The 251,876-nt window shown below is 41.8% G+C and overlaps 2 protein-coding genes across 4 annotated transcripts; one reads left to right on the forward strand and one right to left on the reverse strand.

Annotated features, from left to right (window-relative positions):
- Positions 1–1,084: 1,084 nt before the first annotated feature.
- On the forward strand, positions 1,085–151,506 carry BMPER (BMP binding endothelial regulator). Of its 3 annotated transcripts, XM_010226532.2 has the most exons (15): positions 1,085–1,389; positions 2,128–2,213; positions 26,540–26,639; positions 39,476–39,558; positions 40,978–41,068; positions 41,824–41,906; positions 82,049–82,148; positions 85,453–85,562; positions 86,181–86,321; positions 88,562–88,666; positions 94,021–94,066; positions 102,579–102,908; positions 108,642–108,978; positions 145,027–145,157; positions 151,316–151,506. In XM_010226532.2, the coding sequence occupies exons 1-15, from the start codon at positions 1,296–1,298 to the stop codon at positions 151,495–151,497; spliced, it is 2,019 nt and encodes a 672-aa protein (XP_010224834.2). In that variant the 5' UTR covers positions 1,085–1,295; the 3' UTR covers positions 151,498–151,506. The 3 variants fall into 3 exon arrangements, with proteins under 3 accessions (XP_010224834.2, XP_088377496.1, XP_088377495.1); XM_088521370.1 differs by lacking the exons at positions 1,085–1,389; positions 26,540–26,639 and having other exon boundaries at positions 2,136–2,213; XM_088521369.1 differs by lacking the exons at positions 1,085–1,389; positions 2,128–2,213; positions 26,540–26,639 and adding an exon at positions 9,231–9,333.
- Positions 151,507–165,460: 13,954 nt separating this feature from the next.
- On the reverse strand, positions 165,461–165,892 carry FANCD2OS (FANCD2 opposite strand). The gene has a single exon (XM_088521348.1). The coding sequence runs from the start codon at positions 165,890–165,892 to the stop codon at positions 165,461–165,463; it is 432 nt and encodes a 143-aa protein (XP_088377474.1).
- Between the last annotated feature and the right edge of the window lie 85,984 nt (positions 165,893–251,876).

The following is a 251,876-nucleotide window of genomic DNA, read 5'->3' on the forward strand; positions in this document are numbered from 1 at the left end:
TGGATTTTGATTTTGGTCTTAAAATGAACCTGAAAATCTAATTGCCTTGAATCTTATTGGGAAGTAAAACATACTTGAAGTAGTGCTGCACATACTGGCCTATGTCACATACCTGCCTTGCTATCGCTTTAAGCCTTTTTGAAAGAGTAAGTCAGATCCATCCTTTTCCCCCTGAAAAAAAAAATTAAAAAAAGGATAAAAAAAGAAATGAAACTGGGTGTAAATCTGAAGACGTTTTTACAGCTTGTCAACAGCGTAGTTTTATTTCTGAGTGTTCATTTCCCGGAGCGAGGCGTCGCAGCTGAGGGAAGGCGGCCCGTGAAGCAGCCGTGCGAGGATGCGCCGTGTCCAACGCGCTTCCCCCGCCGCATCCCGCCGGTGCCGGCGAGCGCGGCGTGCCCGGACCTACCGCGCCGAGGAGCCGGGACCTGCGCGGGGGAAGCGCCGCGCACGAAAAGGCTGAAACCCCCCCGGGCGCGCGGAGGCGGCAGGTCAGGCTCAGGGAGCCGCCGGTACCCCCTGCCCGGGGGGCAGAGAGCGCCCGGCCCCGCGGCGGGAAGAGGCGGCCCCCCGCACACCTCGGGCAGTCCCCGGGGAAGCGGGAAGGAGCGAGGGGGCGCCCCGAGCCCCCAGCAGCAGCGGCGAGTGGAGCCGCCGCGGCGTTTGGCGGCGTTTGCGGGCGTCCGCGCAGCTGCCGCGCCGTCCCGCTGCTGCTCCGCCCGCCGCTGCCCCACGGCGCTGACACGGGCCGGGCCGGAGCCCTTCGAGGATCCGCGTTTCCTTCGTCGCCGCCTTCCACCTCCTCCCGCAGCCGCTGCCCGCTCCCCGCCGTGCCGGTGCGCAGCCCCCCGACGCCGGGCGCCGCGGCGGGGCCCGGGCGCTGCTCGGTGGGGCCGGGGGCGGGCAGGGGGGCTGGGGGAGGAGCGGCCGGGTCCCCCCCGCCTCGGCGGGGAGCCGGGCTCTGGGGCTGGCAGCCGGCGTGGCGGGGAGGGAGGCACGGGCCGGGGGGTGCCGGAGGAGGGACTATGGGGAGAGGAAGGTATAAGAAGGGATGCGGGCAGGGGCGGGGGGCGATGCGAAGGAGGGGGCGCGGGGCCGGCGCTGACAGGCAGCGGCTCTCCCCGCACCGGCACCTCCCCTCCCCCGGTGCCGCCGTGGGCTGGGACTCCCCGGCGGGGCAGCGTCTCCCTTCCTCCCACCCCACCCCTCCTCCTCCTCCTCCTGCTGCTGCTGCTGCCGCCGCCGGTAGGTGCCGGGGGCTGCCGGGCTCCGCCACCCGACGGCGCGTCCCGGCGATGCCGCGACTCGTCCCGGCCACGGCCACGGCCACCGCGGTCCTGCTGGGCGCCCTGTGCCTGCCCGCCGCGCTGGCCTCCTCCCTGCTCACAGGTAACGCGGGGCTCCGCGGCGCCCACCTGCCGCCGGCCGTGCCGCCGAGCGGGGCTTTCTCGGTGGGTTTTTATTTGGGAAAACAGGGATGGAGCCTCTCTGTCCCCCCGGCACCGAGTGTACGTGTTAGCGGCACCTGGATGTGCAGGGCAGTGCCGGGTGGGTTTCCAGCGCCAGCAAAAGGGTGATGGGTTTCACGGCATGTGCCCGGCGTGACACGGCACAGGCTGCCCCGGGATGTGGCCATAAAGGGATTCTCAGGGTGATTCGTTTTGACAGCCAGACTGCTAATTTTGACTCGTCTGCCCATGGGCTGTCGTGTGCTGGAAAGGATGCTCAGCTTTGCACTCACGCTGTGTGGGTGGTTCTGGTCCAAACCCTCCCACGTAGTTGACAGTTTCCTACTGACTCCTGTGAGCTCTGGGTCTATCGTTACGGACGTGCCCTGCTTTGCATGCGGTGCTCACTGTTCTCCACACGTCACCCGAGAAGAGCAAAGGGTCTTTCCTGGCAGTAGCGGGGGCACAAAGAAAGTCTAGGTTTGTGCCCCGGTGAAAGGCCGGTCGTTCACCTGCTCCCTTTGGTAGGTTGTGCAAGCGCCCAGCATCCTCCATGGCTTAAGACATGCAACGTAAGGCAGAAGTTAAAACTGAAGGCTAGGAATGGAGCCGCTAGGCTGGCTTCCAAAACCAGACAGGGGAATTGAAATACGTCAATATATTAAAATTTTTATTTCAGGTTCCATCGCAAAATGTGAAAATGAAGGGGAAGTTCTGCAGATACCGTTTATCACAGACAACCCTTGTATAATGTGCATTTGCCTGGTAAGTCTGGATTGCAGATAACAGGGACATTTGGGCCTGTTCTAAGAGTAACCGCACAAAGCAGGGGGACCGTTTTACCTAATCAAATCTTGGGTCCCTCTGTTGCCTTTATGTAGCACGGGGTTATCTCCGTGCTGAGGTAATGGAAAGTAATCCAATCCATGATCTGGCAGTCATTTCTTTGACTTTAAAACTCGGCACAAAGTTGTACACGACTTTAAGTGTGACATTGAGAAACTGCATTTATCATGTGAATTCGGGGGGAGAACGTCAGAGGTGCTCTGGCGCTCGAGAGCCTTTGCACTTTGCCTAGCAAAGAGGGTGAAAGGGAGAGGTTTGGAAACGCTGCAGCTTCCAGCTTGGACCTGCTTCGTGCCAAGTGCTGGCAACGGAAGGACGGGCATGAGGGGCCATGGTCCAGGCTGCGACGGGACGGTCCGGGCTGCAGTGAGAAGGCAGCGGGAGCACAAGTGATGCTTGTATCAAAGTGCTTCATTCCGAGGATGACACTGCCTCTTGTGCTGGGAACTCAGCAGTTAATAATGTCACTAGTGTTGATACACATTTCTGGGAGAAATATTCTGCCAGAATGCTTCAGAGTAAAACGTTTTGGAAGCAATTCAGCTCGGGAAGCCAAGGCTTAGGAGTTATTGAAAAATAGTTGTTCTAAATAAATTTTTTCACAATATATTTAAGAGAAAGCCATAAACCTTAATTTGCTGTTGAATGAGAAGTAAAACCTAGACAGAAATCACTAGTTCTCTAACTACAAGTTAGAGAATAACTGAATCCACAGAGTGTTTTCTGCATTAGGACCAAAATGTTATCGAGAACCCCAATTCCATTACTGCTATTGAGATTATTAACAGTTCTAGAAACCCATCGCTATTTTAACTCTACCAAAGAGTTAAAGGATTGTTTCACGCTGCCTTTAGAAGGCAATTTTGACAACTGTAGGAACAAATGACAGTGAACCTGATCTTATGCTCTTGGAAGTTGATGGATGTCACCTCGATGAATTCAGTAGATTTTAAGTGAGACTCGGTGATAACTTTTTAGCTAATAGTGATAAAGAATAAGTTATTGATTCTTCTGAGGAGAGAGGGATGGGAAAAGGAGGGGAATGGGATGTGGTGAGTAAAGAAATCAAGCGGAACACAAGAAAAGAAATGAAGCTGTGTTTTATCATGGATCGCCTTCCTAAATATGTCTGCCACCACTCTTGCTAATGGAAGCTGGTGTTAACCAGCGAGGAAGCAATTTATCTGTGAAGGAGCAGAAGTTTAGTCTCGGGCATCAGGGCAATAATGCATCAGGGTAAAATACTTACATTTATAGATCTCTCTAGACTTTGGCTTATTAAATCAATGAGCACCCTTTTAGTGTATGAACATGAAGAACTGCAGAAAACATGGGATGTAAGAAATCTGTGTGGTTTGAAGGGCTCACTTGAGGGAACCAGCAAATGAGGACATTTGGTTCCCTTCTATGCTCATAGAATACTACATGCCATTAAAAATACGGATGCCTAGGGAGCAACTATAGCTACCTGTGCTGGATATGCTCTGGTTTTGTTGTTGTTACTGCTTTTGTTTTTTTCCTGACAAAGGATAAAAGTGGTCTCTTTTTCTTGAGATGGAAGCTGGAAGACTTGGTAGAGGAGAAGGAAACACATCTGGAGATACTGACTTTAACACTGTGCAGCATCCAAAGCAATGACTTATTGAACAGCCAGTTTCTGAAATCCTTGTCAGGCCTGCCACAAGCGAAAAGGTCAATTATCAGAGGTCTGGGGAGAGCAGAAAGCAGTGCAGTGATTTGTGACCAGGAGGGGAAAAAGAACCAGGTTTCCTTCTACCCAACTAGAAATATTGATTGTTTAATAGCCATGCAGTGAGAAACTTTCTCTGGAAGGCTCTTCATCCTCTACAAGGGCAAACCTGATGGATGTTCATATGGTAAGGGGTGAGCAGTGGACTCGCAAGAGAGCTTAATCAGCTGTTGCAGGAAGGAAGCACTTGCTGTCCAAGCATGAACAGAAAATTCAACAACGGGCACTTGTGTTAGAAACAACTGTAAAACAAGTAACTGAATTATTGCATTGGATTGGGACAGACCTCCTCTAGCAGTAATACATTTAGCACAAATGCAAACTGTCAGGTAGCACAAGCTACAAAATTCTGAATGGCCCTGGGAAGAAGAGGAGTATCTAAATAACATCCTTCCAGGTCTTTTGTTGTCAAAATTTGAGAGAGCTGATGCTGGAGGCTGTGCCCTGTGGGGCATGGGGATGCATCCCCCAAGGGAGGGAGCAGGAGTGAAGCCATCTCCAACTCCCTTCTCTTCCCTGGATATATCAGTTGGGAGGGCAAAGCAAGAGGTGGTGCTCATCCAGGAGGAGATGCGCTAAAAAGGAGCAAGTTGCAGGCCATGAGCAAGCTGCAATAACACAGCAAAGGCTGCAAATATTAATGTAAGTTCTTATACATCAGTGAGAAATCCTTGTAGAAAGACCAAACCCCAAAGTTGCTTATTCTTATTGATTGATAGGGTAGACTGATTTTCATGTTAATGATTAAAAGCAAAGCAGAAAACAGAAAATAAAACAAACAAAAAACCCCCAAAACACAGAACCTGGGTTTTGGGATGCTTTACATGAAAGGTTCTGTTTTGTCTTTTTGAGTTATCGATAACACAAAACTCTGAATCTTGAGCATAGAAGTGATACTGGTGGAGATCTTCTAGGGACAACCAAGTCTAACCAGCAGAAAAGATGAACTCATCTGTTGCAAGGTGTGGAAAGAGAAGTCATGATAGGGGAATTCAGGCTGGGGACGTGCTGGAGTTTCCTGTAGCACATAGTAAATCATTCACTTCTAGTGTATAGGTAATGCTTTTCTAATAAAAAAAGGCACTGCACCTGCTATGAAATACGTCTGTTTTGGACCTTCCTACTCGTTAAACTGAAATTTGTTGGAGTATGGAGATCAACACTGGTATTTGCTGTTAGTATAAGGATGCAGAGGTAAGGCTCAGTGAGCGTATGCATCTATGTGTAAATATACACTGCAGATCTGTGTGTGAGAGCTGCAGCAGGGCAAGTCACTGTGGATCGCGCTGGGTTTTGCATTGTGTGACAGCTTCGAGTGATGTGGTATGATGCTTTAGTGAGAAGTATGTTTTAGTTTCGAATATGTGAGTTGCACTGACGTAATCGGCTGAAAGTCTGTGGCCAGTGGTGCAAAGGCAGGTAGACGAGAGGGTCCAGTGAAGTCTCTGGTGTTAAACTTTTATGAATCTACTAGCTAACAAAGAGCTAACAAAGTGTCTACAAGATTTTACCTTTTATTTAGGACTGATAAAGCTCCTTTTGCCTTTGCGTTTTGGATGGGATTACTCATTGTTATAAGTTCTGACAGGTCAAAATTTAGAGATCCGTAATTTCTATTTTACATGCCTCAAATTTAAGGTCATAATGATGACCATAAAAGTGGTAATTTTAAGCATCTATAAGCACATAGTTTTGATGCGAACTATTATAACATTTAAGTAATTCTGTATTGCTTTTCACCTAATATTCTCTAAGCACTTGATAAACATGGATAAACTCAGTCTCCAAAGAAATGATCATTAATTGCAGCTGACCGCAAGAAATGACCACTTTTATTGCAGGGGAAAACATCAAAGTCACAGAGAGACTGTGGTTTATCCACAAGGAATTTCTTGTAGGACTACGATGAAAGCTCAGGCCTCCTAACTCCTGGTCTAATGATTTGATGACAAAACCATCCCTTTTCACTTCACTAACATTTGCTTTATGAGTGGCTCTATGTAGGATAGTCACAGCATTAACACATTTGTTTTCTTTTTGCATCTCTGACAGCAGGCAGGCTGCACCGATAGCAGGCTTTTGAAGTGGCTGCTCAGCTAAACTTTTTTTTTTTCTAAGACATAGATGAGCAAAGGCAGATTACGCTGACTTTATGATCCAGAAGTTTTGAGAACTACAATGATGATTTGCTGGTGCTATCTGAGAAATAATGTTAGGGCTCCTGTGCTTGTGTCTTCTGGCCACTTCCTCTTTGGATGTCTGTTGTTCTGCATCTCCAAGGACTTGATATCTCTGAAACACATCTGGGTTTCCACAGGACTTGGGGTACGGGCATAGCGCAAAGCAGGCTGAAGGTAATTGGAAGTACCTGTTTCCTTGTGCAAATACATGGTATGCTGTTAAACATAAAAACTGGAGAATGCTGTGATGGACTGGCCCATTTCAACCATGGTTGTAGCCAAGGACTTCTCCAACTAAGAGGTCAGAAGGACTCCATCTAAAAGGCAGTGGTGCCCAACTGAACAGGAATGCCAGCTATGGAAAGCAGTAGCAATGAGGGTTAAATACCCCAAATCTGTGAATAAAAATATAGTTATCAAGGAAAGGCAAGTGTTATAATAAGAGTAAGAAGTTAGTTGTACCAAAAAAATTGTAAAACATATTACTGAACACAATTGTAAAATTATTTTGTTAATTTAGTGTTGATAATAAGAAAAATCTAATGTCCTGTTGAGCTGTGAAAAAGCAGTGAAACTGTGTGGGTTATGAAGTTAAATGAAAAATGTTTGTGTTTTAAAGATCTTTTCTGGCTGGCATGGTGATTATAGATAAAGATGCATAATCTTCACAGCATTCGTAAGGGAATTATATTGGTTCAGTCTGAGAAACTGATTCTTTTGTTCCTGTTATTAAATGCTTTAAGATCACTAGGGATTATAACTGTACCTAGCTAATGCAAAAAATCCCTTCTAAAAATATTCTCACTTGTCTGTGAAAAGCAAGTTTATTTCCATCTTTAGAAGCACTTTATGCACCTTTGCAGTTCGAGAAGATTTGAAACATGTCATGTCTAACAGATTAAGATTTTATATATTTCATATGTGAAAGAGTTAGGCTGAAAGTAATGGAGGCATGAGTGAATTTGTATTAGTTCATAAACACAAAGATGTACCACAAACAGCACTATCTGTAGCACAGATGTATATTGAGCATTTTGACATGTTAAGAAAATGCTTTTAGCAGCATATTGGGGGAACCTTTGATTAGATGTCAGCATATGAAATGGGCATGGAATATTTCAAGTTCAAATGGGCATGGAATATTTTAAGTTCAACTTTGGTACAGTGCAGTAAATGGCCAAGTGCAGCAGAGTTTTTGTTGGTACAGCTTTTTGGCTGGAAGGTATCTAAAACTCAAAATAGAAATAGACTCACACCTGATATTATGGCGTTTGCTTTCAAGAAATATATACACCACATAAGGATGGAAAAGACATAAAAATGCTATAGTCCGTCAGAAATAGGTGAAATGAGAACCTGTGCATAATTATAGGTCAAAAGCATTAAAACTGCATGGAATTAGCTTAGCCCAATTTAAACTTCTGAGTGCTGAGTTTTTTGAAGGTGAGATGAGTTCAGCAGTGACAATGATGATGGGTGGTAGTGCTGGTAATGCTGAGGAGAACAATATAAATTTCATCCTCCTTTATCACCATCCACATGAACCCTGAATATCTTGCCGGAATCAAGCGGGGATCCAAGAATAACCCATTCATTGGCTAGGAGCGGATATAGTTTTAAAATGAATGGTCCAAAAATGTTAGCTGAAAGGGATAGGTGAGAAGCAAGTCTGTTGCCCTGTTGCACCTACACTGATATAGGTAACTACACCTTAGGTAAGAATGAGCTTTACATTGCAAGAGCCTTCCTTATTAGGCAGAAAATTATCTTACTTTTGCAGGGCAGTATTTTTGGCGTGATCTTTGTGGGAAAGAAGTTTTTTTGTTTGTTTGTTTTTATTTATTTTTAAATACGTAGGAACAAGTGAGTTGCGTTAAGAAACAGCTGATAAAAGCCAGTGGTGATCTTAACAAAACCACATCTAAGTCAGGGCTATTTCCCCCTCTATTCCTTCCCCCACCCTGCCCTCATGTCCCTGCCTCAAACTTGCCAACTGAACCTGAGGAGTGGTAATCATATGTCTCAACCTTTTATCACCAAATCCAGAACAGAAGGAAACAAATGTGAGCCAGAAAGTATAACCAAGTGTTGGAAACCTGAGAAAAGTTTGGAGACAAGAGCTTGGGAAACTAGAAATCAGAGCTTTGCTTGGCATACGTTTTATTCGGCATGAAACATCATTCTGTAGTTTAAATTTCCGCTTTTAAATCGAAATGTGCAATGTAGAGTTTGACCTTTGCTCATAAAAAACTTATGTTAAATTTAGAATTATAAGATCTTGTGTTCCACCTAGCTTGAACCAAATGAGTAGGGAAACCAAGGGCAAGCAGAACAGAAAATGGGAGAAAAGACCTCTATCCTTTGTCCTCCATGTACCGCTTCAACAACCCCACTCCTCGTTGAAAGCTAAAGCAAGAAAGCCACTGGGTTTTCAGGGATTCTTTACTATATAGCATACATACATCACAAAGCTGATTCTTGTGGCACAGTAGACAAGCTGAAATTGTATAGCTAGCCTGACAGCAAGTGTTTGACACATGTTCAGTGGAGATGGCAATGTTTTAGTGCATCAGGATTCAATTGTTGTTGCGTCAAGGTATAATATGGCCCAGATGACTTTTAGAGGACTAGTGCATATTAAAAAAAAGAACCATCAAACAATTCTTTCATACCTATTTTATTTAATATAATTTCAATAGATTGCATACATCAACTACAGAACCTACCAAGACTGCATCTTCTTTCAATTTAAATATTCTTGGTCTTTATGACTGTGTAATATAATCAGCTTTCTCTTCACCCACAAAAATAACAAACAAAGAGACAAAAAAGCCAAAGATACAGTAGTGTACTGGTAATTTTCACCCCTATATTACTGCAAAAGGGAACATTGTTTTGATCAGTGTTTGAAGGGATCCTGGAACACAAACATGCCCCTACATGATGAAAGGTTTTATTAGTTTTTATCCATTTTTTTAAAGTACAGATGTACATGCCATCTCTTAAATGAAGAAAAAAATATCCAACGCCAGACACAGAAAACAAAACAGTCGAAACTCTGTGTCTGGTGCAGCTGACTGTCCCATGTGTGCTTTGTCAGAGAGACCAAGTATCTGTGTGTGTGTATACAAAGATCGTTTTGTAACTGAGAATTGAATCAAATCAAGAGCTGGAGGTGGTTAGTTTTGCCTGTTCTGCAGCTGATCTGCCTTGGTAGTCTCTCCTGAAGGATGAGCGGAATGTTCATTTGGTTGCACTTTTTCTTAATTGCGGTAAAAATGCAGTACTTGTGTGCAAGTCAAGGCTCTAGTCTTTCTGACCTAAATTACTGATGGCAGAAGGTGGTTATTCTAGATTGATCCTCTAAGTTTCCATCAGCAACACTGAGGTAATGTTCTGGTCAGTCTAGTCCCATATGCAGACATGGCCAGCCTGGTCTCAGATCAGACAGGCTGCATTTCTCCCAGATCAAAGTGTTGTATTGGCATCAGTCCCACTTCAAGCAGTAGGCTTGCCCATTGGTCCTTTCCATCCAACTTTTCCATGATTTCTATTGAATTGAACTGGAAGAGGGGCTCCTGCTCCTACTGGGTGTTCAGGCTGAGAAACAGGCTGGATCTACTCCAAAGTAAACCTTTCCAAAATGCACACTGGGCCTGTACTAGAGCGTCAGTACTATTGTACTACAAAACAGCGCCAGCACACCAAACCTCCATAAGGACTTTGACTGCCAGGTCAGCTCTCCTGGCTTCCCTTGTGCCCAACTCTCTGCAGCTCAGTCTGCTTCAGACAAGCTTTGTGCTCTGCGTTGTGGGTGAGATTGGCATGGCAGATTGCATTGGGTTTGCTGTGCTTTCTGTGCTTCATAACATGTGTTTCAGAGACGTGTAGCACAGTCATATGTGACAGCTTGTGATTAAACCATTCGGGAAATCTGCAGACTTGAAGAAGCTATTTCATGTTCTTCTCAGACCACATGGGATAGTGAAGGTTCACCACTTGCACATTTCTAACATAGAGGCAGCTGCACTGAGCAAACATAAATATGCACGCCGTGCTGAATTGATTATAGGTCTTGGCAAAATGCTACTGGAAGAGAGCTGGTGATAGGACACTGTAGTGATGATGAGGATCCAGTGCATCAAGTAAGGAAATGAGGTCCTCTTTCGCATAATTAAAGGATCAGAAAGCTCAAGTACAAAAGAACATGTTTAAAATGTATAAATAATACATGGAAAAAATACCAAGGGCACAGAAATGCCATGAACTAAATGGAAAAATGTAATATAAGTTGTCAATGTCTTTGGAATGTATCTACAATAAGTGCAAAATGGATCAGTCTAAGTTAAAGCACCTTTTTATTGCCAATAAGAAAAACATTATTAAAGAGCTGGTCCAATATCAAAATGGCATTTTAAAAGCATACGGTTACCTGTATATAGTTTTTATTAGCTTTCAAGTTTCTTCCATTGAGTTGTTAACAGTCTTTTTAAGAATTATGGTCCTGCAAGTGAGTGGTTCACCATGTCAGTATTTCTAGTGTTCTGCTTTGTGTTGCTATATAAAAATAGATATTTTTTTCCCCCACAAAATATCTGGTTTTATTTCCCAATCATGTTTTAATAGAAATTTTTGAGGGAAGAAAAATATTAAGCAGCAACCAAAAAATCAAATGAAAATGCAACCTTTTTATATTAAGCTTATGGTCAAATAAAAGGCTATTGTGAAGAAAAAACAATATTGTATAAAAGCTTTTACCTGTATTACTACTATTAAAATGACTATCGTACTGGTACTTTTTCATATTGTACCTAATAACTGCTGTAATTACTTCCTCTGAGGCCTCTTGGCCTCTTCATCTTATGCATTAAGCTGCAGCTAAAACATTCCTGGTCTGACCATTTGTCAGATTTAGCCCCATGCCACATTTTGCATCCGGCTGAATCAACTGCTGAGCTCCGTGTCAGAGAACAGTGAGGACCTCAGCCCTTCTTGTCCTTTTTGTTAAGAGCTGACCTTCTCTGCCTCTCTGAAACATCTTGATTTCCTTTGTGGTTTTCTTTTCTGCCTCTCAGATTTGTTTCTCGGAGTTCTTTTCCCTGTTTCTTTCCATCTGCTCCCCTCTGTGTCTGAAATCCTCTTAGTGCACCCAGTTAAACTAGGACTGTGCACTTTCCCACTACCTCACTGAAAAAATAACGTCTGCACGCACCATTTATCATTTGCATCCTCTTCATTTATTGTTACATACATTTCCTCACCAATTCTCTACAATGCCCTGTCTGTAGTTCTCGTTTTCTCTATTGTAGTTTAGTCGTTTCAGAGAGGGAAGCATTATATCTTTGTGCGGCAGCAACAGGCAGTGCTATTAAATAGCATTGGGGCTGGAGATCTGTTTGTTTTTGCAGGCACAAAGCAAGGGCATGTGTTCAAATGGCAATCAGGGAAAGGAAACAGAAAAAACGAGATTTTCACTGACCATTCGAGACACCAATTTCTTGTCCTGGTTTTAAACAAACGTCTTCACCTGGGTTCAAAGCTAAAGTGGACCAAGTCCACTTTAAATCTTATCAAGTGTTAATATGGAGTCTGATATGGTATAGAGCTGTACTGACACGTCTATATGTCCGTTTGCTTGGGAGCAGGGTTGGCTCAATTAGGCAACCGTTGGCCTTTCTACAGGGGTGACATTGTGCTCAACAGCCGTGCAGGTGCATAAACCCAACCGGCAATGCTGAAACTTCTCACATATTGGATACTTGATGCAAGTCCTCAACTCCCTAAACCCTTTCCTTTCAGCTTTAAAATTCTCTGTGCACCACATTGACCTGAATGTCCCTAACTACCCCAGAACTGAAAAGCTGAATGGCATCATTTCTACTGTACACCAAAACCAAGAAACCAAGTAGGGTTTGTTCAGCACTGGGGTGCCACAATGTGTGATCCTGGTGTGTGCCTAGGAAGCAGGTTGCCTCTTTAGTGCTGCTTTTGCTTTTTCTGCCATGCATGGTTGGGCTCAATGTCTCCTTCTTACCCAAAGGACTTGCTTCAAGTATGGAAGAAGCAGCTTCACATTTCTCCTCACCCAAAAGGATACGAACCCATGTTTCCTAGAGCACTGGTGAGACAGATCAGGTTTCCAATGACCTGTAGTCTAAAAATGTTGCGTTTTTTTTTTTTTTTTTTTAATGGTCCCTGGCATATTTTAATTCATTACATTAAGTAGCCTCAATTGGAATTGGATCTATCACAAGGTTTTTGAACTGCTGAAATTTATTTTGATGGGCATCTGTTTTTCTGGTTGCAACATTTGCATCTGTTTTCATGGTTTGTCTTATGATTTATTAGTGACTGAAGAATTACAGACCTTGATTGTCCTGAGGTTGTCTCCTCCTCCTTTTTTCTGTCTGAGTGGTTATGTGTAATTGAGGCATGGTTTGGGAAAGAGGGAGAAGAGCTGCTGTGAGGCTACATAATGGCTATGATTTGATTTTGCCACTTAGTGAAACACCTCCAGATTGTGCTGCTTGGGAATCATTGGTGAGGGAAAGAACTGGATAGTACAGTCTCAGATAAGGCTATTAGCTAGAGGGTTGCCTGTGTGACCCAAAGCACTGATAGGGCAGCTAGCCCTCTTCATACCACAGGGAGACTGGTGGTTATTTGCTGTTGATCATATTTTCTTTTCTGTGTGGCAGTGCACAGTAGATCATTTTCATATTTGGCACCCCTCCTCCCCAGATACTCAGTAAGAGATAACAGCCAGGGCAGTTAACCAGGTTAGGTGGATCGATTCTTTGATCTGACATACGCTTTTGATTAAAATAAATGAAGAAAATTATGTCAATGAATAATAAATGAAGAAAATATGTCAACAGGCAAAAAAGCGACAAGCTTTTTAGTCCAGAAACTAAGACTTGGTTGATGTCTTGTCATTACAAGCACTGGATAAAGACTGCTAGACAATTAAAATTGTTACACTTTAAAATGCTCACAATGGAACAATGTAAAAAAATGCCACTTTTTTCTTTTTTTAACAGAAGCCTGCTTTCTCTATGATCTAAGCTCATCAGGCATTTCTGGATAAACTTGCTGATGCGGCCATATAGCAAGGAGCATTGTGCACCTACGCTGAATCACAGCCTTTTAAACATGAAAATGCTGAGGAGATTGAAGAAGCCTGCAATTTATATGGCTTCTGGAAAAATATCTGTATATGTCCAATTCAAACTTGGCAAGGTTTCTAATCCTCAAGCAAAGACTGTTTGACCCAAAATCAATCTGGAGTGGAAATTTTTAAAAATATCCAGAACTCTAGGCCATGATAGTAAGAAATTGGACTGGCTTTATGTACTTGTTGTTACAAGTAGTGGACATATTTAGTACCTAAAACTGTATATAATTATTTTAGTATAAAAAGAATATCTATGATATCATCAGGTTTCTTGGCATAATTAACCAGCCCACATATGGAAGCATACAAACGTTGCAGCCAAAAGGGGAAAAGAAAGCAAATCATCTACAACAAAAGGGAGGTTCGTTGGAGCTCAGCCATCTGTACAGATGCGGCGGTAGCTTCAATCTGTTTGCTGGGCATTACCTCTTATGTGCAGGACAGCATAAAAAATACTGAGATGGGGCTTTAATTGACAGGGCACAGATGTGACTTGACTCTAGGAAAGCCAAGTATGAGTTTGAAACCAGAGGTTTGAAAGGATTTTAAGCATCTCCTAGAGGCTTATTATTGGTCTTGTGTGTTTGTGGACAGCCTGTGACTATGGCCCTAAGGTACTGTTACCCTCAAGGGATTTCAGTTAACTCACTAGGTAGTGTTCAGCTTGGACTGTTTTCCCAAGCAGTCCATGTTAACTCTTTTGTCTCCTCAATTCAGGATGGGGATTTCATACCGCTAATATGATAAGCAGAGAGCTGACAGGAGTTGCTGAATACTGGGCTTTACCCTAAAATTTTCTCTGCTTTGGGGCCAAGTACTTTACCCTGTACTGCTCAGAGTTTGCTGCTTTGACCTGCGTTTGGAATTCAGTGTCTAAATCTTGTCTTTCAAAACCCAAGCAGCAGTCACTTGTGGATGAGCCTAGTGTCTCCTCTTTTATCATGCTGCTTAATACTTTGAGAGCATGAGAGAAAATCAGGTCATTGTACAGTATGTCAAAAGTCATGGATGCAAAGATGAAATCTCTTCTTTCTCAGGAAAGATCCTGGTTTTCTCTAGGCTAGTGAACAGTGTTGAAATAGTCCATGCAAAACGCAGCAGCCTTGACAAGACAGATAAGGTGTTCCTCTTCGAGTCGTGAAGAGGCTTGGTCATGAAGGCATTCCAGTGTAATGGCAATGAAGACCTCTCGACAAGGATGCCCATGTGGGACAGAATGCCCTATATTGTGCAGAGAAGGGTGATTTTCATGGTAGCTCCGTCTCCAGTCATGCTTCAGTAGAGACTAAATGCCCCAAACATGAAGTCCTTCACCTCAGGTGGGGTTTTGTACAAGGGATGAGTCAGGGAGGAGCTGGCTGTCAGACTGGTCAGGAGCTGAAGCAAAGGCTGGTGCCTGCAGACATGAAATGCTAAGGGTCTCAGTCGCATCCAGGACATAGTAACCATCTCCTGGTAGGGGCTGCCCTCAGTTATAGCTTATTATTATGGAATGAGGTGCAGTTAACCAAAACTTAATTTTCTAAGTCCTTTGATGGATGTTTCTTAGTTTTCTTCAACTGAGAGTGTCATATTTGCATGGCATTTAGCGCCCTCAACATAAAGTCCTAGAGCCCTTCTTATGCTAATGGTATGAAGACCTTGGCTTTCAGATCACCTTTCCTCAGGGTTTCCCACCTGGTTACAGAGGTGGCATTGCTGCCCAAGTCCTTGCTCTTCAAAGACGACAGGGTTGTCCCATACAGCAAAATCATCTGTGGCTGCTTTTCTAGCGCTGTGCGCTTCCAAGCAGGCACAATCCCCTTTCTGACATCGGAGTCTTATTAATTGGGTTAACAAGATGCTATCTCTGCACCACACTTAGGTAAATATAATCTGCTAGCAAAGATCTTAAAGGCACCTGATATATCATGCTCCCTTTGCATCTATCAAGAGGTACCACCGCAGGAGTCATTTCCAAAAGCAGGTTGTGTGCTCAGTCCCCCAGGGCCCCTTATAAGCTGTGAGAAATGCTGGTGGTCAAGGCCAACCTTTCAGATGTCTTTAAGGTGTCCCAGTGGTGACTGAAAATCACTTTGTCAAGATGACAAATGGTTTGTGCATACCCCATTCACCTTATAGCTTTGCTCTAATGTCAGCTCCATTTACTTGTCAGAAACAGGTATTTTTTTTTACTTCCAGCAGTGCAAGCAGGGCAGGGGAAAGGAAGGCGCGAAGGGAACACAGGCTGTGAGAAATCTTTTTGAGTTGCCTCTATTCAATGCATTATTATAGCGGAGATTCATAAGCTTTGGACGCTCCAGGATCTGTTTGTTTGTACATGTGCAAAACAGAAAGACGGGAATTCGCTCTGCAGAAGTGAGAACTGTCCCTGCAGGGCTGAGATTATGCAAAAGCATGTTTTTAACCACTGGATTTTTCAAGCAGAAAGTGGTTGTGCAATATTAGTTGCTTATTTGGGACAGCAAGCTTCTTTCCAGAGCGACATTTAAAAATAAAATGCTTAATTAACCCGTCCTACCCAGCACCCAGGGCACTGCGCATGTGCCCGCCTAGCTGCAAAGCTCAGCGCGAAGCTCCGCGCTCCCGTGGGTGGTTTCATTGACTGCAGGGGCAGTGTCATGTGGCGAAGCAATCGCTGCTGTGAACGAGGCCTGCTACATCTCACCCAAAAGCAGCAAGGGCCAGGCCGCAAAATGTGGTCAGAGTCAGCCAGAGCCTTGCGAAAGTGCCTTTGACAGCCTTAGCTTTCCCTTTCCTTGCAAGGACTTTCATATCGCTTTTGCTTAGTTCATCAGTCAAAATGCGCTTTTTCTCCCCAAGAGCCAAAGCTTTCAAAAGTCAAAATCTAAACCTAATTTGGCAACACCATTGATCACAGCAAAGGGGAATTTATTCCCCCTCCCTTTCTCACAACCATGAAGCTTTGTATCCATCAGGAGCCTGAGTGGATGTGAAATAGAAACACACAGAAATGAGATGTGTCAAATAAAGCGTCATTTGGTTGTAATTTTTTCTGACTAAGTTTTCCTGTGGCTGGAGCCTCCTCCCGTTGGCACTGACTGCAGCACTGGGGTTACCAGCTGCCTCCCTGAGATGCCACCAGCGCAGAGCAGGAGCAGAGCAGTGAGATCCTGCGCGCTCAGTGAGACCCCGGAGCTCCTGCTTCCTTCACGAGTCCTGTCTGAGGTGCCGGTGCTCCTCGTCCCGTGCTGCCCACAGGCTCCTCTAGGCAGACAGACCCACAGACACGCTAGTGATGCCTCTTCTCACGGCAGACTGCAGTGAACAGCCTTCACCTTTACTTTTTTTTTTTACAATACACGAGACAAGATCACTTAAGAAAACAAAAGCAGGGTCAGGGCTCAGCCTCATACTTGCAAGTACATTGAAACAACAGTGCCTAGAAGCCTCTTGCCGAAATAGAAATAGAATTTTTTCTAATAGAAAACAGACTTGTGTTACTTTCTTTCGGGCTACTATTTTTATTTGGTTGCTGTTCCTCGAGCATTTTGGTTCTGTTTCAAAACCTGCTTCAATTAAATGAAGAGGGGTTTTGTTTGTTTGTTTGCTTTCTGGTCCTTTCCAGTTTTAAAACAATGCTATTTCTGTGAAACTTCTAGGAGTCCTTTGGATTATGAAGTTGGGATTGATATGGATTTTCCAGACAAAATAACATTAAAAAATAAATTGTAGATTAAAAAAAAAAGGGGGAAGAAAATAAAAAGACGACTCTCTACCCCCCACCAAGATCCCCTGTTGCTGCTTCTGGCATGCATCACATCTTTGAGGATACAGTATCATGAGAAAACTGTCACTCAGTGATGTATTAGGGTAATATATCATCAGAGCATCGTTTCTTTAGAGGATATGGGCAGTAAAAGACATGATTCTGGCCAGACAGAGCAGCAGGGGGGCTTGCTTTTTTTCTTTCCTTTTCTTTAATCTAACCCTGTTTTTGTGTTGTACAGAAGTGAATTTCTTCATGGGATATGACTTGTTGCAGAGCAAGTTAGGAGGCCCATTGGGCTTTTTAAACGCTTTAGAAACTACATGGCCTCAAGGGCTGCTTTGTTCAAAGTTTTTAGTACAGGCTCAAGCCCCAAAATGGACCATTTGCCACTACCTAAATCTCCAGTGTAAAGCTCGAGTAAGCAGATTTCAGGCAGGGAGAGCAATAAAGAGGTCTCTTAGATACAGTGAGAGGTAACATATTGTTTGGATAATGAATTTATAGATTTATCACATCAAAATGTGATGAGATGATTTTTATAAAAACACAGTTAATGAAGCTCATTTAAATAAATGCCAAATGACATTTTCATTTACATAAGTAGAAGAGAAATGACTACCTGTTGGTATTTAGTCTGTAGTAGAAGATGGGGTGGTCTCATCTGGATATTCGGAATTTTGGTCAGTTTTCGATGCGCATTTTAAAGATTTCATGGTTTTGCATGTCTCTTATTGGCAATAAGTCCACAGGGAAAAAGGCTGAATACAGCCTATTGAACCAGGATGGCAATAGTTATAAAACTAAAGGGAGCATTGTAAAGAGGCTTTTTTGATGAGACAATCTTTTGATGAAAAACTGTTGATAATTTTTGAGACAGGAAAATGTGAGATCATGGTTTGATAGAAAATTAGTTGAATTCAACTGATTTTTATCAACTATTTTAAACCTTGAGCACAACCTGCTTTATTCTTTCAGAAATCAGTTTGATAATTCATCAGTGCTAAAAGTTCAACATTTTACTAGGCTGCCATTTCCTTAGAGTATTTTCACGCCAGTACTACTAAGGAAGTATGTGGGTTAGATAAGAAAGCTCATCTTCCTCAGCCCATAGCAGTACACTGAGCTCAAGTCAGCAAAGCAGCATGCTCCAAAAGCTAATACACCTGGGGAAGCAGCAATATTTCACATTCATTTGCTTAGGCTGTGTAGATCTGGATCTAACTAAGGTAGTGGGAAATTTACCGCCCTCAGCTGCCTTTCCCTTTCCTTTTCTAGGAAATTCCTATCTCCTGTCAGAATTGCATGCATGGATTCTTCATATCTGCTTCAGTCTGGATAAAACAGATTAGGCTGGACCAGACTTTCCACATCATTCCTTTTGCTCACCATGAGTTGGACAGTGACCAGCCAAAAAGTTTGACTGGCTGAGCTGGATGACTGGCAATGTCTAGCAAACTGTTAAGCTATTAGGGTCTGCTCTGGGGGCCATCACCTCTTCCAGCAGCACTGGTACATGCTGGTGCTCTGAACTTCAAACCGACAGTTTTTGCTTTTTGAAACTACCATTTTCTTTGTCAGAAATGGTAGTTTGCTTATCATCATTAGATTTAGCTGGCTATTTGGTAAGTAATGTGAGTTCTTTTCTTAAAAAAAAAAAAAGCCCATTAATTTGGGGGGCTAAAACTTGAAAGAAAAAAAATGGAAAATTTAAATGCATGCACGTCATGAAATATAGGGATGTATTCTCCCACAAAAACCCTGATGCGTGTCCTTTCTCTGAAACACAACTCCTGTTTTTTTTTTAATGAAATATTTTGGTCTACAGTGTGAACTGCAGGGGACTTCTGAAGACCAGGCCTGTTATTGTTAGGAGATTGTCATATGCTACTCTCTTGAAAGGTAAAGAGCTTTGTCTTTATTAGGGTCAAATTCTAGTCCTAAATCACACTTAAAGGGTGAGATGGAGGCAGCAAGATTGCAAGCTAAGAGGTCTGGATCCTGTTCTGGCTTTCTCACTGACTTAGTGTGCAATTATGGTCATTTTTTCTGTCTGTGTCTGCTTGGACGGTAAGCTCATTGGAATAGGGGATCTACTCTTAGCATGTGCTTATGTGATGTCTGATGTAATGAGACCCTGATGCCAGCTGCAGTCGTAGCAGTTGCCTTAATGCAAACAAATATGAGAGGGAAGTGCTTTCTTTTCACTATGTAGTACTGCAGCAGGCTGCTGTCAGGGAAAATCAGGCCCGAAGCTGGCCACAGAGGTCACTTTCCTCATGCTGGTGAACATCATTAAGCACACTGAAAAAAAAAAAAAAGAAAAAAGGCTATAAAGGTTTGTGAGTGATGTGTCCTGAGCGACTTACACACGCTAATGTGTTCCTCTCAGTGGTGGCAAATCCCTGCTTGTGGTGAAATTTGGTGTCATCTTTCAGCAAGCAAGACTTTTGTTTTAGTTGTATTTCCCAGGGCGCGGGGATAGCCTCGGCTGAAGGGCAGTCGTTGATGTTGGCTGAGGATGGCTGCAGCGAGCGGAGCTTTAGCCTCATCCCTGCCTGGTGTCAGCGACGGGCTGCTGCTTTGAGCAGAGGGGGCAGATAAACTAAAGAGATTATGAGGACAAGGGAGTGAATCAGAGGCTACCGTGTGTGCTCTTTTCAAAAAAGGGAAAAGAGAGAAACTTTGTGGACTGAACCAGCATATTTTATTCATGATGAAATACTGTCATTTGCACGTGTCTAATGCAACTCATGCTGAAATCATCGTCATGTTGTGTGATGGGCAAGATCCTAATCCTGCAAGTATTTAAGCATCTGTTTGACTTCGCTCATGTGAGTTGTCCCACTAAAATTAAAGACACATTTAAAATTAATAGGGCTTCTCTCTCGGCATGGTGAAGCATATTCATCAATGTTTGTGGCTTTGTGTAGGTGAACAAAGAGAACTTTATCATTTTGCAGAAAACAGCTATTGTTTCAAAGGAAAACATTTTTCTAGTTTGAATTTAAAACTCCATGCAGTGTGCTAAATCATTTTTGTCATTGAACCCACAAAGTTTGTTTCTGCAAGGGGAAACTTGGGAAACAAGTGGAAACAAGGGAACTGTGACCTTTTTCTTCTTGTTAGTGGTTTGAAGGGCCTTCATACTCGTGCCTTTGTAAGTGGTGTCTCCTCCCTAAGGCCAAATTGTACAGCTCTTACTCAGACAGGGGAATATGCACTGGAGACAGCAGTCCCACAGTACTTACTAGGGCCTGCTTGCTTGCATCAGCTCTATTAATTAAAGTGAAGTTTGGAGGTCGGGCCGAAACAGTAAGTTCCAAGCAAGAGTGCCAAAGGAGTAAGGGTAGTATTTTGAGCAAGCGCCTCAGGATTTGTCTAGACCACGAGTTACGCACGTGTCTCAGCCTGTCCTCGAGGTGGAGTTGGCCCAGTGTCTTGGTTGCGTGCACGTAAGCAGCTCTGCGCTCCCAAGCTGTGCTAAGGGGCAGAGCATGGATGCCAGCACAGGCCCGAACCCTCACTCCTGAGGCCTGGCTGGACTCAGCACAACTCCGTGAGCGCTGGGGGGATGCTCTGGCCATGATGGATATCTGGGCCAGCAGCACGGCTGGGAGACAGGCAGGGTCGTGGTGCTCAGCGTGCTTTAACTTGCGCTTGAGCCTTCCCCACACCTTGCGGCGAGGAGGTTGCCTAAGTGACTTGAGTGCATTTGCCTCATTAATTTCAAATGGCTCTTTTTTTTCCTCCCAAGGTCATATGTGCACACTGGAAAGCGCCATCCCAAATTCCCCAGGGGCAACTTTCACCATCATTTGAAAATTGTTACTCTTTCATGGGCTGATCCCACAGGGCTTCTCCTTGCAGAGACACTCTGAACTCTTGAGGAGTTCTGTCAGTCAGTTACTAATGAGCTTAATAGTAGGACTGCAATGAATAATGGTCGAAAATGAGTGTTGTCAGGATTAGCCATTAATGGTAGTTCATATTCCTACTTAACCTGCCGCTGTTGCTTTTAGTATTTCTCTCTCTACAGCCTTTTTTCAGTTAAATGAAAGTTTAGGCAACATTTTTTCCTATTCCACATAAATATTTAATATCTTCAGGATACCAGAAAAGCAGTGTGAGTCTCCTGACAGCATTCTCAATCCATAAAAAAGAACAGAATTTCCCAGTGGAAATTTCCGCCGCCGAGAGCCCACATCTGCAGCATCTTCCCAGCCAGGTCTATCCTGCAGCTGACGGTGAAACACTGGGCTCAGAGCAGTGTTTGCTGGGGTCCTTGCTGATGGAGCCCTGATGAAACCAAGCGGGCTTCTGATTTTTCTCTCCTGCAAGCCACATCCAGGTTGAGAAGCGCCATCCTCCTAGCGGCTGATGTGTGAGATGGCAGAAGCCCAGTGGGGAGCCCTCTAGAAAGTTGGCTGTGGCTTCCAAGCTGTGGTTTGGCTCACGTCCTCTCTGAGATCTCTGCCAAATATTCAGATTTCTTTTCTATTTTTTTCTCTCTCTCTCTCTTTTTCTTTTTATGTTGGCATTTTATTTAACTGTACCACATGAGCTTAAGACGGTTAGTCTTGATATATTTTGTCACTGCAATGGGCTATTTTGTGTGGAATTCTTTGATGGAAGGTAAAAATACAAGGTGTGTGTGGAGGATGAACAAACTGTGTTGAGAAAAGGTTATAATAAAGGTAACGTGAAGCAGTAACACCAGTAATAGCTCTGGTTAATGTATCTCTCCTGTACAGGAATTTGACATCGCGCTGTGTTAAAGACGGGAGCGCTGGTTCCCGCTGGCAAAGTGTGGGAGAGGTGAGAAAAGAGGGCACCAAACAAAATAGTCTGTTTTTTCCCCAAGCCTGCTAAAAAGCAGTCAGACTCAGTGAGGAGTCCAGGGTGATTATCTAGCACTTCCCTAAATTTTTCTTTCCAAGGGAGTCTGAAATTCCAGCCTGAACCCTTTACTGTGTGTCCGCTGGGGAGTTGCGTCAGATGTGGCAGCATCGTTCTGGATCAGCTCGACCTCTTAAAATCTATGTATTTTTCCAACATTAACAAAAAACTTAGCTGAGGTCTTGCGATGTTCTCTCACTTTCTGTGTGTGTGCCTGAGCACTAAATTAAAAAAAAAAAAAAAAGGAAAGAAAATCCCAGATGTGAATCTATAAACCATCTGTTTAAAATAACTATTGTGCAGGACTATAATTAAAAGTTATTTATTATGAATCTTGGGATTCTATTATGGATTTTGACTGACTCGCAGGTTTCTGATTTAGCAAATGGTTTATGTATTTATGAGCCATGTGTCTCTTCTGCACTTCTCAGTGCCAGAGTGCATGTCCTTTAAACAAAAGGAAAAAATCCCCTACCCTCCCATAACAGTTGGCTTCTGAATGTTGCCGTCTAAGAAGTTTTCTCTTAAGAACAGCAAAAATCAAAGTATCCAAGAGCTTTCAGCAACTCCTGAGACACTGTTGTCAACACAGATGGAGGTTTGGTAATACAGCTCTCCTGCATGCAGCTACTTAACAACTTTTTAAATGTATGGTTAGGACAAGTAATGAAATGTTATGCTTGCAGGGGGGTAGGAGGGGACGTTTTTGGAAGGAAAGGATTTGTTGTTAAAAGTCCGTTTGCTCTCACTTTGCCTTGTGAAATGGGAGGGAAGGAGGCAGCAAAACTGGAACAGGCAGATTGACAGTGCATGTTAAAAGCAGTGCTTTGGACTGCAGGGTGGAAAAAAAGTTCCTGGTGACAATTGCTCCTTGTTTTATCTTAGTACTTTTACACCCTATGGGCCTAGGAAATCTGCACTGGATAATGCCTGACTGCAATAGACTAAACAATGATTTACCAGCCCTGCTTTATCTGCTCCTGCCATATGATTGATTGCGTGGTATTAACCCTTTCCTCCACATCTTCTGGCCTAATTTTCCACAACGGGCAGAGCTGAGCTAAAGAAAGAGCATTCCTAGAAAGAATTTCAAGATTAAATTCAGTCTTAGAAGAAACAAGGGGAACCTCACTGCACTTGCAGGGAGTTGCCCTCGTCTGTGTTTAATTCAATAGAGATTCTGGCATTAACACAATACTGAGAGGGTTTGAATTGATTGTGGCTCTACTGTATGTCTGGTGAGCAAAAAGACCCCCAAAAGAGCCATAGGGGCCATACCTCTGAGCATCGCAGTAAGTCATGTCTAGAAGAGCATCTTAGCCTCTCTATTAGGCCCCATGACTCACATGCACAGGGAACTAGGCACATCAAGGTCTGTCTTCAGGGGCTCACCTATAAGACCATGTAGGACATTGGCTCTATAAATCCCACCTCTCATCAAGACTGAGGCAGTCTAGTCATGATGTCAAAGAACTGCTTCTACTACCCTGCACCTGTGGGTGTCTCCTTCAAAGGACAGAGCTGCTGGTGCTCCCTGCTTTCTTTTCTTTTCTTTTCTTTTCTTTTCTTTTCTTTTCTTTTCTTTTCTTTTCTTTTCTTTTCTTTTCTTTTCTTTTCTTTTCTTTTCTTTTCTTTTCTTTTCTTTTCTTTTCTTTTCTTTTCTTTTCTTTTCTTTTCTTTTCTTTTCTTTTCCTTGCTTTTTTTTTTTTTTAATAAAAATGTAGTGTAAGTGTGGCATCTCCTCCCACACCTTTTAGCACCATGCTGTAGCAACTGGTGCACTCACCTCTGAGAAGGAGATCTTTGCCCGGTGCCCTCCACCTCCAGAGGCAAATCCAAGATCCATCTCCCACTTTCCCACAAAAGTCCTCTTGATCAAGACCGGTGGGTTTGGGAACTGTGAGGAACAAGCCCCTCCAGTGGCTGCAGGTCCACTGAGCAGCAAGTAGTTGAAGGTCTGCTGGGATAAAGAAAGGAAATGTGAGTCCGTAGCCTGCTGCTTGAGATACTCTCCAAAGGGGAGGACTCTTCAGCTCTAGCCACTGCACCGAGACCCGTTATTGTACTTTAAATGGAGCAGCTGCTTAATGTAAAATAGCCCTTGGCACTGGGGCGTGAACTCCAAAATCTTCCTTCCCAGGAAAACTTCCCAGCCACTAGGCTACAGAGCCATGCTCAGCTTTGATTTTTCTTTCCTGTTGCTTCCATCCTCACCTGTAATGAAGGTCCTGAGACTGAGATGTGGCCACCAAGCTTGCTGGTGATACATGGAGAAGAATAAGATCTGAATTTGGCTCCCTCCCCTGTCTTCTGAGTTGCTTCAGTCATTTCTGATATAAGTGGTCTGGGCCAAATAAGAGATGTTTAGTCTGAAGCCAGATACCTCTTGTTTGAAATACACGTCAGGGTCATAATTAGGATTATTTTGTACTGCTGACATGGGACAACCAGCTGAGACAGCCCTTTCTAAAGAGCCAGATGATGGCTGGGAAGTATTTGAGGGCGGGGGAGGCAGCCAGTACTTGGGAGAAAGGGGGAAAAGGCTGCTAAGAAATAGGACTGTTTTTGACATACACTACAGGTGCTCTGGTGCATCAGGGTGAATCAGGGTGCAAGAGGAAATACAGAGCTGCCTTTTACCTATATCTCCCCTCTCCCTGCCATCTCCTGTAATGATTTCTTCCTTTGATGAGGGAGTCTAAAGGGTAGGTGCTCAGTGAGCCTGCCGTAATGGATCCTACATGGATAGGTTACCATGGAAGGTCACTGTGTGCCACAAATCCCCTTGAGGTAAATCATGTGCTCCAAAGGAAAACACAAGTGGATTTTGCCTTTCCTTCAAACCCATTTCAACATGCAAAAGAGTTTTCCCACCATTGTGGGCCAGTAGATATTTTTCAGTCTTTCATTAAACAAACTGCCATTGAAAAGAATCAGAACTTAGCAGAATCCTTTGAAATGTAGACTTGTATTTTTGGGAGGTTTGATAAACTTGTTTTTTGCTGCCTTTTAACACATCTAACTGAGGCTGAAGTGAGGCAAAGTCAGGGGCACGATGTTCACATAAAGGAAATCAGAATTTCATTCGGAGCTCTAGAAAGAAGTTGTTGAGCCAGTTTCACTGCTATACTCTGGCTTCTTTGTGCTAATCCAGAACTTCGGAACTGTCATAAATTCAGCTTAACTAGCCAGTAAAATTGCATTTATGGTTGCTTTGCAAGGCTGGAATGATGAAAAGCAGCCAGCACGTATATCAGTAACTAGTAGTGGCCTTTTTACAGTAGCTGCAGTTTAGCTGAGAGCTTTAGGACACGATCCTCATTTACTGATTTCACACTGACTTGGCTAGAGTTATTCCTCATTTATGCTGATAAGATTGAAGTGCCTTTATAGCTCCCATCAGATCAGACAGTGACTTTGAAAAAAAAAAAACTCTCATTTTAGACAAAGAGGCTGGAGTGTAATAAAACCTGTGTGTTATCCTTCACAGGCACCTTGAATAAGGCCACAGGGAGCAAAAGAAAAAGACTGAAAAGCATGGTTTCTTTTCCTTTAGTTTTATGATTTACATTTCTCTAGCCCTGTGATTTTTTTTAGTCTCTAATTAAGTCATAAGACTGGATGAGGTGGGTGCTTAAATCTAGTAAATGGCCCCCTGTGTCACTTAATGAACTGAGCTACTAATTATAGGTGGAGCTCACTTCAGAAAGCTACTTCAGTCAGGAATTTAAAGTACCAAAACTTTACTTAAAGAGAAAAAAAAGTATTTGTTTTCTTCTCTATACACAGATAGGGTTAACCAGAATGGTTGATATGACAGGGGAATGTCAGGCTATAAATGAAATATTTCTTCTGTCCATTTTCACACTCTTGCATTGACATTCCTTAACATGATCAATGCGATCTTTGGCCTGGACAGTCACTGCAAGATGATACTATAATGTACAACAACTCTACCTGTTTGTATTGCTTTGCAGATCCTGAGCATTCTGGGGAAAAAGAGATCAGTTATAGTTGTCCCTTCTGAGGGACCCCTGCATAGTTAGTTAGTCAGAATGGTTTTCTGCGCTGCAGGAGAGTACTGTTTTCTTTGAGATTGTTGTCTTTTCCTCTGCTGTCTGCTCTTCATCGCTATGAGAAGTGATTTCTGAACTGTGGTTCAGGAGGCAACACTTCAAGACACTGAGGATGTTTTAACAGGCACATCGTGTAACTAGCTTTCCATATAACTGGATTTCTGCAGTGGAACACATTTGCTATGCTGTTATATGTGGCGGTTATGAATTACTGTCTACCATTTAAATACCATTTATTTGGACTCCTGCATAATTTAGGGACTGTCCTCTACTACAGTCCTCCAAGGGGAGAAAATTGTTTTGAATCCCAAGGACCTCTTCTCAAGCAAGAGAGAAGCTTGCTAGCCTCACATTTGATTTATTGAATTGCAAGAAACTGAGATCTGGATTTGGTTTACTTACAGTAGCTCTTGTCTATTCTTTTTTTTTTTTCCAGAATAAGGAAGTGACATGCAAAAGAGAGAAGTGCCCAGTGCTTTCCAAGGACTGTGCTCTCGTCATTAAGCAGAGAGGAGCTTGCTGTGAGCGTTGCAAAGGTGCAGTTCCTTTCCTGTAGTTTCTCTCTTTAAAAAATGTTGTCAGTTCTCTCTGGCAAATTTATTTTGGGGGCAGAGTTAGGGTCTTCATCAACTGACACTTGGCTGTCACCAGAGTCTTCAAAAAGACAGCAATCACAATTAAAATTAACGTTTTTCCAAAACTGATGGACATGAATAAAATGACACATCCACCCTGTAATTAGCTTTTCAGCAATCTCAGTCCTTTAGAAATATATATTTATTCTGCTTCACTGATGATAGACTTTTGAGTGATTTCTCTTGTTCTAGGTTTATCTACTATGAATATTTTAGGTCAAAATCAGTCTGCTACTAGTAACCGGTCATTAAGCTTCTTCAGTAGTTCGACAAAATAGGAATAATACTTTCTATTAATAGAGGGCATAGTAATTGTTCATGACTATTTTTTCTTCTCTCCATGTTAAATACAAACAAATAAGAACGTGTCCATTTTACTAAATATTTCCTGATTCAAATGATAATGTATTAGAATTTTTCCTTAAAACCCAAATGGGCAATGATCTGAACACTATACATTTATTAGTTCACCAACATGGTATCTTCTAAATTCTTTAGAATTCTTTAGAATTTTGAGTTAAGTATAATTAAAAATGAATTGTGTAAACATACTTGTTATGTAATTACCATGTTTATCCATATGAGAAATGTGCAAGGAGATTAAGTTGAAAACAAGTCTTTTTATACTCAAACAGTAAATAAGAAGTTGTAAAACATTGTAATTTTGCTGAGAAATTACTGACATAGTCAATTAAGTGGAGAATGTCAAATTCAGAAAACTTTATTTTTCTTTTTTCTTTTTTTTCCCTGTTGTTTAATTACCCATTGGAGATATAATGGCTTTGGGAAGTAGATAGGGTAGGATGAATTGTTGGTAAATAGAAGTATTTATTGCCCTCTCAAAGAAAACACAAGTGCAAGAAAACAGATTGCACTGAAATTCAGATGAAAGACATGACAGAAGTGTATTTTTTCTGGATGGTTGCAGAGATGTGTTATCTATCTGGTCTACTCATTTTGCTTCTACGGGGCAACTTCAGAATAGGCTTGGCAAGCCCAAACAGAAAGTCTTTTCTAGAAGGCTGACACAAAAAAAAGAAAAAAAAAAGAAAGCAAGTAATACCTACAGTAAGAATGAATCTGTAGTTACAGCTTTCACATAAATTAAACATAATTTATTCTATTTGTCGAGTTTCTTTTTAGTGTCAACTTTATAGTAAGAGATTCCTAAGCATTAGTGTGATGTGTGATTAGGTTGGAGGTTGAGTCTCCACTGTGATAGAGGGTGTATTAGTTGCCTGAGAATTTTAAATATATTTTAAACGTAAAATTTAAAATGTTTACACATGTATACACACATGCACACAGAATTCTATATAGAAGGAAAATTAATGCTTTAAAACTGAGGATACAGAATTCAGGCTTTAAGGGCTATCATCAACTTGATTCAACTCCTTCTAAGGCTTTCAGGTAATCCTGAAGTGTGGTGAGCATCTTCAGAATGCTGATCTGAGTCTGCGATCTCCAGATCTGTATGCCTGACATCTCTAACAGAAAAAATAACAGAAGGTATTAAAAACAGAATTAGGGAGCACGTGGATAATTGTGATATACAGGGGAAGAATTAAATCTTATTAGAGTCTTTAAGATATCTTTACTTATTAAAATGTTAATAAGATATTATCTTGGATTTCTAATAGGCATCCAACAAGATCTTGTGCTAAAAATCCCAGAGAAACTAAGCAGCTCTGAGTTTATAGAGAAACTCTTCTCATCAATGAATAACTGACAGAAGGTAGCGATGAATGGTTATGTTTCTAATACAAGAAGTTACTCGGTGGATTCTTGCAAGGATCTTAACCTGTCAGCTTGCTCAAAAGTGATCTAGAAAAGGGAGAAAGTGTGACACAAAATTTCCTGGTAATGACTTCTCCAGGGTATTAAAATAAGAAGATTGTGAAGAGTTGCAGAATGTTCTTATGACACTGAATAGCTGCTGATAAAATAGCAAATTAGTGTAGATGCACATGTAAAGAGTTACACACAGGACAAAATAGTCCTAAATTTTCAAACATAATGTTGGGCTCTGAGCTGATGATTACCAGTTCACAACTCATTCCCAATGTAGTAACAATTCTATGGCTCAACACTCAGTGGGTCTCAAAAGTGAAAACCAAATGCTGGATTTTTTAGGAAAGGAGTAGAGTACAAAATGAAACTCCCCAGTTCTACTATCTCACTGTGTTGTGCACCCACCTCAGAAATACTGCATATAGTTCTGCTTTCTCCCTCGCTGGAAGCTCATGTAGATCTACAGAGCAGAGAAGAGCCATAGGAATGATAAAGAAATGGCATAACTTCCCTTCAAAAAATACCTATGACTCATCAGTTGAAAAGGATGTTCTAGACCTTTATAAAATAATGAATTATGGAAGAGATGAAGAGCAAATGATTGCTCAACTTCTCCTTCAGAATATTAACTAGGTCACATGATTCAAAAATAGCTGGTGGCAGGTTCAACATCAATAGTAAGAGATGCACACAACTTATTAGACTTATGCTTAAATATATAAACAAGGTCAGCTTTAAACTTTAGCATTGCCGGGTCTTGAAGCTTAATTTTGCCAAGTAAATGCTAAACTTCTGAATAAATGTTTCTGCTATTTCTCAAAGTTAAAGCTAAATACGTGTCTGTATAATTACAGCAGCCCCCTACACCACACATTGTCACCAGGCTATTCTGGAGACATGGGAAGAGGTTGACCTTCACCTCACAGGGAAGCTGCTTTTTTTCCTGGTGTCTTGTATGTTGTAGAAGATCCTATTCTATGCAGAAGTCATCTGTGTACAGTTACAGGGCTGCAGTCTTACTGGGATCATGAAGATGAGGTGGGGTAGCTCACATGACTAAAGTGTTGCAATGGATGCACAGAGACTGGACAGGAAGGTGAGCATTTGGAGTTACCCTTTACATGAGAGAGCAATGGGATCAGGGCGGTCTGCCCTGGGAGCAGCTGAGGACTTGTGGGTCTGGATTGGAACCTTTGTGTTTGCAGACCCTGTCCTCAAGGAGGACCTTGATATCTGCTGGACACAAGCAATCTGAAAGGTTTGTGGAGGGAGTGCATTGATGATCAACTTCTTAACAAGAAGTGATCAAGAAACCAATGAGACGAGATTGGACTTCTTCCCTACATACAAGCAAGAACTGGTTGGGGATGTTGGAAGCGGCCTTGGATCCCTCCAAGACATCTGTTTGACAATGTGCTCCAAGCTTCAAGAATGGTCTATCCCAACAGGAAATGAGTGGGCAAGAGGCCTACATGGAGGAACAAGGAGCTCCTGACATGTCTCAGAATTCAGACATAAAAAGGAAGTGTACGAGAGGTGGAAGTGGCAACAGACAACCCAGGAGGAGTATAGATACACTATCTGAGCATGCAAGAATAGGGTTAGGAGAGGTGAAACCCCGTTAATCAACCTGAAGCTTTCTATGGTGAGACAACTGTCTTGGTGGATGAGGGGAGGAAACAGTGGATTTTGTCTGCCTTGACTTCAGTAAGGGTTTGACACTGTCTCCAGTAACATCCTCGTAGACAAGCTGATGCAGCTGGGCTAAGAAGTGAACAGTGAGAGGGACTGAAAGCTGAGTGAACAGCCAGATTTAGATGGCTATGATCAGAGGCATGAAGTCCAGCCGGAAGCCAGATACGAGTGGTATCCTCCAGGCATAAAGACTAGTGCCAAAACCATTTAACATCTTCAGTAATCACCTGGATGTTGGAGCCAAATGCATTCATGAAGTTTGGAGATGATACAAAATGGTAGGAGTGGCTGATACATCAGACACTGGCGGTGCTTTTCAGAAGAACCTGGTAAAATGGACAGAGAGGAATCTCATCAAGTTCAACAAAGAGAAGTACAAAGATCTGCACCTGGGGAGGAATAACTCCGTGCATCAGTACAGTCTGGGAACCAACCAGTTCAAGAGCAGGTTTCCAGAGAAGGATGTGAAGGTCCTGGTGAACAAGTTGAACATTGTGCTCTTGGGCCAAAGGCCTGCATTAGGAAGAGAGTTGCCAGCAGGTTGAGATACTGACCCTTCCCCTGTACTCAGCACTGGTGAGACCATATCTAGAGTTCTGCATTCAGGTCTGGGCTCCGCAGCACGAGAAACACATGGGGCTCCTGAAGCAAGTGCAGCGAAAGACCTGTAAGATGATTAGGGGATTAGAGCCCCTCTCATAGGAGCAGAGGCTGAGAGAGTTGGGACTACTCAGCCTGGAAGAGTGAAGACTCAAGGAGTCTTGTCAATGAACATAAATATCTAATGGTACAGTATAAAGAAGATGGAGACAGACTCTTCTTCCTGGAGCCCACTGACAGGACAAGAGACACCAGCACAAACTGAAACAACGGAAATTCATCCAAACACAAGAAAACACGTTTTTTACTGTGTGGGTGACAGAGCTCTAGACCAGGTTGCCCAGATTTTGGAGTCTTCATCTGTGGAAATATGAGAAACCAAAGTGGACAACCTGCTCTAGATGACCCTGCTTGAGCAGAGCGGTTGGTATAGGTGAACTGGAGTCCCTTCCAACCCCAAAATGGGTGCCTTGTGGGAAGTACTTGGGGATCAAGGTTGAAAGTGCCAATGCAAGGCAGATACAGTCAGCTAGGTACCAGTTCAGCTCCCTTTGCTGTCCCAGCAGCTCTCCGGCACTTTCAGTTCAGCTGCAGCTGAGACTTGGCCCTGCAACGTTTGTTCTCAGTTACTATTTTGTCAAGCTGCCAGAATGCTCATAGGAAACACAAGCAGGAAAAGGGAAACAGTGATTTTTACTGGTTATATTTCATCTAAACCTGAACAAAGTGTTATGAAGAAAAGACACCAGAATCTGATGGATATTTTTTCTTGGCCTAATTCCCGAACCCTGAAAAGACTTAATCAGGCCATAAGGGCTATTGCAAGCTCTCTTTGATAATGTCAGGTCTTCCCACCTTGTGAAGGAATAAATGTCATTTGAGCACAGTATCAGGAGGATAACATCAACACCAAAGTGTACATTTCCAGAACTGGCTTGTGTAGGGAGAAAACCACCACTCTGAGTCAGTTGTGACATTGCTGCCGGGATACTTTATTCTATTATAAGGAAGGCATGCTGACCAGCTGTGCAGGTCCGATATGAAATAAAGCATTTTGAACTAAGAAATTCTATGCATACAACAGCGCATCCTGCTAAGCTCTCTTGTTCAGTGTTACATACAGGAAAACTTGGATTGTCTGCAGAAAGTTTTCCTGTAAACGGTTGCAGGAACGGAGCATATGTCCACTGCTCCTGTTTGGGCATTTGCATGCTACCTAGATGACTCAGCACTTCTTTCCCTTCCCCCCACCTCTCCCCTACCCATCATTTTCATAATAAATGGAAAGGTAAAGAAGAGCTTTTGCAATCAGAAATGAAAAACAGAATGATATTCACTGTGATGGAAATGTTGTCTTATCCCTTTCATACAAGGAGATTTTTGCTTTACTTAATATTTTAAGTCCTCATAGAAGTAACATGTTTTAACAGTATTCCTTACTTTAAGCACATAGGACCTTCCATAGTAAAGTTGGTGGGTAAGGCACTCTTTTTATACTCCTCTCCTTTTTTTTTTTTGTTCTGTGTTTGTGCAAAGTCTGGAATAGATGAATGTGGGCCCATGATTATGGCTCCCTGCTGCAAGGAAAGTGCAAAAAAATAAGCATAATGGTGGGGACTTTTTATGAGACTATTCTGACAGATACTTTTTGTGTTTTATAAAATATATACCATTCATTCTGAAAGAATTAAAAAATTAAGCCCTCTTATTACTTTAGCATAGGAAAAATATGCCACTTTTCATCTCTCATTATATTTAATATGTTTAATGAAAACATATGAGATCACTGAGATTATAGAAATAGATTTGGCAGCATTTTCTTACTTAGTTGGATGGAGACATGTCACTCAGATATAGAACTCTCTGCACCTCTAATAATAAGTTATTCCTCCCTGAAGAAGTGAAATTACTGGCTCAAGGTTATATAAAGTGGGCTTTTTTTTGTCACAGCAAGTATAATTTGCAATCATATGCAATTTCCCACATGCAATTTTGCTTTTGGTGTTCTTGTTAACTTTTGAGAATTACTTTCTTGTTTGCTTTTAGTTAATGAACTTAGAGGTTTATAAGCTCTGCTCTGTTGTGAAGAAAATCCTAGAGTTTCCCAGAGAAGGGAATCAGAGCCCAGGCATCAGCAGGACTAGTTCCCCTGCATACTGGATATCCAAAGCAGTCGGAGTTAATTCTGCATTTCTTGGGAAGGATATCAACTATTATGCTTGAGGACTGCAGCCAATTTCAACTATTAGGGCTGGCTTGCGGAGGAAGTCAGAGGGAGGTTACGAGTTTATCAGTGCTCGGGCGGATCTCCCAGCACCCTGCAGAGCCGCAGGCTTGGCGCTCTGCTTGCCGGGTGACACAGGCGATGTGACTCTGGTGCCTTGCTGCAAGGGGGACCAGGCGGCCGCTTTGCTTGGGGTGCTGAGGGGGCACCATCACTATACCTTGCGGCACGTCTTTGGGTGCCCAAGGACCATGAGACCTAATGTGTGTGAAGGGACAGGAAGGCAATTACATATTTTTCTACTAAAATCTCCTTCACCTGAATAATATAGTCTTGGCCTCCATCAGAGACAGGTTGTGGGAAGAGATGATTCAGGAAGAAAATCAAGTCTAACTTTTTGTTTGGTCTTTTCTCCCTGCCTCTCAGTAATATGCTCCAGCTCTGAAGGAGGAGACTCTCTTTGAGGCTGGATGTTATGTTCATTTTGACATTCACTCACTTTGTAGCTCTCTATTTCCAGTAGACGTAAGGATTTTCAATCAGTGACATGCAGCCACTAAAGGCAGTATCATCACTTTATGGTATCGGTTTTGGTCACTACTGCTTATGCTTAGGGGTGAAAATGTCTTTCCCTCACCACTACATATATTTTACACACCTTCAATATCTGATGTATACTGTCTACAATTGTTATATCCTACTGTGCCTCAAATTTTAGATTCCCTTCCCTGACTACTTCCCTTCCCTTCCCTTGATTACTATGATTCTCCATTTATGTGAGAAGCTTTCAGGAACGACAGTCATGTCATGTTGCCCTGAATAGGCAAGCCATTCTGCAGCCAAACATCAGTTACCCAGACTTCTGCGATCACACAGTAGTTCTTCCTGCTCTTACATTAGAAAACAGCATGATGCATTTGTGCATCGAATTTGTGCACCACCTGCATTTGTGGTAATGTGCAGATGTACTGACAGCTTGTGTGTGGACACTGCATCCAGTAAAAGGAAATCAAGGACCAAGATGGAGGTCTTGCCAAATAGCTTTCATGTGTTACATTTGCCCGGAACCACAGAATAAACAAGTTTAGTACACGTATGACTGGAATAAGAAGTTATTTTACTGTTTAACTCTGAACCTGGAAGATGCACTGTCATTACTGCGAATGAGTTTGCTGCTGTGAGGAGATTGGGTATGATGGCAAATAGTTGTGTTCACAGAGTCACACAGCGTCATGGAATAGTTGAGGTTGGAAGGGACCTCTAGAGATCATCTAGTCCAACTCCCCTGCTCCAGCAGGGACACCCACAGCACGTGGCACAGGGCGGCATCCAGGTGGGTTTGGATCAAGCAACGTCATTCACAACATCCCTCACAGCCATGAGAGGTCACAGCTCTCCAATTGCTGATCTTGGCAAGCACACAAGGTGTCAGATCAGGAATTAATAGCAACTCTAGCTACATATATTTTTGCATTGCAAAGCTCTTATGGATCTGGCAGGGTGACATATATGTATATAAGTGAGAGTGAAATTCATTTTGGGGAGATTGCAGGGGGCAATAAGGAACCACTGGGAGGAGACAATGTCTTGATCTCTGCTGCTGTTTGCTCCATGAACACAAGCTGAATACCATCGTATGCTACAAATGCTGCAATCAAGGCATAGCCCACTTGCAAGGCTTTGCTTTAATGTGCTGTACACACATTGCATGGCCTCTGCACCTCACATTCCATGGGCGGTGGAATTGCCATGGTGCAGCCACAAGTAGGTTTGATTACACTTGGCTACAGAGAAAAAGCTGAATTTTCAACCTTTTAGAGACAGTCTTGGCGTGAGGGATTTTGCATATATATTTTATCCTTCTGCGTTGACAAAGGAATATCTGGGTTACCTGATATGAAAATTACACAAAAGTTGATTTGCATCTATGGAACTTTAGTTTTTTTAGGAACTGTCAGTGACTCTAACATTGCTAAAACATTTGGAAATATATTTAAAAATAGGTGCACAAGTGATTCACAGTTCTTTTATTTTGGCCAACAGATTTAGTGTCAGGGAAATACTGCAAAATTTGCAAGTTGCTTTTTTTTTGTTTTGTTTTCTTTTCTTTGCTTTTTGGCTAGAACTGGTATTTAGTGTTAACATGCCTGAATTCCTCCCCGAGGATTAATTTATCAAATACTAAATAAAACATGTCTTATGACTGTTTTCTTTTTCCTGATGTTTATTTTCCATGCCAATAGAGAGGTTCCTTTTTAAATAGAAAGTGGAGGGAAAGCAAGAGAAAGACAAACAGGAGAAAAAAGATGCTGAAGAAATGAGGGATGGGGAGCCAGTCTATTGTGCACCAATCTATTACTTTCTCTTGGGAGAATACGGAAATGACTTGTCTATAAAATTCTCATTAGCCTAAAATAAGCAAAAATTTCTTCTGGAGTCTTATTAGGCAATGTCAAGTTGAGTAATAAAGGCTTGTTTCTAATGAACTCCTGAGGACACTGGTTGAGCTTTAGCACTATTAAACTGTCTTTTCCAGTCAATTTCCCCCTTTTCATGATATTGCTCTGTGCTGGGGTGGCTGAGGAAAAAAAAAAATTCATTTAAAACTGTTACTGCTTTTGGAATGACAAATTACTTCCTGATTGTCAGCTTGCCCACACGCCAATAACTAAATCTGCTATAATTTGCATCTATTGTTATTTCAGTCCAAGTCTGTGTAAGAATGCTTATTTTGGAATTAAATTGCTCTTTTTCAAATTAAATCCACTAAAAGTTGGTTTATGCTGTTTGAAACTAGGGCACTCAAATAAAGCATCACAGCATTGAATTAAAAGAGCTAAATGAGTAAATTAGAAGTGATATAACAATTTTACCTTCATTTATTGTGCAAGAGTGATTCAAGTCTGGAGGATCATTTTGCCTTTATGAGTGGCCAGAAGTTAATGAGCAGTTTCGACTGTATATACAATAACTGACCAACTTCAAAGTATTTGGTGATTTGGTTTGATTCAGATAAGTGACTTTAAGCTTGCATGTTTATCCAGGACTTATCTGAACTATTTGGGTTGAGGTAGATTATAGGAACAAAACCTACAACTAACTGAAAGTTAATATTTTACATTAATAAAACACCAGCTGTCCTTAAAGACAGAAGCAGGAAGGCCTAAAATATTAGGCACACTCCTTAGCTGATATGAATCAAGCTAGCTCTATTAAAACTAGTTTTATACAACTTTCCGTATGTGGAATCCCGAAGATTTTCATGATGGGTGTATATCGTGGAATCAAGTTTGCCTGCTAGTGTTAGGCTGACTCATTGCTGTTACCTTTCATGAACTCCTTAGAAAAACTATTTGGGAATTTGCCCCTTGATAACCACCCCTCTAGCCTTTTCCTTTATGCTTTAAGTATGTATTCAGGCAGAAATTAGTGCTTGGCATTTATATACTTAAGTGATTGTGCTAAGCTCTGATCTTTCTTGATTTATTGTTTTCCCCTGCTCCCCCTTTCCAATGGCGGATGGAGACAGTAAGTTAATATACTGCTATTTCCAAAGGGAACTAAAATGTCTTTTAGGAACATAAAGTATGTTCAGCCATAGTCCGTTGCAGCAACAGGCACCAAGGTCTTTTATGATGGACATGAGATATACAGTGAGGGCTGCTTTACAAGCCAGGCATGGTGGACCTTTAACCATGAGCTCCTTAGAAAAGCTTGACCATGCAAGCATGCTACAGCAGGAGGGCTTTACTCGGCTGGGTTTATGTGAGGCCCATGAACTTCCACACTATGATTAGGTGGGTTAGGAAAGTCCTGGTCTATGTTTGCATGTGTCAGCTGAGAGATTTGTGCATTGAAAGTGAGGTTCAGAAAAACTGACTGGTATGTGGGCTTTGTTTTCTTTTCATTTTGAAGAATGAGTAGTAGGTGTAGCTTTGGGGGTGTGCAAGGGGCAGGCAGAGCAGTAGGGCACACCTTTGGTCAAGGACAGGTTAAAATATCACCCAGAGGTTTGAAGATCACTTGCTTTCTTGCCTTCTCTTCAATCTGTCAGACACTCAGTCCTTCCCCAGCTCTGGCCAAGCCTGTCCATGTTATTGGCTAAATCTCCCCTTCATTCGTACTGTTCTCAGCAGAGCATCTACTGACATCCAGCTCCTCACACTTCAGCTGGTGCTTGTATGATGCTGCTTCTCTTCACTCATTCTACCTACTGGTCTGTGCCAGTGCTCTAGAGTGGTATTTCTGTCTTGAACTCTTCTACACACTTTCTCATCCTGGCTTTTATATATTGAACTTTCATTGCCCACGTCTCCCTGACATAGTTTCTCCTGTTGTGCTGTCCCCCAGTGCTGACAGCACCAGGCTTGCAGGCAGGTGGAAATCGGTTACCCCTTTGCTGCAAACCATGGTGAGATGCTAACCATGGTGACAATAGACAGTGCTGCAGGCACAAGGATTTCATAGTGCAGCTTGGGTTCATGCATCAAGTGACAGTGAGGTGGCTGCACTGCCTTCGTGCTTTCTCAACCAGGCTAAACCTTGTACTGAAAACTTCAGTCCAAAATGCACATCCTGTACATGAAGATTTGCCTGGGGCTCATTATCTTTCTTGCAGAGAAAATCCTTCAAATTAAAGCACACAATTGGTGGGCAAATATGTAAGGTATTTTACAACCGATACTAGGTTCCAACTGGAGCCTTGATTCTGCAAGGTTGCTGAAGACTTCAAACCTCTCCAGTAAAAAAATACACGCATGTATATTTAACAGCACAGATGGTTGTTCTGCTTTGAGTGCTTAAAAGTTAAGCAGATGCTTAACGTCACTTTCAGACTGGGACCAGAGTCCTGGTATGACCTGATTTCTGCAACCTGAGCAAGCGGAAACTCTTTGAACAGGCTGCTGTTTTGTTAGGGCTTGCAGCGTGCAGAAAGTGAGACTCTGCTACGAGATTATCTCAGTATTTCTCAGAATGGGATTTTAAAATGCTTGAGAGGAACCAAGGACCTCAGATTCCTCTCTAGAAGTGACAGCCTGTGTGTGTAAGAGCTCAAACAGAATTTTATTAGCATAGTGAGAATCTAAACACTTTTTTAATGCTCAAAACCCCATCATAGCTGTGCTACTTGAAAAAAAGTGAGGTTCAGATGTGACTTGGCAACTTTGAATCTCTGTCAAAGATTAAATTATCATAACCAGCTCTTACACTATTGATCAACTATTTTTAAAAAAATATCTATTTCAGCTTAAGTGGGGGAAATTGTCTAAGCATCTGCAGAACTCTCTTGTATTGCTATTGCTCTTTACTTGGCCTGGAAAAAAATCTGAATACTGCAAATACTGAAGGAAAGTCTTCATTTTTTTTTGAGCTCTTAACCAAAGGCAGTTAATAAATTTGTAAATGATCTTCATACACCATGTTCCTGTTACATTTGGTGTTGAATACAAAATTATTTTGTTGCAGTTTGAAGTACCTCAGCAGTTCAGAGTTGTGACTTAAAACATATCTTTTCCACTGGGGTTGAAGATTTACTGGTGCAGTACTTCAAACTTGCAATATATTAACATTTTTTAAAAAAGTCTGTATTTTCAGAAGGGTGCAGAAGGTATCCAAAAGCAGTTCAGAACAGTGCACTCTGAACACTAAAGAACGCGTATTAGAGTAGCTGCTAAGGTAGGATTTGGAAAGAGAATGGCTCTGTGGCATGTGATTGATTTTACAATTTTGTGCTGTGTGACTGGATGTAGATGACTGTCATTCAAAGTCTCTGGCAGGTCTCCTGTTGATTTCATGGGCTCTTGGATCAAGCCCATTTTGAGTAAAATAGGTTAGGAAAAAATCCTCTGAAGCGGTAAATGGAAAATGGGCATTTTTCCCGCAGAATATATTGCTTTAAATTTTCTTGTTCAGAAACATTCTGGCTTTCCAAATAATTAATTTTTAGTTTTAATTGAAATGATTTTTCATTTAGAAGCAAACTCTCTCTAAACAAATATTTTGTTTTTTATTTTATGTCTTCTACTTTTGCTTTTCTGGTGAAACATTTATTTCTTTTCTTGGTGCTCCCTTTTGGCTCTCTCTCTTCTGCAAAAATTTAAGAAAAAGTAAAAAAAAAAGGGGGAAGGAAACTTGTAGAAAGAGCTTATAAAAATGTGAAATCACTTTTTTTTTTTTCTACTAAAATACTTGGATGAAACTTCATTTAACAAAGGAAAAAGCCTGCATTTGAGGAATATATTTCAGCTCTAGTACTGATCGTGTGCATGAATGAACCAACCTTTCCTATTTTCTGGTAACAAAGTTATTGCATAATACATGAAGAAGCACAAAGCTAAGCACCCAAATGCAACACATTTGAGAGTGCTCTTCTGCAAGCGTCCCCAGTAGCAGACTGACTTGCTTCTGTCTGTCTGTCTCTCTCCAGACTGCAGTTTTGGGGGAATTACATACAACAGCTCGATGAAGTGGCACCTCCCGACCAATCCCTGCATTACATATCAGTGCCAGGTAAGGATGTTGTAAGTGCCACAGAAATTGAATCAGGATCTTTTCCTCTGAAATTCTGAGCATATTTTACCCAGACCAAATAACCTTAAACATTATATGTCTACAACACATAGGAGCTTTGCATTTAAAGTAGCTTAAACCCCTTCAGATGTGGCTGGCTACTACCAGCACATTCAGAAAGACAGGTTTTGTGTGTCTTGAGTACTGCCATACCCAAACATTTGTGAAGGAGTGGTACAGAGTAGAGTCATTTCCTGCTACCTTGACCTTGGAAATAATTCCAATTTTTCTCAGCATGCTAGACCTTTCATGAGATGCAAATTATTATTTTAGTTGTTAGACATTTTTTTTGTATGTGTTTGTGTATGGGTTTTACACAGGACTCTCCTTAAGAGAAACCCGCAAGCAAACTTTTCTTTTCCTGTGCTCCTTCCCTGTTAACAAAGTGGATCAGGACTTTTTGTGGGCTACCTATCTGCAACCAGACCATTTACAGGCACAAAATATTACGTAAGGACCTTCTAAGCATCACATCCATTAGAAATAGGAGACTTGCCTGTGTTTAAAGAGCTTCTGCAAATACAGGAAAAGGAGTCTGAAATGTATTATTTCCTTTTCTGTGATACTTCTCTATGCAATGCACCCACATTTTTAAAGACAAGAAGAGAATTAAGTTGCAGCAGCAGCACTCTGTATCCTTGCACTTAATGGAAATATAATTAAAGTTTGAATACTCTGATCACTGCTAGCTACCTAAAAGTAGCATTTCTTTACTGTCTGTTTCGGTGTCCAAATGCAAACCTCTTTACCCTAAATGCATGCATTTAAAGAAACAGATTTTCCCTGCCTCCAAATGCAAAGGCGCGAGGAGCAAAAGAATAATAGCCCTTTGTGCACAGGTCCTCGCATTCAGATTTGTTCAGGAGGACTTCTTGAACAAGAAGTACAGGAAATGTTAATTTGCTAATACTTATCAGGAGCAGCATCAAAGATAAGAGGCTCCCCTATACAGAACAAGATGTTTTTATCTCCTTTCTAAGTCTTTTTCCTCCAAGGGGAGAGGGAAGAGATTGCTTTGTGTTTGGTCCATTTCCACCAAAGCTGCATGGCAGATTACTAAGGCTAAGGATCCCTGATAAAAGCAGGATTCCTTTTCCTAACAAGGTGCTTGGTTTCTTACCTGATGCATTTGAAGGCAAATCCTATGTCTGGAGTCATGGAGGCTCAAGTGGATCTTTTGACTGTGGATTAACCTGAACCCTGATACCAAGCGGCAGCAACTGCTGGGAGAAAAGAGGCTTTGAAACCCAGTGCTCCAGAGCATGTTGTGTTATAATTGTGTCTCTCTTGTAATTGTGGATTTTTGCTTCTGAAAGCAGCCACAACAGTAACGAACATGCCTGATCTGCTCTTTTCCAGGAAGGAGTGATAATAGAGTCAGAGGTACAGTGTGTTGTTCATTGCAAAAACCCTTCCAAGCTTGCAGGAATGTGTTGCCCTGTGTGTCCAGGTAAGATTTCATGGCAGGATGCTGCTCCGTGTCAACAACTGTATCAACAATATTTCTAATGATAACCCTCATTTCCAGAGAGGTTGCATCTAATTCCACTATCTAATTCCACCTGACAAGTTATTGCAGTACGGGCCAGTGGCACATAATGTACTGAATGTCAGTGAGCTTTTTAGTAGAGGATATGCAGAGTGGGGATGCATGGGGGAAACATTATTTCTTACTTTAAAAGTACATTGACATCATTTTTCAGAGGATCTGTTAGCTGTATTTTCTTGGATTTTGTTGAGAATTGAAATATGTTGGGAAATGAGGTATGAAACGAGCAGTAAAGGCTGCTTGTTTTTATAGGCTAATTTGTATTTAACATAGTAAGTAACATTTGTAAGTAAGCACTGTTTCCATTGTGATATAATTGATTTACTATATTTAATTTGTTACATTTTCTACCAACATCTAATATAGACTCGGAGTACACGAACTGTTAAAAAAGAGAAAATAGATGATAAAAATGTTTCAAAACCACTTTTAATGGGAGACCTGACTTGGTACATATTTACCTGCTTTAGAAGTATGCTTGCTTTCTCCCAAAAGTTAGTTGGGGGTCCTCAAGGCCTTTATGCAGGCTTTTGAATTGCTGTGTATCAGAGAAGATGGTATGATTTATTTTTTCCCATTGTCCTATTGTGAAGTGTGTTGTAGTGAAAAGGTAGTGTGCTATCTTGAGCTAAATTTATTCAAACTCTGTTTTCCAGGCTGTATATTTGAAGGGAAACATTACAATGAAGGACAAGAATTTCAGCCTGAAGGAAACAAATGCACCAAGTGTTCCTGCATTGTAAGTATTTGCCTTTTGGCATTGTATCTCCCTGCATGGACTTCAAAAGGCAAATTTTTATTGTCATATCAAAACAAAGAATATAAGGAATTCAACATTATTATGTATTCTTCTTTCCTCTTGGAGTTCAGATTACTAGTGAAGATTTTACTGTGATAATACATTATATCACTCGTTCTCAGTTTATCATCTGTTTTTGTGGCTTCACGCTATGTGCAGATAGAACACTATGCTTGAGAGACGCTTGATGTGTTGAGTTAGTGATGCTTTTTTCATGTGATGGGATCATGCTGGTGACCAAAATTTATTCAGGTTTCATCTATCGATCAACATGTATTAGCTGTTTCCTAAAACTGATCTGTCTTAAGGATTCCTTTGAGATGTGTGCAGCAAGGGCCTTTGCTCTGATTTACTAAGTGAAAGGGTGAGGGTAGCCTCCTTAGGCTATCCCAGGTGAATTTTGGCTTGACGCTTAATGACAAAGTCATACCCTGGATTTTAACCTTGACTAGCAACAATATAGAGAGGAAGGAATAATTACATCCTTTGGGTAAGGAGCACAGGCTTCTCTTTCGCTTTTACTAAGTTAAGGGAGATAATGTTATAATGCTATATGAGTTTGGGCAGATAACTCTGACTTCATTGGTGTGATCTGAGAGACTGGTGAAATGTGAGGTTCAAATCACTGCTTACATTGCTATTGATGGGCTGACTAGCAGTAGAGAATGCAAACTCTGAGAAATGCACTTTTCAGTAAACTGCCACACAGCTTTGTTGATACTAGACACAGTTGTCCTGTATCTTAAAATAAAAATGATGTGGAGAGAAGAAAGGATAAAATTGAAGAATAAATATGTATTTATACACATACACAGGTACATTCAGTGAAGTTGCTGCAGAGAACTTGAGCTGTTTTGAGGCAGAAAATCCTGCTAATCTGAAAAAAATAACATATTAAATCATTACTGCTCCTGTGGTGAGTTAGGCTGCTCAGGTTTTTTTTTTTTTTTTAAGTTTTAATCCTGTAATAATGAGAATATGCAGGCCCACATGTCGTGGTGATATATGCCACAGGCCCTTGTTCTCCTGAACACCTTCTATACTATGCCGAGGAGGGCCGCTCTGTATTTGCTCCATGCGTCCCCCCTCTCACCACAATTAATTTTGCTCTCAACTCCAGCTTGATGTTCCTGAGGGAAAGGCTGGTCTCAATGGTTAAGACAGGCGGGAGCATTTTTAGGCTGTACTATGCTCATTGGTAAATGCTATGCAGCTATTACCTATTGCCCAGTGGCTGGTGTACTAGTATCTCCTTGATTGACCTTCTTTTGTTCCCTAAATAGCAAAAGCAACTGTGCCTGAAAGAGCAGAGTGGGGAGGGATATCTAGGGGGAGAAAAGATAAAGAAATACAGGAAAATGCGTTCAGACCTGAGGGCTTTTTTTTGACAGTAACCAGTCCCTGGTATGTCAGAGAAGGAAATGCACCAGCTGCTGATGGTAAGAGATTTAAAGCCTCAAGCAAGAGGCTTAATGATCCTTTCCAAGAAAGGGAATATGACAGTTCTGGATATTAATGACATCTGTATAGAGCCCAGCTCAAGTTCTGAATCTCACAGATAGCAAAAGGAAGCCCATCTCTATGCAAGTCACATCTGACTTTACTTCCTCTTCTCTGCAGCTCCTCTTTTGAGGAGGATTGTTGACGACTTCTTCAAAGCTTGGGCCCATGTTATTTCCCACGTGATTTGCTTTGGAAATGAGCAGTGGGGTTATCTTAAAGGCTGCGATAGCAGTTTACCACCTGCTCTACATCCATTCCCTTTTGGGAATGGGTTTCCAGTGATCTAAGCAATTAGAGGATATCTTATTTAAAGATACCTATCTGGTCATGTGGTTTGATAGGAACAGGCTTGTGTGTGATGTACTGTAACATGTGCAGACTTTAGGAGATGAGGGGTAGCTAAATCTATTTCTTCTGTGTCTTGAAGTTGTAACTGTTAAGTTAGTCTTTTATAGAAACAGGGCAGAGGAAGGGACCAAAATTATTATCAGGATGTTTTGGGGGTGGCAGCATAAGGATTCAAAACGATCTCATTTTGGTGTGAATTCTGGATTTTAGTTAGGAGCCAACGTTTCTAATAATGGATTATCCTGGACTCCACAGGCCATCACTGTCGTCAGGGTAATCGGGCAGGGAGCTTTTAAACAGGAAGAAAGTTAAGAGTTTCATTACTTTCTTTACTTGCGGTTTCTTTTCCCGGAGAAATGCTGGGCTGTGCTGTACTTGCTAAATCCATTAAAATGAGTTACCTACAAAAGGGAATTTTATGCTTGCAAAATCATGCACTCAGAACTCAGTACATGTCAGAAAGCTGAATTGCCGGGCCCAGTCTTTGAGAAGCTCTTTAGTTGTTCAAGTCCATTGTATTTTCAGCTCGAAGCAGTGCCGACTACATGCTGCTGAGCTCCCAAAGCATGTGAAGTGGGCACTAAGGTGACTTGTTGCTGCCGTTCCTGGTGTGCACGGTTTTTGCAAATGGGGCTACAGTAGGCATCTTAGGGACTGGGGGAGCGTAGTGCCGTGTACTGGGGCAGTATTTTCCTGGCATTCCTCACTTCGGTGCCATAAAACGAGTGGAGACCTCGGTACACATGGGTAATTCGTTTAGTCCCTACCCTCCGCACAGGGAACTTGCTAATGTGGTTTCTCTTTAGCACCGCTTGTGGTTCTAGTGTCTGTCTACTGTGAACTGGACCAAACCCCCCAAACTCATTTCACACAGGTTGCTGAAGCAGCCATTAGCTAATAGAATGGGGGCTGCTGCCGTGTCAGGCTGCTCCCAAAGTGGTGACACCAAGATGAAAGGCTCCGTATCCCATTACCGCTTTCCTGAGCAACCCGCTCCTCAGGGTAACTAAGATTTCGTGCTGAAAATGAAAATGTATCGCCCCTCACTCAATGCACATTGCCTGTCAGGAATGAATGAGCTGCCTTTTAATGACTCCGTCTCCCTGGGGAGAGGCGTTTGTGTAGGAAAGGTGGACAGGATAACAAGGATCTCCTCTCACCTCAGCCCAAGCCCAGCTGTCTTGTAGCAATTCATCTGCCGAGCCTGTTCCTGCTGTTCTCCATAGGCTAGCAGAGTGCTCTAGAGAAACCTTGGATATTTTCCCTGCCATAAGCACCTACTTAAGTGAAGGGCTGGATGCTTTAATCAAGTGTTATTTCTCAGATACTACTTTTATGAGGGTCGAGAGTGTGTTTCTGCTTGCACAGTGTGAACACTTGGCTTGCATGTCTCCTTTCCTCCAGTCTGCATTAAAAGAGCCAGACTGCGATTATCCTGAATGTTTTCATTTTACTCTTTTGATGTAGCATGTTTGGAAAAAAAATTAAAAAAAAAAAAAGTCAGGAGGGGAAGGAGGGAGAGCGGGAAAGGGAGGGAGGGCGGAGAGGAGGCTTGGCAGGGAAGTGACCTTGTGTGAGGGGTAACCATGGAGAAGCTTATCTTTAAGCAGTAGTATCCAGGCTCATGAGGAGCACCCCACTGCTGTTACCCAGGCCGTGGCCACAGGGTGCTCTGGCACGCGAGGCCTGCGGCGCTGCCGCCATGCCGGGAGGACACAGCGGCATGGAGACTGTCCGGCCGAGGGCCGCTGTGCCGGCAGCAGCGCAGCCGGAGCGGTGGTCTCACTGTGAAGGACACAGTGGGAGCCTGGGTTGCCCCATCTCGCTACCGGCAGGGTGGCCCTGGGAATGGCACCTCACACATGGGCCTGCCGTGGCTTCCCAAGCTGCTCACCAGGGAGACGGCGGCCTCTCATAGCTGGTCTTTCAAAATGATTAAAGACAAATGAAATTCAAACATCTGAAAGCAAAATGCAGGGATTCAGAAGCCTTTAGGAAGAGATTGGCCTCAAACCAGTTTCGTCCCTTCTGACACCAGAGGCTTTCATGTCCTGCTGGAGGGATATGCGCGTGGCGAGCTGGCCTCCTGGTTTGCAGGTGCAAACTCGGACCTGTGCCAGAAATGTCTTGTCATTTATTTTCCCAAGTGTTGGGATGCAAAAAAAGCAGTATAATGGAAGTTTTGCACAAGGAAAAGGAAATCACACCAACAAAATCTGTTTCCAAAATGATGAGTAACAGACGCTGCAGTAGTGATAAGTAATGAGAAGATACATGTGCAAGCGTTTGGGGCACTGAGAGTGGAATTCATCTTGTCTAACTTTAGCCACGTAACAATAATGCGTCTCCTCTAAGCTACTTATCTGGGCTGTTCTTTAGTTAATGGAGAGAGATAGGTGGGATGGATTACTCTGCAGATGCCTATCTTCCCCCACTAACCATAGGCAGAGCCTATGCGGCTCCCTCGGCTTGGAGATGGCTGCAGATACTGGGATGAATCCCGCCCCCGCTGGCAGCTCAGTGATGAAGCACTACTCTTTTAAAAGTTTGCCTTCAGCAGATATTGGGAGCTGCTGAAATATGTTCCCACAACAGCTGACGGTGGGGGAGGTTCTCCAGCTGGGGGGACTCCGGTCTGCTGGAGCATGTAACTAAACGTGTCTTTGGTTCAGGCTGGTAGCAGAAATTGAGTCCAGACATAGTTTTCCGTCCTTGGTGGAGGGCCAAATGCGGACCTTCCTGAATTTCCGTGTCCTCGATGTACTTTGATGCAGCTCCAGATTCCAGCAGACGTTGTCACCTTTGGGGCTGAGAAATAAAGACTGAGAGTTTTAGTTGGGAGCAGAAAAGCAATGGGTTAGTCTGTTGGGAAGAGTAGTATTCAGTTTCTTAAAGTTAATAACATAAGTAGAAACTATTGACTTCTAGGTGAATGAAGATGGAGAGCAGGAAGCATTAAAAAATGTGGTATGGAGGGATACTTATTGGGTCTTTCTGGGAACACACCCAGAAAGTTTTCTGCAGACATTTTGCAAATCTTGTAAATTTGGTCTAGTAAAATCCACTCTTCCAGACAGGTGAAGAAGTGTGGCTGTGCAGACAAGTGTGGGGGGACAGGGACCTGGTGTGAATAGAACATCCATAAGAAAAATAAAGTGACACAGACATAGCCAGGGTCTTGTTATTTAGTAGTTCTTTGTTTGATTTTCTTCAGTCCTACAAAAGCACACCTACTTTCATGGAGATTGTCCATTACCTGTGCCATGTCCAAAATATTAAATCCACCTAATTTTGGTGCAACTTTTGTGTGTGAACAACTTTTAAAAATTTATTTTTAAATTTAAAATTATATTTTTTTAAAAAATGGAAAACACTCAAGGGTTTTTGTTTTCTTTTTCTTATGTTGAAATATCCATTCTAACATATTAAGCTTTCTTTTGATTTCTCTCAAAGAAACATTGTTGACCAGAGAGTATATCTGATGACCTTTTCTCAAAAATTGTTTATTCGAATAGTTAAAAATAGTTTTAATAGAGGTCATGGAGAATCACAGAATCACAGAATCATAAAGGTTGGAAGGGACCTTTAGAGATCATCTAGTCCAATCCCCCTGCAAAATTACAACTTTACAGTTATAGTAAACAGGAAAGTTTTTTTTTTTTTCTGAAATACAAGTAGACTCCGGAGTAGGGAGGTGAGTGTACATAATTCAGCATAAATATTCAGAGTAAATGATTCCTATTTATAAGCACTTGAGATCTCTGACCATAGAAAGCCTTTTTTTTTGTGTGTGTGTGTGTGTGTGTGTGTGTGTGTATGGCAGGAACTCCTTCCCTCCCTCTGCAGATATTTGAATTTTGTTATACAGCTTCTCTGAAACCAAATCTTTGAGCTCTCCTAGACCATGTGCATTCCTAGCTCAGTCTGTTCCTGTACGGAAACCCTGGGTCATACTTTTAATTTTGGCGAGGAGTAAGGCTGGTGCTGAGAGGGACCATGCTTGAGCATGTTTCTACGGGGTTTTGGATCTTGCACAGAAAAGTCTCATCTTTGGAGGGGGCAGCTTTGAGGAGCATTAACCATGCTCCTCCTCCTGAAGGTCCTGAGGACTCCTTAAGGAGTCCTAAGCCCAGACCATGCAGCACCTTTTCACACTGCTTCCTTCTTCAAAGTCCTGGGCTTGCCCCTCAGGATTCAATTCAAGCTTCCAAGTTTCAGACTGTGCAACCATGTGCATCTACCTCTGTTATTTTTATTTGTATATTGTTTTGTATCCCTTCTTCTCTGTCATTTCATATAGGTAGGACTATCCAGTTACTGTTTCTGAGATGGCATCTAGGAAAAGCAGTTAGGGGTCTGTGCTCATTGTGCTTCATGTTGTATGGCCACCCATTTCCCAGCCCCATGAGACAAGAGTTTGGAAGGAGAATGTGAAGAAACATGAAAGGGTCTTTTTATAGATTTCTGCGGGGAATTTTTCCTGACTGGAAAGGAGAGGATAGCTGGAAGCATTGAGGAGCTGGAGGAAGGGGCCCTGCACTCGTAAGTCTTGTTTAGACAAAAACTGCCTTTGCAGTTTTATGTTCCACCACGGTAATGTGATAATTGATGAATTAGGTGATACTAGAAGACCTGAAAGATTAGTAAAACTTCCTGGGTACCTGAAGAGCTCAAGTAAATTCTGATTAACAGCCCCTCCTGGCTGTGCATTGCATGAACAACCCTTGTTGCAGCAGAAAGTGGCCAGTGCTTCTTGTCATTTAAAGAAAACAAACACACAGAGCAGGATGTATTTTACATTCCTTAAGCATTTAAATAAATAAAGGAAGTTGAACATTTTAAAATCATGATAATAAAGGCGTATTCTTCCAGGGCAGGTTGTGGTAGCTCTTGATAGCAAAGAAGTGGAGAGCCTATGCTGTGAGTTGTCTGTCCCCTCTCTCCTTAAACTTTTCCATTAACAGGGTGCAATTGATCATTCCTATTGACACAGTAGAATTAAGTACACAGAGCTTGAACAATAAAGGAGGGCTGTTAACAGGCAGCCTCTGATGAAGAGGCTGTATTTTATTGCCGCTGGGCTGCAATGAAGACTGCAAACATCTATGCTATAACTCACTCTGTGGAAAGGCAAGAAGCTCTCTTGGAGGGAAAGCAAAGCGGAAAGCAAAGAAACTGGTTAAAATAAGCAAACAAACAAACAGAAAAACCTGCGGGACAGCAGGGCTTGCGAGAGCTGCCCCGGGGCTTTAGAAGTGCCCGGGAAGCACGAGGTTTTATGTTAGGCGGCTGCAGCACTTATAAGTGGCTTTGAAAGGAATGCGTGTGGCATCTCATGGGAACGCTTGTGTGCAAAATTGATTTCGGTCTAAAAGATTCCCACAAGTTGTGGTAGGAAGCAGTAAAAGCAATAGCTTGTCAATTAGCAAGGGCCTCCTCTTGCAAAACATTTTCTGAGGAGCCCAAGCACCTTCTGGCGGTGTTGCAAGGACGGGAGGCTGAGACCTGCAGGAGTGTTTGGCTCTTATGCTTGTCACCTTTGCAGTTTGAATAAGCTTGGATGCCACAGGTTTGGGCCTTACAGTCTAGCGATAGTTAATGATTTGAAACTTGCCTGCATCCCTCTGTGTCTTGAGACAAGATGTTTCATCATGCAGCATACTATTAGGTGAATTTACACAATAAGGCTTAACAACTTTCTAACACCTACTTGTTTTCCTTTATCTGATTTTGAACGCTACAAAAAATGCAGAGATTGGAGGCAGTATGTGTGGAGCTTTGGTTTTCCCCACCTCCCTCTCCCTTCAGCTTGACCTCAGTTTGGGTACCGTATGCTGTAGCCTTTGATTATGTTTGTGTTTAATGACTTTTGTAGAAGACATATAGTAAAACTTGGGATCATTAAGTCTGAACCACTGCTGAGCTCTAGTGTGAAGGCCAAATTCCACCTTGACTTGTTATCAGCCTGCTTAAACTCTCCTTGCTGTTCCCACTGCACCCTCAGCTCGCTTTTGTCTTGTGCCCTGGCAGCACTGCAGGTTGTTAAGGCAGCAATAATTTCCAACCGCCTGATATAACTAGCCTCCAGCTGGGAGATGTGATAGTTTAACATTTCTGACAAAAGGCAGTGATATAGAAAGACGAGTCAAAGCACCAAAATATTAATTAGCATGCTATTACTTTTGTATATTGCTTCACTTAATGATGAAAGACAAACACTGACAGGGCATGAAAAGTTATTTATCCAGCAAGTGTCACTTTGAAGGCTGTGACAGGTTGTAACTTTTCTGTGCAATTCATCCTTAGTAAAGCTGAGGGTGGGTTAGGAATAATTCAGTGACCTCAGATAGGCGTGGGAAACAGAAAAGAAAAACTCTAAAGCACAACAGTGATTTACTTGGTCCACCTTTAATCTGTCAGAAATAAAATCTGGCTGGTAGTCAGGCTATCATAACATCTTTGGCATATGCTGCCAGTACCTGAATTTGGAGGAAAGATGCAGGAATCCTTGAGGGCAGCTCAGGGTAAGAGTCAGAAGCAGGACTTGCCACTGCAGTAGGTGAGGGCACACGAAGGTGAGTCCTTGAAAATGGTGTCTAGCCCAAGAGATGGAAATTGTATGTATGTCTAACTCTCTTCCAGGCAGTCTTATGGCACCTAGACTTCTGTCCCAAACATGATTACAACACTATAAAACTTGACAGCCCTAAGCTTCAATGAAAAACCAAGAGGTTTTCAGTTTTCTGCCAGAAGCTTTGTAATGAAGCATTGACATTTTCCACAGAAAGCAGATGTGTGTGTTTGCTAAACTGCAATTTAGTAACATTACTCAATATTTTTGCTAACATCATTTAGATGGAAATCTCGCTATCGCCCCTTCTTGGGTGTCAGAGCCAAGGCAATTCAAAGTGCAAAGTTCAGCTTTCCAGCAGGTTTGGATCTGATGCTTGAGGCATCCGTGTCCAGAGAGATTTTGGTGGCTTGCATGTCCTGTGTGGTTTCTTTCTTCTCGTCTTTCTCCAGAACACAGCACCAGGAGCATTCTGAGAGTAGGACAGAAGCTAATGTCCCCTTGCCAGTAGTATCTTTTTATCATGGAAAAAAAAAAAAAGTGGAGCTGGCCTCAGCTCTGAAAGCACAGCAATGAGGATATTACCAGTCCTTTTACCATCATCTGCCTTGCACCCAAATATTCAGCATCCTGCGCAAAAGCTTCAAAATGAAACAATACATGTCAGAATATGTAATTCTTAGTAGTGGCAGGACTTGGTTCTTTCCAGTGCCCTCTCCCCTAGCTGCAGCAATAGCTCTTGTGCATGAATGCAACTGGGATCAGTGGTTTTGCTAGCAGCCTTCTTTGCTGATGCACCACTTAGGCTTTCAGCAGCCAGCTGAACTGTGCAGCTCGGTTATTTTAATTCCCCAAGGTACCTGCAATTACCACTCCTTCCCTGTCTAGGGTTTGGAGTGCTGCACTTAAGGATGTTTGCACGTGCACGTGTGGGAGCACGCGGGGAGGGGAGCCCTGCGCCCATTACCTCCCCTTCCACCAGCTGCACTTCGCAGTTGAGGTGCGTGTGTAGCATCTCGTGTCTGTAACTCCCAAACCGCATCCGCTGCTGTGACAATTTTCTTTTTTTTTTTAAAGCGCAAACCTGATTCTGATGCAGAGTTTTGTGAAGCAGCTAACATGGGAATAGAGACCAAGCACAGCAACAGAAATGTGGTGAACCCTGGCCAACCTGAGCAGCTTGTTTGCTGCTCTTCCCGGAGGCTGTTTTGCGGGATGGCTCCGGGTCGGGCGAGAGGCTAACGAGGACACGATTAGCAGAGCTAATGAGCAAAAGGACATTGCGCCGTTCTTGTAATGGGTGCCTCGCGTTTCTGTTTCTAAACATCTTATCAGGCTGCCAGTCTCTGGGAAATGCTTTATTTCAGTCTTTCCTCAAAGCATACTTACGGAAAGATGAGATGACAAACTAGATGTGGACATGGCTTGCTTATCTCCTGATACTGTTCTGAAGACTCTTCAAGACCAGCCCAGTAAACACTTGGTTATTATTTTTGGTTCCTTCATGATTTTTCAAGCAAGGGCTTTTCACCTGCAGAGGATGGTCCCTTTTTGGGAAGTGATGAGGTTTCGCAGGAAGGTGCTAACTCATGCTTAGGGAAAAAAAAAAAAAAGTTTATTTTGGGGCATGGTGGTTGTAAAAGGCACGTGTAAAGCACAGAGTGCTCCAAGAGGAGCATCCTGCTCAGCTCATACTTGGTGAGCCGCTATCCCAAGGTCGGGTGCCAGCTTGTCCCTCTGAAAAACTAGGGGCTCCAGACAACACAGAGATAAAAATCTGCAAATTCCAGCTCCCTGCAGATCCTCCCCTCCCTCTCTTTTGTGCTCTATCATTTTCTAAATACTACCTTGCTTGTTAAAGTGCAGAAGAACACATAGGATGTGTCCTAGAAGAGAGCAGCTGGCAATTTTTGGTGTACAGGATTTCCACCTTACTTATGCTCTTGTGAATTAAGTAAACCAGTAGTACTGGTGTTGGGGCCTTAGTAAGAATATATAGGAAAGTGGAGTTTGTGGGGAACTGGACTGACGCCTAGCAACCGAACACCTGGAGGAGAACCAATCAGCTGGGAACCTGTAGCCAATGAGTGCTGCTCCTCAGCGCATGCCCACCTGCATGGGTATAAAGCCCTGCTACAGACAACAGCAGAGGGGAGTTGACCTCACTTTGTGTGGAGTTGTTGTTTGCTCTGGCTTGTGGGGAGGGCCCTGGCACTTGGCGTGAGAGTGACCCTTGACATCTGGTGACCCCGACGTGATCGTGCGAGAACGCGAGGGATCTTACTGGAGAAAAGCAGATTGTGATCACGACCTGGTGAGTCAGAATGGGAATTGGCGCATCTCGAGTGGAAGTTGCTGCAACAGCAATGGAACATGATACTGTTGAACGCTTTGTAAGGCTTGCTCAAAAAACTAAGATAGAGGTCTCGAAAACCGAGTTAACCGATTTGTTGCTATTTTGTAAAAAGAGAAAAATCATAGAAGAAGCTTCCCAAGCATATAAATTTGAATCATGGGAGCGAGTAGGAAGAGAACTATGGGACGGTGTACAATTAGGCTCAGAGGAAGCGTGGCGCCTCACCAAAACATATCGTCTAATATGGCCTATGTTTGAGCGGTTAGTTGCTATTGCGTTTTGGGAAGCGCTCCATGGAGAAGAAAAGGAAAATGGGTCTGAAAGTTCTGAATGTACCAACAATACTGAGCCAATTCAGTGTAAGAAAATAGATAATAAGAGAAAGGTAACCTCACCTAAACAGGCATGTCCGGTAACTTTGGCCGAACAAGAAGTATGGGGGGGAGTGGATGAGTATCTCCCCCCATGGGAGGGGGAGGAGCGACCACCCCCCACAGCACCTGAATGGGAAAAGCGACCACCTCCCACAGCGCCCGAATGGGAGGGGGAAAAGCGACCAACCCCCACAGCGCCCGAAATGGAAGTGGACCCAGTTACAGTACCGATCCCAGATGGGTCGGACGATGATAATGCCGTGGTTCAAAAAATGCGACAAGAACTTCGGGGACAGGCAGAGAGAATGACAGAATTATTAGAACAAATGCGGCGACTAGACGGTGGGTCCAAGGCCAGAGATGTGAAGGCAGCCTATAAGGCTGCCCATAGGGCTATAGTCGAAGGGTTGGAAAATGTAGACAAACAATTAGAGCAGTGGGAGGCACGAAAAGATGCTCCTAAGATTCAAAAGAAAGCAGCTGGAGGAAGTGGCCCAGCTGAAGAAGGATTGTTGCCGGAGCTCCCAGCCACTTCCACTGCAGGTGGAAGTAATGATGAGGAAATGCCACCTGTTAATCCAACATTTAATGCGGGAGCACGGTATAAAGGGCTCATAGAGAATGCTCAGTTACAAGGAGAATTTGTATTAACACCACTAGCAGCTCCTGTAGTAACGGGAGCCCAGGGCCCCAGGTGGGAACCTCTCGATTGGAAACTGATTCAAGGCATACAAAAAACAGTAATGCAGTATGGGCACGACAATAAGTTGGTGAGAAATCAGGTCTCTGCTCTGTTTAAATATTCCCATATGGTACCTGCGGATAGCAGAGCGATAATGGAGCTCTTGCTTTCCTCTACCGCTTACATGCTTTGGTTAGCAAAATGGCAGGAAAGATTAGAGGAAAAACAGTTGGAGAATCTAAATCGCAGTATGGACGATCCATTAAGGGTTGCCACCCTTGATCAACTGATGGGCAATGGGCGTTACCGGGCAACCGAGGCCCAGGCAGCGCTCCACCCCAGGATACTACAGCAATCGAAAAATGCAGCGCTAGCCACTTTTCTTGCACTACCACAAATAGGAACGCCACAGTTGCCATACACCAAAATAACGCAAAAGCCGAATGAGTCTTTTTTCAACTTTGTTGATCGACTGAAGGAAGCCTTGGATATGGCACCTAATGTGCCTGCGGAAATGAAAGCAATATTGGCAAAGGATCTAGCAGTTCAGAACGCAAACCAAACTTGCAAGCAACTGTTAGCTACTTTGCCACCAGGAGCTTCAATTGTCCAAATGATAGAGACCTGTGCCCGAGCGCCATTGATGGAGGAAGAACAAAAAGCAAAAATACATGGTGCGGCTTTGGCCGCAGCAATTAAAGGAGAAAGAATGTCTAGAAAGGAAGACAGGAGATTTCATGGGACATGTTTCCTATGTGGTCGATTAGGACACATGAGGAGGAAGTGTCCCAACAGATTCAGGATGGAGGATATGGGCCCGAGAGGATTTAATGGGACCTGTACGAGATGTCAAAGGTTCGGGCATAAGGCAGCGGAGTGCCGATCACGGTTCCGCAAAAACGGCACGCCAATACAGGGAAACGGGAGCCGCCGCGTTGTGAGGGACGCGGCGAACAAGTATCCCCAGACAATGGCTGCCTCCACGAACTCTCTGCCGCAACCCGAGGAAGTGCAGGAGTCGACCTCTATGTGGCAAAATCCACAGTGATTAGAGACTGACGTGCACATATTAGAATTGATGTGCACTGGTCCCCTGGGGAGGAGCTGAGAGCCAGCAACCCCCCCCCCCCCCCCCCCCCCCCCAACCACCACCCTCTCCTTCTTCTCCCGCCCCCTGAGCCGTGGTGTCACTGGGAGCAGGCCAGGGCGGGCGGACGAACCGGACAGAGTAATGAGCAGCGGATGGAAGGGCAGATTTGTGGTCCTCTCGGAGGTGGCAGTGAGGTGCAGCTTAGCATGGGAAAATGGGTGAGCTTGACCAGTTACTTCAGGAGGCCGAGCAACTGAAAAACCAAATCAGGGATGCTAGGAAAGCATGTGCTAACGCCACCTTGGCTCAGATCACAGCCAACATTGACCCCGTGGGGAGAATTCAAATGCGTACTAAAAGAACACTCCGGGGACACTTGGCTAAAATTTACGCAATGCACTGGGGGACTGATTCCAGGCTTCTAGTCAGTGCCTCCCAGAATGGCAAGCTTATAATCTGGGACAGCTACGTCTCTTCCTAGCTGGTTATGACGACTTCAACTGCAATGTCTGGGATCATGATAGCCGTGTCAGTTGCTTAGGTATGACTGATGATGGAATGGCAGTGGCAACAGGATCGTGGGACAGCCTCCTCAAGATCTGGAACTGAAAAGAGCAGCGGACTCCGTGACTGGAAGAACTTTCCAGCGGTTGAAAACTAAAAATGATAGCATATCCAGTCTGACCATACTAACTTGGACCCCCATCCTCCCCAGCTCCAAAGGGCAAGATTTTTTCCTTCTCCTGTTGCTGAAATGAAGAGCACAATTACCTTTCCAAGAAGAATTTCTGTGGTTGTAAGCAAAATGAAATTGTGTATTCCTTTGGGACCATTTTCTTTTGTCTTGGGAATTTAAAAATGAAACATTATCATAAAAGTGTGACCAGAATGATCATACTCGTGTTTGCAACTATGTTGCTTTGTTTTTGTTTATAATATTTTGATGCGTGATATTGCCAATTTTTTGTTTTTTGTAAAAAAGAGGGGAAATGCTGAGGATTACAGTCATGTTACTTTGTTTTTTGTAAATGTTGCAATGTTTATTGCTAATTTTTGTTCTTTGGAAAAAAGAGGGGGAGATGTTGGGGCCTTAGTAAGAATATATAGGAAAGTGGAGTTTGTGGGGAACTGGACTGACGCCTAGCAACCGAACACCTGGAGGAGAACCAATCAGCTGGGAACCTGTAGCCAATGAGTGCTGCTCCTCAGCGCATGCCCACCTGCATGGGTATAAAGCCCTGCTACAGACAACAGCAGAGGGGAGTTGACCTCACTTTGTGTGGAGTTGTTGTTTGCTCTGGCTTGTGGGGAGGGCCCTGGCACTTGGCGCGAGAGTGACCCTTGACAACTGGAAGTAGCAGCTTTAAGTCAGCACCGCAAAACTAGTTTCTAGAAGCTCCTCTAAAATTTAGAGCAACCTTTATGAGATGGAAGGAAGCCTTTCTCCGAAGGGTGACACTTGCTCGCTGAAGGATAGCTAAAGGAAAAGGTAACATACCACACATGCCCAGTCAGAACGGCCTGAAAACCGCCTATCTGCAGTGCCAATAAGCAGATTTGCGATTCAGCTGCAGATTAAACATAAATATTTCATCTTTAAATACGATTTAAGCACACAGTCTCTGGGCAGCGTAGGACTTTGAGTGCATTACACTCTTCTTCCCAATTTCCCAAATGCTGAACATTAGTTTGGATAACAGTTAGAGGGATGGCCTATAAAAGCTTGTAAAATTACTGATGCAATAAATTATAGGTGTGATGATTGGTCTTCGGTAGCCAAAAAGCCAGGGTGAGGATGTCAGCACTATGGGATATTACCAAGAGCTTGCAGGGTTTCTCCCTGCTCTCTTGACAGGGATGAAAATGTTTATTTGGAGGACGCAAGGTTTTAAAATTTCAGGGAAGAATGGAAAGCATTACAGAGGATGGAAATTTTCAAATGTTTGGCTTTCAGTTCTAAAATATAAACGGCCTCAAACAAGGCAGTGCCGAATACCACCACTACTTGCTCCAGTTAGGGAGACTTAACACTGGCTTTGAAACCCTAGCCCTAGGGAAGAAGTTTGTGCCATCCCTTTTAAACAGAGTTTCGCGTAGACTTGGTGTCTCCTCCTTTATCTGAATGAAACAATGCTGAACTTAAAAGATTACAAATATTAAAATGAATGTGGTTTCCTATGATAAAATTCAGATAAAAATGGAATCCGGGTACTGGGTTGGATGGTGTAAAAATGAAATCTAATTACGTCCTCTGCATGTTTTTATCATCGACTGCTAGAGCACTATCAAAACAGCAGGCTGCCGCCTTTGAAGATTACTATGTGCTATCTCTAAATTTTGAAAAACAAAGCTGTTTTCCATGTGATCCTACAAGACTCATGGTTTCCTGCTTTAATTAGCTTCATGTCAGTGGTGTTAATTCAGGGGTAGACTGAGGCCTGAATTTGTAAGTTATTGTTTTGATAATTGAGAGCAAATATTGGCAAACTTTACAGAAACATCTTGAGGAACTGCTTGCAGGGAGAATGGAAAATTTAGTCTAAAAGTGGGTTGTTTTGCGAGAAACAAGTCCGGGGGAGAGCCTGCCCTTGTGGCTGAGTGTATTTTTATGCATTTTTATGCATTCTCTGCAATTTCGCAAGTGTTTTCTGTGTCTTTGCGGGTGTAAGGGTGTCCGTGCGTCCCCGCGCGTGCCCGTCCCGTGTCCCCCTCGATCCCCCGCGGCGCGTCCCCGCGCGCGCCCCTCACCGCGCGGCGGGGCGGGCGGCGCCGCGTCCCGCGCCCCCTGGCGGCGGCGGCGGGGACGCCCCTCACCGCGCCTCGCGGCGGCCGCCCTGCTAACTCACCCTTTTCATCCATAGCGTTTTTCTTCTCTTCTTATGTATCTCTATACACATACACTTATTATATATATATAAATAATTTCTTTTATATATACATATATATATAGGTATCCCTATAAATCTATATTAAATAGCCAGCCACTTAGTGCTGTTTCATTACGGTTTTGCGATCATTTGAAAGGGTACAGAATAAAAGGAGGGTTATGGTGTTTGTTCCATACACCTCAGGCTTTTATGGCTAACTCATTGAAAGAGTTTCACAGCTCTTATTTTGCCAGTGTGCCGTTAAAAATAAAAGAAAAACAGGAGCTAAAATATTGTGGGAATGTTAATGAAACATGCTCCCTTGCTACCATATAGTTTAACTGCTTTACATGTAGAAAGGCTATAAAAAGATCTTAATGCATCACTTTGTAATATTCGAGTGTTAGGGTAAAAAAAGGGACAAAGATCCAATATTGTCCTTGCTTCTTCTCCAGTCTCACAAAGCAGATGCACCTCTGTGGTGGTCAGTGAAAGGAGAAGGATCAAACCCTGTCACTGAAGTTACCTGCCCTTAGTCAGGCGTCGGGACCCATTCTAAGTGGTCAGCTTAAAAATAATAGGAAAATACATTTGTAATTGCAGATTCTTTAAAAAGACCAGAAGGGCTCTTAAAGTGAGGAGGCAGTCACAGGCCAAAAGCTTTTCTTTCATGAAGACTGAATTGTTGCTGTGTTCCCAGGAGTCCAGAACTTTTAGATTTTTTTTATGTAATTGAATATAGCTATATAATTTAAAAAAAAAGGAGAAGTCCTGAGCTGCTTGCAGTCAGTTCCAATAACAGTGAGCTCTGCTTTAGTACTAGATGGAAGAGAGTGTTAGAAAACCCTTGTCAACTGTATTGGCCTGAGAGATTAACGAAGATGAGATGGACCTTTGGTTTAGAACCCAGTCTTGAGCGTATGTTTTGTTTTGTTTTTTTTCTTGATTTTCTTGAGATATTGATTTAACAAGGTTAGTTGAGTAGTGCCTTGGGTGCTCAGTATCACTCATACTTACAAGTATTTTTGTCATATCAAGGTACCTGCATAATCCAGGACCAAAGAGCAGCAGTTGGGAAAGGAAATAGCCATTAAATAATCCTATTGACTTCAGTGGTACCACTTCTGGGGCAAGGTTAGGCTTCTAAACACAATCAGAAATGCTTAATTAAGGGCGAGGGATCAAAAAAAAAAAAAAAAAAAAAAAGGCCTGAGCAGAGAGATTGCCAATGCTGACTAACTGGACAATTAATCCTGATAACAAGCGCTTAATCAAAACCATATTTGGAAATTTCATCAGCTCCATTTTTTGCATGCAGCCAAAACCTAATTTAAATAAAACTCCCTAGAACTTGAAAGCAATGACAGCGCTCCTCGTGTTTGAGCTGGCTTCCTTGTTCGTGATGTTGCCGTGTATGTATTTGCGCCCAGATGTTTGAGTAATGCCTTTTGATAGTTCTGCTGCTCTTCTCTTTCACCCCTCCCCATAGCCATTTCTTGTCTCTGGTAATGAAACTCAGAGGTGAGCGGAGTAAAACTGTTGGCTTGGATTTCTGGTGACACTGCAGCTTTTGAAAGAAACTTTTACATATGCAGATTGATGGAAATTTGCAATACTGGAATGACAGGCACTAATATATGGCTTTTGGTTCTCAGCCTAATTAAAATGAAGGCAGAATGAAGAGGAAGGGAATCTACGCAGTTGTGCTCCACTAGGGAATTAAAAAAGCAGTGCTGAGCTGGATTCCAGTCGGTTGCGAGTGCTAAACTCGAATTGCTATTTATTATCGAAATGAAGATAAATGAAATCACCAGTCATTAGCTTACAATGTGCAAAGAGCTTTGAAATATCTTTGCGAGCGCAGCAGCCTCCCAAGCAGCTGCTACCAGCACCGCTGAATTTAGCCTCCGTCTCTCTTCAGAACGGTTTCCAGCACGCGATGTCTTTGCTGCAGAATAACCAGTGCTTGGCTAACCCTCTCTAACCTTCGCTGTGGCTGGTTTAACTTGCAAAAAGGGCCCGCACTGTGGGTTAAGCTCAGGCAGCACGGAATGACTGGATCGATGAGTAGCTTGTGGGTAGGTAGCCCCAGTCCTGCATGGGTGAGACTGCTGAAGTCAGCAGACAGGGACAACATTTAAATTGTAAGTCATGCTAAATATAAAAATGATCTTTGCAGAGAAAGGGAGAAGGCAGGGAATACGGGACTAGATCCATTGGTCACCACACTTGTAAGCAGAAGAATGGCTTTCAGGCTGTAGGCCACCATTATCCTTCCACCTTTAGACCTCAGGTGCAGAGGGCCAGCAGACCTCTATTCCCCTTGCTCTTTTGATGTAAAAGCACGAGGTCCCACTCAAGAATTAAATAATTAAGGGGATAAGTGCAAGTTGCTAAGACGCTTTAGGGGAAACAATTTATGCTCCATTAGTTCCCCATTCACTTTTTGCTTTATGAAATTCAGCAAGGCCAAATGCACAGCCCTGCACCTGGGAAGGATTAACCCCTTCCAGCAGTGCTGGGAAGGGGTTGGCTTGGCAGCAGCTCTGCAGGAAAGACCAGGGGGGTCCCGACAGGCCATGAGCTGAGCACGAGCCGCTTGATGCACCAAGGACGTGAAAAATGAGGAGCAAGATCAGGGAATCCACCACGGTGGCAGAGCTGGAGACTTCTGTCCGGGAGGAGAGGCTGTGGGATGGGGCTTGAGAGCAGCCTGCCTGCATCCTCAGGGAGCTCATTGAGGAGCTGCAGCCAGGTCTGCACAGCTGTGCTGGGCAGAAGGATGGAGACAACAGAAATAAGTTGAGACCAAGTTCAGAATGGATAAAAGGAAAAAAAGAGACCCCATGAGGACAGTCAGGCATCCAGTTGCCCAGGCAGGTTGTGCAGGCTCCATCCTTGGAGGTTTTCCCGACTTGTCTGGGAAAAACCCTGTTGAACCTGGTCTGAGTTTGTAGCTGAGCCCTCGTTTAGCAGGCGTTTGGTCTAGGGACCTCCTTGGATCCCGAGGGACTCTGAGACAGTTTAATTCCCAACTTTGCTTTTCTGAGTATGGGTATCCTTGTTTCTAGGAGAATTCCTGTTCTAGCAGAATATTTCCAAATGTACCCCTATATGTGGCAAGGAAGAAATGCTATAGCATTGCTTCTCAGAAAGCCCTTGTCTCCCTCTCTTTTAAAGAGGCTTTCTCTGAGTAACTGTATGTGGTAGCGTTGCCAATGTCCCATTTTGTGGGATATTTATCATTATGCATTTTTATTGGCTGTCTTATGCAATAGGAGCGAATGTCACAAAAGAAGACATTAGATAAAACACAGATGTATTTGAAGTGCAAATTATAGGAAAATCCATTAGACTGGCACTAAACATAACTGCATAGCTAGTAAAATATTTCATGACCTTACTAATGTAGAAGTTCCCTTTTCCTTTTTCTTATATTAGAGAATGACAGTTCTCTAATATTCTCAATTTGTAGGAAGAAACTTGAAAAGAAAATCAAGAAAGCAAAGAATCTCAGGGACTTCCTGAGCCAGATGTAGTTTCTAGATCCTTAGTAACTCTCCATGATTTTTTTCTTCCAGTTTCCTTGCACTTCTCCAGTTTCCTCCCTTAAAAGTAGGTAGACTCTTAGTCTTAATTGCCCAGTGAGGCTAAAACAGTGCCTTCTGATTGAGGTCTGTTATATCCCACCAGTTTTACTGGCCAACGGGAAGAGGTTGTGACAGGATTCCCCTAAATGGTTCCCCATAAATCCAAATAGATGAATGTAGTATAGAAATGGGGGTGTAAGGAATGCTGAAGCCAGGAATGAGCAGGGTGGAGGGCAGAGCTATAGTGTCTGTTTTAGGTGCACAGGGGAGATCCTGGCACCCTCTGTTAGTAGAAAGAGAAATAAAAAGTGCCCGAGATATTGGGGCAACTCAAGGGTATCATTTGTATAGGCTTAAACATATATTTGGTTTATCTTTTTGTATCTTGACTCCACTATTACCAATCCACGTTTTCATGCAAAAACATTATTGTAGCCTTTGTTTTCTCTTGCTGATAAGGCTGGTTCTGAGTGATGTGACCTGTGTTTTGGCAGTGGGAGACCCTTTCCCGGAGGTAAGGAGTGAGGGAAGCTCACCGTAAGCGCTGGCCATCCAAAGTGCTCCTGCAGGGTAGCCAGAGCATGGCAGTGTGTGTCTCCAAAGCACTTTCCTGGGCTACTTACCAGAGATTATTCTGCAAAAACGAGAAGAGGAAGAAGGGTCTTTCATTGACCAGCATAAACTGAAAAAAACTCTTTGATTTGAAAAGCACTTATGGTTTCGAGGAGAGAATGTGACATAGAGCTGTTGGACTAGTGTTAAATGTCTGCAAATGAAAACTGGATGAACACGAGATGTTCTGGGAGATTGCATCCTCGTAGCAAAGCATAGGAAAGAAATGTTCTAGCAAATGTGCCGCTCACAAGAGAAAGAGGATTAAAAGTAATAGTTGAACTGTAGATTGGGGGAATGCATTATTTGTAGCTGTTGAAAATGCGATACATGCTTTCACATTACTTTAATGATAGCCTTAATGAAGAAGAATTCTATGAAGTAGGGAAAGGTCCATATGACCTCAACTACAGCTATATCCCTGGACTAGTAACACCTTTGCTGGAGTAAATGGGCATGTGGCCAACCAAGCTTAAGTATGAGCTCACCTTCCGCTGGGACTGCCTGTCCTGCTCTCTTGGAAAGCATCTGCATGTGGGGCTTATTCGCAGGGCTCTTCTCTTCGTTGTGGCTTGTCCTGTTAGAGACAGAAGAGGAAGCTTGATCTGGCTTCACACATTATCCTTTCTCCTCACATGAAGGCAGGCAAAGCGCCAGCAGGAGAGCAGAAAAATACATTTCATGCTGGAACACTTAATCTCTGCACGATTTCCCAAAGAGCGTGGCTTTTCCCTTTTCTTGCACAGTGTTTTCTTGATACTGAACATTGCCCATTCATCTGATATCCTTGAGAACTGTCAAAAAAATGGGACAATCATGTGAGCTACAGGATTTATTTACCTTGTCCTGAAACATGGAGAAATCTCCAAACACAAGAAATATTAGGAAAAGAAATCATTACACTGAAAAGCTCGGTAACAGAATAGTTACTTTCTTTTTTCCCTAGAGCTTCACCTGCAGAATGGGCTGTCTATAGTAATGGCAGAGTTGTATTTAACCAAGCACAGCAAAAGTCACGGCTGAATTTGCCTTTCCCTGTTGGTGGGGAGCCATCATTTTTATATAGTTTGCATCAGTGAAAGGGGAAGTGAGTGGTCCTGTGTAGTGCTGAGCTGGAGGGAAGGCCAAATGCAGCACTTTGGGTGGACACAAGGTTGGTCTGCACAAAAAGGCCAAGGTGCATTTTCTGAGGAAGCTGGACAGAGCTTGCCTGAAGAAAAAGTGGCATTCCTCATAGAGGAATGACTTCTGGTGTTCTTGGGCGGGAATTCCCTTTCTAACACAGACCTTGAAAATTTTTTTGGCACATAAGAGCAAGACAGTCCCTCACTGATGTCATGAGAATAGGAGAGCCTGAAGATGTCATCAGCAGGAATGTACAAGCTGGAATAAAATAAGAATTGATTGCACCTTGGAGTGAAATAAACTACTGTGAGAGACAGGCAGAGTTTGCTGTCATTTCATGCTGGGTGAAGCCAGCAGTACCCAGGAGACACGAGAGAGGGATATTTCCAGACCAGAAAGAGTCTGATAAACTCTGGGTGGGCGAGTGTTCCCACCTGCCATTGCTCTTGCTGCAGAAGCGCTGCAACGCAGTTTGAGTTTCTGGGTTGGCCTGAGACTAAGATCTACTTCGGGGTAGATTTCCTAAAGCTGGAGGTTTCTGTGTCTTATCAAATGTCCTTTAACAGTGGTGGCTTCTTCTTCGGCTTGGTCGGGGCAGATGTGGTGAACACGACACGATTAGCTAGATCTAAGAGGCTTGCCAAATCCTCAGCAGCACTTCAGAGAGGGCCCCAGACAGTCAATAAACAATGGCTTTGTCTGCACGTGGGAGACCTCCTCGACAGGTTACTTAATTACTGCATGGAAAAAGTTAAAAACTGAAGAACCACGTGTCATGTTCTTCAGAGAAAAAGGTAGACTGAGGGAATTGAATCATTATTACCCAATGTACGTGTATGGTAGTGGTAATGCTAAGAAGTCATAGGAAGTCATTATCTCTGTGCTGTTCCCTCTCTTAGTTCTACTGTAGTCATTTATGCTAAAACTTCAAAATAATAATAAAAAAAATAGGTATGTTCTGATGCAGCAGTAGAGTTTAGATATCCAAACCAATCTAGTTGTTGCAGCACGGACCATTATATGGGCTAATCTATGCTGTAGACAAACATGGGTTAATCTTTTCTTAAAAGAGTGAGTATATAACAGGGTTGTCTGCAAATGAGTCTGTGGGAGAAAAGCTTTTCCTCTTGCTTGCAAAAGGAGACCTGGCTAATAGACAGATGTTTGCTTTGCAGGCAGCTCTGCTGGTTTAGGTGTTACCGCCTCCAGCTGTTTGATATTCCCCTCTCGCTCACGCTCTTGTCCCCAGAGCACTGCTGTGGAAGGGATCCAGTGAGCACTTGCTGAACGGCTTCAGGCAGGTGATGCAGGCAGCTTGAGACACCCTGCGTGGCTTTGCCTAAAGCTCTTGCATCTCTTCTCCTTGGCAATGTGCTGAGCATGGGATAACATCCAGCTGGCTGCAAGGAGGCCTGGAAGGCAACCATGAGCTGGTGGGCTCAGAGTTCCTATGCCGCCTTTCTCTGCAGCTCCCCCTTTCCATGTGTTGCTCAGGAACAAGGAAGACACTGTTTTAAACCACCCTTTATGCTCTATGTTTGCAGGTTACATGTAGGCCTTTTTCAGGTAAACTGAACTCGAGGCTCTGCTGGCTTATTCCCTCTTTTTTAGGCCCCTCTGTAAGATTAAAGTTATATTCTCCTCCATTCCTTGCTTCCAGTACTAAAGGCAAACCTGGCTTAGAAACCTGTGCTGAGCAGGGGGAGCCTTGTGCAGTGATGGGGCCGGGAGAGGCTGTTTTAGCTTGTTGCATTTGTTGTCATGGAGAATCAGTTTTGTGAATTCTCTGCTCGAGCCCTGTGTGGCCCTTACTTATCTGTGCCTCAGTTTCCCTTAGGGGAAAGCAGATACATCACTGCTTGTCAGGAAGTTGTTAGCTCCTGGATCATCACTTCAGCCTTTTGGAGATTCCTGGAAAAATCCTCCTTTTTAAAGGCAAAGCTTGTTTTTAATCAAGCCTCTGATTGCAGCCACCTACCTCGATGGAGCTGTGTGAAGGTCCTGCCTCCTTCTGCCCCTAGGAAGCAGGCAGGTGAGGGAGGGAAAGCAAAGTTCCAGGGTGGAATAGGGTGGGAGATTCGGTGAGGGGGCTGCTGTGGCTCCAATCCCAGCTGGGCATTTCCAAGACAGCGCTGGAAAACTCCCTGGGAACCTGCTGCTCATTTACAGGAGAGAAAAATTATTTCCGTGAAATCTGTAAAGATGGGGAGGGAGACGGAAAAGGCTGAAAGTGAGAGAGGAGGGAAAGAAGAGACTCGTGGTGCATCTGTGCACAGTGGTCACAGTGGAAAGTCATGACAAGCCTCAGCTTTTAAGTCTCCCCTCGGCACTAGCACAGCCCCATGTTATGGCTGGGGTGGCTGTGCTGCCAGCCGATCCTTTCTCAGCAGATGTGACCCGTTGGGGCTGTGCGTTGCATTTGTATTTCTGTGAGCCGTGCTCTTCGGGACGTGTCTGAGAGGCAAAACTTCTCCTTCCAAGTTTGCAATGCTGAAGGCTTTTTTGTAGCCTTTCAATTTTCGAGGGGGAGCATAGAAATAAAAGGAGTTCATTAAAAATCCTCTTTTCAACCAAGAGAAAAGCAGCAAGGATGAATCAGAGAAGTTTGCCCATGCCAGAGAGTGCAAATGAGCAAGTGCCACACAGGCTATTCAGGAACGAATTGCCAATAGCATCTCTTGATGTGACTCTTTTTTCATTTTTAAATTTGAAGTCCAAACAAATGATTTTTTAGAGAATAGAAGCAGAAAGCTTATTGCTGGTTTTCCAGCCATCTCATTCCACTTAAGTCCCGTTCACTGGATGAACTGCTCCATATGAGAATTATTTTTTTTTATAAGTCTTAGAACAGTGGAAACATGGAGAAATAGAAGTTGCAGGTTTCTTTTTTGAGCATTACTGGTGAGGGAAATAAAAAGGAGGAACTGCTGGTTTTCCTTTGAAAGTTCACAAGCAAAACGTTACTTTAAAAATGTTAACTGTTGATTTTATGGTGCTCTTGGTTCTTCTAATTTTGATGAATGCTGTGAGAGGGGCTTTAGTAATTCTCCTCAACATATACTTCAGGCATTTTTTTTCAATGTTTTGCTTCTCTTAAAAATAGCTGCAAATATTGGATTTCTGTTTCATTATATGTCATTCTAACATCCCTCTGAAACTCTGTTTGTAATTAGAATGTTTCACCCTGGGGAATAAATCCTTTCTCTCTTTCTTTCTTTTCACGAATTTGCAAATGGGACAAATACATGGTGAAATCTGCAAAGAATTTACACTAAAATAGAAGAATTCCCCTTTATGAGCATCTGACATATGTGTAGGTTTTTCTCTCCGTGCCTTTCTTTCACTCTTTTAGGATCAAAGAATGAGTAATTACTAATAAATAAAATCACTTACATCAAATTGAGCTTTGGTATAAGGAGCTGCTATTTCAGTGTGTTCAAATTGCCATAGCTAGAGTGGCATTTCCTTATGTTGTGTGTGCATTAGGCCATAAAACCTTATTAGATTATTCTGGAAGGCTGCTGGACTCTCCTTGAGAAATGCTTGCATTAAGAAATATCCTGTCCGAGGTCTTGCTTACACAGGGTTTCATTGTATCTACCTAAGGGTTCTGGCGCTTTCGAAAAATTGGGAGTTAAATTTTGTGAGCTTTTCAGTCGAGCTGGAAAGAAGGAATTAAAAAGAAAACGTAATTCAAACCTGTCCTGACTTAATGAGATTATTACCGAATAGACGGCTTCCTTTAGGATTTGCCAGAAGAAAAAACAAAAATAAACAAAAAAACCCCAAAATGTAGCATCTAGCAAGTTAGGAGTGCATGTAAAAATAAATATATATATACACATCAGGAGTCCAGAGTTTCACTCGGAAACAGTAGTTGCCTCATGCTCTACAGTGATAACGTGACTGATCATCCTTCCTTGCTTCCTCTTAGAAAGGGAAGAGAAAAAGAAAAAGAGAGAGTAATAATATATCTTCTGTTGCTAATGCTGATATGTCATCTAAAGGGATTTGAGCCAACTTGGAGAGCTCTTTGAAACTAGCAGTAAAATGAATTTAAAATGTTAGAGAGGACTATGGATGGACGGGATAATACAGAGAAGATTTCATTTAGCTTTGAAGAGAAGCCCTTCGTAAGCAAGTGGTTCACATTTGGGAGGAGGGCTGGGAAGCATGGTGGAATTGCAAAATAATCCCTTTTTCTTTATGTTTGTATTGGTTGTTCCAGCTCGTTTAAATCAGAACTGAGTTCTGACACACACATACGGACAGAAAATTATCGTGCTGTTTTTAAAGACTGGTGGACTTCCTTCTTTGTCTTTAGTTTATAAACAATCCATTTGCCTCTGATATATGCACTTTTAAAAAATGTCTTGGAAAGAGTAGGCAGCATTTTGAGGGAAGTTCCCAGTATGAATTGTTCTTTGTCCTTAGTTTGTTTTCTGATTCACTTGTACCTTAAGCAGAAACAGTATCATACATTTGCCAAGTGAAGCTCCTTCATTGACTCTCCTAGGGTGCCTTTTTGCTAATGCTACCTGGAGAGCCTGTGGCCCATGGACAATGGTGGCTGCCCTCCACCACTGTCAATCTCCACTAAGTTTTTCTTTCTTGAAGACCAGAGCAAACTTCTGAGTAGTCTTGGCTTGTTTTCCCCTCTATCTAAGTCCTAATGAGTGCTGTGGAAGGCAATTTCATCACAAACTGCCATCTGGGCGACTTTCTTGCTTCACTTATACAGAAGCTTTGGGAGAAATAGAAGTCCCCAAAATGAAGAATCTCTCTCTCTCTCTCTCTCTCTCTTTTGTTTTTCTTTTCTTTTTAAATTAAATGCTGGATTGATCATAGAAATTAAGTGTTCAGAAGTATTAAGTTTAGCCAATACCACAAGTGCTTGTTGCCCACAGAAAAGAAAAGAATAGAAAGCCCATTGCAATGGCTATTCTAATTCAATTTAACTTGGACATGGAATTGCAGAGATTTCATGCAGCTTCTCTTGGCAACACTTTCCTTCTTCGGTCCTCTGTTTCTACTATCCGTTGCTCTTTTTAAAATCATCTTTTTTAAGATGGGTCTACCAAGGAGCAAAGGCAGGATAACTTGCAGAAAGCCCATTAGCACAGAAAACACAAAGCTTACAAGATGGTCACACATGCAGTTTGTCAAGCAGCTTTCCATTCATTCCCTACCTTTGTCCCTATTGTATTTATTTAGATGATAAATATCTACCTGCAGATCATTCAAGCAAGGACTTGATCTTTCAGCTTTCTTATGCATTCTGAAAGACCATAGGATGTTTTCCATACTTATGTAAATACGTTAATATAATTTAGTTAATTAATGTAATTTGTATAAATGCATTGCTTACAGCAGAAGATCTGTACTGTTCCACAGGAACTAAGAAAAAAAACCTCTTATGTCATTGAGCAAAGGTGTTTCAAGTGAGCACCTGAAAGGGTTGTGGAGAATTTTGAGTTCTCAGTCTCTGCCTTTTCTGGGACGTATCACCTTAGATACAGTGCCATACTAAAAGGTCAGCGTGGCCTCCAGGCAAAAGATGTCTTGTATCCAGCCAACTCAGAATGTGAAATGAGAAGATGTGACAGCACCTTTTTGTATAGCCAAAAATCTCTAGGGTAGCAATCCAAGCATAGTTCGAGGCAAAGACAGCTGGCTGAGAGCAGATACTGTTCTGGATAGGACAGCAGTTCGTTATTCTACATAGACTTTTTAAGGTCTCTTGGGTAGCCCATCTGGCTGCCAGCTGCCACTCCAGAAAGGTCTCCCATGATAAAGTTTTATCTTGTCTGTCAGTGCTATGGGATGTCAGGTACTCTCAGGGTCTCAGGTGGCTTCGGCTAGGTGTGCTTGTGCAAGGGGCTACTTAGGTCACCTAGTGTGACCTTGCAGAAGCCTCACATGGCATAACCCCATATACTTAATTTAGACATCCCATATGCGCTTGGATTTGGATGCTGGATTGTAATTACTGAATAGCAGTTAGGTCGTTTGCTGTAATTGGAAGGTGGTTTCTTTTGATCTGCTGTGAGTTAATAGCCACCTTCTAATTGCCATGTGTACCTTTGCTTGTGGCTTGGTTGTTCATAGTTATTCTTGGGCATCATTTTCTCTTGGCTTGCATTTCTCTGATGGGCAAGGTGAATGCCGCAGAGCTCCTCCGTGGTGCAGGCTGATGCTTTTTGTAGTGAGTAATGCTCGTTGTGAGTTTTTAGTTGCTTATATGTAATGAGTAACCCACAGTATTTAGTCTCTATATATGCTAATAGTCCTAGGTAGATGATTGAAAGCACAATTACTGTATTGAATGTATGAAAATGAATTGTAACAGGCTAGCAGTCCGAGCTAGAAAATGGCAGTCTTGAATTCAACAGAGAATTTTCATCCCCCTGCCGCCCAGCCCTTTCTCCTCAGTAAGCTCAGGAGCTATATACAGTGCTTTTGTACGGCATCACTTAATTCAGCAAGTCCTGATCCACGGGAGTGGAATAGTCAGGTGGAAAACTCCTGGAGAGGAAGTGCCAGCCTTCCTCACCCAGCGAGGACCTGTGGAAACCCACCACTCTGTGTGCCTAATCAGACCTAACACATGTTGCACCAGTGACATGCTAATAAAACTGTCAGGCCTTGGGATCAGTAATTTACACCAGTATTTTTAGATTCTCCATAAGAAAAAAAAAAAAACACCTCTCTCTATGGATGAAAAATGATGTGTGAATCTGTAAGGCTATGCTGAAAAGAAGCAGATGCTGACATTTCTAGAGTTAATATTTTGCCTTAAAAACACATCTGTCATCAGACTCCACTTATAAGAGCAGAGGAGTACTTATCTAAATAAACATGGCAGCTGTTTTATATGATGGGCCTGTTTTTTAAATAGTAGTAACTATTATATCATTTTGGAAGATAGAGCTGCCATTCAGTGTGAACTTAAAATAATAGGTTAGAGTGTGTAGCTGTTCTCTGCTTTAAAATAATTTCAAACGACACTTTCTCACATTATCAAAAGATCTCCCTCCAAGACTAGCATGAATAGAGTGGAGGTTAATAACTGGAAGCGTATGCAGCTGAGAACAGTGCAAATGCTGAAAACTTGCTTAGGAGAGAGTCAGGGATTTTAATCTGAGGACTGTGTTCAAAGAGTGAGCAGAGGGAAAACAAAACAAAAGAGGGGAAAAAAAAGGGCTTCTGAAGAAGTAAATTATCAAAGTTCTCTGTCTGTAGGATGGGGCCTTAAATATAGCCCCAATTCACACTTTTTTGAAATGTCTTTGCTCATCTAATTACCTTTGTTGGATTAATTAACAGGAGTCCAACAAATCTTTTGCATAGAAATATATGTTTTTTCTTCCTAAGAGAATTTTTAACGAGTCACTTTACATTGATTTTAAGACCATTATACATCATCAGATCGATACAAGAGAGAGCTGACAAGACCAAAGAGAGAAAGATATACCTGCAACTCAGACCTAATTTTATTTGCTTCTTTGTTATCTGTGCTAGGAGATTTAGTACTGGCTTGGGAGGAGGATGCAATAAACCAAATACATAAGAATGTATTGTAATTTTCATTTTAAATTGCATGTGCTGTCTTAGAGTTTTAATGTGGCCTAAGTATTTAATGAAACAACTCTTCAATACAAAATGCAGAAACACCTTCCTGTGCCAATAAGTCCCAGAATATGAAACTCTCTTCCCATGGGTTATGTGCTGTGATCATTAACCTCCAGAACTGTAGTTCTACTTTCTATACAACCTCGTGGATCCTAGAGTTTCTCCTTTTCCTGCTCCTATCCCTTTCACAAGAAGATGTTGGAGCCTGTTCACCTCAGGCCTTGCCTCTGCCCTCAACTGCTCTAACTAACGGGATGTTATGGGAAAGGTCGATACCGGTGTTTCCAGCTCCTCCGGCAGTCTTTTCGAATGAAGTTGGCCATCGTTGCTGTGCTTTGGCCAGAACATACTGTGCGCCGCCTCGCGAAGAGTTTAGCCACGGCGCTCCAGTTTGTGGCCTGAGGTAAGGGCTGTGCTGGTGCTGAGCCTGGATAGCCACAGCAGACCTCTAGGTAGGTGCCAAATGAATTGACCTGGCCAAAACACAGCCAGCCCTGGAGTGCCAGGTGCCTTAATGGGTTCGCCCTTATTTTTGTAGGTTCTACATCTTGCCTAAACCGTTCCCTGAGAAATTATGGTTTTTATAGACCTGGGCATCAGCCTTTTACAGATGCATTGCTGCCAATGGCACATCAGTAGTTAGCAACAGGATTCCACCCATTAACTAACAGTAGTAGCTGGATATGAATTTTATGGGAAAAAGGAGACTAGACCAGGGAAAACTATGTGTAGGTTGTGGTCTATGCAGGGTACAAAAGGAGGAATGGACTTCTCGGAGTTTCATCTACCCTCTATCCGTGCATGTGCAGATGGTTTGCAGGCCACCAAGGAGGGGAAGGGCTGCGATTCCCTTAATACTCTTGCTAGCCAGGATTGGGAAATGTTGGAATTTGCTGGTGATACTTCTGTAAATCATTACCCTGGAGGAAGGAGGAAGTGGTGGAGGAACTGTCACTTGTGAATGATTCCTAATCAAAGGGTTTCCCAAGGCTATTCCTGGAGAGCTGCAGATTCCTTCAGCACCCCTTGCATTTAGGGCTCCTTTTCCTTGATCACAAGCCAGCATGTGCCCTACCCTGGAGCCAAGCCAAACTTTACCTCTGCGAAGGGGCAGCTGTAGTTGGTACCAAGTGGTGAAACTGTGCAGTGGGGTAACGAGAATGTTGCCACAGATAAGTCCCGTTGACGTACAGTGAGTGCAATCCAGCACCACTTTGAGTGAAGCTATTCTTGTGACTTTTTCACTGTTTCATAACCCACAGGTTTCATAAAGGCAGCATGGTTTTCCTAAAATTATATTTCCAAGAAATCCTCTGAATGAGCTGCAGTTTAGCACGTTCTCTTGCCGAAGCCTGCATAACACTTTAAAGTGTATTTTTAACTCTCTTTGCTAAGTGCTTAGAACAAACAGGATCTCCTGTTAATAAAAACCTTTGATGGATGCATTAAGGAAGTGGTGTGTATGTAATTCTATATTTCCTGAGGTTACCTCAGTAGTACACGTGGAGCACAACATTGAAGGGAAGTACGTGCACGTACAAAGGTCTTGTAAAATGTCAGAAGTAGTGTCCTTAATTCTGCTACAGTATTATTTATTTTACCACTGATGTCATGGAGATATCAGAGTGCTTTATCATCAAACCTTCAGGCAAGAGCATCCATAAATTGTAGAAATAGCAAGCAAAGGATTAAGTCTCAACTTCCCCAATACCTCGTTGCTCTGACTTGCCAAAGGAGATTGGTTCTCTTCACTTGTGAGTGGAACAGTCACTTGGTGTGGACTTTGCACTTTTCTGGCAGTTTTTGACAACAATTCTGAATTCATGTGTTTAGGCACCTTCCTCTAAACTGTGCATGTTTTTTTTCGCTTTCAAGAGCAATCCTTGCTAGTTTTATTCATAGCCATTAACATTTGCACTTCCAAAAAACGAAGTTTCAAGCTCTGCAATGATATCAACTCCATGTTGTCTTTAAAGAACTATTCACACCACTATAAATAAAGCCTTTATTTTGTATCCAAACATCAGCTACCTAAATTTGGACATTCTGAGATTTAAATCAGTCTAGTCTGACACGATAGGTTTGTGGATGATTTAAGGTGACTTATTTAAAACTAATGCTCTAAGGGTAAACTGTACTGATGCATCTGTACAATTTCTTGTAGTGGAGCAAGTGTTTTACAGAATGATGATGAAGTGAGACCCGGAACTGTCACCTTTCTCAGGACCACAATGGTGCTAGTATTCTCCATGTATGAGAAACATGCATGTGACATTGAAGAGATTTAATCACCAAATATCTCTATGAATGAACTGTTCTGAAGGAAAAGCTGTTGTGTGAATGGTGGGCCAGGGCTGCGCTGTAATGTGGGAGTTAGAAGCAGGGGAGAAGGTAGCAGTGATAGCTGCCAAAGCACTGAGTTTATAGGAGTATGACTTCTGTAGGACAGAGCAAGAAAAGATTGTAGGGCTGTTTTTCAAGGCTTATACTGCAGTTTAAAAAAAAAAAAAAAAGGAAATTAGGCTTTGTGCAAATTTATTTTATGAAAAGCAAGTGCTATTTATGTGAACATATTGTGGCAGTGAATATCACATTGCAAGCATTGGGTTAGGACTTTGAAACATTATGTAAATGCACTGGTGGTGTATACACAACTGCACACCCACTCGACTGTGCTTCATGTGTTCTTGATGCCAATGAAAACAAAGCTGTCTCCAGCTGATTCAGGGGAAAAGTCATGGCTGCAAGAAGCCAGGACCTGGTTTACAGAGCTACTGCTCTGCTTCTAATAACCGAAGTTAGTAAAAGTTTCTTGGATTTAACCCTAACTTTCTTATTATCTGACATGGGACGTGAGTAAACTGAAGAAGCTTGTTAGTGGTTTTTAATAGTTTTTCTGGCCAGACATGGTTTCCAGTGCAGCATGTTTTACTGCAATTTTTCATAGAAATGGTTCATTTTAAAAGAGAAATAAATAATCATGTGGCTCACAGCAAAGCTTCCATATTCACTGGAGACCTCTGGTGTAAGAGCTAAATTAATCACAAATAGCTGAACTCTCTCCTGAAGTGACATGCCAGAATCATTTCCTTGCCAGTGTCTTCGCTTCCCGTTTGCTGTCCCCGTGAAGCTGCTGCTTTCTGCCCTTGTGACTCTTCAGAGCTCTGCCCCTTTCTGCAGCTTGGGCTCCAGCCTGCCCAGCTGCCCTGCTGCTCCTTTCCCACCTTTAGCAGTAACCTTGGCTCCATTTAAGCAACTTGTGGGACTTGTGCTCCAAATGCTGTCATGCAACACAATCAGTAGAGAGATTCCCACTGAGTTGAGTGACCTTTGATTCAATCCTTCCCTATGTTGCACCTCAAAACTTAGTTTCAGTGTCGCAAACCTGAAGTTTTTTGATATTACTGCCCAGCATGGAATACAGGGGGTGCAGTGTCAGCAGTCAGTTTAATGAGATCTGCAGCAAGGAAGAAGTTTTGGTTAGTGAGTATATGAAATGGCAGCTAGTGTTGGAGGTGACATGAAAGAAAAGCTGATGTTTCAGGTGCAGGACAATCGTCTCTATTTCGGAAGCAAGAACTAAGCTTATATGTAGCAACGAGCATTGTAAGTAAAGTTGAGAAAAGGACCATAACTTTTTTGTTATTGTCTGACTACTTAAAAACTTGCTGGAAATAAAGTCTGGGATAGTTGTGCAGCTGACAGGGTTGTTTGAGGCATAGTGTGAATCCAGACAGGACTAAGCCACAGAGAGATAATGAACTGATTTTTTTTTTGTTTAACTCAATAATAACTAGCAGCAGAAGGAATAACTACTTAAAGCCAGACCTCTCAGCTCTGTACTTACACATAACTTTAGAGACATTAGGGAGTCCCTAATTAAAGACAGACTCATTTGTGGGACTCATTATTGCAGCTTGCAGGAGAGATTTGCTGAGAGAAACAGGTCTCATTAGAAAAAGTTGTAGAGCTGTCTAGGAGAAGGATCCAAAAAAATAACAGCTCCGAGAGCAGAACAAGTATACGGGATCCTGCTAAAAGACTTCACTGGTCAAGGTTGTAGGAGGCTGGTCTAGAGCAGGAATATCATGAGTCAGTGTGGATACCTGGGAAGCACAGCAAAGGCAGGAGTAAAAATGCCTTATCTCTTGGGAATGTTACAGTAGATGTCAGACCCATTGGCCCTGCTAACCAGGAGCAGATATATTGATCCTGGAGCAGTGGAACTGGTGAAGTCCTATCTACTGTAACTGCCTGGGCCTTTCTGCCTAGCTCCAACCCTGCTGCAGAAGTCTCAGCCCTTCTCCAGAGCCTCCTACCGCACAAGTGCCAAGCAAAAGGCAGCCCATCTGGAAGATGCTGCCTGGGGCGCCAGCTGCTGCCATCACTGCCTGAGGCCTTCTGGTCAATGTGGGGTACAGCCTGGGGCTCTGCAGGAGTCTTTTTTTCACAAAACTTGTAGGAACTTAATGGCTGGGAGATCTTCATGTCTTTGAGGTTTTCGCTGTCTCATCTCTATACCCTTTTCAGATGAGTCCCTGGAGCAGCAGCAGCTCAATCGAGGACTTGATCAAGAATTCATGAGTTATAGATGTGGCTGTATTGTACTTACATAAGCCTTCTTTCCTTAAGAAGAGAGGCCAAACAAGGGAAGAGCACACAGCGATTAAACATATCACAGCTTCCCATGAAGAGGGGCTGTTTACAAAATCACTTCAACAGAGCCAAGGGCTCTTGATACGTAAGCTCTGGAGAGGAGGACTATTGGCTTCTCAACAGCTGAAATCTGCAGCTATGCTGTTGGTTCAGCGAGCGATTTGATTCCAGCCGGATTGTGAAGCCAGATGCAATATAATCCCAGCAACACTTCTCAGCAATGCTATTAGACTGGAGAAACATGACCAAGTGCCGAGTCCCCCGGCCAAGAGCGAGGTGCTGTGTGATCCTCCCCGAGGATCCCATTCAGCAGTTCCAGGAACTGTGAAATTTTAGCAGCAGTGTCTCTGCCTGTGTATACTTAAAGAAAGCTACTGTGCAACCCAAGATTTCATATCCCAGAATCTTCCCTTTCACCCCAAGCACTAAACATCTTGGTCCACCAACTCCTTGCACAGGAGCGTCAGTGAAAATCATGTTGTAAGACCGAAAAGAATTGGACCTACCAGTTTGCCAGTAGGGTGATTTCGAAGTGGAGCCATACCCTAGAAAAGCACAATTTATTCTGTAGGAGGATGCTGTGATATTTCAAATATGCCTTTGTCAATGAGTATTGCACCCTTCTTTCCCATAAAATAATAATTAAAAAAAAAAGTAGATTTTTTTCTCTCTTCTAAGCAATCCCAGGAAGTGTAACACTCGAACTGGAATAGATGACAAGACTAGATTGATTTGGCATTTACATGCACCACATTGTAGAGAGGATAGCTGGTTTATGGAAAGCATGACAGTACTTCAGATGCCTCATCCTGCCCTAAATTGCTGTCTAATGGATAATGTAGATAATTCCTCAGCAGCTGGGTATAACCACAAACAGATTAACTTCCAAAAGAGGAAGGCTTTTCAGTTCCTGGTTGTTTTAGGTCAAGATGTTCTCGCTCTGTGATGCTTTGCAACTGCGCTTGCATTTGTTAGGAGTTCAAGGACATAAATTTACATTAGCTGCAGGCAACATGTTGAATTTCCATATTAATATATCTTGTTGCTGACACATGCAGTGTACCTGTATGTTTGTATCATAGTAGAGTATGTGGAGGTGACAAAGTCAAGTTATTACCTGCTATAAAATGATGGAGTTCTTGAGGTATCTCTTGAGTATGTCAAGGAATGACTTTAAGATGCAGAGAGAAAGGTTAGTTTAAGAATTGTGACTTTACTTTCCCAATAATTCGTTCTAAAAAAAAGCACTTTCAGCTTGCCATTTCTCATCCATATGGAATCTAGCTAATAGTTAACACATTTCACCAGTATTTAGTATTCATAGCCTCTGGTATGCTGTGGTGCTGAAGGGAAGGAGCACTCCTCAAAGCACTAGCTGCATATGCAGTTCTTAGGGCACTACTTTGGACTGTTGCTAGAACCACTTTCTAAAGACTTCCTTTAGCGGTGATACCACAGCAAACAGGACTTGAGATTTATATCCAGAATTTATAATCTAGAGCACACAAAGCAGTATAAATACCTGTTGGTTGGAATGGAAGCTTGACGTCTCCCTACTCTGATTTTTCTTTGTAAAAAGACAGTTTTAAAGTCCTAGTCTAGACAATATTTCAGACTGCAGGGATGCGGGAAGCTCTGACTTGTCTGTCGGTTTGGTATACTGATTGATGTGCTGTTTGTTTTTATACTGAGAACTGTTTTGCTGCTTTGTGCATTGCCTAAATAGTTCCTGGCTCCACTGACCTTTTCAGCGAATTCTCTCTGTGCACACCATGGCTATTTCATGGATCCTCAAGCATGCAAGTGCAAAGTTGAAGTTATTCCAGAAGTTATATGCCACGTGTCACACAAGCATTCTTATATGGACTGGTTTATCTTTCATCTGATTTGAGAGATACCACCTATTTCATTTCCAGGAGTAACTACTCTCCAAAAACAATGTTCTTTTACCTTTGTGCCTGAAAATACACTTGCATTGCACATCAGGAATAGTACATCTGCTTGTAAACCCCAGATTTATGAGCATATGATTTCAGGGGCATTTTGAAGGACTTTCCGTGGTAAATGTTTCTGACCTGTTTTATGCTTTTAGTATGCTTTTGGGAGGCAGTAGAAGCCTTTACTGTCACACAGTAGTTAATACATCAGACAGAGTTCCTGGTGACCCGTAATTGTGTGCAAACCAGTACCCTGTCCAGCTCGTGTAGGAAGCCTTATGCGCTTTAATGAATTCAGGCTAGAGAAATAGAAGTCCTGGCTTGACTCCCCCCCACCCCCAAATTGTAATATTCATCGTTATCTAGTCTCGTATTGTAGGTGTATCACCTTATCAGGAGATTTCTATTCACTGCTTTTATGCCATCAATACAACAAAATGACAGTGTCTCAAAATATATTCACAGGGACTTTAGTCACCTGTGAGGTGTTGGAGTAGCTGAAGGGAAGCAATCATCCAGTTTTGCATGTTTATTTGGCTTCTCCTTGACATTGGCTTGGTGCAGACGTGCTTAGTACTGACCCTGCTGAACTTTCAAAGATGTTTTTCTTTCTGGTGGAGTAAAGTCTTTATTGATAGCTGGAGACAACCTTGAACATCTGTCTTAGTTCTTACAGAAACCCCTGCTGAGGCTACAGTCTGCATCTGACCTTGCTCTACATGTCTGGAATATGTGTCATAGTATTGAGAGGAATGTAATTTTGATTTTCCTTTTTAAACTATTTATTATTCCTGTAAGCATAGTCTAACTGGTAGCAAATGAAACCATTTAAACTTCTTTGAGAATGGAAGTTAAGAACAAATGTCCTGCAGTCCATTGTGAGGTGAATTCTAATGTCAGAATTTAGACAAAAATTGTCTGTAAAATCAATGGCAATTTTGCTTCTGTAGCAGTATTTGCAGTCTTTCAAGCACAAGGTGAACCCAGGGCAAAGCTAAGGTGCAATCATTTTTAAGATGATTTCTGGCTTCATTTTAAGACAGGGATAAAGCCTGAAAATGGAATGGGAAGCGAGATGTCGACAAAAACTTATGTCTTGATAATACCAAGGTTAATGTTTAATATTAAATAATATTTGTGAGAAGTAATGTTAAGTTTAAACATGCACATTATCGTTAACATACTAATTGGGGCTATGGTGGCTTCTCTCATCCTGAGGTTTCCTGAGGCCTTTTAAAATCTGTTTAAGACAGGGACAGCTCTGCTGTTGGTGGTTACTGTTCTCTCCTTAACGGCAGATGAAGCCCAAGGCACTTTGAGATTAATTGTAGCATGGTCTTGACCCTTGGACAGTTTCTGGCAGCCAAGTTTTTATGCAGACGTACTTCTCTCCGCTTGTCCTGAAACATGTCCTTTGGGATAGTTGCGATAGAGACTTTTGCAGGACGGCACCATCTCCTTCATCCGATGCCCCCAGCAAAGTCATCCATGGCCTGGCTGTCTCTGATTCTTGGCTCCACCAAGTCCCTGTGTCCTTGATGAGCATTGAAGGACTCTAGTGGAGGTAGGGCCCTAGCAGGAACAGGCAGAAGGATCAATAACTTCTCTTGAGCATAACTCTCAAAAGAGCATAACTTCTCTTTTTGGGGGGAGGAAGACTGTTTGACAGTCTTTATCTGGGACAGGCCTCTCGTGGAAGTTTTAGAAAATCCTGGTTTTCCTTCTCCTCCATGTCTGTGAGAAGACACATCCTCAGAAGCAAGAAGCTACCTGAGTCCATGCTATCCCCTGAGTCAGTTCCAGGGATCTTCTTGCTGTGTTTTGTAGGGGCTGGAGATCTACATGGATTAAATTGGTTTTGTTTGTTTCCAATATGGAAAGTGAATCTTTTCCCTATAGAAGCTGATTTCCCACAAAATCTCTGTTATCCCAGAAGAGTGTGGGCTGCAGCAGCATCCCCTAATTAAGACTTCATGCGACTATTGCTGAAGAATTGATCTTTCTAGCAACTGAGTAGCATTTCTCATAGGAAGCAGATGGCACTTGTACCTATTTTTTCTGCACTGGCTTCCCGTTCAGGTTTGATTTTACTGGAAAGTGTTGCTTTGGCCCTGGAATATTCTGCCTGTCTGGTGTGATGTTAAGAAGAAAATGTGAACTAAAAGCTGTGGTACAATTGAGAGATGGAAGAGGCAAGCTGTTTACTGAGCAGTTCCTACCCTGAGTTAGACCTTTCAGAAAGAAACATTTTGCTTGTTATCATGGTTTTTTTTTTTTTTTTTTTTTTTGAATTTCAGTTGTACTGTATTTGTTTTCTATGCAGCTCTTCCTAATGCTGTTTAAAGCCTTGGTAACACTAGCTAATCCTGCTTGGATTCTGGTATTCTGAATGCTTCGTGAATTTTCAATAACAATAACTGAGGCAGTGTACTTTTCAGAAAATGGAGTTTGATGGGAGTATTTTTTAGGTTTTGAAGTTTCCTTAAAGCACTGAACAAGCTACCTCTCTAAGGCAAGCAAAATTGCTCTTACTTTAAAAGGAACAGGTTGATTTGTTTCAGGCTGTATTTGAACATGCACCATATGATGATTTTTCAAGTCTGTTAATACCTATTTGGCACAGTAGAGAGCTAGAATACAGCTCTGCGGTTAAAATGGTAACAGCATTACTGCTGGAGACAAGTATAACAGTGGGATAAAAGAGAGATACAGTTGGAGTTAAGCAAAAATTCTGTGTGGGGGAGGCTGAAGTGAAAAGGGCGAGAAGAGGGAGCTATAAATAAACAGCAGAAATGAATACATATTTAGTATTTTTCTTTGACTACTTGTTTGTGGCATTTGATACAAAAATATCTATATGGCAGACTATAAAGATGATGTCTCTCTAGAGTGGCAAGTATGAGCTTTGCTTCCATCCTTCAGAGGCGCAAGACCCCAGAATAGCTCTGCAGAAGAATATAAAGGAATGAAATTCAGAAGCAAGGTTGCAAGAGAAGACCTGTGTTCACCATCTGTTAGAGCACGGATTTATATTCCGAGGGTCTGTCCCTGATCCTGCTACCCAGTTGACTCCAGGCCCTAGTTTTCCAGTCAATTAATTATCACTCAGGTTTGAGCTTTGTCTTATCCTAGTCTTTTTCCCTGAGCAGAATTGCAGCACTTCTTTCTTCAGGACCTGTGTCTCTTCTCACAGAGCTATTCCCTGAGCATCAGAAGATGGGAGAAGAGTTTGTTTCATTTTGTCAAGTTTCTGGTCTGACCCCTAATTCAGAGCCATCATTTCAGCCTACAATAAACGCTGTGTTCCTGCATGCTGCAGTGAAAGAATTACGAGCAGTCCTTGGCCGTGTGCATTCAGGATGCTTCGGTAGCCCCATGGGGCACGTAGACTTCAGTGCCTGAAAACTTATTACAGAACAGGGGTACAGTCAGTGCACTATTTTGTGAACAATAGCATATATGTGGCTCTGCCTGCATGTAAAAGCCCTTGCATGATTCACTGAGGCATTGTATCATTAGGAGTGGAATGGCACACGATCGTTTCAGGCACAGAGCTCCACAAAATGAACGGCTTTTTTTTTTTTTTTTTTTTTTTTTTTTTCCATCTTTCCCTAGGGAGCCATGAGAGGCCTCCAGCATGTACATGGGAGGAGACTGTTCATAACTCTTCCATCACAGCATCCAGGAACACAAAGCTTATTGTTGGGATGAGTCTGCTGCTCTGAGTGGTAAATCAGGCAGGGCAATTAGTGTAAATAGACTGACTTCTCCAGTAAGGCAAAAGTAGGCTGATCTGTAATGTGCAGCAACCTGGACATCTCTCGGGAGGGTTTGCAACACACGTTGGTAGAGGGGCCAGAGGTAACAGAGCACTCTGTAAACACAGTGAAGCACTTAGGCAAGCAAGCAGAATGAGAACAAAGTTCTCTCTTGGCCAGCTGTAGTTAATTGGTCTTGTATACGTACATGTTCTGTGCTTTTGACTTTACTGGTCTTTTTGTCTATCTCTGTTTCCTGATATTCATCAATTTTTCAGGATACCTACAGTCCAGGATGCTCTTTTCTTTCCTTTCCTTTTCTTTTTTTTTCTTTTTTTTTTCTTTTCACCATATTCATTCTCAAAATCTCATATACCCTCTTGGTTTATAGTCTTCTGAAGAAAGGAAACCCTCTGGACGTGCATGTTTGGATTGGGAGGCTAACAAGAATGTGCTTTCTTGAATGATTTTGGCTTATTTGGTTTCTGAGGTCATGGACAGAATAGAACAACACCTGCTCTCATCTTACTTCAGCCCTTAATCCCTGTCCCAGACAAACCTAGAAGGGCAGGGCACAGGAGGTGAAGAATACTGTAAAAATTACTCAGTAACTTTTTTTTTTTTAAAAAACATCCAAGAAGGTTCAAGGGCAATGATTTTGTTCTCTCTGGTTTTCTCATATCCACAGCGAAACATGAAAAGACAATAAAAAGACTATTTTTGCATCTATTATACTCACTGCTTGAGAGAACATAAAATATCAATAATCCAAGGACTCTATAAACAACGTAGGAAGTGATGAGTGACAATGGTACACAGTGCTTGTATGCCTGATATGTGTAGAACTTCTTTTGGGAAAATTCTTTTTTGGCTAACGCTTTTCGAGACTTGCTACAAGGCTGTAACAAGTGTGTGGGTGTGTGCACATGTGTATTTGGCATTTTGCTTTATTTTTGTCTAACAGAGCCTGTTTTCCTTCAGGGAGGCAAGACACAGTGCATCCGAGAAGTCTGTCCTATTCTCTCCTGTCCCCAGCATCTCAGTCACATTCCTGCTGGACAGTGTTGCCCCAAATGTTTAGGTGAGTGGTTGCTTTCCTAGGAGTGTTGTACATAATGTAACTTGCTTCTGCGTGGTGTCTTTTATGCTTGTACTTCACAGTGCTGGTAAATTTGGGGACATGGAGGAAACAGTGTTGCTCAGTAGAGTTTGTATTCTACAGGTTATAAAAGGTGGTTAGGGTCGATGTGACTAATGGATGGTGCTAAGGAAACAGCTGCAGAAGAGCATTTGAGCATAGGACAGCTGGCTTGCTTGGAGAAACAAATATAGAAATGATTCCCACCTCTATTATATGTTTTGTGGAGGAGATTGAGATGGGAGGAAATGTTCTGAAGGAATTTGCCACAAAAGGAAAAAAAAAAAAAAAGACCTCACCCTCTCATATTTTTTATTCAAGGGTGCATTTGCATTCTTGGTTTTGAGGAAATGCAGGTCAAAGGAAACTTCTGGGTTGAAACTGCATTCTTGAAAGCTGTTGTCAGAGAGGCCAAGGACCTGTGAGTCTGCCTGATTATTGCCGTGTTAAGGGGGAATCATAATCTCAGCCAGGATTATTTTCAGTTATGTCTTCGTAACATTTAAAGGAATAAGTCAGAGGCCTCTGAGAAGGGCTTATTCTTCCAAGTCATTCCAAGAAAGGCAATGACTTTTGAGAGTCCTTATTTTGCTCTTTTCATTTCCATACATTCCACAGATTAATTAAAACTCAGCATGCGTCACTCTAGTTCATAAAGGAGTGCTTACATCCTCACACAAAAAATAAGATTAATTTGATCTATGAGGTTGTGATTAGGTGTGCCACATCTTCAGAGCTGATAATTCCCATTTTTTTAAATAACTGTGTTCTTACTACTCTCTGAAGTCTTTTTCTAAAGGTGGGTAAATGGAACACAAAGTGTTAACCTTGGAGGTACTTTGCAGTAGAGAGTTCCAGCTTTTCATAATACTTAACATTTTTGATTGCCTGAAACAATTCTAAAGTTTATTTGTTTGTTTATTTACTAGTTGAGAGGTGTTACAAGTACGTATCTGCTTGGAACATTTAAACACAGCACCAGAGAGCAATAAAATAGGATAATGAACTCCAGAGAAGAAGAGTCCAGAATATACTTTTCTCTTGAAACTACCCTTGTCCTCTTCACCTCATTTTTTTTTCTACTAAACCTTCCCCTCCTTGATCTAAGCATTCAAAAGCCAACCTTGATACTCTGACTGCATTTGCTCCTAGATATGTCTGCAAATAAACTCACTAATAACAACCATCTCCATTTAACAGGGTCTTTGCTCTACAGCATGACAGAGAAGCCTGTCAATAGGTAATGTCTATTCGCAGTAAAATGTTGGAAGTTCTGGAGTAGAGTAGAGCCAAGAGATGTGTTGCAAATGGAGAGGCAGTAGGGAAAGGGAAGTGCTTTCAGGGATGCTGAGGCATGTTTTTTTAAAGTATCATAAGAAGGACCTCCCTGCAATTGAATTCCTGATGTTCAGCATATATAGCTTGGAAGAATGCAGTTGACTCTACTGGGACTTGAATTACTTGTTTAAGTAATGGTTATGAGCCAGCAAAGCAGACCATTAAGCCAATATCCCCATCACCACATCTTTTAAAGTGGTGACTCCTTTGTCAGTGGTTTTAACCAACTGTTTGAACAGGGTTGGCCACCCTGAATTGCACTGGGTGGTTTGCAAGGCAAGATGGTGTGAGAGAGAATTGGGCTCTTGTTCACTTGCTGATCTAAGTTATGCAATTGAAGTCCTGGCCCCACATAGAGCAGCAGCAGCGTTGTTAGTGACAGAAATATAATTAGGCTTAGCCAAGTACCAGTTCCTGGGAGTGCAAGTATTCCAGGTAGGGCTACTGGCCATCCTCAGATGCCCTGAGGCATTCCAACAGGAGAGACTGAGCCTTTTGGACAGGGTGCACATTCAGTACAGGGCAGGTTGGTTACATGACCATGAGTTAGTCCAAGGTAGCTAATCTACAAGAGGGAGGTTTAAATCACATCTTGTTGAACAATAGCAAGTGTTTCTCTTAACATTTTTAGAAGTTCTCTAAACATTAATATTTATAAAAACTGAAGGCTAGTGGATTTTGCCTTCTGCTTATATGCTCACTTATATCTTATAGCAAACTGCAAGCTTTTTATTTTACACTGGTCTACTTTTATCAAAAATTATTAAAAAGGGAAAGGAATTACAGTTCAGAGCACAGGGTCAAACTTCAGCAATTCCAGCTGAACCCGTCAGCTGACTTGGCAGTTTAAGGGCTAAATTATTGGTCTAATATATAGTGACTTGTATGTTACTTATATTGGCCATTCTCTCTCTTAGATATTATGTCATTATGTTATCAGATCTCAGAAATGATAAGTCCAGAGGCCGGCTGCTACTTATGAAAGGACTTATTAGTTAGCTGCCCCCAAAAGTAAATGGGGGAGCTATGCAAAGTGTGCAGTAAAAATAGTGATTTGATACTAGTTTTTGTAAAGAACTCGTGTATGTAAGGTGTTCACTTGTTTACAAGACCATATTGGGAAAGAAACTAAAGAACCAAGAAACTTATGGCACATCAAACTGTGTTGGATCTTGAGTTTCACAATGCTCGCCAAACTACAGAAAGGATTCGATACCAATGCTACCTTCCCCACATAGTGCTTTAAAATTTGCCTTGCTTTTATTGAACCCATTTTTTAATAGACTGTGGAAGGTAAATTTTCTCCCACTAAATTTTCTTCTGTTTTTTTTTTTTTGTGTGTTGGCTCCATTATGCTTATAAGCTACGTAAATATCTGTAATTCTTGCAACCATGTTTGAACTTGGTATACCAAGCTAACTTGATGAGTTTGGACAATGTGCCTTTTTTTTGCATCAGTATAACTGAATTGATTTAGTCTGGGTGCTCTGAATCTCTGAGGTAGATGCTAAAACCAATTTAGGCTGCCTTATTTGATAAACTATTGCATTAATTTAAAGATCGTTTAAACTAGTTTAACTACACTAAGAGTTTGCAGTGCTTACTTGGTGTTCATTTAGTTGCATGGTGCACTTTATGATGAGAAGGAGTAGAAGGATTTTTCCAACATAAACAAGCCATAACTCATATTTATATTCCCTCCCATGGTAGAATTTGTGCAGATGAATATGTGCTAGAAGAACAGTGAACTGTTAAAAGAACACATTTTTTCACACTAGAATGGAAACACACAGCAAATGACACATTGCACATGAATTTGGTCTGGTGACAATAAGCCCTACTATTTTTGTTGACAGTATGGCATCTTTTCAACAACATTCTGTTTCTATTATGGTTAATTTATATTCAGGGCAGAGGAAAGTGTTTGACCTCCCATTTGGAAGCTGCCTCTTTCACAGCAACGTGTATGATAATGGATCCTCATTTATTTATGACAACTGCACAATGTGTACATGCCAGGTAAGTCCACAGCACGTTGGTATTGTAGGCTGCAGGTTGTCTGGCTTGGCATAAATTTGTTATACTGGAGAACTGTAAGGTCTGATACTGTTTTGCTTTGACGTCTTGTGTGGTCCTTGAGTCTGACCTGAAAAGCACTTGCAGTTGTGCTTGGAAAGTTTGAAACCTTGAGAGTTTGCCTGTCTCAGCTGAGACATGTGTGATGCAAGATAAAGATACTTATATTATGTGATTCTCTTTAAGTTTGCACTGCAGTGGAAGATGAATTTGTAGAGAATAAATTCCCATGTCTTTGCTGAAGGGCAGCAATTTTTGTAGTTACTGTAAAGGATCACTTACACTTTGGCACTTAGGCACAAAAAATGTAAAGTGTTGCCCAATCAATAGGATTTTGCAGGTCAACAGAAGTGCAAGTTGGGCTTAGCATCAAGGCCCAAGAAAGACTGTCTTAATGCAGTAAATAGTTTTTGTTTTCACTGAGCTGATCCTTTCAAAGTAGTTGTGCTATAACTCAGGCGGATGCAATGACTGAGCAAACAGAAATGTTATGATAAGGACATACGGGAGCACAAACATCTTGGTGATGATTTCATGACTTCTTCCTTTGCCTCTACCCAGGATTCAACAGTGATTTGTAGGAAGACATGTTTACTGCCTGGAGAATGCAATAAAAACAAAGACCAGTGCTGCAAGGAATGTGTCTCATACATCTCTCCTGAGGAGGTGAAAGTGTGCAAGTTTGGCAATAGGATTTTCCAGGTAACTATTAAGGTGTGGTTGGAAAACAGATGCCATTGTAACAGCTGAAACAGCTTGGTTTACTGTAAATTAGCTTTGTGGTTTGCTTTTTAGCATATTCCTCACCATCCTGGTTGATGATGGAACAGTTCATAGGGAAAGCATCGCAAAATTTGACATCTGCTCTTTTTGAGCCTATGTGAATTCTGCCATTGCACAGACGCAAAGTTAACTTCCTCCTGAATATGACATTGTGTCTCCCACTGCCCATGCAGTGACTCAAGCTGCTGCTTCATTAAAAGTAATGCATTTTTAGTAAGAATTGTGCTCTGCCTTCCCAGACCAAAGCTGATACTCATGGAAAAGGGAAGAAAGCAAAGAAAAGGTTTGCAGGCTTTATCATCTGAGCCAGGGAGTCTCTTCCCCAGCTGAGCTGACAGAAGCTGTGCTAAGTCTATCTTGGCTAGGAGTAACTCCCTGAGATTTATTACACTTCACAGCTCTGCTAAGGACAGCACTCCTGACACCCTGTATTGGGAAACCATGTAATAACCATTGCCTGTTGCAGTCTCACCCAGTGTTTTCAAATTGCAAGGGATTCCCTGCAAACCACTTCTCAGGTTGCTGAGCCCCTGTTTGTTTTGTCAAATGGTGCCATTTCATTCACACTGTGTCAGAAAAGATTCTGTCACCTCATGGGCCATCTGTGAATTCAGAGGCCCTTGAATCAGATCACGTGTTAAATCCCATGTGAATACTTGGGATTTGCCCAGCCAAAATTACTTCCCATTTATTCCATCTTTTGTGTACATAGCTGAAGTGTTTATCCTGGAAATTATATGGGAACAAGCCCTCTGTATACACTAGGTGCAAGGGGACTATGTTCGATCTGATTGGAATTTGCACACAGGTGCTATTGTACTTCAGGAGCAAGTGTCTGCTTCTCAGGCGCCCAAATAAAACACTCCGTTTTTTTGAGAGAATCTTATTATATGAGTATTATATCGTGTAAGACTAAAAGAGACAGTTCCTCCACTCTGAAGTTAGTGGTGCAACACAGATGGAGAAGGCACAAGTTCATGGGGAGTCTGGGCAGTCTCTTTTGTAGATCAAAGCCCTGTCCACTGCTGTGAGGCCAGCTGCATGCACTTAGCCATCATATCTTCTGGTACCTTGGCAGATGCTTGGAGAATGGTCATTAGAGGCCCATGGGAACATGGGCTGCATCAGAAACACCAGACAATCTTAACATAGCTCAGAAACAGAAGATAAGGGAGAGGCAGCCTTTAACCAAGCATGCATAGAATAAGTCATCTGGCTTGGCATTTCAGATTTAGTCTGTATTTCCCTCTGGTCAAAACATCATGTTGAGGTGGGCACGTAATTGTTCACAGCTGCCTGGTTGGACTGCCTGTTCTGTTCCTGTCAGGTCTATCCTCACCCTTCCTTCACAGCAGAAAGCATGCACATTTTGCCTCAAAATGGGTAAGCACAAGACTGCAAGTGGGTGAGACAGAATGCTTTAGGAACCACACTTGGCAAAAGCAAAGCTGTATAGAAACGAGCCAAGGCAGTTCCACAAAAAGTCTTTCCCAAATAAGTAGGGGGCAAGATTATGGGGCATATTTTGGTCTGCAGCTAGTATTTTTGAGCCACAGACTATCTTACCTATATGCATTAGGGCAGTTTAGCACTGTATCTGTTCCAAACACTTTCAGATGTTTAGCGGATCAAGTGTCTGTGAAAATGCTGTAAGCAATCTGAATTAGAATTCATTATTTGACCATTCCTGCCATAAGCCAAAATGATGCCACATCTGGGAATAAATTCACTATATGCTGACATCTTAATCAAATGCTTTCACTTGCAACAACTTAAAGATGTCACTCAACCCAGGGAATCAGCTTTTTCTAATTATGTCAGCTTAAATGAAAATTCGTGATAGGTGGGATCACATCTCAGACACATAATGGAGAGAAAACAATGGGACTAGCCAGGGCACTGATGGGAAATGCAAACCTGGTTTGGTTAGCAATATGGGAATGAATTTCTGACCTGGAGGACTAAAGGGAAGAAATCCCTGCTGAATTTGATCTTTGTCTGTAATCCAACTGGATGTGGACAGACACCTCGGAATAATTTAGACTAAACAGTGACACAATGCCAACAAGGAAAGCCATCCTTTCTTGTGCAATGATACATTGCTGGAATAGCTTCCTATTGCCAGCCCAGCTGATGCTGTATCATGTTCCCTCTTGCAGGATGGAGAGATGTGGTCCTCTGTTAACTGCACGATCTGTGCTTGTGTGAAAGGCAAGACGGAGTGTCGCAAGAAACAGTGCGTTCCAGTCAGCAGCTGTCCTAACGTGAGTTTTTTTAAAAGGACACAGCATTCTTCCCTTTTCTGCTTCACTGTTGTCTTTGTCAGTGTTTCAGGGGAGTGTGTGCAAGACAGAAGGGCATGCAGAGTGGGGAGGAGGGATCCTTTGGCAGGTTATTTTAAGATGGAGTCCTTGAAGAGCTCTATCACCACCCTTTACATGGGCTTCCCGCCTCTGTCCATGCTCTGAAGAGTAAATGCTCCTTTTCTTCTTCTCCCTTTTCCATTCTCCCTTCCATTCTCAATTCTTTCCTGCGCCAGAATGTCTCTGTCATACATATTTAGAAGCTTTGTAGAATGATAAGAATAATGTGCTAATGGATCAAGAACATGTGTTGTTTTTTTAGGACAAACCACTGGAGGTTGTACTGACTTTTCTTAGTGTAAATGAGACTTAATCACATGGTTAGACATGTAAATTAGAGCAAAGCTAATTATTTCAATCAAACCATGCCACTTTCTCTGAGGTTACAGAACTATTTTCTATGTCAAAGTCCGAAGTGCACTCAGAGTGGTGTAATTATAACTTTCTTCAAAATTAGTATTAAATGAAACCCTGAGCCTTTTTTCTCAGGCGTCTATTGTCTACAGATGATTTTGTTTTTATGGCTAAAGCTTTCAGAAGAGGGAGCTCTAAATAGCACCTCATGTAGGTGCAGATCTCTGAACAGCACTGCAGGAGAGGGAGCCAAGTCATTAGCATTACACCTTCTCAGTGTTTCCTTCGCCATCCTGGAAGCCAGCAAGGAAAATATGAGTCACAGACACTTAGGTAGAAAAATTTAAATGACAAACTTGAGTTCGTAAAACTTTATACATGTGAACTTTTGATAACCAGAAGCTATGGTAGAACAGAGAGCCTGTGTCTTGGTGCTCTGCTGTGCCTGTGGGCTGCAGGAACTGTTTGTATGCTCAAATGAGGGGACATCCTGCTCCTGTCACCCTGGCACGGCTGTGCTCGTTCACTGCAGAGAGCAGCTCTCCTGCTCACGGCCTCACGCAAGGTGTTGTGCACACCTCAGGAGGTGTGAACCGAGGGACCTTTTCTGCTGGCAGCCTGAGCAGGTCCTTGGCACGCAGGTTTCCTTCCTTCAAGCTATTCGCAGGATAAGCAGGAGGTGAGAGCTCGCGTCCTCCAGGTCTCTACCAATCCTTTGTTGTTCGGGAACCTGGCCCTTACTGCACCCAGTTACATTTTCCCTTTGCTGACTCACTGCAAACATTTAAGACTCTTTTGAGATCAGAATGTATGGCTTAACATAATTCTTCAGTGAAATTCAACTGCAACACTACTGTATATAAACCTGCATTGAGATGACTGTTTGAAGTGATCTCTGTAAACATGTTATCTGCTTTGCATTTCACAATCAGTGAAAATAGTGGTGAGTGAAAATTCACCATCCACAATCCGGTGGCAGCAGAACTGACCTGCTTGCAAGCTCTTTCAGTGCTGTTATATGATCTCTGCCAAGGCTAATGTGAATCTCTAAGCTGTTCTCAACCCTCAAGTTGAATTCTCAGACAAAAACTAGTTTCTTTAGGCTGAAAAGACCAGCTTTGCTATCCCTCAGCACCTTTCCTTGTAATATCTAATCAGTTAGCCTGTCTCCTGTCTTAAAATGGAGCCAATAACAAGCTTCACACAAAGCCACCCCCCTCCACAGGTACAAATAGCATTTCTGCCTTTTGAAGATGAATTGGAAGGACAAGTGGGAGAAAGAATGTAAACTCTAGAGTAAAATTTATTTTCCTACTTCAAGCAGTACCAGCTTAAGTAATTTTAAAGCAAATAATGTATGCTAATGGATTTAAATCTTCTATTTCTTGACTGTGCTCCACTCTCTGATGAGATACTCTGTCACAAATATGTAAACACTAGTTAAACACACCACATCATTGGAGGTAAAGATATGGTAGTGGTACTGAATGTCTGCATATCATGCCTAAAGTTTTGCCGCTGTTGTTGAAGTCCTTAGGGATTTGAGGTCCATTACCTTACTCTATTCCCAAGTCTTGTGGCAGTCAGCAGTTTCTGCTGCTTGCCGAGGACTGCTGTGGAAAAACATGTCATTTAGTATCCCTTTGAATGTCAGACCCCATAAAATTATAGCATTAAAACTGTATTATGATACACACATCTGAGTATGAAAGAGTTAAGGATCCACAAGCAAACTTTGAGTGTTACTCCTTGACTTAAGTGCTTTACCATGCAGTCTAAATAGCCTTTGCAGGATGGGTTTTTCTTTCTGATGGCATATTAATTCATTTATCAACATAAATTTTAGCCTACTATTCTTTGAAAAGGATAGGCTTCAAAGTGATAGTTCTGTAGAAATATCCTGCGCCATGCAACCATTGGTACTACTAGATGTGTTGGTGACAGGCTGCTGAATTTTCAGAAACTGTTTCTGCCATTTGTTTTAGTTTTCTTTAGGGTCAGGGATTTTTTTCCTGATTCTTTTATTTTGTTTTGTTTTGGATGTTTAATTCTCTATCAGTAATTATAGAAAGTGACTTTCTTAGCTTCTTTTCTTCTGCAACAGAAGCAATATATCTGTCGCAACTTCTGTTGTATTGATAGCAAAATCTGTTTTGCTTGGGCTCCTAGTGAACCTAGTGGGTTGTGGTTTCCATTTTTTATTTTCTGGTCGTTGACTCCATGTATATATTCCCTCTCTTGGTTACCTGGAGTGTCAGTCTGCAAGGTGTAGTACATGCTGGCCCACATCCAGCAAAGCTATTAAGCATGTGTCCAGTCCTGCTGAAGTTAGTAAGCCCTCCATGTGTGCTTAAACTTAAACACATGCTTAAATACTTTATATAAAGGGAGTAATCTCAACACTTGGCAAGATTGAATGTCAGTTGTCCTCTAGCCTTTCTCTTACCTAATTTGCTATTCATTTACCCTAGCCCTGCTCTGTCCTCTTTCTTTCTCTTGTCATCTCCCTTCCATTTACACATTATTACTCTTTTCAATATTATCTCTTCTCCTTATGCCTACCTATATACCTCCTATCCTCACCAATAATGCCAGTCTGTGCTAATGGTCAGTGATTATGAACAAGTTTTTTTTTTTTTTTTTTTTTTTCTATGATGCTACAGGAGATCCTGTTGAATTTTACATCATACAGCCTTTTCTGAGCTCCAAGGCTGTGCAAAAGTTAATAGAACTAAATTCATGGCACGTGAAGACATTTGCAGAGCTTGATTTTGTGGGTAAATTTTGAACCCGTGAACTTCAAGTGAGTTGATAATTTATTCAGCACACGTTCTCTCATCCTTAGCACAGACAGCATTTAATGTTATACACATCTGTTATTATTACAAACAAAAAGTTGCTGTTTTTACTCTAGTGCCAAATGAGGCACAAAAAACAACAGCTGCTGCTATTGCACAATCAAAAAAAAAAAAAAAACCCTAATTAGTCTTGCCTTAAGAAAAAAAAGAAAAAAAACCCTCAGACATAAAATTGAAAACCTCATAAAAAAGAAGAAAAATCCCAGAAAATAAATAGACTCAAATGTGGTCTACTTATAAATATTCATGGGGAAAAATGGGATCACATCACTTAGCCAACTCCTAAGGGAACCCTCAATGCTAACGAACTCTTGCAGCACATGTTAGCAATAATGGGTTTCCTTATTCTACAAGACAAAAACAGGATCTCATGCCAACATGGTGGCTCAAGTAACCGGCCTCAGCAGGCTGCCTTGGAGATTCCAATTTCATTTGAATTCTTGCCACTTCCAGCTTGGCCGATGATTTCAACCCTTTTATTGAAAGACAGAGGTAAGGCTACTCAGTGCAGCGTGTGGCATTCAGCTGCACCTCCTTCACTAATGCAAATAAGCATTGCCAGGCTTAATATTTCTGTCTAGTCTTAATGGTTCTTCATTAAGGGTGTTTCATCCTAGTAGGTACTTGATAGGACTCCTTGTTGCAGCCTGGTTATTCTTTTTGCTCTGAGTTCCTGGTAGCCACACAAATCTCTAACCATTTCCTCCATAGCCAGATAACTCAGATCTAACCCATTTCTCAAGTCTGAACTTGAATCACATCCTTTCTGCTTACATTCAGCTACACACTCAAGGACGGGCTTGCACTGAGCTTTTATGCCTTTGGGAGGACAGGCAAGGGCACTTAGCACTAAGCTGTCTTTCCTAGCACTGGGATCCATTGGGAAGGACTGTGCTCCAGCTGATATTTTGCTCCTTAGTCCTTCTCCATCTTCACAAGCTCTTCTGCGCTGCTGTGTGTGTTTTGGGGGAAAGAAAATCAGAGCTCCATTTGCTTGCTCTTCCTGGCCGCTCGTTGCTCGTCTGCTTGGTGGGGAATGGCACCATTGGTCCCGAGGATGGAGTGTTCTCAACCTCATTGGAGGGGGGAGTCCATGCCCGGAGGCCGCCCAGCTCCATATGCCTCCTACTAACCTGTTCAAGAATGTGGGTGAGCTCCAATATCACTGTAGGCTCTGTTATAACCCATGCCAGTTTTCACTTGGAAAACGACATCATTCATGCTGAAATTTTCCAGGCCTATTACTTGAGGGTTGGTTTTCGGTAAAATCAGAGAGGCTATCTTTTAATTCAGTGGAAACTAAAAAGGAGCTCGAACGTGCGTGCATGCACAGAGGTGGGTTTCCTACTTCTAGCCAGCTGCCTCTTAGATACAACTGTAAAGAAAATTGACCTCGGCAGAGCGGTAAGTAAAGACTCAAGCTCTTGGTCCCTATTGCTATAGTGAGACCAGAGTGTTTGCTTTTAGATTTCACACTGCTTTGGAGGTGTGCCCATTTACTTCATTGGGGCACTTGGTCTATGATTTCTGAGTTGGTAATAAGATTTGCTAAGAGATATCACAAGATTTACCTGTGAAAGGAATCTGGCCAAACTAGACCCATATCAGTGCCTCCTTCATTTATTTTTCTGCAAAAATGAGTGGATTTTTTTGCTTGTTTGTTTATTTTTTTTTTCAAAGGGTGAGCATAAGAAATGTGCTTTATGCATTTTGGGAGGTGGGGGGAAAGTAGTGATCTTGGTAACCAAATGACTAGTTTGCTTTAGATACATGAATACATGAGTCCAGATTTCTCTCACACTCTCTCTAAAGGGAAAAGTGGTAACAGAGAACCCTTTTAGTATTTCATTTCTTATAAAGCTGCCAGGAAGCTCTTTGAATAGTTCTGTCTGTTTTTAGCACCTGATATTTGAAGCTGTAACCAGGGCATTGAGTTCAAACACAACTTGAACTATTTTCAAAGGCTAATCCAGCCTTACAACATAACACAATCATTGCTCCAAAAACCCTTTCATTAAATCAGCTTGTCTTTCTCCCAATTAGGGTAAAATCCTGAACAGAAAAGGATGCTGTCCTATTTGCACTGAAAGTAAGTTCTTTCTTCGCGTTGTTTAAATTCTTTATTCTTTCAGAGAAAATAATTATACTAGAATTATATTTGCATTTCTACCTTTCTTTTAGAGGCAGCTAAAGGGTACGTGGGTATAAGTCTGTAAACTTAAAATGAATGTCAGGAGTATTCTTTTTTCTCCAAATGCCACTAGTTTTGTCAAATTTAACGTGTTATTCTTGTAGAATATAGTTGGCCTGTGAAATCTGAAACATGGGTAGAGATGATACCTTTTATACCTGTAAATAACACACCTATTTAGGAGTGGAGAAGCATTAATCAAAGTATGTATATTATCCAAGACCTTGGCAGGAAAATTTGACAAAGTTAGAGAGGCATGCAGAAAATAAGACATAGTCTGTGAGAGCGATGGAAAACAGGAATAAAACAGGAAGCTCTTCCTCTGTGATTAGTGCAAGTATCGCCTTTTTATCCTTTTATTCTTCATTTGAGGAATGATGATCTTATGATCATCACTTGTGATCTCTCCTGGTCGTCAGATTACTTATCCAAATACTTAACTGTATACTTGCTCTATTTAAGTAAACAGGGAAACCAACCCTCACAGAAGTATTGGGATATAATTACATGTGTCATTAAAGACATGTTTAAGTATTTTGCCAGCTAGAGATAAACTGCTAAAATGGGGCTTTATGATTTGTAGGAAAGCATCTGAAATTTATATATATATATATATATATATATATATATATATAAAGGTTTTTAAGGAGAATGTTATCTATTCTTTTGTTTTAAGGGAAATCGTTTTTGCTGATTGTCTCGATTCTGTGTGCTCTTCATTTGCACAGACAGTATATACTAAGTATATTCTAAATATACTAAATCCCTGCTTCTCCACTCTGTATCTCAATTATTTTGAAACATTTAGTAAATGTAAAATAGTACAATAAAAAAGTAGTAAAATAAATGTTTTTCAGATTTTCAGTACCTGAATGAAATATGTGTGGCATAACCTCAGAAGGTCTTGAGACAAAGAATACCAGGGAGAGTGAGAAATGAAAGAGAATTCAACTGACCAGCAGTTGGTTCTCTGCATGCTAAGTTTCAAGGGTGAAGAGATTTCCAGGGACCTCTGCTCAAATATGACATATCATTATTATCATGGATTAATTCATCTCAATCTTACCTTTGTTATTGTGTTTCATTCTCATTTAACTTTTCTTATGCAATCTCTTATAACATGAAAAGTGTTCCGTGGGAGGGAACTGTGTTCTGTGTAAATTCATGGACTCATGCACGAGAGAGTCTCTTCTGGAAGGGGTTAAACAGTAAAGTGACTCCTTCAGAAGTGCTATTAGTGAACTGTGAATTGTGATAATTATTTCATGGGGGGAGGAGGCAAAAAAATATACATGCTGAAAGTAAAAATAGCTCATCTAAGAACCTGGTAAACAAAAGGTCAAAGCTTCTGGAAATATAAAAAAGAAATGGCCACAGCTATAAGATGTGAAATTAAAGGCACATTGTCATCAGCCAACAGAGTATCTGAAATTTGTATACCTGCTATGAATTAGGTGACAGCTGTATCTTATGTTTGATTTTAAAGAACAGTCATATTTGGCCATGAGCAAGTGTGCAGAGAGGTTGTTAGAACCTCCATAGATAGAGATGAGATAGATCCTAGAGATAGGATAGAGATGCCAGCATCTCTGGGCAGTCTCTGCCAATGATTGACTGTTTTCATGGTGAAAATTTTATTGTTTGTGTCAAGCTGGAATTTCTCCTGTTTCAGCTTACCAGCTCCTGCAACCGTGCGACTCTGTAAGAGCCTGGCTGCATCTGCTTGGTAACTTCATGTAGCTGTCAGTAGGCTCCTATTAGGTTCCCATGAAGCTTTCAGGTTAAACAAACTTGTTCCCTTATGGGTTCCTCATGGTCTTGACCATACTGCCCTGGCCATATGTAAGGCTGGGAGGCACGTTGCAGCGTCCCTCAGAAAGTGTGCTGGTCTAAGGCACGTGAAACAGATGGATCTTTTTCTGGAGGGGTGTCTCAGTATGGACCTGCCTGGTTTTTGGCGGAGTGCTGATGGTGAACTCATCCTGAGCTTTTATAATCATATGGTCATTCTCAGCTTTTATCAGGTAATGTAATTAAAGTCCTTAAATACCTACTCTCATACCTCAGTAATAGGCATCAGTGTTTTAACAGTTGCCATTTGCAAGGAGCCAATTCCACCCTTGCATCAGAAATGCTGTAAATCTCATCACAACATTCGGGCAGGCCAAAGGCAAAATCATAAGGATTTCAGTGATGATCACTATCTATCTCAGATAGTCCAGTAATTAAAAGCTTTGCCAATTCAGCCCATTTCAGATGAGATAAGATGCACGTACAAAGCCCTTTCCCCCTCCCACCCACACATGCTGATTCTCTCTCCACATATTAACCAGACATTTTTGGCGGTCCAGCAGATATTAATTTTCCAAAGTAAAAACAACATAGGAGGTACAAGAACATACTGTACACAGGAGAGCTTTGAGTACAGTAGAAGGCAGCCAATTTCTATGAAGTGGGTCAAAAACAGTCACGTTGTTAAAGGATACACTTTAAACTTAAAAAAAAAAATTATTTTTCAAAGCAGTTTGCTGCAAAGAGAAAAAGTACCTCGTCTCCTAAAGGGCTGGCAAGTCCCTTTTGTCTACTGTTGCTGAAGTTAACTATGGTTAGTTTTGGCATGTTGCTGCTTCAGCTCCATGGCTGGTGTACAGTTATCACTAATTAAACACAGTGGTCATACCAGTGGAAAATTCAACAGTTTAGTTTATCCTGCTGTAAAAATGTAATGAAATGTACTCTTTCAGCTTGATTTTGAAAAATCGTCACTGACGTCAGTTCCATAAATTAGTAATCCTATGTTAGAGCAAGGTCATTTTCATATTAAAAAAAGAAATCACTAAGCCTAAGTTGACTCTCTCAATCTAGACAAAGAAGAGCACTTGCAGGGGAAGGTAAATCTTTTCTTTTTCCTGACATAGTACAATTGATAGCCCTTTTCTGGATGCAATGTGAAAGTTTCCTATTGAAACTATGTAGCTGTCAGTTTATCATGATCAATAATCCTGATATGATCGTACTGTCACACTGAGTCATTGGAAGAATTGACAAATTGACAACTGGAGCTAATGTCTGAAGTCACTAAACTCAAGAATATTCAGATCCAACCTTAGAAGTAAAAGATTGGTACTTCACCTGCTCCTTCATATTGATTATTTTTCATTTGTTTTTACAGAAATGCTTAAAAATGCATGGCTTTTAAGAGGAGAGAGAGAAAAACAAGGAGAGAGAGAGGGAAAAGAAAAAAGGGGATAAAAAAGAAAATGCAGAGGTACATAGGTAGCTATAGTGCGGGGACCTGGCCTCAAGGATCACATAGGTTCCTGTGGTTCTATTTGTGATGTTATTTCCTTAGCATGGAGAAATACATCAAAAAAGGACTGCAATTGTTTATTCATACTGAAATGCTGCTCATGGTTTACCTCCTCAGCCATTTCAAGTGTGATGGTCTACTGTATAAATATGTATTTGGACAAATTGGAGCTATTTTATTTATGAAATAGACCATAAAGACTCCTGTGGAGTCTTTGACACCACACCTTGTAATGTGTATTATATCAAGCTGCACTATGCAGCAATTATGAGGAAAGTAGTCTATGGCTATGCATTTTTTAAGAAGAGCAAATGAAATTCTATTATGAGTGTTCTGTAGCTACTTTTCAAAAGTTAATAATGTGTTCTGTTTGATTTAGGGCTTAATTCAGGATATGGTCTAATTGCATTCAAACTTTCATTTTGTTTTTAAAAAGCTGAGACTTTTTGAATTATAGATGTGCAATCAAATCACCCTTAACTAGTAAACTTTTATTTTTTCCTCCTTCTCCTTACTTAGAAAGTGTCCAAACCAATTTTAGTTATAATTTAAAGTATATTTTTCTTGGCCACTCTTAACTAGCTACAAGCCCAGAAGAGTGTGACCAGACATCTGGACATCTTGGACTTCAATTGACTGCTCTGATGTCCTGAAAAAATAAAACAAGTTATTCCATGAGCAGCAGATCTAACAGAGCCTGGTTTCCTATGGATTTGTGTCCCATTTCCTTTATACCCCAACAAATAATAAAACCAGTGAAAGACAATATATCCTGTGGCTGATCTGGAGATACAGTTGTGCTAATGTGCTGGCCAACCAATTTGCTCCTGCGCTTTGGCCAGTCACGACGTGTGCTGACTGTCTGGCCTCTATGGAGCATTACATATAAAGGGCTAAATGTGTTCTGGCTGGTGGTTAGCACACTGGGTAGGAGGCAGGAAGGTGCTTTTTTGCAGTCACTTATCTGTATCTCTTACCTCACCTCATCCCGTGTCTTTTTCCCCCCAAAACTTTCTAGAAATAAGTTGTCTTTGATGCTTTTATTCTTCTGTCAAATTTGGTTCAAACTGGCCAAAAATGCATCTTGTCATGTCATAGTTTGTTGCTTTTTTTTCCACTTAGAGCACACTAAAACTCAAGGAATGCTTTTTGTTGTTCGATCCAACTTTCTTTTTTGCATAGATAGTTGTGTTTTCAAACTCTGTGCTCCTTGTCTATGCTTACCTTCCCAGCAAAGTTAGTATTGTATTAGAATTGAGCACTATTCACAATATAGAAGGAAAACAGTCCAAGAACCCTACAATATTCACTTTTGCACCTGAATATTGTATTATTAGTTTGCTTGCAGGCTTTATATTCTTTAGGTGGGAACTGAGCAAACTGCATGAGTCATGCGTGATGTTTAAGACTGTCAAATGTAAAAGGGTGAAGGCTGTATATGGTTGTTTAAAAAAAGAATGTGGAAACTGCCGAGCTCCCAGAAGTTCTCACTGAAGCCAGAAATTTTGAGAGCTGATTTGGGAGCTTAAATGTGGGATTTCCAAAAGAGGTTTAGATGTGTTTTGCAGCCAGCTCTCGATAATGTTTAATCAGAGTTGAATGGCTTAACTGCATCAGGCCCTTTGATGCTGCAAAATATAGTTTGGGGCCCTCTTTTACAAACTGGAGCCTTTCAGGGTCAGAGTAAAAGCAGGGATATATTTACCTTCATGCAAAAGTGTGTGCCTGCAGATGAGCAACAGATCAACCATAAATGCTAGGTTTGAAACTAAAAGGCAGTGGTTCTCCACACACCTTGTCAAAGGATGTTGTAGATGTTAAAATCTATCTGGGTTCAAGAGGAGACTGGATAAATTCATAGAAAAGAAGACTATCAAAGGTTACTAAATAAAGAAGAAAAATGCCTCGTTCAGAAAGCCCCTAAAAGCTGAAAACAGTTGGAAGCTGGCAGAGTCTTAGAGGAAGTATCTTGTCCATTTATTCTTTTCTAACCCCTGCCTAGAACGTAAGAAAGAGCTGACAGGGAATCAGAATAGCCACAATAACCTGGCAAGGATTTACTGTAAAGAAAAAAAGAGGAAGATATTCCCCCTTCTGTGCCTTATTAGTGCAAACTAAACTCACACTTGTGTTGTGTACCTAGCTTTGGTGATGATGTGATTGTCCAACCCAACGGAGGAGCAAGTCTCCCACAATACTAACTAGAGAACCATTGATTCCCGTAGATCTCAAAAGCAGGCAAGCAGAAGGGCTGATTTGTTTAAAAAGGAAAAAAAAACCATAAAAATAAAGGGGCCAAATCATAAAACATTATGTGTTTGAAACCCTCCCAAAAGGAAATAAACAATCCCAAGCCTAAAAATGGCTGGAGCTTTCTCATGTTGCCTGCCCTTTGCTGTCTTGTTGCACCTTATATTTAAGGTTTCTTTCTAGGTCAAAAATTTCTTCTTACTGGCGGTGTCAAATTATCCCATACTCTCTTGCAGTGTATAGATTTTGAAAAACACTGCAATTCTAACAAACCTTTAAAGATATTTTACATGCTGATATCAGAGAATCAATTATTTGGGTTGTTTTTAGGAGGTTTTCCCTCACCCACTTCCTTGGTCATTAAAGAAAACAGCAAATTTTGGATCAGATATTCAGCTATCCAATCCAAAATACATTCTTTTTTATTTTAACTGCACTGCATCAAGTTGACGTATGATGTGATACAATATAACATAACATAAAACAACATTACTCCGCATAACACATTAGAAATTAAAAATAAATATTTCCTTTGGATACCATTGCACTATCCAATTTACTTGCACATCTCTAAATTATATTTGCTCCTCACAGGTCTTGCCTATTAACCAGTGGCTTAGGTGCAGAACTCCCCCTGCTCCCCCTGCAAGATGTATTAGGTAATAACATGTACAGCATCTCCATTCTTGGCCTCTAGAAGCAGATGAAAAGCAGTTTAATTCACTGAAATCTTCACTGATATTTAGGCTGTTTTTGTTGTTGATGATGATGATAGTTTCCTTGTTTTCATAAAAGTTTTCATTACATTTAGAGAAATATTAAAAAAACCTGAGATAATGAAATAGGAGCTGAACAGGCAATAAAAATATCTTTAATACTCATCATGCAGTTAATTAAATGAGTACATAAATAAATTAGAAGTATATTAGTATGATTTAGTAACATTAAAATCAGATAGTCCCCAGATAGAATCTACAGAAAATTTCCCTGTGGGAAAAATTATGTTGGTGATGCAAACTATATTTTTTGTCTCATTTGAAGTTTGTCAATTATTAAGAAGTACCAAGCAATTAATCTTCCTTGGATTTTGGGTTATTGGTATCCTCATCGGTATCAGTGAGAAAAAACGAGACTCAAAGATGTAGACTGGTTCTTTTTATAGAGCACTCTCTAAATTAGGTGTCTTGCTTTTGGGCCTCTATTTAAAGTCCTTTGGGCCTGATTTCTACAGGTGTTGGTCAACTGTGGCTAATTTTGACTTCAGATGGAGCTGTGAATGTTATGTCCTCTAGAAATAGGAACTTTTATCCCTTATTGCCAGACATAGTAAAATGGCATAATAATGATGCCAAACATAGTTTGGTTTTACTGAAGACTGGTTTAACTGAAGACTTAATGAGAAAAAAAAGCAAGGTGGCAAAGTTAGGTGTAAAGTGCAACTCTCCCAGGTTCCAGCTCTACAGTTGTGTCTCCAGGTGGTAAGGGAGACTGAAGTCAGATTTAAGAGGCCCTGAAGAATGGTTAAGATAGCTATGGGTAGGAATAGGCTGCCAAAGGAGGTTGTGAAGTCCCTAATATCACTACTAGATAAACGTCTGTTGGGAATAGCATAGATATCGGTGATTCTGCATTGCAAGTGGAGAAGAAAAAGTTAATGTCCCTCCCCCCCCCCCTTTTTTTTTTTTTTTTAACTATGCCTCTGTTTGGGAATTCCTGAACTCTTCTGGCTGAAGCAAGTAAAAAATGCCAGAAACAGCCCAGCTGCATTACCGTGGTTCTTCATCTAGGCTGAACAGGCCTGCTGAGGAAGCACCACATTGCACCTCACTGTAGAAATCCCCGGCTTCCCCTCCGTGCCTCCCTCTTTCTTTGTAGTTTTAAACATGCCTTTTCTTCAGCTGTATTTCCAGAGGAACCATTGTTAGTTAGATTTTTTTTTTTTTAAGCAAACAAACTGTATTCTCTTTTATTCTCCCCTCCTTTGGGCTTTTTTGATTGGTACTGTTCACAGCTCACTGATTTCTAAGTCAAATTTAGTTACTGTGCTTAGTTCTCCGTCTAGAACAGGCATCATCTCTCCAGAAAACAGCGTAAACCGCTGGGTATTCAGCTGGCAGCAGCTCTGCACATGTCTCTGCCCAGAGACTCCTCCTTCCAGGAACAGCAGCAGTGAGATGTGGTTGGGAACTGTTGTTATGCCTGGGGGCTGAGATGCGGATAAATGCGCTGCTGTCTGGGAATGCTAGTCCTTGGATCGCACCCTTTTTGAGGTGTGCTGGATTCTCACTGAGCGCAGATGAGCCTGTAGAGCCCACTGTAGTAACAGGATAGATGAGGCAATAGCCTTTCTGATTTGCAACACGAATTTGGGGAAAAGGTAGATGTACTTAGTTTCTAAATGTACAATGTTTTCAGATGTGCTTGTGGGAGATATGGACAGACCCCAGTCCTGCTGACGTGGTCTGAAGGGCTAATAATTTCAGTTGCTCACTTCCCAGATCTATGCAATTTTTTGGTTCTGACGATACTAATAAATTAGTCTTTGCTACCACAGCAGAACTTAACAGCAGGAGATCACACCAAGTAACTTTAACTGTATAAGAAGAATATATCTAGAGCAAGCTACATGTCCAAGCCCCAAATGCAGGCAGCAGAGTCATCTCCAGAGAAACCTTCTCTTAAAAACAGAGAACTTCTGGTTTTGCAAATAGGTATTTCTGGCATTCCTCAGCCGAATCTGACCTGTAGGGACATTACATGAGAGCAACATCCTCTATGTTCTTATAAACTGCTTCTTTTCCCACATTGATTGATCCTGATATGGTGCTTTTGTTTCTCACTCACCTGCAGAGCCTGGAGTTTGCACTGTATTTGGAGACCCTCACTACAACACTTTTGATGGACGGACATTTAACTTTCAGGGAACATGTCAGTACGTTTTGACGAAAGACTGCTCCTCCTCTGCCTCGCCCTTCCAGGTGCTGGTAAAAAACGACGCCCGTCGGACCCGTTCTTTCTCCTGGACAAAATCTGTGGACCTTGTGCTGGGCCGAAGCATTATCAGCCTCCAGCAGCACCTCACAGTGAAGTGGAATGGGACGCGCATCTCACTACCTTGCGAGACACCGCAATTTCAGATCGATTTGGATGGTTATTTGCTGAAAGTGACAACCAAAGCAGGTAGGGCAAGACTGTGTGTGTGCATATGTCTTCTCCTTGAGGAACATCTTAAGTGCAACATGAGCAGCAGTCAGTAGAAAAGCCATAATAGTTGCAGTAAAGATATGTAATAATTCTGTAGAGATCTGGGGATCCCAAAGTGCTTGATAACCCTTTCAAAATCCCCGCAACCTATAAGGAGGCAAATACCAGTTGAAAATTTGAAAATCTTTGTGGGACACTTCCTAAAATATGTTTTGTTCTTCAATTGATAATTAACATCTTTCATATACAAACGTGCCTGTGATTTTCTCTTCCAGTAACATAGGAATGGTATACCCAGGCTTATCATTTGGTACTAATTGAGAAGAACAGGTTGGATATCAGTTCTTAAACATAACAGTTCTTCCTCAATTGCAGACTTACTTTGTGTTCAAATCAAGATTGTTGGAACAGAAAATCCACATAGTACTGGAAGCAAGAGGAAATTGGAAGCTTCAAAGCAACTCCATGTTTTTTACAGAAACATGGAGGGGTAAGAGTAGATCCTTAGGTCTTTCAAGCCCTAGAAAGTGCATAAATTGTCAAAATGCTAAATCAGAAGACTTGCATTTGTTTTGATAAACTGCTCTGAGACTATAGACTTCTGGCAGGGATACATGCTGAGTGACAGGTAAAAATTTCCTCATTAGCATGTGTTAGGCGCTGCTGCAGTCCTGGGAGATTTCACTTACACAGTGAAGCACTGTTTCAATGAGAATAATATTCGCTGTTAATTCAATTAAATGCCATGCGAACGCAAAGAAACTAGTCTTTCTTATGGAGCAGTGTGGTCACAGGCAAGAAGCATAGTCTTAGTCGTTATCTATGATCTTTTTTTTTCGAGGGGGACACTAGCACGCAGTGTTGAGCTGAGGATTTAGACACCTGTTCATTTGTCCCCTGGAAATGTATGCCTGTATAATGTGGATCCCAGCTCTGGGCTCGTTCCTCAGAGTGGCAATGCAGATTTTTGTGGCTGTCTGTAAAACGCACACAAGTTGACCATTATTCACGACCTCTAATTAAAAGCATCTTGAGGGTTTCTCTTTGCAGCCAGCTGAACACTATGAATTCTGGCGATGTGGATTTCATTAGCCAACCACAGGCCAGGGAAAGGTTTTCAATCGAAGATGAATGACAGCTAATCCTGCTGCTATTCCATTTGTCTATGGGATAAGCCTAATAAGTGACTGCACATATTCCTGTCCATGTGTTGGCAGTGGAGTGCAAACATGGCATATGACAACATACCAAACAGGGTGTAATCACTGCAAATTATGCTCTAAATAATTCCTTACCCTAAAAAAGAAGGATCAGATTTCTCTTGCTGAATGCAACATGATGGGCCAAGTCCTTCTTTGCCCAGCACAAAGGCCTGGAAAGCAGCAGGATGGTGTCACTCCATTTTTCGGGGAGAGGATGATGGGCAGAGGCTGCTGAGAGGTCGAGTGTGCCGAGTGGAACTGGTTTAAAGACAAAATGTCTGTTCCACAGGAAATTCTGGATGCTGGGGGAGGGGGAGAGAACTTTCTCTGTTTTAGAATGAATCATACATTTTAAAAAAATATTTACTTTCCCAGTATGGGAGAAAAAATAGGGGAAGGGAAGATAATTAGAAACAACCCAAAACATTGCACAAGTGACAAAATTCAAAATACAAGTAGGCTTGGAAGTGTAGGGTCTCCAACAGCATTCCCACAGCTTTTGCTTTTCCTTTTGCAAAGCTGGGAGCAGAGCCCTCGATAAAGAGGGGAGACCAAAGCTTCAGGAAACCCTGTGGTCCCTGGCTGCAGGGCGATGTGCATGGCAGGGCTGCCCTCAATTGCACACGCTGAGAGGCCAGGCTTCCAGACAGCCCACCAGGCAAGCTGGCAGGAGACCAGCTTGGAGCCCTGCCCGTGTTTTGTTGGAAGCTCATTGAATCTGATATGTCTCCCTGAAGCATTTCGGTTCTGATGAGTTGGCATTTTCCATTGAAAACCTGTTTTGTTGCTAAATTCCTCACCAGCTGTAGCTCTGCATGCCATTCAGCAGCAATTCTGGCACTCTACACTTGCAGGTACTCCATCACAGGTAGAGTTGGGAGGTGCAACAATTTTTGTGTTGAGAAGAGAACAGAGGGTCCCAGGGCTAGTGTTGTTTAATCTGCCCCTCTACTGCGGGAATTTTCCATTTGTTCCAATGCTGATCTTATGTTCAAATCTACTTTGTTGAGGTTTTCTGTACCAAGTTGGCCCTAAGTCTTTAGGAAAGAGTGATTTGCCAGTTCTTGAGGATGCCTTTACCATGAAAAATCATGCAGAACAATTGATGGGAGTTCCCAGCATGTGGAGCTCAGTGTGTGATGTGTATAAATCCAGAAGGAATTTTTTAAAGGCAGTAGAGCACACATTGTGCCAAGTTAAGAAATCAAGTAACAAGTTGGTTAAGGATCCCTCAAAGAAAGAGGAAAATTGGAACACCCTAAAAAGTAACACAAAGAATGTTCCTTTTCTGCACATCCCCAGATGGGACAGATGCTGCATCCTTTGGCTTCGGATCTCGCCAATTACTTAGATTCTGATTCTTGTCCAAGTGAATGGGAAACTCATCCCATTCTCCCTGCCATGGTGGCGGGAAGCAAAGGCAGGGAGTAGGCACCAAGAAACTCTTCCAAACAGTTTCCGTCTGCCAAGGAGACCATTTCAAACATTGCTCCATCGCATAATCCTGTCTGTCACAGCTCTTGCTGGTTTACTGAAACCAACTGAATTTCTTGCATGGGGACAAGCAGAGAGGCACACACTGCATAGTGAAAGCAGACACTGATAGAAAAATATCAGGTGTGTTAGGTAGCCTTTCAGGTTATCCAGAAATGGAGCAAGCTCCATTATGGACAGAAACCTGTCAGCTGTTCATGGAAGTTAGAAATCTTGTTAGCAACCTCTTTTACAATCAACATGATACCATACAGTTACAACTTGCATCTGAGCGCTTCGTAGAATATAATGAAATTAAATGATATTCAAGCCGAGGAAAGTATATCCTCTGTGGTAGTTTGTCTGTGGCTTTCTGATATAAATCTAAAAATCAAATCTCCAGATTTAAAATACACATTTTTATACATAGAGATGAAAAGTTAGAATTTTGTTACTCCTGTGTGCATATCTGGAGTTCACAGAGCAACAGGGAACAAGTAGATTTCATAAACTCTCATAACACTGTGAAGAACACACAAATATTTGGGATAATTTCAGGGTTAACTTTTGTAATGAACACGAATAGTTTCAATGCAAGTCAATTAGTCCTAATTTGAGGAAAAAAGCTGTAAAAGGAAAATTAAGATAAAACCATCAACCTGTCCTTTATGATTGTGCTTAAAGTCAGCAGGTCTGATGGAGCTGATTTGGGCAACAAACTGAATATTACTTTAAAAGCTAGAATTATTTTCTGAAGAGAACTGCCTGAGAACTGGGATCTTGACACTTCAAAGTTTGAAAGTTTATATGCTTCTCAAGTATGGACTAATCTGAGTTTATAGGTTAATGGCAAGGATTTTCTAAGTGCCAGTATGGCACTATTAGTCTCATGCCTGCAAGTCAAACTATGTTTTGTTTTGCTCATGCTGTCAGAAGTAAAGGCAGCTGGAATTTGAATTTGTCCAGCAGTGCTAATGTATGAAGCTCATAATGCAGTTCTCCTCCTTGCCACTGTGCTGGCGTTGTTAGCAGTTGTGGTCTTGCTCAATTTCTCTGTCAGCTGGCTGTCAAATGCTTTTGCAGGAGGATGCAGTGGCCCTATCCATTCTCCGTTTATTAGGGAGTTTGAGACTCTGTTTAGGCATGATTAGCTCAGGGCGTGTTTGTACTATCATGCTTATTCAGAGCAATAAGAGGACTTGACAAAATAGGCTGTAGCGACTGGGTGGTGCAGAATGATTTGCAAAACCTTGCTCGGTAAGTCCCCGTTTGGGTAAAACTCACGTGCTCGGGACCATGCACATCGCACAAGCGACAGGACTGTATGTATGCAGGCCAAAGCGCCCCTTCTATAGCCGTAAGTGCTGCAGAGCCTCTCGCTGTTTTTTGTGGTGCTGGTAGGAATTGTCATAGGGCACAACAGGACATGCTGTCAGAGAAACGTTCCAGCTTTGAACTGAGTCTGTGTGTTAATAACTGCTGTGTTAATTACTTACATGCGCACAGGGCTGGATTTGGATGGTCTAGTGACGAGCCCTGATTTACAAGGGGAAAGGGCCGTGCTAAGGCAGCCCACACATCCAATGCAGAAAACTGGAGCAAAGCCCTGGCCTTGCACCATGGAGTTCAGTATTCTTGGCTAGGCAGGGAGAAGAGGGTAAAAGTCTGGATTACCCCCTTTAAAAGTGGATTCCTGCATTAATCCTTCAATAACCAGTGCTCACAGGTACTTTATGGGAATAAATTAATGTCAGCAGAATGATTTGTGATCCTCAGATGGAAAGCACTACAAAAACGTGAAGTATTAGCAGTGATCAGACATTAGAAATAATTAAAGGTTGTTTCTGGATGGAAGTTAAGCAGTAATTCTTAGTGTTCTTTTTATCCAACACAATATCAAAGTTGTGTTCTTTTGTGAGATATATATTTACTCTTCAGAGGATGGAATTCATTTACATTAAATTCAGCCAGGTTAAAACTGGAAGTTTAGTCTCTCCCTGATGTCTGGGCCTTTCCTTTGTAGTGTTGAAGGAAAGAGAAAGGCATCTCCAGAAGGAAGTTCATCTCTGTGACAAAATTGTTACAGCTGCCTGTAGCAAGAGCTGCCTGTTTCTCTCCATCAAAGAGAGCCCAGGCAGCTGAGTTAAGCTAGACACCTAGCTTTTAGATAGGTAAAGACAGATAAAATGAATTTCACCCACAGAAAGCAAATTTGAGTCTAATGCACAGAAAGTGCAAGATCTTATTGTTAAGAGAATGCAGTAAAATGGATTATAGTAGAGCACTTACCCCCCAGCCACTGGATAGATGTTACATGTCTAGCATCATTCCTCAGCGCTGATGGTTTATGAAGGCTACATTTCTGAAAGGTCGGTCATGGGCTACAGAGTGTTTAATATCTTCTGGATGAACCCTTTGAATCTGATTCAAAATCCTACTTAAAACAGATTTACTCATTTGACATCTCTTTACTGATACCTCTTTTACCTATACAGAGTAAGTTATTGGCTTTGGAACAGTTATATTCTCGCCAAAGAGATACCAGTTTGAGCTCTGCAGACAAGAAAAGAAGGATATTTTCTAGGAAGTGGTCACTGGTCAAGTGCTACGGGGCACAGGAACTTTGGTGTGCCTGACAGTGGCTGAAATTTTGGCTGTAGTGGAATCAGCTAGAAATTTGCCACGGCAAGTTCAATTCTGCAGCGTTTCGCAAGAGCCTTTGAGAAGCATAGGGTATATCTGTCTCAGCTCGAGATTTTCCATGATAACTCCGTGCAATAGTGTGGAACAAAAATAAATATAGAGAGAGACAAGTGCATGGTAATTGTCATTTGAGAAACACTAGACTTGCCAGAAGGTGCTTTCTAGCAAGTATATAGAAATGTAACATTTTGGGAAGAAAACCAAACACTTTGTTTAGGTTCCCATGAATACTCTTTAACTCAGACATAACAGTTTGTAATCCTCATTTTTTTTATATTCGTTTTTCATCTTTCATTCTTATTTTGGCCTTTTCTCTCTCTTTCTTTGTCAGGCTTGGAAATCTCGTGGGATGGAGACAGTTTTGTGGAAGTGATGGCCGCACCACATCTGAAGGGCAAACTCTGTGGTCTCTGCGGCAATTACAACGGGCACAAGCGAGATGACCTGATCGGGGGGGACGGGAATTTTAAGTTTGATGTGGATGACTTTGCCGAGTCCTGGCGTGTGGAGTCAAACGAGTTCTGCAGCCGCCCGCAGAGGAAACCTGTGCCCGAGCTGTGCCATGGGACGGTGCGGGTGAAACTCCGGGCTCACCGGGAATGCCAGAAACTCAAAGCCTGGGAGTTTCAGAGCTGTCACTCGACAGTGGACTACACCACATTTTATCGGTAAGTGGGGCTTCCTGAGCAATGGGAATGAGAGTTGTTGTGCGAGGAAAAAAAAAATGCCCAGAACTGGCAGATCTGAGCTGTTTTCATGCTCTGAGCTGCTTTTTCTGGGAATTAATGTACAGGCTTACAGTTAGATGCATTTTCTGTGTCAGGCATCAGAAGAAGCCAAAACTGGGCCAGTGAAGACCACAGCACTTAAAAATGAGAAAGACCTACAGGCTTGTAAGTGCCTAGTGAAAAAGCACTTTTGGAGGCTGAGGAAATAAAGACAAGATAGAAAAAGTCTCTAAAACTGTTTGTAATGCTCTTTCTAATTTCAAAGTCAGCTGTAAGGCTCTGGCTGACTTTAATTGTTATTGCCTGTGGTTCAGAGAATTCTCTGAAACCAGAAGCTTTTTGAAAATGACTTTATTAAAGCAAGGATATATGTCCCACTGTCACTCGTGCATGCTATGGCTTGAGGGTTGAGAGTTTGAAAGCATAAGACTTAACATGGTGTTTTTGCCCATCCTGTGTTGCGAGCAATGGAAGACAAGCTGATCTAGAAGCCTTGTCTGAGTGAATTAGTTAAGTTATTTTTTTATCTTCAAAAAGTTTCCAGTCTAAACCACAGCTCTTTAATTGGCATGAGTTTATTTGCCCCTCGCTCAGTGAAGAAAATTGTCTTTTCTTTTGATTGCCTGACATAAAAGATGAAAGCAAGCTGAGTCACAGTTGCACGGTGGTGGATGGAGCTGCCTGAACTCTGCGCTTCCAGCTCGCCCCACTTGTGCACATCTGCTCAACTATTGGGTTTATTAGGAAAAGATTTTTAAGATGACTCCATTTCCCATATGAATTGCCTTTCCTCTTCTTGTGAAATGAGACAGAAAGACCTCAGTAGCTTATGGTCTAGTGCTGGGAAATGCTAAAAAAAAAAAAGGGGGTGGTGGTGAAGGTCGTATGACTCTGTGCACTGCTGTGTGTAGTTTTCCATCACCGTGCTAGGGCCCTGGCAAAGAGTGAGGATGATGCTGTGAGCAGGTTACCAAAATGCTTAGGGTTTCGCATGGCAGAGACCCCTCGAGTTGCTAACGCGCTCGCACAGGACCTGTTGAATGCATTTCAGCAGCATTCCCGTCTCCCTTCCATTGTCCTTTAAAGGTAAGTGATGACAACGCAAATGGAAAACAGACACGGAGAGATTTGTTTCATTTTGCAGTTGATTTTTTTTTGTCCCTTTTTTAAAGTAGTTCGTGATTAATTTAGTGGAATACACTTCCTGACACCACAGCAGAAAATGATTTATATTCTGGTGAGAGCAGCCAGAAAAAAATCTCTGCATCCTTGCACACAAGAATTACCATAGAGAATTCCTCTTTCTTTAGAGTGATCAGCTCTGTTTGGCCTGGAAAGACAGTGAAACTGAGCAAGTATTTAATTTGATTAAATCCATTTTTTAGAAGTATATTTTATCCTGAAGAAACTTTTCTTTGAAATGGCTATCAGCTTCTCTCAGAATTAGAAGATTTTTTGCTCTCCTGTAAGTATTGCCAGCTGTTAGAAAGCTCAGCTGAAAATAAAGACATCAAACTAAAAATGTAACCTATAATGGTAAATAATGACACTTAGTAGAATGCTATTTCTGGTTAGAAACTAGAAGACCTGTAGCAAACAATGTGGTCAATGGCCATGGCGCTTTTTCGTACTAGGAAAGTCCTGCAACCAGGTAATGATTCTAAAAGAGAGATTCAAGAAAGCTATGGGAGCCTTTCTAACACAAATCTTTATATACACACACATGCACCTGCACATGCACACACACATACACGTACTTATTAGGTTTACATATTTCCTGGATATTTTTTAAAGAAAACTTGTACTTCTTTCTTTAAAGATGTGCATCTGGAGGAATCAAATTCTGAACATTTGTAATTACTATCAAAAGAGATTTAAATTAACATTTACAACTTTTCACTGAGGTCTCTCACAAGAATGCACATGGTCAGTGCTTTCTAATTTCCTGTTGGGTTTTGCTAACATTTTTCCAAGTCTGCTTTTCTGACTGTGAACATTGTAGCCTCTAGCGATAAGGGAAGTGTAAAAGGCAGAATGTTAGATTCCAGGTTCTTTCTTTCTGGCTGTTCATGTGCTGTTTGAATTGAATAGCTTGTCAGGTTTTACTCTCCATCATTACACATTATGTGATGTTTCCGTTTGAAATTCTGCGTTCTCAGGAGTTAGCCTTTTTGGGCATTCTTGCCTATGTTATCAACATTGCCTCATTTTCATTATGCTGTTCTGTTAGTGACCTGCTGTTGGTAAGAATTCTCAGAAATAGAAATAAACTCAGCAGGAACATTATGAATTAGGGTGTGTTTTCTCCAAATACCAAAAAAGGCAGTGAACAATGCATTGCAAACATTTGTCTGACACCGTGTTAGTGATGAGATTTCTGTGAAGACATCTCAAATTCATTTTAAGACTCATTCTTTTTACAGCTGTAACTTCTCCTTTTGTTAGCCATCCAAAAAACATACATAGCAAGACTGCCTTGACCATTAGGGGCAAAGGATATGGTTAATGCTTTAAAGAGTAAAGATCTAGTTGCATGGTTGTGGGGTCAAGAACAGATCGTTCCTGAGTTTGACATTGATAAATCTTTGGTACCTTATGAGAAATGGTAACATCTTCATGTTTCCCTTAATTCCTATTTGGTTTTGTGACTTTGGCGACTTGCAATTCTCTGCAAAGCACGTTGAAGAATAAAGCACAATACAAGCATAAAAGAAAGGATTTTGAACACGAACATTTTTAGCGTCTAATTTTATACCACTCTTCTATTTCTTTGTTTTATAAGTAAGTAGACACGTTTTATGGGCTTTTAATTGTGGTTTGTTTTGTTTATTTTTGGGTTGGTATTTTTTGTTTGTTTTTAGTGCATTGCTCTGTTGTTCAGTATTTGTGAGTAATACTCTAAAAATAACCCTCCGTGTTGAACTTTATGGAGGCAAGTTCATTTAAGTAGGGAAACAGTTTCAAAATTCCAGGAGATTATAGGAAAATCTGATTGAAAGTGCAATTAACCAGTGACAGTTGTCACTGTTACCACTTGCCTATATGGGTCAGCATCTTCCTTGCCAGAAACAAAAAAGTGTCTAGGGTTACTTAGTATCAGGTTTTTAGAGGGCCCTATTTTGATGATGTGTGCAATAAAGTTTACACTCTGGCTCTTAAAGCTGCTCTTTAATATAAACTATTAATAAAAGATGATAATATAAGATGTGATAATAATAATTTCTAATAATAAATGATACCATTTGAGTTTCTCATGCTGCTGTTAACAAATAGTCCCTATCACTTCATTAGCCAATATTATGGTACTCTTTAAGCTCTTGTATGAGGGTTGGGGGCGGTCAGAAAGGAGAGGTATTTCTGCACTCACAGCTAATGTCACTGGGTGGTTTCACCATGTGCTGAAGCAGAAACCCAGAGGGGATGTACAGACAGGCAGAGGACTAATACACCTAGTATAACTTCTGCCCTCTTTGAGATCTATGCTTTCTACATTTTCTTTTTTAATATGATTTGGTGTTACCAATAGGTTTGGAGTGTGTTATCAGTGTGGTATCCACGTATGACCCATCTCTCATGCAGTTACTGAGTTTATCCCACTGCTACAGTAACACTGGAAAAACCTTAGATGTCTTGTTCTTGCTATAGAGTGGCTATGGCAATTTGAGATTGCAAAATTTATACTCCTGACTTGGCAAATGCCTTTTCACTCTTTTTACTGTTGCTATTATTATATTTTTGACAACAACATACTAATTACTTATCCTTTTCTCTCATGTAATTGTTGTAAGAGATGTGTTTTCTTTTTGAATACCTACCTTTAATCATATTCAATGTTTTATGAAAAGCAGTAATTAACATAGTAATAGCCTCATTTCTTTTAATGAGTTAATCAAATGCATTCAGGAATTGCAAATTTATTTCACTGCAATTCTTGTCTTAAGTGCTTCTGGTGACTGTGCAGACATTGCTTCATCTTAACTCTGCTAATCAGTTTTGTTTCAATTAACTGATTAACTTTAACACAGTTAACTTTCCAATCTTACCGCTTTTTCCTAAAAATCCATTTAACTAGAGAAAATATTATTGTTTAGACTTAGAATATAAATTGCACTGGTGTGCAGTCTATCATCTTCCTTTTATTAAGTAAGTCTGACAATATGCCACTGAATGGCTCCAGAGAGCATGTGAGCTGTAGCATTGCTAAGTTAATTGAGAGCTCTGTTTCAATAGATGGGGACAGAGGGTTTGTGGCTTTGAAGCAGAAGGTTTGAAGGTTTTTTCGCCTGTTAACAATGATGTCCTGCAGCTGTAAAATTCATGTGGTTATGCCCTGATGTTCACTCAGCAGGGTGATGCCTCATCTAGGCTGAAGAATGATTTCAGAAAGGGCCATTTCGAGTGTCAGAGGAGTGGGTGGAATTAGGATCTCTGTAGCCTTGTGTTTTCCCATGACTAAATGATTTATGTCTGGTAGTTAGCAAGCCTCACCTGGTAGAGGTGCCACGGCGTGCATTGCAAAATGCCCCGTGAGAGGTTTCTGCCCACGTTCTGCTTCGGTCCCTGCAGCTTCCCCAGGCAGAGCTGCCTCAGCTCCGTCAGGGTGATTGAGCTGGCTGGTGCTACCGGAAGGGAAGGGAAGGGAAGGGAAGGGAAGGGAAGGGAAGGGAAGGGAAGGGAAGGGAAGGGAAGGGAAGGGAAGGGAAGGGAAGGGAAAGGAAGGGAAGGGAAGGGTGTCCCGGAGCCGTGGCTGTGTCCCACGTGCACTGAACATGGAGTTCTAACTCCCGCACACACCAAGGTAGTGATTTTCCTGCTCCCGTCAGGCAGCCTTGCTAAAGCTGGCCGTGAGTCCAGGTACTAATAGCAGTGTAACCACAGCAGAGAGGAAGTCAGGATGAAGCAATTTATTCAGCTTCTTGGGCAAATTTTCACTGAGCAGCTGTATGGCCTAGGGAGCTTCTGGTTTGGAAAGAATTTTAGAATATTTGAAATTATAATGGTATTTCTTTAAGCAAATCTTCACCAGGATTTGAGTTTCTCATGAACTAGATGCTCTACTTTTCAGGCCACTCTGCTCAGCATCTTTGAGTCTTTCATCCATTTGAGTTGCTCACTGGAGCTTTAGCTGCTTGCTTTACTAAGTGCTTAATAATTCACCATTTCTGTACCAAATAATCTGCTCTATATCCTTCTACTTCTACAAAGTGATCCTTTGCAGAGCTACACAGGAGAAATGTGCAAAGGACTAAGCCTGAATGTGTAGGCAGTGGGAGGGTTGATCTTCCCAAGCCTTATATGTGTGCTTTTGCTTGGGAATACTTTTTGCATGCATATCTAGCCTGACTACCTGCTGCATTTAGTTGACATTACTCAAACCACTTCTGAATGTCAGCCATTAAGTCATGTAGGTGCGTCCTGTGTAATGCCATGATGAACTTAGTCATGTACAGGTAAAAGGCACCGTGACTTACAGTGCTGATGGCTGAGTAATAACAAATGGGAGAGAACTCAGACTTTGTAATGTCTGATGCACTTTGGGAAATCTGGCAGCAAGACCTACGTATATGCTGATGGTGAGGGGTACTACAAAAATACCACAGCACATGTATACAAATCCGTAGATCGCCACTACTCTAAGCCGCCTCCTTGAACTATTTTTCATCTGACGTAGCCAAGAATGAGTGCAAGCTGCCAGAAAAATACTGTTTAGATTTAAGGATTAGAAGTTTGGATTTGGACAAATAGGTTGAGTGGTCAGGGAAGATAAATCTGAACCCAAGCTGAGCTCAATTAACCGCAGATCATGATTCCTCTTCATCTTTCCCTCGCGTCCCTGCCCCTGGTGGGGTATTTTTCACTTAACTAAGCCCCATCCACTTGCGTCTGTTTAGAAAAGTACCTCAGGAATTTGGGGCTAGAAAACATTCTTCTCTTTGTATCAGTGGTTATTACAGCTGTAAAACATTGAAGAAGTGCCAGAGGATTCACAGATGTCTCCTTTCCTGTTGAGGTATTGGGAGTGGAGGGGGTAATGGGGGTGGAAAGGGCTCCAAAATTTGACAAGACCATGGTGTTGGACAGACACCACTCACCTGGGACTGGCCATGGCTTGCTTCCAGTAGAGAAACGCATGCTTCCCCGATGACCCACTTTGTGCTTCCCTATATGGAAAGTTAATGATTTCTTTTCTTTTCTTTTTTTTTTTTTTTTAAGGGAAGATTTTTATAGGAAAACCAGATGAAGCAACATACTGTTCTGTGATTAAAACAGAGAGAAGTATCCTTTGCTTCAAAGAGTGGCATGTCTGGAATGTGTTTGCTTTGCTTACCTAATTACATGATCACAGCCCTACCTGACACTGTGCTCCTCCATTAAATGATATGTTATTTTCTACTGGTTGCAAGTGTAATCTGAGGCTTATTTTCTGTCTTTTCCAGGAAAATAAGTCCATTTGTGATTATTATGCATGCAGATATATAGGTGCTTATTGCAAAAACGTGCTTCTGCCTAGTAACTTCATTTGGTTTTGGTTTATTACCTGACTCAATGAAATTCAAGTCAGGTGTTTCATAACAAAATACGGCCTTCCTCCCTGCCCACTGTCTGGCAGATGTGAGACTCTATATGTGAAAATGGAAGGTCATTTTGGTTAAGGCAAAATCGATCCCGCCGCACGGCAGGACAGATTGGGAAGGGAGAAGAGGGAAGACATCTAAAAGAAGACACAGGATGTTGTGAATGTGCTTCTTGCATGTCTATATGGACCGTGTATGCAGAACTTGTTCTCGCCTTATGTGTAAGAGAAGGTTTGGGTTATTTTGTCTGCTCTCTTGGAGTCCCAGGTTAAAATCTTGGTTCATCAAAGTCCCTGGCAGTTCTGCTGTCTTTAGGGGACAGGTTTTCATCGTTGTGACTGTTCCTGTCCTGTGCAGGATTATTAGCCTAAGTACACAGGATTATTATGCATTAGTAATCCTGGGCCAGCCTTTCCACACTTTGCTGTACCACAGGCGACTTAAGAAGCTCAGAGACAGAGGGTCCATTCTTTAGTAGAAGCCAAAGTGAACTGTGCTCAGATCTGGCTTCCCAGATCCTGTCTGGCTGCTCCTTTCTTGCTGGATGAAATCTAAGGGATGGCTTTACAAAGCAGAAAACCTAATTTATCTGCCCCAGGCAACTGAGTGATCCCTTCTGTGTCTCGCTAATTTGAGGTCATTTGTGGTTCTTTCTTCTTAGCGGTATGATGTTAATAGAGAAAGGCTGCAACTCTTAGGCCTGCCATCTCTCACATTTTTTCATGCTTTTAAGCATACCGCAGGCATAACTTTTTAAATACAGTTTTTCACCTCAAGTATTCTCCTTAAAACTGCAATCTAAAAATGTCACTATGTGCTAGGAACAGCATTTAGCAAGATACAGACACATCCCTGTCATATACACTACATGTATTTTTGGGAAAGGCCCTTTCTTTATATTGTTCTCTGGAAAATATCCCTGATGTCTCAGTAATATAATACAATGCATGATTTTTAGAAGGAAGAGAGCAGGTGTGGGGAGGAACTGATAGAAAAGCATAGTGATATCCTCCCTGGTGAAAATGTTTTAAAAGACTCCACCTGCCATTTCGTGCAAGCTCATTTCAATCCCAAAGCAAAAATGCTGGCTGCTCTAAAGTATTCTTTTTAGCTGTGAAAATATACCCCAGTTTTTGGAGGGATGCGATTTTAAAAAGTTGTCATCAGAGGAAATCACCCTATGTCTCTCTCATATACCACAGAATTTTAACTACAGCTGCTACAATATCCAAGACCTCCGTTCGATTTCATTTTAATTAACCTCTGAGACATGTTCACAGGAGGGCTTTGTTTGCTTGTTTGTTTTAATTTAATTTTAGATTTTTATGTTTCAAGCTTATTGCAATATTGATTTTGAAATCCAGAGATGCTGAGCTGAAGGTAATGTGTCTGTTTCAGGGAATAAATAATGCAGGAATGCAACCCCTTAGATCTCATCGCCTGCGTTGGGCAGAGGCTTAAAAGTGCTACAAGGAAGAGGAAACCCACCCACACTGTGGCTGGCCAACTGTGCCATGTCGTATACGATGAAGAAATCCCTTTCAGGCTCCTGAGATGATCGGTTTACATCTCAAAGCATGAAATTTTAATTACCTCCCTTTAACATGCATAACTGCAACGCTACTATATTTCAGCCCCTATTTTAAGCCACCTGCAGTATATCCTGCTAATTAGACACACAGCAAAGATGAACGAGGGTGTTTATAATAAGCAAATAAGATGAATTTGTGGGAAACGCTTTAAAAATAAGCTTAACCTAATCCTCCTGTTATTCTTATGAGTTCATCTATGCTTCTGGCAGGCTAGCCAGACAAAGCAGGACGTGAGCTGTGACCAGCACAAAAGACTCTTCTGTAGAGAATTTGCCTCGGGAAGGTCTTGAGAGCTGAGAGCCACTTAGCCGGCCCTCGCTGTCGGCCCGTGAACTGACTCGCAGCATGTGAGGGGCCTGCTCTGCAGGTTGTGTGGGTTAGCATTAGCTGCAAGCCTTCTTGTGGTCATTTTCGGTATCTGAAGGTTTTTGCCACAGTCTCGCTGTCCTTTCCTAAATCTCACAGGATAGACATAAAGTCTGGAATGTTCTGGGATCATTGGGGATCCCTGTATGTCAGCTTTTTAGTAACAGTTTGCGGTATAAAGATTATTCCAGGGAACTACAGAGAGGACTGTGCTCCTCTCCTGTCCGTGTCCGTATAAGCTCATTTTATGAATAGAGGCCTGTGGGTCCTGTACTTGCTACTTGCAGGCTATACTCTGCTTGCTCGGTCAGGTGTAGAAACTGAATTGTATTCCTCTTTACTTAGGCTTATTTTTTCCTTGTGATTATACAGGAACATATATTTGTCCATCGCAATATCTAATCTTAGCCAAGATACACAGCACATGCTCTTAAGTATGGGTGTGTGTGCCTTGGGTTCACTTGCCCTTTAGACTATTGAGATGCCACTTAGAAATTCATGTTCATAGCTCTGCTCTCATAAATGTCTCTCAGACGGCGTCATCAGAGTGGGCATAGACTTATGTTAACAGAGTGATAAGGCTCAGGACTGGGGCTTGCTGGTGTCACCCTGGAGCAGAGAGAGAAAGTGCCTCTAGACCCGAAGTATATTACACATCCAATCCTTTCCTCATCCAAATGGAGGATTCCGCATATGTGATAGCAGGTACTGCAATTTCGCGTCTTCATCATGATATACAGAGGATAAAATCATTTAAGTCTCTTCCTGCCTCCCCCACCTAAGCCAGCTGAAATTAAAATTGGTGGGGAATGTGCTGGGAATACTGAAGGGAGTTGGAGCCATATGTTTTCTTGCATTCCTGGGTACTCCTACAACTAACATTCTGTTTATATAATATTCCTGAAACATAAAAGCTAAAATAAATCCAGCATGTGAAAATTAATAACAAGTCATTTCTCTTAAGATCAGTCCAGAGGAAGCTGTCGTAAGTGTTAAGGTATTCAGACAGCTGATTTTTGTACATCAGCTCTCAAGTGAGGTATGCAGTTTACAGAGAGAGTGAGTGCTGAAGGTTTTGTACTCTGTGAGCATATGAAGTAAGAGGCTGTTGAGGATGGTGAATACCATGGCAGCAAGGAAAAAGTTTACAAATTTCACTTCCTAAGTGCCCCTTCTTAGCACTTTACATTTTCAAATTGCAATGTAAACATTTAATTCTCACTACACCTTGGTTTTAAAGTTGTCGAAAATGAAGAAAGAGTCCTTTGCAGTGCAGGAAGTCAGGAGGAGATTTGAGATTAAAATCTGAAAGTACCTGGTTCCTGGCTTCAAGCTCAAGTCCTTCTGCTGAGTTTTAAGAGCTCTCACATGTACAAGAAGTGTATTGTCTTATTCTTGTCAAAGCTCAAATTCAGAAGAAAGCATTGCTACCCTTTTTAACAAAGAACTAAATCTTCTGTGCTCCTGTAAAGCCTAGTTAAATGGTAATGTGATAATGCTCCAGGCAGTAATGTGTCCTCGGCAAGTAAAGAATAAACAAGAAGTCAAAACTTAGTAATGGATTGCAGCATGGGCCATAAAAGACTTATGAAGCAGGAGAAGTCCATATGCAAGAAAAACTCCATACTCTGATGTCAGAGATCAAGGATTGGGCTGAGGTTTGAAAGTCCGTTTTGTCAATCTGCTCATTTGTCTATCTGCTTGGTTCTTATCTGTTGTACTGATTTGTCAGCCCATCATTACATACTTTTTGGAGGCATATTTTTCATCATGGCAAGGTGATGACACAGATCATGTCCTCAAAGGGTAACAGAAGCTTTCAATGATTTCAAGAATAGCTGTGGATACAGGAAACCTTTTGAAAGCAGGCTTATAGCCTACATGGTATGAGGAGTTCATTTCATAGCCTTGTTTATAAAGGCAAGGATGTCTTGCTGACAATATGCAGAAGCATCACCAAAGTATCAGCTGAAGGGATTGAAGGTGATACTGTACTCAATAAAAACTGCACAGATCCCACAAAAAAATGGCTATTTTGTTTGCCATTCTTGAGTTGTAAACTCACCACCAGAATCTGTATGTCACCTAGGTGTGTTTTGTCATCATCTGAAATAATGTAATTCCTATCATTTGTGTGATGATTCCTCAGTTTAAAGAAGGCCCAAATATTTACTGCACCCATTATCAACAAATCTCTGATTTCAGAAAACAAACAAACAAAAAATTGAAATAAAATTGAAAAAAAAAAAAAAGAAATTGAAAAAGTGCAGAGACATTTCCACTCATTAGTAGGGGATAGTTGCTTTATCTTCCAGGTTTCCTTTTACCACTTTTACTGATCTCTTTTAGATGGCTTGTCTCTATAGGTAGTTCTATCTCTAGACAGTAGTTTCAAACTGGTGTCCATCTACTGCTGCACATGAGGAATGCACAGGTAGCAGCCACCTGTGAAATGCTTACCTCTCATGACCTGGCTGGATTACGCAAAACATGGTGGCATAGAGAGCACTGAGAGGCAATGAGAATATTAAGTTCTCTAGCAAGGATGATCTGATGAGACCGTGCTTTCCTAAAGGATCTCAGACTTGACGAGACGCAACCAATTCCATAGTCATAACCTGTGGTACAGGATAAACAGACGATATGTCTAGCTAGGATTTCCATCTGTTTTTTGAGGTAAAAATTCAGATTACATGGCTCTCTTATCAGCTGCTTACAAACTGTGCAGTGTTTAATAGTCTTGAGAATTGTCTTGAGAATTTTCTTCGCCTGCCCTTTTTATTCTTTTTTTTTTTTCTTCCCCAAATGGTAGTTAGCCAGGAATGCTTTCTGGGTATGGAATGCTAGTTTATGTTCCCCACGTAGGGAAGCTTAGTTTTATACAGGTGAGAGAAGTTTAACTATGAGATTGGAAGTAATAATTCCTGTGACATGAAAAGATGCAATTTATTATCTGCACTGTCCTCACTATCCTTGGGGCAGATGCAGACCCTAGGTTCAAAGTCATAGGCAAGGTTAGAAATCCTGCGTGCATGCTAATAGGAATGTTGGTAGAAATGTGCTTTAGTTTCACAACTATAATGGGCCTGATAGACAGTGGTCTATGTAGAATGTCTGAAAGCTTTTCCATATGACTAGGAAGTCAGGAGATTGACAGATTTCCTTAGTGTTTATAATTAAAGCTGAGAAGAAGATATTAAACAGTTACTGGTTTCTATGTTGTGGTCAATATTATGATTTATTTACTTGAGAACCAATACTGACTGAGAGGAAGCTAAGCATAATTTTTCCCCTAGGACCTGCTAAATCTGGATGTTGACTGCAAGCAGAAGTCTGCATGCTATAGACATGCAAACTTTTTGCAAGGATAGTAACTTGTTTCTCTGGGTTTGGGAATGTCCCCGAAGTTTGTTAGGATGTTTGTTAAAATGCTTTACACAAAACAGCATTACAGGGTTGTTTTAAAGGGTCTTTTAAATGCAGAGGTGACCAGTTAAAATAGAATTGATGGGCTTGTTTAGAGTGCATGAAAAATGCTGGATTTGTAGCCCAACGGATGGAGTGTTGTTGGAATTTTGAGTGGGTGCAATATGAGCAGCACTAGTGGGAGCTTTTTATGGTGTCCAAACTGCGTGCTTCAACCTCAGCCTGTGACAGGATGGCTTGCTGAAACCTGAAGTTGGTATGATCCTTGTATCTGTCCAGTCTTTGGCTGTGTACCACTATTACAGCAAACAGTCTGATGACTTTTGTGGCATGGACTCCTTTTCTGCAAAGCAAGAAAATACAGCCAAACCCATTCCAGATCACAGCTGCTTTTGCAGTGATGGAAGTTTTATCAGTTAAAAACATCCGAGGGCCTGAATAAAAGAGAGTTAGGCCAGGAAAGTCAGAGATCAGAGCCTAATCTCATAAACCTACATATATGACATATGTATTGTTGTCTGCTTCTGACTATTGGTTGAATTATGTACCTTGCTACGGATCTGAACATAGCTATTTTTTAGCAGTCTCTATGAAATTAATCTCTTGCAGATGTTGGCTTGAGGCTGGCAGCATCCTTCATTTCAAGCTTAAGGTACTAATAAAATTCTTAAGCCCACTTTCCATTTGGAAAATGGAGGCACCCTCCTGTTTGTTTGACATGACACAACTTTGATTCATCTTTTGTTGAGTGGTGGGAATGGGGCTAGTTTTGCTCTTAGGACCCTAGACAGAATTGTATTTCACGAAGTAGCCCAATAGCCCCTTCAATAGGTAGACCAAGAGAAGTAATTCACCCGGGAGTTTTTGACATCTCCCTCCTTGGCAGCTTGGGGCCTGTCAAGCTACACACTCAGACAGAATTCAGGCTTCTTGGTGGCTCGACAAAAGGATCGTGTTATGAGCTGAGTGTGGAACAACCAAGAGAGGATTATTCTGCTTATGTGCGATAGAATGAGAAAGAATTTTTGTAATATTGAGTGTCAACTGCAAGCAAAGCAGCTTTAGCTGAAGAGTGATGGTATTACTGAAAGCTGGTGAAGGGATATGAGGTTTACTTTTCAAGGTTTTGTCCTCTGCTGTTTTTGCGTCCACTGCCTATTTTGAACAGGAATGTTCTGCAAGAGCAGTGATGCCTTAGCTGTCCTTTGCCTCAGGAATATGCATTATGCTCTGGTAGCTAGTGTCTCTAGAAAACAGTAATAACTTCTTACAAAATCTATCAGAAGCCAGTTGCATCAACTTTAAAAAATTTTATTGGTCCCTGAGATGTCTTGTCAGTATGAATACTGTCTTTTCTGCTCCAGATCACGCAGAGCATGCAGTAATTCAAATGAAATGGTAAGAGAATAGGTTTTTTGTTTTTTGGTTTATTTTTTACTTTGGCCCTTTGTATTCCTCTTTTGCAGTACAGGTGTGTCACTGATGGAGGAACACATTTACAGGTCTGTGGGGCTTCTGGAAAAAAAACGATCCCTCCCAGGCGCGTTCACAAAGTGAATCATTAGGCTGCCTGTAACAATAAATACCACCACAGAGTACATGCAAGGATTTATCCAAAGGTCACATTCACCCAGAAGGTTTCTCTGCTGAAAGAAGCTTGCAGCTGTGTTAAGATTAAAGACTGTCAGAGAACCATAGTGTGTGTGATTTTTTCACTCTGAATAAAATATGAGCTGTTTGTCTAACAGTCCCAGCCCCAGGGATGTTAGTGTGAGACTGCCTTGGGGCTATCGTATATATTTCCAGTGGGTTTTTAGCATTCAGGAATAATCTTCTCTTTGATGCATTTATCTGACACATCCTAAGCTCTTGCAGTACCTAGGAGGAGATCTTTCTCTTACTGTTGTGAGAACTTTGATAGCCACTCTTAGGAAAGGGAGGCCTTTGGGAACTGCTCAGACTAATGGCTGAGGTTGAAGTCATATCCCAAAAATGGGAATAGCCCAAATGAATCATTCTCTTTCTCACTTGAATGTGCTTGACACAGTGGGCCAGAATGAGATGTGATAAGCATTTGATTTGCAGCAGCAGGCAGCTGTGTGGGTGAATAATCAAAGCTTGGCCTCAGTGAAGATCCTTGTGTGAATTTTTGTGCATGCTGTAAGGGCAGTCATGTAGGTTGGTAACAGGACAGAAATATTTCTATGACTAATCTGTTAACCTGCTTCTCCTTTCACTAATGGTATTTCAAAACCAGGAATAGTTCACGGAGTGTCATGACTTTCAATACTGATGTAAACGGAGAAGCAAGAGCTCTGCCTATAGCGGCACACTGGCCATGCTATAGCCCATTACGTAGCATTTCCTGGTCTCTGTCTAGCAGATAGCATGTGTTTCTCCTTCCCTACCATTGGCAATAGCAGCATTCCCTACCATTCCCTACCTTGATCTGCAAGCTCAGGCAAGAGGCCCCATCACTCAGGACCACTAATGGTCCCAGCTGTGACAGCCTGCAATAGGGGCCATGTAAAAATAATGTAGTGGCAGACAGGGAGCTGCGGTGTTGCTGAACAGAGTATCCCTTGCAGAGTGCTTGTGGCTATCTTTACGTCTGCCGACAGCTGAATCTCTGACATTTGCGATGTGGGAAACACCAGGGAAAAGCCATGAGAAAGTTTAAAGTAAATGTAACTGCCCTTTGTCACTTTCTACCTGTAAATCACTTAATTGTGTTATCAGCTGACTCCGTACTGGAAATGCACATGTGGCAGGTGCGAGGGAGAGAAGGTTGGCTGCTGTCACCTCCTTGATTTCCACTGTGAGTTGGTTTGTCTGAGATCACTCAGTGTTATGTTTTTCCTCTGTATTTTAGAGAAGTTTCAACTGATCATCTAGCAAGAAATGTAGCCCCTGGTAGGGTCCACAACAGATTATATGTAGATGTTTAAGAGGCCCAGCAAGAACTCTTTAGCAGACAGTTAGCAGATTATGTATTTACCCTCAGTGGGAATGGAAATGACCTTCAAGCTGACATCTTGCTCAGCAGTGTAGCTGTGATGTTATTTTGGATCAGGCCTGAACTTGCTTTCTGCCCTTATGATTCCACATAGCTCTTCATACATGGGTTTGGTCTGGATACTCACATAAATGATTGCAGGTTGTTATAAGAGGTGGGTTTTCGTATGGGATACTAGCTTCCAAATATGGAAAGCTGCCATTAAACACAGCATGAGCAGAGAAAAAAACACCTGGGGCTGAACTAGTGTCATGTTTCTATTTTACTTCCGAAAGACCTAAGTCTGTATCCAAACTGCACAAGACAAAATAGCTTAAATCTGTTGTCTTAGCTTGTGCTGAGCTCCTAGAGGACCTTAGTCAAGCAGAGCACACAGCTTTTGGCAGAAAGACGTTTGAGGGTTTTTTTTTTCCCCCCATTAAATGCAAAGTTGATCCAGTCCCACTTTAATGTAATAGTATCTCTCTGCATTATTATGACACTAAATAGAGAACTCTGCAAGAAGTGCTGTGATATACCCATCCAAAGCCCAATTAGGAACAGGGGAGGACAGGAGCCCCACTGCAAGGAAGCAATCCCTTTTCCGCAGACTGTCAACAGTTTTCATTTTGAATCTCCACAGCATTTTACCAAGCATCACATTTCTCAATGAGGCCTTCATGAGGCAGCTGTTGTATTGGAGCTGGACATGTGGGGAGTCTGAAACCTGGTCCCAGCTCTGTTATGTTTCACATACAAACTAGGCCAAGGACACCTCAGTCAAAATCTTCAGATGTGCATATTGCAAAATAAAGTCTCCAGATTCAGAGTGAGTCCTCCAAATGGTTGTCAGGTGTTCTTGTCAAGTTCTGTCAAGTGGAGTCTATCCAGCTCTGCCTTCTTTCTGGTGCAGGTGGATCAGCTGTGCAGAAAGTGGGCTGCTGTTTAAGAGACTTCCATGCCATCATTGTCAAGTTTTGCAGATGCATCCAAGGCCCAAGCCTCAGAATATGACCCTGAACCACCCAGGCAAAAACTATTTCAAGATTTATTTTGGACTTTGTTTAAGCATCCGCCCTTCTCTGTCTCCCTCTGATGCTCCAGTTCTATTGATGCATGCATAAAAAAGGAAAAACTATAACAAAACCTCTCTCTTTGAAAGAAATTTTGAAGCAGTGACCTGGTTCTGAACTTTACATCATGGTTTTCCATTGGCCGTCATGCTTGGAGCATTTTGAAATTTCCTGGCAGCTTATCCATTGGTGCGGCACTGGGGCTTGCACTTAGTCTTCGTTGCCCATTTAGTGGGCAGAGAGGAGAAATGTGCTTATGGAGGGGCTTGCTGTGCTGGGGTTGTCTCTCCAGTGAACCTAGCAACTTTAGTATAAATAAGGTCATTATTCTCTGTTGGGCTTACGGCAGTATTGCTAGGGAGTATGTTTTAAGGAAGGGAAGCTGGAAATGCAGGTCGTAGAGGCTTAGTTTGGCATCTTGCTCAGTTTGATTGCTGTAGCATTGAGGCTAGCACCAGGTTTCAGAACCTCCGTGAGCCGAGGAGGGAGCCAGAGCTGAGGAAAACAGCTGGGTGCGGATCTGCACCTCACAAGTGGCAACTATCTGTCACTTACCTAATGGCTGGTGCCTGCGTTTTCTGACTTGCATGCTGTGTGATCCTGTGATAGCTGGAAACAGCAACAAAAAATGAGATTCTGAATTGGTTCAGTTCTACCATGCGGTCTTTTAGTGCGCTGTGGGCTTTCTTAGGTTTCTGGGAAAAGGGCTGCTCAAGGAGCCAAAGGTGTTTGCTTAATGCGCTAAGAATTTGCACTGCAATCAGAGTTGAAAGTGCCTGGGAAGTTCCCTGGAAATCAGACCGTGAGGGAGACTGACAAGGCAAATGGTGTATCTAAGTGGAAGGATTTATTTTGAGTGTTGCTAAGTGAACGGATGTCAGCACGGGGCACTGTCCCTTCGAAGTGCCGTGTGTGGGCTGAGAGCCGGGACCGCGCAGGGCCGCGTGCTGCTGGCTCCAGGGAATGGGCAGAGTGCTTTTCCGTCAGCCTTCCCAGGAGAGCCCCTGGCCAGGCAGTTTGTAAAGCTCTCCACCTCTCTCCATGAATGAGCTCGGGGCAATCCTTAATGGCACCATTTCCATCTATCTCCCTCCCTGCAGGTGAGATTATTTGCTTGAGGCCTCCTCAGGAAATTGTATGTGCAGGTCCACATGCCTGCTCAGGATTAATAACGAAGGGTGTTTTAAACCCACCCTAGAGTGCTATGCAATTGCATGCAATGAATCGCAGGCCTCATGACTTCTGCTGTGTAGAACAATACAATGATTTCTTTTGAAATAGCAATAATATTTATAAATTGCAGTAAAAATATTTATAAATAATAATAAAATAAAATGACGAAGAATTGCTCCTAGCCAAATTATTCCTTTCAGCCTTTTAACCTCCCGTTACCCTATTTGGTTCATGAATGGAAAAACATCTCTAGGTCTCTTTATTGCACAGAAAACAGGAAAATGAAAATACGTGCTGGGATTGTCATCATGACTGATGGTGTCTAGTCAGTTTAACAGATTTTTACCAAGTTATTGGAAAACTATTGCCTTTTTATTTCAGATTAGAATATGGAGCAGCGCTTGTTTCTCCTGTTGTCAAGACAAACTCTTCATTTTGAGTATTACCCCTTGTGACCCTATTTTTTGACCTGGATAGCTCTAGCCTGATTAATCTAAAATGACGTGGCCAGAACCTTGGTCCAGGAGAGAGCGCGTCTAGAAAATCTGGTATATACTGGACAGGAAGTCTGAGAAATGGGATAATGGTGATGAGGCAGGGACGTCTTTCACTCGGCGTGTGCTCCCTGCTGCTTTTTGGAGCTCGCACTCAAAAGACAGCGGCGCAGAGCTGTACGCGTGGCCTCGCTGAGGGTTATGATCGGGCTAGTTTGAGAAAGCCAGATCGCACATGTCTGCTCTGCTCGAGGCAGCACCAGAGGAGCCCTTAGGAAGCATGTGTAGCCCAGAAACACGGCTTACGTATCGCTCTGCGGTCACAGGGCGTGATCTGTATATTTTGTTCATCCCCAGAAAGGCCCTGGAATTAAAATTAAAAAAGAAAAGAGAGAGGATCTGTCTACCACGCAGAGAAGGGCCGAGGCGTAGGCGTTGCAGTGATGAAGTGCCTTGCGAGGCAGAGCGGTGGGGAGGAAGGCAGGTGGGATCAGAACCAACTCTCTTGCCCCTGGAAAGATGACCTGCGTGTTAGGTGGGAAAAGATCATTTCGGTGTGTTGTCCCCATCTTCCCACACAGCAATGCCATAAAGGTGCAGCAGGCCTTCCTTGGTCCGATCTGCCCGTGGCCTTGACAAATTAAGAAATTAAGGCTTGGTGTCGTTTCTCTCTTCCAGCCCCACACATGTAAGGTCTGACCATCAGCGCAAATGATTTTACAATTGGCTCTGTTTCGAATCACGCCTGGGGCTGAAAGCTGTTTCCATTCAGTGAGGAGTGTGCACGTTACGTTAAGTGAGATGGTGACTTCCAGCTGTTATTAGGCATTTACATAAATAATTAGCAGTTCACAGAGGAGCGTCCTCAGCAGGAGCTATGTAAAAAGGCTGCAGTCTTTCCTCACCTCTACAGCAGGACCATTCTCAGTACTCTGTGGCCAATATGTTGCTCTGCTGCATTTCTTATTAAACAGGAGTTTTCAGTTCCAAGGCTTTTATGCTGTCAATATTTCATAAATACTATATTTAGGATTTTTTATAAGTTGAAAAACATACAAACTACACAAGCTTAGCAGGAAACATGCAGGAAAAAAAAATGGCATTTCAAGCTCCTTTGACTTAAAAAAAAATAATTTATTTGCACATGAATGCAGTTATACTTTGGGACTCTAAATATTTTTTACAGTGTCTTGACTTGTGCCATACATTCACTTTCAAGGCTCCAAATTGCCCATGTACTTGAATATGAAATTAAGTATGAAAACAGACCAGGAAAATGAAACGCTTCTGGAGCTCATCTGATTGGCATAAAAAGCACCGAGTGGGTTTTGTGCCTGTTGCCCTTGCAAAGTTCATGGTGCAAAGCCTGGAGATGTGTTAGTGGATGGAATGGAAAGGGCACTTTGTCTCCCAGCCTGGGCTTTTAAGTGTAAGGAAGGAGGCTTTGCTTCCAGTGCTGCCTTGAGGATTTCCCGTGCTTCCTCCTGGCTCCCACTATTTATTCCTGATCTCACTTTCTATAAGCTGCCCCTTTGCTGTGTCCTCCCGGCAGACTAGCATCAGGGAGACGATCTGGTTCAGACGCAGTCCTGACAAGAGGAAAAGGGATGGATTATGTAACCAAGGCCGTTTCTTTGATCTGCTTCCCAGACTCTTGAGATCCAGCTCCTCGGCGCTGCTGCTCCGCAGTGGGGCAGCGAGTGACTGAGCCTGCTGGACACGGGGCCACATGGGCTCCTGGGCTCAAGTGTTCCCCCAGCAGAGGCTGAGCCTTGCTGTCCTTTGTGGCTCTTTTTGTTCTTTTTGCTACTGTATTTGAACTCTAACCACTCGTACAAAGTAAATGGTAGGAAAAGACATGGTTTTCCTGGGCCTTACGAAGGTAGGTGCAAGCTCTGTGAAGGATTAGATGTAGGAGAGTTGAGGGGACTTGAAGTTATCACTGGTGAAACTATGAATGTATGTGATGTTATTCCACTGTGGAAAACAAATATATTATTGCAGAGCTGGATTTGGGACTAAGAAGGCTGGGTAGAGGCCTTTGCCTGGAGCTCTCTGTGAATCTCATCTCCTCCTAGTGAAACTGCATGGATTTATGGTTGCACCTGGAAACTAGAAGTGGCCCAACATCTATCGAGCTCTAGAGGCAAATGTCCTAAAAATTGTGTTCCATTGTGCATATATGCGGATATGCTTATGGGGGATGGAGAATGACTTTGGTTTGTTACTAAACTGGAACAGATGTAGGATCTGGAATTGAAGATTTTGGTTCTTGTCTTGTGGAAACAACGTAGCGCTATCATTTCAACTTGCAGGTTAGAACTTGTGCGCACCTTAGGTTACAGCTTTGTTACCCTCCAAGTTTGGAGATTTATCAGAAAGGAAACCCAAAATATCATTGACGTGTTATGATCTCAGAAAATCACAGTTGAAGTTGATGTTGATATTAATAGACTACTATGGACAGGAAACTTTCAAAGCCTTTTTTTTTTCTGTAGTTCTGAATCAGTCAGGCAGTGTAGGCAGGCCATGATCATACAACAAAAAGTAGATGAGCTGCTTATCCTATATACAAGATCTGAAAAAGATATCTTTTCATTTTCCATAGTTATCTACCTATTCATTGTTTTGAAATTTGGCTAAAATTGGAACATGAAACAAAGATACAAGAAAAAAAAATTCCCAGCATACAAAACTAACAAACATGCATACTGAAAAGGAACATTTTATTCTCCCCAAGTAATTCATGCCATTTTATGGCTTATTTAAAATGAAGTAGTCAGTCCTGGCGGGATAGTGCGTAACTTGGCACATGTACTAGGTTGCATCCATGGAGAAAAGAAACAGCTCTTTTTGGAGGAAAGTCAGTATTGTGAATATGAGAGAACTTTTTCAGAGCTGGTCATATAGGATGAAATGTCAAAAGCACTTGTTGCTGGCCAACCTCATCTGGCATTGAAGAGGAAAAGAATTTGACTTTGGTCTTCAACAGGGACGGGTTATAACAACACCAAGTGTTTCTAGAAAACCTTAACGATGAAAGAACCTCTTTTTCTCAAGCCACATGGTGCCCTTCTCTAAACAGCTCTTCCAGAAGAGGGATAAGTTGCCATGAGGTTAGTCACCACGTGTTCATCTCAGAGATGGTCAATGCAGAAATATTTAAAATATATCCTTTAGCTGAAGCTAGAGCTAGTTCTTTAATATCCAGATATCCTTACCAATTTATTTGAAACACCATTGTCCATCTCCAAATCCTAACTACTCTTTTATTTAACTGTACTCTTTTATTTAATCAAAATGCCCTTACTCATAAGATCCTAGGGTGCTACTGTCAGGCATAGATCAAAATTTCATTGCTGCCCTCAAAATGTTTAAAAGGTGTATAAACATACCTTTTTTGTTTGCTTGCCTTTGACGAGGGCAGGATGGTTTCTCTTATATTATGCATATACATATTACACATTTTTCTGCCAGTACTCTGCTTCGTTTGATAGAGAACCAGCCTGTCTCACTGCTGTAGCCTGCCATCTTTGACCACTGGCTTTTCCAACGGACGTACTAAGATGCACAGAGTGGAAATCAAAATGGGATGGTAGTCATAATCTTCCAAGTGTCATCTTTTCCATCCTTTCTCCTTGGTGCAACCTTAAGAAGTGCGCAGTCAGATCTCTCAAACTCAGGAAATTCAGGCCAGAATTCAGGCTCACATGGAGAACCCTCTGGAGCCAAACTTGTGCACAGCAAGAAGACGGAAGACACTGCCTTCCAGTAGTATAATCATCAAAATGTCTTATAAAAATGGATCTGAAGGAGTACAAAGGAAAGCTATTTGCAGTGCAGAGCAATACATTTTATTGGGTGTACACCACCAAGAAAGGTATGTTCTGTACTGCTGAGCACATCTGTAGGCACCCCTACGAGCATATACACAAGGAAGTGCTGTCTTCCCCATATGAAATAAAGACCAAAGACTCACAGCATGTGGGCATAAAAGCGAAGGTGACATTTTGCATAAAAAATAAAGGGGGGTAATACTCTGTTTTCTGAGAGTTTCACTTCTAAACATTTACTTCTGACCACCTCAGGTCTTCCTGTGCTTCAACTTAACTACAGCCTTTTGGTCACTTCCTGTCATGAAAATTGTTGTACAACATTTCTATGAGATGATAAGCAGGTGTTACTTTTCATTCTGGCAGCAATAGCATTTTGGTGCAGGATGAAATAATCCTACCGTTAAATAAGAAGCTCACAGTGGTGTTGTGAAGCTTAATTTGTTTGGAAAATGCTTTGCAGTATTCAGATGAAAGGCACTCTGGATATTCAAAGTATTATTACTGCACAGCTGGTGGTCTACGCACTGCAGATGTTTCTTCCATGCTGTTGCAGGGTTACTTAAGCGGCTTCTTAGTGCAGATGTTCACAAGTGAGCATGCACAGCCTCCTCCATCTATGTTTTTCTGACACTAATTTTACTGCTTCTGCACTTTTGATCTTGAAAAGAATATTCCTCCAGTGGTGAGGCTGTTTTTTTTCCCTTTTTTTAAGGCTGGTAGGTGCTACGTGAGTGTGTGACTACGTCCATGTTGGTTCAGCCCCCATTGCAAACGACAGCATCTGCAGATATTTAATGTGGGCCTTTCTCTTTAGCCTCCATTTCCTTCTGTGGCTTTTACTCATTCCCACAGTGTTTGACTCTGGGGACTCAGCCTCTTCTGTTAATATTCCATCATCATCGCTCTCTTCACACAGACGTGATGATTCCCTTTGTACTTCGAGCCCAGATGGAATCAAGAACTTTGTTGCCTCTTGATTCTTTCTTTTTATGGCTGCTGCTACTGTTGTATGAAGGGATCCCCACAAATGGTGGGGCTTGATACTGACAATAACACAACCTCTCTAAGAAGATTTCAAGATAAGACAAAAGTTCTGAAATGCATGCGTGATGGTGCTCTCCTTGCGAGTGGAGAGAGGTAAGGTCCAACAACAGTGGTCCAACGATGTGAAGTGTGCTGAACAGACACAAACCTCCATGGATGTGCTGATTTGATTTCATCAACCTACTTGGCTACAGAACAAATGTTAAAATTTATGATCCTCCTGCTGTGCTATTATCGCAGAAAATGGCAAAATATCAAAAAATATCAGTCTTGAAGTAGAACAACTGAGTAAGACTTTTGCCTAATCTGACAAACAGCACAAACTATTATATTATTTATTCCAGGAGAAATGAAGGAGCAAATATATACACACATGCACATGCAAATAGAGGAAAAGAGAAGTACAACAGAACTGTACTGTTTCTAGTTAGTATAGATTTTATTTACAAGTTTCACATGGAAGGCATAGAAGGATTGGATATAATATATTGGCCTTTTTTTTTTCTAAAGTATTTTGAAGAATAGATCTCCTGAGAACATGTTCAAGAGCCAACATCTTGCAACTCACAGGAATGAATCCTGGCCACATATCTCTGAGAGAGATTGTGAGAAAACAGAGACTCAACATTTCCTGTATGCAGCCAAATAACTTCAGAGAGCAAGTAGAAAGCATATTACTTTCTGTGTAGTGCTTTCTGCAGAATTCATCATGAATTGAAGTGGAAGGCTCAGTCTTTACCCAGGAGAGTTAGATCTGAAGGTGAGACATCTTGAGAAGGCAAGACCCTGACTACACTAGGAGATAAAATTGTATCTATTCAAGTGTGAGCATAAATTCAATACAGTGTGCAGGTATATCTTATGCCCAGATACCTAAACTCAAGGGTACAAAAACAAAACTGCCAGGGATTCATCTCCTCTCTTATTTGTTACTTTGAATGGCAACTTATGTATCTTTGGCTACATGGTTGTATGCTTAGCTTGTAACACAAATTGATTTATTTGGAGTGCATTGGCACTGTACCCAAAGAATTGCATCTTAGAGGCTTGGCCACTTCTCCTGAGTTTTTAGTGTGTAACAGTTTGCTGCTAGTATGGCTTAAATAGATATATGCAAATTTCTTTATACTTCTGTGATCCTACTAAAGTGCCTTATCCTTTCCTTGGTTCATCCTGGAAGGCGTAGTGTTCATTCTGCTTCACTGATGTCTATGAACTGCAGGAATTGCTATAGATGAAATGAAACAGTATTTTCCCCCTTTAGTTCCTCATCATTATCTGATACGACTGTACAGGTTTATGGTACTGCCTCTTGTCCAGATCCTTTTTTTTTTTTTTTTTTAATTGGTTTTGTCCCCAGTGCTATTGGTTTTGCAGCTATTTCTCTCTTCCAGCACAACTATTCCTTTTATTCATATGGCCTGCATCTCTGAAATAGGAGGATGAGTAGAGAGAGAGGAGGAAGGAAGGAAGGAAAGCTTTCTGACACTCTTTCTTTGCTCAGTTAATCTCCCCTGATCTATGATCAATACTTCCTCCTCTCTTCTGACATATTTCTTTGCCAAGGTATCTGAGATGAAATCTAGTCGTCACCTGGGTAACATTTGGATACATACCATCTCATGTCAGCCTTACTCATTATGATGTGATCATTATTGATTTACTTATTGCATGGTAATAAAAGTTTTCTTTGCACATGATAAAAATCATGTTAAGTTACTGGCCCCAAAATAGTGGCTGAAAATCAATCAGGAGGGACTTTTACTCCTGCCACTTTGGCTTGAGATTGAAATGTTTCATACAGTAGCTCTGCTAGGAATAAGCTGGGCTTCCTTACTCATGTAATAAAACGCAGACCATCCTGAGGGGATGAGAGAGTTGCATTCCAAGACTTGCGCTGCAAGCAACCAAAGTTTAATGGAAAACTTTGAAAAGATTCTATTAAAAAACAATTTTCCTTCCATATATCATACACTCTATTTTATGCGTTTCCTTCTCCCTCCTTTTTTCCTTACTGGCATGAAAACAGGATCCTTGTTTTGACAGAGTTAATCCGCTCGTGCTTTCATACGGGCCCTCAGGCTCCCCACCTGTGGAAAGATCCAGGGGAGCAGAAAAACGACTGAGTTGGTGCCACATGCTCACCTCAAAGGGAAGAAATCTGTGGCCTCCCAGAGGTACGGACTATAAACATTGTGGTTCCTGAGGACCCATAGAGAACACGAACTATGAATCCTGTGTAACCTCCAGCAACAGCTTTTCCTTCCGTATTGCCTTCTGGGATTTCCCTCTCCTGTCAACTGGGCTGCTTTAGGGAATGTGCTGTATTGGCTGCTTCATTGCAGCCATGCCACTTCCCTGTTTCCAAAGACTGGAAGGCATGCTCCACGCTGACAATTCCTTCCCGCAAACTTGACTTGTAAGTAAGCTTTAAAGTGGCTTGTAAGCACTGCCAAGTCTGAGAGCAAGGTTCATAACAAACCAGTACAGCTCTGAGATCTCTCCATTGCTCCCATACGGGGCCAGGGAAGATTTTATGGAGTGAGAAGTGAGGGAGAAAGAATGAATTGCTTTATGGTTCCATCAGGCAGCACACTCAAGATGTGCAACACTGGGCACAGGTCTGCTTGGCAGGGTCTCTCCATGGCCAAGAAAAAGAGGTAGAACCAAATTCAGATATTTGGGACTTTGTATAATGGATAAAGTCCAAGTTTTGTTTTAGCATCTTGCACTCTGCCTTTGCCACTGAGCATCACTCACAGATGAACAAAATAACGAAGCATTGCAGAGTTTATGAGGTTGTGATCCATTTGTGATCGGAAGAGATTGCTGATGTTCGTTTGGTCAGCATTTCTCTCTAAAGACTGCTGATTCATATCAGAGCTCTCTGTTTAGTCCTCGAAATGGCCGTGCCCAAACCGGCATACAGAAAGGTAAATTTGTCATGAAAGAGAGCAAACTTTGGCTCAGTCTCCTTCTATCATCTCATTCCGTCTCACCCCAAATTAGGTAATTCTGACTTTATGACATTCGTGTGAATTCCTGTGGCTCCTGGTCAAGGCCGATACATCTTGGAGTCACTCTGTCTGGTACAGGAAATTTTAATTCATGGTATTTTAATTCAGGAACTTTGAATTTAATATATGGTTGTGTTGTGAATGAAAGTGTCTGTATCCTTCACAGCCTTGCTGTGCAGAGCTCCCCGAAGTGCTGATGATATTTCTGAATCTTGGCTCCTGTGTTGTCATAGGCAAACTCCCATTCATTGCAGTGGAGTCGAAGTTTCATCCCCTGTATTTTCAGGCTGTGTTCTAGTGTCTTGTGATTGCAATTCTGCATTCAAGAATTTTAAAGAACAGTGGTAATACACAGAGCACCTTTTATCCTAAGCTTTCTATATATGAATTGGCTGTCTAATTCAAAATGACCCTGTAGCAGAGACCAGAAACCAAGTCTCTACCTCTTAACTGAGGGCTGTTTCACTATCCAACTGTTGTGCTCATTCTGGGTTTTCTATCTTCAGTCCAATGGGTTTTGAGCAGAACTGCAGCTGCTTGTAAAGGTGGCAGGCTTAACCCAGCCTGGTTGAACCCCTCAGGACGTGTCGGCAGAGGGACATTGTCACTGGGATCCCAGCTGGGCTCATGCCTTTGAATGATCACACAGTCTTAGGAGCATGTAAAGGTGGAACTAGAGATGCCTGAGGAAATACGAGGGCAGAAACTAAGTCTCCAGCTTGAAGAAGGTTGGCATCGCCAGGGTCAGGACAACTGAGCCAGGACAGCAGTTTTGGGTTCAGGTGCCTGAACTCTGCCTGAAGTGTGCTTTATGTGCCTACTTCTTTCCAAGGGTCTGGGCCAAGACCATGCAGGAAAGTCATAAACCCAAGGATGGAGTGATTTTTTTGAATATTGCAGTACAGGTAAGCTGGCTTTTATGGTGTCTATTTCAAGTCCTGTTTTTTTACCAGTTATATTTGATGAAAAATAAGCAGTGAAACATTTGCTATGAAATGGACTGTGAGTATGTGACAGGCTGGAAGTGGCATGCTTACTGCGAGCTGGACTGTGGTGAAAGAGGTCTTTGGCTCTTGCTTTGTAAAGGGAGCAAAATGCAGAGGACTGTTCTCTAAGTAGTGCTTTCCTATCTGCTCCTTTCCTTGCTCTCACTTTCATTTTCCATCTGGAACCAGCAACTTTTTTAAATGCTCTGCAGCCACCTAGAGGAAAATTATGCTTGATTGTAGTTAATTTAATATGGATTAAGCCAGAGAATGGGCTCTGCAGAGTTTAAGAATGTGAGATCCTAAACTAGCCAGCCTGTTTGTTATTGTATCACAAGACCTCCTTGGAAATATATACAGTGAATCATCATCAAAAGCTGAAGATAACTTCAGTTTATGTTTACACTTTTGAAATATTTCCTGCTTCGTGTTCTCGTTCTGCTTGTTATTGAATATGACATATTTTTGTGACAAATAGCATAGCAGAGCTGCAATATGTATTGTAGGCAGGGAGGAGGAGATTATCTGTTTTGAGTTTTTATGGTAGGAGATTTAAAGCTTACATTATTTTATATGGCTATCTTATGATTATGGCAATATGCTATTGGCATAAAAAGACGGTTTATGTTTCTCTAAGGCCATGACTTTAAAACTTCTCAGTAATTTTTGAGGTTCTGTGGTGTTTATAAACTCCTGACAAAGCTCTGGCTTTTCTCAGATGAGGACTGTCACAAGTAATACGCTAATGGGCTCTCTGTCTTCTGGAGTGAGAGCTGGTGCAGTCAGATTCATTTAGTCTAAACCATGTTCATTTGCAGTGCAAGAAATATAACAGACTTTAGCTGTTGATTGAAAGTACCACTTGAATACTATAATGTTACATATTAAAATGTGCCTGCATTGCCTGAATTGAATTGATTGCTTTCCCCTCTCTCTGAATGAGATGTAACAACTCAGTGTCCCCTTGTGCCTGAAAAACTGGAGACCGGGCGGAATCTTCTTTAAAAGCAGTTCTAGACACAGAGAAAAAGATACAATTTTATGTCAGTTATACAGTTCAAAAGCTGAAAAATACTACTGATTTTTCATCAATTAAAAACACTGAAACATGCCATTATGATGGAGTAACTTTCTATTGTGGGGCAGATTCCCATAAGGAGTCTTAGTGCTAAGCTAAGCGGAGTGTGCATGCACAGTGAGCAGGCTGGAAATGCAGAAGTACCGGTGTGGCTGTTCAGAAGGTCCATGAGGATCTCATCCGTGACTTTCTTCTTCAAGGAAAGAGTTAGTATATGCATCTGGAATACCAGTGTGGCAGACTGTGGCATTCAGCATACTTAACTGCTGTGTTATGTGAGAATGGGTTTAATAACATGGAATTTTATTGGTTTAACAAATTCTAAACAGGGTATTATGAAATTTAGGGATTTGTCTAGGTTTTGGCTTCTGAGAAGAGGTTATGGTGTTCTGAAGCAGAAAGTATGTCAGTTCTGTCAAAACACTGCAGCAGTGTTTTACAACCTCATCCACACGGAATCAGTGAAGAGCACATACACTCTGGTCCATATGCCATTGGGCTTAAGAAAGGTACTTCTTTATTAGCAGAAAATCCTTTCAGAGATGTATTTTCTCTGTGAATATTAAACCCACAAAACACTGATAGTTTTTCCTTCTGAAGGTTTTGCACAAAGCATCATCAGCTGCATTGGGTAGCACTGGACATACCACTACTTTAATTTTCACCAGTTCTGAGAAGTTTATGTGCAAGTGGGTCATTATGGATATTTCTTAACTGAAGCAATACTTCAGCAAACAGGTTCCGGTTTTGAAGGTGATACTCCTAAATTTACCTCTGTACCTTTTTGTTTGCCCAAATTTTTACTGCAGGTAACCCCTGTCTGTTCGAGGGTAAAGTAATCCCACCACAGAAAATATATCAGCTTGCATGCATACTGCTAGTGAAAGAAAAAGAGACCAAGTATTGATGGGAATATTTCAGTGTGATAATGGGCACTTGTTTGAAAGTTGTTAAGAAGTCTGTGCTGTGTGTCCACTTTAGTCCAATAATTCCTTATTCAAAATCCTGTATAGTGTGCCAAGAGACATAATTTTTAACTGTTGCATTTCGCTGTATGTTCTAAGTGTAAATTCAATCAAAAAGGAGTCACTGTGCATTCAGATCACAGAATAGTTGAGACTGGAAGGAACCTCTGAAGGTCATCTGGTCCAACATGCCTTCTCCAAAGCTTTCCAAAGACCTTGCCCACTCAGGTTATGAATATGTCCAAGATGGAGACTCTACAACCTCTCTAGACAACCTAGTCCAGTCCTCAGTCACTATCTGAGTGAAGAAGTGTTTTTTTTTCAGTAGAATTTTCTGTGTTTCAGTTTATGCCTTTGGAAATCACTGAGAAGAATATGGCTCCATCGTCTTTACACTTTTCCATCAGATATTTATATGCATTAATAAGATTGACCTTGAACCTTCCCTTCTGAAGGCTGAACAGGCCCAGCTCTCTTAGCTTTTCCTCACATGAGAGATGCTTCAGTTCCCTATTCATCTTTCTGGTCCTTCTCTGGCCTTGTTCCAAATAATCCATATCTTGTACTGGGGAGACTGGTCCTCAACCAGTACAGGCCTCAGCAGTGCTGAGCAGAGGGGAAAGTCCCTCAACCTACTGGCAACTCTCTGCTTGATGCAGCCTAAGATACTGTTGGCCTTCTTTGACACAAGGATGCATTGCTGGCTTGTGTTCAGCTTGTTATCCACCAGACCCCCAGGTCCTTCTCTGCAAAGACGCTCTCCAGCAATTCGCCCCCAGCTTGTTGGATATCTCTTTCAAATGTTATAATTTAAAGAGTTAGACTCTGCATGACCTAGCACAACTGAGCCAGAATTAGGGCAAAACCTTCTCTCACTTCCTGGAAGTAAATGTCAATGCAAGTGGCCACAGATAGTGTTTCCATATTCTGTTGGGGTTCTTGAGTAAAAGTGCACTCTCTGAAAGTGGCAAGTCTGTTGCTCTACTGTACCATAACCTTCAGCTCTTGGAAATATTCTGAGTCATACCAGATGGCTCTTGGAGCCCAGTGTGGGACTTTACTGTCTTCCTCAGTCATAGTTCAGCTATTTCCCCATGGAGGGACTTCAGCCAGCCTTTCCATTCTCAGGACCAGAAGAAACTTTTAAAGGAACAGATGCCTGTGAGGATCTAAGCACAGGATAGTAAAAGCCTGCTTAGCATACTAGTAGAAGAATTATCGTGAAGAGAATAGTAGGGAAGGTCATTTTTCTATTTTGTGGAGGTTTTTTCATTTTGTTTGTATACCCCCCCCACCCCTCCTTTTAAGTGCCTTTATGACTGCTATTGTGTATTCAAGGAAGATTATAAACATGGTGTCAGAGTCGTTTTGTCCCAAGAACTTTAATTCTCTGAAGTTTTAGAAAATGTTCCAGAATGTTTCATTGTTCATTTTACCATATTCTTGTGGGTAATGCTGGTTAAGGCAATAAAATGCAATTCTGGCACAGCATGCTCTTTATATAAAGGTTAAAAATACACATAGAACACTCTTTTTGGTATTTTCCAAATGGCTTTGGATAATACTTTTAGTGGAGTGTACTGTAGGCTTATAGTGATACTGTGCAGCACAGTATGTTTTTTCAGAGGTCTACAAAGACCTTTATTTTTTCAAAGTCACTGGAAAGTATCATTTTGCTTACTGTTTGTGAGCAAAGTGTGGGTTCTGAGCTTTTCTGAAAAAGCTGGGTATGCAAAGAAATCAAATTGAATTACTCTCTGTCTTTGGTATGTTGAAAATTACCAACAACAATTATCACTTGAATTTAAAGCATCTTTTTTTTCCAACTTGATGGGACTTCTCTAAACAACTTCTTTGGAAGCTTGCCTTGGCAATGCAAGGGTAGATATGGATATCTTGTATGTTTCTGTATAATGATCTGTGAGCACCAAATCTGTACCTGTTTCAGGAACAGGAGCAGTCAGAGTGAAATTAGGACTCCTCATTTTGTGTGTGTCCTGATTACTATGCTGAAGACATCTTAAATCATATGCAACTTTTAATCTACAGTGAAGTTCTGTATTTTATCATTTCTTCTTGCTTGGCTTCTTGTGGCAACAGTCCACAATTGAGTAAAAGATGCAAAATAAGTTAGAGATGAGAACTGAATTTGAGCTGCCCATTCTGCCCAGAGAGGTTGTGCAGTCTCCTTCTCTGCAGATCTTCAAAACCCGCTTGGACGCAGTCCTGTGCCACGTGCTCTAGGTGACCCTGCGTGTGCAGGGGGGTTGGACTAGGTGACCTCTAGAGGTCCCTTCCAACCTTAAGCATTCTACGATTCTGTGATTCAAATGCCCACTATTACAGCCTTCTCCTCTACAATCTGCCAAGAATTACTGTGATATTCTCAAACATTATGGCCAGTGCTCTCAATGACTTCTCTGAAGAAAGCAAACGCCTGCAGCAGATTTCTGGTTTGCTATGCACTGCTCACAGAAGATGAACTGTGAGTTCCCTTTCTGGTTGCACATTTCTAGGGATTTTTGGAACCAGTTCAGCAGTGTGGGAGTTCTTATACCATGGAGAAGTTTCCAGTAGAAAGCATATGTAGATTGGTTACCACTTACTCTGGGTGCTTTCTCGCTTAATAGAGAAGTAGGTAGCGGTATTTAAGATTTAATTTTATTTTATCGTCCTCTTTACTTTGCACAAATACTTTGCATGAATACCATATGGATGTTAAAACTCCTGTGGTTTTGGCAGTTTCCAAAGTTTTCTTCCTCATGAGTTACTTTCTATTTTTTATTAATATCAGTAAATTCTGGAGGAAGAGAGAAAGATCTCAAGTCTCAAAGTCATAAAAGGTTTCCAGCCCCAAATAAAAAGCTTCAATACTTCAGTAGGATTAAACATGGACACACAGACAAGACAGAGTTTACAGTAGCATGAGCTTTTCTGTTGTATTTCAGAGTCTGGCTCATCTTCTGATCTTCTTGAGAAGTGACTTCCCTACTTTGGAGCCATAGATAATGGCAACTTTTTTGGACCTTTGTAGGAAGAGCAGCCCAAAGAAACTTTCTTGTAAAAACGTGCCTATTGACTGAAACCACTGGCTCCCAGTTTGGCTGTCATGTAGAATTTGGCCTTTTTCATAACTGATGCTAAAGGAGAAGACCTTGATGTTTTCCACCCGTGTAGATCCTCTGCTTGAAGGTACCATGATGCTACATCATGTTTTTGTTGTGAAATGAGAAAAAAACACTAAATGCAAAAAGACAGAGTCTCTCCTAACACAATTGATTTAGAATTTTTGTATACTGTAAAGTAGAAGGAACTGCAGATGTTCAGCAAGTGACACCAAACATCTGCAGTTTCAATCCCACATGGCACGGACTGTGGCTGCAGGATGCATTTTTGTGATCTTTTCTTCCTCTTTTTAATAGTGCATGTAGCACAGGACTCATTGTTTTGCCCTTTGTGGGACTTGGAGCCTTTCCATGGTTTAATGTGAAAAAGAGCTGTTGCTGAAGGAGTGTGCTCATTCCCATTTGCTTTGAAGATGTGGAACAGTGTGCGTGTGTCTCCTTGAGGAGTGAGCCCCACAGCTGCTGCTGCTGGGTTTTCCTTTGCAAGTTTGTGATTACGCACACCCAGCCAGCACCTTCTCTAACACACACCTTGCAGGTGGATAGGCAGCATCAAAAGGAGTCACAGCGAGGTGTTTGGGACCAGGCCAGGGTTGAAGGGCCTCATCATCTAGGCTGCTGGGCTCCAAATAATGTTCTCTGGAGAACTGGGCTCACATGAAAGATGAGCACTTCTTCCCTAACTTGATGTGAACAGGTTTCAAAGCCTGTTTTTATTCAGTCTGTCGTCTTGGTAGCTGGGCGTCTCTCTATATTGCCCCTCTTCTCTGCCTAGTAGAGAAATCCACTATTTATTTCAACTGCTATCCTGTACAGAGACTAGTGTAATATGCAGAGAGCCACACTATGTGTTGTAACTATAGAAGAAAGTGTTGGATAGCCAAGTGTCTGCTTTGATCCATATGCAAGTATGTGTACGTGTGTACTATTTTTGGGACTGGGAAGATGTCTGTTTTCAAAGAGATGTCTAAACGAAAGTGTAGCACGCTGGGAAAGCATGACTAAGTTTAAAGGATGCTTGAGAGGGTGGCGATGACACAGCGAGGAAAACCACATTTCCTGCTGTACCCTTATGCCTACATGGGACAGAACATGGGATTACTTCATAGATACACAAGTGTCTGTAACGTGACAAAAGGATTTATCACTTACGTGTGTGATTTTATGGTTATAGCAATAATTATGTCAATTTGCTTAAGATTAAAATACCTGTCTTTTCTAATCAGTATGCTGTTCCGCTCTAAAAGTAGTATCAGTAGCACATGAGAGCTCTCAGCTAAACTCTGTCAGTGGCAGGATTTTCTCTAATACAAAAGATGACAAAAGAAGAGGCAAGGATAGTTCACCACCATGAGGAGGATATATTTTTTAGAAATCTTAGTATATCCCCCGCTCCTGAGAAAGGTCTTCTTTGCTGCTCCCGCCTTTCCCGGAATTGCCTTTTGACTCTCTCGTGGCCGTGCCTGGAGCTTCCCGCAGGGCGCACTAGAGGGAAGCAGTGACTGTGCCGGTTATCAAGAAAAACAAGGACCTGTTCCCTGCTGACTGCAGAAGTGACACCTTCCCAGCTGAGTTGCCAATCCATCTAGCTACAGCGAATATTAAGGCACTAAATTTGCCAGTGAGGAAATTCATGAGGAGAAAACAAACAAAAAAAAAAAAAAACGGTTTTATTTTGACTGTTGACTAGGCTTGGCAGTTGTGCATATAGTTTCCTTTACTCTCTCTTTCTCCATTATTATTTAACCTTAAAAATAATTAGCAACTGCAATGATTTATTAAACAACTGCAGTCTGATGATTGCTCCTCAGCCAAACCTAGGGATGCAGCCCAGCAGCTGTTACCTGCATTAAGGAGCAATCAGGAAAATAAGGATTACACAAGCAATTAGATGTGCATTGAATCAGAGTGTGTTATTTGTGTTGCACATGGCGTGCCACCGTTTTTAGCAGACATCCACGCTGGAGAGTGTAGAGAAGGCTGTGCTGATCCCAGCCATGCTGGAGATGTTTCACTCGGGACATCCCGGGCCATTTGGATGCCGAGGGCTAAGGGCACAGCATCGCTCACGTGAGTAAGGCTGAACACGCTACCCCTCAAACCGCGTGGCTGCTCTGCTGCCTTAGGGCACCTGGGTTGACCTGGCCCCCTCGTGCCGCAAAGGGTGCCAGGGCTTTGCTAGGGAGAGCATGAACTGTGTCATGAATGTGCTAGTCGTGAAAAAGCAGAGGAGGCAGAGGGAGAGCCCATGCCTTGGTCTTCTTTAGTTATTAATGTAAACGTAGGCCGAGTACCTGAACCGCTAGTGCTGGGGACGGTCCGTCATTTGGCATGCCGGGTTTTGGTGCCGGGAAGTTGCAGGGCCCGAGGCGAGCACCTGAGGCGGTTTAACCGCGCTGGCTCCTGCTGGGGCTGGCGTCCCCTCCGAGTAACCGGAGACTCTCGCGGTGCAGAGCTGTAAATCTGCGCTCTCCAAACCAGGGGAAGTACCTCGGGTTTAGGATTTTATAATTCCTAAGGCAGGAAGTGAGGGAGCACATAACCAGCCTGGCACTGGCAAGCATTCCTAAACACCCTGCGCTTGAAGAGCAACTGCAACTTAGTGGAGAGCAATAAAATGTGCTTGGTCAAGGAGGCTAGCACAGCCAGAAGAAAAACGACGTCTTGAAATGATATCTTGATAACTGACTCCCTCTGTGGAGATTATTACAGACTGTCTTTGGGCTAATAATTTGCTACAGTAGCAAAGCATCCACTTCACTGTGAAATGAGACATTCGCCTCTTAAATGGCACAGGGGGTATTGAACGTTTCCTATTTTGCTGTTAACCACAGAACAGGATGCAAGCAAAAGAGTGAGTGCAGCATGTTGTGGCCGAAGGAAACGGTGTAAAGCTATCCAGTGTATTAAGTGGAAAGGTGACCTCTTATGCTTATACAAGGCTTTTATCAGCTGCAATGCCAAACAATGCCAAGGATGCTGTGCTAATCTGCTCCTTGCAGCCTGTGCAGCCACATCTACTATTTTAAAAGATGTGAAGGGACCAACTAGCAGACCCAAAGCAAAATAAACGTACCTTTTCACTAGGAAGTAAGGTTATTTCAAGTGAAAACCACTGGACTGTAAAGACAAAAGTGTTATCTCTTTAATACCGAGCAATTCTATTTATTCACATTACATGTATATGGATAAATGCAGGACATACACCTTTTTACATTAGCACTTATGTTCTTTATTTGTCATTTTTAGGTAGGTTCATTTTGGGGGTTCACTGAGGGCAAAAATGATTAGAAGCTAATGAACAAGCCAAGCAGAGCTATTAAATATAACTGCACAGAAATAGCCAGTGACTTTGAGAAGGGGAAGTGCTCCTCTTTCAGGAGAGAGAAACAAGCTTGGCCATGTTTGAAAGGACAGCAGTTCTCCCTGCTGCCTTTGTATAAAGCACTCCCCGAGGCTCCTAAGCACCCTGCAGCCATTAGGGCTTCTGCATGCCTTGGGTCGAGGTGCTTCTTTTCCAAGCTGTGGCTATGGAGAAGGTTTCTGAAGAAGCAAGACAATACCTATACGTTTCCTGAAGACAAATTTTACTCCCCAGTGAGGGAGATTAACACAGAAAGCTCATTTGTGACTTTAAGGCCCATGCCAAATTTTTGGCTGGGCATGAATGCTCAGTGAGCTAACTTTAAATATAGTAGTGACATACATGGTAGCAGTTTTGCTTCAGGCCGTGTGAGGAGCTTTGCTCTCAGCCACATTTTGCTCCCAGTGACTGCATGGTACGCAATGGAAGGAGATGGTGCTGTTAACAACCATCTGGGGGATTTCTTAGCATAAAAATCGCTCAGTTATGCTGCATCAGCCCTGCTCCTTTATACATCTCTTGAAGTCCGGCATTTAGTAGTCCTGCCATGGAGAAAACAGGCATTGAGCTGCTTTGGGGCCTGCAAAGCAGGGAGAGGCTGCAGAGATGGCATCGCTTCATCCCTTGCATGACCTGGCACGTGTTCAGTGAGTGCCTGCAGGACCCCTCCATTCAATGCTGCTGCTGTTACTGGGATTTGTTCTGGTTATCCTTTGTTATTTTTAGTACTATTATTATTATTAAATTAGAGGGAAGAAGAAATAATGTGTTAACACCAAAAAAGAAAGGAAGAAAAAAGAGAAAAGCATGAGCCCAAATCTCGGAGAGGTCTTTGTCACATCTACTCTTGCTTATTTGTTCCTGGGCTTTGTTCTGCAGGTCCTGCGTGACGGACATGTGCGAGTGCCCCGTTCATAAAAACTGCTACTGTGAGTCATTCCTGGCCTATGCCCGAGCCTGCCAGAGGGAAGGCTTGAAAGTCCAGTGGATCCCTGAGCAGAACTGTGCAGGTAAGCGCTCTCCCATTGCTTCACTGCAACCCCAGGCTTAAGCAATAGGGTATAGGTGATAGGGTATCATCCTGGTCCTGGTGGAGGAAGACTGGAAATGGAGAAGTCTTCAGAAAGCCCTGGAATTCCATCAGCAGTGTGGTTAAATTGAGAAAAACACCTTACCAGGAAGGACTTTCAGGTAACAAACACTAGAAGTATTTATTTCTCTTAGTAACTTTGCCAGATGTCCTAATTTTATGTACTTGCATGAAGAACCACGTCTTTTTCATTCAAAATATGTAAATAGTTGCTTACCACTCATTTTCAAATTCCTTTGTCCTGTTAAGGCACAGATAAACATCTTCAGAGATAACATATAGATATAATAGGCACAGTGAGGGAAGAAAAGATAGTGTTTTTAATGGGAATATTAAAACGCTGAACTGCCTTAAATTTGGTGCTTGGGCCAGATTCCCCATGTGATTAGCTGCATTAATTGCATGTAATTGTGAATAGTTGTTGCCAAGAGAAGTGGTGGTCTGCGGTCATGGGCACTTGAAGTAAATTGCAATATTGTGGGTGAATATTTCCCCTGATGATGGTCCTGTTAATTTAGGACACTCTATAATGGCATCAGTTTGTCTGGGCAGGTATTCAGATTTATGTAAAGCAATTGATAGCAGTGGAAAAAAAAATGAGAGAAGAATATTCAATGCTGGTTAAAGAGCTATTACTCTGTGGTCCATTTCGGTGATTGTATGTGGCCCACAGTCTACTCTCTCAACTTTAATTTCCCTTTATGTTAAGTCCGAGTACCAAGAGTGGATGAAAGACAGACAAAATTACATTTGACTGACTGCTCCTGAAAGGCTGGATTTTTTTTTCTTTCTTACAAAAGAACAGAACTATCCAAAGAGTGTGTCACTAAATGAATACTGTTCAAGGATATGTTCTCAAATAATATCCAATATGACATATTGACAATTACATATGACATATGTAATTGTAATCTATTGATCCAGTAGCAGATCAGAGGCACCCAGAACAAGCAGCCTGGATGATCTCTACTTTGTTATTCTTGACCAAAGCAGCTCAGATCCGGACCCCACTGTGGCAGATTCCATACAACGCAGAATAGAAACTCCAGTCACTGCCTTAAGGCAGGTCTTGGCATATCATTACTTCACTGATTGAAACTTCCTTTCACAATTTTTCTGATATTTTGCCAAAGAGAAGAAAACTTTCTAAGGCAAAGAAAGAGAGAGCATAATGAAGGAATTTAAATACACATCTTCCATTAAAGCTAATTGAAAAAGTGTTTAAATCCACTTGATTTTTTTTAATCCCTTCGCAGACTTCCAGAGGGGAAGAGGAAAAGCTTGTTATTTAGCAGAAAATGTTGTATGTATGTGGTGAAGTATTTTCAAAAACTTTTTTTAAGAATCCAGTATCAAATGCATAGGACAATATTCTATAGTACAAGGTATGGTTAAATTAAATTATAGGGCATCCACTGCAGTTCTTACCAATGGCCAGGATGAAAGTTTTGATCTTTAACTCACTTTTTCTCTGAAAAGACTTGTAGTTACAATTATTGTGTCCTAATTATGGATAAAAGTTTCTGGGTATGAAACAATATATCCACAATAAAACTTTAACATTCTGTGACTTTCATTTCCTGTTTGACATTTCATAGCTGGTGGGATACTTGGAAGAGCTGGGTTCTGATGAAAAAGGAGTATACTTATTAGTAAAGTCAGGTTTTAATTATTCTTTTGTGCGTTATAAAAACAGATCTCGTGTGCTTGCCAGTTCCCCTACGCTGAATGCTGGACGCTTAGCTCATTCTTATAGTCTTCAGAAAGCCTGCGTTGTCCGGACAGCCAGCCAAAGGGGATGCTCGGGAGGCTAAATTACATGTCCTGTTCCCTGAACGCTCTTCCTCCTCCCTCAGCCCGGCAGCGAATCCTCCTCTCAGCCATCAGGGAAATACTGCAGCACGGGCCTGGTGTGCTCTGGGGCCTGCTTGGGAAGGAGGGTATGTCACTGCACAGGGTGGGTGAAGAGAAGGAGCTAATGAATAGTGAAGAGGGAGGACGTTCTTGCAGGAAAGGGTCGGTCAGAGCCGCATGGGAACTTGGCGGGTTTGGAAAAGAATCCAGGCTTCCATGGAAATTAGTAGAGAATGAGCACCATTATTAAGGATACAGGAAAAAAAAAGTAGAAAGATATATGGAAAAGACAAAAAGCAGTATACGAAGGAGAAGAAAGAAAGCCGGAGAGTCAGAGTGTGAGAAGAAAGAAATAAGAGAAAAAAGCACATGACGTAGGCAAAAGAGAGGATACAAGTGGAAGGGAGAGGTTAGAAACAGTAGGAAGATACAGAGGAAGTTTATTTTCAGCCCAAGAAAAGATAAGAAAGAGGTTCTGAGGAGGAGTTAAGTAACCTGAGGATGGGGAAAGGCCTCATCCTCTAGCAATTCAACACTGAAATTCTGAGGACGTTGAGGCTGACGGCAGAAGGCAATAACTCTTGCCACAGGCATGACTGCACAGACAGAAAGGAAAAGCAGAGATGAGCAGTAATAAAGTGTGAAACGATCATGCGAGCAGTGAGCTGGAGCTGGCATGCTCCTCCTAAATCCTGAGTAATTTAGTAATTTTCCTCTTTGATCTCTGTGTGGTTAGCTGACCTAGAGAAGGATGAGTCTAGAGCTGATTATGTATCTTCTCTCCGGGATCCTCTTTCTTCTGCTGTGAGCAAACTCACCCTATAGCATTTAGGTTTCCTTTAATCACTTTAGTCTCATGCATAGGTATCGGAGGCAGGAAGGTTATCTGGGCTTTTCTATGGAAGCTTCTTCAAACCTGAAAGTTGAAAATATCAACACAACTGCATCGCTAGGTGGTCAGAGGCCAGATCGGGTACCTTCCCTGGCTTCATGCTGAAGGACATTTTGTGAGCTAAAGCACCACAAGTGACAGCTAGCTTGGAAATCCCAAGAGAAAAACAGGGAAGGACAAGCTGCGCAACAGCAACTGAAAAATCAGCATGAGAAATGGATGCACAAATGTCACCTCGGAAATTTCTGTGGAATCAGATTAATTGGACACCATCCCACAAGGGAAGCCCACAGATATTCCCTCTTTGATATTTCGGCTTTTTGCTGGGGAGAACGGTTACTCAGAAGTGACAACCGTGCCGACCAAGACAGATACAAGCCTCCTCTGTGAATGTGCCAACCTGGCTGCAATAAACCAGCTCTGGCCTGAAAACCATGCAGCCTTATTAGGCAGGGTTTATTAGCTCAGGCACAGGGCTGTATTTATGTGACTCTATGGCTTCTGGAGCAGAGCTGGCTGCCATCCTGCCAGCGTGGAAAGCGGTCTGAGGAAGCTCGCGTCCCCCATGCCAAACACATGTTCTAGAAGAAGAGTGGAAAAATCCTGTTGGGACTGGTAACGTTGCAAAACGCAGTATTATTAGTAACTTTTGTACTTTTTTTTTTTGGTAGCGCTAGTGCACTAAGGAAGTTATTACTAACAGAGCTCAGTGCTTTAAGAGAGGAAATTGCCCCGAAAAACGGGTGCAAAGGCTTCTGTTTTCCATGTTTACATGGTACTGACTCATTTCAGCAGTCCTGGGGAAGCATGCTGCAGCATGTCTTTATTTTTATTTTTCAAGCTTGTGGATGAAGTGGAGAGTTCTGGATCAATCTCGCTGCATGTTAACTGAAGTGCCCAACAAGAAAAGCCATCCAGGAAACTTAAGCAGTAGCCATCGTTCCTTTTTTTTATTTTTTTTCCCCAGTTTTCCCTAGATAGGAGGTTACTGACATGTCAACTGCAGTGGCAAGTCGGGCCCTCGTGCGTGCTCCATGATGCAGTCTAAGGGAGATGTTTGGGACGTAGATCGACATGGTCAGAGCAGAGCCGGGGAGCTCTTAGGATGATGGGGCGGCGGAGAGCAGCCTCCAATATATTCTCATTTCCTCTGGGCAGAGATGAGGAAGTGGAAAGGAGACCTGGAGCCAACTTTCCTCCAACCCACCAGCTGAGGCACCAAACAGAGCTCAGATGGAAAGAGAGGGCTGTCTAGGAGCGCCATAAAGCTTCGTGGGGAAAAGCTCCACGGCCTGAAGGCACTTGCTGCATGGCAATTGCATGTGCTGGAGCCTCGTGTCTTGGTTTTGTGGTTGGTCACTTTGAGACTCTTTGAAAGGAAACTCATTTTCAGAGAGGAGGCACCAATGCTTCTGGTAAATGGGTCCCTTGAGATACTACAGGTTGTGCATGGACAGTCACTATCACTTTCCAACATCTCAGTCCACTTTTCTAGACAATGAATACGTTGTTTCCAAAGCTGCAAGCATTTTAGTTTCCACTCTTATGGAGTTCAATCTCCATTTTAACACGTTGTGTAAGCGCACAGTTTGTAGCAATTCTCATGTTTTACTGTATTATTAACATTGCTTGCATGTTTTCCTACCTTCTAAATTTCCCCTTTAATTTATATTTCATTTTAATTTTTCCTTTTACATTTTTTTTCCATCTTTAAATGCAGGAAACTCATAGGACTGAGCAAGTTAGAAATATAAGGCTGGAAAAAAATCCTTAAGAGACCTATGACCACAGGCAGAATAAGCGTATCTAGAACATTTCTGAAGGATGTTTGTCCAACCTATTTTTAAAGGCTGTTCAATCAAAGATGTTTCACAGACTTAGGCAGTTTGTTCTAGTGCTTGCTTATACTTAAAACTAGACTGCTTTTTCTTTTCCTTATACCTACCCTAATATTCAGTGGCTAATTCTGCGTATCTCCAAGATTGCTTTCTGAAGCACTAACCAATATTTCCATTTTTTTTGTTTGCTCCTTTAAACTGAGAGATCTTTGAAGCATTCTTTCCTAACTTCTTTCCTCCCCTCGGGCCTGCTTTATGCAAATGTATAAATAACATAAAATTTGCAAGAAGTAAAACCTGCAAGAAGCTGATGCTGTTGTGAAGTTCACTTTGTACAGCTGAAGAGGAGCCCTTTAAATATGATCTCTTAGTACTCAGACTTCTATCCTCATGATACACTCACATAAGCTTTAATATTTTAATCAGCTTATATGCATATTTTCTCTTTATGAATAATTGCAGCAGAGTAATGGCATTTTCAGGCTAATCTTCAATGACACTCTTCTGTCCATAACCAAACTGCTCTTTAACAAAATCTGGATCTTCCATCTCCCTCCAAATGGAAGAAACCTTTTTAGTACAGCTATTTCACTGTAAATAGCAAGAGATGATCCTGGATGCTTGAGATTGTGTTTCCATCTATGAGCTATCTGATCGCTACTTGTTTTTGCCATCAGCGCAGCTGTTTGAAGGACTAACAGGCTTTTATTCAGTACTGACTCATGTATTATTCTCTACACTGTAATGGCAGAATGTAAAACGTTAACAGTTTAAATATTGATGTGGTGGGGGCATAGTGCTTTTAGCTGAGCCCTCAGTGGTCTCTGTGTTGGAAATCCATTGCACTATCAATCAGCTGCATAAATCAATGAAAAGACACTAGAATCATTAAGTACAAGAATCATCATTCTCAGTGATCCCTTGATAAAATAGCATAAAAACATGGAAATCATTGACTTTCTATTTTAGAAATGGAGCTGCTAAATTAACCACATTGTTTTGATTTGCTATAATATGCAATACTGAAAGTACAATCTTAGGAAGGCTGATGTGGTGAATGATTTCCCCTTTTTGATGTCCTTTCCGTAAGAGTGAAAATAACTGTCTGTCTGTGTGAATGTTTCAGGAATCTTTGAGAAAAGGCATTATACTAAATAAATAAACGATGCTAAGCCTTAAATATAAAGCATAGGTCTACTTGTGAATAGAAACCTTCTCAAAGTTTTGAAGATTTGAGATCTAGATTTTCCTTTCTCTGCTACATATACAGTCCAGTCAACCATGTTAAAATTCTCAAAAGTTGAATACTGTTGAGAATTGGATTGGATTCCTTTATACCTGCTGTGTGAAGTATCACTGCATTTAGCATAGTCAAATCTCTTTACAAAAGAAATAGTGATTTCAGATATTTGCAATAGAAAGTGAACAGACTTTGTGTAATACTCTTTCCTTCCCCACCCCTTTTTTAATTCCTCCTTTTTAACTGCCTTTCAGCAACCCAGTGCAAACACGGTGCAGTTTATGATACCTGTGGCCCTGGATGTGTCAAAACATGTGACAACTGGAATGAGATTGGCCCATGCAACAAGCCCTGCGTTGCCGGCTGCCACTGTCCAGCAAACTTAGTCCTTCACAAAGGAAGATGCATCAAGCCAGTCCTGTGTCCGCAGCGATGACACCGGTTCTCTCCATGGACACTGATGTGGGGGTCACTGAGGCCCGTGAAGATCTCGGTGAAGGACTGCAGCTGTCTGTGTACGGATTGGGCAAAGTACACACCGATTCAGAGTGTAAATATGCTCCTGTGTGTGTGCATTTCTGTGTGTTTACGTATGCGCACATGAGCATCTACCAAGATACCTAAATGTATACTGTGTGTATGTAGATATACATATCTCTACTCAAGTGCCCTAAACGTAAGTACAACCCATGTATTTATATATATATATATGTACACACACACAAATATACATCATTTCTATATATCATAGAAGGATGAATTATTATATGTATATTTTTTGCTATAAAGTTTATGTATTATTATTTCTAGGATGCTAATCTGCAAGTCATGGGAGTTACTGTAAAAATAAACGAGGTGTTTTTAATATAATATTGTGGCATGAAAAGATTGGATGACTTGGCTGTTGCCTAAGTTTGTCGTTTCCAAGGAAACTTTTCTAGGGCCATAGCATTGCCAGACCGGATTAGTTTCAACACAGAACCTGGATTTACAGTTGAACAGGAAACACATTTCTCTGGAGAAGGAGGATTTATCTAGGAATATTTCATGTGTACCTTAGAGCTGCATAGTGATTGGTGACAGTGCTTAATCATGCAGAGAAAGCTAGAGATCGGCTTTTCTGCTTTACTGAAATTACTGTGCAAAGGGATTTCCAAAGCTGATTGGCGAGCTGCCAGCCTGGAGATATTTCTTTCTGGAACAGCACCAAGGAGTCAGGGGGCAGATTTTCAAGTGCTCGGCACCCAGCAGCTTGCTTTGAAAATCTGACCACTTCCCATTTCATATCCTAATACTCCTTCTATGCTGTTGTGTTTGGCAGCAGCTGTGAATACACAATGAGGAGCTTGGAGAAAATATTCATGGACATTTTAGCTCCTTTAACATGGTCTAAACTGCTGGGTTTGTTTCATATTTCCCCAAAATATTATGCAGAAAGCAAATCCCACTGTGAATTGGAGCTTTTGATTTCAGTGCGCATTAGAACATGAAATAATGCTGGGTTTAGTAACTCATTTAATTTATCAGTATGGTTAAGAAGAAAGACAAATTCTGCCTTTCAAAAAAACAGTAGAGAATGTCAAATGCTAATTGGAGAATTGCAATTTATTTCCTTACTGTTCTTTTGCTTGAGGTTTATGAACATGTGGGCTCTGTGAAGTTTGCTTGACTTTTGAAGTCTCCCAGGGGAGAAGCAATAATACGGGATTTCATTAGAAACTGTTAAAAAAGCCATACAACTTTCTCAAGCCTGAAGGGAGCAGGGGTATTTTTCTTCCACTGGAAAACCTCATGGAGAGCCTGATGGAATGTCCTCTGGAGATGATAGAAATCTTTGGGCATCTGATTTAGGTTTATAATGAAGTAATATCCTCCCACACAGCTACTTCCATTATGCCTCGCATTGAAATTGAACATTGTGCTGCTTTGAACAATTTTCTTCCCTAATTCTTCACGCCCCGGGAAGCTTCACAATGTCTGGGCTTACAGTGCGCGAGGGGGTGACACGTTTGTGTTACACAACGTGTCTGTGATGCTCTCGCAGGGGGAGGTGTTGAGGAAACGGGGTTAGCTTAGGCACCACGCTCCCAAAATGCTGTACCATCAGAGTGTTAAAAAGAGCTGGGCAAATAATGCCGGGCGCGTTCCACGGATGTTTGTCCAAATCTTAAATAAATTCAGCTTGATCTTTTTTATGTCCTCTTTGTGTTCGTTTTCTCGGAACAATCAAATAATTCAGTTTTACTGGCAGAGAGGATTTCAAAGCCACATATACAAGTGCACTGGGAAACAGAATTGCAAATGCGCAGATCCCATCAGAGCAGGAAACTGAAAGGGTTTTATGTGGCTCATGTGATAATTGAATGGAGAAGCTGAAATTTAGAACAATTGCAACTGGTCCACAGAGTTAAAATGTGAAATGGCAGGCATTAAAATAATTTAAAGCATCAGTTAGATCGAAGAACATTACTGTCTCCTTGAGCTTTCTAAGCTGAGATATGGGGTCTAAAACATTAAGAAGGTTATTTGCCCAGCTCTAGCTTAAGATAGGCTTTTGTTACTATCAATCAGTATTCCTCCAATAAAGATACATGCAGAGGGTTTAACTGTAACACAGACAAAAAGTTTCTAATGAATTGCATGCATGAAGAGTGCAAAGAACTGCCTTTCCCTTTTCTTCTCCTGGCTAATGACAGCGAGTGAAAGAGGAAGGGGGAGCCCTCTAGCTCTTGGCCCACTGGTGGCGTTCAAGTGATGCTAGCTGATGCCTGGTGAAAAGGTAACTGACACTACCCGGCGTATGAATTGTTTTTTGGGGGTTTTCTTTAGTTATTGTTGCTTTTAATCATAAAATGATTCACTTTGAAACCTGACCTATATGTTATCTCAAAATGAGGACTTACTCCTCAGCTGAGTTCTGGAAAATCTACCAAATTAATGGCAACCCCTTACTTTTTGCTTTAATGATGCGTACTGAGGAAAGTGGTTTTTTACTTCTTACCTCTCTGATTGTGCCTCCCTGGTGCTGTACAGCTTTTTCCTACAAAGCTGTCAAGGGAATGGTAGGACTGCACTCTGCTCTTCTAGAGGCTGTCCCCAAGCTTCAGCTTGGCACAGGCTTTATGACCATAGCTGTGATTACCCTGTGCCCAGCTGAACTATTCAGACCAGATCAGTGGCAGGTGTGGCTGCCTCACACCTCTCTCCTGTTTGACCATCTTCTTTAAAGAAGTTTAGTCCAGTAATGTCAATAACAGCAATACCAGCACTGCCCTCAGAGAGTTTGGGTTGCAGTCCATCTTCATCCTTAATACCACATTCTTTCTAGTTCCACGTTTGGCTTATGCAGTGTTATTCCTAGGATGCTAAAAGCGGAAGCTTCCTGCATACCGCCGGGGATTTGTTTTTCACAAAATTCACTGATAATTCAATTTTATAGCATGCGAGGGCAATAATGTGTTTTTAATAATAGCATAAAGTTATTATAAGCAATCCATATGCTATATTCACCACACGAAACTGGTGGTTGTATAACTTTTGGTCATGCTTATGTTTAAGTCAATATGTTCATAGAACTTTATGCCAGTTCATAAAGGGAAATACATTTGAAGGAGCAGAGGATCCAAAAGTGTGAGAAAGAGTGCTATAGTCCAGTAGATGCAGTCAAGGGAAGACTTGCATCTTTGCTTTGCTTTGCCAATAATCCGCTACGTATTCTCTGGCAAGTCATTTAATACTTTGTAGTTCACTTAGGAAATAAGGCCTTCATATTTATGCATCTTTTTTAAGTTTATGGATATTTTTTTTTCTAAAATGCTAGGCAGCACTGAGGAATGTCTGCTGGTATTTTACCACTCTTCTCAGGTCTGCTTTGCATCAGGTTGTCCCATATCACTATCACTTCAAAGCTAGCTTTTTGTTGGCATACGTGGAGGCAAAATACATAGACCCACTCCCCCCTTACTGTCAACTGTGTCTATTTTTGTCAGGAATATTGTGATTTATAAACCATGCAGATAGATAAAACTTAGTCAAGCAGAGTAATTTGGGTTGTAGCCACAAGTCTTTGTAGGTACTCCCAGGTCTTCCCAGAACTTCTTGTACACTGAAGCTACTTAGAGCAAAAATGAAAAGATTCTTAATATCCTTCCCAAATGTGAGCCTATCCTTAAACCACATCAGTAGCTTCTGGTAGATAACTTAAAAGAAAGAAATGCTTCTCATCAGAATTTTTGCTTCTTTTGAACACAGGATTCAAATCCAGCTTGACACTGCTTAGCCTCCCATTGATAGAACTTGACATTTGCAAAAGCTGAACTGATCCTTGGAATGACCATATAGAGTCATATAAAGTGAGAGGAGAGTCTGGTCCTCCATTAAAACATAACAAGGTAAGATCAGATTAATAGCCCATACATTTTTAAGTGGACAAGCAAAATGGATCTACTTTCCTCAGCTGTCTAAAAGCAGTGAGATGTCTCAGACATTTTGGGAACTGCCCTGACTAATGGGACATTATGCCAAAATGTCAGTATTTGACAAACAGGAACTGAGAAGTGGGCTTCATTACGTAAATATTCTTATGAATCATATGTTGAGATCACAATAGAACAGAATATATTGAGCTCTGAATACATCTATAATTAAAATAAAGTTATGAGGTACCATTCCTACTGTGGGTCACAACTGCTAAGTCACAGTAGGACAAGTCACCTAAATTAAGAAAAGTGATTTTAATTCCTGGGTTGAGATTAGGCAGAATTCAGAAAGGGGGTCCCTCATACTACCGCTAACAAAACAAAGTTATTTCATTTTTCCCCGTGATGTATGTTTTAGTGAACATGCATCTGTTTCCCTCTTTTAAAGTCTACAGTGGTATGAGCAGAGGCTACAAATGCACATTTTTAACTGTTTTTTTTTTCCTGACTTTGAGATACAACTGCAAATTTTACTAACTACAAAGAGCACTTTTTTTTTTCCCCCAGCAATGACTTTTTACCAGGCGGCAATGTTGCTGAATGCCAAGCAGTATTTTAAAAATTTTCAGATTAATATGCGTTAAATATGCAATGTGACATTTGCATAGCTATTTGCATGACTTTGTCCTTTATCATGAGTTTTCCTAGGCCTGCATCAAGAAGCAAATTGGCTCGTAGAGGGTGTGTTTTTGTAAGAGAGGGTTGTATAATAAGCATTATCACTGAACACGTTTTGTATTCCCCCATGGAATACTTATACCTGGACAGCAGTATAATTTGGTTTTGCACATGAAAATGAAATGATGGGGATGTAGGAATTGCCTGTCCAGGCAGAAACATGTGGGGTTTTTTCCCGTCTCCAGTGGTGAAAAAAATGCTTCAAAGTATGCTTCAAAGAACATACGTAAGCCTCCTAATGGACAGCTATGTAACAACCTGTTCACAGAGGCAATTTAGCCTCATACTCTGGCAGTAAGTGGTTGGTACTTTAATGACCCAATTTTTCAAAGCCCTTAACTATGTACTCAAACTTTGAATAACCTCATTTGCTTCAGTGGGGTAACATGCACGCTGGCTTATAACCACATGTTTAAACGGTTTGCTGGGTCACGGCCAGAGAGTTCAGCATCTGGCAGGATCAAGTCTTAAACTCGTAGCCTACTAGTTTGTATTTCTTCATTATATCTATACATAGATCTATTTTATGGTCACGATGATATCTACTGCTAGAACATCACAGATGTCAGTGCTTTTTGAAGCTTTTTGTATTAAGACTTTAGAAGATGGAAGAAAAATTTTCTACTGATTTTTGATGCCAACATAGTAATTTCATACACTCTAATTTCCTATCCTATTTTATTTTATTTTATTTTATTTTATTTTATTTTATTTTATTTTATTTTATCTTTTTGTTAAAAGACAAGGACATACTGGTCTTGATTTTTCTTTTGCAGTGCTGAAAGTAGGGAACAATTTCAGTGAGCTCACTCTTGCTAGCTCTACTGGTTTTAACTGGTGTCAGATCAAACTAACACCAATCCAAGCTTTATAGCTGTGGATCAATCAATTTTGGTGTGACTTTCCTCAGTTTTTAGACTTCTAAAACATCCTTGACATATTAACAAACACTACCAATTGCTTCTAGCTATAGTTAATATCAATCTCTAATAACACTGTATTAGAATAAAAGAATCTGCAACCCAAATCAGTATAAATAATTTGCTAATAAGAGACCATGGCATATAAATGAAGGTGAAAAAAAAGGTAATTTGTTGTTGTTACTTTACTTACACAAAATTTTGATAAATGGTATAAATAAGAAAAAAGAAAGAGACTTGCTTACCTTGTTCATTCTAATTAACTTACCCTGCAAATGATCAAGTGGAAGAGAAGCTGCAGGGAAGATTAGGGTGTATCACATATGTTAGTTGTTTGAAGCCATTAATATATGGATAGGTTGCTTGAAATATTTTATATGCAATTTGGGGAAAATGCTCCTCTAACACCAAGAGCTTTGGTGAAGAATGTTTACAATTTGATGTTTAAAATCGCATTGCTTTCTCATGCTAATTTTTAAGAGATTTCACCAGAGGTGCATTCATGTAAATATAAAATATATTTAAAGTTTTAGTAAATTTCTGTCTGCAGTATGTCTCAGTTTATATCTTTGTTGAATTTTAAATGATTATGTAGTTCAGTGTGACTTACACAACTGCAAATCTGTTCAGTAACTTTGACATGGCTTGTCTGTGAGTGTCTAAACAGTTTTTGGCAAGAATATTGTACTAATATAATTTTGTAAAAGTAGGATTGTGATGAGTCTGTTTGTAATGACTTTATTTATTCCCTTATAAACTTAATATTTATTATCTTTACATAGATAAAAAATTTTGCCTGGTTATTTCCTGTCACCTAAAACAACTGTGCTGGTTTGGTCTGATTCATAAAAATCTTCCATGCAATGACTGCTACTGTGTTCTACCAAGAACTGATGACAAATACAGTTATTTCTTGGGAAAGGAGGGAAGTGTGCAGGGCCATGCAGAATGTGTTCACCTTTGTTTTTACACGTGATTTGGAAGCTGGGATTTTGGAGTCTTTTTTTTTCAGTCTATGACTGGCTCATATAATATCATTTGGTGAAGTTACTTCACTGCCATTTGCCTCAGGTTTGGGTGGAATAGGAATGTCAAGGCCTTACAAAATCACAGAAACTATAAGAACAAATTTGCTAGAAACCTACTGATTTCTATTCAGGCAAGGCTTCTGCTTTGGCAAGTCCACTGAGCTCCAGATGAGGCCTCACAATTGCTAAGTATTTTTATTTTTTGGAAAGAAGAACCTGTCCTGCTTCCAAGCGAGTATATGGACCATGAACCACAGGGCTCAGAGCAGGCCTGCCTCTGGCTTGAGCGAGAAAGAGGACCTGCTGCTTCTCCTCAGGAGACTTCTCCCTACTTGGCCGAGGCAGTGACAGCTTGGAGGGTAAGAGCCCCCTTTTTTTTTCATTTGAAATTTATGGGGCTACTGGTGCTGCAGCTGTGAGACTGTTCCTTGGTCTGTACTAATTATCCTGAGGTGAAACTCCCAGTGCCCCCGAGGAGGCTGCTCTGGTATCATGTGACACGGAATATTCATTTTGGACAGGGCAGGCTTATCTCACTAATACACATCCATTCAGATTTCCCTTTTTTCCGAGGCTTGAGGGTGATGCTGAGGTTGCAAGGTCTGGAGTTGCATGTGGGTTGATGCCTAGATGCTGAGCATGCCAACTCTGACTTCAAATGCTCACATGTCACTTTTACCTCTGCCTCAGTGGGGAGGGTTATTTGGTAATATTTTTCCTCACTGAAAATGCTGCAGTATTAATTTTCCTCCTAAGCATCATACAGGTACAGGCTTTATTCTTTCTTCTCCCTTGTCAAACTCCACGTGGCCATCAGGTGAGGTTTAGCTCAAAGATTAAGCATTTTGTCTGCCCAGCATGGGAGGTTTCCCAACTGACCTTCTTCAGAGCACTTGCTCTTTCCATGGGTGCAGAGCGTAGGTCCTGCCAGTACCTCTAGCAGCTACAAGTGTTCAACCCCAGGGGTTTAAGGCACAGAACCAAAGGGTGAATAACATGAAAAATGAAGACACCCAGCTTTATATATGAAACCCTTGGAAAAGACCAGAACAAATCCACAGCTTAAGGATAGCATTCAAACCTGAAATGTCACCTCCTGCACTCACCTCAACACATGATCTATAGGTCCTGCTGATGAAGTCTCTGACCCATGAGGCCCAGGTTCACTGCTGAGTAGGTCCATGGTGGGCAATGAACTCCCTGAGCTGCAAGCAAGAGGGACAAAACGAGTAATACTTGTAAGGCTTGATGAGCAGAAGGCCTGCGGGAGAAATGGAAAAGGCCAGGGAGGACAGGAAAGGAGGAGAAGAAGCTCCAATAGGGTATCTCGCTGATTCCAGCTTCTCCATCTCTGCTGCCTTCACTTGCTGTTTTCATTTGGTGAGGCCCTGCCTCACCTCTCATAGTAGTTTTCCCTTCCTGCTCTTGCGCACGACATTTTGAACCAAGCACAATCTGACACTCATGGTTTTTTTTCATCGATGCACTAGAATAGGGAAACTTCCTTAAAAAATAAAGAAGGGCTAACACTCAGACCGAGAAAAAATAAAAAAGCTGGTAACTGTTGTTCATTTAAATGTTCTGTGGGCTTCTTTACTCCTTTCAGCCTGTTCACTCAGCGCAGGCTATTGATTAATTGGAGTAATTTTTCTTCACCGCCTGCAGTTCACCCTCAATACAGTTCTGATGGCTGGGTATACGGGTAATGGGTGATCTGACAGGCAGCCACACTCTTCTGGAAAACAGTATTAAACCATACTGAAAAGCTAATACTTTCCACTGAGGATTCTGAATTGATGTATCACTTCTGTTTTTATCATTGTGTCCTGCAGTTGCCACATACTAAATCTCCCCTCAAAAGACAATGCTCTGTCTTCAGTTCTATTCATCCCGTTTTATTTAGCACATCTGGAAATCAGGCCCAACATAGCTCTTATTTGCCTGTCTCCTTCCACTGTTCTGTTGTAGGACATGGTGTTTTGTAATATGATTTCTCCCCTAAAAGTGTCTCTCTCCGATGTGTATTATATATGTCACTATACATGAAAAGATAATGCAGCTGGATAACTACACAAATACAGTTTAAACATCCAAGAGTTGAAGCAATCTATTTGACAGTGTGAAGGACAGCATTTAAGTCATTTAATTTGATTAAAAAGCTGGAAAGAGAAGAACAGTTTTGGTTGCTATTTTCTGAACGTACAGCAGATGGTGCTTAAAAAATATGCTTTACAGCCAATGTCTGAAAAGAGCAAAGACTGGCAATTTGCATTTTAGTCATGCTTCTTGATCTTTACTAATTGGAAAAAAAACATCAAGTGGAATCGAAGGCCCCCAGCAGGATTGACTTACTTCAATATACACGATGTGCACAAATGTTTGAAGGATAGGGATGCAACAACAGTTCTTCCAAAATAGCCTCTCGTGTGCTATAAGGAACTATACATTTGGAAAGGAATTAGGCAATAGAAGGATTATTTCTCTCTAGATTCTTGCCCTTTCCCTACAGACTCATCCGTCTTAATTAGTGGGAAAGAACCAAGCTCCCAAATACGGCAGTCTGAGTTTTTACAAGGGCAAGCTTTGTCCCACCAGCAAAAGAATATGAAGAAGATTTTGAGATGAGACCACACCTGGCGTTCCTGGACCCTCATCAGATGGGGGCAGTGCTTCATATGTATGCCAGCGAGGCAAGGTCTTTTCCACTGCCACCAGCACACTACGCAGTCCTCTCAGAGCGTGGGTGGGACACGTCCCCAGGGTAAAGCAGTGCTTGCATCATCTCTTCCTCTCTGGGAATCTGATCAGCAAGATAAGAACAGAGATGCAGCTCCGAGGTGCTATTTACATTCTCCAGTGTCAAAAACTCAAGACGCACCTCTAATAAGGCAGCTGTTGTTATATACAAGAAAAAGCTATCCTGAGCCAAGAGAAATATTAAGACAGGCAGTGAGTCAAACTGCTAAAGAGAATTTACTGACACAATCGGTAAAGTTTTAACTAATCATTACTCTTTTTGAGACCTCTTTTTTTCCAAGTTCTGTATTTTCTACAGAAAAAAGAAAAAAAAAAAAAAGCACGTCTTTAGAAACTCATTACTGATGCAAGTGTTCACAGTGGAGGAAAGTTTGTCCTGCACAAATGCTGATACAGCACTAGCTGCAGGAATACAAACATTTGCAACCATATTCTGTAATTATGCATCAACCCCAACTTGTAGGATCTCTTGTCAACAGTAACGTGTATCCAGTCAGCTGCAGACTTCCAGCCATAGCAGTTGAGTTTGTGATGTGCAAAATCTGTATGCTTCTATCATTTACCCTTACATCTACGGAGTTGCACTTATTAGGAGCATTTTTAAGTAAGTACTGTGCTTGCCTGCTAAATAGCCAGTCATGCAACAGAGCTGCAGCAGTTTCTCCAATTTAGGGTCAAAACTTGATTCCCTACTAGACCTGAGGCAATTGGACATCCCCAGAAGAAATCCCAGGAGCAGGGAGAACGAGGTAGCCAAACATCTTATGGGCAGCTGTGGGAGATGCAGTCCCCCTCCTTATTTGTAGAGGTTTTAAAGGCAAGCCAACCCAATGCAGCTGCAGGCTTAGTGCCGGTGTTAAGACTCCTTAAGAACCTGAACATATGAATTGGGTGCTTTTCCAGCACATCTGCATAGGGATGCACATGATGACCTGCCAGTTGGACTTGGATGGAGAAGTCTCACATCTGCAGTAGATTTACTAGCATTCAAAAACAGAGTGATCTGAAATACGGGCTTGATCAGATTCACTTTGAAAATAGATGGTGCCATGAGATGTTATGAATCATATCTGCGAGCACAGATAGGAAAAATAATGTCAGCTCCGTGGATTAAACCAAGCCAGAGCTCAGGCTGGAGAGCAAAGGTAAGTGGTCCATTAACGAGTCAGAGCCCTGGAGATTTGAGAGGAAGACCTGCCCCCAATTCAGCAAAGAGAGTGGGGTCCTGCTAGGATCTTCCGTGCAAGCTGCGAGAAGGGCCCTTTGCTCCTGGCTCCAGAGCAGCACAGGGAGAGCTGCCACCAGCATCAGCACCGTGGCACACGACAGGACGACTGCTTACGTGCAAGAGGGAACGATGTGAATTAATCTGAGGTGTAGCCACTCAGAAAAGGCCAAATTTTCCCTGAAACCATTCTAACAACAGGCACTTAGAGGAGCCCCTGTTTAATGATCCTAACATTTTGAGGAGAAAGCTGCTACAGCCAGGAGCGCTCTGCGACTGTGTGCAGCCGAGTGTCAGCTGAGGCACCATGTGCAGCTGTTGGCCCCCTTCTCCCTTCGTTTAAATTTCTATTCTCCTTGGGAAGCCGAGCAGCACACACTGAGGCAACAATCAATAATGCTCTAATTTTATCTCACTTGCCACTGAGAAAGTCAGATTTAATCTTCTCGAACTTTCTGGAACAAATCCGGGCAACAGACTGCCTTGTTTAAGTTGCAGCTACATGATGATTATAAATCAGCAGGAAAAAAGTTCACTGATGTACTAATCTGTCACAAATGCAAGCATTAACTGCCCTATCACCAGTCCTATCTTGTAGGGCACTGGGCAAACTCCAAAGCAGACTGCAAATACTCTAGCACTGAGAACCGGGAAATGGCTTGTCTGCAGATGAAATTTAGGAGGGCGGTCTCTACTATGACTGCATAAATACATCCAGAATTCACCAGCTTTCTATATTATCTCAAAAGTGCGAGTGTTAACTTGGCGTTGGGTACAGTAAGTGTATCCCTCGGGCATCATGCCATATTGTCTAAAAGTCTAAGAGTTGCCATTGCTTATGTTTGGCTTTCTCTGTATCACTATCGACTGCACCAATCCACCTGAAAGGAAGCAGTTTACGTACAGTGGCAAAGCTGAGCAAATGTTAAACGTATACCAGCTTGGAGACATAATATAGAAAGAAATGCTTTCATCCACTCCTTTCAGCATTTAACTGGCTCTAGAACAGGATATACCCTGAGGCGTCTCGTAACGCTGGCTGCGGGGGCTGCCGTTCAGTCTGTGCCCAGATTGCACACAACTCCCTGAAGGTGAGAACAGGTTTACCACGTACTTCTTACTCACAGAAAACAGAATAGCAACTGCACATCTCTGTTCAATGTCAATTGGATCGACAGCAGTCGCTATCCCAAGGCATGGAGCAGCATGATAAAACCTGCGCAGGAGCTCTGCAGTGGGTTCCTTGAGCACTGGCAGCAAGCACAGGAGCTTGGCCATCGATTTGACTGCAGTTATGTGTGAAAGGAATCAGAAAGTGAGCAAACTGCAAGGGAAGGCAACGAGAGAGAGACTGAAAGGGACAGGAAGGGCCTCTGGTGCACAGGGCTTTTTGGAAGAAAGACTCTAGCAATACAGCAAGCTTTAGGGGAACTGCACTTTCTGCTTTATTTATGTGCAGATGTGGTGCGTTACTGAAAACACTAACTCCCCATCCCAGCCAAACAAACATGACCTACTAGCAGGAATGACGTGAAAGTCTTCTTATACCATTACTTTTTGAAGTTTTTAGGGGCAAAGGAAAAAAAAAAGAGGTAGTAGCCAAACTAGTGCTACTTCTCCAGAGTTGCAGTGACTTGCGCTTGTTATTTCCTAGCTATGGGGCAGCATTTCATTGAGATGGAAAGAAGACATGAAATTGTCTTTAAAGTAGCTGAAACAACAGAGCCAGACTTGAATAGTGGAGTCTGATGAGAACTTAATGGAAAAATCCAGCTTATGCTGCTGAGGGACTGATTCCACACAGCTTTTATAGGGCACGCTGAATCAGAAACAGGAAGCATGGATCCAGCTCCAAAGCCACTCTTAAAGCTTGCACTTACTTTTTAATACCCTATTGCTGTACCACAGCGAAGCAGAGCACAGACCTTGGATTCTTTTTTAGGCTGTGCTCTTCATTGAAAATACTCATGTATCAGTCATAAAATGCATACAGCACTTTCTTGTTGTTCTTGTATGTCCCAGCAGCGCCATTCATCCATTCTGAGCCGGGAGGGGGCTTGTTCCAGGAAGCTTAGAAAGCAAATCGGCCGCTATTGAGAGATGGAACAAGAGACTTTTGACAATTAAGGGTGAATGCATGAGAAGGCTTTTCTGAAACTTGCTGTAAGCAGCAACTGAAGGAGAAGACAATACTCAACACTCATCCCTGAAGCCTGAATGAGTAACTATTATGTGTAACAAAGTGTTTTGCGAAATATTGACCAAGAACGCACTCCAAATGCTTCTTCCTGTGATTTTATGGGCAAGCTTAACTAAAATTTCACAGAGCAGCTGTAATTCTCAGAATAATTTTGTAACTATGGTCTGTGAAACAATTAATAAATTACCTAGCTTAGCAGGAAATAAATCAGAACAAGTTTTTTATTTAGATTGTAAGATGCCAGAAGTACATTTCTAATAAGCTCTATCCATTGTTTATGACATTTAAAACAAAAGGAAAAAAAATAATGAGTTATTTAGCTCGCTCTGAAGACAAAGAAAAATATCTTTGCAAGTTGCCTTCCTTAGCTATAAACAAGTTCTGTGACATTTCACACCCCTTCATTTAATTGTAAATAAAGTTTCAAAAGGATTAAAAAGCATTTTTAGCAAACTTTCTCCATGAGTTTGGATGTAATAATCCCTCTATTCGTTTACTAGAGAAGAAACACTTTTGTGTGGGTAGCTCGAAAGTCTGCAAAGCATTGACAGTGTAGCCATGTACACCGCCTTCAGTAGTTGAATTGCTCAAGGGTTTTATTCTGAAATTATATTCTCTGGAAATCAATTAGGTGTCAACAAGCAGTAACAGAAGAGGGGAAAAACTTAAAATCTACTAATACCTTAAGACTTAGATTTGGATTTCTTGTGAATGAAAACTTTCACAAGAAATAAGGAATAACGGGTTTTACTTTGAGGGTAGCGAGCTTAAGGAAGTTATCTCGACGTTCGCACCCGTATGCACGCGAGCATGGAAGGCCTGTGAGTGTCTGAGGAGGTCTGTGACAGCCGGCCGTGCCTCACGGAGCAGCATTTCAGCTCAGCGCTTCCCTCCGACGGAGCGGGGAGTCCGTGCGCCACCGGGCAAGGCCGCCGCGCGCTCACGGAGGCCGCGGTTACGAGCGGCGCCGCACGTTGCACGTCGGAGCGTTCGCGCCTCCGCAGTCCGAGGTCGGGGGTGTTTCTCCGGCACCGGCTGCACCGGGCGATGGCTTCAGCCGGCGCCGCGCGCTCCCAACGCCGCCTTCCCGGGTGTGCGGGCCGGCGCGGCGGCTCAGCGCGCGTGCTGCAGGGCGAAGGCGCACTTCTTGTAGGCGGCGTAGAGCAGCAGGATGGCGCGCAGCATCTGCCGGCACATGGCGGCGGCGGCGCGGGCCTGCGGCGCCCGCAGCCCGCACGGCCGCCGCTGCCGGGCGCTCACCACGCGGCAGAAGGCGGAGCGCTCCGACACCCGCAGCGCGCCCGTCCAGCGCGGCGGCTGCGCCGTCACGAGCCGCCCGAAAACGGCGTCGAGGCCGCGCACACGCACCGCCTGCGGCCGCCGCAGCGCCGCGCCGCGCCCGCGCAGCGCCGCGCCCGCCACCGCCGCCGGGGGGCCGCCGCGGAAGGGGTGCGCCGTGGCGGGCCGCGCCGCGCCGCCGCGCAGCCAGCGCAGCGCCTCGTCCAGCGGCGAGCGCGGCGCCCACAGCTGGTAACCGTCCGCCATGGCGGCGGCGCGGGCTGCCCGCGGGCTGCGCGGAGCGGCGCGGAGCGGCGCGGGACGGGGCATCTTCTTCGCGCCGCGGGGCGCCCGGCAACGCGCTCTCGCCGCGCGTCATGGCGCCCGCCCGCCTGCCGGCCCCGCGCCCCCCGCCATCTTAGGCGAGGGCGGCGCGAGGCGAGATGGCGCCGCCCTCCTCGTGCCCGGGTCGCCCTGCGGAGCGTGGCCGTGTTTGATCCCACGCGCGTCCATTCTCGCCGAGGTCTTGCTTCCCATTCCTCCTCCTCTGCCGCTCGCAGAAGAGTCTGTGTGGGAGGAATCATCTTGTGCATCCCAAGTCAGAGGCACCTTCCTCCAGCACCCCTAAGGCTCCTCTCACCGTTAGGTTTAACCTCTTGGTTTCGGAAGGCCCTTGCTGGCAATCAAATCCCTCTTTGCCCACAGTTTTAATAGTAGTGAGTATTTTAAAGCTTCTGGTCATCACAAGCAAGACTTACATCTTGGCAAGTCTTGCTTATTTCCTTTGTATTTCTTATTTCCACCCTTAGTAGCATCACTTTCCAGCTGGAGTAGAACAGCACGTGGCTTCAAGAGTGAAATGGTTTTCCTGTCTAGTTATTATATAGCCATATATAGGTGTGTATATACTTTTTTCTTCCAAATGTATGCATGCAAAGATAACATCAAAGGACTTTGTTAGGGACTATGTCTGTAAATCGTATTGCAGTAATGATTACAATCCAAGTATTAATCTATCAAATGTTTATTAAAACAATGCACTTATTTCTCAACATGTGTCTGTATTTTTATTTATTTATTTATTTATTTTTGTCTTCAGCTTGGGGCAAAGTCTTAAAGGAATCAAGTTTAGGGCTTTTATCCGCGTGGCTCTCCTTCCAGTTGGGGGCAAAACTGGTAACACAGGAACTGAACTGAGACCTGAACTTAGTTAGTTAGCCTTAACTGAGAGCTAGGTTCACAGAGAATAACTTTGAAAAAAAGCTTTTCAGAGATAACTTGCTGAATTTCCTCTCTAATTAGTTAGCTTGTTCCAGTATTGGCCAACTTGCTTACCACAGTAACCAGAAATTTCTTTATGGGCACTTGATGTGTACATGTGAAGGACATATGAAAAAATGACAAGTGTTCCTTAGAAACACCAAACAGCCAAATATTAAACACTGTGAGCAACATCTTATGAGAATTTCCCATTTTTGAGTTACTGGGGGCAGAGATTGGGGCGGGAGGAGGAGGAACTGCAGGGAGAAAACCAAACCGCAACAATAATTTATTAGCAATTAAGGTATTTTTATATATTTTTTGATGCAGCAATATTTGGCCTGTTCCTGCAGGAAAGCTTTGAAAGGAAAGCATGCCTGATGACAATTACAGTTTGTTGAATTTATGGTCGGCAAAGAAGGAACTCAAATGGCCCATTTAACTTGGTTCAGAATAAATTTTCATTTTGGATTAATTTCTCAGGGACCAGGGTTTTTAATTCAGGCCAGCAACTGTGATTTGCATTAATGTAAGCAAAGCATTGTAACAGGATACCCCTTCACATGGCAGATCTCTTGAAATGCTCCATTTTTTTTTTCAAGGGGATCATCATTTGTTTAAAAAAGCAGATATTTCCCTAACATGAGAGCTCAATATTCTAGCTTTTCTGGCAAAATGCTCCAGACATTTAAAAGTACTATTCTAAAAAGTTTGATTTTTGCCCATGATTAAACTGGTGTAGTCTTTCACAGTGTGCCCGTATGTACGTTGTTTACACCGGAGTGTTTCTACCCAGTGCTAAGAGTTCCAGTTCTGTGCTCTGCCACTTTTATATACGGTGAGAGATAGGTGCATATGTATAAATAGACCTAAATATATATAGGTTCACAAACTTACACATAATACAATGTATAGATGTATATCTATATATGTAGATTTTTTTTCTAATTTGTGTAAGTAGCAGGCCATCATTAAATTTCCTTTAATGAGTCAGATTTTCAGTCTTAAGATTGCTACTCGGGCCTTTTATTTAGGTCAGTTTTCTACTAACTTGAGTATGTGCTTTGCATAATTACAGTCTGAAGAGGAAACTGATAAATGCTTCATCTTTTGGTTCGGAGTTAATTTTGACTGACTGTAATTTATTTGTGGGCTTCAGAGACCCGAAAAATAAGGTAAATACCCATGATTTCTCACAGTTGTTGTTCTTCGGCAGTCTTTTTGTACTGTCTCCTGCTTGTTTAAAAATCCTTCCATGTCATTTTTTTTTAGATGTCAGCAATATAAGCAGATTATACCTTGCTGTGAATTCTTAGATCATGAAAATCAATAAGAAAATAACATTAAAATATCTGGTGGAAATTCTGGCCTACCTCTTTTTATGTCTCCTTTTTTTACCACCTCAATCTCAGATCTGTCTAACCAAATAGATATGTTCAAAAGGTCAAGAGCCCAGTCATTTGGAAAGATGAAAAGGTGTATTTAGGGCTGCATCACTTGTGTTTACATCCTTCTTGTAGTTACTTTGGTTTCTGAGATTCAAGGCCTCAAGTATGTCTTAGTATCCCCGCAACTTAGATTCGTGAAAGAGACCCATGAGCTGTAATTAATGAGATTTACTATAATTGTAATCACTTGGCTCATGAAATGGTCTATTTTTATTTGATTCCTGACATTCAGCCTTGTTAGTATGCTGATGCATGTTTTGCAGCATTTCACCAACTTAGCATCTCGACTGTACAGGCTAAGTAGCAAATATATTTTCATAACTAGGACATATGCTGTTTAAAAAATACTCATGATGCTCTATCACACTTCCTGTGTCTGGGGTGGTTTTTTTAGCCAGTGTGACTTGAAGTTTAAATATATCACAGCGTTTCTGTTTCAGCTGCGTGACAGAGCTTAGACTGATTGCTGTGTCCAGAGTCCCATGTGAGCTATAGCAGGGCAATGCTCTAGCTTGGCAACAAGCAGCGAGAAAACCAGAAAAATAGACCAATTCGAAAGCCTGCTTTTTTAAAAAAAAAAAAAAAGTGTTTTTTTGTGTATTTTCTCTCTCAACATATGCAAATACTTGTGTAGTAGAATTTGAGAAACAAGAGTGTAAAAGAGTTTTCCTGTCTTTAAGCTTTAGCCTGTAGTTACTGAAAAGAGTTTAAAAAAGTAAGATCTGAGCCTTATGGTAATTATCTGATGACCCCTGGAGGACAAAAGCCTGGTGAATTCAGATAGTTAAAGAGTAGAAGTCTGTGGGTTTGGTATGAAGACAAAAATCCTTCATTCCTGTGATTTTTCTTCTGCTTACTTTCTCTGTTTATCTCCCGGTAGTTTATTTGAATTTCCTTTTTCTATTATTTACCGTGTGTACTTAATATAAACAAACATACCAATTTTCTTCCACAATTTCCAGAAGGTCTACCCTTCCCCTAGTATGCTGAACAATTTCCTGTGGTCACTGACTTTCTAAAGAGAAACTGTACTTGAATCTTGGTATCCTCACTTCCTTCATGCTTAGATAAGGCAGCCTTTGTGGCTCAGCATATTCTTTTGCTTAGAGGTGCCTGGAGATGACATTTGAATTTGCAGTTCTGGCTGGCAGCAGCATTAGCAGCCGATATGGAATGAGGGTAATACCAGCTTTTGGAGTATTGTCGTTTCATTTTTAAGAAAATGGAAATATTAGAGAGGATCTAGGACCAGTGACTGCTTAGAGGCTCATTTCTAGTAGACCTAGTGGCTGTGCAAATGATATCATTATACACAAAGAACTTACTTAAAGATGAGTGGGTGGGTAAACAAAAGAAGATAAAAAAGGATGGTCACACCCTAGACAAGAATAGATTGTTTCTTGAGTAATAATTGTATGAGTGTATATTCATACAATATTCTTAAATAGCTGCTTCTATTGCTTCGTCTGGAACTGATGGACATATAAAAAGTGTCTGTTCATGGAGTGCTCTTCTAATTCTTTTTTATTAGAGGGTAAAAAAGTAGGTAATTTTTGACTTAATTAGAAGGTATTTAAAATGATCACACAAAACGATAGTTGCGAATGTTTCCAGGCTTAATTCCGAAGTACAGTTACCAGCAATAACACGCTTTCCTTTGGTGATTGCGCGGGAATATTTGCTTTCCTGAGGGCTCCCACTAGAGGGAGCAGCGGTGATGTTTTAACGCCGATGTTTTGAAGCTAAACGGTAACGCGCAGGTAGATGTGGAGGGAGCGCGGGGCCGCCTGCCTCTCCCGGCGCCCTTTTGTCCAGTAAATCCCAAATGGGGTGTTCCACTGCGGGAGTTCAGTGCACTGAAAACGCATCCGAACAAACAGGTTTGAAGAAAGGTTGGTGTTTGCCTTCCCGTTTACATAACGGCGATGTTGAAAGGTAGCGCTCGAAAGCGTTTTAAACGATGAAGTGATCTTTAATCCTCCTAGGGAATGACTCAGAGATGCAATATCTGTTGTTGTTTTTCTTTCGTGGTTAGAGTTCGTGTAAAATAGATTTTATTCTCCTCGATCTTTAGAAGCAGCGATTTTTAGACTGAACCCAGAATTCAAAATTATTTTGGCAGTGGTAGATAGTGTATGTTTTAATTCATCAGGTTTCCCAAAATTGCTTTCTCTCAAGGACTGAATTGATTTGTAGTGGGGGAGAAGAGAATATATTTCAAGTGAAATATTTCCTTTCTTTTGAACCAGAAAATTTCAGAAAAACAGCTAAATGTATATAGGACTTGGGCATTTCAGTGCCAGAGTGCCTGTCATGGTTACGCATGCGTTCAGCTCCCTTGTGAGGCTGGCAATCCCGTGCTGGGTACCTACATCCTGCATGTGGCTAGGGGAAGAAGAGAGGCTTCCATGCGGGATTTGTGAATTTAGTGCACTTTACAGGAACTGCTTGGAGGCAGCCATTTGGGCAATGCTGAGGGGGCGGCATATAAGTAGCTGGGAAGTGTTATTTTTGCCCACCAATTTTTATTTCACTCCCCCACTTCTTCTTTTCTGTCTGTACCCCACTCCCTCCATCTTCTGGTAGTCGTGAGAAGTGTGAATCTTACATACCCACAGCTATAATGCCAGCTCAAATATTTTTTTTAATCTCTTTTTATAATTCAAGCCCTTTGAAACATGATTTTATTAATATAACGTTAAATTCCATGAGTTGGAGTAATAACCGCAAATGATTTCATAGGCTGGTGTTCCTACCTGGGCCAATTTTTTTGGCTGTTCTTCTACAACTGTCAGGCAGGGGGAACTGCGTAATCTGTGATTTACTAATATGGAACAATCTATTTGGCCTATTTAATCCCTTTCTTTATCAACTTTTCTTCTGATACCCTTCAAAAGGTAATAGGCACATAAAAGAGGCTGGTCATTCCAGAGCATACACAAAATTATCATTTATAACAATGAAGGTGATTTTTTTTTTTTTTAGAAAAGGTAGGAAAGCTGTTTGTTCTAGTTGCTCACTCCTTTTATTACACAATAAATGATCAAATCTTCAAAAGCCTTCACACTGAACTTAAATTTGATGACTAAAAATGTGGATAGTTACCTCAAGACTTTCTTTGTTCCTCCTTTCACATAAGCTGTCCCATTTTTCCCCAACTTCCTCTTATTTGATGCTTTCCTAAACATCTTGATTTTTAACCTCTTTAGAAGTCCAAATGTCTATCGTCTTGTCCTCAGCTCCTCTCCTAAGGTTTCTTTTTCTGATAGAGTGATGAGGGTGCTGAGTGGGATGGTGCTCACGTCATGCCTGGGAGATGGGGTGGCCATTCTGCTGCAGTTCCTTCCAGGGCTTCAGGATGTAGCCCCAAATCCTGTGTCTCACATGGGCTTTAGGAATATCCCAAACAACCAAATTTGAAGATAACTGTTGGGCAAGTAGAACTAGACGTGGAGCTTTGCCTTGACTGCTATGGTGTGGATGGGGTTGGGTTCTGCTTGTTTTTGACATCTTACTCCTAACATGACGTAATCCCTAGAGTTTATTGCTCTCAGTATTGGATCCAGTGATCGGCTCTGCGCAGTATCACAGAATTGTAGGAGTCCAGATTGGCATCTACCTAAAGCGGTCTAAGCTGGCCCAGTTTTACAAAAACAAAGCACTAATTGACTATGGACCAGTCATTAAGTCTGCACAGTAGGAAATGCTTTCTTAGAGAATAAATTAAATTAGTGTAGCTCCCAGAAGTAGTAGAAATGGGTACCATTTTCCAAATGGCTTTGTAAATTTACGTGATGTGGCTCCTGTGCTAAAGACTTATGTTCACAAAAGGAAAGAAGGAAAGAAGATGATAGGTAGGGAAACCAGCACTTAGACATAATTGTAATTTGAAGACGGGAAAAAAAAACAGACAGGAAATGATTATTCACCCAGAACTGTCCTGATAAGTGAAAACTAATTTAAAAAAAAAAAAGGATCCTATAACTGCATATGTTTTTGCAACTAAGTCTGCATTTCGACACAAAAAGATGAAATGTTCTAGAATTAAATGACATAACTGCACAAAACGAAAAAATAATACTTTTTACACAGCTGTAAAAGGGAACAATAAGAACAATAAGAAGCTGTATCTGTATATCCAGACCTGCTTGTGTGGGTTATTGTTCCCCAGTTGTAAAGCCAATGTGAGTTGAAAGGTCTGTAATCTGTCTATCTGTCAACTGGGTATTTTGTCCGAGTTACTGTGTCTGTTTTCAGAAGCGGAATCCTTTCTGGAGTGTATCTGGTATGTCCTCTAGGCTAAGCATACCTTGTAGCGATGAATGAATGGTTAAATGTACCAAAAGATACAGGCTGCTGTTAATGTCTGGCATCTTGAAATATATGCCATTTAATGTGCAGATAGATAGCCCGGCTGTTCTCAAAATTGCTGTGGTTTGGATGATGTGTGCAGATAGCAAGCAGACTGTGGTACGGCCAGATGGCATCCGACTCATCCAGTTTGTTATCAGTATGTAAAGGAAGACTGTAAGTGTGATAGATGGGAGAAACTGGCTAAAAAGAATTATGATTTTGGAGAATTACAACATACATGAATAAAATGCAATCGTGTTACAATTACTGAACTAATGATGCAATAAAATCTCTCTGAACTCACATCTTGGGTGTGGGAGAAGAAGGAGTTCCTAGTGAGTCAGAATTTAATACAGAGTGAAATGCACTAATACATAGTAATTGTTCTGCCACTGTATGTGCATGAGCTACATTTTAAAAATCAACTTACTTGCTGTGTGCGCTAGTCATGCATGAAAACATTCCCTCTCATCTATTTTTAGAACAAAACCATGAGACTTAGGAGATGCTTAACATTGATGTCTTGTACTTAAAGCAAAAATTCCTACTACTGTTGCTTTCTTTGCAGCAGACTTCAGTTTTGCTCTTCACTTCTCTTTCTGGAGGAATGTTTAAAAGGATTTTGGTGACTTTAAGATGCTGCTTGTTCTAAGAATAATTTTTTAGTTTGGCTACCCTTGAAGTTCAGAATACTCTTAAATGAAAATTGATTTGAAGCTTGAATATGATTAAAAACTCTTGCTAAATGTAATGGTTTTGATGAAGGAAAAATGCAGATTGAGCTACAGAACACATTAGCCAGTGTTCAAACAGTCCGCAAGCTACAAAATTTATCCTCATGGGCACATAAACCACTACTCCTCAGATTGGGGTGGGAAGGACACTGTAATTCCCTCAGTCTTTTCTAAAAAGATTTGAGGAAATAAATACTAGTCTTGCATTTTTAAGTCAGTTATTATTATTTGATGCAGTGCTCTGTTCTCCATATGTTACGATCGAGCTCTTTTTCTGTCCCGACACATGAATGAGAGAACGTGTTCTGACAACTTTTCTCCTCCCTGGATGATTTCTTATATTTCCCTTCTTATAACAATTAAAATTTAGCAGCTGTCTTCTTAATTTAGGACTAGAACAATTTATAGGCACATCAAAGTACCCCAAAGACAGAAGTAAAGGACACAAACTACTCTGGTAAGGAGTCAGGGGAAGCAATGCAGTCCTTCATGAGCAAAGCTATTCACAGAATCAAGGTTTGGCTATGCAAAAAATTAGTTCTCAATAGGATGTGTTCACATCTAGACAGAAGTGGATGTAGACTGTAGCGTACACTGTCCAGCCATCTCTCTTGGATACATGCCGGACCTTTTTCTCTTCTATTTCCTCTTGCCTCCAACACTGCTATAGGTAACAGTATCAAAGGGACAAAAAGGTGATTTCTAACAGAAGCACTAGAAAGTATCGATTTGCCAAATTATCATCGTCTTTCATATCAGAAGAAGAAACACAAAAGTGATTAAATAGAAGTCTAGCTTTTAGGGTCATTCATTAAGAATATTTTTCAAATCTGACAGCCTTTGAAAATACCTCTTCCATCAGAGAATCTAATTCTCAATCATTTCCCAGGTGAGAAGAAAAGGTAAAACTTTCACAGGCTCTGGAGGTTTTCATACCTTTCCCAGAGCTAATGTAACTACTAGGGGACTTTTTATACTTTTGCTGGATTAACTTCCTGTGCTTAGAAGGGTTGAACTCGTTTGGTAAACGGATTGATGAGCTGGCTGATTTATGCTTGGTAGCCCAAGCAGTAATGAGTAGCTTCCTCTTGAGTGTCCAGGGCCCAAATCCCTTAAGATTCTAGACATGTGCTTCTGCTTGTGATTCTCAATATATGTTTCTTTTAAATAATTTTTCATCTCTGGGCTCTGAAGAGCATTATCCTCTAGGATAGGAATGAGTGTGTTGAAGGAGCATATTTCAGAGGCCCATGTTCACATTGCTTTTGAAGCAATTTCATGTTGTTTTCCCTTGTTTCTGGCAGAGGAAGAGGGTGATGGAGGAGTTGTCTGTGCACTGTTTCTAAGTCTTGTATAATGCCATGACTTTCAGAATTTGGTAATTTACATGCCCAAGAAGCACCAAGGAAAGTGATGTTGCACAAGACAAAAATTGCTGTCAAATCTCTCAGCCCTCAGAGAAAAATCTTTATGAAAAAGAATAGATTTGGTTAACGAAAAGAAAGGCTTAACAATCCTGAGTTTATGTTCTAAATTTCCTCCTTCCAAAGGGTTAAATAATTGTTATGTCATTTCAAATTACCATTTTTCATTACTCTTGCAGATTTCAAACTGATGAAATGAGGATTAGGAGCAGTGTGTTCTCTCCTTACTCCCTAATCCTCTTTGCAATAAGTAGTAGTATATAACATAGGGGAGACATGCAGCTTTCTTTTTATTTACTGACTATAGCTCAGTCCCTGCTGCTTCACAGAAGAGCATTTACTAGAATAAAAGAAGTGCCTTGTAAATTGGATGTATATCTGACCTGGTCTGCGAGTTTGTTGGTTTTTCTTTTGGTGAGAGTAATGGGCTGGCAAAAACCCTGTAAGGCAGTATAGGTAATCATGCTGAAAGAAAAAAGGTCACTGTCTTTTTATATGTGTACAAATAGGATTTTAATAGAGGACGTTGTGGGCCACATGGTCCTATTTTGTGCTCCAGAGTTGATGCCTCCATACAATTAGAAAAACCTTACAGGGTCACTTACCTCGTGCCTAATACTAAGTTTACACATGTGCAACTCAAGTGCTTTGAGTGGTTAATCTTGGCACATGAGTGTTAATTAGAGGATAGCTAATACCGTAGTTCTTGCTCAAGGGCTTCTGTGAGCTAGCTTATTACTTATTGGGTACAAATGGAGAGGACTAAGTGGAAGCAGACAAACTGGCACTCAGCATTTCAGCTGGGAAGGGTTTTGTGCACAGCACCAGCACATCTAGCTCTCTGCTTGTGGTACAGTTAGGTCTGACAGCGTAGAAAAGCACAGTGAAATTTTAGCTGCCCAATACTGCCCACAGCTCGGATTTTTGGTTTGTGCTGCAAAACCAGATTCAGTTATCTATGAGAAGCTTGCTGGTAGTACTCACGGCTGGGTCAGCTTATTCCAGGTACAGAAGGTGCATAGTTTATCATCTTAGGAAATGCACTAGAGTGGATATAGCTTGATCTGAAAAGGTTAATGAGCTCAGAATGAGAGGGGAAGGGAAAGGTGATGATTTTTGATTTGTGCAGTTTTAGATGTTAAGTGGAGAGGGATACTGGAGTCTGTCCAAATGGCTAAATGGCTTACCAGAGATTAAATAAGGTACTTATAGGAAAACTGGGTTATTGCCATATACTGAATGGAAACGTAAAATTTAGTTTGTGCTAACTGAAGTCGTCATTTATTGTTATCTTCCCCTAGTGTTGTGCATAAGAGAAATCCCTATTAAAAGAAGAGAAAAGATTAAAGGAGTACTTCTCCAGTTTTCCCTTAGGTGCCTTTTGGGAGGGGGGAACGATATCACAGATAAGTAGACCAGTAGGTAATTCATTTTAATACGAATTAAAGGAGGGGTAGCATATCTTTGTTCATGGGGGTGAGAACATGTCCCACACTTACTCCCTTCTCCCTAGTAAGCTGCACAGCAAGGAAAATAGGGTTGCCACAGCGTGTCTGTTTACCGTCAATGGAAGAGGAGCTGTGTGTCCTGATGCATGGGAAGGCAGCTCCTTCTCCTTTTTCTAGAGGATTGAATGGGACTTAGAGAAGCGTGAGACCTGCTGGACTTAAGAGACTTCTCAGGCTGAGCGTCAGCTATGTCTGAGGGCACTGTAGCTGCTAATGTCTGAGATTTATATTAGGATGGACTAAAAATGGTATGATGAGGACTTTTGCAAGTATTGAAAGGTTGGATAATTCCCTTCCTCCACACAAATGCTTAGCTCAACCACAAAATTGTGAGTGAACTAGAGCTCCAGAACTAGATAAGAGCTTCCTGTCAACATAGCAGATTCCTTATGAACGAAGCGTATCTGGAAAACTTGCTGTAAGGAGAGAGGCTAAAACTTGGTTTATATTATCAAGTGTTACTGACAATATAAGATGAGGTGAAGTCTGTTTCATAAAATCTTGATAAAATATCTGTGAAAGACCCAGGCTTTTACCCTGTATTGAAAGACGTAATGATTTTTGGAAACTTTTATTTGAAAGAGATGTGTAGTTAACACTGTGGAAAAGTCTAGATCAGCACTTCTAAAGCTGCTCATCGTTTTTTAAAGTAAAAATACTTCATCTCACCCAAAAGATGCACGTTTATTTCACAGAGCAGTTTTGGTAATGCCGGAAGGAGGATGGTTAGTCCCTTTTGATGCTAAAACCAGCTGGAAATGGCTTGGAAGTGTCTCCATGGAGCAGGACACCGCAGTTGTGTCTGTACCCGCACATAGCACCAGCGCTTATTCCTGGACACTGTAACTTGATCATGGTGCTGTTAAATTCCTAGGAAGGTCCTTGGCAGTGACTTGTGGCAAGTGGAGCTCTTCTGAGCAAGGACCAGAGGTTAGTTTGGACCAGGAGCCACTCTCAGTAGGCAATTTAGGTGGGGTTACACCGCTTTTGAGGTGAGGAGAAATGAAAAGCACGAATGCAGACTGTTCTGCGGTCATTGGCCTTGCTCCTGGAAGGTGCTCCTGTGCACATTTTATTTAACAATGTTAGAAAAGAGCTGGCTCCGTGCCAGTTTTGTTTGTGTAACACCACTATCCTCACTGGATTTTAATCACTCCCTCAGGAGCGACAAGTATCTCAGGACATGACTCCCAGCAAAGCCTTTTTAATTTTATGTTCCATGATGATGTCATGAAATATACATCCACTTTAATCTCTGACAGATGTTGTTGTTATTATTCAAAAGCAGCATAAATAAACCAAAATGTAAAGTTCCATGATGTTATAATTTATGGTACTATATATCTTGCACAGGAGCAACGCTTAAACAGATCCTGTTTGCAGCCATGAGAGATTCCATGGTTATTTTTTGCTCTCCTGTGTTCTGGCATTATACCTGTACTGCAGTCTTTGTGGGATTGGTTCCTCTCATCAAGCAATTTGTTATTGAAATTCTGAGTAGTGGCTTCCAAAACATTGCAGTATTTGGGTAAATTACAGCTTATCAGAAACTAGAGAATTGCAGGCTTTTGGCGTCCCATTTGCCAACAGCTGATTTGACAGGATTAAGCATTAACATTTCTCTGCATGAACAGATGTTGAGGATTCTTTGGTTATTTCAGAGACCATGCATGCATTTGGCACATGAAAATTCTGAAGTTAAATCTTTGTCTGCTTTCAGTCTTGACCTTTTTTGTTGTTTTTGCTTTTGACTTTGGTGCTTAGGCTTTGCTCAGCCATTCTACAGAGAAAAGATGTAAATCTGGTGCCCTTCCTGTACCCTTGTGGATCGCTGCAGCATACACTTTCTATCTGATTTTCTTTCAGTAGCTAAGAGTTTCTTTGAAAAAGGAATTCTAAAAGTTCTGAAATGCTGGTGAATTTTAAGCATCCTTCAGGTCTGCAGCTGTACAAGATTACGTGTAGTTCTTTTGCTAAAATTTCACTAGCCCGCCTGTCAATAATGTCCTATCCATCTCATTTCCTATCTTGTTCATTTATCAGAGACCCACCTCTGAGTAATAACTTCAGTGACATGTGGATTTCCTTCTGACTTTGAGTGAATTCTTTATTTTTTATTTTCTGTCTCTTTAACCAAACATTTTCTTAATGGTATTTTTGAGGGTTTAAAAGAGTGTGGATGAAAAGATTCAAGATGAAAGTGTCATTCAGATGTTATGATCAAGTGGCAGTTGAGGTGGTGGTAACTTCTGGTATGTCTGGTAGGCCTGACTGGTGTTCTTCAGAGCAACACATGGAAGTTTCCCTATGTATTTTTATGTGTTCTTTCTAATTCTTGTGCAACTTGGAAATTAGCTGAAGACATATCCAGAGGAAAAGAATATATCCACTGAATTAATAGATAAGTATTTATGTTCTTCTTAGGTCAGAAACTGTTTCCTAATATAGCTGCATTATTTTTACAGCAAGCCTGTTCCTACCTCCTACTCTCCTTTTTGCCAGAAATTTGTATTAAATTCCTTTTTCTAACTTTTGCTCTCCTCCATGACCTCAACTAAACTGTCATGCTATCACCAGAAATGTATATATTCCTTTCCCTGGGGATCCCCAGGTATAGAAATGAAATCTGTGTCATACCTGCACACAAAATTCAGAAAAAAAGGGAAGGGCTCCATGCCAAAGATGATTAGCAAAGGCACCTCACAGTGTCTCCACAAATACCTTAGGCCATTTGGCCTCAGCAAAATAGGCAGCTGCCTCCAGGCATCTCTCTGGCAGCAGAAGCAGCAAGCCCAGCAGCATGTGGCCTGTGTAGAACTGGTATCCTTCAATCAACTATTTGAGTATTTTATAGAATTATCCATGAAGTGGGTGATCAGCGTGTATAAACGTGTGCTCTGAGCAGCAAAACTGTTAGGATAACTACTGCTTTCCTTGATCTGTAATTGAGTATACCTAAGAAACCCTGAACTGTGTGAAGTGTGTGCCTACTGGGGAAGAAGGCAATGGGAGAAGAGGGAGGATGCTGTAACTGTTGGGCTATACCCTTTCCTTCCCTTCCACCCAATACTGCTGTATAGCTTTCTAAAAAAAAAAAAAAAAAAAAAGCTTAGAATTTGAAATGGAAAAAGAAAAGAATTTCCACAAACAACAACAGGAATTCGGCAATTGACAGCATTCTGGCCTTTCTTAACTGACCTCCTAGCACCAGGTGCACAGTCTCCAGTTGACAGACTGGACATCTGCCAAGAAACAGAGCTGGAAAATACCTGCTGTTCCTGTGCTGCAAGTGCAAAAGCAGCCTGGGACAAGTGCTTTAAGGAAATGAGTGTCTCCGAGCCCGCTCATTATTTACTGCTAGCCACCACAGGCAACTACCTCCTGGCTGGTATCTCACTTTGCTGTTCACAAGTCTGGCTGCTGCCAATTTCGCTGTTCTTTACTTCGGTGGTATCTTGATTACTTATTGCCTGTCAAATTCAACAGGAGACAAATTAGACTCATCTTGACAGAATGGGACAATTCTGAGAAAGAAAATGTCATCTCTCCATATATCACAATTCTTTGACTTTTTCAGAAAGCCCCAAGGCATGTCTGGTTATTATTAGCAAAAGCCTAATTATAGAGCTCTTAATATTCAGGGTCTATTCTAGAAGTGCACGTAGTCACCAAACATTTAATTAGGACTCAGTTTTGAGCAAATCCTTTGTTCACAGCAAGAACTCTAATGATCCTTATCAAGTTAAAAAAAGAAAGTCTATTGCATATGGCAAATAAGCCAGTATGATTAAAGCCCATCACAGAAATGCAACAGAAGAGGCCCATATATCTTTCAAGATATATATTTTTAGTGTGTGGTATTGTTTCCACCACCAGATTTTGACTTTAGGGACTATTAATAGTTTGCAGTTTTGCAGGATGTTAGTCCTTGGTGCTATCAAGCCTTGAAAGTAATTATACAAAGTGAAAGTTTAGATTTTTCAGCAGTGTTAATTTCAAAATACATCCAGAGTTGACAATTATAGTTGACAATTATGTACTCAAACATTGATTAAATGACTGCAGTTAGAGTCTGTGTATAGTAGTATATCATCTCTGTCTTGCTCACTTATATTGTTAAAGTGTCTGACATGCCAAATACTTAGATTTTGGGTGATGGATCAGGAAATTTCATGAAATAGCTCTGTGATACTATCATTAAACAAAACAGAGAGATGTTTGGTTGGTATAAACGTAGGCAGGTGTAATTCATCATTTCTTGGACTTGAAGGGAGTATTTTGGTTGCATGAGTTTCTGTTCCATTTCATGTATGGCTATTTTCATTTTGTTAATGGTTCTGTACAATATTCTGGACAGAAACATGTGCCTCATCCTAATCCTGCGTAGATTTTACAAAACTTTAACTTGATGTAGAACCATTTTTGAACAACTTGTGTTTTTTTTTAATTAGCTACAAATAGAAAACCATATACAAGTTGGCAGCTGCAAGTGTTAATGACTAGATAACTGATAAACCATGAATCAGATTATGACTGAGATGATTGAGAATTAGTTAACAATCATCAAGGGTCTCCTCCAACTGTGGAAGAGAAATAAGTCTGTCTGTATATGTATACATCTATATGTATACATATATAGGTGGACATGTTGCCACATGTATGCCTGTATTTATCTGTCTAAACGTGCATGCCCATGTATAAGTGTGGCTATAGATAAACTGAAAGGCACAGGTATCTCTGTTCCTTGTCTTCATGTTAACTCATGTGTCCGTACTATGGTAGTGTGAAATATGCGAACTCTGTCCAGGCCTCGTTTTTCACCTGCCTCTCTTGGGACTGTGGAACAACAACTTCCATTTGTTCCCCACAGTTGGGGAAGCAGCAAAATGCAGGGATTCCTGCTACACCTCTCACTCATCCACTGGCAAGCTCTCTGTTGGTTTTCCTTGGGATTTACTACTTCCCAAACAGGCAGACGTGAGGAAAGGTTGCATTATGAAGGAGCCCGAGATACAGATTTTTTTTTCCGCTCAGGGTGCCTATAGGTGCCTAATACATTTCTGCCACAGTTTCCAATCTGTAAAATGAGACAATGTGCTTTTCTTACTTATGCTGTTTTTTTAAGTGGATTTACATATTCTTACAGAATGATGTGTCAGTGTTTTGTTACTTGAAAAATGCAGTTACTGCTTTGTGCATAGTAGAGTTAACTATGTGGCTCACAAGAAGTCTGTGAAGTCCCAGTTCAAAACTTTGCTGTTCTAGAAGTGCATTATATCTTACTGGGTTCCCTTGTGGGGGATTTCCAAACACATGGAAAATGGCTCCATAATCTCACATACTTTCTACACAGCTCCATGGCTCTTACAAAGTACATGACAAGCATCCAATCCGAGATAAAAGGAAACTTGTGTGACACTTTTTCTTGGTGTCTTCCCAAGCAGAAGCTGTGCAGTCCTTGGCGGTTTCCTTGCTTACTCTCACAAGATACCCAATTCCTTCTGCCTCTTGAGGCTGGTGGAAGCTGAGAGCGCTTGGAGTCCTGAGACATGGGACCAAGTCAGATTCACTTCATGGAGCTTGCAGGTAAGAAGCCAGCACAGAATCTGTTTGTGTAGCCTTCAGCTTTGGTTATTGCAGATGCAGACCTGAATAAGTGTTTTTCGCCTTGAATTTCTTGACAGTTTCCAATTTCAACTGAACAATCAGCACTTTGGGAGAAACTCCAAGTCTCTTGTGCTTTTGACACAGGACACACAAACTGGCTTAGGCTCTCAATTCTGCAAAGAGTCCTACAATAACTTCCAGACTGTCACACAGCCAAATTGTGTATAGACTGCCAGCTTGTGAATGTGATTTTAGCTGTTCAAAAAATAAAATACTGCTATTTGAGGCACTAAGGTCCTTACTAGGTACTGTTGTAATCATAGTTACTTTGCTTTTTTTTTCATCTGAACTTTAAATTGCGCATTAAATTTATGAGTAGAAGCAGTACCACGATGCTGTTACTGTTGTAAGTAATCCTTGCCACAGCCTACTTCCTACAATGTTGTGAGTCTGCACATCTATAGATAGGATTGGAACACTGGGTCTGCAACACTTGTCAGTCACGATCACCTTGCTGCCATCACGTTTACTGATGTCAGTCCCTCTTTGTGCTCTTCTGCTCTTTTCTGTGTTAAGTGCAGTATGTGGCACCGGTGCTCATTGGCAGCAAATAAGAGTGAAAAAAAATGATTATTGCTGTTTGCAGTCAGAGCGTGGCGTGTTCCAAAAGTGAGAATATTTCGGTCATCTCTTAGTGCTTGTGGGCATGTGGGAAGGGATGACTGTGGTGATGACATTTCCATTGCAGTGCTTAATGGAATTTGTGTGCTGGCTTTGGGGCTTTTTCCTGTGTTCGTTTTCTTCTGCACCAGTGAGATGAATCAGTTTGCTGAGCCTAGAGTGGTACGGGCCAAAATGGGCTTGTGGAAGGGGCTGCGGAGTGCTGGAGGTGCAGCTGGAGAGGAAATAGGACCATATGGTCAGGCACAGGAGGCAATGAGCTGGAGCACAGTAAAGGGGTAGCCTGATCTTCCCTTTTTGGCAGCACTGAGCCTTTGCCTTGGCTCGGCTGCCTGCTGAACCATGCCCTGAAGTGGGTGCAGCAAGAGGCTGATCCACTGCAAAGGAATTAAGAGGGCAGTGCAGCCAGAACAACAAGTGAAGGCCCCTTTCCAGCAACAGCGAGTCTCTAAACAGGGTTAATTTGTTCAGCCAGCGGTGCAGAGCTTCCCCTGTATTTCCCTAGACGCAGAGTGTGTCATTATCTTAGGCTAAAAAGATACTGCAACAAATGTGAGCTCAACTGCAACGGGCAGTGCTCTGCTTTCCATAGCAGGAAGTGCGTGCCCCTGGTTTTTAATGTGCATATATACATAGCAGAGACATCTGTCAACCGTGCATTCATTATCTTGCTGTGTCACATCTGCCAGGCGTGTTCAATTAAGTGAGGATCCTTCCAGCTCCAGTGAGACTTTCTGTGCCTGCAAAATGCACCAAGCCCCAAATCAGGAGGTGCTTTCTAATCAGAAGGTTAAGCAGAATGAATGAGGGGAAAGCAAGGATGGGAACTCTGCTATTCTTTCTAGGTCTGCTGCCCCAGAAGTCCATATTTTTCGAAGTGCTTGCAAAAGTCAGGTTGCACGGTCCTGTGTAAAGCGAGGCTGCTGCAGACGAGTTGGACAGTTGGAAACATTTTGCTCTTGATTATCTGTTATTTCCTTCTTTAGGTAATTCTGTAAAGAAATGCAGTCTGATCTCAGAAGTTTCCTCTTCTGATCATTTAATGCCCTCCATCTTTCCGAAGCCTGAAGGGCAGCATGCTTTTGCATGCACGTGTGTGCGTGTGCTATTTATACTTGAGTCACAGAATCATAGAATCCTTAAGGTTGGAAGGGACCTCTAGAGGTCATCTAGTCCAACCCCCCTGCACACGCAGGGTCACCTAGAGCACGTGGCACAGGACTGCACCCAAGTCAACACTTACGCAGCTGCATTTCAGTACTGTTACAAACTCTCACCAGATTACAAGGCCATGCTCAGTGTCCAGCAGCCCTTCACCACGGCACAAAGGAGCGCAGAGCCTTTCCTGCTTCCAGGCAGCTATGCTGCAGGAATGAGGTCCCCTTGACCGAAAACGTGGTGCTGGAAGTGCCCGTATGCGAAGTCGGCAATAACGGGTGTCCCGAGGAGGGCTGCAGAGCCACAGTGATGCGCACGAGCTCCGTGTAAGGACAGGGAAGGCAGAAGAAGCTGTCAGCAACTGCAGCAAGTTCCATCCCGCCAGAAGTGGCCAGCTGAGATCCCCTTTTGTGTGTCTCTCGCACAAAACAGCAGGGCTTGGGGCTACTCTAGCTTAGAGGAGATAGATAATGGGATTCCACCACTTCTTAATAATTTAACTTTTCCCTCAATCTCTGAAGAAAAGAAAGAGCAGTCCTGAAATTTTGAGGAAGCAAAAGAACTAGCAGTAGTTGAAGGCCGGGCTCGCTGATGCATTTTATGTAATTTGAATATCTACCTACACACAGGGTTACGACTTTGAACCTTGAATCCTAACAGTAAAGCAAATCGTGGTAACAACCCCCACTAAGGAATGATGAGACCTATGGAGGATATGAAAGCAGATACCAGACTGTTTGCATTAGGAGTTGTGGAAAGGAATTTGATTCTCTGTTATCAGTCATAGATTAATTTAGTTCTGCTGAAGTCCAGTGGTTTGCACAGGTGCAAAAATAATGTAGTGGGAAGGATCAGTCCTAAATTGACTTGTAGTCATGCAGAATTAATGCCTTCTTTGATTTGGTTTCTATATTAACAAGATAAAGGTGGCATATTTCATTAATTTATTTTATTAAAGTCATTTGAAATGCAAGTAGTGGGGGTTCGCATGTTGAATCATCTAATTGAATATAGCTGCTCTGTAACTCTTACATAAAGTTAGATTTAGGATTTAGAACTGCCAGAGATTTATGAGTTCAGCAAAAAAACATTTTGTGATAACTCGTTATAATACAATCTTAATGTCCTTCCTGGACCAGGTAACAACTCGTTTTTTTGGCACAGCAATCTAATAAAACAGATTTTCCCAGTGGATTGGCTACGAAACAGTTGCAAATACGCAGCAGCAATGTCTATTGAGGAGAAATTCTGGGCTGGAATGCTCTTACCCCAAAACTTCTTCTCCCTGTCAGGGCTGGAGCCTGAAGGGCAGGAGGGTCCTCTCATATGATTGCAGTGCTGGGCCCAGGGCAATATTGGGAGCCTGACCAATGCAGACTATTGTCAATTTATTTTAAAATCTTTATTAGGTATAGTATTTCTTGCTGTTGTTTTCTAGCACCTGGATTCATGGTCTTACATGGAAATCACAATTGCAGATAAAATAAAATGCCTATTTTATTTTTTGGATTGCAATAAAATGTGAAGTTTGAAAATAGGAGCAGGGCATACAGTCATTACCTAGGCCAAAGGCTAGCAACAGCTGCACTCCCTTCATCAATTTTTTTTTCATTTCCAAATGAAAAACTTAACACATTTTCACTTTCCAGAACTCTCTGAAATTTCGTGTTTAAAAAAATAAGGCTCGGAAAGCAATAATGAGACTTTATTGGTGCTACTGATTTTTAGTTTGTCCACATTGCAGTGGTCAAAGTTATGGCACCTCCTATTCCTGCCCTCATTATTATTATGTAGTACTATTATTATGTGGTGTTATTATTATATGCACGTAGAGTGCGTGTGTGTATACACACATAGTGCATGTGTATATACGCACATATATATATGCACACTATGCATATAAATACATGCAGCCTATGACATTTTCACTAAAATGTCTGTACGCTGAAAAGCTCAGAAACACTGAACTTTGAAAGGAAATGAAACTGGAGCAAATCTGTCCCTTGCTCCATTGTGTCAGGGGCTGTGGGAACTCTTGTCCTTTTCTCCCCTGTCTTTGCCTACCGCAAGACTCTCACAAATCTGTGGAGGCCTTTAAAAATAGCGCAACATCCCTGAGTGCCTCTGCGCACCTTTGTCATGGGAAGAAGGTGACCTACCTTCTTCTGTGTTTTTCTTTAAGTGTACAATGTACTAGGTAATTTCAGAACAAATTTAATATTCTCTTCGGATCAGTTTAAACAGATGCTGCATTTTGAGCTGTTTGAAGGTGTTTTGATGTCTCTTTCATTCTCATTTGTCTTCATGAGGATCAAAGGCTTAAAATATAAAACCCAGATGTTTGCTTCTTGTTTTAGGAGAGTGCATGTGTTGTACATACGCTCATGCTTTTGACTGCAGATGTAGCCCTGTGTAAACTGCTGTTTATTGCAGTCTCCCAATCATGGTCATGATGCTGAATTATGTATTTCCGTTCTGGAGCGCTGATGTCATCCAAATTTTGACCGGTTAATTTCTAGGTAGTTAATTTCTAGGTAGCTGCTACATCTATAAGCAAAGAAACAGTCTCTACTTGAAAGAAAAAGGGACCTATACACACTGTTTAGATGTACCACGTTAATGTAGGAAAGTAAGATGTTTAAGCTTCCTATATTATTCTCTCAGATGGGGTATATCCTTACCGAAACCAAGAGGATTAAGATTAATTTACAGAAATGTGAAGTGTTGCTCTCAGAGTGGTTCAGGAAGGGTGACAGCCTTCACAGGTACCCGGTCTCCATAGCTGGGTCAGGCTAAGAGAGCAGACCCCAAATCCCAGAGTTCAGCTAGGCACTAGCTCTTGTTTTTCTTTGATTTTAAACCTGCGTTTTAGGAGATGTTTTCTACCAAGCATTTCCTTGCACAGATAATTGTTTCAGTCGAACAGCTGCATAATTGAGACTAAAGAACAGGTTAACAGAAATCTGCAAATTTTATATTAGGATGGACTTAGTTCCAAAGAAGCACAAAAAATGCATTTTTCAATGAATCCTACTTGCTATCTTACAGTATTTATTAGATTCTCCTCTTTATTTCAGAACCATCCTTTCAACAACAGTGAAATATCTGCACCTTCTCTATCTTAGCAGACCACAGTATTTTTTCCTTCTCTCTCCATGATTATTGTCATGGGATAACAGGAATTAAGAAAATAACCAAGCTGTCAGGTGGCCTTCTAGTAGGTAGTTTCACTTCTGTTTTGTGTTTGTTTCTTTGTTTTGTTTTCCAGCATTACAAATGAGAGATACATCTAATAGCTATTTATTTTCACAGCTCTACTGGCAGGAATGTGCTGCTATGAACCCAAGGAAAGGACTAATCCTTTTAACTTGCCATTTAAAAGTTAGGTTTCTAATTAAAGTGATTGTCTGTTAACTGTGCAAAGAAATGTGATTTCACAGCTGATCCAGTCTGTCCAGAGGTGGGTGGGGGGTCACATCTTCTGTAATCTCACTGAAAACCAGATGAATTGCTACCTTAGAATAGAAGTCTTGTTTCTTATCAGGCTACAATTAAGCACAGTGCGTGTTTGTCATGCCCAGAAGCAAGCACATTTTGGAAATGGAAACGTGACCCTACTTGTTTCCTTCAGTCCTCAGGTGAAGTCTTTGGGGACACTGCCATTAGGCCAGGTCTGTCCTACTGGAAATTGAAAGAGAAGCAAGTGAAACTACTTCATTTATCCCCTTAATGGAAAAATAAACATTGCTTCAAAAGGAATAGGCCACGGGAGTGCTTATGATTTCCAGTTCAGTTTTCTCTTGAACTTGCACCACCGCCTTCATCAATATACTCAAAAGAGAATCCTTTTGTAAAGCTCATGCAGTGGCATCACAAAAATACCTGCAACTGAATGCTCTGGGCTTGCTTTCGCCTTATCCAGAGGGGTTTATAAGTATTCAGTTATTATCACTATTTTTTCCTAGTTGATACTGTTCAATAATTCTTCCACTTTCAAAATCAGCCTTTTAGAAATAAGATTACTTAGTGAGCAATAACAGCACTTTCAGACATAATTGATACATTAAAGTGCTGCTTTAATACAGTCTAAAGGTTTCCTGACAGGGATACCTGTGAGAAGGTGGGCAGATTATTCAAGGAAGAGAAAATACTAAGCAACAATGCATAAGAGATCAAAATAGCACATGTGACTTTACAGAAGTCTGGAGATAACTTCATCCTGAAATACCTAGGCATTGGCTGTGGAGAGACAAGAACAAGCAGGTCAGACAGATAGGCAGACCTGTTCCATGGGATGACAAAGTGCTATGAGAGAGTAAAATAGGCATATATTTAAAATACAGAACAGACATATAAAGAGTTCTTATTCAGCCCTCGTCTCTCTGGCAGCAGAGCGATACTCTCTTTATGCAATTTCAAGTGGAGATTTGAGACCTCGGGATGTAAAGAGACAAACTCTTGGGTTCAAAACTGGACTTAAGGTTTGGTTTCAGCTCTTAAACTTCCTGTAGTAGAGGGCACTGTATCCACTCTCAAGCTTGTATCACAAGATCTTCTTTCACTCTCAAAGGTGCCCATTTCAACTAAACCATGATAGAAATGGTTGTGAGAAGAATTTGCTTTGGGCTGTGAACAAAACTGGAACAGGTGAAGCAGGAGGAGCATTAGCAGTGGAAGAGTGGAGGTATCTCTGCCTGTGGGACAAAAGAAGAAACTAAGCGATTTTAATCACAGATGAGCAGTAGGTTTGGGCAGGCCGAGGTGCCTATGCAGTTACACTACACAGCAGTGTAACGAGTAGTTATGTGGCACTCTGTATGTTGTTCTCCTGCTTACAAAAGGGTGATAGTTCATGTGTCCCTCCAGGAGGTGTGAGTTTGGACACATTAAAGTCTGTGACCTGTGTGTATAAGAATGTCTTGGATGGATGTTTTCTAAAGTCCAAAATAAATGCAGGGGTAGTGAAATAGACTTCTAAGTCTCTGAAAGGAAACATATGTCCATTTTATGTATTTATTTTACAGAAGTTGGTGAATTAATGCTTTGTTTTTCATTACTGCTTGCACGTAAAGTTGAAAAAAGAAAGTTGAGTCTGCAGTGTTCCTTGCCTAACTGGGGAAGGATATTTGCAGCAAAGGTAAGAGAACAGGGATAAAAATATAGATACCAGGGTAATTGCATTTTTGTCTGGCTCACTGCAGGAAGTTTAAGCTGATCAGGAAGTTCAGAGAACAGATCAGAACCTTCTTATTAGCAAATCCACTTCCAAAGGGTCCTATCTAAAAGTTCTGTATTATCTAGCAGAGTTGTGCAAACATTGAGACACTTGTGCTTCTAGGCAGAACTCACGGGGCTGATCCTTTGCCAGCTAGCCTATTCTTAACAATGAAAAAAAAAAAAAAAAGCTCAGTTTCAATTTAATTTAATAACTGCATCTAAACATCACAACTATATATTGCTTGCAATTATTCTGAAATAAGAACATTGTTATCTGTGTGAGCTGTGCTTGCATTTGTACAAAAATATATACTGTACAAAAGTACATATTATTTTAATGAGACTTACATGCCTCACCGTCTCTAAAAAGCCCGATAGGAACATAGGTGAGGCCTTTACCAATTGGGTAAAATGTCACTACTGAAAACAAGACTTTTTGTGAGAGAGCAATCTGGCATTAAAACAATCTGCACATTGTATCAGTATCCTCAACCTTTTAGAGGGCTTATCTCATACACACAGAGGAGCTCATCTGGAAAAAAAATATTTTCTGGTTAATCAGGGGATAATTATATGTTAGAGCTATAGGCTGGAATTATGCGACCACATAAATGAGAGAGACGAGGAACGGAAATGTATAGTGTAGCCCTGAAAAGAAAACAGCAGTCTGGTTTTGGAAGCACTGCAGAGAGCACCCACGCTTTAGTGCTGCTCTCAGAGGAGAAGTGGACCTCGGTTTTGAAACCTCTCCCAGTGGCTCCAAGCTAACGCCATGCAGCAAGGCCCAATGCAGGGGGAACACCACGAGGAAAACCGGGATCCTGCCCTAGGGCCTGTCCCTGCACAAGACCACAGGGACCTCGCTCACTCCTCTTGGCCAACTGGACACCTCCTCCCTCAGAAGGTTTATTGAGCTCTTCCAGTGGAAGCGACCAGCTGAGAGCGACCACACGGTGGCCAGGAGCATCCTTGGGCCGCGCTGCATCGCCGCCCGCAAGGCCGCGCTCCCCAGTAAGTGCTCATCCTTCCTCTCCCATGCACGGCACCTGCCTTGCATGTGGTATTTCCCCTGCTGCAGGGAGCACCACAATTGTTGGACTATAAACATGGATTTTCAAGCTGGGGAAAAAAAAAAAAAAGAACTGTGCTGGTAATGGTGGTAATGGTGCCAGTAATGGCTTCCTAAGTGTTTTTGGAAAAGATAAATGATAAGCAGTTGTGGAAGTGGGGAGGGAAGGCAACTAAAGCCAACTGAAAGAAGATTAAAGCATGAGAGCACACATGAGAAGCGATGTTTGGTTTTAATTCTTTCAGCAGGAGTTGCTGAGGAGGAAAACACTGAAATCTGAAGCCAAGGCAAACTAATCAACATTCAGCCGCGTAATAATGCACATTCTAACAAACAGCAGGCTGATAATGGTAATTAACAAGATCATAATGATGATCATGCCGATTTCATTGATTAATTAGGTTGTTCTAATTAGAGTTCTCTATGAGCTTGAGCCACCTGCCAGGCTTTGACCTCAGAAATCTCTTGTTTCCATAACAGGGAGATAGGGAGAGGGACTGAAATACTGTAGCTCTGCAGCTAATTACTTAGTTGCTTCAGGTTGCCACGGGGCAAGGTGTGCAAGGGGCTAGCAGCGGGTCGGGCTCATTAGTGAAGGCAGTGGAGGTGTCTGTATGGAGTTTGAGGATAGCTTATTCAAATAGGCCTCTCGTTTTGAAAGAAGTGTACTTTCAGGCAAAGTGAAAGAATCTGTGCAGAAGTTAATGAATAGTTTTAGCTATAAGCAAAAAGAAAAAAAAAGAAAAAAAAAAAAAAAGGAAGCAGAGAGCTGTGGGTCTTGTTTAAAACAGCGTTGCAATATTGTGTTTCAAAATGCCGTTCTTCAAAACCTGCCCATATGTGCACTTCAAAAGAGCACAATCCCTCCTTCCCCGCCTTGTTAGTGAAACATTTCCTTTTTGATAAAAACGGTATGAAACATTTTTTTCCCTACAATTTTTGCCTTGACCAAAGCAGAGAAATCAGATCTGTGTGCGCTTGTGCATGTGTATGCAATTAAATTGGGATAATAGAGAGAAACAGTTTTGAGAAGAAAGATAGCAGGAGTAAAAGCTAGTGATGGATTAGCTGGTGCCATTTGTGTTTTGATTCCTTTTTGGCATTAGCTGTGGATCAAACCTAGCAATTAGGTATTCCTGACTATCTCTCTGTCCGTTATCTCACAGGAACTGCCAATATATTAATTTGAAATACTATAATGCAAAATCATTTTCTGCTTTTTTTTTTCATTTGCTTTGTGTTTTCATGTAATTGCATTTATAAGAGGTACAAAACACTTAACAGCAGTCCAGGGCATCTCTTTAGTTGCAAGCAACAGGGCAGATGTATTTCCATTTCCAAACGAGTCTTTCAGCAAATCATTTGCCACATATATTTATATGCCTGTATATGTAGATGCACTATATAGATATATATATATGTATATATAAATATACGCACAATACTACATTTTTTAAATGATGGTATGATGCTGTTAGTAGGTCATGCAACATTCATACAAAGATTGTAAATTCTGTGGTTTGATATAGTTTACATGAATTTGCTTTACAGTCTTAGATCCATTATGGTGTAATCAAGAACAATGAGGATGTGTGGTGTTTTGACTGAAATTTCAGAAATCAGAAAAAGTCTGACTTTTTCAGTTAAATTTTTGTTTTAAAATGTTAAGTCTTTTTCAGTATAATTAAAAAAAAAGAGCAAATTAATTAATCTTCATGCAATAATAGTGCAAGTAGTTTGCTGTGTCACTCATCTGGTATACACTGAAATTATGAGTCTGAAATTTTGACAAATACATGATAGTTAACAGCTTCTATAGAAAATCATTTCAATGTTCACAGAATAACAGTGTCATTCCCAAAGACAGTAATCTCTGCTGCCTGGCGGGTCATAGCAGTAAAGTAGGTAAGAGATGTTGGTTTGAAATTAGAATTGAGCCCATGATCATCCATATACCAAGAAAGGGGTAAGCAGCAGCTTCTGAGATCTGGAAACTCATTCTTGTCTGATGTTGCAGCTCTGAGTGTTCTTGACACTCATTCCGATGTTATGTAAAAACACCAGGCTTCAGGTGTGAGAGCAGAATAGTCGCTTCCTTTTGCGGGGATTAATGATCTTTCATGGCCTTTACTCTTGGGAACCTGACTTTGGGAGTTGGTGCCATCCTTATGGAAATGGGAGGGACTTCCTGGCTACAGTCCACTGTTGTGGGCAGCTACGACAAGCAATTTCCTCTAGAAAATGATTAAGTTTCATCTTAAAAATCTGTCTCCTGAGTTCTATTGGAAACTAGTTCTGTAGCTCAAATGCCCTGATAATTATGCATCTCCCATTTTTCCAGATTATGTTTACTTAGTGCCAATTTGTGCCCTTTTGCTCTCAATCCGATATCATCTTCGAATGTAAGAACTGTTATTTCTGATGGTGAATTAGATCTCACTTTTCTCCAGCGTGCTTACTGCAAGTAATCTTTCTCCCTCCCTGATCTGCCTCCAGAGTCTTCACATGTTTGAAATCATGTGTGATTTTTTTAATATAAAACAGAACAATAAATGAACAAGAAGAAACAATTGGACAGCTAGTGGGAGAAAAAAATATATGGCACCACTATTCCTTGTTTGATCAGTTCCTCAGTTAGTGGGAAAAGGATTTTAAGTTGACCAGACTTCTAACAGAATTCATCTTTTTTTCCTCTTCTCTCTCCTCTACTTCTCCCTTTGTCCTCCATTCTCTTGTATGTATCATGAACTAAAAATGCACTTTTCTAGCCCCAGTTAAAACACGTCTGCATTTAGTCAGAGCACATTTTCAAAATGAATCTCATGATTGCCCACAGTTACCATGATTTGCTTTGTATATTTGCGTATATCTGAGTAGTCTCTGAGCCCATGAACTAGATTATTTTAAGAGGAAATTTAACTGGAAAATGCTCCGGCAATGCAGAGTTTCAGCCACTCTTTCAAGGCTTGCGCTTCTTGCTATTTTAGACATAGCCTTTGTGTGCTGCTCTTGCCTTCCCGGACATATGAGGGGGCAACACAGGTAAGTGAGAGCTGCATATTGACTTTACATCACGAAAACCCTTCTAATGTTTTTGCATTCAGCTGCATCATGCTTAATTTTCTACAGTGTTTGTCTACATTTAGGAAAAGAAACAAATCTACCTTAAGCAGAGCAAATTGAATATTCTTTGTATATATGAATGCAGTCTCACAGGAGCACAGTGCTATCTTATCTGGTGATCCAGGTCAGTAACCAGAAAGAACACATTTCCATCCTGAAGTGGGTTCCACTGGGCAGTATACCATGGTTACATAGTGATTCATGATACCAATCTGGGGATAAAGTTGACTGTTATATTAGTATAAGCTACAGAGAGTTAGGTAGATTAATATTTACAGGGTAGATTAATAGGGCAGATTTAAACCCTTCATTTTCATATATTGACTTTTCTCCTAGGTGCTGTAAGCCTAGAAATTTCTGTCTCTAAATCTTGTTATTATCTTAAAATGCTCTCTTTTAATAGTAAGAATAGCATACAAATGAGTATCTGGATTCTGAATAGGTGTCTTTAACAGAGCATGGAGTAGGCTTGAATAACCTTTTTGTTTTTGTCCGCCTCATTCAAGGTCAGCTTTGGTTGCAGTTCCTCCATTTGGAGGCTTATCTAAGTGTGGTACTCCGGGTCTAATCCTGCAATCCTGCTTTGGTACCAAACTTGTGGTGATCTGACTTGACAAAGAAGGGGGAGGACATTCTGAAGGAATTTTTGAAAGACAGAAAAATTGTATTAGCAGCTGACTAGTTAGTCCAAAATTCTGTGCTCTGTGTGCTTTTACTGTGCCTGTCTGAAGGACAGGTGTGGTAGATTTTAAATGCAGCTTTGAGATCTTGGTGCATGGAAAGGTTGTGGAGTTAACGTAGCAGTAGTGATTAGGTTGTTCTTGGTGTTAGTACAACAGTGAAGGCCTGAAGCAAGAGTGTTTCATATTTTTATCAATGGGGGCCTTAATCTAGTCTCAATATTGAATGACTGCCACTTCTAATGAAAATGTATCCCAAGTGCAGTACATCTTCAGTTGACTGCAGTATTAAACTATAGCTAAACCAGTACTCCTTTCTTCCAGTTAATTAAACTCATGGACTTGTTAATGAGGAGGAAATGGGTAGTTATGAAGGGTGTGGACAGAGAGGTTGATGTATAAGGAGGTTAATGTTCTGTGTGTACTTACATTTACTTAACTTGTGCAAATGTGATTCTTCCTTGCATGCAGATAATGTAATCTGGATGACTATATGGCTCTCTCTAGAGTATCTTAGTTATGATTATTACACAAGGTAACGTACTAGCTATTTTTTAGACTCTTATGAGTCTAAAAATCCAGTCTCTATTTCAGACCTACCTTGTTGTAATGCAGATCTGCACACACAGTGTGTTGTTTTCAGATTTAACTCCACTGTTAATGAAACACTGTACAAGAAGAGGAAACGTGTGCTGTCTTGTCTCGTTCATAGTAGGGGGCTTTTTGCAAAGACTGAGACAGGTTTTTCCCTGAAGGTTAAAAAACACTGCATAAAACACTGAGGGAATGAGTCTGATTGATTGTTATTTCCTAAAAAATTGTTTCATTCCACTACTTGATCCAAACGTGAGACATGGAGCCTGTGGTATTTTATGTTGGGCGAGCGGTTCATCTTCCTGGGCTGTTAGTTAGCTTTAATATGGATGTGAATCCACTGAAAGCAATATGGACAACTTTTTTTTTTCTTGCTTGGCTGATATTTTCCAACTCATTTTCAGTGGTACTGTGCATATTGGAGAAAGAGTTTAAAGGATTAAGCTTTGGCCTGACTTTGCAGCCTCCCAGGTGCTGGTTTGCTGGAGGGGTTATCTGTGTTCCCATTAACCCATCCCCAGATGTTGCAGTTCTTCCTTGCTGGTGGGTTCCGAAGAGCCACCACACTCCTCAGCCATGCTGGAAAAAGTTAGTGCTGCCTGGGGGACGAGGGCTGGCGAGACAAAGCTGTGTCTCTCCAAGAGATACTTCTGGTTTAAGCCAGCTTTCTTTCTCTCTTTCTTGTATGCTTTTTAGAGCAAATATTATTAATTTTGACATTTTTTTCTCACCAGAGTTTCTTCTTCTTTACATTTAAAAGTTCCTTTTTAGCTACTGTAATCCTGCTGGATTGCAGTGTGTATATGTATATAGCAATTGAAAGGACAACTGTCTTTTTTACCTTCAAAATGAGCTGAGAGATACTTCCTTCTGGGCCAGTGCTAAGAATTCCCTGAGAAAAGGAGGAAGCAGAGAGGGTGAAAAAATAATGTAAAGTGGTTATGTCAGAGATGGTGTCTCCAACAGGCTGTCCTAATGTTGGGAAAGCTAATTATCACAGCAGAATTACGAAGAACATTGGATGCGTGTAAATTTGGGGAGGGAAATAAACACAAGCTATCTGGCCTTTGATTCCCAAGAAGTCTTTTAATGTGTTCATCTGTTTTATCACTTCCCAATCTGGTATTTTTATCCCAAGCTGTATGTTTCTTTACAAGTACATCCTACTGCAAACTTTGCAGTAAGCTGAGAGATGCAGAGAGCTTGTGTGCAGCACTCACTCTGACAGACCCCCTTCCCTTTAGTAACGAGTTGTGCAAACCTGCAGAGCCACCATTTTTGTAGTGTTATTTGGCGACCCTGTCTGTGTACCACCAAGTCAAACTGCAAGAAGAACACACCTGGAAAAGAGGAAATGCTGCACCATGATTGTCCTGCCCTTTTCCTGATTCCAAGGCCTTCAACCTGGGCCAGAGTCAGAAGCAGAACATGAGGCAAGGTAGACTGATGGTATGATCTCGTATGGCCACGCTTACATTATTAGCTGAAAAATATCCATGAGAATTTCACTTATTAATGGTTCTTCCATCCAGAGTGTAATTTTGCATGTGTTTCTTATGTGCTGCTGTTACTAAGCTCACAGATAAAAATCAGAATTTTCTGAAATTAGTGGGTTTCAGATCATGTGGATTGTGCTTAACATCAAATTTTAAAAGGACCTCATTCTCAAACAATATTAGGCGCCACTTCTTGGAGGATTAGATTGCTTCCTGGTAGCTCAGATTGAACACAGAAACCAGATGTACAGAATCTCCTACAAGTTTCTCAGACTGACATCCAAATTTAGTTTGAGGAAAGCTTTCTTCTTTCTTCTTACACAGTGACTTCTGAGATGCAACACAGCCGTTCTTACTTTATCAGCCTTTTGGATACTTATTTTCAGCTGGACTGTATTTGTTTGGACCCAGTTCATAGACTTTGATTAGTTATGCTTGTACTTGCATTTTTCAGTGCTTTAGGAATAAAATTCCTGTATTATTTTCAATGCAACTATTTTAAGCAAGTTTGTCGCTAGCTGCACAAAGGAGCAGGACTGTGGGGCACTGGAGCCCATCAGTGCTGCAGCGCTGTGGGGCAGAGACAGGACTGGGCTGAATGGGGCCTGGCGCTGGGCAGAGTGGGGGAATCAGCAGGTTAGTGTTGCCAGCAGGTCGAGGGAGGGGATCCTGCCCCTCTCCTCAGCTCTGGTGAGGCCGCACCTGGAGTATTGGAGGCAGCACTGGCCTTATCAGTACAAGAGGGACGTGGATCTTCTAGAGAGGGTCCAGTATGGAGCCACGAAGATGATTAAGGGACCGGAGCATCTATCGTATGAGGAAAGACTAAGCAAGCTGGACCTGTTTAGCCTGGAGAAGAGAAAGCTGAGAGGAGATTTGATCAACATGTTCAAGTACCTGAGAGGTGAATGTAGGGAGGATGGGGCCAAACTCTTCTCCGTGGCAGCCAGTGACAGGACGAGGGGTAATGGCTGCAAGCTGAAACATAGGAAATTCCACCTCCATATGAGGAAGAACTTCTTTCCTACGAAGGTGACAGAGCACTGGAACAGGCTGCCCAGAGAGGTTGTGGAGTCTCCTTCTCTGGAGATCTTCAAACCCCGCCTGGATGCCACCCTGTGCCACATGCTCTAGGTGTCCCTGTTGGAATAGGGGGGTTGGACTAGATGATCTCCAGAGGTCCCTTCCAACCTCAGCCATCCTGTGATTCTGTGAGCCTGGGAGCAGCTGGGCTGGGGCTGCCCCTGGGGGCCTGGCAGCAGGCTGTGGCGTTACCCGCACTGGCAGGGCAGTCAAGGGCTTGGGATTTATGAATATATGTGGGTAACAGACAGGCAATGAGAGAGGCTGAAATTTGTTAACACTGAATAAGGCTATTAATAACTTCCCCCGGTCTAATTAATGCATTTCAGGATGATAACATGTAGTAATTCCTCCTTGGAGACCACTCCTGGCAGGGAGTTGATTGATGCACATAGCCATAGCGCATGTGTATGTGTAGCAGGGCAGAATGAAATAATAGTGGTGAGCTGTTTTTATGTCACTTCTTTGTGTGCTCTCTTACCTACAAGAACGATTTTTTATTTATGCTTTGAATGGTGCACACTGTTGGAATACAAAGCTCCTTATACAGTTTCTCTCTGAATTTTCCCTCTAGGGTTTATCAGGCTATATTGCTTGCTTTCAGTTGTCACTTTTTGCTATGCAGTGGTGTTGCACGTACCAATCTGTAAATTCATCTCTGGGCCTTATGGTCCTAAAAGAGAAGTAGAACAACCTAACAAAATGGTCAGGGTAGTCCGCAGGTCACTTGGCTGATGAATGAACACAAGTTCCCTTCATTTGCAGACTTCAGTGTGATTTCAAACAGTTCAAGACCATGTATATTTTTTTCAGCTGGGACTAGAACAAGAGCAGGTATACTCAGGAATCATTGAGTATTAAGATTCATACTTGCCAGAGAATTAAATCTCAGCCAAATAAGAAGTGTCAGTTTAGTTATTTCTGTTTTATTCCTTTATTTTTTTTTCGGCACAGATTGCCAGCCAGGCATGGAAGTAGAATTGTTCAAACTGCAGAAGAGTCTGCATTATGTTACCTCCAGCAGAAGCACCAGATTTCAGGCAAATAAGTAAATATATACAGTGTTTTCAGCTTAGTTCTGCTACCTTAAAAGGCACAGATCAGTTTGAAGAAATATCCAAATTCTTTGAGCTGTATCTGAATACCAACTCAGAAACTTCTGAAATAGTATCATCACAGCAGTGAAACCAAGCAGGAGAAGAAGATGCTTGAGCAGCCTGACATTTGGCTTGACCTAGGATATCTGTCTGTATCAGTAAGTACTGTGGACCACTAGGAATGGCCCTGTGGAGCATATAGTGGATGCAATGTCCATAATGTACACATTTCAGAGGGATTTACTTTGGATAAGTCTGGTCCTGTGGAGTTCAGGTCCATCAGTGGCTGCAGTGCCATAGGGGCACTTCTGGGATGCTTCACCCAGAGAAGTTTCATCCACTCAACTTTGTGTTCTCTTAAGACTGCTTTGCTGTGCAAACCAAAGCATGGTAAGTGGGGACAGTTGGGAGATTCACTTCAAAAGGGTGCTCCTGGTCTGATCTAAAATGGTAACCTAGATGCACCTATAATATTTGTTTCAATCCACCCTGGGCTTCTTCTAAGGAGTTTTGCAAGCTCCTCCGCTTGATAGCTGCACAGAAATGTTTGGGTGTTATTAACACAAACCTGATGGCTGTAGAGAGGTTTCAAGTTTATTTATTATCACAATGCTCACAAAGGTGATTTATTCCAAGAAAAACATGCAGTTATGGTGTCATTTAATTGATGGTAAAAACCCACTGTGTGCATTGTGACTTTGAAAAACGTCTAACAGCCCACACAGACAGGTGGCTTGAAAGCAAAATCACTGTATTTATTCAAGTACTATTGAGTGCATGTGAAAACTGAAGGAATTTCTTAAGACGCACAGGGAAGAGAATCTGCATTTAATGAAATTTGCCGGAAGAAAAAAATTATGAGTTACTTTTTCTATAATGCTATTGCTGCAATGACATTGCCCAAGGGGTCTATGGAATTGCAATCGAGACGCAAACAGATCAGGTTTTATTTTGCTTTCCTTTGGAGCAGAAATACAAACTCAGACACCAACTGACATTTCTTGATGGAAGTTTTCATCTGTTTTGTACCGTCCGTCCCAGCTGAAGGTAAATAAATGTGACATGCAGTCTTTCAAACTTCTAAGATCTGAGGGAAGGGTAATGAGATGCAAAAGAGACTGAAATGTTTTCATACCGAGCTTGCAGGAGGTTTGTGCATGATTATGGAAGTTGTTTTCCCTCGTGTATCACAAGCTGGTTCCGGGAAGGAACCTGAAGCCGTTCTTCAAGATTCAGAACGTGAAAGTGTTTTTATGCTTCGTGCAGCAGGATTTTGGTAATGATCTCCATAAAACAAGGATCTCCTGCAGAAAGTTTGGATGGTGCAGTCATTCAAACTCATGGGAAAATGCAGTGTTCGAATCTGACTAAATATATCCAGGCAGGAGCTACAGTCCAGCTTCTTTTCCCTTGGGTAACTCACAGGTGGGCCTGCAGGGTTGCTGTTGGATCTGCTGAACGTACTACTGTGCCAGCTGTTTGTCACGGCAGCTGAACACAGGAACCAGAGCAGTGGAGATGATCTTATGGCAAGACTTAAAATGGACTGAGTGAATAGGATCCCTTGTCAGTGAGAGAAGCAGAAAATTAACCTATCAATTTTGAGTAGCGGGTAAACACTGGTGGAATAGTCTGTTAAACAGCTTCTGTAGCTTGAAGGACTCCAGAGCACCAGAAGACCCTGTGGAAAAGAAATACACATTGAAAAAGGAAGTTAACAGTAATAAGGATTCAGTTTAATAAGGGCAGGTTGCTGTAAAAGATGGCTTTTCCCCCCGAGATACCTACGGTTTGTTGTGTTAGCCTGCAGCAGAGGGGGATTAAGAAAAATCAAATTCCCTAGTATTTACCCTATTTTTGGAAATATTTTGCTAACAATATCACAACCCAGGTTAGCACAACCAAGTCATCACACTGTGGCAAGTTGCGTATCATGCAGTTCCTGAGGTGATGCTTGCTTGCATCTTAATGTACAGGGACCCATGGCTATGCCCTTATTGGAAAACTCTTTCAGAGAAGGGACAGAAATATCCCACTGGCTGGATACAGGGTGCAAACAACATAGCTGGTTGAACAGCCCTTCTTATACAATTGTGTTCCTTAACAGCTGGAAAGAGAAAGTGCCCCAGTATTAAACTTTCCATTCACCCACCTGCTACAGTGTAGACTTTAATCTGTGTATCCGTATGCTGCAGACTACACAAGTAAAAGCAAATATCACAGCCTGTCAGAAATGCATGTAGGATCTTTGCTTCTACTGACAGCTGTGTGTGTTAGGATCGTGCATGCCTTTCTGAGTCTGTATCTTCAGTATTCATCATTACTGTAAAGTATTTCTTTCCTTCTCGTCCAGCTGCATGTCCTCAAAATCCTGTATTAACTCTCAGGATCTTAGGGGAAGTGTAACTCAAAATCCATGTGCAGTGCAGGGCAGGTTGTGCAGTATGAATCTGTGCTGCTGAGATCTTTCATGAAGTATCATGAAAAGTATTCCGAAATAATTATTTGAAGCAGAATTGCATTTACCACTGATAATTCGAGCAAATGCAGCTGAGTGTATTACATTCTTCACAACCAAGACTTGGGTGATTTAAGCACAATAACAGCCAACCAAGTAAACCTGTTAATGAAACGATTTTCTTCTCTGAGTAAAAGATCCCAGCACGTTACTGTGAGGCAGCTTTAACAGGCAGTATGACTTGCAAAAAGCCTAGAACAGCCACAAAGCTTCTGTGCAGGATTTGTCATGGATAAGGGAGGTGCTGGGCCTCAATATATAGAAGCAGGTGGGGTCCCTTTGAATTTGAACTGTGGTGCCACAGAGAAAATGACACCTCTGTGAGCAGCGTGGGGACAGCTGGAGACAGACTGTCCTTTGAGGATGATGAGGGAGGGCTGTTCAGGCAGCCAATCCGGCAGAGTGGCTGGGATGCTGCAGGGCTGACTAAGCCATGAGCTGGGAATAAAATGATGCTTGTAGTACATGTAGTGGCAGCAATTGAGCTAAAGTCAAAGAGTGAATGGAAAAAATATTCTGCAGAATTGTTCTTCAGATATGATAGGGCTAAAAAATAGAAAAAAACATCTGTGGTTAAGTGGGGGAAGCAGAGCAGCAGGCATTTGCACTAGGGAACTAACTTGCCCATGTGAAGAGCCTTTCAAATACATCAACCTGAGAAATATTCTGCTCTTGCCTTTCTTTCAAATCCTAAGTAACTTCTTCCTCCAACAAGGGACCCTTTGTCAAATCCCCATCTATGAAGGTGACAATGACACAAGCTGCTTTAGACTTCATAGTCACCAGTGCAGCAGTAAAATATCTACTGGGTGAACTCCTATATTCAATCATTGTAGTTGTGCCTTAATGAGTATCCTGCAAAATAGTTGTGCCTATGTCAGTAGGGCTTGAAACTTTAACTAAATGGTGAAAATAACTGAGACTTGAAACATAACAGACTAGTGCTAACAGTCATACCCATTAACAAAAATCAAAGGAGGAAATATTTTACTGATTGAGCATTGTGCCTCATAACCAGCAGGATTAACGGTGCATTTTAAATAAGAGGGTGTAGGGTCTTTTCCTTTATTTTTCAAAGTTTCAAAGTTTTTTCAAAGTGGTGCAATCTCTCATATAGGTTAAAAAGTATGATAAGTGTATCTATTTAAAAATAATTGAAAAATACCATGCCATATCACTAAAGTGGTGTTCTTTGCCTATCTTTGCTGGCCAGTGGTGAACATGTGCTATAGCTAGCCCATGCATTAGGTGGCTCCAGGTAACTTCCGTGTGTGCATGCATGAGCCTATAGATAGGGCTGGGTTGCTTCTGCTGAGCAAAATGGAGATCACTCCAGTAGAAAAAAGACATTCTCCTCTCCGGGTCCTCTGAACCAAAGCTTTTTGCTGTCTGCTAGTATTCACAGAGTTGTAGGAGCTTAATGTCTTGGAAACACCGAGTGCTCTGTCAGATTTGATTGAAAGTGGCCAGTGGGCTCAAAAGTTAAAGGCAATCTAAAAGACAGATGATGTAATTACGTAAATTTTGTTATTCTAGGAAAGCAGGTTAAAATTTCCCTACCTCAATTTGATCTAACAATTGACATTCAAATTACAGTATGCTTAAGCAACCCTTTGTGCTCAAGGACTTCTGCCAGCACAAGAGGCAGCTGATTGCCACACCGAATGCCCTGAAGTACTTACCCGGGAAGCAGAATAAGTGTGCTCTGAAGCCTGCTACGACAACAACAAAAACTCTGCATTATCAACAGCTGCATGAGGAACCTTATGGTATTTTATTAAAAAGTCAGCTGGAACCATTGAGGTTTTTGCTCTTTTGAAGCTTTAAAAATATCATTAAAAAAAACAAAAAGAAGAAAAACATTGTTTAAATATGTGCCTTTCAACAGATGTCACAGACAGCAGTTATTCTTCCGTATTTGAACAAATATAGGGTAAAATTTCACTTAATGAACACATAAATGAGAAAAGACACTTTGCACAGAAACCAAAAACAGTATCAAAATGTGTCTGACCTTGAAAGTACAATGGAGGACATGAAATTTCTTTCTTGCTTCTTTCTTCCTTCTTGAAGAAGAATCTTCTTTCTTGGAGATTTCCTGAGCTTTATGCAGATCTCATATTCATTTCAGTGCAAAAATATTGGGAATATTATAAAAAATGTAGAAATAAAAATGTAAAGAATATAAATAATAAATATATAAAATAATAAAATAAAAAAATAAGAAATAGTGAGAGTGAATATTCAAATCATCTGAAGTTTACAAATAATCAAAAGAGCTCTAATATTATCATTTTAAGTTCCATCTCTATGGGTGGGTTAAACGGGAGCTGAACGTGAGCCCATTAAATACAATTGAACCCAAGCATGAATCAAAGCTATATTATTAATAATTAAACTCTTTACTCCCTTCTGAGAAGTTCAGCTGTTATTTTGTAGGCCTGGCCTGTGGATATCTTGACATCGTGAAGCTACGGGTAAAGGACAGTCCCTGCAGTGGTGGGGTGGATGGTAGAAGCTTATTTAATGTGTTAAGAAACGGCCCATGGAAGAATAGATGTGACTTCTGCTTTTCTGCTGTTGGTGGGAATGTGCTCTTTGAAAGGACAAATGTGCTACATCTATCACTTCAGTTTGGTTGGGTGTTGCATTTACGGCTAATTTTAGTATTAAAAATTTGTACCCGTAGTCAAAAGAGGCTATTACATTCAAAAAATTTAGGAGTTGACAAAGAGTTTCAGTAGTTGAGGGCTTTCTTACTAGAATTTTTAAGTGAATAGACTGGGAAATAACTACTCAAAAAAGCTTCACAAGCGGAAAAGAAGAGTTACCTTGGCTCTCAGGTTGCTGTCATTCGAAAACTACCTGAAAACCTGTGAAAACAATTTAGTAGAGCTGCAAGCAAATGTAGCAAAGACTGCAAAACATGAATATTTCTGTCTTTTCTCATCCCCTTGTATGACAATGCAGATAACAACCTATTGATTAGCTTATTTCTGTGAATTTGGAGGAAATAGGAGAGAAGAGAATAATGAGGAAACTTTTATTTTAGAGTTGGTTTACAAGTTGAGAAAACTACGTGACTGTTCAGTTACACTCAACTAAGCTAAATTTGTATGAGAAGATGGTGCATCATAATGCCTTACATATGTTTAAAAGACTTCATTAGAAGATCAACTTTTAAGCAGATAAGGAGTGTCACTCCAAATTTATATTTGGACAAAGTTATAATGCCAAGGCTGCTCAAGGGAAGTTTCTGGGGGAAAAAAAATCTATTATTCCTTAAAAATCTTTGCCTCCTATAAGAAATAGGAATGAGCAAAACACTTAAGAAAGTAGAAAATTGATGATTCGATCTCATGGATTGAACTCTCAGATTTTCCTGAATTTTGCTAATTTACACCAAAATAAGTTGCAAAAAGTAACAGGAGCAGGATAATAGTTGTGAAGCTCATTAAGAAACTGTTTTTTTTTTTTTGTAAGTGAACCAAGAATACAGTCAGCAAGAGAAAGTAAACAGAAAGGAAAAATAAAATACTTTTAAAACTGGTATAATAGTAAAAAGCTTGAAGAAGAGGTGGACAGCTCCTTGAATTTGTTCTTAATGCAGCACAACTGGTGGAACAAGCTATTGTTTCAGAAAATACTGAGAATATAATGTGGCTAGACAGCATCCAGGTGGGTGTTTTTTCTTTTTGTTGTTGTTGTCACACGAGGGTATTGCTATATATGTTTACCTTAAAATTGCTTTCCAATTCCAAGCCACAGAAGAAACTCTTTAAAAAGAATAGGTCAGGAAGACAGCTGAAAAGACGGTGCTTTACAGTGTTAGATTTAGATTATTTTTTAAAATAGTGGCAGAAATGCAATTCTACTTTTAAAATACAATGCCTTATTCTGTCAATACTCTTTTCATTATGCTCTCTCTCTCTCTGACTTTTAGAAAAAGAAAAGAGAACAAAATAGGAAAATGGACTATGACTAAAGCATATCTGGTGCTTTGAGAAATATAAGTCATACCTGGCAACAAAGACAGACAGCGAGCAATTGTCAGGAACAGAAAATGTATTATGAAATTAAAACAATTCAAGATATACTATGAAATATACATGCAAAATTTTATAGCCCATATGTGATAATTTGTAATTGGATGATGGTTTGTTTTGACGGCAATTGCACTGTGACAGGAAAATACACAATAGGTTGGTGACATAACAACATTGTTATTGTGTTTCATGGTGAACGTCTTTAGGGAAGATCTCTTCAGCTTATGCAATTGTTATTTGTTCTGGGAAAAACAAAAAAGTAAGGAACATTAAGGTATTACTGTAGCTATGAGTAGTTCTAAATAAGAACTCCAAATAATGAATTAAAGTTAATTTTGTTTGATTTTTTGGCACGGAAAATGAGTATTTCTCTGACCAATTACTGTTACAGATTTAAGTTAAAATAGGATACATGCCAAAGTATGTATATGTGAAAAAGTTGGGACTGGTCATGCATACAAGCCAATACTAGTACACTGCTGCTATCTTCCTAGAAGATGAAATTGTCACCCTACTGAATTTAGTGGGAGCATTTCCAGATACATCAGTAGCCCCTTTCTAGTTTTGTTCCGTGTTACAAGGAAATCCATGGTTTTATTAATCTGCCAAGAGAAGTTGATAAGACAGAGGAAGCCAAAAAAGTCATAAAACTCTACCGATGACGAGAGCCAGAAAGATGGGGCAGTTTCATTAAAAAGAAAAACCCAAGATGGTGCAGGAATTCAGTTTTATTTATTTATTTATTTATTTGACAGAGAGGAAAGGAGGTGGTTAGGAAAGTTATTTGCTGTGATGTAAAAACATAGGTTGAAAGATGAAGGGTTTAAGAGTGGTATTTATGTCTTGGATATGAACGTGGAGTTTTGTTCTCTTTAGATTCTGATGTCTCGTCTTGATGTGAGTGGAAGAGCGCCAAACTGAGTGAGTTCCAAGTGGCTCCCTAAGGAGGGAAGAGGAGGACAAGGAGTAGAAGGGCGAAAGAAAACTCTCTCCACTGTAAGACAGAGAAATGCAATAAACAAGGATCAGTGTCGCACCATGTTTTTGCTATCATCACCATTTCCTCTTAAAAATGACATAGTTTTGTAATTATCTCTAGTATTTCTGGGCTGCTTCTGGTTTTAAAAAAAGAAAAGAAGAAGAAAATATACATTAATAGGTTCTGACAGCTAAATAAAATGGAATCACATATAAACATGTACCTAGAGATGCAGCTGGAGGGAATTATTATATCATTTTCTTACTGGAAAATAAAACAATAAAACCAGAATACCTCAGGTATGCCCTTCTTGCAGGAAGGTCAACTGCTGAGCACTATGTCACTTCATCTAAATAATTGCAATCCCGTTAGGACTGCCCGTGCAGCTCATTTTTACAGGCTGCCATTAATAATAAATGACTAGTTAAAAGCTCCAGATGAGGATACAGCAAACCTCATTGTCTTGTGTTTGCAGTGTGATGTTTCATGCAGATGTTCAAATCATGTAAAAATAGGTACAAAGCAGTTGTGGTAGTGTTTTCCATCACGTCTGTACTAGCAGTGTAACAAAGCGCTGATCAAAGCACCAGCTGGTGGAAAGATACTGGCTGGTACTCAAACTGTGGACTTTCCTGGTCACTGCACAGGCTCTTCCGAGTGCTGCACTGCATTATTTCCAAAGTTGCAGACCATATTATGCCAAAACCCTACAGATTTTTCTTGAAAAGGGGGGGCGCGAGTAATGAACAGCTTCTTACCAACCCACGAGTAGTCAATAACTTGGATTTCAGCCGCCTCCCGCAATAGTTAAGAGCTCCACTAGTGGCTAAGCTTTGCCCTGAGGGTGAAGCCAGCTGTACAGTGTTAAAGGCATAGGTTACAGCGTGGAGGAACTGCAGCAAGTCTTGAGAAATGCCCATGTGTTGCATGGGCCCAGCAGCTTTCAGCAACTCTCTGAAGACCTCAGAGGTCCCCGGATAATTTTCCAAGGAACTTGCATATGATAACAGTGAAAAACAAAATTACTGGTGGACTCTCAGGATTATGGTGACACTACAGTGGTTTGCAACACCACTGTAAAGTATTTAAGCACCAGCAAATTAAAAAAGCTTTGAAAACCATTTTTTACTAAAGAAAGGCATGCTGGAAGATACTGACAGCTTCTGTTGGAGATATCTTGCTAGTAATCAAGTAATCATTTCCACACTGAGTTAAGCATTTTTTTCCAAAATAATATTAAATATATGAAATGATACTAAAATTAGGTTAGCTGTAGTTGCATCTGCAGTGAGTTAACTGGAAAAATACTTAGAAGATAGAGTAGATGTGTGCTGTTGTCCAGTATTTTTTGTTTTTTAGATGACTTCAAATAAAACTGCGAACGTGCTAAATCTGCCACTGGTTGGTCTTTCTTCCTCACTTACAACACCAATATCAATTCCTCAATTATATTAGTATCACTGACTTCAGTGGATATTGGAATGGCAGCCTAAAACCCTTCTAAAAAGTGTTCAGCGTGAAAACTTTGAAAAAGTAGTCTACAGAAACCCTATTTGGAGCCTGTTTCTGCTCTGAGATGCACATCTTGATGCATTTCTTGCGATCATGTCTTTGAGGGGAGAAGATTGTTCATTTTTAAATCATTTAATCAAAACAAGACCTACTTTCCTTAATCACACAGAGAAATTACACTTGTTTACAAACATATTTGCCAAGAGCATGGTTGTTATTCCCTTTTAAATTTCTCTGGATTCCGGGAATTCGCATATGTCTGTGGTTTCTAAAGGATCAGTGGGAGTATTAAGAAAAGCAGTCCTATCAATGAAAGCTTAAATTCACTGGAGAGGACATACAGCTTCACTGGAAAACTTTTATGGGGGTCTTCAAACTGAAAACGACCAGCAACTTACATAAAGGACTACAAAACAGTTTTCTCCTGCTAGCCATTCTTTGCATTTTGCACAGGCTTCTGCTTTATTCCTGTGCAAAGAAGGCTCACATTCATTATATACCTTGGTTTGAAACTCTCCTTTTATGACTCATCACTTTGATATTAACCTCCGCAGCTGCTTGAATTCTCTTTTTTAAAGAGAGAGTGTGAACCAAATGGTTTTCATTACCAACACTCTGTCATATTATTAATACTCTCAAGCTGAAACTAATTTAATGAATGAGGATGCTCTCAGTTTGAATCAAAGATTGATTCCCACAGGCAGACATATTAAAATGGATCACCAATGACCAATAGCAGTTGCTACGTTTGCTAAGTCAAAGCATGGATGGAAATGAAAATGGAAATGAAGTCCATGGTCTTAAATAAGCTCCACTTCAGGCTCACTGCAAGCACTGGACAAAGCTGATGACTTGCAGGGTTTGTTTCTACTGAGGAGGTACTCAAGATACCATTAAGTGGGTCATTCATCTAGGGTAATGCAGAACAAGCAAACTGGAAGACTGCTCATGAAATTCTTGCACATCATGTCTTGTCCCACCTCATGCTGATATTTTTGAAGACTGTTTCCATGTCTTTCTTCACATTTCCTCTCCCGAATAACAGTTCTTTCACATCTTCTCATAGATCACCTCTTCTGAGCCTTCGATCATTTTTGTTTTAATCAGTGAAAAGTAATTATTTAAATTAATTAAATCACATTTGAATAAAGTAAGGTAAAATTGACTAATTTTGCTAAATATGGGACAGACCAAATCTCAAAAATATGGAGATTTATTTACCTAAATGGTTAAATTGTTATATAAAAGAAAACACACACATGCATACACACATGTTAAGGAATCCCACATATATGAAAGCATGGAGAATTTGTAAAGATAGAGATGAAAGATGGGAATTTGATGTTTTAATCTTGAGTTTCTTGGGTTATTGCCCCAGTGCCACATGAAAATGATGGCTCATGGAGAGTTTACATGTAACAGCTCCCAGATATATTTATGCCTTACGAAGCAGGTTTTTTTTTTTTTTTTTTGGTGATCAAAAGCACTTTAGTGAAAAGTGAATGCTTGCAGAAATGCTACTAATCCAATCTAAAATGAATGCTGATAGATCTTTTTCTGACAGTGGTATTTGTTGTTATCAACTTAGAGGCTCATAGATGTTTGATGACTTTATAAATTTCCTTGAAAACAGTATTTTCCTTTTGACTTGGATGGAAATGATCGGAAATGTTATCCTCCTTTACATCCTGATTGAGCAGAGCAGTTAAGAACAGTCTAAATACTGAATAAATTCTCAAACTCCATTGACTTTAGTAAGAACCAAATATGTGTTATTATCAAGCACCTTTTAAAGAGGTTTTGTTGAGTCACAATCTTATTTCCAGGTGTCTTCCTTTTCTTTAGTATTCAACAATCCAGTGCTCTCTGATTTATTGCTTATGTTACAATGAATCTTTCATTGCTAACTTTCATTCTCCTTTGTTGTTCAGATGTGTCCTAGTGCTATAAATCATGCTGCTGTGCAGGCATGAAAGAACAGTTGCCTCTATCAAATATCACTGTATGTTGTCACTAGATTTGTGAAGGTTAAAGATTAATGATTTAATAAAGTACTTAATAATGTTCTGATTATATATCATATATCTTCTATTCACTGTGTTATACTTCCTCTTGCTTTTGTCAGGGCATTATTGAATAAGAGTGGCTGCAGGAGGTGTGTGAAAACAATGAGAAAAATGAAAAGGGAAGTTGCTTTAATACTTCAGACTTTTAAAAGTTTGGGCCTTTACCTGGATACAGATGACAGGCTTATTTTGCTTTCTTCCATTTACCGCATAGAGCAGTTGTGGTATTATATTTTTTACTGAGAAAAGTATTTCTGCATGGAGGAAAAACTATCAAAAACTATCTAACTGAGAAAAATGAGTGTTCATCTCAAACCTCCCATCAGAAAAGAAGTCTGATACAGGAAGAAATCTTCCTACCCACTGGACAAGCTCTGTTTCTGTGCAGTTTTCTTGCAGTACTGTGCAGGTTTGTCAACAGCTCTGCCCATCAGGTAGGCTTCACTATGCTCTTTTAACCCCAGGCGTTTAAACATCTGTGGGAGTCCAGACATCCCTTGTTTGAGCTGGGTGCCCTGTGCTCTGTATTTGAAAATGCTGTGTGATACCTACCTACCACTAAGGGATTGGCCTGTGTGTGATGCCTACCTACCACTAAAGGATTGGCCTGTGAATTTCAGATTTCTTGTAGATGAGAATGCGAAGCATAGAAATGCAACAGAGATTTGATGGACACTTTTCTTTCAGCTAGCTCATGTTACCTCTTTTTGCTTGCTGACTTCTGGGATCCTTTCTATAAGCAACGAACTCTTCACCAAACTGTATATGGAGCCTGCCAAATCGGTGCTACCTGCTGTGTTATTCAGGTATCAAATCAGGTGTCAGAATAGAGGTACAAGGAGGGCCTGAGCCCTCTTGTGAATTCATACTGTGTTAACGAGATTGATTTATCACTGCACTGAACAGGATATGTAGATGAACAGATGCTATCAGTAAACCCCTCATTTAGGAGACACTACATTTTATGGCATAGACATGCTATGGGCAGTAAAAAGGATTATTAATGACTGAGAAATGGAACACGAAAAAACAGCTGCTGGTAAAATAGTAACATTGTAACAAATGGCAGGTGCAGCATGTTTTTTTCTGAATCCCAAGCATTTCCTGCAGAATCTCACCAGGATTCACTGAGTGTCTTTTTGAGCTTAGGAACCAGAAAGTTTACGAAGCCTTGACTCTAGTCAGGCAGCTGCTCAGAGAAGGAGCTCTTTCAGCCTTTCTGGACTGTCAGTTTCTGCAGAAGTTTGGGAAGAAAAATTGAGAGAATAGGAATTGTGGGAGTGAAGGGAAGAAAGTTTCTGTGAATTAGATAGACTTTTTTACCTCCTCCATTTCAAGACAGAATAACAATATCTGTCTGTACAGCACCTGGTAACATCTGAAGGTGTAGGAAGCTGGGAATACATGAAGGTGTGTGAATATGAGACAGCAGAAAATGTGATGATAACTAAAGAACTGCAGTACTGTGCCTAATTGTGTTGTGAACTTTATGTAACTTGCCAATCCTTCCTCCAGCTTCTTGCTGAAATCTGTAGGCAGCTTGGTGTGGGTATCACCTCTAATCGCCTTGAGAAACATGTTCTGATGTCTTCTGCATCTGTAGGAAATTTTTACTAATTCCATTGGAAAACACAGGGGGCTCCTGTTTCTAGAGAGCTCTGAAAAGCTCTGTTATTCTGTAACTCTATGCTAGCTGTTTATGTAAGATAGAAACACGATACTAGGTGAGTATGTTTAGAAAGCAACCTGAATGCAATAATGAGAGATGCTTTAAAATGCGAATGACATTAAATTATGCAGAAGTTCCCCAATAAGTGGGCTCCAGGAGCAATGTTCTATTATGTTTTACTGTAAGAGATGGCTACAGTTTTTTTAGCTGGGGAATGACATGCAGCCAGTCTGAATTTAGGCTGTTCTTAGGGTGGAATAGCAAAACTCAACTGATAAAGAATGATTTAATAAAACTATGGATAACATAAGAGGAACTTCTAATGCCTCCTCGGAACGCTGAGATTCCCTGACAGGGAGTGTTACCTACGTCAAAACCACTAGCTAACAAAAATGGAGGAGCTACACTGCATACGGAGGTCTGTTTTCCCCTGCATTAACTATGAACGGAGAAGAGAGCAGCTTGGCTGGTATATATAAGAAATATCCCAGCTCTCTGAGGCAGGATGTGCCAAAGACTTCCCTGAGAAGGGCAGTTGCTAAAGACAGGGAAGAAGAGAAATGGCAGCAGAAGAATCCTTTGCCTAAAAAAGCCTCTGTTTTGATTCATGTTGGACAGATCTCTGGTGGGTGCTGTGCAAATCCCCCCACTAACTTTCTAGTAGGCCACTCTGGGACTGGTTCCCCAGGGCCCAATGTGAGTGTCGGCCCTGGCAGAAGCCCAGGACACACCACTGCTAGCCAGAGTCCAGGACAGCGAAGGAGTAGAGAACGGAGGAGAACTGCCTGTCATCTCCTTCGTGTGGTGTGGCTGTTCCCAAAGGGACACTCAGGATGCCCTCAAGAGAAACACAAGTGGTGTTTTGTTTTGTTTTGTTTTTTCCCCACAGGCTGAATTCCCTAAATGTAAAATGTTCCTAAAGGTAGCATGGGCACATGTGGATGGTGGAATAGGGGGTCCCTGTCCTTGGGGAGAAGGTGGGGTCCTGAGGACTGCTACTGCACCAGGATGGGGACTTCTCAAGCCTCCCTGCATGGATCCCATTCACGAAGGATGCAAAGGTGAGTCCATGGAAAGAAGCTCTCTTCTTGTCCTTGGTTTTTCAGAGAAAGATGCACTGTCTGATATTAATGCTAAGCCAAATAAATATATCTAAAGAGGTTTGAACTGAGGAAAACTGTACATTTCTCTAACCATGCACCACTTTTTTATCTTTAGCATCCACAAATTGACTAAGCTCTGTTTCAGAGCTGAAGGATGTTGATAACCATCCAGTACCTCTTCTTCCCAAAGTCCTAGTAACTGATGTGGGAAGCGAATGGTAGTGCCATTTGTAGATGTGTTCACTTACAGTATATCACAAAAACATGGAAATTGAAAGGCATAGCAGAGAGAAATCTGTAAAGAAATGATCACTGGGGTAAATATGGGCTCCTTATCAGCCAGCTTATCCTCTCTCTAGCTCCTTCCTACCATTTTTCCTTCATCTGCATGTCATCAATTAAAGGAAATGAGAAAGGTGGGAACTCATGCTAGTTACTGTACAGTTAAGGTTGATAACAGGAATTAATGAATTTCTCCTAATCCTATGGTATAGCTTCAGGTAAACAGTGTTTATCACCTCTCAAATATACCTGAGAAGTGAATTTGCCAACTTGGTTTACTCCTACATCAGCACTACAGCAGAACTAGGATTTACAGACCTCGGCATCTGGCAGGGTTTGGCTACATGGGTGTCCTGACATTTAACATTTAACATCAGTGTAGCTAGTTCCCATTTTCTCTTTTCACTTATTCCAGTGGCAAGACTCCTGGAGAAAGTCTTAGTCCAGATCCCCTCTGCTGTTACTGGTTTTCTATCAAGCACCGTTAAACTTGTAAGCTAACTTGTAAAAATTTAACAGCCTTTTAAATGCTGGCTGTCTTCAAAGTTTGACTTCAGGTTGGAAGCAAATGAATAATGACTCACACATAGGCAGTAGCCAAATCCTGCCTTGTAAAAGCTAAAAGTTAAAGTCAACCTTATTTCAGAGAATGCATAGAATTAAGGTATTCTTTGAAAACCTTCTTTGTGGTAAGAGAGGGAGAACCATAATACTGCAAATTCAGTATCAGCCACTTGCAAGCTGTTATATTCAAGGTTTCTTACCTGCGACAATATACTGCTCTTGGGAATGTCACTGATTTTGGTAACATTGATGTACCTTATGAAAAAGGCATGTCACATAGAATACCTACACTATAGATTTTTTTTTTTTTTTAATATAGTTGTGGGACAACAATTGCACACTAATGAGATTCAGTATCATCTCCAGCCTGGGGATCAAACTGAACTTTTGGTATGAGTTGGTAAAAAATATTCAAGTTTGATTTCATTTGCCAGAAAAAAAGTTAGACAGCTAGCAAGATAATTCACCAAAAACTGCCCACATTGTGCCTGATCAGAGAGACCTAGCCCTTGTCCCCATAACAAAATACTGGTCTGGTGTTAAGCGCATCACCGTGACATGGTCAGCCAGGGAGTGCGATCACTTCACAAGCTGAGTGCTCTAGCACATATCACTCTGGGTATCTTTAAGGGTGTTACTTGTTGCAAAATTAACTTTTGCTCACCTCTTTCATTTTAATTTCTCATGTTAAATTATGGGGTTAACTCTTTTGCTTAATAGGCTACAGCAGATGTGCAGAAATCACATATAGCTGAATACATTACTTACAGAATCATAGAATGCTTAAAGTTGGAAGGGACCTCTAGAGGTCATCTAGTCCAACCCGTGCACACACAGGGTCACCTAGAGCACGTGGCACAGGGCTGCATCCAAGCGGGTTTTGAAGATCTCCAGAGAAGGAGACTCCACAGCCTCTCTGGGCAATCTGTTCCAGTGCTCTACTTCATAGCACTTCTCTTTTTTTAAAAAAAAAAAAACCTACCTCATGTAGATTACTGTATGTAATTGCAGAAGAGACATTTTAATGCTCTTTAATGGCCTATGGTACACAAAAGAATTCCAAGCCTTGAGGGCTATGTTTATGCTGCAGATGATGGTCAAAACTTTAACTTGTTTCTGAGAATAAATCTCTAACCTTGTGCTCCCTAACCTCGAAAACTTGCAACTGCCATACGGTTTCTAGGATCTGTGGTTATCCTGTGCAGCAAGGGAGCCCTTTGATACTCTTAACAGCGGAATGGGACCCGGCTGAGGAGGCTGGATGGTCTCCTGTGCATCTTCCTTTGCAGCTCTTCTTACCTACCGGCACTGAGCTGATACCAGGAATGGAGGGGAGAGGAAAAATTGTCTCTCTCCTGAGCTGTTTGGTCAGGCTCCTAAACTCAGAGATGCTCACAGTCCAGCTGTGGGCAAACCAGTAAGGACCAGCAAAAGGGAAGCCTTGGCTTAACAAGTAGCATTCAGCTTTACAAAGAGTTTCAGTTAAAGTCAAATGTGAGAGAAGTTAGAACTTCAACTCTTTCTCAGGGAAATATTTATGTTTCTTCATTTTGGAGGTCTTGAAACATGCAGATTCATCTACTCAATTAAATTAAGAATAAAGCCACAATTTCCTGACCTGGAACAAGAATGCTAGAATTTCCATTTTATTGCTTTGCTGGGTTCATGCCCCTTCTCCTCATTGTTTATTAGTATAGTTCCAAACTAGGCAGTTCAAAGGCAATACACGTACACAGTCTCAGCAACACTGAGCTACATGTACACTATACTGCAATACAATCTCTCTTTAATATATCTCCTTAATTTTCTACAGGTGCCCCAAAGGTTTTGTTATAACTTATTTGATGTAGTTACTGACCTAAGTCATGGCATCTAGAGATCTGGGATGACTTAATAGAACATACTCTTTTTTTTTTTCAATTATGGAAATGGAACAATTAATGGTATATATATGTGTATAATTTACTGTTCAGTCTTTGAATGCTAATCTATTTGACAGTCTGGAACAGATTTTTAAATTCGGCTATGCTAATCAACTGCTCTGCTCCCCTGACTATCTTAACCTCCTTCAAACAGAAGAGATTTATCTTTGGAGCATATTATGATCTGAACAGGAAAAAAAAATAAATGCTGACATGACACAATTAAGATGCATGACAGAGCCATGCTTCCACACCTTCAGAGAAGTATTTTATTGAATTAAATATTTAATTCAGGACAGTTAATCCATATTTATCTTACAAGACCATGGCAGTTGCTCTAAAATTTCTGGCCATTGATCTTTTCTTGAATTTCTTTAAAAGATTTGTAATAAAATTATGGGCTAACATGGCTTTATAAAATTCAGGTGAATATTGCTTGAAGTAGGGCAGTGTTTAAATCAGTAGGGCACATCTTCCAGTCCTGTGCTCTTCTCCATACAAGAGACTGGCTCACCTAAGTGAGGGGACAGCAATTCCTTCCCTGATGTTCATCAGGAAGAGAAGCAGATGTTTAACAAACATCTACCTTGAACATCTTTGATTTGGGCCTAAGGAAATCAGCTAAGTGCATGACATGGGAACACAAATGAAGTCCCAGACTTTTCCAAGAAGAGGTGGTACTTTAGAGGGTGTGAAGTTCTTCTAAGGGCTAAGGAAGCATTTAGCAAGAACCAGTGGTAGTAGCAGCAAAGTGTGGCCACAGCAACACAGATAAAATGAGAGGGAGGAAGACCAGGGATTACTTCACAGTGAAGGAAAAGTGGGAAGAGATAAAAGAAACTGAGGGAGAATGACCAAAATAATCCCAGAAGAGAAGCTCTTTTCCTATTGAGGGGTTAACAGGATTCAGAAGAATTCTGCAAAACCACACCTCTGGGAAAAAGGGAGAGAAGGAAAGGAAAAAGAAAAAAAAAAGATGCACCGCTGTGCCATAGCCACAGTTTATGAAGAAGTGAAAAAAGGAGCCAAAGAGTGACTGGGTAATACCCAGGAGGGGAGATGCTCTCTTCTTTGAGAGAAAGGGCATATGTGTGAGGGAGAAGGAGGATGGGTGCCAGAAGACTGAGGCATGGACAGGAGACATGGCTCACCAGGTGGGTGGACCATGGGCATGTGATAAGCAACACAAAGACCACATGATGGACAGGCCCTCTGGGGCTGACACTGCTGAATGTGAGATGTAAGGGCCATGGTGGTGACACCAAACATACTGTCCACAGGACTGTGAATGGCTTCTAACTAGGGAGAGGAGGAAGGACATTGCAGAGGATGACCTTGGGATTCTGCTGGACAATGTGAGACATGAGGCAGTGACATGGCCCTGCAGCAAAGGCTGTCACAGGTGTCAAGGGTTGCCTTAGGCAGAGTGTGGGCAGCAGGCTGAGGGAGGTGGTCCTGCCCCTGTGCTCTGCACTGATGAGGCCACACCTGGAGCAATGGGTGCAGGTCACGGCTACCCACTATCTGAAAGACATGGGGCTCTTGGAACAAGGCCAGAGAAAGGCCACCACGATGCGTAAGAGACTGGAGCATCCCTCGTACAGTGAAAGAGAGAGAGCAAGGCCTGTTCAGGCTGCACAAGAGAAGGCTCTGGGAAAATCTGTGTGTTTAAATACCTGATGGGAGGCAGCAAAGACAAGAGAGACAGGCTCTTCTCAGTGGTGCCCAGGGACAGGGCAGAGAGGCCCCAGGCACAAACTGAAATACAGGTAAGTCTGCCTGCACTTAGGAAAGCTTCTTCACAGAGAGGGTGCCTGAGGCCTGCACCAGGTTTCCCAGAGAGCTTGTAGAGTCTCCCTCCTGGCAGCTATTCCAAAGCAGACAGGACACAGGCCTGGACCGCCTGCTTTAGCACAGGAGTTGGATGAGATGAAATCCAGGAGGCTTTCCAACACCTGGCCTAGGCAGGAAGGGCAGAGAGACTCTCTGCAAAACCAGGCAGTACTAGTCACTGGATGGAGTGGCCACCACTGTGGCTTAAGAAGAAGAGAAGTGAAAAGGGCAGCAGAGGTGTATTTTACAACACTGTGAGACTACCCCGTCATGGCTTCTTACTGCCAGCATCCCTCTTTGAATTCCAAAATGCTTCCATTCTAAACGGAATGCTACATATAGCCATTAAAAGTAAAAAGAGCTGCTTTGTGAATGGCAGTGTACATTAAAGACCATCAGCTGCTTGGGCTGGGGCTCACAGCCCCTAGCACAAGCTGAATAATAGAGGTATAGAGCCTGGATAAATAGTATTAGGTATGTTCATGCTTCCGGAAGTATCTCACCAGCTCAAGCAGCAGATTTTGCTGACTTTCCAAATTAGTTCAAGTCTTAGGAAGTGACAAGGTTCCTAGAAAGGCTGTCTGGGAAAGGAATGACATTTGGGCCGCTGAATCTTCTTACTCTCGGGTGCTCTCCAGGCTCCGATTCCTCTGCGTACCTTGCAGGAGCTGCTCTGCATGCTGCCATGAGGCTGAGTGCAGTCGTTCAGCATCTGCACACTGTGAAGCTCCTGAGCAGTCTGCAGCGGACTCACCTTGATGGGTGCTCATGCACTGCTGCAGCAACAGAAGAGACTGGTGATAGGTGAGCAACCAAGAGCAACCTGGCTTGGCATCCTTGTCCTTGCCCACGACACAACTCTTGGGCCACCAGGACAATGGCCACCAGGACAGTAGCCACCAGGATAGATGTCCCCAAACACAGAGCTGCTGCAAGCAGTGCTGCCCACGCGCAGCCACATAGCCAGGCATCAGGAGGAGACCAGGGAAGTGTCCTTTGTGAAACTATTTCCAGCTCAATTAGGGGATTTTTTTTGCCACGCTGTCAGTCTGATTGATATCAACCACTGCAAATTAGGCAACGAGGAGGTGGCAGATCAGGTTCTTGACACTTTACAGCTGTAGTCTGACAAAAACAAACATTAAAACAAAAGGATGGGCTTCATGAAAAAGACACTATTCCCCACATGAAAATTGTCACCAATTGTCAAGTGCAAGGAGTTCCTTCCAGAAGAGGTACCCATTCAGAAAAGAATTAAATAACAATCAATTGCGTACATTTTAAGCTTTCCTTTTCCAAGACTATAATTTAGCCTAATGCAGGAAAGTGTGGGCACAAAAGTCTCAGTGAGGCCTTATGGCTTCCTAGACCTCAAAAGGGCAATCGCAATAATACAGGTAGCAGTATGAGAGACTGGGTGAAGATAAACCTCATGACCTGATGAATTTCTGCGCGCATGAAAGCGTGCACATACGCACGCATCTCTACATACACATGCAACCTTCCTGATCGGCAAAGACACCTAGTAACTGCAAGCAACGTAGTAGTGGTGCTGCCCTCAGTCAGTGTGACTAAGCAGCATATGCAAAGAAAAGAATTATTTTGCTCTCCTTTGGTCTTACTAACCAGAAAGCAATTTTTTTTCAGGATTTTAATTTTAAATTGAAAGTAATTTTCCATGCAGCAGAAAGAAAAGGAACGCTTATATTCTTGGTAACTCTAATGACAACCAACACGTTTAAGGTAGCTGAGGCTATCCTTTGTGAGACTGCCATTTAATCATGTTGATTTCCTTTTGATTTACTGCTTCCCCTCATGTTCCTTAGTCCGTCTTCAACGAAAGCAGTGGCCAGACAGGCACGGCTCACAGTACTGGCAACTCTGTCACCAAGGCACTTGATTTCAACCCTCCTTCTCTAGAGCTGGGGCACTGTCAAATGCAACATGCAGTGGTAAAAGGGAAGGCTCTGTGGATCATGTGAAAGGAGACGTCTCTCGTGAATGCTGAACCAGCCCAGATCTCCTTCTCCTCCACCTCTCCTTCTGGGCTACGTGCTGCACCTGAGCACCTTTATGGTCCTATGCTGGCCTCCACCAGTCTGTCAGTTGTCTTGGTGGAAGGAGAGCCCAAACCCAGCCCAATCTAGAGGAACTCTCACAAGTGCCCAAAAGGGAGGCAAATAAATATTTTGGCCATTTGAAGAAACCAGCCCTAATGAAGTCATCAGCATGGAAGGCTCTCCCTGCTGGAATCCAGCTCATTTTCATGCTGAAAGTGCAGCCCCTTTTGCTTCTCCAGGCGAGCACAGCTCCTTCAATCCATATGGTGCTCTTAACCGTGCACCTCCAAGGAGGGGCTTGCTCCATTTTCAGCCCCATGTTAGGTAGCTGAAGAGCCAAGGACCTGAAAACAGCTCCTCCCTTCCCCTCCTCCCCTGGAGGCCTTCTCAACCCCCAGCTGAAAAACCCACGTTCAGGCCCCCAGTGACCCTGGCAACCTTCTGCCAGACCGCTGTGTCTGTGTGTGTGATTGCAACACAGCAATCCATGGGGAGGCCAGGCCCTCCCCTTGCCTCTCTCTCAGGGCTAAGACTGTGGGGCAGTGTTGGGGGGCAGAGCAGACCAGGAAATAAGGGCTCACACAACACTTGAAATTCAGGAATTCTTTTATTTATTGGCCCATAGTGGTTGGCTGGTCTTGGTGCGAGATCTGCAGATGACCCTGCAGCCCCTTCATCTTGGTGTTCTGTGGACAGGTTAGAAAGCGGGGCTAGGGAGAGGGGAGAGCCACTGGCTGTGTGCTGCGCCTGTAGATGTTCTTCTGCCACGCGGCCCGTCATCTGCATCTTTTGACGAGGGACTGGTAACCGGCACAGCTTGGGCCGCTGTACGGCCCCCAAGCTCGTCTGGGATGGCTCTGCCTAGATCTTCTTGGGCAGCCCATCCCAGGTGCCGTGGTGAGCAGGAGTGTCACGGTGATGTGTGACATGACATCAACAGCACTAGTCAACAAAGGTGTCTCTGTGATGTCATGTCACGTATCATTGTGACGCTCCTGTTCTCCACTGCCCTTGCCCCTATAAAAGCGGGATCGCTGGCAGGGCCCACAGCTCACTGAGGCTCTTGGTCCTGTGGTCTCAAGGTGACTTGGGAGCTAAGGGCTCCAAGAAGCCTCAGTGAGTTTTATTTGCTGCCTCAGGGTGGTGCTTCGTAATTATTTCCTCACCTTTTATCCCGAAAATGGAACCGGTGGCCACACTCAGGGGAATCCGAAGGAGGAAACTAAGACGGCAGGAATGGAGAGAGAAGATGGTAACGAGGAGTCGATCAGGATGCGGAGAAAGGATGACAGCGAGAAGATGGAAGTCGATCCTCCGGAGGATTCCCCTGAGCCCATGGAGGTGGATCCACCTATCTGCGAGGAAGAGCCGATGGAGGTGGATCCACCTCCAGCGAAGGTGGCCTGCGTGACCCCCCCGGCGCCTGGGACGGCTGGCGGAAGAAGATCTAAGCAGAGCCGTCCCAGCAGAGCCTGGGGGCCGTATGGCCGCCAAGCTGCGCCCGGCCACCAGCCCCTCGTCAAAAGATCTAGATGAGGGCTGCGTGGCAGAACAACATCTACGGGCGCAGCGCACAGCCACCGGTTCCCCCCCTTCCCATCCCTACCACCCCCCACCCTCCTAATTCTTAATTGGAATAACAATTAAGAATTCTATCAAGAACATAGGAGATTATCTCCTAGCTAGGAGATAAGCTGGAGAGAGCACATACACTTGCTCAACTAAACAATGTGGAGAAGTCACTCAAGAATTACTACTTCTATAGCTGTTTGAAGTATTTGTGGATCCGTGAGAAATGTATTTCGGACTTATTGCAAGAATGGATGAAGGCATATGGGAGGTTATGAGAGATAACAATCACAAATTAACCGAGACAATCACTATGGAGAAACAAATAAACTAACATAATCTAACTCGCACTTTGTTCTAGTTGATTTTTTTCTAGGGGGGAAAAAACACACACACAGACCAAAAAAAAAAAAAAAAGCACCACAAAAATTTCCATTACTTTTACTTTTAAAAATTATTTGGTATTTTGGCATTATTAAAGGTCAAGCAACATCTCACAACATGAGACGTGTCCTGCAGATGCTGTGCTAACATCACATATTTCTACTCTTCTCATTAAATACTACTAGGGTTAAGCTTGTGTGTTATAAGAAATATATAAGTACAATTTCTTCACATTCAGGCCAGGTATCAGTCTTCCAGGTACTGAAAAAGGCATTTATCTCACAGGGAAAATTGCTAGTTTGGGAAAGGAAGCAGCAGCAGGAGTCTATTAATCTCTTGTTAAGGAAGTCTCCTGTTTTCAAGCGCATGACAACAGCAATAATTAAAAAAAAGCAACAAAAACAAACAGAGAAACCCCACAGAAGTAAGAAATTAAATAAGTATTGAGGAAGCCTTGCAGTATTTACTATTCAGACAAGCACTCCGTCATAGGCACATATCACACGGAGAATATGGTTAACAAGGAGCAGGAACTTAGGCTCTGGCCAAAGAATATTTTAGGTCTTAGCACGTTAAAAAAAAAAATCTTCCAGAATGGGGACAATATACATCAACAGTGGGATTCTGCGGTCGTATAATCTTTTAGCCCAGTCACCAAAGCATGCAGCAGAAACGGCAGCCGCATTGACATGCTGGAAGGTCTCCCGTTAGCAAGGCCACTAATGCGGGGCCTCTTGAACGGTTCAGAAGAAACTTCATACCAATGCTGATGCCAGGCTGGCAGGGGACAGATCAACAGAAACCTTCACCATCACATGTAAAACAAAAAGAGTTTCTGTCTTATGTGGGATGATGAAGAGGCACAAACTAGTTGTTCCTGAAAGTTACTGGAAATTAAGCACACAGCTGAATTCAGCTGGTACAACCGGAGGGAATAGGATGGACTAAGTTCATAGTCCTTCATGCCATACACATCCTGGAGCAGCATGGGATAGCAATAAACGATTTGGCTCTTTCATTTTGCATGTCTTCTATGCTAAGGTCCTCCATTGACGGGCAACAAGGGGAAAACATATCATTGTCCTCCTTCAATACCTTTTTTTAAAAAAAAAATAAATAAATCCAAAGAATTATCTGTAACAAACTCTGGTAGTATCTGTACATTTTCTGTGCATCCTTAAATTGCTCCAAGCCCTTGAATACTCTTTGATTTTCCATTCTCCTCAGTGCTTTTGTAAAACACTCAAAGATAGGAAAATACGTTTAAAAAAAAAAGAATTATCCAATGTATTTTATGTATTAGTAATGGTAGACAGAAATTGATCAGTCAGTAAGTGACCAGGCAATACAACAAATAAAAATAAAATTCATATGTTAGCTAACCTGAAGGAAAAGAGCTATTTTGAAAGAGTACTTGAGCAACAAATAACCTCAAGGGACTGCAATCTGTTCAAAAACATAATGCAAGAAGAAAATCAGATTAAATTCATAGATATCTATTTCCACAAGAGTAACTCATTCAGCTGCAACAGGACACCTGCTCATGCTCTACACTCATCATCTCCACCTGCTTTGGAGTCCTCCTCACACAGGCACAACTTCAGGTGGCCCCTCTAGGACTAGGAATCATTCCCAATGCATGTAAGCAATTGAGGCAGCTTCATATTTCTAAGGCATCTCCTGGGAAGAAAGTCACAAGAGGCTCACAGTTTTGGACTAACATCTTGTGGATGTTTGATCTAGTTAACTTTCACAAGCAAGATCCTGTTTTAGTTCTAACAATATGCTTTCAGTAGATTTTTTTTTTTTAGGAAATCAGGTGTTCACTTTAAGTAATAATACTTTTCAGGCTGTTTCCCATTTTAGTCACCATGTGATATCTGATTTTCTGTATTCAGGTTCAAGATTTGGTGCAGTAAAAGGAAAAAAAAAGAATTCAAAACCGTATTTTAATTAGATATAACAAATTTTTATAAAGGTTGCCCATGAGATTGGGGATTCTGCTCAACTTTTAACTCTGCTATATGATTACAGCCCACACTTAGATAACCTCAGGCCCCAAATCCTAACATTCATTCAGTAATTAGGGAGCAATGATGATGAACAGAGAAAAAACACAACCATTCCTGACATGGGTAATAGCAGATCCTACACATTTCTCATTATGAGGCCTACAAACCTTAAGAAGTAAATTTATTTTCCTTTATTCTTCACCATTTTATCTACAAAGCAGTCTACTCATGTTTTTGCATCTTCTTCCTTTGACTTCTAAATTAATCCACACACTTAATGTAGCGATACGGATGTCTAATCTTGACTGCCTCCTCCGGTCTGAGTGGTGACATTTCCACAGATATCCTTATTACAAGAAAGGTAATAACTCGGGCTAAAAACAAATACTTGTCAGACAGGGCCAGGGCAAAAACTGAAACATAGGTAGGTCCTCCTGAGCATGGGAAAGCTTCATCACAGAGAGGGTGACTGAAGCCTGGACCAGGTTGCCCAGAGAGTCTGTAGAATCTGAGAGACCTTGCTTTAGCACAGCAGTTGACTGAGAGGAACTCTGAGAGGCCTCCTAGCACCTTGCTCCATATGAAAACTTTCACCAAATGCCAAGTGTAAAGAGTTCCCTCCACAAGAGGCACCTGTTCAGAGAAGAATTAAATACCAATCATGCACATTTTAAGCTTTCCTTTTCCAATACTAAATTAGCCTAATGTGCGCAAGAAACTGTGCGCAAGAAACTGTGCGCACAAAAGTCTTGAGCACTGACTGAAGAAAAACCAAACAAACAAAAACACCCACCTTCGGGCCCCCGGTGACCCTCCGCCAGACCCCCGTGTCACTGCGACACAGCAGCCCAAGGGCAGCCAGGCCCTCCCCTTGCCCCTTCCTCAGGGCTAACGGCAGAAGACTGTGGGGCAGTGTGAGGGCAGAGCAGGCCAGGAAAGAAGGGCTCACACAACACTTGAAATTCAGGAATTCTTTTATTTATTGGCCCATAGTGGTTGGCTGGTCTTGGTGCGAGATCTGCAGATGACCCTGCAGCCCCTTCATCTTGGTGTTCTGTGGACAGGTTAGAAAGCGGGTCTAGGTAGAGGGGAGAGCCACTGGCTGTGTGCTGCGCCTGTAGATGTTCTTCTGCCACGCAGCCCGTCATCTGCATCTTTTGACGAGGGACTGGTAACCGGCACAGCTTGGCCGCTGTACGGCCCCCAAGCTCGTCTGGGATGGCTCTGCCTAGATCTTCTTGGGCAGCCCATCCCAGGTGCCGTGGTGAGCAGGAGTGTCACGGTGATGTGTGACATGACATCAACAGCACTAGTCAACAAAGGTGTCTCTGTGATGTCATGTCACGTATCATTGTGACGCTCCTGTTCTCCACTGCCCTTGCCCCTATAAAAGCGGGATCGCTGGCAGGGCCCACAGCTCACTGAGGCTCTTGGTCCTGTGGTCTCAAGGTGACTTGGGAGCTAAGGGCTCCAAGAAGCCTCAGTGAGTTTTATTTGCTGCCTCAGGGTGGTGCTTCGTAATTATTTCCTCACCTTTTATCCCGAAAATGGAACCGGTGGCCACACTCAGGGGAATCCGAAGGAGGAAACTAAGACGGCAGGAATGGAGAGAGAAGATGGTAACGAGGGAGTCGATCAGGATGCGGAGAAAGGATGACAGCGAGAAGATGGAAGTCGATCCTCCGGAGGATTCCCCTGAGCCCATGGAGGTGGATCCACCTATCTGCGAGGAAGAGCCGATGGAGGTGGATCCACCTCCAGCGAAGGTGGCCTGCGTGACCCCCCCGGCGCCTGGGACGGCTGGCGGAAGAAGATCTAAGCAGAGCCGTCCCAGCAGAGCCTGGGGGCCGTATGGCCGCCAAGCTGCGCCCGGCCACCAGCCCCTCGTCAAAAGATCTAGATGAGGGGCTGCGTGGCAGAACAACATCTACGGGCGCAGCGCACAGCCACCGGTTCCCCCCCTTCCCATCCCTACCACCCCCCACCCTCCTAATTCTTAATTGGAATAACAATTAAGAATTCTATCAAGAACATAGGAGATTATCTCCTAGCTAGGAGATAAGCTGGAGAGAGCACATACACTTGCTCAACTAAACAATGTGGAGAAGTCACTCAAGAATTACTACTTCTATAGCTGTTTGAAGTATTTGTGGATCCGTGAGAAATGTATTTCGGACTTATTGCAAGAATGGATGAAGGCATATGGGAGGTTATGAGAGATAACAATCACAAATTAACCGAGACAATCACTATGGAGAAACAAATAAACTAACATAATCTAACTCGCACTTTGTTCTAGTTGATTTTTTTCTAGGGGGGAAAAAACACACACACAGACCAAAAAAAAAAAAAAAAAGCACCACAAAAATTTCCATTACTTTTACTTTTAAAAATTATTTGGTATTTTGGCATTATTAAAGGTCAAGCAACATCTCACAACATGAGACGTGTCCTGCAGATGCTGTGCTAACATCACATATTTCTACTCTTCTCATTAAATACTACTAGGGTTAAGCTTGTGTGTTATAAGAAATATATAAGTACAATTTCTTCACATTCAGGCCAGGTATCAGTCTTCCAGGTACTGAAAAAGGCATTTATCTCACAGGGAAAATTGCTAGTTTGGGAAAGGAAGCAGCAGCAGGAGTCTATTAATCTCTTGTTAAGGAAGTCTCCTGTTTTCAAGCGCATGACAACAGCAATAATTAAAAAAAAGCAACAAAAACAAACAGAGAAACCCCACAGAAGTAAGAAATTAAATAAGTATTGAGGAAGCCTTGCAGTATTTACTATTCAGACAAGCACTCCGTCATAGGCACATATCACACGGAGAATATGGTTAACAAGGAGCAGGAACTTAGGCTCTGGCCAAAGAATATTTTAGGTCTTAGCACGTTAAAAAAAAAAATCTTCCAGAATGGGGACAATATACATCAACAGTGGGATTCTGCGGTCGTATAATCTTTTAGCCCAGTCACCAAAGCATGCAGCAGAAACGGCAGCCGCATTGACATGCTGGAAGGTCTCCCGTTAGCAAGGCCACTAATGCGGGGCCTCTTGAACGGTTCAGAAGAAACTTCATACCAATGCTGATGCCAGGCTGGCAGGGGACAGATCAACAGAAACCTTCACCATCACATGTAAAACAAAAAGAGTTTCTGTCTTATGTGGGATGATGAAGAGGCACAAACTAGTTGTTCCTGAAAGTTACTGGAAATTAAGCACACAGCTGAATTCAGCTGGTACAACCGGAGGGAATAGGATGGACTAAGTTCATAGTCCTTCATGCCCATACACATCCTGGAGCAGCATGGGATAGCAATAAACGATTTGGCTCTTTCATTTTGCATGTCTTCTATGCTAAGGTCCTCCATTGACGGGCAACAAGGGGAAAACATATCATTGTCCTCCTTCAATACCTTTTTTAAAAAAAAAATAAATAAATCCAAAGAATTATCTGTAACAAACTCTGGTAGTATCTGTACATTTTCTGTGCATCCTTAAATTGCTCCAAGCCCTTGAATACTCTTTGATTTTCCATTCTCCTCAGTGCTTTTGTAAAACACTCAAAGATAGGAAAATACGTTTAAAAAAAAAAAGAATTATCCAATGTATTTTATGTATTAGTAATGGTAGACAGAAATTGATCAGTCAGTAAGTGACCAGGCAATACAACAAATAAAAATAAAATTCATATTTTAGCTAACCTGAAGGAAAAGAGCTATTTTGAAAGAGTACTTGAGCAACAAATAACCTCAAGGGACTGCAATCTGTTCAAAAACATAATGCAAGAAGAAAATCAGATTAAATTCATAGATATCTATTTCCACAAGAGTAACTCATTCAGCTGCAACAGGACACCTGCTCATGCTCTACACTCATCATCTCCACCTGCTTTGGAGTCCTCCTCACACAGGCACAACTTCAGGTGGCCCCTCTAGGACTAGGAATCATTCCCAATGCATGTAAGCAATTGAGGCAGCTTCATATTTCTAAGGCATCTCCTGGGAAGAAAGTCACAAGAGGCTCACAGTTTTGGACTAACATCTTGTGGATGTTTGATCTAGTTAACTTTCACAAGCAAGATCCTGTTTTAGTTCTAACAATATGCTTTCAGTAGATTTTTTTTTTTTTAGGAAATCAGGTGTTCACTTTAAGTAATAATACTTTTCAGGCTGTTTCCCATTTTAGTCACCATGTGATATCTGATTTTCTGTATTCAGGTTCAAGATTTGGTGCAGTAAAAGGAAAAAAAAAGAATTCAAAACCGTATTTTAATTAGATATAACAAATTTTTATAAAGGTTGCCCATGAGATTGGGGATTCTGCTCAACTTTTAACTCTGCTATATGATTACAGCCCACACTTAGATAACCTCAGGCCCCAAATCCTAACATTCATTCAGTAATTAGGGAGCAATGATGATGAACAGAGAAAAAACACAACCATTCCTGACATGGGTAATAGCAGATCCTACACATTTCTCATTATGAGGCCTACAAACCTTAAGAAGTAAATTTATTTTCCTTTATTCTTCACCATTTTATCTACAAAGCAGTCTACTCATGTTTTTGCATCTTCTTCCTTTGACTTCTAAATTAATCCACACACTTAATGTAGCGATACGGATGTCTAATCTTGACTGCCTCCTCCGGTCTGAGTGGTGACATTTCCACAGATATCCTTATTACAAGAAAGGTAATAACTCGGGCTAAAAACAAATACTTGTCAGACAGGGCCAGGGCAAAAACTGAAACATAGGTAGGTCCTCCTGAGCATGGGAAAGCTTCATCACAGAGAGGGTGACTGAAGCCTGGACCAGGTTGCCCAGAGAGTCTGTAGAATCTGAGAGACCTTGCTTTAGCACAGCAGTTGACTGAGAGGAACTCTGAGAGGCCTCCTAGCACCTTGCTCCATATGAAAACTTTCACCAAATGCCAAGTGTAAAGAGTTCCCTCCACAAGAGGCACCTGTTCAGAGAAGAATTAAATACCAATCATGCACATTTTAAGCTTTCCTTTTCCAATACTAAATTAGCCTAATGTGCGCAAGAAACTGTGCGCAAGAAACTGTGCGCACAAAAGTCTTGAGCACTGACTGAAGAAAAAACAAACAAACAAAAACACCCACCTTCGGGCCCCCGGTGACCCTCCGCCAGACCCCCGTGTCACTGCGACACAGCAGCCCAAGGGCAGCCAGGCCCTCCCCTTGCCCCTTCCTCAGGGCTAACGGCAGAAGACTGTGGGGCAGTGTGAGGGCAGAGCAGGCCAGGAAAGAAGGGCTCACACAACACTTGAAATTCAGGAATTCTTTTATTTATTGGCCCATAGTGGTTGGCTGGTCTTGGTGCGAGATCTGCAGATGACCCTGCAGCCCCTTCATCTTGGTGTTCTGTGGACAGGTTAGAAAGCGGGTCTAGGTAGAGGGGAGAGCCACTGGCTGTGTGCTGCGCCTGTAGATGTTCTTCTGCCACGCAGCCCGTCATCTGCATCTTTTGACGAGGGACTGGTAACCGGCACAGCTTGGCCGCTGTACGGCCCCCAAGCTCGTCTGGGATGGCTCTGCCTAGATCTTCTTGGGCAGCCCATCCCAGGTGCCGTGGTGAGCAGGAGTGTCACGGTGATGTGTGACATGACATCAACAGCACTAGTCAACAAAGGTGTCTCTGTGATGTCATGTCACGTATCATTGTGACGCTCCTGTTCTCCACTGCCCTTGCCCCTATAAAAGCGGGATCGCTGGCAGGGCCCACAGCTCACTGAGGCTCTTGGTCCTGTGGTCTCAAGGTGACTTGGGAGCTAAGGGCTCCAAGAAGCCTCAGTGAGTTTTATTTGCTGCCTCAGGGTGGTGCTTCGTAATTATTTCCTCACCTTTTATCCCGAAAATGGAACCGGTGGCCACACTCAGGGGAATCCGAAGGAGGAAACTAAGACGGCAGGAATGGAGAGAGAAGATGGTAACGAGGGAGTCGATCAGGATGCGGAGAAAGGATGACAGCGAGAAGATGGAAGTCGATCCTCCGGAGGATTCCCCTGAGCCCATGGAGGTGGATCCACCTATCTGCGAGGAAGAGCCGATGGAGGTGGATCCACCTCCAGCGAAGGTGGCCTGCGTGACCCCCCCGGCGCCTGGGACGGCTGGCGGAAGAAGATCTAAGCAGAGCCGTCCCAGCAGAGCCTGGGGGCCGTATGGCCGCCAAGCTGCGCCCGGCCACCAGCCCCTCGTCAAAAGATCTAGATGAGGGGCTGCGTGGCAGAACAACATCTACGGGCGCAGCGCACAGCCACCGGTTCCCCCCCTTCCCATCCCTACCACCCCCCACCCTCCTAATTCTTAATTGGAATAACAATTAAGAATTCTATCAAGAACATAGGAGATTATCTCCTAGCTAGGAGATAAGCTGGAGAGAGCACATACACTTGCTCAACTAAACAATGTGGAGAAGTCACTCAAGAACTACTACTTCTATAGCTTTTTGAAGTATTTTTGGATCCGTGAGAAATGTATTTCGGACTTATTGCAAGAGTGGATGAAGGCATATGGGAGGTTATGAGAGATAACAATCACAAATTAACCGAGACAATCACTATGGAGAAACAAATAAACTAACATAATCTAACTCGCACTTTGTTCTAGTTGATTTTTTTCTAGGGGGGAAAAAACACACACACAGACAAAAAAAAAAAAAAAAGCACCACAAAAATTTCCATTACTTTTACTTTTAAAAATTATTTGGTATTTTGGCATTATTAAAGGTCAAGCAACATCTCACAACATGAGACGTGTTCTGCAGATGCTGTGCTAACATCACATATTTCTACTCTTCTCATTAAATACTACTAGGGTTAAGCTTGTGTGTTATAAGAAATATATAAGTACAATTTCTTCACATTCAGGCCAGGTATCAGTCTTCCAGGTACTGAAAAAGGCATTTATCTCACAGGGAAAATTGCTAGTTTGGGAAAGGAAGCAGCAGCAGGAGTCTATTAATCTCTTGTTAAGGAAGACTCCTGTTTTCAAGCGCATGACAACAGCAATAATTAAAAAAAGGCAACAAAAACAAACAGAGAAACCCCACAGAAGTAAGAAATTAAATAAGTATTGAGGAAGCCTTGCAGTAATTACTATTCAGACAAGCACTCAGTCAGTGGCACATATCACACGGAGAATATGGTTAACAAGGAGCAGGAACTTAGGCTCTGGCCAAAGAGTATTTTAGGTCTTAGCACATTAAAAAAAAAAAATCTTCGGGAATGGGGACAATATACATCAACAGTGGGATTCTGCGGTCGTATAATCTTTTAGCACAGTCACCAAAGCATGCAGCAGAAATGGCAGCCGCATTGACATGCTGGAAGGTCTCCCGTTAGCAAGGCCACTAATGCGGGGCCTCTTGAACGGTTCAGAAGAAACTTCATACCAATGCTGATGCCAGGCTGTCAGGGAACAGATCAACGGAAACCTTCACCATCACATATAAAACAAAAAGAGTTTCTGTCTTATGTGGGATGATAAAGAGGCACAAACTAGTTGTTCCTGAAAGTTACTGGAAATTAAGCACACAGCTGAATTCAGCTGGTACAACTGGAGGGAATAGGACGGACTAAGTTCATAGTCCTTCATGCCATACACATCCTGGAGCAGCACGGGATAGCAATAAACAATTTGGCTCTTTCATTTTGCATGTCTTCTATGCTAAGGTCCTCCATTGACGGGCAACAAGGGGAAAACATATCATTGTCCTCCTTCAATACCTTTTTTAAAAAAAAAAAAAAATAAATCCAAAGAATTATCTGTAACAAACTCTGGTAGTATCTGTACATTTTCTGTGCATCCTTAAATTGCTCCAAGCCCTTGAATACTCTTTGATTTTCCATTCTCCTCAGTGCTTTTGTAAAACACTCAAAGATAGGAAAATACGTTTAAAAAAAAAAAGAATTATCCAATGTATTTTATGTATTAGTAATGGTAGACAGAAATTGATCAGTCAGTAAGTGACCAGGCAATACAACAAATAAAAATAAAATTCATATGTTAGCTAACCTGAAGGAAAAGAGCTATTTTGAAAGAGTACTTGAGCAACAAATAACCTCAAGGGACTGCAATCTGTTCAAAAACATAATGCAAGAAGAAAATCAGATTAAATTCATAGATATCTATTTCCACAAGAGTAACTCATTCAGCTGCAACAGGACACCTGCTCATGCTCTACACTCATCATCTCCACCTGCTTTGGAGTCCTCCTCACACAGGCACAACTTCAGGTGGCCCCTCTAGGACTAGGAATCATTCCCAATGCATGTAAGCAATTGAGGCAGCTTCATATTTCTAAGGCATCTCCTGGGAAGAAAGTCACAAGAGGCTCACAGTTTTGGACTAACATCTTGTGGATGTTTGATCTAGTTAACTTTCACAAGCAAGATCCTGTTTTAGTTCTAACAATATGCTTTCAGTAGATTTTTTTTTTTTAGGAAATCAGGTGTTCACTTTAAGTAATAATACTTTTCAGGCTGTTTCCCATTTTAGTCACCATGTGATATCTGATTTTCTGTATTCAGGTTCAAGATTTGGTGCAGTAAAAGGAAAAAAAAAGAATTCAAAACCGTATTTTAATTAGATATAACAAATTTTTATAAAGGTTGCCCATGAGATTGGGGATTCTGCTCAACTTTTAACTCTGCTATATGATTACAGCCCACACTTAGATAACCTCAGGCCCCAAATCCTAACATTCATTCAGTAATTAGGGAGCAATGATGATGAACAGAGAAAAAACACAACCATTCCTGACATGGGTAATAGCAGATCCTACACATTTCTCATTATGAGGCCTACAAACCTTAAGAAGTAAATTTATTTTCCTTTATTCTTCACCATTTTATCTACAAAGCAGTCTACTCATGTTTTTGCATCTTCTTCCTTTGACTTCTAAATTAATCCACACACTTAATGTAGCGATACGGATGTCTAATCTTGACTGCCTCCTCCGGTCTGAGTGGTGACATTTCCGCAGATATCCTTATTACAAGAAAGGTAATAACTCGGGCTAAAAACAAATACTTGTCAGACAGGGCCAGGGCAAAAACTGAAACATAGGTAGGTCCTCCTGAGCATGGGAAAGCTTCATCACAGAGAGGGTGACTGAAGCCTGGACCAGGTTGCCCAGAGAGTCTGTAGAATCTGAGAGACCTTGCTTTAGCACAGCAGTTGACTGAGAGGAACTCTGAGAGGCCTCCTAGCACCTTGCTCCATATGAAAACTTTCACCAAATGCCAAGTGTAAAGAGTTCCCTCCACAAGAGGCACCTGTTCAGAGAAGAATTAAATACCAATCATGCACATTTTAAGCTTTCCTTTTCCAATACTAAATTAGCCTAATGTGCGCAAGAAACTGTGCGCAAGAAACTGTGCGCACAAAAGTCTTGAGCACTGACTGAAGAAAAACCAAACAAACAAAAACACCCACCTTCGGGCCCCCGGTGACCCTCCGCCAGACCCCCGTGTCACTGCGACACAGCAGCCCAAGGGCAGCCAGGCCCTCCCCTTGCCCCTTCCTCAGGGCTAACGGCAGAAGACTGTGGGGCAGTGTGAGGGCAGAGCAGGCCAGGAAAGAAGGGCTCACACAACACTTGAAATTCAGGAATTCTTTTATTTATTGGCCCATAGTGGTTGGCTGGTCTTGGTGCGAGATCTGCAGATGACCCTGCAGCCCCTTCATCTTGGTGTTCTGTGGACAGGTTAGAAAGCGGGTCTAGGTAGAGGGGAGAGCCACTGGCTGTGTGCTGCGCCTGTAGATGTTCTTCTGCCACGCAGCCCGTCATCTGCATCTTTTGACGAGGGACTGGTAACCGGCACAGCTTGGCCGCTGTACGGCCCCCAAGCTCGTCTGGGATGGCTCTGCCTAGATCTTCTTGGGCAGCCCATCCCAGGTGCCGTGGTGAGCAGGAGTGTCACGGTGATGTGTGACATGACATCAACAGCACTAGTCAACAAAGGTGTCTCTGTGATGTCATGTCACGTATCATTGTGACGCTCCTGTTCTCCACTGCCCTTGCCCCTATAAAAGCGGGATCGCTGGCAGGGCCCACAGCTCACTGAGGCTCTTGGTCCTGTGGTCTCAAGGTGACTTGGGAGCTAAGGGCTCCAAGAAGCCTCAGTGAGTTTTATTTGCTGCCTCAGGGTGGTGCTTCGTAATTATTTCCTCACCTTTTATCCCGAAAATGGAACCGGTGGCCACACTCAGGGGAATCCGAAGGAGGAAACTAAGACGGCAGGAATGGAGAGAGAAGATGGTAACGAGGGAGTCGATCAGGATGCGGAGAAAGGATGACAGCGAGAAGATGGAAGTCGATCCTCCGGAGGATTCCCCTGAGCCCATGGAGGTGGATCCACCTATCTGCGAGGAAGAGCCGATGGAGGTGGATCCACCTCCAGCGAAGGTGGCCTGCGTGACCCCCCCGGCGCCTGGGACGGCTGGCGGAAGAAGATCTAAGCAGAGCCGTCCCAGCAGAGCCTGGGGGCCGTACGGCCGCCAAGCTGCGCCCGGCCACCAGCCCCTCGTCAAAAGATCTAGATGAGGGGCTGCGTGGCAGAACAACATCTACGGGCGCAGCGCACAGCCACCGGTTCCCCCCCTTCCCATCCCTACCACCCCCCACCCTCCTAATTCTTAATTGGAATAACAATTAAGAATTCTATCAAGAACATAGGAGATTATCTCCTAGCTAGGAGATAAGCTGGAGAGAGCACATACACTTGCTCAACTAAACAATGTGGAGAAGTCACTCAAGAATTACTACTTCTATAGCTGTTTGAAGTATTTGTGGATCCGTGAGAAATGTATTTCGGACTTATTGCAAGAATGGATGAAGGCATATGGGAGGTTATGAGAGATAACAATCACAAATTAACCGAGACAATCACTATGGAGAAACAAATAAACTAACATAATCTAACTCGCACTTTGTTCTAGTTGATTTTTTTCTAGGGGGGAAAAAACACACACACAGACCAAAAAAAAAAAAAAAAGCACCACAAAAATTTCCATTACTTTTACTTTTAAAAATTATTTGGTATTTTGGCATTATTAAAGGTCAAGCAACATCTCACAACATGAGACGTGTTCTGCAGATGCTGTGCTAACATCACATATTTCTACTCTTCTCATTAAATACTACTAGGGTTAAGCTTGTGTGTTATAAGAAATATATAAGTACAATTTCTTCACATTCAGGCCAGGTATCAGTCTTCCAGGTACTGAAAAAGGCATTTATCTCACAGGGAAAATTGCTAGTTTGGGAAAGGAAGCAGCAGCAGGAGTCTATTAATCTCTTGTTAAGGAAGACTCCTGTTTTCAAGCGCATGACAACAGCAATAATTAAAAAAAAGCAACAAAAACAAACAGAGAAACCCCACAGAAGTAAGAAATTAAATAAGTATTGAGGAAGCCTTGCAGTATTTACTATTCAGACAAGCACTCCGTCATAGGCACATATCACACGGAGAATATGGTTAACAAGGAGCAGGAACTTAGGCTCTGGCCAAAGAATATTTTAGGTCTTAGCACGTTAAAAAAAAAAATCTTCCAGAATGGGGACAATATACATTAATCGTGGGATTCTGCGGTCGTATAATCTTTTAGCCCAGTCACCAAAGCATGCAGCAGAAACGGCAGCCGCATTGACATGCTGGAAGGTCTCCCGTTAGCAAGGCCACTAATGCGGGGCCTCTTGAACGGTTCAGAAGAAACTTCATACCAATGCTGATGCCAGGCTGGCAGGGGACAGATCAACAGAAACCTTCACCATCACATGTAAAACAAAAAGAGTTTCTGTCTTATGTGGGATGATGAAGAGGCACAAACTAGTTGTTCCTGAAAGTTAGTGGAAATTAAGCACACAGCTGAATTCAGCTGGTACAACCGGAGGGAATAGGATGGACTAAGTTCATAGTCCTTCATGCCATACACATCCTGGAGCAGCATGGGATAGCAATAAACGATTTGGCTCTTTCATTTTGCATGTCTTCTATGCTAAGGTCCTCCATTGACGGGCAACAAGGGGAAAACATATCATTGTCCTCCTTCAATACCTTTTTTAAAAAAAAAATAAATAAATCCAAAGAATTATCTGTAACAAACTCTGGTAGTATCTGTACATTTTCTGTGCATCCTTAAATTGCTCCAAGCCCTTGAATACTCTTTGATTTTCCATTCTCCTCAGTGCTTTTGTAAAACACTCAAAGATAGGAAAATACGTTTAAAAAAAAAAAGAATTATCCAATGTATTTTATGTATTAGTAATGGTAGACAGAAATTGATCAGTCAGTAAGTGACCAGGCAATACAACAAATAAAAATAAAATTCATATTTTAGCTAACCTGAAGGAAAAGAGCTATTTTGAAAGAGTACTTGAGCAACAAATAACCTCAAGGGACTGCAATCTGTTCAAAAACATAATGCAAGAAGAAAATCAGATTAAATTCATAGATATCTATTTCCACAAGAGTAACTCATTCAGCTGCAACAGGACACCTGCTCATGCTCTACACTCATCATCTCCACCTGCTTTGGAGTCCTCCTCACACAGGCACAACTTCAGGTGGCCCCTCTAGGACTAGGAATCATTCCCAATGCATGTAAGCAATTGAGGCAGCTTCATATTTCTAAGGCATCTCCTGGGAAGAAAGTCACAAGAGGCTCACAGTTTTGGACTAACATCTTGTGGATGTTTGATCTAGTTAACTTTCACAAGCAAGATCCTGTTTTAGTTCTAACAATATGCTTTCAGTAGATTTTTTTTTTTTTAGGAAATCAGGTGTTCACTTTAAGTAATAATACTTTTCAGGCTGTTTCCCATTTTAGTCACCATGTGATATCTGATTTTCTGTATTCAGGTTCAAGATTTGGTGCAGTAAAAGGAAAAAAAAAGAATTCAAAACCGTATTTTAATTAGATATAACAAATTTTTATAAAGGTTGCCCATGAGATTGGGGATTCTGCTCAACTTTTAACTCTGCTATATGATTACAGCCCACACTTAGATAACCTCAGGCCCCAAATCCTAACATTCATTCAGTAATTAGGGAGCAATGATGATGAACAGAGAAAAAACACAACCATTCCTGACATGGGTAATAGCAGATCCTACACATTTCTCATTATGAGGCCTACAAACCTTAAGAAGTAAATTTATTTTCCTTTATTCTTCACCATTTTATCTACAAAGCAGTCTACTCATGTTTTTGCATCTTCTTCCTTTGACTTCTAAATTAATCCACACACTTAATGTAGCGATACGGATGTCTAATCTTGACTGCCTCCTCCGGTCTGAGTGGTGACATTTCCACAGATATCCTTATTACAAGAAAGGTAATAACTCGGGCTAAAAACAAATACTTGTCAGACAGGGCCAGGGCAAAAACTGAAACATAGGTAGGTCCTCCTGAGCATGGGAAAGCTTCATCACAGAGAGGGTGACTGAAGCCTGGACCAGGTTGCCCAGAGAGTCTGTAGAATCTGAGAGACCTTGCTTTAGCACAGCAGTTGACTGAGAGGAACTCTGAGAGGCCTCCTAGCACCTTGCTCCATATGAAAACTTTCACCAAATGCCAAGTGTAAAGAGTTCCCTCCACAAGAGGCACCTGTTCAGAGAAGAATTAAATACCAATCATGCACATTTTAAGCTTTCCTTTTCCAATACTAAATTAGCCTAATGTGCGCAAGAAACTGTGCGCAAGAAACTGTGCGCACAAAAGTCTTGAGCACTGACTGAAGAAAAAACAAACAAACAAAAACACCCACCTTCGGGCCCCCGGTGACCCTCCGCCAGACCCCCGTGTCACTGCGACACAGCAGCCCAAGGGCAGCCAGGCCCTCCCCTTGCCCCTTCCTCAGGGCTAACGGCAGAAGACTGTGGGGCAGTGTGAGGGCAGAGCAGGCCAGGAAAGAAGGGCTCACACAACACTTGAAATTCAGGAATTCTTTTATTTATTGGCCCATAGTGGTTGGCTGGTCTTGGTGCGAGATCTGCAGATGACCCTGCAGCCCCTTCATCTTGGTGTTCTGTGGACAGGTTAGAAAGCGGGTCTAGGTAGAGGGGAGAGCCACTGGCTGTGTGCTGCGCCTGTAGATGTTCTTCTGCCACGCAGCCCGTCATCTGCATCTTTTGACGAGGGACTGGTAACCGGCACAGCTTGGCCGCTGTACGGCCCCCAAGCTCGTCTGGGATGGCTCTGCCTAGATCTTCTTGGGCAGCCCATCCCAGGTGCCGTGGTGAGCAGGAGTGTCACGGTGATGTGTGACATGACATCAACAGCACTAGTCAACAAAGGTGTCTCTGTGATGTCATGTCACGTATCATTGTGACGCTCCTGTTCTCCACTGCCCTTGCCCCTATAAAAGCGGGATCGCTGGCAGGGCCCACAGCTCACTGAGGCTCTTGGTCCTGTGGTCTCAAGGTGACTTGGGAGCTAAGGGCTCCAAGAAGCCTCAGTGAGTTTTATTTGCTGCCTCAGGGTGGTGCTTCGTAATTATTTCCTCACCTTTTATCCCGAAAATGGAACCGGTGGCCACACTCAGGGGAATCCGAAGGAGGAAACTAAGACGGCAGGAATGGAGAGAGAAGATGGTAACGAGGGAGTCGATCAGGATGCGGAGAAAGGATGACAGCGAGAAGATGGAAGTCGATCCTCCGGAGGATTCCCCTGAGCCCATGGAGGTGGATCCACCTATCTGCGAGGAAGAGCCGATGGAGGTGGATCCACCTCCAGCGAAGGTGGCCTGCGTGACCCCCCCGGCGCCTGGGACGGCTGGCGGAAGAAGATCTAAGCAGAGCCGTCCCAGCAGAGCCTGGGGGCCGTACGGCCGCCAAGCTGCGCCCGGCCACCAGCCCCTCGTCAAAAGATCTAGATGAGGGGCTGCGTGGCAGAACAACATCTACGGGCGCAGCGCACAGCCACCGGTTCCCCCCCTTCCCATCCCTACCACCCCCCACCCTCCTAATTCTTAATTGGAATAACAATTAAGAATTCTATCAAGAACATAGGAGATTATCTCCTAGCTAGGAGATAAGCTGGAGAGAGCACATACACTTGCTCAACTAAACAATGTGGAGAAGTCACTCAAGAATTACTACTTCTATAGCTGTTTGAAGTATTTGTGGATCCGTGAGAAATGTATTTCGGACTTATTGCAAGAATGGATGAAGGCATATGGGAGGTTATGAGAGATAACAATCACAAATTAACCGAGACAATCACTATGGAGAAACAAATAAACTAACATAATCTAACTCGCACTTTGTTCTAGTTGATTTTTTTCTAGGGGGGAAAAAACACACACACAGACAAAAAAAAAAAAAAAAGCACCACAAAAATTTCCATTACTTTTACTTTTAAAAATTATTTGGTATTTTGGCATTATTAAAGGTCAAGCAACATCTCACAACATGAGACGTGTTCTGCAGATGCTGTGCTAACATCACATATTTCTACTCTTCTCATTAAATACTACTAGGGTTAAGCTTGTGTGTTATAAGAAATATATAAGTACAATTTCTTCACATTCAGGCCAGGTATCAGTCTTCCAGGTACTGAAAAAGGCATTTATCTCACAGGGAAAATTGCTAGTTTGGGAAAGGAAGCAGCAGCAGGAGTCTATTAATCTCTTGTTAAGGAAGACTCCTGTTTTCAAGCGCATGACAACAGCAATAATTAAAAAAAAGCAACAAAAACAAACAGAGAAACCCCACAGAAGTAAGAAATTAAATAAGTATTGAGGAAGCCTTGCAGTAATTACTATTCAGACAAGCACTCAGTCAGTGGCACATATCACACGGAGAATATGGTTAACAAGGAGCAGGAACTTAGGCTCTGGCCAAAGAATATTTTAGGTCTTAGCACGTTAAAAAAAAAAATCTTCCAGAATGGGGACAATATACATCAACAGTGGGATTCTGCGGTCGTATAATCTTTTAGCCCAGTCACCAAAGCATGCAGCAGAAACGGCAGCCGCATTGACATGCTGGAAGGTCTCCCGTTAGCAAGGCCACTAATGCGGGGCCTCTTGAACGGTTCAGAAGAAACTTCATACCAATGCTGATGCCAGGCTGGCAGGGGACAGATCAACAGAAACCTTCACCATCACATGTAAAACAAAAAGAGTTTCTGTCTTATGTGGGATGATGAAGAGGCACAAACTAGTTGTTCCTGAAAGTTACTGGAAATTAAGCACACAGCTGAATTCAGCTGGTACAACCGGAGGGAATAGGATGGACTAAGTTCATAGTCCTTCATGCCATACACATCCTGGAGCAGCATGGGATAGCAATAAACGATTTGGCTCTTTCATTTTGCATGTCTTCTATGCTAAGGTCCTCCATCGACGGGCAACAAGGGGAAAACGTATCATTGTCCTCCTTCAATACCTTTTTTTTTTTTTTTTAAGTGAATCCAAAGAATTATCTGTAACAAACTCTGGTAGTATCTGTACATTTTCTGTGCATCCTTAAATTGCTCCAAGCCCTTGAATACTCTTTGATTTTCCATTCTCCTCAGTGCTTTTGTAAAACACTCAAAGATAGGAAAATACGTTTAAAAAAAAAAAGAATTATCCAATGTATTTTATGTATTAGTAATGGTAGACAGAAATTGATCAGTCAGTAAGTGACCAGGCAATACAACAAATAAAAATAAAATTCATATTTTAGCTAACCTGAAGGAAAAGAGCTATTTTGAAAGAGTACTTGAGCAACAAATAACCTCAAGGGACTGCAATCTGTTCAAAAACATAATGCAAGAAGAAAATCAGATTAAATTCACAGATATCTATTTCCACAAGAGTAACTCATTCAGCTGCAACAGGACACCTGCTCATGCTCTACACTCATCATCTCCACCTGCTTTGGAGTCCTCCTCACACAGGCACAACTTCAGGTGGCCCCTCTAGGACTAGGAATCATTCCCAATGCATGTAAGCAATTGAGGCAGCTTCATATTTCTAAGGCATCTCCTGGGAAGAAAGTCACAAGAGGCTCACAGTTTTGGACTAACATCTTGTGGATGTTTGATCTAGTTAACTTTCACAAGCAAGATCCTGTTTTAGTTCTAACAATATGCTTTCAGTAGATTTTTTTTTTTTTAGGAAATCAGGTGTTCACTTTAAGTAATAATACTTTTCAGGCTGTTTCCCATTTTAGTCACCATGTGATATCTGATTTTCTGTATTCAGGTTCAAGATTTGGTGCAGTAAAAGGAAAAAAAAAGAATTCAAAACCGTATTTTAATTAGATATAACAAATTTTTATAAAGGTTGCCCATGAGATTGGGGATTCTGCTCAACTTTTAACTCTGCTATATGATTACAGCCCACACTTAGATAACCTCAGGCCCCAAATCCTAACATTCATTCAGTAATTAGGGAGCAATGATGATGAACAGAGAAAAAACACAACCATTCCTGACATGGGTAATAGCAGATCCTACACATTTCTCATTATGAGGCCTACAAACCTTAAGAAGTAAATTTATTTTCCTTTATTCTTCACCATTTTATCTACAAAGCAGACTACTCATGTTTTTGCATCTTCTTCCTTTGACTTCTAAATTAATCCACACACTTAATGTAGCGATACGGATGTCTAATCTTGACTGCCTCCTCCGGTCTGAGTGGTGACATTTCCACAGATATCCTTATTACAAGAAAGGTAATAACTCGGGCTAAAAACAAATGCTTGTCAGACAGGGCCAGGGCAAAAACTGAAACATAGGTAGGTCCTCCTGAGCATGGGAAAGCTTCATCACAGAGAGGGTGACTGAAGCCTGGACCAGGTTGCCCAGAGAGTCTGTAGAATCTGAGAGACCTTGCTTTAGCACAGCAGTTGACTGAGAGGAACTCTGAGAGGCCTCCTAGCACCTTGCTCCATATGAAAACTTTCACCAAATGCCAAGTGTAAAGAGTTCCCTCCACAAGAGGCACCTGTTCAGAGAAGAATTAAATACCAATCATGCACATTTTAAGCTTTCCTTTTCCAATACTAAATTAGCCTAATGTGCGCAAGAAACTGTGCGCAAGAAACTGTGCGCACAAAAGTCTTGAGCACTGACTGAAGAAAAACCAAACAAACAAAAACACCCACCTTCGGGCCCCCGGTGACCCTCCGCCAGACCCCCGTGTCACTGCGACACAGCAGCCCAAGGGCAGCCAGGCCCTCCCCTTGCCCCTTCCTCAGGGCTAACGGCAGAAGACTGTGGGGCAGTGTGAGGGCAGAGCAGACCAGGAAATAAGGGCTCACACAACACTTGAAATTCAGGAATTCTTTTATTTATTGGCCCATGGGGTTGGCTGGTCTTGGTGTGAGATCTGTAGATGACTCTGCAGCCCCTTCATCTTGGTGTTCTGTGGAAGGGGGTAGAAGGTGGGGGTAATTGTAGGGGGGGGAACTGGTGCCTGCGTGCTGCGCCTGTAGATGTTCTTCTGCCACGCAGCCCCCCATGTGGATCTTTTGATGAGGGACTGGTGGCCGGGTGCATCTCAGCGGCCGTATGAAATGAGGAATGCATGAGAGACACTCCAGTCCGTTAGTCATCATGGTGCCTTTGGCCCTCCTCTTGGGTCCCCTGTCTTTCCTGTATTGGGGACCCCGGAACTGTACCCTATTATGTTGGTGTCAAATCTTTGTGACCAAAAACACCAGAAGCTGGAATATTTTGTTTTAATGCTTTAAAAAGGACATGGTTAGTTTGTTTTAGAAAGGTATTTTTAAGGAAAACATTTTTTTTCTACAGAAATCTTTTTAAAAACAGATTTTTTTTTCTCTTCTTAATTCAGATTAGTAGGAGATTTTAGAGATGTAAAAGATTTTTAAAAGATTTAAGATTTTTATTACCTGCATTTGGATAAAATGTTCTTTCAAACTGTCATATCACTGATGGGAGCAATTCGGGGATGTACAGTGGTTTGTTTGTTTGTTTGTTTCTTTCTTTCTTTCTTTCTTTCTTTCTTTCTTTCTGTCTGTCTGTCTGTCTTTCTGTCTTTGTCTTATTGCAGTTGTTATGGATTGTTCATTTAGACTACAACACAGCTCCTTTGCAGCTCTTAAATAGAACTGAAGAGCCCAAATAGTGGGGTGGGCCTGGCCCCCCATAATGTTTCCTACAAGATGCACTAATTTGTGTCATTCCTAGCACAAATTGTTGAATTGCCTTTCCAGACTCCACGGCAGGATCAGGTTAGTTGGCTTTTCTTTTGAGATGACTAAAACATCAGCTGCATATATTATTTTTCTGTGACTGATCATAGATTCCCAGATTGGCATTTTCATGTAAGTCAAACGGAAGTTGATAAAAACATGCTATATGAACGGATTTTTCCTGAAGTTCATATGCTATTTGCAGTGCCTGCTGCTAGCTATGGTGAAAGATGACTGATAGCAGGATGGCTGATAACAGGAAAACCATATTTTAAGGTTGTACCAATGGAAAGCTCAGATTAAGGATAGAAGATTTTTCTTAAATGTTTTCTCAGTGTTACCAAGAAGATTGATTTTCATTCTGTCATTCAGACGGTCACTAATATATTAGCTATATAACAAGGATTGGTGAAACTCTGCATAGAGAATTACACAAGCAACAGGCAAGCACAGAAAAAAAAAAAGTATATTCCTTTTTTTTTTTTTTTTTTTTTTTTCTCTCCAGGAGTGCCCAAGAAGGCCAATGGGATCCTGATCTGCCTCAGGAGGAGCGTTGCCAGCAGATCGAGGGAGGGGATCCTGCCCATCTACTCAGCTCCGGTGTGACCGCTCCTGGAGTATTGGGGGCAGTTCTGGGCTCCCCAGTACAAGAAGGACCTTGAGCTTCCAGAGGGGGTCCAGTGTAGAGCCACGAAGATGATTAAGGGGCTGCAGCATCTGTCTTAATGAGGAAAGACTAAGCGAGCTGGGCCTGTTTAGTCTGGAGAAGAGAAGACTGAGAGGAGATTTGATCAACATGTTCAAGTACCTGAGGGGTGATCGTAGGGAGGATGGGGCCAGGCTTTTCTCCATGGTGGCTGGTGACAGGACAAGGGGTAATGGGTGTAAGCTGAAACATAGGAAGTTCCACCTCCATATGAGGAAGAACTCCTTTCCTATGAGGGTGACAGAGCCCTGGAACAGGCTGCCCAGAGAGGTTGTGGAGTCTCCTTCTCTGCAGATCTTCCAAATCTGCCTGGATGCCGCCCTGTGCCACGTGCTCTAGGTGTCCCTGCGTGTGCAGGGGGGTTGGACTAGATGATCTCCAGAAGTCCTTTCCAACCTCAAACATTCTGTGATTCTGTGTTTCTGAGTGTCATAAGAACAGGAAAAAAAAAAGGCTAAAAGTGAGTGAAAATTTGTAAGTATCTCTTCTCAGCAGTTTTATTTGTAGCCATTCCTATTTCCTTATTCACTAAAAATTTTAAATATGTCAGTGTAAGCACTCTTTGTACTTGTCTTCAACTAAGTGACTGAGACATGCAGGACACAGTGACTCTTCTGACTAGACCCCATATAAAGTGTTTCCAAATAACCTGAAAATGGTGATATAATTCACCTAAAAAGAATTTCTAAACAATGCTTTGCTACAACAACTCCTCCTGTGGAAAAATAAGAGCCAGACAGCATTTTTATACTTAGTAAGACTTTTGACTGGTGCTAAATACTTTGTCTTAAAACTTACCATGTTTTTCATTCAGCAGTCTTATCAGAGTCAGCAAATAATTTGGTCTAAATAGCTGCATATTAATGATGAAACAAATCAAGCTGCCCGTAAGTTTGAAGGAATCTAGCAGGATATACCTAGGACTGGTAAACTAAGCTGGTCAAAAGATAAACCTACAAGATAGTATTTTGAAGAAGAACTGGAGTTTTGATTAAAACAGATATTTTCATGGTAAATGTCTGCTTGTATTAGAAGAAAATTGCATCATAAAAGTCAAAATTTGAAAATTTTGGCCAACAAAAAAATGAGCGTGTGCACTCACTAGCTTCTCATGAAAATTTAGGTCCACCATGAAAATGGTAGCACATTTTTTCATGAGAAAAATCATAGAAAAATGGGGAAATCCAGCTAGGTCTATTGAAAACAGATGAAATTCCTTTTGGTCCTGTAAGACCAAATACTACAAGAATTTTCAATTATACAAGACTACAACAGTGGACACATGAGGGCAATATGAAATAAACAGTACGTCTAACTTCTCAGACTATTTTTGGAGAGAAGAAGAATGCATTATAAATTGATCTCAAGCTTTCAGGAATAACTTTGCAGTACTTTACATTCTTCCTGCAAGGAATCACATGGACTAGCTAAACAGTTCAACTGCTAAGCTTGAGAAAATTGGAACAAGAGGACAGGTCCTTAGTGACATTTAATCAGTATTTGCTTAGCTTCTGACAACATATTTTCAAATTTTTCAGAAGGAGATTTAATTATTCAACTTCTGTTGGCATTTGAAAAGCATGTAAAAGAAGTGTAATGATTAATTTCTAAAATGATTTCTTTTATTTCAAGAAAAATGAGTGCAATGGGAAATAATATATACATTTCATTCCATTACAGAAATAAAAGTTTGATACACATATATAAGAAGTTGTTTTGCTCATTTTCTTCCCAAAGAGGGAACGCTTCAATTAATTCTTTTTCTGAGGAAGATACACATTTCCTCGTCTAATTCCCCAAGCAGCAGTTCATATAAAGTCTAGAATCATTTGGCATGATTGTAACCATAGAAAACATTTTTCTTTTCTCCTAATATAGATTGTGCTACAAAAACTAGGAATTCTTCAATTGTAGAGATAATTGATTTAATCTCTCCCTAATTTGTTACATATGTGAATGCAGAGCAATAAAGAGTTTTCTTCAGAATTTCTTTTTGTTCCAAAGAGAAAAACTGAGGAACATTGCTTGTGATGCGTCATTCTTCAGCATTTTCTTTTTAGAAAACTTGACTCTGAGCTCTGTTTTTAAAGATTTTAACTATTTATTGCATTTGTTCTTTTATTCCATCTCCACCACTATTCTTTTTGCACTGAAAACTTCTTGCATTCCTATTTCCTAAATGATACTTACTATCCCCAAACGGGTATGCCTGAAGAATGTGTTAGCCAAAGACTATGGTATTTTGGAAATGCAGTTTTGAAACACACAAGAATGAGCAACATCCATATATGCTCCAGCTGGAGAAGAGCTGGCTTGCAGAGACATTCTTCTGTGTCATTTGTCTACCACTAAAAAAGCCCAAAGTTATTGTACCATCTACCAGATCAGGATTGCTGTTGTGGCTGCTCTAGTTTATTAAACACATTGCTTGTGACAATATGCAATGACCCGTATCAGCATAAACAAAGGAATAGGCTGTAGCCACCTGAGATCTCTGAAGGAGCTGAGACAGTTTCCTCAGCGAGTATTTCTTCAATATCGCAGTTCCCTCCCTTTTTCCCCTACTCTGCAGTTGACTGACCTGAATTCAAATAAGTGCTGGCACAAAGTTGGTGGGACTTGAATAAATCATTCGTCTTGTTGCCTGAAAATACACAACATCTTCCTTTAGGGAAATGACTTGGGAAGCAATTGCATACTATGGCCAATGTTATTTTCTGACCCATGATCTCTAGAGGTCCCTTCCGACCTCAACCATTCTGTGATTCTGTGATATACCCTTTCTGACCCAGCACAGATTTCACCCACTAACCATTTCCTTTCGGTCTGCACACTGATTTTGAGGGGAGAGCAGTGGGTGAAGTATATCTCATTTGGAGAGCCTCAAAAGCTGAGCTTCTACAGCTGAGGAAATTGCACTGGTCAAGTTGACCTTCACATGCCTCTGAGTGGTAGCTGTGCAAAGCATTTATTTTATTCCAGTTTAGACTTTACGAAATGGCAACTGGATATAACCTGCTCCCCTCCCATACAGTTATTTGTTTTGCTGGTTTGCTTCCTCCTCTCCCTTTCTCTGTGTGCGTTTGTGCATGCATGTGTTTGATTACAAATGCAAAGGCAATGAGCACCATGCCTGCTACTGCACTGCATGTTTTTCCGTTAGCTCTGCATAATTTCTGCAGCATTTATATAAGTGGAGTAAAGCCTAGGAGCAGTCAGAATTCAACTGGCTGTTTCTGTATTTAATAAATAATAACCCTGCCATGAAATTGTAATTGGCAATAAAAAAATCCTGCAATTCATCTAACAGCTTTCCACCTCCCTTGTAAATCTGTACTTTCACTCAGCTGCTCATTGCCAAAAGACAGAATGTATTCATTACTCCAGATACAACTTCTTCCACAGAAATGAGAATTGGATTGTGGACACTTTGAATACTTTCTTCCCACACTTTCTTTATTCTCTTACCTCCCTGTGGGCACAGTGTTCCTCCATTTTTTGACCTATTCCGTTTTTCAGTTGGTGCTGGTCTTTTCCCAGGCTCTTAGGGTTGAACTGATGAATTAGATTAATTTTTTTTAGACTTCCGTCTGCTCTCTCACTGTGTATCCGTGGTACTACAATCTACTTTAATCTGAAAGTCGTGTTAGTGAGATGATTGCCTTAAAGCATGTTCTCATGTGTTAGCTCTTGCTTTTGCCATGTTGGCTTGGTTCTTTTTCAGAAGGATCTTTAAAACAGTATTTTAAAGATCTCCCTGGTCAAAATTCGTAGCAAAGTAGGTCAAATTTGCTCTACAGTGACCAGCTCATTTACTGATGTGTGTTTGCATATCCCTGCTTTGCAAAGGTGGCTCTGTACAGCCTCAGCTCCCTCCTGAGTTCAGATCTGCCAGCCTGGGACTGGGCATGATGGTGGCATGAGGGTACATCCTTTCTGCCTGGGTGCAAACCTTACATCAGTGCAGGCTTTGAAAAATGGATTATCATCTTACGTACAAGATAGATTGTGTACAGCAGATGGGAGGGAGAAGTATTCAGTATTTCAGATACGATGTCAGTTTGCTGTTGTCTAAGATGGACTCAGAATGATGTAAAATGCTCTGGGATGGCCCGGGCTCACCCATGGGTATATTTCCCTTCTGGCAGCTCCACTTCAGTTCTGCTCTCCCACAGCAGCAGCAGCCGACCCCTTCGGAATGAACGGTGCCTTCCGGGTTGAAATGCAAGACGATGAATGAAAGTGTTTCTGGTGGTGCTGCAAGTTTGGAATTTATTCTGCCTGCCTCATGGCATGCTGATGCGTATCTCCTTGCCAGGACCTCCTGTGACTGATGCCATAAATATTGGCTACCTGCTCAGCTCTTTAAAAGTAGAACTACTTCAAACAACTATGTGGAGTGCTCAATATTTTAGAAGAATTCAGTGCAGGCCTCTCCTCCCGTTCATGTGGCTGGGCTTTTCTTTTTTTTTTTTTTTTTTTCCACCTGAGCTACTTGCAATTCCATTCACTCAACAGAAAGCAACCCGGATCTACAGGAGATTAAGTGAATGGGGAATCAGGCGCTTGCAAAATATATGATTTGCCTGGTGGTTACACTAAGGGGAAAAGAGTAAAGGGATTTGAAGTTTCAGGGTATCTGTCAGTTCCACTAGCATGATATTCATATTTAATGACACTCTTTTATGTATTCTCTTCAACTGCTTGCCTTCCTTTCAAAGATAATTCCGTAAGGATTGTTTATTCTTCTACGAGTTTCTTGGCAAAAACAGATAAAAGACTGGATGTCTTTTTTTGCAAAATGGACCAATCTGAATTAAGACCATAGAAAGCAATAAAGATGTGAGGAAAAACTCCTTCCTTTTATATTCAAAATATCTATGGAAGAGAAATAAAATGCTCATCTTTTGTCACTACTATTATGAAAATGCTCTGTGATTTCTATATCTCTAATGTTTACTAAGGGTAAAACACAGATTTCTGCAAAAGATCTGATCCAAAACTTCAGTGAGTAGAAAGAATCCAATTTCTGCAAGTTTTGAGGTCTGATCCAAAGTTGCACAGCACACTGATAGGCCAGCAATCAGACTAGAGCCTCGTGGTGAACAGACATATCATTTTGCAGGGGATTTTGATGTTTCAAGATTGATCTTAGGCAGGTTTTGAAGGAAAAAAAAATCAACATTTACTATGAAGAGGACAGACTCTTCAGCTCCAGCTGCCAGGATTCACCTCCAGAATGCAGAAATTCAGGAAAGCGACTAAGCCAGGGTCTGGCAACTGCATGGGCCCAAAGTGATCCGCACAGTGTAGCTAGGACAGAGTCATAGGCCAGGCCTCCCTGCAGTTGCTCCCTGAGATTGATATACCTGGAAAGAGCAGCTCGAAAACCACTCAGACTGATAGTGTCTGCAGGCTGCTTACAGACTCCCAGGTTTCACCTCAAAATCCCCCATGGAGGTACGGATTCGGAAACAAAACACTTGGGAATAAGATTGAAACCTACTTCTGCAATCTTGCTCTGTCCCCGGAATCTTAAAATCCTGAAGTACAGCCATTTCACTCAGAAAGGTGGGGAAATGGAGGCTTCTGTCAGAAAAATCTAGTAATTGTGTGTTCAGCTGCTGTAAAAGATCTTAAAAAATGTAAAACAGGTATATTTAAATGCTGAGGGAAAAAAAAAAACACAGAATCTGTTTTTAGCCTTATAAGATTCAGAAACTTGGTTTAGTCTTGACCAGAGGGACTAAAAGCAAGTTTAAAACTGTGAGGGCAAAGAGGGAGCTAGTTAGAGCCCAGACCACCATGCCATGCACACAGATGGTGCAGGGAGGGCAGCTGGAGACCAGGGTGCAAAGAAAGACACAGACGGTGCTGTCCCTGCCATATGCACAGATCTGACCTCAAAAATTCGCCCTGAAATGTGTGCATCCCGTCTCAGTCACGCACACTGTTGCCAGGCTCCCTCTCTGCCTTGGTCCGGGCTGCATGGTGATCTCCAGCCTCACCAAACGCATGGAGCAAACACAAAACGACGTGCAGCCTTCGAGCTAATGGGAAGCAAGTCGGTGCCTCTGACAGACCACAGGAGCTGTGTCCCTAATGGGCGATTTCTGCCCTGGTGCTGTGCAAGCGGGGACAGGGGGATGCAGCTGAGCCCCTCTGAGCTGAATCAGACACTGAGCTTTCCTGGAGACTTGTTTGTGTTTTTAACTCAATGCCTCATTCTCTTTCTTCCTCTGGTCTGATAACAATAGTCACTTCTGGCCATTTAATTTGACTGTGTGCAACTGTTCCAGGCTGTCAGGAACCCCAAACAGCAAAAATCCAGAGGTTTGTACTATATTCCCAACTCTGCCTCAATGAAGAATGCCTCAATCTATACTTAAACTATACACCTACATACTCTATATGCTGTATATATGCTACATATATTACTATATATATATCTTACTATACTTAAAGATAGGGTAAATTCTCTGTAAAGTAATACAGATTTGAGCAGAATATTTTTTTCCTGTCCTTTTCAGATGTGCCTAATTAATGAAATATAATTAGTCACATTAAAACATTCAGATTAGCTGATTTTTGGCAAATTACAAAAATTATGCACAAAAGGCACTGCTAGCCTATAGTTTCTGCCAGGGCAGACAAGATAAGGAAATGTTCACAGCAGGAGAAACTGTGTGAATGCGCATGGGTCTCTCTTCCTCCACTACTGAGCTTTGGACAGCAATGTCCAACGCGACTGCAAAGGCACGGCAGGGAGTGCTCCAAAATGTGATTTGCAAAATGTCCCCTTCCATGTATTTTGTTTCAAGACTGCTATGGCAGAGGCTCTGCATGAGGAATTCCTCAATATACTCAAAAATCACTATTTCGTCCTGGTCTTTAAAATCTTTCAGACTCAATGTGTCTCTTTCTCCAGAGGCACCTTCCTTAGTCTCATCATATCACTTGAAAATGGTCTGATTTCAGTTACTGCAGTTTTACAAGACTTCCTCCTATTGCCAGACAGGAAACTGCACGGTGGGGACACACAAGAGAAGTGCTAGAGGTCTCCCTCCTGTGTCTACTCATGGGAGATACCAGATTTTTATGCACTGCAGCTGCAGAATATTCTCTTCAGCTTCCACTGGAACTCGTCTTAGGTTTGCAGGTCACGTGGTTCAAGGATGTGTATAAGGAAACTAATCTTACATAGCTTTGGAGACCAAAGTAAAGAAAATGGCAAATAAATAAGCCTCTAAAACTAGCACTCTGCATTCTTCTTCTAAATAATCCATTCTCTTTGCTTAAAGGTTATTCTCAAAATTACTTTAAAAAAGTTTAAAATGTTAAGAAAACAGTATCACATTTTACTATACATAGGAAAAATTTATCTTAGAGTAACCATTTGAGAGCATTTTACATTAAATCAGTAGGAAGACTCTATATTGCTTCATACACTGCAAGTTCTTGGTGACTTTTCAAAGCTCTGGCGGGGAAAACTACCAGGTCATTTGTAGGAATCACCCAGTTAATCATTCTTTACAGAGGGACTTCTAGGATTTGATCTTGCCTTTTATAGGGTCTTGCTATTCCATCAGCAAAGTCGTTTCTTCCACCATTCATTTAAATCTAAATTAATCTAAAGGAGAGGGTGGAGGAAAACAATAGCAGGAGGAGAAAACAATAGCAACAAAATTCCCAAACACCAAACTTCAGAGAGTTAACATGATGTTACAGGTGCTTAAAAAAGGAGTGGTGGGTCTCAGAGAAGTAGGTTAATTATAGATATGATACTGGAGACAGTCAACAGACTAAATGGAATTAGCATTTCAACAAAACTAGCCATCAACAAACCAGGATGAAGGCACTGACTGTGAGACATGCAGAGTTGGGATGGCAAGTCTAGTACTAATGGAAGATTTAAGTACCCCTGTGTAGACTGATAATTGCTGGAGTGGCACATGATACAACCTTTTTAATATGATAAGTATTTTTCAGAGCAACTAGCTGGCAAATTCACAAGAGAAGTGACTCTTGGTTTAGCTCTGCGAGCTGTACAGGACCTGGCTTAGCATATAACTACTAAAAAGCCTCTTAGTGCCCATAATATGCTCAACATAACATCTCTGTGGGAACAAGCATTCACTATGCTGGTAATCACATGGTAATATTTAACTCTTAGCAAAGGAGTTTTATGAGCATAAAAAAGCAAGAGAAGAGAAAAAAAAAAAGCAAATACATAGTAAGGTGGTTTCAGGAAGCTTGAATGCAACATAAATACTCCTTATCCAGGCCTTGGAGTCAAGCTGTACCATTAGCTGAAAAAGACTCCAAAAGGATTTCCTCCTCTCTTTCATCTAATAGGTTAAGGAATGTTTTCCCTATTACTTTTCAGCTAAATATGATGGCTCTGGGACATTTCTGTCTGTCTGACCATATTCCAACCTGTGCATCATTCACTGCGGTTTAAATATTGATCCCTGGAACATACAAATCAGTGCTGATTCTTTCACATCATGAATTGTATTGACTACATATAGAAGGGCTCTCCTCGGGATCCCTCTGGCATCACCTAGAGAGATCTGCATATTGCTCAGAAATCCAGAGGTTTCCCCAGAGCCCAGAAAAGCCTGCTCCAAAGCCCTAGATCCAGACATGTCTCAGTCTGGGAGGATTAAGAATGAAAATCCAGACCAGTATTTTACCACTTGAGCCCATATCCTTCTATTATTACAGGCCAGAAGGCCCTGCTGTCACCGCTTTCTCTTTGGCTGTTCATGCTCCTCCTCAACTCTCACACGGTCCCTGGCACTGCCCGCGCACACATACACACTAGGGTCTGTGACCACCAGGTAGCTGTGGGGTTGTGGGGCTGAAAATTCAATCAATTTTGCTAATAATTGCACTGATATCAAGGCAGAGTGTGATTTTTGCACTCCGGGTGGGGAAGATATGCAGAACCTCATCTATCATGTAAACCTGGAGCAGCACATCTGAAAAATAAATAAATAAATAAGCAAAAGCAGAGAGTAAGAGCGGTCAGTGCCCAGATCAGTGAGTAGGAAGTGGTTGATTCCCTTCTTGTGGAAAGTCCTTGAGTCCAGCGCCTGTGTGTGTGGCCCCAGCACCCTCTGGAAGCTGTGCCTTTCCAGAAGGGCTCCCTTACCTCCGCTTATATTGGGTATATGGCACCTTGGTAGCTTTGCAAAGGGAGCTGTCCGGGCCTGTTTGTGACTTTTCTTAGTGAAGACAACGTCAAAAGACAGCTACTGACAGGCAAATTACAACAGCTTAACCCTCAAAGTTTCATAGGGCTT

This window comes from Tinamus guttatus, unplaced genomic scaffold (genome assembly GCF_059628265.1).
Source record: "Tinamus guttatus ecotype Peru unplaced genomic scaffold, ASM5962826v1 Tinamus_guttatus_pri_ptg000119l, whole genome shotgun sequence".
NCBI classification, from domain to species: Eukaryota; Metazoa; Chordata; class Aves; order Tinamiformes; family Tinamidae; genus Tinamus; species Tinamus guttatus.

Bases quoted from the DNA above. Each gene is read 5' to 3' on its own strand.
- FANCD2OS (XM_088521348.1), bottom strand. From the start codon at position 165,892: ATGGCGGACGGTTACCAGCTGTGGGCGCCGCGCTCGCCGCTGGACGAG.
- BMPER (XM_010226532.2), top strand. From the start codon at position 1,296: ATGCCGCGACTCGTCCCGGCCACGGCCACGGCCACCGCGGTCCTGCTG. The intron at 82,149-85,452 runs GTGAGTGGTTGC...ATTTATATTCAG, and splicing joins GTGTTGCCCCAAATGTTTAG to GGCAGAGGAAAGTGTTTGAC. The intron at 94,067-102,578 runs GTAAGTTCTTTC...ACTCACCTGCAG, and splicing joins CTGTCCTATTTGCACTGAAA to AGCCTGGAGTTTGCACTGTA.